Raw genomic sequence first — 267,924 nt, forward strand, 5'->3', positions numbered from 1 at the left:
GGGCAACTACTCCCACGCCCACCAAGGGCCAACCGGCAGAGCCACTCACACTCCTGGAGGGCAAAGGAGGACCTGAGGGGTCTCCGGAATCCACAGGTGTCGGGACACGCAGTGACTGAGGAGAAGTCACGTCTGCCCTCTGGACGCACGTGTCAGGAGACCCAGGGCTTCTGGGCCAGGGCCGGGGCCGTGGCCTTGCCACGAGGGATCTGGAAGACAGACCTGGATTTCCACGGTCCATTTGGAAACACACTGTGCCTTCTGAAGAGCAGCTTTCCTGACTCAAGGCTGGCTCCACGTCACACGCGCTCCAGACTTGGAGGCAAGAGTCCCTCCCAGGGCAGCGTTCTGATCCTGGGTGGGCTGTAGTGGCCTCTGGGCGTCTTTTCTGCGTCCTGTGGCCCAGGAGACCCGCACTTAGCGTGGACAGCAAGAGGGGAAGCCTGCCTTCATCTCACCACCTCTGAGTTCTCTTTGTGAATAACGTGATTCTAAGCATACACTACACCAGTTTAGTAGAAATCTTAGTTTGCCTCCGTGAGCCTTTGCAGAATTGTTGACGTTACCGGTGTTGTTACGCGTTTCCCGCTCTGATGAGTGAAATGTCTCAAGCACAGATGACGAGCGAGCCATTCAAAGCACACCCGAGCGGGACTCCTGCTCAGAGTCAGTGGCAGAGCAGCTCCCGTGCTTCATGCCTTCAACGCAACGAACGACCAGAGTCCTTGAAATAAAATGCGATTTTTTAATCAGACTCTGCTTCCCGTGGTGGGGCCTGGGTGGGGGGGTTGATTTCCCGGTGGTCCAGTGGTTAAGGATCTGCCTTCCGGCGCAGGGGACGCAGGTTCCATCCCTGTCGGGGAGCTGAGAGCCGTGCCGTGTGGCCAGACAGAAGTTGCTGAGAGTGCAAATCTTAAAAAGTTCTCATCAGAAGAAAAAAACGGAGGGTGGAGAGGGGGATAAATTGAGAGAAGGGATTAAAACAAGAAAAAAAATTGACGGACTTTCCTGGTGCTCCAGTAGCTAAGACTCTGCTCCCAATGGAGGGGTCCTGGGATCAAATGATCCCTAGTCAGAGTAGATCCACAGGCCGCAAATAGAGATGCCACCTGCTGCAGCTAAGACCAGGTGCAGCCAAATAAGCTGAAAAAACGAAACTGGATGAAGCGGTGGGTGTTAACCGAATTTGTCATGGGGACTATCTTACAGTGCGTGCATATATCTAAGCATCGTGCTGTACGCCTTAAACTGAAAGGTTCTGCGTCAACTATGCCTTGGTTTGGAAGCATCAGTTCTTCAGCATGCAGGCTTCTTTATGGTCCAACCTTTGAACTGTGGTCTTGGACAAGACTTGAGAGTCCCTTGGACAGCAGGGAGATTGAATCCATCAATCCTGAAGGAAACCAACCCTGAGTATTCATCGGAAGGACTGATGCCGAAGCTGAAGCTCCAGTACTCTGGCCATCTGGGGTGAAGAGCCAACTCATTGGAAAAGCCCCCGATGCTGGGCAAGACTGAAGGCAGGAGAAGGGGGCAGCGGAGGGTGAGCTGGTTGGAAGGCATCGCCGACTCAATGGACATGAATCTGAGCGAACTGGACGACAGGGAAGGAAGGGGATTCCTGGCATCCTGCAGTCCATGGGGCCGCACGGCAGGAAGTGACTGAACAACTGAACCTCGGTGCGACTCAGGCAGGGGGAGTAAAATTCTCCCACCACTGAAAGCCCGTCCTCTCCCTGCCGGAAGGAAGGCTATTGGAGAGACCTGGTTAGAATCAGAAGCTTCTCTTTCAGAAGCTCTGTTGTTCTCTAGACTGAGCGCTGCCAGGCAGGGCTGTGTGTTTTCACCTTTGACCCCATGACGGGTGGCTGCGGCCATGTAGCCATCAGCCATAGGGTGAGGTCAAAAGCTGAAGGCATCTCGACCAAGAAAATCAAAGACGCAAACCCAGTGTCTGGACACCCGGACACTGGGTCTTAGTTGCGGCATGTGGGTCTAGTTCCCAGACCAGGGGTCGAACCTGGGCCCTCTGCATCAGCAGCAGGAGTCTTAGCCAGTGGCCCACCAGGGAAGTCCCATCCTGGCTCCTGAGCTGCCTGACCACAGACCTCCTGTCACGGGGAATGACAGGTACCCTTCCTGCTTTGACTATTTTGAATCGGGGTTTCTAATCCTCACAGCAGAAAGCTGGCCGAGGAAAGATGGTTTTACTGGGAGACCGTGGTGAGTAAACCCTCCTGAGATCACTGAGTCACTCTAGGGCTGCAGGAATGGGCGGGTCCGATGGCCTGATCGCGGGAGGGCTGGACCCCAAGCTGAATCATCGCTGCAGTTAATAGACTTTGCTCTAAGAGTGGGGAGGATCCTGGGTGATTCCTGAGTTTAAACAAAAACAATCTTCCACCTTCCCTGGTGGCTCACCGGTAAAGAATCCTCCTGCCAGTGCAGGCGGAGAAGGCGGTGGCACCCCACCCCAGTGCTCTCGCCTGGAGAATCCCAGGGACGGAGGAGCCTGGCGGGCTGCAGTCCATGGGGTCGCAAAGAGTCGGACACGACTGAGCGACTTCACTTTCACTTTTCACTTTCATGCACTGGAGGAGGAAATGGCAACCCACTCCCGTGTTCTTGCCTGGAGAATCCCGGGGACGGGGGAGCCTGGGGGGGTTGCCGTCTAGGGGGTCACAGGGTCGGACACGACTGAAGTGGCTTAGCAGCAGCTGCAGCAGCCAGTGCAGGAGACACAGGGGTTTGACCCCTGACCTGAGAAGGTCCCACAAGTCATGGAGCAGCTGAGCCCCGTGCACCGCAGATACTGGGTCGGTGCCCTGGAGGCCCTGAGCCAAAACTACTGAAGCCCGTGGGCCCTGTAGCGACCACCACCAAGCCATTTCCTGGCTTCTCAACAAGAGAAGCCACCTCAACGAGAAGGCTGAGCACTGCGGCTAGAGAGAAAGCCTGCACAGCCACGAAGACCCAGTACAGCCAAAAGCACGTTACAGCTTGTTAAAGTCTTCATTTTCAGAAGCACGATGTCCATGCGCGTGCTGAGTCACTTCACTCATGTCCAGCTCTTTGCGACCCCCCCCGGGGAACTGCTATCACGACGTGGAGGAACCTGAAATGTGTACAGAGGGTCCTGAGGAGGAAGTGCTGGTGCTTTCCGACTGGCTTTTGAGGTTTTCATTTTGTGTGAGGAAAGGGGAACTCGGGATTGCAATTTTCTGTCTATCGCTGACATTAAAATGATGTTCCCTGAGGCCTCCCTGGTGGTCCAGTGAGGACCACTCTGCCCCTGCCCTGCCGAGGGCCTGGGTTCAGTCCCTGGTCAGGGAACTAAGAGCCCTATAAGTTGTGTAGCTCGGCCGATAAAACAGAATGAAATGACAGGGCAAAACAGTGCACAAAAGCATTCTGACAAGAACTAACGTTGAGAATCTAAAGGAATGTTAAGCTGGTTTATACACTTCTGTGCTGTCGCAGTTAGAAGCAGCAAGATCTCATTCCCACACAGACTTGCACCAGATATATTTTCTGAGCTGTAACTACAGTTCCAGCAGAATCTTTCAGACCTTGATGCCAAGCGCAATGGAAACTTCCATATTTCAAAATCTATTTAATTGGGCAATTCAGGAGTTCCCACCCAAACTTCAATTGAAGATGATTAATCTGCAATGTATTCATAACAACAAGCTAAAACGCAAATGTCCAGAGAAGAATCTCGGAGAATTCTTGTACATACCATCCCACAATCTGGCTTCCCTGGTGCCTCCACACGGTAAAGAACCTGCCTGCAGCGCAGGAGACCCAGGTTCAATCCCTGGGTCAGGAAGATCCCCCGGAGAAGGGAATGGCTTCTCACTCCAGTGTCCTTGCCTGGAGAATCCCGTGGCCGGAGAAGCCTGATGGGCTGCAGTCCACGGGGTCGTAGGGAGCTGGAGAGGACTGAGCGACTAACTCTTGTGCTTTCATCCCACAGTGAGCATGCTCCATGAAAATCGTGCAGGGTGGGCGGCACCGTCTGGGTGCGAGACATCGTCAGGGATGACACAGAGCCTAATTACACCCAGCTCGGCACTGGCGGGTCAACATCTCAACGTTAGGGGACACTGATACTGAAACCCAAAGAAGTGAAATATTTTCCCAGATGAATTCCCTCATTCTCACTCCTATACTCGGATGATGAAACAGTTTCGCTCAGCTACTATGATATTTTGAATTTCCTTTTAAAATATTGCAGGAAATTTTTCTCATCAGGCGAGAGAATGTTCCAGATTGATAAAAACAGGGGGTGCAGATCCCCTGAGGTGTTAAGATGCTCCCATTTTGCAGGAGTTTCTCCTGGAGCCAGGGAGGAAGAGCAAGAGGCTGGAGCAAGATTACATAACACTCCTCGATTTACCTCTGTCCTGCAAAGCCTTAAGTATTTCCTGTCTGGATCTTTAGAGGAAAATTTGGGGACGCCCGGTCTAAAGGGCTGCACAGCACTGACCGAGAAGGGATGGGAGAGGGAATCAGCGTGCCTCTAGGGGATTTCGCTAAAGGCACTCCAGAATGCTCTGAAATCAGGAGAAACAAGACAAGCTGACTTTCAGCTCAAGTGACACAAAAGTGGACTTTTAAAAATTTAAAACTAATTTATTTACCTACGTGGCTGTCTCGAGTCTAAGTTGGCAGCACACGGGATCTGCAGTCTGGTGTGCGAACCCTTAGTTGCGGTCCACGGAATCTTAGTTCCCTGACCAGGGATCAATCCTGGGCCCCCTGCACTGGGAACAAAGAGTCTCAGCCACTGGACCGCCAGGGAAGTCCGAGAAAATGGATATTTTATAAAAGAGGTGGCAGAGCCATTAAAACTAGGTTAGAAAATGCCAGGCGGAGCCATGACCAGACTTTAAGACACTGAAATTAAGTTGGCCAGTGTTTTCTAGAGGGGTCGGTAGAACTTCCTAATACAGCAGCCAAGCCTCGTGCAGAGATGTCCCCCTGGGAAGGAAGAGATTAGCAGGTTGATATTTTAAATAGTGCGTCATGGGAAATTTTAATGGGATGTGGACATTATTTTATTAGTATTGAAGTAGCAAACTAATAGGAGGGGGGAAGAGAAGATAACCAATAAGCTCCTCTTTTGTGTTAGGGAGAAAAATCTGGAAATAGACATGAAGCATGGGGGAGTAGTGACGGAGAACTGCAGGGTGAGAGGGAGAGGCGGGTCTCCAAGGACGAGTCTGACCCAGGCAGTGGTCAACCAGGGCTCGTGAAGACCACGCCTGAGAACCCCCGACCCGATCAGGTCAGCGCGGTGAGCGCGCTTGCTGCGTCTCCCCGTAACACAGGCAGGCCTCTTCTACCTTACTCTCTTTGCCAGCAAAGAATCTAGGGCAGGAAGAAGAGACAGACACTGTCCTCCCGGGTCCTCAGTAAGGCAGCAATCTGGGAAGACCGTCCGGCCTTAACCATCGCTTGCAGGGTTGGACCAGACAGGGGAGAATCAGAAGTCAGTGGGGCGGGGTGGGGGCTCCCCTGGTGACCCACTGGGTAAAGAATCTGCCTATCAGTGAAGGAGACGTGGGTTCGATCCCTGATCTGGTAAGATCCCACAAGCCACGGAGCAGCTGGGCTGCAGTGGCACGACCACCGCGTCCTGAGCTCTGGAGCCCTTCCCTGCCACAGGAGGCACCGCAACGAGAAGCCCGCTCGCCGCAAGTGCAGAAAAACCGTGCAGCCATGAAGACCCCGCACAGAAAAGGGAAACAAACACATAATTAAAAAGAATTCCTCAGTGAGGGGACTTCACTGCCGGCCCAGTGGCTGAGACTCTGTCTTCCAAGGCAGGGGGTGCGGGTCTTATTCTCGGTCGGGGAACTAAGACCCTGCATGCCACGTGGCGAGGCCAAAAAAGAGAGCTGGCGTTGAATCCTCAGTACAGAGGCAGCCTCAGGGACAGGAACCCTGGCAAGTTGCTGGAAAAGCCTTGTCAATTGAGTCTTAGGAGAGAGTAAGAACAATGCTATCTGGAAACCTCGGGAAGAGCAAGCTAAAGCAGAATCACAAATCTTTTTTACGTTATGGCCCCTTTTTAAAGCTTCTTGTCGTTTGTCCCTTCATTTCCATTTCATTACCTCTTAGTATCTAGGCTGTTTTTTTGGGGGAAAAAGTTTTTAAGCTTGTTTCAGCTGTGCTAAGGAAAAATAAGAAATTACTTAATTATTTTTATTGTGAAAAAATCCAAACATATACAAAAGTAGAATAATATAATTAATAGCTCCCCCCGCCACACACACACACACACACAGACACACACACACACACACACAGACACACACACACACACACACACACACAGCGTCTCCAGCTTGAACAATTATCAACAAGGCCATTCTTGGGACTTCCCTGGCAGTCCAGCAGTTAAGGCTCCACACTTCCATCCCTGGTCAGGGAATTCAAATCCCACATGCCCCAGGCTGCAGCTGCAAAAAAAAAAAAAAAAGACCATGCTTGTTTCACCATTATCCAATCCAGACAGTATTCCCCACTGGAGTATTTTGAAGCAACAGGAGCGGTATTTTGCTTCATCTTTAAGAGGAATTTTTAAAGATGGGAGCATGGCACTTTCCTAGCAGAATAGTGATGGTATCTGAAATCCATCACTATTGGTAACTGGGGGACAGATCCACCCTATTCCAAGATTGGCATTCCTTTCCGGTGCTAGAGTCTACCTTGGAGGGCCTCAGTTTTCCTATCAGCAAAGCAAGCAAAATGGACTAACTTATAGGCAATAATTGTGTAACACTGAAATGAGCCCTGGACTTCAAAAGACCTCCCTGAGTGCCTCTTGCAAAGCATACAACTTACGATAACTTCTCTGAGATATAATTGTGTATCTTTGAGATGCTCACTAAACATTTTTTTTTGTATTTAATTTTGCATCTATATGTAAACTTATGGTGATAATCAGTTTATGATGTAAGCAAGTCAAGCCATTAAGCTGTACACCTTAAACTTATACACTGCTGTATGTCAATTATCTCTCTCTAAAACTGAAAGGAAAATAAATATTAGAAAATGAAAAAAATATGACAAGGAATGATACAGTCAACTGGTAAGTCAGGTTAGGATTGGAACTCAAGCCTTCCTCTTCAAATTCTGAGCTATTCAAATTGTGCCCGAAAGTAACACGACGCGAAAGTATTTGGAGGGAAGCTGAAAACCTGCTTTGCTGAGTCACAAAAGGCCCTAGGCCGTGACGATTCCCCTTGAGTTTACCCCGGAAGGAACATCAGCCATCACCCTGCGACAGTGGTCCCCAGCATTCTGGGCGCCAGGGACCCTTCAGAGGAAGACAGTTTTTCCTTGGGGCGGGGGGAGATGGTTTCGGGATGATTCAAGCGCATTCCTTTCACGGTGCACTTTCTTTCTGTTATTATTACATCAGCTCCACCTCCCGTCATCAGGCACTGGGTCGCAGAAGCTGGGGACGCCTGCCCTACCTACAATGCAGGACAGGCTCAACCCAGCAATGAGAGTCGGCTCACCAGGAGTCTACACCCGGGCTCCGATGCCTTTCTGGACAGGCGCTCTCTCCTCCACCGGCTTGCGGGGGGCGGGGGTGGGGGGGGTCCTCAACAGTCATTCATTCCACCCAGGTCTGAGATCAGCGTAGGGCGGGACGAAGAAGCGCCAGGCCCAGAGCTGAACAAGGCGCACCAAACCCCGCTCCCATTAAACGGACGGTCCAGTGCGGACGGGGGTGCGGCCAGGGGCCGGGGGTTCTGGGGTGCGGATCCTGGGGGGCCAAGGCGGCAGGGCTCCGAAAGGGCCCGGGAGCTTCGCCAGCCACCACCTGAGCACCGGCGGCGGTCGGCCCCGCCACCCCCTAACCTGCCCGGCCCGGCTGCGCACAGCCCGGGGCCGCGCCCGGGGGCCGGGCCTGGCCTGCGCGGCCCGCTTTGTTCCCAGAGCGGGCTGCAGAAGCGCCGCCTCCCCGCAGCGCCCCCCGGCGGGCCCGGGAGGGAGCGCGGCGCCGCGCACGGGCGGCGCACGCCCGCCCTCGCGATTGGCCGCGCGGCGTGACGTCACGGGGCGGTGCCGGCGGCCGCCGGGAGCGGGCGCGCGCGCGTGCGCAGTCGCGGGGCGCTGGGGGGCGGGGGAGGTGGCCGGCCGCCGCTCCCGCGTCCGCCATTTTGCTGCTGTGGCTCTCGGGAGCGGGGCAGGGCTCGGCGGCCCCGGCGGCGCGGCGCTCCCGGGCGGTCTGGGGCTTGGCGCGGCCGCGGGGCTCGGTGCGCAGCGGGCGGGGACGCGGGGCCGGCGCGCGCCGGGCCGGGACTGAGCGGAGGCTCCGCGAGCCGCCCTCGCCGCGCTCGGCCGGGCCCGCGCCCGGAGCCGGCTGGGCCCGCGAGGCGGCCCCGGAGCAGGCCGGCGGCCCGGAGGATGCTGCGGGCCCGCGGCCGCGAGGAAGGCGCGGGCGCGGGCCTGTAGGCGCGCGGTGAGCCGGAGCCCCGGCCGGCGCGCAGCCGCCGCGGGCGGGGCGTCCCCAGCGCAGGCGAGAGCGGCCCGCCCGGCCCCTGCGCCCGGCCCGCCATGTCCTCCGCCAGGTTCGACTCCTCGGACCGCTCGGCCTGGTACATGGGGCCCGTGTCTCGCCAGGAGGCGCAGACCCGGCTCCAGGGCCAGCGCCACGGCGTGTTCCTCGTCCGCGACTCGTCCACCTGCCCGGGGGACTACGTGCTCTCCGTGTCCGAGAACTCGCGGGTGTCCCACTACATCATCAACTCGCTGCCCAACCGCCGCTTCAAGATCGGGGACCAGGAGTTCGAGCACCTGCCGGCGCTGCTGGAGTTCTACAAGATCCACTACCTGGACACCACCACGCTCATCGAGCCGGCGCCCAGGTGCGCGGGGGCGCGCGGGGGCGCGGGGCTCCGCGCGGCCTCGGCCTGGGGCGCCGTGGGTGAGGGCGGTGCGTCTGGCCCGGCAGCTCGAGCTGCGGGCGCCCGGTTACAAAAGGGACGCTTTTTGCCCTTCGTCACGGCCTCGGTGCGAATTACCTGCTGAAGCAGGGCGTTGCTACCGGTCTTGCAGCCGGTTTTGGGCCACGGATTGAGACTCTGAAGCTAGTCTTCGGCTCCCCGCCCCGCGGGCCCCTCCCTGCCCCCCACCCTCCCGAGTTTGCACCCCTTTCAGGGTCTCTGAGCTCCGGGGTTGGACCTCCCGGACTGCAGGCTTTGGAAACTCTAGAGATGGAAATGCCTTCGCAGGTAGAAACGAAATGCCTTTACCTGTGAAATATCAGGGCCATATATTGATAGCCTGGTGCCAAGGTTGAAATAAGCCAGGCGTCTATTTTATAATACATTAACTGAAAATACTGTAAAACCGGTCGGCTTGAACGAGGAATTTTTTTTTTTTTAATAGATTTCCTCCAAGCTGGGCCTTTAATGGACTGGAAATGCATTTGGTTAAATTCCAAGGTGGAATGAGTCTAGAATGTTACTAAGAGGAAATTTTGAAGGACACTTATTCCACTTAAGAGTCTACCCTAGCTGAATTTCAGATGTACTTTTTGTATTGAGTCGAATGACTTCGTATCTATTTTAAAATAACCCAGAGTGACACTGAGCATTAGGCATCCCTTTTTCATTTGCTTATTTGCCTTAATATTTTGCTCGAGGCTTCTTTTGTGCAAATTATGCAAACCTTGAGCTAAAGAGATGGCCTAGGGTTTTAAAAATAAAAGGTACTGATCTTTTTAAGCGTCTGCTTAGAAAGGACAGGGTGCTAATACAGAGTTTTTTCAGGGTGAGATGTTTCTGACTTGATAGATTTGCTGACAAGATAGTAGTCTGAGCTCTGAACATGGGAAGCTGTCGTATTAAAGGAGTGCGGGCTGGATGCTGCTCTGGACTAGAGGCAGAGAGGAAATAAAGCCCTCCTGGTGTAATGACCAGGAGGTTAACTGCCGAACTAAATGGACTTTAAAAGCTGGGAGACAGGGATTATAAATCAGATACTGCATAACAAAGGCCTAGACGCGGCGAGTCTGACTGGCGAAGCCTCCACGTCGGCGAGGAGCCTGGTAGCTGGAGGCAGCGTTCAGCACAGTGTGATTCCAGCGTGAGAGGCTGGGGGCTCGCTGCACCCGCAGTGGTGAGGCTGCAGATGCGTTCGCATAACTGGCTCTCCTGGCTTGTGAAGGTGACTGAGCGCACTCTCAGGCACTGACTGGGCCTCGCCGCGCGCCTCGGTGCAGCCGTGAGGGAGCGACTGGAGCCCCTTCTGGGTGGAGAGAAAGGGGCGCGGCCCTGGCTTCCCGGTGCCCAGAGAGGCCACCCCCGGCTTCCCCTTCGTGCTGCTTCGCAGATGCCTGTCCTCACCCTCTCCCGCTGCCTGCAGGGAGCCCGCGCTACACGCCCGCTCACGCCTGAGGACCTTTGCTCGGGCCCCACCCGCCGCTCTCCCGGCCGCGCCTCCCCGCCCTTGGGGCCTTTCCCTGACGCTGCCCCCGCCTCCAGTTGAGCTTTGCCCTTTCTCCGCCCCTCTGCCCCGGGCGTCCCGCTGCCGTCGAGGTTTCCTTCCCCTGGTGTCTTCCGAGGGCTGCCGCTGCCCCGGTTGACTTAGACCCTGGCAGGATTTCCTCGGTCACACTGAACCTGGATCGCCTGTCCCTGAGCCAGAAATCCACGGATCCGTGTGATGCGTTTATTACTCACCTAGTGTAGAAGACAAGGCCGGGCCAGCTTTGGCCAAAGGCAGAAATCAGGGCCCTGTGCTTTCACGCCCCAGGCAGGATGGATAAAGTGGTTAGGCTCTTTTAGGACTCAGAACTGAGCTCCTGAAGCCAGAGCTTCTGCACTTTGGCTAATAGTTCTTTTTTGGGGTTCATTTTGCTCAGTGAAAAGTGGCGACTTAATGGCTTCCTCAGAATTTAAGGACTGATCTTCTCTTTTCTTTTGTTGGGGGAGTAGCTTTTTCTTTTTTGGCCGTGCGGCGTGTGGGAGCCAAAGTCCCTGGCCAGGGACCAAAACTGAGCCCTTGGCAGTGGCAGCTGGGGTCTCAACCTCTGCACCACAGGGACGCCCCCTTAACTTCACAGTGTACGTTCTTACGCAGACATTACAGGAGAGTTAATCCCCGGGATGCGTACTGGGAGAGAGGGGTGACATGCTTTCTCCATCATGGGCCTTAGATGTCAGTAAGCAGACAGGCTGGAAAGTAGAGATTTAAGTAAAAGACAGCATTGGTCGGTGTTGTGAAGAAAGTCCATGTAGGCCGGGGGTCTAGCAGGCGGGGCTGACCTGAGGCAGGAGGGTCAGAGCAGGGCTGAAGCTGAGAGGGCGCCCAGGGTGGGGAGCCGGCCGCGCCAGGGCCGTGGCTCTGCAGAGGCAGCTTGAATCGGCTGCTCAGAGGAAGGAAGTGGGGTGCCAGGGGGGGAGTTGCAGTCAGGAAGTGACCTGGGCCATTACTGCAATCCAGGTCACGGTGATGACGATTGGTGAGCTGTCCGTCCGTGTGTCCATCTGCAGTAGAGACGTTCCGTAGGCTGACTGGCAGGACTGCTGGGCGGCTGTGGTTTGGAGCCGGTTGCTGATGGGAGGGGAACGGAGAGGAGGGGAGAGGCAGGTGACTCGGTGTATTTGAAGCTTCTGTCCTGTGGGTTGTCGTGTTGATTTTGCCTGTTGAGTTGTACTGTTCACTCCTGTCTTGGATTGTACATTTAAACACAAAAGATGTGTCAGTGGCTTTTGATTTTTCAATGACAGATTTTAAAGGATTCTTTTTCCACACGTGGGTGGAACTTGTAGGTTAAAACTTGTTTGCTAAACAGACACTTTTCACCTCCATCTTACTTGAGTGTAAACACTTCTAAGATTCTGTTAAGTTCTGTTCAGTGTTCAGGTAAGTGCTACTGGGTTTTTCTTTTTGTTTTAATAGAGGCTGTTTCCGGTTTAACCCAATTTCTGAGTGGGTTCAGTTTAAGAGACAGTACATTTTCCCGGGTCTAGAAAATGGGAAGTGTGCTTTGCGTAGGTCGCTTCTCTCATGAAGTTTCCGATTCTAGCTCGTGTAGCTTTGTGATGACTGGGAGGAGAATCGTGAGGAGCAAAGATGGAAAAAGCAGAGGCGAGTTGGCGCATAGAGGCACCTCCCCACCCCCACCCCCCTGTCTTTTTACTCAATAGATAGTGCTCAGAGCACGCTCTGGCAGTACAGATCTGACGTTGCTCAGCACTCCGTCAGGCTCTTCTGGAGCTTCCTGGATGCTGACCTCTGATACAGGCAGCAGCTGTGCGAGGGCCAGAGAGGATGCCCAGCCTCACCTGAGCGCCTGCCCAGGGGGGGCGCTCCCGGCCGCCCGGCAGAGGCCGCGCCTTCCCCCGCGGCCGCAGCCCGGCTGTTGACGGGCATCTGGGCTCGTGGCTAGGAGCAGCGAGTGCAGGAGGGCAGCGGCAGCCCCTCCGCCGGCGTGGGGCTCGGCACTGTGGGCGGCCTTCGAGTCTCTCCTTCCCGGTAGCTTAGATCCCCGACGCTCGGTTTAGATGGGAGCAGGACTGCCGTGACGCTGGGTGGAGCCTCAGCCGGGCGGGAGTTCTGTGCCCGTGGCGCCTGGGTGCCGACAGCCGTCTGACCTGTGACCTTTCTCTCGTTTGAGACTTGCATTCAGAGGACGTTTTCTATAAGAACGACGCTCTTGATCTGACCTGTTGGAATGGATTATTTTTGAGGTTCACTCGGGCAACAGCGTTTTCCCTCTGATAAGTGAAAGGAGGCAGTGCCCTGTTAGTGGGGGTCCAGATGGGGCCTCACCAGCGAGGTGGGGCCGCTCGCCGGGGATGATGGCCGCGCTGAGGCGAAGGGGCCCGGCAGCAAGCCAGGTGGCGCACGGGGTTTCCTTGTCTGTGGAGCAGACTCACCGGGGCCTGGGGGAGAGGCTTCCCCCTGTCTGTGGCGGTTTAGTTTCAGCAGGAATTTCAGTGTGTTGAGGCCGCCTCCGTCCCGGAGCGCGAGACTGGACTCCAGCCTCGTCATGGAAGTAGACCGTGACCTTGCCGACGAGCTCGGCTCCCTGAGGGTGCCGCGGATGGCCGGCCGGGGGCCAGGCAGGGCCTGGAGGAGAAGGGGCTCTGTGGAGTGGCTCTTGAGGGCTGAGGGCTGCTGTGAGAGGCGGAAGGGCTGCGGCGGCGGCTGCGAATGAGGCGCCGCCGCAGGCTTGACGGGAGCACGCTCAGCTGTGACAGGCCCCCTGCGTTCGGCGCCTGCGTCCAGCGGTGGGAGCGTTCCAGAGTCTTTAAGAGGGTTGTCGCGGTCAGCCTGCTCCGAGGTGGGTCGGGGTGGGGCGAGTCTGGAGTGCGGCATGGATTAAGGGCTGTCACGGGAGAAGGGAGCGTGAGAAGCTGGACTGAGGCCTCCTGCGTGGGGAGTCCGGGAGGAAGCCGCTGGGGCGCCCTGCTCCGGGCAGTTTCCTGGAGGCGAGGCGAGAGGTGTGGCCTCAGGCTGATTGGACGGCGCCTCAGGTGAGAGATGCGAGGCAGGGCCGGGGCGGGGACTCGGGTCTGCAGCAGGGGGCCGGGCAGGGCTCCGGCTAAATAGGCGGATTTGGGTCTGAGCCCAGGTGGAAGCGGCAGAGCCCGCAGAAGAGCTGGGGGCGCAGAGTGAGGGCCCGGGGTGCGGGAGCGGATGTGGGGGTCCAGCCCGGAGCGCTCTGACTGCACGGCCGTGTCGCCGGTCTCCCTGGGATGGGTGCTTGTGCACTGCTCTGGTTTCCACCTTTTTGCTGTGGAATCTTTCCTGCGGCCGCAGGGGTCTCGGTCTTCGTGTCCGTCACCCCGGGGCCTTCGAAAATCTGTCCTGCCAGTTGATGGTTTCGCTTTGTTTTTTGAATTTGAAGCCGCTCAGTCGTGTCCGACTCTGCGACCCCGTGGACTGCAGCCTACCAGGTTTCTCCGTCCATGGGATTCTCCAGGCAAGAATACTGAAGTGGGTTGCTATTTCCTTCTCCAGGGGATCTTCCCCACCCAGGGATCGAACCCGGGTCTCCCACATTGCAGGCAGATGCTTTAACCTCTGAGCCACCAGGGATGTTGTTAAAGCTGAAGATGCCTGCGTGGTTTTTTTTGCCGTGCAGCTTTTGCCTGGAGGCGGCGGCCGGCCCGCAGTCGCTTGAGGCGCGTGCTCCGGCCTTCGCAGGGAGCTGCGGTCTGCGGTCCTGGTCACGGGACAGATTGCGAAAGGACGGGGCGCAGGGGCTGGTTCCGCTGCTGTTTCCTGGTTCTCGGGGTCTGTGGCGTTCCCGGTGTCTGAGCCCGCTGTGAGCAGCGACACCTCCTCGGGGAAGGGCCTGCTGGTCAGCTTTGTGGGCCCTGAAGCCGTCCCGGCCCGCCCGCTCGGACCAGCCGTGGGCCTGCAGGCTGTGGTTTGCGGAGCCCTCTGCCACACTGATGGATTTTGTGTAGTGTATTGGCGCTAAGAGCCTTCGTGCGCTTGCTTAAGGGTTCTGTGAAAAGCTCTGGCAAGACCACTCACGGGGCACCGGCCCTTTGCAGCAGGCCCAGGACCAGCCAGCCAGCAGCTGTGGGGAGCCCGCAGGGGGCGCCTCTGGACCCTCGGTCTGCAGCCTCTTCCCGGTGGAGAACCAGCACCTTTGTAAGCCTGTCTTCCACAAGGTCTTTTCGCGCTCAGTCGGGTTTGACTCTGCGCAACCCCGTGGACTGCAGCCCACCAGGCGTCTCTGCCCATGGCGTTCCGCAGGCAGGAGTGTTGGAGTGGGCTGCCATCTCCTTCTCCGGGGGCCTCCCCGACCCAGGGACCCGGCGCACGTCTGGTGCGTCTCCTGCGGCGCGGACGGGCTCTTCACCGCCGGCCGCCCGGGGGCGAGTGTTTGTGCAGCACCGCTTGCCTGTCCCCTGACCCTTAGCGAAGCTTGACCCCATCCGCCCCTGCCGTGGCATGGATGGCGTGTGCGCCCCTTTCCCTTCCAGTCTGCCAGGGTGACGTTTGCAGTCTTGGGAGCAGGAGCTTGGTTTCAATTCATTGTCTGTCCCCTGAGCTCTTAGTAGAGCCAGCGGGTCCCTGGGTAGATGGATGTCGTTAGTGCTAACCTCGCTGAAGCTGCTCTGGCGTCCTCAGGCCCTGTGCTGTGGGACTCCCTGCTTCTCACTTTGAACTGTGTAGACAGTAAAAACCTCAGCGCGTCTGCCCTGGAGCTGAGCACTCTCGGTAAAGTCGCTGAGGTTTGGTGAAAACTTTCACAGAACCTCTGGCCCTTGAGATAGGAGCAGGGGTGTGCGTTGGGGGCTCGGGGCCGGTCAGGGGCTGCCGTGGGCTTGGCACAGCGCTCATTCGGGCGCTGCGGCCGGCAGGAGTGAGGGCTCTGGGGCCACGTGCCAGGCGCACCCACCCGAGGGCGCCGTGCAGAGGCCACAGCCCGCGCCTCAGCCGTGGGTGTCAGCGCCTCCTCACCGGGGCTGCTCCTGCCGCGCGCTCGGAGGTGTCGGCGCTAAGCAGTTTCCCCCTCAGTTGTCAGGTTCTCAAGGAATGAGGCCTTGGAGGTGTTTCATCAGGCTGCTCACCGCCACCGCCGAGGTGTCCTGACTGCTGTGCAGCCCACCGTTTACATGAGAAAGACCTGCGTTTTGCCAGATGACTGCGCTCTGGAGGGTGGTGTGGCAGAATGTCCTGAGGCCCGTGAGAGTGTTGGTGTATTTAATGCAGGGACACAATCCAGGGAGATGACACGCGGGAGTGTGTGATGGTGTCATAGACGGTGACAGACAGGACCGTCCGGACGCGGGGGGCTCGCTCGCAGCAGGCACCCGAGGGCAGGCGCCGTGGAGCGGCCACGCTGCAGGAAAGCCGCCCCAGCAGACCCGGGCGGAGACAGTGGACCATGGGCAGGGCGACTGGCCGCCTCAGGGCCGCGGCCGGGGATTGTTCTCTTTCGTTTTTCTTTTTTTTTTTTTTTTTTTTTTGCTGTTGTAACATGTTGACACTTTCTTGGTTTTTTTTTTTTTTTTTTTAAGGAAACGTTTCTATAAATTAGAATGGTTCAGTGTAGAAGGCCATGTTGTGATGTTGTCCTGCAAAACAGCTTTTCAGGTCATTGACTTGGGGAGAAAGGGAAAGGCCGCCCCCTTCGGGGAACACACAGCCAGTCGATGGGTCAGCAGCGTGTCCTGTCCTAGCACTCGCCCCAGCTCAGAGACAGCTGTGCAGGCTGCGCCCCCGAGAGGTGGAGACGCTGGGGGAAGTTTCTCAAGTAGCTTGGGCTTCAGAAAAGCTAAGGGGGGGGGGGGCAGTTGCTCACGGCGAAATAGTTTTTCCCCAAACATCATGTATTTGCAACTTTCCAGACACTCTTTAGGTGGAAGGAGACCTCCGAGTTTCTCCTGAGGAAGGGGCGCTCCAGGAGGGGGCAGAAGGAGGGGGCTGCTTTTGTGACCCACCCCAGGGGCTTCCTGCCTGCGGCGCTGGCTCCCAGGAGCTCTGAGCCGGCCAGGGCCGCGGTGCTCAGCGCAGGGCACACGCCTCTGAGCCTATCTGTGAAAACGTGGGGCTCGGATGGTGATTGCCATATGAGATGCAGTAGGCTGGTTTTTCTTTGTTTTCCTTTTTTTGTAACGCAAGCGCAGACTCCCTTTTCCCGTTTTTGTATTTTGAGGGGCCTGAAGGGCCCTGTCGTCTTCTCTCTGGTGCCTGGGGAAGCGTGCAGGACGCCAGCCCTAGGTGAGGACCGAGAGGAGTGTGTGGTGGTCGTGACGGGCCTCAGGAAGGCACAGCTGCACTTAGTGGGGGTTTTTAAAGGCCAGGCGTCTGCGCGTGTGAACGAGAGGGTCCTGTGAGACACGCGCGGAGGCGCCCTGGTCAGGATGGTCAGGAGCCCCTGCTGCTAGACTCCAGAGAGTCAGCCAGGCACAGGGCCTTCTCCGTGAGATGCGGGGAGGGGAGGGAGCCGTCAGCCACTCACAAGCTGGGCAGACGCTGGTACGGAGTGGGTCTCCTCTCAGCGGCTTTCTCTCCCCCTGCAGGTTCCCCAGCCCGCCGGGGGGCTGCCTGTCCGCACCCAGCCTGCCCGCCGCGGAGGAGAGCCTGGAGTACGTGCGGACTCTGTACGACTTCCCTGGGAACGACGCCGAGGACCTGCCCTTCAAGAAGGGCGAGATCCTGGTGGTCGTGGAGAAGCCGGAGGAGCAATGGTGGAGCGCCCGGAGCAGGGACGGCCGGGTGGGCATGATCCCCGTGCCCTACGTGGAGAAGCTCGCGCGGGCCTCGGCCCAGGGCAAGCCCGGGAGCAGGGGTTCCAGCAGCTACGGGGTCCCTGAGCCCGCCCACGCCTACGCACAGCCGCAGACCGCGGCGCCCCCTCCTGCCGCCGGCGCCCCCGGGGCCGCCGTCAGCCCCCTGCCGTCCACACAGAACGGACCTGTCTTTGCAAAAGCAATTCAGAAACGCGTGCCCTGTGCTTACGACAAGACCGCCCTGGCCTTAGAGGTAAAGGCTGCCCGGCTGGGTCTTTGGGGCTTTGACACTTGGGTTTTCTGGGGTTTGGCCGTGGCCCTGGGGGATGTTAGCTCCCCAACTGGGAATGGAACCCAGGCCCTCAGCAACGACAGCGCGGAGTCGGGACCGCCAGGAAGTTTCCTCAGTTTTGTCTGTAATCTCGTCTCTGTAAGGCCAGGACTGCTCATTTAAGATTAACTGACGGGGATGAGAGCTGGATGCCCCTGAAGACCCGCATGAGGGTCCCAGGCGGCTCCACGTCCCCCATGGTAGCTGCCTGGCTGGGTTCTGCTTCCAGAGCCTCAGGTGTGCTCTCAGACCAGTTGGTTTTCTTTGCAGTAAGGAAGTGAAATCGCTCAGTCGTGTCTGACTGTGTGACCCTGTGGACTGTAGCCTGTCAGGCTCCTCTGTCCATGGAATTTTCCAGGCAAGAGTACCAGAGTGGGTTGCTCCTTCTCTAGGCAGTAAGGGAAGACAGTGGTTAAGAAAGACCCACGGCAGCACACAGATGGATACACAGCTCCACGTTTCTAACGTTGTGAGCAGCTGGGAAATGGGAATAAGCGTGGACTCCTCTTCATCTGGGCAAGGGAACGATGTTCCAGTGTCTCAGGCTTCAGTTCCTTGAGATTTTGTAAACTATAACAGCGTGAAAGAGAACTTTAATGTTTCAATCACCAAGTCATGTTCCTCTGATTGTGAATTGCTTCATAAGAGGACAGAGGCTCTTGCAAGGCGTAATGTATGACTGTGGCTTGTCAAAATACAAAGGCCTGTGTGTTGGGGGGGGCTAACCTGCAGGAGGAAGGAGTTTGGTGAGATGTCGGTGCGCCCAGGGAACCCCGTGTGAGCACGGACCCCGTGGCGGGCCTGCGGGCGCCTGTCCTAGAATTGAGGTTCGGAGCTGCGGCTCCTCGCGCCTTTGTTTGCTGGTAGCTCGTGAACCCCTGCAGTGTGAGAGTCATCATGTGGTCACGTGCGCGTGTGGAGGCCCTGAGACGCAGCTCCTGCAGAGCCGTGCGCTCACCCCGAGGCCACCGCGGGGCAGGTGGCCTGCTGCTTGCTCGCAGCCTGCCCGCAGGTTTGGTGGGAGCCCTGGTTTCCCTGCTTTTTCTCACTGGTTATCCTGAGGTGTTTTGGACCAAGAGTTCCCCAGTGAACTTCACCTGGAGGCTTAGTTCGGAGCCCGAGGTGACTTCTCTGTCTCATGCTGGCCCGAAGGGAAGAGTCCCGTGGCGGGGGGAGCCCCGGGCCCTCTGACGCTTCCCAGGAAGGCCAGACAGGAGGCAGGGAGGCCCCCACTGCCCGGGCCGGGCCGACAGGCTGCTGGCTTCTATAAGGGTTCAGGCTCTGGGAGCACCCCCAGCCCCCCAGGGGAGCCGGGAGCTAGGTTCAGGGTTGTGCGGTGCAGCGGGCCATCGGCACACACGGGTGAGCGGGAGTCCGGGCTCCCAGTCAGAATGCCAGGCCACTAAAGGAAGTCAGGAGCTGGGTTCTCACCTGAGCCAGGGCTTAAAGTCACACTCCCTTGAGGGCGTCTGCCTGTTGGCCTCTGACTGGAAGGCGTGCAGTGTAGAAACCCCATCCCCCCTGTTCCGTGGGGTTGGGGGTTGCAGAGGGGGCCGCTCGCAGCGGGAGGAGTAGACGCGTAGACGGGCCCTGGGGAGACCAGGGTGGGGAGAAGGAAGCTCGTTGTGAGACCACCTGTGTTCACAGCCCTGTCGCCGCTCCTCCAGCCTCGGGCCCCAGAGACAGGCCTGCACGCCCCAGGCTCCCGGTGACGGCGCCCGCCTTCGCGGATCCACCCAGAGGGCATTGTGGACCAGGAAGGGGCCCTTCGCCAGATCCCACTGCTCTGTGTGTTTACACGGGGCTCTGGGCCGGGCCGTAAAGAAGCGTTCTGGGAGCTACCTTATCTTCTAAAGCTGGTGCCTGTCTTGGACCCTCTTGAGGCACTTAACAATTAGGCTACCAGGAAAAACGTTAAAATTAAAATAAGAAAGGTGAGACAAGTAGGACAGAAAGTGCCGGGCTGGAAGCGGCGCTGCTCCCTTTGAGCCGCTGTGGCGGGGCTGTGGGTGGACTTCACTGCTGGAATTAGTTCACGCTTTTTCTGTGAAACTTGACTTTGAAAGAACATTCCTGCCCGTAAAGCACTGTCTTAAGCGAAAGCTTTCATCAGACCCTTGGTTCTGTTGCCCCTTGGGATTCAGTCTGAAGCGGGACCTCCCATGCCTGGTGGAGCAGGGCTGGAAGGGCTCAGGGAAACAGGGTTGGCCTTTCCGAAGGATTCTTGGTGGGAGAGAGTGTGTGGAACAAGGGCCCCGGGGCCGCTACAAGCTCACCAGCAGCCCGAGTTGTGTCCTCTGACCCAGCGGCTGCCCCGGGTGTGGTCTCGGGCATGCTTCTTACACCTCCAAGCAGAATGGCACACGGTGGCTCCTTACTCATCCAGTCATGCGTCCAAGCTCTGAGGGGTGCCTTACAGTGTAGGGTCCTGCCACCAAGGAGCTTGCCCCTGTCGGAAGTTTGCAGGCAGGAGCCAGCTGTGGATGAGTGAGCTGATGATATGGAGTCGGCCCGGGAGACGGAGGGAGCAGCTGGGAAGGTGGGGGTGTGGTCCGGGAGGGCTTCCTGCAGGAGGTGACCCTTGAACTGAGTTTTGAAGCGTGACTAGAAGCTGACTGGGTGAAGTGGGACGAGGCATTCCTGGCAGAGCAGGAGCTTGCGGGAACAGGAGGACACACCTGCGTGGCTGCACCTTCGGGGGAAGTGCTGGGTGTTGGGCCAAAGACAGATGCCTGGACGCGGCTGCCGCTGTGTCACAGGGCCAGGCTGATGAGGTGAGACCTTGGGAAGCCTGCCGACAGGCAGCTTACCTTTTTACTGATTGATTTTAAGTAACTGGGGGCAGACGCTCGAGTCTCCCTCTAAAGATACCAGTCTCACACACTCGTATTCCAGCTTTCCTGACCTGAAACAAAAGGGAAGAAATCTGTTAGCCCCTCAGAGCTGTGCTTGGCTCGGGTGCACTCAGCGTGTCCGGGTCTGAATGGGCCTCAGGGAGTGGTGGCGGGAGGGGTAGGGGCTGCGGTCTGCAGGGGCCCCCGGACGGAGCAGGGCCACGGCGCTGATGGGCCCCCAGGAGGGCTTGGTGCGTGCCCGTCTGCCTGGGGCTGCGGTCCCCACAGCGGCCCTCGGCCTCACCGTGGACTCCGCTGGACCTCCGTCCGACAGCAGGGGCTCACCAGGTGCTCGGGGGGCACAGGGGCCGGTCCTCGAGGAGCCTGGGACAGTCTCGTGGCACCGGCTCTGCCCGTGTGGACGGTCCGGAGGCCCCCACCTGGAGAACAGCTCACTCTGTTCCTGCCTCGCCAGGGGTTCGGACCTCAGTGTGTCCCCTCCAGCTGTCCCTCTTGAGGGCTGTGCTCTTGAGTCCTGGTGACGTCGTGTGGCTTGATATTAACTGCAGGTTTCACAGACGTGTGACCCACGGCCTCCTCTGCGCCCCTCCTGATCAGAGCCCGTCTCTAGGAAAGGACAGGGAGCTCTGTCTGGTGCAGCTTGGCCCTGGCTGAGCACATGCAGCCTTCCAGACCCATCTGCCCTAAATCCTCATAAACCACCTGTTTGCTAATTGTGTCCAGAACTTTGTCCAGGTGTGGTCTCAAGCTCACTGTGAATGTTTTATAGAATTTGCCATCATCCCTGTTGGAGCAAAAACCAAGAGAGTTGACGCTTGGTCAGGACGCCAGTGTCCCGCGATGTAATTCTCTGTGGCAGGTGGCCTGCACGGGCCTGTCCTGCCTGCCAGCGGGCTCCGTCAGCCCGTGGCCACCCGTCCTTGTCGGCAGGAGGACGCCCTTCGTCGGGCGCTCTCCGCGAGCTCACCTGCGTGCCCGGGAAGCCTGCTCTCGCTCCCCTCGGGTCCTCTCAGTTGCCGAGTTGGCATCTCTTGGGTTGTCTGCCCCCATTTGAAAACCCCTCAACGCTGGACTGCGTCTGGTCTCAGAACCTTCTGAGTTGTCCTTTCTGTGTCCAAGGCCCGGGTGCCGTTCCTGTGCGCCCAGGGACGTGGGTCTGCGGCGGGAGGCCCGTCGGGCGTCTCAGCACACCCCCCGCCGCCGCGGCCTAGCAGGGTGTCCCCGGGTACCACCTGCACCCTCTCACTGACGTTGAGTCGTGGACCTTCCCAGCATCCGGCTTTAGGGACCCGCCTCTGAGGCAGCAGTCTCTCCTGGCATAGCGTTTTCTCACTGGGCTGTGAACTGGGGAAGAGTGTTCCTCTCTTCACATGTGAGCGGGGTGAGAGGCCGTGAAATCGGGGCCCTGCTGCAGGCCACACAGACCGCTCACCGTGCGGGCCGCGGTCTCCGTCTGTGGCCGCAGCTATTGTGCAGGGGCTTCAGGGGCACACGAGGTCATGCTTGCAGCCGCCCTGCTTCATGCACTTCGAGCTGGAGCTTGACGGTCTCGTGGTGGGTACGGGGCAGAGCCAGGACTCAGCCCACGGTGTTTCTCTCAGCAGCTTTACTGAGGTGAAACCCACACATCTTAGTTTACCCACATAACGTGCACAGCCTGTTGGGCTTCGGCATGTTACATCGCTCGTCTTTTTACTGAGTTGCAAAGATCCCTCGGAGAAGGAAATGGCAACCCACTCCCATATTCTTGCCTGGAAAATCCCACCGACAGAGGAGTCTGGTGGGCTAGCGTCCGTGGGGGTCGCAAGAGTCGGACACGACTGAACACACACACACTGTGCGTAACAGATTGCCGGTGTTAAGGGTGCAGTTCAGCGGCATTGACCGTGCAGCCTTCACCACTGTCTGTCCCGAAACCTTTTCATCGCCCCGGACAGAAACTGTAACCGTCGGGCAGGAATGCCCCACCCGTGTCCTTTGCCCTGGCAACCTCCGGCCCACCTTCTGTTCTGTGGGTCTGCCAGTTCCTCATGAAAGTGGGGCATCTGTCTTTGTGTCTGCCTCATTTCACAGAGGTTCGTGTTGCAGCGAGTATGTTCATTCTCTTTGTGGCCCAGCACAATGCTCTGTGCAGATGGCAGGCGGTGTGTGCCCATTCACGAGACCACGGTCATGAGCGTCGGTCCTGCCTTCCTCTTGCTGAGGACGGCATGATGAACATTTCTGTGCAGGGTTTTTTCTGTGAATACCTGTTTCCAGTTCTCCAGTGAAAGTCGTTCAGTCCTGTCCAACTCTTTGCGACCCCATGGACTGTAGCTCTCCAGGCTCCTCTGTCCGTGGGATTCTCCAGGCAAGAAGACTGCGTTGGGTTGCTGTTCCCTCTTCCAGGGAATCTTCCTGACCCAGGGATGGAACCTGGGTCTCCAGCGTTGCAGGCGGATTCTTTACCGCCTGAGCCTGCGGGGAAGGCCTGGCCGTTCTCCAGGGAATCTGCCCAGCAGGCATTGCTGGGTTGCTGAGGTCACCCAGACTGTTTCCCGCAGCGGCCTCCAGCCCCACAAGCAGTTGGCCGGGGTTGCAGTCCAGCCTCAGCAGCACCTGTTGCTTTTCTCCTTTTGAGAGTCACCACAGCCGCCCGGAGGGCTGTGAAGTGGCAGCTCATGGCAGTGACTTTCCGACTCCCAGTCACTGAAGGGCTCTTTCCCTGGGCCTCTTGGCGGTTTTCCTGTCTTCTCTGGGAAGATGGAGGTCAGGACCTTTGCTCGTTTTTAAATCGGTTTGTTTGCCTTTTGTGGTTGGGTTGTAGGAGCTCTTCATACATTGGGAGGGTCTGCAGTTAGCGTCCCTGCGCAGCGCGCTTCTCCTCGTCTGAGACGCTCTGTGTTTGTTTGAACACGGTTGCTGCATTGTGAGCCTTGGATGTGCAGTAACGCAGATGGCTGTTTCAGAGGCGCCCTCCCACCCGTGGGTCCGCCTTTCTCAGAGCCCAGTACCTGCCTACCTGGGGCCCTGTGCTCAGGCGCCGTGGCAGAGGGGCTCCTTACTCCACCTGGCAGCCCTGGGCCCTTGGTCACTTGAGGCCAGCAGCCGGCTGGCTCGCCCAGTAGCCTTAGCAGGAGTTGCCTTTTCCCAAATGAAATCATACAAGGTGGTTTCGTAAAAAGCTGGGAACCACCGGAATGAAGAAGGCAGTCGAGGGGGGTGCCTATTACGGGGGCCAGAGAACATTGGAAATGCCATGAGCAATCGATGTGGCCTCGCACTCGCCCCACCACCAGCTCGTTTCGGAGTGTCCTCGGGGCGAGTGGTGAGCGATGTGTCCCGCCCTTGGCCCTGCTCTTCGGGGGCCTTCCGTCAGACACGGGGCAGATGGATCCGGTGAGCAGCCAGCCAAGCAGGAGCACCCACACCTGCCTCAAGAGGCTTCATACACGAGGCTGAGGCCCCGCCTGACCCCCGAACCTCCTCGCAGCCTGTGGGCCTGTGGCCGACAGGGGTGCCCACCAGAGAGCTGCTACCCCCTGACGGCAGAGCAGCCCCGTGGCTCCTGGCCGCTGGCAGAGGGGTTCCTGCTGGCGGCCGTGCCTTTCCCCGGAGCAGGCTGCCAGAGGGCTTTGCGCTTCCTGTGTGGGCTGAGCTGTTCTGAGAGCTGGGTGGTGGGTGTCCCCTGGCGGCGGCAGCCAGACCGGGCAGGGGCCGCGTCAGAGCCCGTTCTGGGGGCTGCACACGCTCGCAGTCCCCGCCGTAGCGCCCGGGAGACAGCAAGTCCTGAGAACAGAGTCGTCCCTTCAGTGGCGCCGTCTGTGGGTGGTGGCTTTCGGAGGAAGCACTGACTCTGTCCCCCTTCTCCCCGGCAGGTGGGTGACATCGTGAAGGTCACGAGGATGAACATCAACGGCCAGTGGGAGGGCGAGGTGAACGGGCGCAAAGGGCTCTTCCCCTTCACGCACGTCAAGATCATCGACCCCCAGAACCCGGACGAGAGCGAGTGACCGCCGCCGCCCCGCACCTGCTGCTCGCCCTGCCCCGCTGTCTCCTCCCGCTGGGGCAGCCCGCCTCGGCTTTGCAGCGGCGGCCCCGCCCGGGCGTGCTCAGGGCTGCCCGCAGTGTATCATAGTTGTGTTGTCGCAGAGTAGCTGATCTTAGAGTCGTTGGGTCATGAACTGGAAGCACTGGTGGAGGCGCACGGGGGCGAGAAGGTGCCCCCGGCCTGGACGCAGGGCGGCGGGGCTGTGCCCAGGGGCGAGCGGAGCGCGGACTCTTCGGGAGAGGGACGCTGCCCTACGCTCTCCACATCTGGCTTTTGGTTTTTCTTTCTTTCCCGCCTCTGTTTGGTTTGGTTTTGGAAGGCTTTGTTAATTAGACCTGTTTGTTCTGAAGAGGTGTTTAAGTAGCAGGTTGGGTTCTGTGATATCAGGGATGCGCCGCTGTCCCCGTGGGGGCAGGAGGGATGGAGCCCCGAGGCAGAGGTCCTCCTGTCTGGAGTTGCCCTCCTGGCCCTGCGTTTCCCCGCTGTGCGCACTGCCTTCCGGACGACATCATCAAAGGCATCAGAGCCGGGGGCTCACCCTGTCTGCCGGCAGAGGAGTGGCCTTTCCGTGAAGGCAGCCCTGGAAAGGACGGCCCGGGTTTTCTCAGCAGTTGGACTCACTCCGGAGCCTGTCGCCCACTCACCGAGCCCGGCTCTGCCTGGCCTCACGCTCGCCCAGCTGCCTGAGGGCGCGGGTGCTGATGCTGGCTGGCCCCCAGCGTGACCGTGTCGGGCCCCGGGCCCAGGAGGTGAGCCAGCGCCCACCCTGTGCTCGGTGTCCCCGTCGGATACTCGAGGTCTGTTCACACGATCCATTCACACAATCCCACAGCGCACGGCCGGCCGGGAGACCCCTGCCCAGGCCCTGTGGCCTGCGGGCCCCGGTGAAGACAGGCCTCTGCTAGAACCAGCCCCGCCTGGGGTCGCAGCCTGAAAAGTCCTGTCCCCCGAGTCTGCTGTGGCCGGGGCGCGACCCCGGGGTCGGGTCATGAGGGTGGGAGCAGTTTCTCCGGGGTCGGAACCAGGCGGCCCCTGCTCTCGGGCTCGCTCTCAGCTCTGCAGTCGGGGCTGGCCGGTGCCGCCAGTCTCCCTGTCTCTGTGGCTTCCTGAGAGGCTGTGCTGGGCGCGTCTTCATCCTGGGTGCCGTGGCCACTCCGCCCCAGGCTGCCCATCGCCGCTGCCTCACCGGTGGCCGGTGGGGTGGCCATGCCAGGACCCCTGCCCTCTTCCTGGGGCTGACAGGCGCTGCGGCCTCACCCGGTGCCCATGTCCGCGGCTGCCCTGAGATTTGGAGCCCGAGCGGACTGAGAGCTACACGCTCTGGACGTGAGCCAAGGCGGGGCCTCTGTGACTCCGACCCTGTTAGCTTTTAATCGGGGAAACACTAAGCACGGGGGATGGCTGCCCGCCGCGCCCTGGGGCGCTGAGAGGACTGCACAGGAGGAGACCGGCGTCCTCGGAGGCGCCGCCCCCGGAGCCTGCCCTGCGTGTGTCCCTCCGGACTGTGGGTGTCTCAGCAGCTCACCTGGACGTGGCCCTGGGCTCACCCTGGGGCGGGCTCTCCCAGGACCCCTGCCCGCCCGCTCCGCCCGGAGACACAGCCCAGGAGGGGCCCCCGCGGCCAGGCCGTGTGCTCAGAGGGCGTGAACATCTCACTTGGAAAAGGGATGCTGTCGAGCCAGGGGGTTATAATTTAATCCTTTAATGTCGTGTTCATTAACCTCTTAAAACGAGTCCTGAGTGCTCTCACATGGAGCGCGAGACACCCCAGGTTCCCCCACGGCCTCCGGCACTGGGGCGGAGGCCCGCGTCTCCGGGGCTGGGTGCGCCCGCGGCGGAGGGTCCCCCGAGCCAGGCCAGGGCTCTGCAGGAAGGGCAGCGGCCTTGCCTCTCGACGGCCGTCACTGTGTGTGTGACAGGAACAGCCACACGACAGACTCTTTGACCTGTCACTTAAAGACCGCAAACTTCAGGCAATAATACTTCTGTGTACGCTTTTAAAATTATTTTTGGGGATCATAGCTTGTTTTATTTTGTGCTATAAAATTAACAGTATTAAATGACTTATATTCTTAGAATACATGGAGTGTCTTTTCTTAACAGATCAGTGCCTTTTTATTTTTGTATCCGTTTGCGTTGCTGGTCCCAGCCTCAGACCCTTGTTTCCATGGCCTGTCTGTACATCGTCTCAATAAACGTGCACCGCCGCTGGTGGCCCTGCTCTGTGTCGGTGTCTGCTCACCCCCGCCCCCACCTGCGGAGCAGTGGCCACCTGCTGCTTGCGATTGGCGCCCGGCCCTGCGGCCCCGGGCCCCGTGATGGTTCCGGGTCCGGCACCCCCAGGGAGCCTGGGCTGAGAGCGTCAGAGCAGGTCTGATGTTCAAGCTGGCCTCGGAGCGTCCCAGGGCAGGGCAGGGACCCGGCTGCCTTTCTTGACTCCTGCGCCTCCCTGTCTGGCCTCCAGCTGGGGTTGTGGGGGTCCCGCAGCCCGTGCCATCCCTGCCCCTACTTGTGTGTCAGGAGGGCCCGGTGTCACCAGAAAGGGGTCTCCAGAAGCGGGGGTGCCCGGACATCTCCCGCTCTGCCTCTGGGACCTCTGCTCTGTGCACGGCTCTGGTCCCAGAAGGCAGCAGGTCTCAGAGACGCCTGTGAAGAGTCCTTGAAGCGCGAGAGGGCACGCGGTGCAGGGCTGGGTTTCCCAGTGGCGGAAGCCCTCGGCAGGTGGGGCTGCCTCCCCGCAGGCTGCGCAGGCGCCAGGGCCTGGGTCCTGCCACCCCACAGCGGCTCCAAATCCTGGCCCCGCTTGAGGCTCCCTGGCAGGAGGGTGAGGCCCGTGTCCAAATGGGGGCTGCAGCAGTCGGGGCATCCTCACCCATGCCTGCTGTCCGGGGTACACCATCGGACCAGCGCCCCAGGCTCCCCGTCTCGGAGCCCAAGGCAGCCTGTGCCCCTGCCTCCGGGCACGGAAACAGTGGAGAACCCACTGTTGAAGCTCAGGTCCGAGGGGGTTGGGCACCCAGGGCTGCCCAGGGCCCGAGGCCGGTGCGTGGAGGGATGGTCTGCCCGGGAGGAGCTGTTGGAGCTGGGCTTAGGCACTGAATCAGCAGGGGGCCCCCGCCCCGGGGATGGCACTCGCCATCTCTCTGCTGCCTGTTCACTGCGGATCTCTCCGGAGTTGCACGGCGTACAGGCAGACTCCCCATGTTTTCCCTGCAGAGAGAAGGCGTGGGCCGCTGACTCTTCTGTCAGGTCCTGCGCCAGAGCGCGCCTCTGTTCTTTCGCCGTGTCGTGGCCCATGAGGTGGGCGTGCTGGCACTGGGGCAGCCACCGTCTCGGGTGGGTGTGCAGGGCCTGTCCAGTCCCCAGCTCTCGGACGCACTGAAGTGGGTTCCTCTGAGCGGCGTGTAAGGATTGCCTCAATTTACACTTTATCCAGCAATCTATGTGAATACATTTTACAAATCTTTTGTAGACACCTGACTTATCGCTGAACAATAAATATTCTATACATTCAGAAAACTAAGATAATGGCATCTGGTCCCATCACTTCATGGCAAATAGATGGGGAAACAGTGACAGACTATTTTGGGGGCCTCCAAACTCAACTGCAGGTGGTGACTACAGCCATGAAATTAAAAGATGGTTGCTCCTTGGAAGAAAAGTTTTGACCAACCTAGACACCATGGTAAAAAGCAGAGACGTTACTTTGCCAACAAAGGTCCGTCTAGTCAAAGCTGTGGTTTTTCCAGTAGTCATGTATGGATGTGAGAGTTGGACTATAAAGAAAGCTGAGCACCAAAGAATTGATGCTTTTGAACTGTGGTGTTGGAGAAGACTCTTGAGAGTTTTCTTGGACTGCAAGGAGATCCAACCAGTTCATCCTAAAGGAAATCAGTCCTGAATATTCATTGGAAGGACTGATGCTGAAGCTGAAACTCCCGTACTTGGCCAGTACTGGAGCTGAAACTCCAGTACTGTTGGGAAGAGCTGACTCCTTGGGAAAGACCCTGATGCTAGGAAAGATTGAAGGCAGGAGGAGAAGGGGACGACAGAGGATGAGATGGCTGGATGGCATCACTGACTCGATGGACATGAGTTTGAGTGAGCTCCAGGAGTTGGTGATGGACAGGGAGGCCTGGTGTGCTGCAGTCCATGGGGTCTCGAGGAGTCGGCCGTGACTGAGCGCCTGAGTGAGCTGGAGCAGCTTGCACCAGCCCATCTGAATGTCTTAGATGCGGAAGTTGCTGCCAGGGTTCTTGTTTTGCGTGTTGGAGGGTTTTTTTTTTTTCCCTCTTTTGAAATTATTTTAATTTACAAATAGAAAACATCTTTGAAGACAAAAATGAAAAAACATAAAATTCTATGGGGACTGGAATCAGAACTGGTCATCACAAAGCCTGGAGACAGGACAGGGCGCACGGCACACCAGCATCTCTGGGAGCACCGGGGCTGGGGTGGGAGCTGGCCCCAGCGGGGTGGGGGAGCCCCCAGGGCCCTGGGGGCTCTGGGACAGGGCTGTGTGAGCCCACCAGCGATGCGGGCAGGGAGGCTGGGCTGCAGCGACCCGAGCAAGCCAGGGGCTCAAAATGAGGCCGGGGCGTGGGGTGGACTCAGCCCAGGTCCCCCAGCCTGGGGACCCCCAGCCTCTACCTCCTAAGAATAGGTAGCTGAGGGCGCCAGGCCCGCCCGCGTCTCGTCCCTCTCCCGGCCGACCGCAGCTCAGATGTTGGCTGTGCTGTAACAGCCCCCTCTCCACATTACACTGCGGGCCAGGAAGGCACATGGAGGTCTCCCCATCTGGAAAGTGCACCTTAGGCCCCGGCAAGAACCCAAGGCCAGGGAGGGTGCCGCGGGGCTTGGGTCGGCCTCCAGGGGGCGCCGTGCCCTCACTTCGCGGCCCGCTCCGCGAAGCCAGGCGGGGAGGAGGGGGACAGGCCCCTCGCGGCTCCCCCTCACCCGCGGCTCACTGTGGACTCTGAGCTGTCTGCTAGGCGGCCCTCCCTCGCTGCTGGGGCCTGGTCGGGTGCCGTCCAGGCCACCGGGACCGATCTCCTCTCGGGGCAAGGTGAGGACCTCGGGCGGCCCGAGGACCCCCATGTCCACGCGCACCACCTCTAAGCCGGGGCCCTCGCGGAGGCCGCCGCCTGCCTTCCGGCTCCGCTTTTGCTTCACAAGGATGTAGTCGTGGCTGCCCCAGGGGCTCAGAATGAGGCCGGGGTGTGGGGTGGCTGGGCATTACCCCACCGTGCACCCCGTGCTCAGCCTCCTCGCAGCCCCCAGCCCCACCCTGAGCACCGCCGTGTCCCAGGCTGCACCTGTCTGCTGTCCTGGAGGAGCCTCGCTGGAGGGCACTGCAGGTGCCCCCCGATTCCTGGGGACCCGGGCAACAAAGGGCTCACTGGCTCAAAGAGCTCACAGACCAGGACTGGCGCCCTGCACTGGAGATGCCCCCATCCCCCTGCTCTGAGTTGCCAGCCCAGCCAGGCCCCGCCCCTCACCAGCAGCATGGCTCGGGGGGGGGGCCCCCAAGTCCCCTGAGGCCTGGCTCTCACACCTGTATCATGGAGACGACCCAGAGAACCTCCCTCCTCGGGCTGCCGGGAAGAGCCAAGAGCGGCCACAACGCCCGACGCCACAGCCACGGTTCTCCCAGGGGGCACAGTGTCTTCCCGGCTGGGGGAGCAGGGGGCGCAGGGACAGGGCTACAGGGTCAGCAGAGGGCGCAGTCTGGGCAGGCTGGGTGGAGGCCCAGGGAACCCCGCCAAGCAGCACCATCTGCCCGTGTCGGGGCCCCTCCTGCGGCAGGAGCAGGGAGGGGTGGACCAAAGTGACCCCCTGCAGCCCCCGGCCCCACACCTGCCTGCAGAAGTGACCCCCGCAGGCCCTGCCCCTGCCCTCGGGTGCCTCCCCGAGCTCCCCCATCTGTAAGACATGGGGAGATACGCCTGCCCCCTGGGTGTTTGCCTGTGACATAAAGAGACCGCCTCGAAAGCTGGTCATCCCGGCACCCCTGCCGGCAGGGACGGAGGCCCAGAAACGGGGTAGATGGCAAGTAAGAGGGCTCAGTGCCGGCCGGCACAGGAGATGCCCGCCGGAGGCCCGCTGGGCTGAGTGACAGGTTCGCTGAGCCCCAGCCCTACCCGATCACAGCACAGGCTGGACGGTCAGTACCTGGAAACTCTGGGAAGGCCGCAGAGCAGGAACAGCACCTCCAGGCTAGGGGAGAAAGGCTGCCCCCGGAGGGCTTCCTGGAGGAGGGGACATGACAAGAAACCAGGCTACACCATGATTTACAGGGACCCCGGCAGTTCCCCACATGCAAGGACAGTTGGGAAAGAGACACTGTCATAAACTACAAAGTGGAAGACGTTGTATGGGGAGGGTGGGGAGGGACGGAGCTGAACCCCCAAAGCCGTGGAGGTGTCGGGGTCCGTTGGGCTCACTTTGGGAGCTTTCTGCGGGAGGTTTCACTGCCCCCACGCTGCCAGGAGCCCCTGGTTCCAAGACAGGAAAGGAAAAAGGACCGGCCTGCCGCCAGCCTGGAGCCCCATGGGGGTCGCCAGGATGTCAGGGCCCCAGACCCCGCCGGCGTCCGGGGCCGAGGCCCCCGCGCCGTGCCCCGGGCCGCCCCACTTCCGCGGCAGCGGCTGGCGCTGGCTCCCGGCTCCGGCCGCAGCGTCGCCGCAGCGCCGGCCCCGCCCCGCCCGCGCGCGCGCGGCCCGGGAGGCTCCAGGGCGCAGGCCGGCGCGGAGCTCAGGTGCGCGCGCGGGGCTGGGGGCGGCGCCCAGAAGGGGGCGGCCCGGCGGGACGCCCCTCTCTCCTCGGCCTCCTCTCCCGTGACTCGAAGCCTGCTCGCGGCCGTGGGAGCCCCTCCGCGCGCTGATCCCCTTCCTGGCCCCGGTAGGGGTCCCGGAGGCAGGCTGGAAGGGGCTACCCGGGGGGACGGGCTTACGTGGGGGGAGGTCGGACAGCGCCCCCCCCCCCCCGACCTCCAGGGCCGGCGGCGGCGGAGCTCAGACAGCTCAGTCGCTGTCCCAGAAAACGAAGCCAGCTGCTGGGGGTGCCCCTCGGGGCGGGTGCGGGAAGGGCTCAGGGGAGCCCCCTGGACGGGCGGACTGGAGTAGTGGGGAGCGGGTCCCTGGGGCTGTTCGGGGGACACACGCGGGTCCCAGAGGGCTCTTTGCAGCTTGGGCAGCTTCTGGGCATGGACGGCAGCCTGCCGAGACTCGGGGTGCCCTCTTGGTGAGTCCTGGCAGGGGACTTTGCTTGGTGGGGGTGTCTGGACCCGCGGGAGCGGGGGGCTCCACGCCAGCCCGGCACATAGTAGCTCTGGGGAGGTTTCTGTCCCCAGCAAATCTCTCTCCAGGCCCAAGACCTCGGGGGTCTTGACATCTGGGCACCTGGAGACAAGCTGAGGTCGCCCCTTTCCTGGGGTGTCGGTGGCCCAGCAACCCCGAGGACTCCAAGGTCTGACAGCTTACAGCCCCTTGCCCGCCCAGGCCCCCAGGCGGAAGCTGTCCCTGAGAGCTCACCCACTGTGCCCGTGGGCTGGACCCAGAGTCCTGTCTACCTGCCCAGCCACCCTGGATTCTGCTGGGACAGAAGGCAGAGCCGCGGCCGCTGAGTGAGACGCACACTGAGGAGCCAGCCTCCAGCAGGCCTGACGTGAGGCCAGAGGCCAGGCAGGAGGGAGGTGCACAGGGCTGAGCCAGGGCCTGCGAGGGGCACCCGTGTGCCCAGGGAAGGGCAGGTGGGGCGGGTGGAGGCCAGGTCTTACCGAGCTGCCTTGGCAGGGAGTGGGGGAAAGAGCAAGGGTGCGCCCAGGTGGCCTTCAGGGACTACCTCTCCTGCAGCGGCCCGCCAGGGCGGTGAGACGGGTGCCAGGCAGTAGACGGTCCCCCCCAGACTCCCTGCAGTTCCCAGGCCCCTTGCTCTCAGGCACCCTCTGGGGTCCTCGCTGGGATCTGAACCAGACCAGCTGGACTTCAGCTGCTTAAACTCCAGGAAGAACTTCTGGGGGATAAGAGCGGGGAGGTCAGTGCAGCTCCGTCCTGGGCCCTCCGAGTCCAGCGTGTCAGCTGCATGCTCCAGGCGGCCCCCCGTGGTCCTGGGAGCTCCAGCCGCGCGGGTCTCCTGGAGGATGGGGCGACCCCTCCTCAGCCCCGCGGCTTGCAGGGCGGTACAGGGCCTTCCTGGGTCCCTGTCTGTCTGGAAGTCACTAGGTGGGAGGCCACCTGGATGCCCCCACCAGCTGCTTGGCCCTGGCAAGCCCTTGGCCGCCTCCCGTGTCTCCATCTGCTTTTGGGCAGAACCCCAACGTCAGAGGCCTTGGGGAAGAGCAGGGGAGGGGAGCGGAAGCGGGGCGGTGCGCCGTCGGGCCGGGCGGGCAGCCCATTCTGTTCACATGGAGCTGGGTTTCCCTGGGGACCGGGGGCCTGCCCCCGGCCCCGCCCCCGGCCCTCCTGGCCTCGGCGCGCTGGGGGAGGGGTGGACGCTGGGCCGCCTCCTGGACCCCTGCCCCTGGCCCTGCCTTCCCGGACGGGCGGCCTCGGTCCACTCTGGCGCCGGGACGGGAGGCAACAGCTGCCCTTGGAAGAGGTGGGTACCAGGGCTGCCCACCGAGGTCGGGGCAGGGCCAGGGAGCGCTAAATGTGCGCCCCCGCCCCCCGCTGGAGGAGGAGCTCTGATCGATCAAGGTGACCCGAGTCTGACCCCAGGCACGGTGGCCGCCCTGGAGAACGAAGGGTCCCGGGGCTCCCGGGCGGTAGCGCTCTGAGGGCCGCAGAAATCTTGGGGTTTCCTGGGCCTAAGGGAGGCCGCCCTAAGGGGGAGGTAGGCCAGAGGGGAGGGGAGTGACGGTGCTGAGCCTGGGGGGCCAGGAGGGAGGTGCGGTCCGTGATTCCTCAGGGACCCGGCCCCAAGGCGGCCCTTTCCGAAGTCCCCCAGCTCCATCTCTCTGCGTCTCTACCCGCAGCCTCATCGAAGCCCTGGTTCCGAAGCTGCCGGAGGCAGCTCCCACTGGGATGGTAGTGCCAGCATCTCTGAGAGCCGCAGGGGGCCCAGCAACCCAGGGGGCACCCTAGGCCTCCCACAGCCGCCACTCAGCGCGCCCTCCCGCCCCACAGGCCCCACGCCATGGGCGGCTGCTTCTCCAAGCCCAAGCCAGGTACCCCTTCCCTTCTTGCCTCCCTCCGTCCCTCCCCCTCTGCCTCCGAAGTAGGTCAGACCCGGAGGCCAACGAATGCTAACACTGTGGGCAGGGGGGGCAGCTGGAGCCCTCTTTATCTGGGGCTCAGGGTGCTGGCGGTGGGAACAACGGCAGTGCCTTCCTCAGAGAGGGGAGGGGAGGCTTCCTCCTGCTGCTGGGGGCAGGCGGGTGGCGGGGGGGAGGTCTGTCCCCCTCAGGGCTGAGGAAGGGGGCTCTGGAGAGACCTCAGCCACCATGTGACCCAGGGCATGCGAGCAACCTCTCTGAGCCTCACCCACCCCAAAACATATATAAGCCTGAGCTCTCTAGACCACTCAGAGGTGGAGCGGACAGGTCCAGCCCTGCCATCTCTTCTGACCACTGTGTGACCTTGGGCCGCCTCCTAGGCCTCTCTGGACACACTCCCCGTTGGTGGAGGACATCCCCACCCTGCCAGGCCCAAGCACTTACGCCCCCTGCCCGCTCGCCCAGCTGCCCTTACCTGATAGCTGGCGGCTCCACAACCTGAAGCCCGCGAGCCTTTTCTCCTCTCCCTGGGCCTGAGGAGGAACCTGGGGGCAAGGGGTGCCAGGCTGGGAGAGGGCCCCCTGCGTCTGGTCCCCGCTCCCAAGCTTCAGGAACCCAACCCTTGGGCAAAAGATGCAATTGTCTTGACCGCGACTCCCGCCTGTCGGCAGTGGACCCCAGGGTGCTGGCTGGCCCTGTAGCAGGCTCCTGTAGGGCTGCTGGGCTGGCTGGATGCCCTGGCCCAGGGGGCCTCCTGCTGCTCTCGGAGCCCCGGCCCCAGGACCCCCAGGACAGGGGCGGGTCACTCTTACCACACCAGGGGCAGTGCTCTCGAGTTCAAATCCAGTGCCTGCTCCAGACTGTGTGGCCTTGGGCAGGCGACGTCGCCTCTCTGAGCCTCTGTGTTCTCACCGTGAGACGGGCCTCGTAACTGTGCCCCCGCGCTTGCTGGTGCGCTTGGCACAGGGCTCGGCACCCGGGAGGCCCTCGCAGGACGCTGTTCTTTCCTCTCTGGGGGGCTGGGCTCCCTGTGGGCTGTGGCAGCGGGGGCAGGAACTCAGGGTCCCGGGGCCCACTCGGGGCAGGTCTGGGGTTTCAGCACGTGGGAGTGAGAGCCTTCCGGCCAGGAGAGTTCTCTGGGGGTCCCCAGCCCACAGGGAGACCAAAAGGAGCACAGAGCCTCGGGTGAAGTCCTCCCTGTCCGCCTCCAGGGCACGCCCAGCGCAGCCCGGGCCCAGGAGCCCCGCGTTTCTCGGGGAGTGCTCCACGCCCGTCCTTCCTGAGCTCAGAGCTCGGGAGCACGTGCAGGCCTCTTGGCATCTGGTAGCCTGCCTTTGCCGTTGCTGCTGCTGCACTGGGTCTCCATCGTTCTGCCCGGGCTTTCCCTGGCTGCAGCCAGCAGGGTCTGCCCTGCGTCGCGGTGAATGGGTTTCTTGCCGCAGAGCAGAGGCCCTACGCATGCGGGCTTCCGTGGTTTGGGTCCATGGGCTCGGCAGCTGTGGTGCAGGGCTGAGCCGCTCCGAGCTATGTGGAATCTCCCCAGACCACAATCCCCTGCACCAGCAGGCCGATCCTTACCCACTGTGCAACCAGGGCAGCCCCGGCCACCTTCCGGTCATTAGGGCACTCTGGTACTCAAAGGCTTTCCCTCTTTGCCGTGGCCACCAGGAGGCTCAGAGCTGAGCAATGAAACGCATTGGGCGTCTGCCTTAAGCTGCATGTATTACTGGCTTCAGCTGCACTGTCCCCAAGGGGGTGAGCTGTGCTCTTTCATTTTACAACGAGGGCATCTGCTGAAAGGGGCTAAGGGTCCCACACGGCCCCCGCGTTAGCGCCTTCCCGTTCAGCCGCATCATCGAGCGCCTCGGGTCTTCTGTTGGAGGATGGAGGGTGAAAGCCCCTGGGAGTGGCTGTCCTCTGGGCCCCTGCCGGGCTGCTGCTGTGAGCTCTGGTCTGTGCAGCTCACGTAACTGGTGTCAGCTGAGCCCACAGTATTTTTGTTTTTAATTCTTCTGAAAACATTCGGTCGCTGTTACATCGAGTGTGGAAAATGAAGGCAAAAGCCCAGCCCACCTGGAGGCCCCCCCTTGACGCAGCAGCTTCAGCGCAATGTGTGGGCCGGCCCTTCGGGCCCCCGCAATCAGGGAACCACGCTCAGCCCTGACTGCAGCTTGGGTGGGGCGGGTGGGGGCGCTGGATGGACGAATGAGGGGCCGGGCCAGGCTGGGGGGTTAGGGCAGTGTGGCGGGGGGCGGCCAGCGGCAGCGGCCCCTGGGCTGTGTCTAGGAGGACCAGCAGGGCTGAGCTGTGCCAGGAACGGACAAGGGCCCAGGCCAAGGGGACCATCGCTTGGGCTGAGGCCCTGAGGAGCCACCTGGGCTCTTTGCTTCTGGAGGTCAGGTCTAGGGGGAGGGGCCTGGGGGCTCAGGGGCCCAGGGCTGGGGGCGGGGGCCGCCCACGCTGCGCCAGAGCTCAGTGCCCTGCGCTCAGCCCCGCTCCCTGCAGCCGCGGGCCGGGAGGCCGGATTATCGCTGCTGAAAATTCTGTTTATTGTTCCCTTCTAATTAGAAAAATACCCGAGGCTCGAGTCGGGAATTTGGAAAATGTGGAGAAGTATAAAGAAAGTGATAATCTTGCTAAGTGCCCCTCCTAGTCGGCCCCACGGGAGGGGGGTACGCCTGCGTCCTCCGCACGCACTGCCCGGCTGGGGTCCACCCCCAAGGCCCTCTGCACTCAGTACCTGGCAAATAATGAAGGGTTCTCCAGCTGGCAAGAGCAGCTATCTCCAGCTGAAATTATGTAGCATATACACTTTTTTCTTTTAATTTTGAAAAAATTTCAAACCTCTGCAGGCCTCACTTACCCAGGTTCACTCAGGGACCTTGACCCGGGCTGCGTCCCAAGTTTCTCAGGCCACCCCCATCCTCCATGGTGGCTGTGCCCTCGGAGTCAGGATTCCAGCCCCAGATTCTCGCCTGCATGTGGGTTCCCGGAGAAGGGGCCGCTCCGGGCGAACGCCCACTGCTGGTGCCCCTGGCTCAGTTTGTTAGTGAGAAAAAAAACGCACAGACATCACGTCGAGCTTGCCCAGGGCTCCCCTGGCACCTCCGCTCGGCCTCCCACTGGAGGGGTGGGTGAGGGATGGGCTGGGGTGGAGGCTCACCCACACCCCGCCCACCCCCAGTGGAGCTCAAGATCGAGGTGGTGCTGCCCGAGAAGGACCGGGGCAAGGAGGAGCAGTCCACCAGCGGCAAGGGCAGCCCCCGGGCCTACCAAGGCAACGGCGCTGCCCGCCACTTCCACGCGGACGAGCGCCTGCCCGCCCCCCACCCCTACCCTGGTGCCCAGGACTGCGTGGAGGCCGCTGTCTGCCACGTCAAGGACCTGGAGAACGGCCAGTGGGTGCTGGGGCTGGGAGGGCATGGGAGGGGGTGGGGCACGGCCTCGGAGGCTGCTGCTGGTCTGGGGCTGGGGGCCGCTCCCTGGCCTCTGAAGGCAGCCCCCCCCAGGATGCGGGAGGTGGAGCTGGGCTGGGGGAAGGTGCTGCTGGTGAAGGACGGAGAGCTCCACGCCCTGGGCCACAAATGTCCGCACTACGGCGCGCCCCTGGTGAAAGGTGAGGTGTGGGTGCCCGTGGGGGCCCCATCTGCTGGTGGGGGGCTCTGGGGCCGTGGGGACGGGCCCGTGGTGCCCTTGGAGCCCGGCCTCTGCTGGTGGCCCAGCCCTGCCCCCCGCAGGAGTGCTGTCCCGTGGCCGGGTCCGCTGCCCCTGGCACGGCGCCTGCTTCAACATCAGCACCGGGGACCTGGAGGACTTCCCGGGCCTGGACAGTCTGCACAAGTTCCAGGTGGGGACTGGTGTGCAGCGGGGTGAGCCCCTGGGGGTGCAGGGGCCGGAGCACCCCAACGCCTGGGCCTGAGCTCCGCAGCCCTTGCAGGTGAAGGTCGAGAAGGAGAAGGTGTACGTCCGGGCCAGCAAGCAGGTGAGGGCGCAGGCCGGGGACTCCGGCAGGGGGATGCGACGGGAGGGCCTCCGGGTCCCTGGGGCGGGAGGGAGCCTGGCAGGCCGGCCAAGGGCTTCCCCGGTGGGGAAGAGGCACCACTGGGCCAGGAGAGCCTGGCCCGCCGGGTGGGCACAGGGGGTGGCGGTGAGCCCCGCTCCCAGCTGCCCCCAGCGAGCTGGCCGCCCCCAGGCCTTGCAGCTGCAGCGAAGGACAAAGGTGATGGCCGCATGCATCTCACCAAGCGCCGGCCACAGCGGCAGCACCAACGTGCTGATCGTGGGCGCAGGTTGGTGCTGGGTCCTCGGGGCAGGGCGGGTTGGGGAGAGGGCTCCTGACACCCGCCCCCCCGTCCCCTCCGCTCAGGGGCAGCCGGCCTGGTGTGCGCGGAGACACTGCGGCAGGAGGGCTTTTCAGACCGGATCGTGCTGTGCACGCTGGACCGCCATCTTCCCTACGACCGGCCCAAGCTCAGCAAGGTGGGCAGGGCGCGAACGGCGCTGGGCAGGGCCAGACCCTTGCCCCTCCGCCCACAGTTAGGTCCCCCGGGGAACCGGGCGGCTGCCCTCTCTGCCCGTGCCAGGCCCGTCTGTGGTGCCCAGGAGGTCTGGTTGGCAGAGTTCCGCCCTGGAGCCTCTGTGTGGCCCGGGCTGCCCCGCATCCACGAGGCCTCGGTCCTCAGCTGCCAAGGGGACGCTGGCCGCCTGGCCCCATCTCAAGCCAGTGTCCCCGGCAGTCTCTGGACGCACAGCCGGAGCAGCTGGCCCTGAGGCCCAAGGAGTTCTTCCGAGCCCACGGCATCGAGGTGCTCACCGAAGCCCAGGTGCGGACGAGGGGAGCAGGCTTGGGAGGGTTTCCTGGGCGCCATGGAGGGTGGGTGTGGGGCCCCTGGAGGTGTGGGTGTGTTCCACACCCCTCTGCCCAGGGGCCCAGGCACCCAGGGATGCCCGAGGCCTGGGGGAATCATAGTACACACAGGGCCCCAGGGTAGGGTTAGGGTTAGGGTTAAGTAGGGCCTGGGGCTTCAGGAGGGCTTTGAGGAGGAGGTGGGGCTGAAGTGTGAGAGGGCTTGCCTGGTGCGGGGAGGAAGGTTCAGCGGGTGGTGGAGCTGCCCAGAGGGCCTGGCGGGCGCGGAGCGTGGTGGAGGCCATGCTCTACCCCCGGGGGTCTCAGGTGGTCACAGTGGACGTGAGGAACAAGAAGGCCGTGTTCAAGGATGGCTTCAAGCTGGAGTACAGCAAGCTGCTGCTGGCACCTGGGAGCAGGTGGGAGGGACCCTGCAACCCCGGCCAGGCGGAGGGCTGGGGGCGGGGCCGGGAGCCGCCCCTCGCCCCAATTCTGGCCCATCTCAGCCCCAAGACCCTGAGCTGCAAAGGCAAAGACGTGGAGAACGTGCTCACCATCCGGACGCCCGAGGACGCCAACCGCGTGGTGAGGCTGGCCCGGGGCCGCAACGCCGTGGTCGTGGGGGCCGGCTTCCTGGGTGAGCAGCCGGGGGAGCCTGGGGTGGTGCTGGCAGGGGCGGTGCAGGGTGCCAGCCCGCGTCACCCCCCCTGCCCCAGGGATGGAGGTGGCTGCCTACCTGACTGAGAAGGCCCACTCGGTGTCTGTGGTGGAGGTGGAGGAGACCCCCTTCAGGAGGTTCCTGGGGGAGCGTGTTGGCCGCGCCCTCATGAAGGTGAGCCCCCCTGGGGACCCAACCGCGCCGGGCCCCCGCCTGTCCTGTCCCTCCCGTTCAGGTCTCACCCCTGCACCCCCGCCCCACCCCACCGCCTGACAGATGTTTGAGAACAACCGCGTCAAGTTCTACATGCAGACTGAGGTGTCAGAGCTGCGGGCCCAGGAGGGCAAGGTGGGCCCTCCTCCACTCCCCTCCATCCCGGCCCTTCTGTCCCCTCTCCCGTGCCCCGGAGCTGCTCACCCGCCCCGCCGCTCTCCGTAGCTGAAGGAGGTCGTGCTGAAGAGCAGCAAGGTGGTGCGGGCCGACGTCTGTGTGGTGGGCATCGGTGAGTAGGGGGCGGGCGGTGGCAGGGAGCAGGGTCACCCCCTCTTGCTCAACGCTGACCTCGGGCCAGTCCCTTCCGCTCCCCCAGCCCGTCTGACCATACCCACCGGTCAGGGCTCTTGGAGAGTCGGTACTTGGCCTGGGCTGGCATGGGGCATGCTTCTAGTGACCCCTGCCCAGTAACTGCGTGGACACAGGTGAGGCTCTAGCTGGCCCCTGCTCCAGCTGAGGTGCCAGCTGGGGGAGGAGGTGGCACGGGCTGGGGGAAGGTGCGGATGCCCACCCCCACCAGAAGCTTCATGGAGACCTTCTCGGAGGGGGTACCTGAGGCCCGATGGGAGACACACAGGGTCTCTGGGGGTCCACGCAGAGGGGACGGGCTGTGAAGGCATGGGCTGGGCTGGACTGCTGTGGACACAGGGGCCCTGTCCTGCCAGGCGCGGTGCCTGCCACGGGTTTCCTGAGGCAGAGTGGCATCAGTCTGGACTCCCGAGGCTTCATCCCCGTCAACAAGGTGGGGCCGCTGGGGCAGGTGGGCAGGCTGCCGGTGGGGTGGGGAGGGCCCGCTTGGGGTGCCTGTCCCACCCATGAGCCCCGCGCCCCCCACAGATGATGCAGACCAGCATCCCCGGCGTGTTTGCAGCTGGCGACGCTGTCACCTTCCCTCTGGCCTGGAGGAGCAACCGCAGAGTGAATGTCCCCCACTGGCAGATGGCGCACGCCCAGGGTACCGCCAGCCCGGCGGCAGCAGCCTGCCCCCGGGCCTGCCCCTCAGCTGCGGCCCTTGGGTCCTGCTCCTGGGGTCTGCCACTCAGGGCCCTGCAGTGGCCCATCCGGCCAGCCTCACACAGGCGATGGAGCCGGCTTGCTGCCACCTCCTTCCCTAGACCCCTCCAGCGTCCTCTGGGCACCCAGTTCTGCCGCCACAGCGCCCCAGCCCACTGCCCCTGCCCCAGCCTCTCCTTTCCCGCTGTTCTCAAACATCACGTTCCTCAGAAGTCCTCACCAACCCACGCAGTCACCGGGGGCGGTGAGGTTAGTAGGACCCAGTCCAGCTCCCCGGTGCATCCCCTTTGGGCCACCCGACAGACTGTGAAGCTGGCTGCCACCTGCAGGCCCCTGGGAGGTGGCCGTCTGGGCCTGGAAACCCACCTCCCCCTCCCCGTGGGCGGTCACTGCACACACCTGGTCCAGGCCCCTCAGCTGCCGGTACAGCCAGTCAGCTTCTCAGAGGCCGGATGGCCAGACGCCCTGCACCCTCTTCCGTTCTCGTCACTCTCGCGCCGTCTGAGCCTGAAGCCCCTCTCTTGGTGCCAGCCTCTGTTCAGGCCTAAGGTCTGCGGTTGGTGCTAGGTTTGAAGGAACACAAACTGCTCATATCAGTTCACTTCACTTACTCAGTCGTGTCCGACTCTTTGCGACCCCATGGCCTCCCTGTCCATCACCAGCTCCCGGAGCTTGCTCAAACTCATGTCCATCGAGTCGGTGACGCCATCCAGCCATCTCATCCTCTGTCGTCCCCTTCTCCCGTCTTCAATCTTTCCCAGCATCAGGGTCTTTTCCAATGAGTCAGTTCTTCCCATCTGGTGGCCAAAGTATTGGAGCTTCAGCTTCAGCATCAGTCCTTCCAATGAACACCCAGGACTGATTTCCTTTAGGATGGACTGCTTGGATCTCCTTGCAGTCCAAGGGACTCTCAAGAGTCTTCTCCAACACCACAGTTCAAAAGTGTCAAGCTTTTGAACTGCTTGTATAATTGATGTTTAACCAGGAGGGTCCAGGGGACGGTCACAGACATCCAACTGCAGGGGTCCGACGGGACCCCTCGATCAAACAGGGGAGCCACGCCCCCTTTCTGTCTCAGACCCTGACTCAGCCTGTCGTCCTTGCTCCCCTGGACACTGGTGCCCCGTTGTCCCGCCTCCCTCCTGAGACCCGACCTGTCTGGTGAGGTGTCTGAGTCACACCTGACGTGGTGGCCCCGGGAAGCCGGCCCCTTCCGGACCCAGTCCAGGCACTGGACGTCAATGGCCAGCTTTGGGCCCCGCGTTACCTCTGCACCCATCATTGGCAAGCAGGGATGGGCACTCCCGGTCCCTCCCCCACGTATCAGGGGTCCCCGGAGAGCGAGAGGGGGCGGGCAGGCAGTAGAGGGGTGGCAAGGCTTTGGGGCGGAGCGCTCACGACCGCGGGCCCCACAGGGCGCGTGGCGGCCCAGAACATGCTGGCGCAGGAGGCGGAGATCAGCACGGTGCCCTACCTGTGGACAGCCATGTTCGGCAAGAGCCTGCGCTACGCAGGTACCAAGGGGCCCGGCTGAGGGCGGGGCCCAGGTGTGGCGGAGTGCGGGGCGGGGCCAGGAGCATCCCGCGGCGGGGGGCGGCCAGGAGCATCGGAGGGTGGTACTAGGAACATCTCGGGGCGGGGTGAGGAGTATCCTGGGGACGGGGCTAGGAGCATCTCGGGGGCGGGACCACGGCGGCTGCAGGTGGAAGCCAGGAGCTCGCTGGCGGCGGGGCCAGGACCCCCTTACAGGTCCGCCGAGGGCATCGTGGGAAGGGCGCTGCACGCGGACCTGGTGAAGCCACGTCCCCTCCGCCCGTCCTGCAGGTTACGGAGACGGTTTCGACGATGTCATCATCCAAGGGGATCTGGACGAGCTCAAGTTCGTGGCTTTTTACACCAAGTGAGAGCCATGAGGGTGAGGGGGCCACTTGGCCGAGAGAAGCGCTGCTCTGGAGGAGCCAGCTTCGCCGGGCAGTGGGCCGAGGGGCCAGGGGGGCCAGCTAGGCGGGAGGCCGGCCAGGAGAGGGGCACAGAAGTGGGGCACAGCCGCCCCGCGGGAGGCGGACACTTCATCTGAGGTCAGCTCCTGGAGATGGGGGCTGACGGCCTACTTTTACACCGAGGTCAGTGACACTGGGGTCACTGGACAGAGGGTCACCGGTAGAGGGCGGGGTCCCAGGACAGGTGTCAGCCGTGAATCCCACTGGGCAGGAGCCTCATGGGGTCCCGCGGGACCAGAAGCTGTGCTGGGCCAAGGGGATGCCAGGTGGTCATGGCATTCCCTCAGTCCCGAGCGGGAGCCTCCCTGAGCCCCAGCTGCATCCGGCCTCCAAGGACAGGGGCTGCTGCTGGCAGTCCTCAGGCTCGGCCACCTCTCCCTGCAGGGGCGACGAGGTGATCTCTGTGGCCAGCATGAACTACGACCCCATCGTGTCTAAGGTGGCTGAGGTTCTGGCCTCCGGCCGCACCATCCGGAAGCGGGAAGTGGAGTGAGTGTGGGTGCTGGAGGCCCCGGGGAGGGGGCAGACGTTCCGGAGGCCTTGGTTCAAGCTGCCCACGGCAGTGAGCTGCCCCCACAGCCTCCCGGGGCTCTCCCCTTCCCCCCATCAACCAGCTTGAAGCTCCCAGGGCTACGGTGTCACGTGGGACAAGGGTTGTGGTTTGGGAGCGGGCTGCTTATTTGTGCTCTTGTGGGTAGAAGGGAAGGAGGCCGTGTCCAGGGTGCGGCCAGTGCTGCAGGGAAGGGTCAAGACCCACTGCCAGGACAGTCACGGGGCCCGGGACACCCCGCTGCCCAGAACACAGCCATGGAAAAACGTGATTCTCATTGCTCCTGGGGACGCCCTGGCAGAGTCCTGGGGTGGTTGTTCGGCGTCTGAGGGACACCGGGCAGCAGCCATTACTGCTGTAACCTCATCCTGGCACGGCACCACTGGGACTCACCCTGTGGGCTCAGCCGACCTGCAGAGACCCCCACACCCCACACCCATCCCACTGCCCAGGGTCAAGGAAAGCCTGGAGGCCACGGGACAGGGGGGCTCACGCTGGAAACCGGGAACCAAGGGAGGGGCAGGAATGACACGCTTCTCCCTGGCCTTCTCTGTCTCTCCCTCTTGCCTCGAGAAGGCTGTCTGTGCTGCTCAGCAAGTACGTGCGTCCTCTCCTTCTTCTGGGCCTTTCCCACCTCAGCCCGGAGCCTGCGCCTGGTGGTCTCCCCCTCTGCCCAAGGGCACTTCCCCACCGGGCACCAGGGCCACACATAGCTCCCGCTGCTCCTGGTGCCCAGGGGGAGCCTGCCGCCCTCTGCCCTCACGCCTCCTCCCTCGTTCCTACAGGACCGGTGACATGTCCTGGCTCACAGGGAAAGGCTCCTGAGTTTGCACACAGCACGGGCTTGCTGGGGCGCCAGGGACAGAGGCTGAGCCCTGGGGGGCAAGTGCCAAGCTACAGTTCCCAGGACCCCGGGGGGCAGACCCTGAGCGCCCTCAGTGCTTGCCTTCGGCGGCCTGGCTCCCCCCTTCCCCCACCCAGAAAGGCCTCGGTCGCCTCCAGGAAATGCTCACCACCCAAGGCCTCCGGTGCTGAGGACTGCTGGCAGTGGTGGGGTGGGGGTGGGCGGGCTGGCCTCTTCCTCTACTGGGACTGGTCCCCTGTGGGACCCTGCAACGTACTAGGTATTATCTTAACATTAAAACCCACACGTTTGCAGATCTGTGTGACTTCCACTATACCTGGGCAAACTCTCACGGGGGAGAAAGCAGATCACGGGGGACACAGGCAGGACCAGAGACCAGCGAAGTGTCACACGGAGGAAGCCTGGTCTAGGAGCGCCGCGAGGAGGGAGCAGCTGATTCTGCACCCCCCGGGGACTGGGGAAGGCGCCCCCGCAGATCGAAGCCCTGGGTCTGGATTTTGAAGGAGGGGCACTGCAGGTAGAGGGTGCCAAGGGTTTGAAACAGGAGGTCGCGCTTGGCAGTTCCGCGGCGCTGACCACATTAGGGCCGAGGACTGGGTCTCGTGGCAACCTAAGCTTCCTGCATGCCCATTTCGCAGATGAAGCAGCTGAGGCTCTGCCTAGAGTAGGACCGAGAACCCAGAGCCTCCGCAACACGCTGCTTCGCAACGTGGAAGGAAGGCCGAGGGGAGCGGAGATGCTGGGGGCCGGGCTGGGGACTCAGCAGGAAGGGGACGGCGGCGGGGACCACGGGGGCCGCTGCGAGCCCGGAACCCTTCCGTCCGGGATTCCGGGCGCGGCGGACAATTGCGACAGAGCCGCGCGCGCAGGGCATGCCGGGAGCCGCGCCGGGGACATGCGGGCCGTGCGGGGCTGCTGCCGGGTCCACGTACTCTGGAGCCGAGGGTGAGGGGGTACCGCGCCCCGAGGAAAACATTTCTGGGGAGACCACCATGAGCTCGCCGCGCAGGCCAGTGGGTAGAGTCCACCCGAGACTCGCCCAGGAGTGCCGACGGCGCCGGCCGGAAGTGCGCGGTTGAACCCGGAAGTGCGCGGCGGAACCCGGAAGTGCGGGCGCCGGCCGGCGCGGGGCTCGCCGGGAAATGTAGTTCCGCGGGGCGGCTCGGGGCGGCGGCCGCGCTTCCCGCGGCCCCCGGGTCCCATCAGCCGAGGACTCGGCATGGCGGGGCCGGGCGGCTCGGGAGGCCCGATCGGGGCCGGGGCGCTGGCCGGCGGCGCGCGGTCCAAGGTGGCCCCGAGCGTGGACTTTGACCACAGCTGCTCGGACAGCGTCGAGTACCTGACGCTCAACTTCGGGCCCTCTGAGACCGTGCATCGTTGGCGACGCCTCCCGCCCTGCGACGAGTTCGTGGGGGCTCGGTACGGCGGGGCGGGGCCCGACGCGGTAGTATTTGGGGGGCTGGGGGGCTGGTGATCAGGGTTAGGGGAAGGGGCTTCCGAGGGGATCCCCGAGTGCCCGGGGCTGAGGACTACGGCCACGCTGTGTTTGTGAATGTGGAGCTGGAGCCCCGGGGCTCCGCAGTGGGGTGGGAGAGTCCGGGGTCTCCACGCGCGGAGCCCTTTGAGGGTGCTGGTGGAGCTTGGGAGTCTCCACCGATCTTGGGGAGGAGGGTTGTTATCCGACTTAGGTGGCAGCCCCCTGCGCCGAGTCCGGTTGGCGGGTGCCCCCCAGGGGCGTCCTGGCTTGACGGCCGCCCGCCCCTCTCTGTCTGCAGGCGCAGCAAGCACACAGTGGTAGCCTATAAAGACGCCATCTATGTGTTTGGTGGAGACAACGGGTGAGTCTGGGTCTCGAGGAGCAGGGTGGCAGGGACTTAGTCTCTGCAGCCCCACCGCCACTCTTCCAGATGAGAGCTAAGCCCTGGGCCCGGCTCCTGAATCCGTGAGGCTCTCTCAGCGATGGGGAGCACACACTGAAGTCAGGGAGCCGGCCCTGTCCTGCATGAGTGGACGCAGCCTTGAAGGAGACGCATCTGCCCCGGCCGGCGCCCCGGCCAGGCGCTGCTCCTTCCCCGCGCCCCACACGGGCGGCTGACAAGGTTCGGAGAACACAAATTTCCTGCCTTCCAGCGTCGCTCACTTGCACGAGGGTTTCCCTACGTTTCGCTGCACATGCCTGGCAAACAGCCTTTCCCGGTGGCCCGTCTCCACCCCACGACGGTTCCCGGTTCAGTGGTGGCTGGCTTCCTTCTGTGAACCAGCTGCCAAGGTGGCCCTTGGTCTGTGCGGCCGGGTTCTTCCAGGAGCTGCATCTCCCCGGAGAGACGGAGCTGCCTTAGCAAGGGCGGGGCCCGGCCAGGCTACCACAGCAGGCCGGCAGGCTTATTCTGCACCAGGAGAGAGGAAGAGTCTGGAGCAGAGGGATCCGTGTGGCAGGACTGTGCTGCCTGGAGTCTGCTGGGCTTCCCTGCCGCGTGCACCCCGGATGTACACAGGAGAGGCCAGGGATGGCCTCCCAGGGCTCTGGAGGGTTGGGAGCCAGCTGGGTGTGAGGCTGAAGTTGGGCTCCTGGACACACGGGGCTTGGTTGAGGTCAGCTTGGTGGCTTTGAGAACGTGGCTTCAACCCTCCACTGCCCCCGTGTCTCCTCTGTCGAAGGCGGTGGGCTTCCGCCTTGCTTTTGAAAGGTGCTCCTGAGGGTCAGTGAGCCCCGGGCTGTCAGGGCCCAGGACGCAGGTGTCCCCGTGGGGCGGGGGTGCTGTGGGCACAGACCGATCCCGCCCTTGAGCCTGTCCGCCCCTCTCCGCCACAGACTGGCCTGTAGCTCAGGCAGGCCTGGCCTCTGACGGGCTGTGGCCGCGGTCCCACAGGATCCCTCCGTGGGGCCTGCATACTGGGGAGAAGGGGCTTCCAGCCTCCCTGCCCACGCGCAGCAGGCTGGAGCATGTTCCTTCTTGGCTCATAACCTGGCACGGCCCCCTCTTTGGGGAAAGGCGCGCGCCCTCCTGGACCGCACGCGTGCCCACAGCCCCACTGCCCTTGCCTGTGTGGCACTGGACACCCTGCCTCACTGTGTCTTGACTGCACGTGAGCACCCTCCCCCTGCCTCCCTGCTTCCCACCCTCCCTGCCCCTCCTCTACATCTGGGATTGAGGCCTCCCCCCCCACCCCTCAGACCAGCTGGACCAGCCGGTGGCCTCCCCTCCGCTTCTGCACCTCTTCCGGCTGCACTGGTCCTCAGAGCAGCCAGATGTTCGCTGTGTCTCTCCTCGGCCGGGGCTGGAGCTCTGTCCCAGCACTAATTCCATACATGTGTGCCATTGGCGGGAATGAAATGCGGAAGAGGCGTCCATCCCCAGGGGTTGACTGCAGCCTGAAGGAGACTCCCCCGAGCCAGAAAAGGCCTAGTGGCCAGCGCAGGGCCGGGGGTGATGAGTCCCCCACCCTGTGCCGGGGGCACAGCCTTTGAGTGACAGCTGTGTAGCTGGAAGCAGAAACATTTTCTCTGCAAGGAGACACTAAGAAACAGAGGATTTGTCTCACTCGAGTTGGAACTTTGTAAACAGCGCAGAGTGGCTCCTCCTGCTTAGAGGGGTGCGCAGGGGCGAGGGAGGGGCCGGTCTCCTCTGCTTCTCTGCCCGTGGGGCGTGGCCTCAGGCCCTGAGGTCGCCCAGGCTGTTTCCTCGAGGGGGAGCAGAGGCGCAGGCCTGGCCCACGGGCAGGGGTGCTGGGCTCTTGGCTGGGTGGATGCCCTTCTCGCCCTTCCTGTGAGGGCTGGGGGGTAACGGGTGGGTGTTGTTAGGTGGCCTGTGGTTCTGCGTGTGCTTTATTATATCTTGAATGTGGTTATTTCCTTGGCTCTGCGATAAAGAGGCGACAGGAAGAGAGAGAAGACAAGGGGCCTCCCTGACCCGCTGCGGCCTGGGAGCGAGAGTGGGGTGGCTGGTGAGACGCAAGGTGCCTGGAACCAGGCGTGCGTCCCGACCCTGGGCGGGTTGGTCCCGCCTCCGTGGCGGCCCCGGGTCCCGCATCCACGGGGAGCTCCCTTTGGGGTCTCATCTCTGGACCCTCGAGCATCAGCTAGCTGCCCTGGCTGAGCCTCTCAATCAGCTGCCCGTGTCCATCCGCCGGTCCTCACTGTCTTTCAGGAAGACGATGCTCAATGACCTCCTGCGCTTCGACGTGAAGGACTGCTCCTGGTGCAGGTGGGTGCCCCCGGCCCAGACACAAGCGCCCCCTGGCCGGGTCCCGTGCGAGCAGGGCTAGAGATGCTTCAAGGAGCTGATGACCGCATCCAGCCCCTCTCTTAGCGACCCCTGGCCTTCTCTTTTCTTTCTGCTTCCTGACTTTCTTTTCTGGTCTGTGGCTAAGATTGGATTTTCCGAATCCTGTGATTTTAGGGGGTCCAGTTGTGGGTCCTTAGATTCTGCTTCAGGAGAGCTGTTCCATCACCAGCTCCATCTCCCAGGCCAGGGGCTGCTGTGGGAGCCCACTGGGGGGCCGTGGGCTGACGGGTCCTTACAGGACGGTCTCCGCCACTACAGGGGCCACCCAGCAGCTGCCCCCCACCCTGCCTTTCCCCAGGGCCATCCCATTCCGGGAGGCCCTGCACAGGCAGCGGGCAGCCCGCAGGTCCCAGGCCCTTCCCTGCTGTGTGGTCTTGGGCAAGACGCATGCCCTCTCTGAGCTCTGGATGTCTGTGCCCTTCTGCTCCAGTCCAGCCCCGCTGGGGGCAGCTCCCAGCTGAGGGGAGGAAAAGATCCCGGGGCTAGGAAGTGTTGGGCTTCCTCCTGAGCTGTGCCCACTGCCAGCCTCTGTAGCAGCTCTGGGCCCTGCCTTCCGCGGGGTTGGGGGGTCTCACCGCCCCACCTTTGACAGAGGAGGATGTCTGGGCCTGAGACTCGCGGCGGCACCCTGCCCAGACCCCCGGGTGGCGCTGGGGTCAGGTCAGTTCGCAACCTGTGTGCAGGAGTTACAGGTGAACTGGAAAATCACTCTCAAGACTTTGAATTCATGGTTAAAAATTGCTTCAGTTAGAAGTCTGAAAAGGAGCAGCTAAGCCGCACGGACACCTGCGCTGCAGAGCACGGCTCAGCCTGGCGCCGCGGGGGGCATGGCTCCAGAGGGGCCAGGAGGCCAGCACGGGATCCCACTGCGGAGCAGTGTCGTCCGTTCGCTCAGTCCCGTCTGACTCTCGGCAGCCCCACGGGCTGCGCACCAGGCCTCCCTGTCCTCCACGGTCTCCTGCTGTGGGTCTGCGCTGCGTCGCTTCAGTCGTGTTCGACTCTTTGTGACCCCGTGGACTGTAGCAGCCAGGCTCCTCTGTCCATGGGGTTCTCCAGGCAAGAAGACTGGAGTGGGTTGGCCTTTCCTCTTCCAGGGCATCTTCCTGACCCTGGGATCGAACCTGGGTCTCCTGCAGCTGGCTTGGGGGCCGCATTGCAGGCCGATACTTCACCCTGAGCCGCCAAGGAAGCCCAGTGTCTCTGGGAGTTTGCTCAGATTCGTGCTCACTGAGTTGGTCATAGAGAAATCACAGAAAATTACTCAGAGGCATAACTGTGGGGAAGGTGGGGAGGTGTACCCTCAAGCTGTGGACAGTGGTTTCTGGCAAAGGGATTATATGTGAGGTTTTGTTTTTTCCTTAGTTGGCAGTTTTTTTAAGGCTTCTATAATGAGAAAGCAGAGAGCAGTGTGGGGGTGATGGGGCTGCCCACCGCTTGCACCTGATGCCCCTTCCCCGCTCAGGGCCTTCACCACCGGGACCCCCCCGGCCCCCCGCTACCACCACTCCGCCGTGGTCTACGGGAGCAGCATGTTCGTCTTCGGTGAGTGCCGCCTCCCGTCGAGCCTCGGCCCCGGGCTGTGCTGGGCCAGCCTCTCTATGCCCCCCAGCGCCTGTGCTGGGTCGGGGGCCTCTCGGGTCCCCTCCCCCGACCGTCCTGATCTCCAGGGGGCACCGTCTGCCTCTGCGGCCGGCTGCTGTCCCCAGAGCCTCGAGCAGGAGCTGATGGGCGGCAGGGGTCCTGGGGGACATGCTGACCAAGGGCAGACCCCGCCCGCGCCCGCCGCCCCCTGGGTTTGCAGACTGAGCTGGCGCCCCGGGCTGTGGGGGCTTCTTGCTCTCTTTACAGGGGGCTACACTGGCGACATCTACTCCAACTCAAACCTGAAGAACAAAAATGACCTCTTTGAATACAAGTTTGCAACTGGCCAGTGGACAGAGTGGAAAATTGAAGGACGGTGAGACTGTGCTGAGACCTTTGGGGTTATACGGGCTGCCATGCTGGGTCTCGGGGGGCGGCGGGCCTGGACTGGCCTCTGTGGGGTTACAGATGAAGGGGCCTTCCGGGACGGCCCAGGGGTTAAGACTGCCTTCCAAGGCAAGGGGTGTGGGTTCGAACCCTGGTCAGGGAGCTACGATCCCACTTGCCTCGGCCAAAGGACGAAAGCCCAAGACAGAAGCAGTGTTCCTAACCCTAACCCTAACCCTAACTCTAAAAGCTAAGAGGGGCCCGCAGCGGCCGAGCTGGGAGCCCGCAGCACCCGCCAGCTGGCCCTGTTTGCCCATCCCTGGCTCTCAGCTCCCCTGGATCCCTCCAGAGGGTAGGGAGACCCAGTGTTCCGCGGACGGCCTTCTCTGGCCCTGCTTTACAGGCACCCCCTCAACACCAGGCAGGGGCTTGGAGGGGGCTCTGTGCCCTTGGACGTGTGACTCCTCGTCCAGTGCCCACGTGGGCTCAGACTCTGCCAGGTCCCTTATTCCCAGCAGCCCCGGTCAGCGGGTGTGGGCATGTTCGCCCCAGGGCGGTGGGGCTCACAGGGCTGGGACCCGGGCTATGTGGGGCTGTGCGGCTCAGCTCTGCCCAGGGTGCCCCCAGCCCTGCCCTCCACTTGCCCCAGGCTGCCAGTCGCCCGCTCGGCCCACGGTGCCACGGTGTACAGTGACAAGCTGTGGATCTTTGCCGGCTATGATGGCAACGCCAGGTAGGCCGTGGCCAGAGACACGCCGGGCGCAGAGCGGCCCGCCTGCCCTGGGGAGGAGGCACGAGCCGGGTTTCCCAGGAGGCTGGGTGTGTGGATGCGGCTGGGGGAAGGCCACTGAGTGGAGGCCCCACGCCGGACCCCCACCGGGGACAGGCGCTCTGGCACCCCTGAAGCTCCCGGGGTGACTGAAGGCGTGGTGGGCCCCACACGTCTAGACTGCTGGCCAAGGACTCCCAGGACCGTAGCTGGTGTCCTCAGAGCTCAGAGCGGGGGAGGCAGGCGCCTTCCTGCTGTGGAACGTCAACGTTGCTGTGCTCTGATTACAAAAGCACCAAGCGCTCAGTCCCCAGGACCCCAGCCAGTTCCAGAAGCCCCGAGTGCCGCAGGCTTCGTGGTGGCCCCCGGGGCCTCGGGGCAGCCCCCAGCCGAAGCCCCCACCCCAAGGCCGCTCTGTAGTCCCCAGTCAGACTCCCTCCTGGGGCCGTCTGTCCCGGCCGGGCCCAGGCCCACCCTGACCTCCAGCCCAGCTGCAGGGTCCCACCGCCTCTGTCCCGATGCAGGTTGAACGACATGTGGACCATCGGCCTCCAGGACCGGGAGCTCACGTGCTGGGAGGAGGTGAGGGCTGTGGGGTGCGGAGGCCGCCTTGCTCCAGGCCGGGAGACCACGGCCGAGCCTGTGACTGCCATAGTTGGGGACGATGCATCCTTCCTCAGACACGATGGGGGCGACTGCTGTTGGGGTCCTGGGTGGCCTGTCGCCCGCTGCCCTGCCACCCCTGTCGTAAGGCACCCCCGCTGTTCACCCTGGGCCCGTCCACGTGGGGCTTTGAGCTGTTGTGCGGACGCGGGCTGTGAGTCCTCGGGGTGAGCATAGCCCCAGCTCAGCGGCCCGGGCCGGGCGCGGGCTGAGTGGCCTCCCCACCCCGCAGGTGGCCCAGAGCGGCGAGATCCCGCCCTCCTGCTGCAACTTCCCGGCCGCCGTGTGCAGGGACAGGATGTTCGTCTTCTCGGGCCAGAGTGGGGCCAAGATAACCAACAACCTTTTCCAGTTCGAGTTCAAGGACCAGACGTGAGTGCCCTGCAGGCGGGGCCCCCGTCAGCGCTCCACACCCGTGCCTGGGGGCTGCCCCTGTGGGCCCCACACACAGCTGGCCGCCTTGGCGCAGGGCCCTACTGCAGCCTGGGTGGCCGCCCTCTGGGTCCCAGCTTGAAGACAGCCGCCCCCTGGCCCTCCACTGCTGCCTGCTCTGTGGGGGGCAGTGAGGCTGAGACGGACCCTACAGTGGTCCTGAGGGGCCAGAGGGCTGGTGCCAGGGTGGACTGGGGTGGGGGGCTCAGCACCCAGGCGGAGGCTGCAGGGCAGCAGGAGCTGCCGCCCCATGGATGGTCATATGCAGCGTGAACCCGGCTCGCAGGTGGACACGCATCCCCACCGAGCACCTGCTGCGGGGCGCCCCGCCGCCCCCGCAGCGGCGCTACGGGCACACCATGGTGGCCTTTGACCGCCACCTCTATGTGTTCGGGGGCGCGGCCGACAACACCCTCCCCAACGAGCTGCACTGCTATGACGTGGACTTCCAGACCTGGGAGGTCATCCAGCCCAGCTCGGATAGTGAGGTGAGTGCGGCCGGCCCGCGGTGCCCCCGGCGGCCGGCAGCAGTGAGGCCGGGGTGCCCAGGGCCCTTGGCGCCGGACGCTGCGGCCCAGCCCTCTGCCCTCCACTGAGCACCCGCGCAGTAAAGCGCAGCAGCGGTGTGCGTGCGCCGTGCCGGGCACGTTCCCGGGATGTGCGCGTGAACGGGGCCTGGATCCCGTCTCTGCCGCGCCGGGGGGAGCCCCCATCCAGCCTCTCCTACACCCACACTGTGGCCCCAGCACCCATCCGCAAGCTGGGCGGGGCCAGCAGCAGCCTCCCGCCGCCCGCCCAGCCGTTGCTGAGGGCCCTGCTCGCGCCTATTGCCCCCAGGTCGGCGGGGCCGAGATGCCAGAGCGAGCGTCCGCTTCCGAGGAGGTGCCTGCTCCCGGCTCCGAGGAGCGGACCGGCTGCAAGAAGTCCCGGGACGTGTTCGGCCTGGACTTCGGCAGCACCACATCCAGGCAGCCCTCCCTGCCTGCCTCAGAGGTGAGGCCCGGCACCCTTCTGGCCCCTGCCCGCCCCCCCCCTACTCACGCTCTGGAGCTGGTGGTGTGGTCAGGAGACGGAGGCTCGAGGGTCACCCAGCACGTGAGGGGAGGCCCGGAGCCCACGCCCCCTGGCCGGGCCGCAGGTGTGCAGCACGTGGCGCCTGGCACCACCTCTAGGGGCACAGGGTCTATCCTTCCCTTTTGCGCACACAAGCCCCCCCTCCCCCCACACGTGGTTTTTCTGGGGAGGGGGGCGTCTGGTCTCCTGTCCTGTGATCCGCCGCTCTTCCAGGCCACTGGTGCCGTCCTTGTTTACAGCCAGGCCGGCGCGGGGCCTCAGGCAGCTCCGCCGCCGGACACCCCCGCGCCTTCCTTGTCCCCTCCGCCGACTGACCCCTTTCCACCCAGCTGCCCAGCGGAAGACTCTTCCACGCGGCCGCCGTCATCTCGGACGCCATGTACATCTTCGGGGGCACAGTGGACAACAACATCCGGAGCGGGGAGATGTACAGGTTCCAGGTGGGGTGGCGGCCGCCGAGGCCGGGCTGGGGGCGGCCCGCCGCGGGCCCGGGGAGCCTGGGCGGCGCCGCGCGGGCCGGCAGCGCGCTCTCTGCTTGCAGTTCTCCTCCTACCCCAAGTGCACGCTGCACGAGGACTACGGGCGGCTGTGGGAGGGCCGCCAGTTCTGCGACGTGGAGTTCGTGCTGGGCGAGGTGGGTGCCCCCCCCCGCCCCCCGTGCCCGCCAGCGGCCCCTGCCCCGGGCCCCCGCCCTCCGCTGAGCCCTGCCTCTCCCCGCAGAAGGAGGAGTGCGTGCAGGGCCACGTGGCCATCGTCACGGCGCGCAGCCGCTGGCTCCGCAGGAAGATCGCCCAGGCGCGGGTGAGGCTGCGCGCGCCCCGCGGCGCCCCTGCCCCGGCCCGTCCGCCGCTTCCGTGGCGCCCTGAGCCCTCTTCCTCTGCCCACAGAAGTTGGAGGAGGAGGCGGCCCCGGCGCCCAGGGAGGGCCCTGTGGCTGCTGCGGGAGCGGCCCGGCCGCCCCTGCTGCGCGTGGCCATCCGCGAAGCGGAGGCGCGGCCGTTCGAGGCTCTCATGCAGTTCCTCTACACCGACAAGATCCAGTACCCGCGGAAAGGTCGGCGCGCTGCGACGGGGCGGGCCCCGGTGGGTGGGCCCCAGGCGGGCAGGCGGGGGCGGCCTGCGGCTCCTGGGCCCCGTTCCCCCCGCGCGGCCCGAGGCTCAAGGGGGCTGTGGGGGCGCAGGTCACGTGGAGGACGTGCTGCTCATCATGGACGTGTACAAGCTGGCGCTGGGCTTCCAGCTCTGCCGCCTGGAGCAGCTGTGTCGCCAGTACATCGAGGCCTCAGTGGACCTGCAGAACGTGCTGGTCGTGTGCGAGAGCGCCGCCCGGCTGCAGCTGGGCCAGCTCAAGGTGCCGGCGGGGTCCCCCGGCGGCCCCCACCCGCGCCCCTCCCGCTGCGGCCCGACCCGGCGAGCCTGACCCGGCGCCCACCGCCTGTGTGTGCAGGAGCACTGCCTGAACTTCGTGGTGAAGGAGTCGCACTTCAACCAGGTGATCATGATGAAAGAATTTGAGCGCCTCTCCTCCCCTCTGATCGTGGAGATTGTGCGGCGGAAGCAGCAGCCGCCGCCCCGCGCCCCCTCCGACCAGCCGGTGGACATCGGTAGGGAGCCCTCCTCTTCCGAGGGCGGAGGGCACTTCGGGCACAGGGTCCAACCGCAGGCGACTCATGCTCGGGCAAGGCGGAGCCCCGCCAAGTGGGCTGGGCGCCAGGGCTGCACCTCCGGGGGCGTTCCTGGGGGCACATGGGCCCTCGCTGGCAGCTGCTGCCCTGACTGGGGCGCCAGGCCTGAGGGTCTGTCTTTAGTGGGCCAGCTTCTCTTCCAGGTGCGCCCAGGTCTGGGGCCTGGTGACGGGTGGGCGCGGCCCTCAGATGCTCGGTGCCTCCCTGCCCTGTCCCCACCGAGCTGGGAAGGGACCTTAGGCTCCTTCACCACCTGGCCCCGGCTCCAGGTGACACAGCACAGGGGTGGGCGGGCTCCGGGGGCCAAATCAGAGAGGAGGCCGGGCTGTGGAGTGGGGGGCGGAGCCCCAAGGGCCAGAGCGGGGGGAGGGGCTTGTGGAGGGGGCGCGGCCACGTGGCAGACGCGCAGGGGGCGGGTCTCAAGCCCTAAGTCAGGGGCAGCCCCCTAGCAGGCTCCCTCCACGCCCCCAGGCACGTCTCTCATCCAGGACATGAAGGCATACCTGGAGGGCGCGGGCGCGGAGTTTTGCGACATCACCCTCCTGCTGGACGGTCACCCGCGGCCAGCCCACAAGGCCATCCTGGCCGCCCGCTCCAGGTGGGTGGGGTGTGGCTCGTGGGCTCGGGGTCGGGCGCCGGCTGCCTTGCTGAGGCTGCCTGCCGCCCGCAGCTACTTCGAGGCCATGTTCCGGTCCTTCATGCCCGAAGACGGCCAGGTGAACATCTCCATCGGGGAGATGGTGCCCAGCAGGCAGGCCTTCGAGTCCATGCTGCGGTACATCTACTACGGCGAGGTCAACATGCCGCCCGAGGACTCTCTGCATCCTAGCCTCAGGGCTCCCGGCGACGCCCGGCAGCCTTGGACCCCGCCGGCCCTGCCTGGCCGGGCGGTTTCCCAAGGATTCCTGGTGGCCCCATCTCCCCTGAGCTCTCTGGAGCAGCCAGTCCAGCTCAGAGGGTTCTGCAGCCAGGAGGGACGGGGGGCTCTGAGGACGCGTGGCTCCCGGGCACGTCTGCTCTGTGCTGGTCGGAGCAAGGGAGGGCGAGGATGGGTCTGCAGGTGCGTGGGGGACTTTGCTTGGGAGAGGAGCCTGGGGTGTTGTTTGGATCCTGAATTGGGCCCTGGACCCCCAAGTGGTTCAGAGCCCAGGCAGAGGACAGACCTGCCCTGCCTGGATGGGGGCCCAGCGTCCTGGTGGTGGGCGGGCCGCCATGTCCTGAGGCCCTCCCCAGGGAGGGGAGGCAAGCTCCCTTGGCCGGCGGCTCCTTAACCAGCCCCCAGCTACCTGTTCTCAGCGCCCTACTACTACGGCTTCTACAACAACCGTCTGCAGGCCTACTGCAAGCAGAACCTGGAGATGAACGTGACGGTGCAGAACGTGCTACAGGTGGCCGCGCTGGGTCTGGGCCTGGCCCTCCGAGTCTGGGCGGGGGCGGGGGCGGGGGCGGGGGCGGGGCGGGGCGGGGCGGGGCGGGGCGCCGGGGCAGCGCCGCTTAGGGAGCCCGCTGTTGCAGATCTTGGAGGCGGCGGACAAGACGCAGGCCCTGGACATGAAGCGGCACTGCCTGCACATCATCGTGCACCAGTTCACCAAGGTCGGGGCTCAGGGCGCACCCCCCTTGTCGCCAGCCAGGCCCGGGTCGGGTGCAGGGGACTGGAGCCTGGCCCTGGCAGCAGTGGGCGCTGGGGATGACCACACGGAGAGGTCCACCCGCTGGCTGCTCCTCAACCCCCGAAGACCGCGGTCACCTGGCCCGGGGCAGAAGGGAGCACCTGCCTCCAGCCTCTGGCCTCTGGTTGCCTCCGCAGGTTTCCAAGCTGCCCACGCTGCGCTTGCTGAGCCAGCAGCTGCTGCTGGACATCATCGACTCGCTGGCCTCCCACATCTCAGACAAGCAGTGTGCAGAGCTGGGGGCCGACATATGAGGGCCAAGCGATGCGCTGCCCCGCCCCGCCCGCTGCAGCCCGTGCCACTCACACGTGGGCCTCCAGCTGAGGGCCCGAGTGCCCAGAGCCTCCCAAAGGGAGCTGAGCGGACACGGCGGTGTCCCAAACACCCCTCTCGTTGCTGAGGACACACATCCCCTGGCAAATGGACAGTGAAGCAGGCCTCTGACTTGTGCCCGCTCCCAGGGTGGGGTGCCAGGCTTCAATGGTGAGGACACCACAGGGGGAAGGGCCTGGCCAGGGCCCAGAGGGGCAGAGGGGCCCGGCAGGGAGCTGGCTTTGGGTCCCCTACCATCTTGCAGGGGCCCAGCATGGTTTGTGTCTCCCGCCACTGGGTCATGTTGCCAAGGCGCCTTGATGTAGGCCGCACAGCAACCCCCGACCCTCGTCAAGGTCGGTGTAAGTAAGGGTCCTGTCCTAACACCCAGAGCTTGGGCAGGTGGAGTCCAACTCCAGATGAACTGTGAGGAGTGAAGGGCTCTGAGCTCAGCTCCCAGCCGGAGGGGTCAGCACCTCCGGACGGCCGGGCACCCCCTGGCGCAGGCGCACATCGGGGCCCTGGGTGTCCCAGAATGAAGTCAGAGACGTCCCAGGTCCCCGCCTGCTCCCACCATCTACTGTCAATGGGCTTGCCTCCATTAAAGGCACAGCAGCGCTACCTGTACCCACAGCTCGCCGCGCAGTCCTCCCACGGCGAGGCCAGGCAGCCCGAGGGCGCAGGACACGCCAGCCTTGCAGGGCTCTCTGCTCACTCCAGCCGCTCCCCAGCCCACAGGGCAGGCTGCGGGGAGGAACGAAGGCCGGCCTCCGGCCTCTCCCGGCCCCTTGCTGGCTGCCTTACTCCTGGGCTGCCTGGAGGTTCCTGCCTGGGTGGGGCCAGGCCGCCCCATCCTCTGTCCTGCGTCCATCCCAGTGGGTAAGGCACCATTCTGCCCCCCTTCTGGGAACAACAGCTCTTGTGCCCAGGCTGCCAGGAAGCCACTTGGGGGGAAACAGTCTTCTGAGCCTTAAAGCTCGTTTCCTGCCTCGGGTTGTGCCCCCAGGATAAACACAGGGCCTGCCACACCTCCGGCCTGACTGACCGGCCCTGGGTGTGGCGGGTGGGTGGACAGCCTCAGTCGAGGGGTGCTCACCTGGAGGCACAGGAAGTTCGGCAACGGCCTGAGTGAGGGGGACCTCGGCCAGCCTGGGGGCTTGGGAATCACCGCGACTGCAGGGCCGAGCGCTCCAGCGGGCTCTAGCCAGTCGGGGGCGATGGACGTGGTACCCAGGGGGCGGGGCCCCAACGCTCAGCTGAGCCAGAGAGCAGGGCTGCTTTTGAGGCTCCCCTTTATTGTGGCAGGCACGGCTCAGGGCAGCTCCCTCTCCAGGTGGCCCCTCAGGCCACGCTGCTGCTCAGCTGCAGGGCAAAGTCCTGCACGTGCTGCCTCAGGGTCTGCCGGGCGTCGGCCTGGGCCCGCTTCTCCCGCGCTCGCTCCTGCTGCAGCTTGGTCAGCCGCAGCCGCAGCCGCTGCTCCCGCCGCTTGCAGGCCTGCAGCTGGCGCTGGGCCTTGTCCAGGGCGTCCAGGGCGGCCTCGGCCCGCCGCTTCCAGAGCAGGGCGCTGCCCACCTGGTAGCTGTGCTCGTTCTGGATGTAGGCGCCGGCGGGCGGCGGGAGGCGCAGCATGTAGGCCGAGGGCGAGACGGGCCGCGGCTCCAGAGGGGACGGCTGGCGCTCCGGGGAGGGCTGGGCGCTGCAGCCCGCTTCATCTGCCTGGGCGCCCAGGGGCCCCAGGAGGTCGGAGAAGGGGCTGCTGAGGCCAGGCTCCAGCCTCCCGGCTGGGGAGGCAGACAAGGCCGCAGGTGCCGAGGCCTCTTCCACAGGAAAGCAGGGGACGTCAGCAGGTGGAGGCGGGGAAAATGGAGCGGTGGGCCCCGGGCCCTCAGAGCAGCTGGGAAGAGACAGACAGACTGACACGCCGGGCCAGGCGCAGGGCGCCCTGACCCACTTCACAGTCCCCCTCACCCCCATCCCTGAACCCACTCCACAGGCTCCCAGCCCCGCCCAGGAAGGCTGCTGGCCAGCACCCTGCAGGCCGGTCCCTCCGGGGCTGCACAGCGGGACAGCACGTACCGTTTCCTGCATCGCCGCAGGCGGCTGACTTCTGGGGGGCCCGGCGGGTAACCGTGCCGCTTGGTCTTGGTCCGGCGCAACTTCGAGAAAGACTCAAATATGGTTGGAACCGCTCCCTCCTTCAGCCTGTGATACCCACTGCGGGGAGAGTGGTCTGGATGAGACGGAATACAGTCCCGCCACACTGCAGGCGGCAGAGCAGCCTGCCACCCTGACTCCGTGGGAAGTGGGAGGCAGCGTGCCGACAATGACTTCAGGGAATTTCCCAAGTTAAGGGCCCCACCACCACCGCAGCAGCAGGCAGAAGGACGGGTTTCTTCCGCGCCTTCGCTGGGAGGGCTGGGGCTGCAGGGAGCGCGCTCCGGCTGGGGCCAGTGCGGCAGGCGTGGGGCTAGGGTCTCGCTGCCCAGGTCCGTCTGGAGCGGAAGCTGAGGTGACGAGGTGGGAAGCACCAGACCTGCTACTCCGGCGGCCTCCCCACCGGCCACCCACCCCGTGTTCACGCCCTCCCGACCGCCGGCTGCCAGGAGGCTCACCTTATTCCCACCAACTCAAAGCAGTTCTCCTCGAAGTGCTTGGAGCAGAAGTAGATGTACTCCGACGCCGGGTCCCACAGGCCCTGCCCGCTGGGGTCCAGTCGCTGGCAGTTGGCCAGCCACAAACCCCGCCTCGGGTTGTCCTTCTTGGGAAGCCTGCGGGGGCCGCGAGCCCGTGAGCGCGACGGGAAGGTGCGCCCGGCTCATACCGCCCGCGGACCTCCGGCGAACCCAGCCCGCGCGCTCCCGGGGAGACACAGGCCCGCCCGGCATCCTCGCGCAGCGCAGGCGCCGCCCCCGCCCGCTGCGGGCCCCACCAGAGCCCCGCCCCCGGCGCGAAGGCGCGTGCGCGGCGGCGGGGCGGGCGCATGCGCACGGGGCCCTGCGCGCGCCGGCGCGCCGACCTGTGGAAGGAGATGCCGCGATTGCGCGTCTCGCGCGTGTCCCGTGTGCAGCAGCCGGCGGCGGAGCAGTGACGCGGCATCTGGGGCAGAGGCGGGAGCTCGGTCTCGGCGGCCGCCGGGGTCCAGGCCGCCGCCCCGCTCCGGCGTCCGCAGCCTGGCGAGTCTCCCCGGCCCGACCTCGCCAAGTCCCGCCCCAGCCCGCTCTTCCGACTCCTGTCTGCGGCACTCACGGTCTCGCCATTGCGGCGCCGCCGAGGTCTCGCGAGGTTTGCCGAGCCGCGGAAGTCGGGACCATAGAGACGCGGAAGCGCGCGGCGCTCGCTGAGGGGCGGGCCCCGGAAGCGGCGGGAGGGGCCGCGGGCCTCGCCCAGGCGGCCCGGATCCGGGTGGTGCCGTCAGAGAGGGGATTGCCCAGGGCTGGGGGTGGCTCCGGCGCCGCTCCTCCGGGGCGCGCGGGGCGCACGATGCGGGCCCCGATCCGCAGACCCGCTCGGGTCCGCTTCCTGCCCCGAGGAGCTCGCTGACCCGACGTGTATAGGTGGACCAAGCGTCTCGGTTCCGCCGCCCGCCCATTCCCGGGTTAACGCGCCAAGTGACGCTCGGCAGAGTCGGACAGACGCGCGGATCTGCCGTGGGGAGGAACACAGTTTCCCCCAAAGCAATACACAAACGATGCTCAACACAAACTTTAATAGGGAAACATCTGCGAAGGGGCCGTCGGGGAACCGGGTGCGGGGCCGCGCCCGCGCCGCCCCCTCAGTACTCCTCCCCTTCCTCGGCCTCCGCCTCCACCGAGTCCACGCCCACCTCCTCGTAATCCTTCTCCAGTGCCGCCAGGTCTTCCCGGGCCTCCGAGAACTCGCCCTCCTCCATGCCCTCCCCCACGTACCAGTGCACGAAGGCGCGCTTGGCGTACATGAGGTCGAACTTGTGGTCCAGGCGGGCCCAGGCCTCGGCGATGGCCGTGGTGTTGCTCAGCATGCACACGGCCCGCTGCACCTTGGCCAGGTCTCCCCCCGGGACCACCGTGGGGGGCTGGTAGTTGATGCCCACCTGCCGGAGAAGGAGAACATGCTCAACTTGAGAGTGAGGCCTCGGAAGCGGTAGCTTGTTTCTAAACATGGGGGCCATGGACCCACTTCAGATGATGCCCTGTAGAAACGGGTACTCTATTTTTTGGCAGGATCTGCCAGTTTAATAGCCCACGTTTTCACTTCTAGAAGACGACTTAAGCTTTTCAGCCTTCTGCATGACTAAGATATCTTGCCACATACACACGTATATAATGAGAAAACTTAATACAAACGGGGGGCAAGATTCCAGGAAAATGGTGCACCCCTGACAGACGGTCGTTAACACGTGATGCCACACCCAGACTGGCAAGTGAGGACTCAACACCATCAGGGGCGAGCTGTCTTCCGTGGGGACAGCAGTGTGACCTCTACATCCCCACAGACTGGCCTCCCCTCTGGCTCACAGACTGGCCAGGAGGGGAAGCCTGGGCACAGTGCCAGGCACCCCACACAGCGCTGCCCAGCTGACAATGGCTTGGGTGGCAGCCTTGCCTTCCAAAGGTCAAAGGGCGGGCACTGAAAGGAAACTTCCTCAAACCAAGAACGGAAGAAAAAAGACGTCCCTGGTGGTCCAGCCGTCCAGATGCCGCGGTTTACCACAGGGGGCCAGGGGCTGGTATCTGGCCCAGGGACTAAGATCCCCTGTGCCCTGTGGCATGGCAAAAAAAAAGCTTTCAACCCCAACCTATAACCTAACCTTGGAGGCCTGCAAACATCTATGGGAGGTTTAATTTCGGGGATATTTCCAGATTGGTGAAACCTGTTACATACACACTTTATCCCTGGGAGTCACTTTACATGTGTGAGTCGTCAACCCTCAGCTGGGCTGTGTCAAGGGGTCTTGAAGTGGGGCTGAGGCCAGGTGGGTGCCAACAACGTGGGTGTGGTCAGAGGCAAGCTGTGATATTTAAGATGGGAAAACGCTGCTATTTATCCTCATTTTCAATCCGCAAAGACCCTGGAGATGGCAACTCCCAGACACTGAAGGGACCCATCAGGGCTCAGACGCAGGATCCAGACTGGATCTAGCGCAGATCGCTTGTGAGAAAGGACTCGACGAGGAAGAGGGCGCAGGGCTAACAAGCCCAGGCGTGGCCAGGCACTTAGCCTGGTGATCGCGGCTCTAAAGTGGGACATTCTGGGACCTGGCTTCAGATTCAGGATGCTCTCCTCTGGGCAGACGTTTCACTGTGACACTAGACACAGTCGGGGGAGCCGCTTCATTGTTAGAGTGGTTTTGTGTGGAGGCGGCACTCCAGGTCTGGCTTGGAGGAGCAGCAGTGAGCCACCCTTGGCCCCAGAGCAAGTGCTGCGTAACGAACAGAAGACCCTCTCTGCAGCACGCGAATGCTGCCTAAGCTTCAGTGACCACTGGCGACTGAAGTGACGGGCAATCGGAACCCACTGTTTCTATCACAGAATGAAGCCACACGCTCTGACAAGGTTCTTGGGCGAGCAGCGGGGCAACGAGAGGACAGGCAGGCCTGCAGTCAGAGGTCTCTGAAAGCTCCCTCCTTCCGTCGCTGCCCCTGAGGCCCTTAGGTTCCACAGGCTGTCTCAGCCTCTGTCCCTGGAGTGTAAGACATTAGGGACGTTGGCCCGCGAGCCCACGGTGGAAGAAGTAAAGGTACGTGACGCACTGATCGAGATCACGGCGTCTGACACTGATGACTAACCTTGCTGTCCCTGCAGCCCAGCTGCCCTGGGACAGGGGACCCTCCGCGGCAGGGTAGCGCCCCGCCCCGGGGCCGGCCACGGGCACAAAGCCGCACACACGCTCCCGCCCAGCCTACCTTGAACCCGGTCGGGCACCAGTCCACGAACTGGATGGTGCGCTTGGTCTTGATGGTGGCGATGGCCGCGTTGACGTCTTTGGGGACCACGTCCCCCCGGTACAGCATGCAACAGGCCATGTACTTGCCGTGGCGAGGGTCACACTTGACCATCTGGTTGGCCGGCTCGAAGCAGGCGTTGGTGATCTCGGCCACGGACAGCTGCTCGTGGTAGGCCTTCTCGGCCGAGATGACCGGGGCGTACGTGGCCAGGGGGAAGTGGATGCGGGGGTAGGGTACCAGGTTGGTCTGGAACTCGGTCAGGTCCACGTTGAGGGCGCCGTCGAAGCGCAGGGAGGCCGTGATGGAGGACACGATCTGCCCGATGAGCCGGTTGAGGTTGGTGTACGTGGGCCGCTCGATGTCCAGGTTGCGCCGGCAGATGTCGTAGATGGCCTCGTTGTCCACCATGAAGGCGCAGTCCGAGTGCTCCAGGGTCGTGTGCGTGGTCAGGATGGAGTTGTAGGGCTCCACCACGGCCGTGGAGACCTGGGGCGCCGGGTAGATGGCGAACTCCAGCTTGGACTTCTTGCCGTAGTCCACCGAGAGCCGCTCCATGAGCAGCGACGCGAAGCCCGAGCCGGTGCCGCCCCCGAAGCTGTGGAAGATGAGGAAGCCCTGCAGCCCCGTGCACAGGTCCGCCTGCGGGAGGGAGAGGCGTGAGCCGGGCCGCGCGCGCCGCCGAGAGCCCTGGCCTCCCCTCCTGGCCGGGAGGCCCCCGCGCCCCCCTCACCAGTTTGCGGATGCGGTCCAGGACCAGGTCGACGATCTCCTTGCCGATGGTGTAGTGGCCACGGGCGTAGTTGTTGGCCGCGTCTTCCTTCCCGGTGATCAGCTGCTCCGGGTGGAAGAGCTGCCTGTAGGTCCCCGTGCGCACCTCGTCTGCGGGGGGACAGCGGCCGGGCTTGGAGGACGCCGGTCTCACCCCCGTGGCCGGCTCCGGGACCCGCCTGTCTGCAGGCCCGCGCCGCTCCTCCCAGGCCGGGGGTCGGGTCTCCCAGGAGTCTCCCAGACACACACGCCCCACCTGCCGTTTTCGGCTCCGGGAGGGTCCATCAACCCGGAACAAGCCCCAGCGTGGCCGGTTCCCAACGGACAGGAGCACCCAGGCGGCTCTGTCTGCGCCTCTCGCCCACACCTGCGGCTCCACCCCGGGCGTCCCTGGGACGGTCCTGCCACCCTGGACGGATGCCGGCCTGACTGCCCCGGGCAGCCCCTGTGGCCTGGGTCTCCCGGGCCCTGGGGCGACTGTCTGGCGTCTCCCGGGTGGCCGCTCCCCTCAGAAACTACGTCGGGCTTCTGACTGGAGGCACCTGATGAAGGTTCTGGGCTTCCCTTGCCAAGTGGGAGGGTACCTACCGACCACCGTGGGCTCCAGGTCCACGAACACGGCCCTGGGCACGTGCTTGCCGGCCCCGGTCTCGCTGAAGAACGTGTTGAAGGAGTCATCGCCGCCGCCGATGGTCTTGTCGCTGGGCATCTGGCCGTCGGGCTGAATGCCATGCTCCAGGCAGTACAGCTCCCAGCAGGCGTTGCCGATCTGGACGCCCGCCTGCCCCACGTGGATGGAGATGCACTCACGCTGGAAGCAGAGCAGAGTGAGGCCCGGGGACACGGCAGTGCTCTCTGCGCGGCACGCAGACCTAACTCAGTGTTTATAAGTGCCTCAGAGTTCTCAGGCTTTCTGAAGCCTTGGTTTCAAGGAGCCTTATGTGACCCTTTTAACCCTGTGAAAACCGGCTTGCTCCAAAGCACCTGAGCTGATAACACCAGAATTAGCCCCAAAGCCTATGTGTTTGCTATCATAGGTAAATTCAGTGACTTTAAAACTTCCAAGCCATCTAATGTCAGTAACAAACTCCATGTTAGGGCTGGTCCCAGTACTTCTCTGAAGAATAGACCCATTTTGAGCGTGTCGTGACCAAAGGATAAGCTGTAATGTAGCTGGGAAAGGAAAAGTGGACAGGACCTAAGTCACGGTTCCACCTGCCCCTCTAGGTCTCCCCTCTGTTCTCTGTCCAGCTCTGTGTTCCAGGCTGACCTGTGCCCCCTAGCTTCCGGTTGCTTTGGCCTGCGTCAGTCAGCAGCAAGAGATGGAGGTTAGAGGAAGGTGTGGCCAGGGTGTTTGCTCCTGACTCCCTCTCTGCTAGGCTGTCTTGGGTTCTTTTTCAAGGGCTCAGACTGTGGGCAATCAGCGGCCGTCAGGAACCCACCCACTCAGCTCCTTGTATGCACCGCTGCCGCTCACTCCTTACAGCCTAGGATTAATGGCTCCCAGAACGCCACGTGCTGGGACACTGCGCCGTCCTTTGGTGGTTTCTGTAAACCCTGCCCCCATCTTTATAAGTACTATCTCCTAACAGATTGCACTCACAGTACCTATTAAATATTTTGAATATGCCCTCTATTTCCTGCTGGGAATGTAACTCTATATTCCCTAACTGTTTGGCTGATTTTAGACACATCATCCGAACAAAGATATAGAGAAGATCAAGTGAGATCTGAGGAGTGCCACCCACCGCAGATTCTAACTGACAGTCCTAGGAGCTTAGTCCTGTTTCTATCACACAAGCACCATGTCAGAGACCAACGTGAGTCAGCAGTCCCTGCACCTCATTCCGGAGGGAAGCAATGGGCTCTGGAAAGACCTCCTCCAGTGCCAGAGCGCTCACTCTTGCAGGGGAGACTCTAACAGCGCCCTGGAAGGCTTTTGAAATCCACCCAGCCACACGGTTTTCACCCGCTCAGTGTTCGCATTGAATCCACAACGGCTGTATTTCACAGCGTGCCTCTGTTACTCTTGCCTGCCCAGCCCCAGTGTGTTCGGGGTCAGCTCTGTGACCCAATGTCTTCATTTACAAAGTGCGGCTGGGGAGCTCCGTGGTCAGTAGAGGCCATGTCCACCTGACTAACAATGAAAGGAGTCGCTCGGGGAAATCATTCTCCTCCGCAGAAAGGCAAGCGCACCGCCGTCCTCGCCTGGAGCACTGAAGTGTGGTTAATGACATTCCTGTCCCTGGCTCCATTTCCTCTCCCAAAGCTCCCGCAGACCGAATCCTGTGCCCCCGGTTCTCGGCAGATGACCTCCTTCCCGAGCACGCGCCCCCCCAACCTCTGGAGCCCGGCACTGCCCACTGTCCGCGCCCCAGGGGCTGGACCTGGGACTGCCGGCCTCCTCTGAGCCCTGGGGCCACATGCTAAGGCGCGCTGGCCGCCGAGGCCCTCGGACGTCGGTGCCCTCGGGAACTACGGCTCTGCCTGCGCAGTTTCTCTTTCTCAGCCTCTGTTCGGGTCGCGCGTGATTCACACCAGAAGCCACAGGGGCTTCTCCAGCGTCCTCGGTCTGAGCCCCCCTACCAGGAGCACGGCCCCCAGGCCTCCTGGCCCGCGCGCCCTCCCGCTCCGTCCATCCGTACCATGCTGAGCTCAACCGCTGCCGCCGCTACACCGACCGCAACCGCTCTCGCCGCCGCTGCGCTCAACTGCCGACGCCAAGCCTCGCGCTCCTCAGACGAGCCCGCGCACGTCGTCGTGGACCCCACGCCGCCGCCGCCGATGCCCATTGGCGCAGAGCGCTGTGGGGTGGGGCGGAGTCTAGAATCCCGCTTCTGATTGGCTCACACGGGACTCCCAGTTTGTGGTGCGTTCTGATTGGGCATGAGTTTGGCGGGAAGGCTGCGAGCGGGAGGCGCAGTGCGCCGGTCTCCTTATTCGGTCTTCAGGCTCGTCCCGCCCACGCCCCTCCCGCACCCTGCCGCAGGCCCGCTCTGGTCCACCCCACCTCACCGCGGCTCACCGCCCGGGGCCTCCTTGTTAACTGGGGAGGGCGCCGGGCCTTCGTGCAATGACTGGCTTGCTTATTTGCAGGCCCTACAGGGAAGCGGCGGCGAAGGCGATGGCACCCCACTCCCGCACTCTTGCCTGGAAAATCCCAGGGACGGAGGAGCCTGGTGGGCTGCCGTCTGTGGGGTCGCACAGAGTCGGACACGACTGAGCGACTTCACTTTCACTTTTCACTTTCATGCATTGGAGGAGGAAATGGCAACCCACTCCCGTGTTCTTACCTGGAGAATCCCGGGGACGGGGGAGACTGGTGGGCTGCCGTCTAGGGGGTCGCACAGAGTCGGACAGGACTGAAGCGATTTAGCAGCAGCCACAACGGTTTTCTGAGATTTCATGTACATACTGGGCAAGTCACCCAGTAAAGTGGCGCAGTAAGTGGTCTTCTATGACCAACTGCTTTCCCTCAGGGCAGTGGTTCATCCATGTCACGTGTGCCGTTACTGCATTCCTCTTTTTCCTAAGCAACTGTGTAAGACACAGTTCGCATTCCGTACAATTCCTCTACTTAAAGTACACGATTCAAATGCTTTTAGTATGTTACTGAAATTGTGAAACCATTACTATCAGCAATTTTAGAACATTTCCATCACGCCAAATTTCATCCTTTTTTATTGCCAAGTAATATTCCATTGTATAAGCACACTACGTTCTATTTATCTGCTCATCAGTTGGTGGGTATTTGCATTTTGTGGCCATCACGGATAACGCTGCCATAAACATGGATGCTCACGTTTTTGTGTGGGCATGTTTTCATTTCTCTAGGAGTACATATCTGGGACCTGAATGAGAATGATGGAAGACCCTGGTTAACACTGAAGTCTCAGTCACTATGAAGGCCAGCTCTGTAGGCCTTCCACCTGGTTGACATGGGGCCTCAGTGCACTCATGTGTTGAAAGGCACCTTGAAGTTGAAGTGGCCCATGGGAGAGAGAAGAAAGTCACACAACATAGTCACTCAGATGGTGTGAAGACGGCCAGCAGTTCTTTTTTGTACTCCACTCTGCGGACACCCGTCTTTATGCAAAGCCCTGGAAGAATGACCTTCACTGAACTGGCGAGGTCATCAAACTCTCTGTTCACCTGGATATCCTGAGGAGAAACCCATCACCAGGCAGGATGTTATCACTTTCTGAGAACTTGACCATTTTACACACACAAGGTCTCAAAAAGCCTCGTAGGGCATCAGTTTGTCCCAAGTTTGAACGATTGAAACTGTAGACACATCTCTGAACAGGCTTTGACTCAAGCCTGGGTTGAAATAAATCAGAGGGAGAATGAGCAGTGATTTGTAACTAGACTCTTCGTTATTTGTATTTGGGGATTCTCTCATTTGTGTTTAACTGCCTTAGAAAAGAGTGACATTTTTGCTACATTAAAAGGCAAAACCGGAACTTCCCTGGTGGTCCAGTGGCTAAGACTCCACAGTGCCGATTAAGAATTTTTTAAAGGCAAAATGGAGTGAAATGGTTATCATCTCTCGTGCAGCCCCCCATGTGAATCTCCAACACTGGGATCGACTTGCAGGCACTACCGGCTGGGAGGAGGGGCTGCCTTGCAAGAGTTGAACCTGCAAATCCAAACATCAGTGAGCATGGGCGTCTGAGCCACCTGTTCTCTCTCTGCCAATGAAGAACCCAGGCAGGGGTCCGAGGTGAGACCACCATGACACCCCACACAGGGGCAGGAGCGGAGTCACAGTGGCCAGGTTGGAACTCGGATATGGCCACACCGTATACCTGAGCCAGGCACTCTCTCCAATCCACACTTCTTTCTTTCTAAAATGGAGAAAGTCATATCTCGCAGGGCTATTGGGAGGGTCAGAGACAAGGTTTATGAGAAACTCACAGAAAAGTCCAGAAGCTCCAGTGCAGACCGTGGATTAGCCTGGACAGACTTGAGCACACTACAGCAGCCTTCACTTCGCATGGGATTCCTGGACACCTGAGAAGCACACAAGTCCCTCAGTGAGGGACACCGAGCCCAGGGCAGCAGGAGGGATCCCCCATCTTTGTGGATGTGGCTCCGGGCAGCCTCACTATCTCAGCTCAAAAGGCTCCTCCCTGCGACATGATGCCTTTGGTGGTGCTGGAAACAGGAGTAGTGGAAGGGAGTGGACACTGGCTGCACGCCCACCCTGTGTCCACTCTGTGTCAGGAGTCAGACACACAAGACACACCCTACCCTTAAAAGCTCACTGTCGCAGGGAGGGGAGGGGAACAAACAGAACAAGGCAGTGTGGAGAGTGCTCAGAGACCCCTGCACCAACGCTCCATGGAAAGTGGGGGGTGGATGGGACAAAACACCCAAGCTGAGCTTTCCAGGCCAGGTGGGTTGCGTGGGGCATTTCAACAAGAGCCACAGAAGCAAAGCAGGGTTGAGAGGTTGTACCTCATGGCTGGGAAACTGCAAGCAGCTTGGGCCGAGAGTCTTTTCATGCTGTTCATGGGGCTCTCAAGGCAAGAAGACTGAAGTGGTTTGCCATTCTCTTCTCCAGTGGACCACGTCTTGTCAGAACTCTCTACCATGCCCGCCCATCTTGGGTGGCCCTACACGGCATGGCTCATAGTTTCACTGAGTTAGACAAGGCTGTGGTCCATGTGATCAGTTTGATTAGTTTTCTGTGATTGTGGTTTTCCATCTGTCTGCCCTCTGATGGAGAAGGATAAGAGGCTTATGGAAGCTTCCTGATGGGAGAGACTGACTGTGGGGGAAACTCTTTTGTTCTGATGGGTGAGCCCATGCTCAGTAAATCTTCAATCCAATTTTCTGTTGATGGGCGGGGCTGTGTTCCCTCCTTGTTTGATGACAGACTGGTTCCAAATTGGGAAAGAAGTACATCAAGGCTGTATACTGTCACCCTGCTTATTTAACTTATATGCAGAGTACATCATGAGAAACGCTAGGCTGGATGAAGCATAAGCTGGAATCAAGATTGCCAGGAGAAATATCAATAACCTCAGATATGCAGATGACACCACCCTTAATGCAGAAAGTGAAGAACTGAAGATCCTCTTGATGAAAGTGAAAGAGGAGAGTGGAAAAGGTGGCTTAAAACTCAACATTCAAAAAACGGAGATTGCGGCATCTGGTCCCATCACTTCATGGGAAATAGATGGGGAAACAGTGGAAACAGTGTCAGACTTTCTTTTCTTGGGCTCCAAAATCACTGCAGATGGTGACTGGAGTCCTGAAATTAAAAGACGCTTGCTCCTTGGAAGGAAAGCTATGACCAACCTAGACAGCATATTGAAAAGCAGAGACATTACTTTTCCAGCAAAGGTCCGTCTAGTCAAAGCTATGGTTTTTCCAGTGGTCATGTATGGATGTGAGAGTTGGACTATAAAGAAAGCTGAGCGCCAAAGAATTAATGCTTTTGAACTGTGGTGTTGGAGAAGACTCTTGAGAGTCCCTTGGACTGCAAGGAGATCCAAGCAGTCCATCCTAAAGGAGATCAGTCCTGGGTGTTCATTGGAAGGACTGATGCTGAAGCTGAAACCTCAGTACTTTGACGACCTGATGCAAAGAACTGAGTCATTGGAAAAAACCATGATCCTGGGAAAGATTGAAGGCAGGAGGAGAAGGGGACGACAGAGGATGAGATGGTTGGATGGTATATCACTGACTCGATGGACATGAGTTTGAGCAAGCTCTGGGAGTTGGTGATGGACAGGGAGGCCTGGTATGCTGCAATCCATGGGGTCACAAAGAGTCGGACACGACTGAGAGCCTGAACTGAACTGGGCCTGAGTGAAGGGCCTCAAGGTGGGGAGGAGCGTGGGGCTGGCGGAGCGCAGAGCCCACGTGCTGTGAATGAGCAGATGACTAAGCTTGGCGTTTTCCAGAGAGATTTAAAGCCGGGGCCGTTTCCTGTTTAGGAGGCTGACCTGATGGCCGACAGGGAGGAGGAGCAGCGGGCAGCCCGTCCCCCTCCCCAGAGGGAAGGTGTGGGACGAGGGGGGGTCAGCACTGGGCCCCAGCTGACAGGATGCGAAGGAGCCCCCCACCTAGAGGCAGCCCTTGGGGGGGACGGCGAGGTCAGGTTTGACTCCCAGAATCCCGTGTGCCTGTTCTCATCTAGGGGACCGTCAAGCAGGTGGCTAGAAATGGAGACTCAGAGCTTAGAAAGAGGTCTGGGTTCTGCTTGGGGGCAAGAGTGAGCCTCGGGCTGGGGAAGTGGGTGCTGCTGGGGGCTCCTGTGCTCCCTGAGGGCCAGGCAGGGCTGAGGTCCGCAGACCTGCTGGCACTGTCCTCGGGGCACAGGCAGCTGGCAGAGAGGTCCTGGAGGGCCTGCTCCGGCCTCCCTTCACTGCCTTCTGCTCTCAGTGGCCGGCTACATCCTCCCCACGGGAGATGGAACACCTGCGTGGCCCCTGGGTTCCAGCAAGGCCATGGGGAGGTGAGGGGAAGCCTGGTGGGCCTGGGGGGAATCCGAAGGAATTTGTGGGCCAGGCCAGAGATGGGTGAGTGGATGACGAGGTTGCAGGAGGAAGCCTGGCGCCCCCTCCCCCGTGTGCCTGCAGGCACCAGGGTGAGATGTGGCGGGGAGGGGGCTGTGTGGACAGGCACAGGCAGTCTGTGCCGGGGCCTCCCCCATCAGGCTGGCACTCACGGCAAGAATCCTCAGTGTCTGGTTGACTCGCAGGCCCAGGCCCAGGCTCAGGGCTCCCGCCACAGAGATGCGGTTGTTGCTGCAACAGAAAGCATGTGCCTTGCGCTGCCTTGCAGGCAGCTGTGCAGAGCCACATTGCCCCAGGGCTGCGGCTGGAGCTGCTGGTGCAACCCCCAGGTCCAGCCTCCAAGCACTCCGCGGGGGCCCTGGGCAGGTCAGTGTGTAGACGCTTCAGTGGAGTCTTCCGTGTTCAGGGTTCAGCAGACGTGCCTAGAGGGTTGCTCCCCCCACCTCCACCCCCAGTGGAGACCAGCTGCTGCTCCCGGCCCTCGGCGCTCAGCACGTGCTCCCACGCGCCCTGCACCCTGCCTCTGTCTGCGCGACAGCCGCCAGCTGCCTCCGCACCTTCTGCTCCAGGCACCCTCCCCGCTCTCGGCTACTTTGTCTCCAAGCCAGCCCCACTTCCCTCTATCTTCTCAGACCCCAGCTCTCCCCCACCGGGAGGGGAAAATGGGTAGGATGGAGCAGATGCCTGTGCTGATGGCGGACGGCCCATGACCTGTCTGACCTCCACCTCCTCCCTTCCCTCTGGTTTTCCCAGGAGGCCTGGGACCCTGCCTGGGCTTGGAGGCGCAGCCCAGCCGTGGCAGGCCCCCAGCAGCCACGTGCTGGACAGGGCACAAACCCCTCCTGAAAGGGAGGAGCACGCACGTGGAGCACCCCCGCCCGCACCGGCTCTGCTGGAGAGGTTTACATGTTTGCACCTCCCATCCCCCAGCCACGCAGTAGGAATTACGAGTCCCCAGGGACAAAGGACGGGCTTCCCTAGTGACTCAGAGGGTAAAGAATCGGCCTGCAATGCAGGAGACCCAGGTTCAGTCCTGGGAAGATCCCCTGGAGGAGGGCATGGCAACCCACTCCAGTATTCTGGCCTGGAGAATCCCATGGACAGAGGAGCCTGGCAGGCTACAGTCCATAGGGTCACAAAGAGTCGGACGCGACTGAGCGACGAACACCTTCACGTAGCAAGAACGAACCTGAGTGAGAGGGACAGGGCGGCGTGCCCTGGGGCTGTGGCAGCTTCCAGCCCTGAGGGTGAGCAGCAGCAGGAGGAGCCCCGGCCCCTGGGTGGCAGGGGGCCTGGAGGTGGGGACGGGGGCCCCGCTCTCACCTCATGTAGAGCTCCTCCAGCACGCTGTTGGTCTTGAGCGCCTCCCCCACCGCGGAGGATCCCAAATCCCCACAGCCATTGTACGAGATGTCCAGGACCCTCAGGAAGAGGTTTGCCTGGGACACAAAGGAGCAACCCCATAGGACCACACGTGTCGGTGGAGGAAGCCAGGCCCCAGCCCCCGAGTCCAGGAGAGCTGAGGAGCAGCGTGTGGACCGGAAGCAGAAGACCACAGAGGTTGCAGGGGCGAGCCCTGGGCTTGGGCAGTGGTGGCCGGTAGAGGGTGGGCATGGCTGTGAGTGAGCCTCAGAGTGAGCGGTCTGCCCTGGGGCCACAGGGCCCAGAGACACAGTGACAGGGACCCCTCTCGGGCAGGGACCCCAAGGCACAGAGCATCCCAGGGCTCAAGGAGGACACCAGTGAAGGACTGTTGGGTGAAATGTGCCTGGAGGACTGTGATGGGGAGAAGTGGGGAGCCCGTGGGTGCCCAGCTTGTGGGGCGGTACCCCGGTCAGCCTCGACACTGCGCGTCGTGGAGGGCAAGGCCACCCTGCCATTCCCCAAGGAGGATCCCGCAGAGGCAGCTGCCCCCAGGGGCACACGGGGCCCTGTGCCCCCCATTCCCCAGGTGTTGGGGCCAGGGAGCAGGCAGAGCCTGTGAGAGGGTGTGCAGGGGGCCTGGGGCCCAGGGCCATTGTCTCAGGCAAGCATCTGCCCAGCGGTGAGTGTGCGTCACTGGACCACACGGTGCACCCCCCACCCGAGCGTCCGTGGCGTCTCTGGAAGCGTGCGTCTCCAGCTGTGGACTCCTCCCTCAGCGCCCTGAGAGTCGGTGCAGGGAGACCAAACTGTCGTCATTAAATAGAGCCAGGGAAACTGGAGTCACCTGGAGAAGCATCCTCTGAGCGCTGTTGGAAAGAGCCAAGCCTCCTTCCTTCCTTTTTTTTTTCTTTTTTTGACTGTACCATGAGGCATGTGGGATCTTAGTTCCCCAACCAGGAATTAAACCTGTGCCCTCTGAAGTGAAAGCACATAGTCTTAACCACTGGACAGCCAGGGAAGTCCCTAAAGCTCATTTCTGAAGAGCTGCAAGAGATGGGGGTCTGGTGCCTGGGAGACCCACCCCAGAAGGAGGCCAGAGGGGCTTGCTAGGCAGGGCCTCGTACCTCCAGTCCTCTGGCAAAGGCTGCGGCTCCGAGGCCTCGCAGGTGATTCCAGCTCACGTTGAGCTCCGTGAGTCCTGTGTTTTCTGCCAGGGCTGGTCCAAGCGTCTCCCCTTCAGAAACGCCACGACAGACTTTTATTCACTCTGATCATTCCTTCAAGAACTGATAGTGGTGCCCACTGTGGGCCTCTGCTGTGCATGAGCCTCAGGGCATCCAACCGCTCAGGGGCCTGCCCTGCCCTCAAGGCATTCTGGGGTGTGAGCTATCCAACCACAAACAGGGAGGCTTGGGGACAGAGTGGGGGCTAACCCTGCCTTGGAGCGGGGGTCAGGAAAGCAGAGAGAGCCTTGAAGGTGAAAGGATACCCCATGCACCCGTGGAGACTGAACGTGGCGGGGAGAAAGGGGGACAGGGAGCCCGGGGCTCGTGGAAACGCACACAGGCCTGGTGCTGGGCCCCCCGGGTGAGGCTGTGAGGGGACGTAGGAATGATGGGCACTAGAGAGACGCTTTAAGGAGAGACAAGGTTATGGTGGGTGGGGGCGGGAACCTGAGGTCAGGGGACCCGTTGGGTGCCTTGTGCCGCCGTCTACGCAGGAGGTGACAAGGTCAGCGCGGCTGCGGCAGAGAGGAGACAGTGGTGCAGAAAAGGAGAGGGCTTCCCCGGCGGCGCGGTGGCTGAGACTCCCGAGCTCCCAAGGCGGGGGCCCAGGTCGGACCCCTGGCCAGGGAGCGGGATCCCCCATGCTGCAGCTGGAGGGCCTGCGTGCGACGGCCGTGAGCCAGTGCAGCCAAATAAGGAGTGGAGTGGAAGTCGCTCAGTCATGTCCGACTCTCTGCAACCCCATGGACTGCAGCCCACCAGGCTCCTCTGCCCATGGGATTCTCCAGGCAAGAATGCTGGAGTGCGTTGCCGTGCCCTTCTCCAAATAAGTAAGTAAATCGTAAAAAGAGGGGGAAAAAAATGAAAGGAAAGAGCAGGGCTGGGTGGGTAAAAAACCCGAGAACTATTTCACATGTAGGGTGGGCAGAAGCCCTGCCCACCCTCTCTGCCGAGTCCGGGCTCAGTGGGTCTGACGTGCTCCTGGTTCTCAGCTCCGGCTGCCCCTGCTCCCCCCCCCCCCACCCATCCCCGTGTGCAACTGCTGACGCCCTTCTTTACCTGGGGAACAGCGCCTCATTCCCACCCGGGAAGCCTTGCTTACTCAGCCAGGCCGGGCCGGGCCACCTCGGACCCCTTGTCTGCTCTTGTGTCCATCCTTCAGGGCTCTGAGCGTTAGATCGCCCTGCCTGGCCCCTCTCCATAGTGCCGCACCCAGCACAGAGCAGAAGGCCGGGTCCGCAGACGCGGCAGCACCTTGGAGAGCTCCCTGCAAGGCCGAGAGGACTCCTGGCGCCTCCCTGAGATCCGGATCCCCCACCCCGCGCCCAGCACCAAGTCTGACAGCCACGGGGTCTCAGACACGTCCAGGGCTGGGAGAGGCAGGCGGCAGTGGCACCCGCTTTGGCAGGAGGCCCCTTCTCTGCTGAGCAGAGGGAGGGTGAGCGGGACCTACACCGTGAACCAGCCGTCTGTGTTCCCGGTGCGTGTTCTTCACGACCCCCGCAGCCAGGACACCAGGTCGGTGCTACCCTGGCCTCAGGTCAGGTGGGGAGGCTGAGATCCCTCAGGGAGGCGGGCCCACCCACAGACCCCCACACGCCGTGCAGCCTTCAAAGGGCCTCGAGTCCCAAGCCCCTCCAACCTCACTGACTGTCTGGTCCTGACCCAGAGCGACACCTAGACTTACTTTGCTGAAAGCCTGAAATAGCTTCTCTTGTAATTTGCCTGTTCCCACAGCAGTTTTCTTAGGAGGCAGACTGTCTGTCTTGCAGTTGAACTCTAGGACTGATTCTCCCACAGCGAGGCCAGCGCCATTCACTCAGGCTCAGCGGGCAGATCAGTGATTCCTGAACTTTCTGGATCAGGTGAATCTCCTGGGGCAGCTGTTACAATGCCCCCCAAGAGGATTCAGAGGCCCAGCAGATCCCAAGCCAAGGAATCTGTATTCCTAACCCAGGGTCCCAGGGGATTTTTTTTTTAAATTAAAAAAAATGTTTTTAAAAATTCTGTGTGGCTACACCAGGTCTTAGTTGAAACATATATGATCCAGTTCCCTGACCAAGGATTGAACCCAGGCCCCCTGCATTGGGAAAGCAGAGTGTTAGCCGCTGGAGCTTCAGGGAAGGCCCCCCGGTGATTCTCAGAATCGACTGGGTGGTTGAGGACAGGCGGGTGGAAGTGTGTGCTCCTGGCAGGGCGGCCAGCCCGTGCAGAGGCCCTGGGGAGAAGGTGCTGAGGCGGGGGTGTCCCACTGACGTCTCCCACAGCGCTTGGAGCAACGTCCTCACGTCCAGCCTTGATGGGGGCCCTGCGGCCCCTCTCTCCTGGCTCACTAGCCCAGCCACCCTGGTGTCTCTGCTTGAAATGCTCTCCCTCTGGTCTTGCCATGACTGACTTTCTCCCTCTTGCACACTGCAGCTGAAACGTCACCTCTCTAAAGTAGTGGGGGGAGTCCACTCTTCAGAATCCTGCCCTGCTTCTTTCTTTCGCAGCACCAATAATTATGGAGGGTAATCCTGTTACCACATGTCCGGTGGGGGCGTGCTTGCTAATTTGCTCCAGTCGTGTTTGACTGTCTGTGACCCCATGGACTGTAGCCCACCAGGCTCCTCTGTCCATGGGATTCTCCAGCCAAGAACACTGGAGTGGATTGCCGTGCCCTCCTCCAGGGGATCTCCCTGACCCAAGGATTGAACCCGAGTCTCTTGCAACTCCTGCATCGGCAAGCAGGTCCTTTACCATCAGCACCATCTGGGAAGCCCTCCAGGAGGACAAGGGCTTTGTTGAGCTCTTGGTTGGATCCCTAGTGGCCATCAGGGCCCACAGGCAGTGCTGGGCAGAGAGATGTCTGGGGAACGGGCTGAGAGTCCAGGGGTGGGGGTGCAGGGACAGGAGCAGGCACGGATGCTTGGGGTGGTCCTGCCTACCTCCGCCCACCCTGCCCCGGGAAGACAGTCAGGACCACGGCTGTGGTGACCCAGGCCGGCGGCCGGATGGTACCTGCTTGGTCATTCAGCTGGTTGTAGCTCAGATCCAGGGATTTCAGGCCCGTGTGGGCCAGCAGGAGCTCAGCCAGGCACTGGGCCGCCTGCTCTTCCAGGCCGTTCCCTGCCAGCTGCACCCTCTGCACAGCCGGGCTCACCGCCAGGGCGGCACAGACGGCCCGGGCTCCCTCCGTTCCCAGGTGGTTCTCCGACAGGTCCACATCTGGGGCAGCACCACTCCTCAGGGACGGGCTCCAGAGCAGGCCCTGCCCATTCCATCCCCCACAGCTGTGCAGCCTGTCCCAGCACGGGGGACTTAGTGGCCGGACTGTCCCGGGGTGGGTGGTGAGTCTGACCCCATTGGCTGGGTCCCCGGCGGCCCCAAGCAGCTCCCCAGAGCCCCGTCCCCAGGCCATGTGTCCACAAGCTTTGTCTGGGGGCTAACGCCACCTACTCTGCAGGGCTGTAATGTAGACGCACCCAGCCCCTCAGTGGGTGACTCACGCCTGGCAGCCATGTGGCCCGCCCGAGGAAGCCCCACTGCCACGTTTCCGGGGACTGGCAGTGACGCCCAGGTGGCCACACATGGAGGCCTTACGTGAGCAGACGCTCTGCTGAGTGTATGTCCCCACGTTTCCAAGGGCTGAGTGTTGAAAACGGAGGCTCAGCAAGGCTGCCTCCTTGCCCAGGGTCTCCCTGCCCTTCCGTGGCAGAGGCGGCGTCTGGATCCAGCCCCTCTCCTCTCGCCCTGCCTGGCCCCTGCCCGTCTGCCCCCTGCCTCTCTGCATCGAGGCGCTGGGAGGCCACCATATACCCGGGGTGCTGGCCGGCCGAAGACAGTGGAAGAGGCCCCACAACTCCGGGTGCCCCACCCCACCCTCCCTGTGACGAAGCCGCCCCCAAGCAGCAGCAGCAGCAGCTGGGAGCAGGGTGAGAAGGCCCCGTGTGGGGTAGCCCAGCCGCACCCCAGGCTCAGAACCTACCACAGGTGCTGCAGTTTCTGCTCAGAGCGCCCGCCAGGGCCTCTGCGCCGGCCCTGCAGAGTCCGTTGTCCCGAAGGTCCAGCCGCTTGATGTAGGGATTGGAGGTCAGTGCACGGGCCAGAGCCCGGGCCCCCTGGGACAGAGAGGGACCTGAGGGGCCTGGTCCTTCCCAGGGCTGCAGACATGGCGGGGCACTACCTGGGCTCTGCCTGCGGGGCTCAGCCCGCTTGTTTCATTCCCACAGGCCCAGGGATGCCGGCTTCCCACTCTCGGTCTCCCCAGGAGCTTGACCCAACAAATCAGAGGTGCCCTGCAGGCACCACAGTCCTTGTACTGAACTCTGTCGTAGCCCCGATCCCACCTGCCACTCAGTGTGGGGGCTGGGACATGCCTGGGACCCCGAGCAGGGCTAGGGGAGCGTGGTGGGGTGGGCTCAGGAAGGGACCCCTCCCCAGGCTGCTGCCTCCCAGGTCCTCGTCCTCCAAGCCTGCCCGAGGGTCCCTCCTGGGGTACCTGGGGCCCCAGGCCTCGGTGCCGCAGGCTGAGCTCTGGGGCACTCCCTTGGCGCAGAAAGCAGGAGGCGGGCACGACGCTGTGGGCCTGGCAGGACCTCAGGTAGAGGGTGTCCTTGCCCAGCTCGCCAGGCTTGCAGGCACCTGCTGGGAGGCGGGGTTCACGTGGCTCCCTCCCGGCCGGCCCCACTGCCCAGCCTGTTCTCCCCTCTGGAGACGTTTCCTCCTGTGCTGGCGGGGATCACGGTCCCACGTGCAGTCCCGCCGCTTGTGTAGCTGGGCCTGGGCCTCCCCTCCCCGCCCACCCCCGGGACCCTGCAGTGCCTACTGTCTCTTCCACCGGATTGCAGACCACAGGGCTGTGGGGACCTCTTATCGGGGAGGAAACTGAAGCAATTCTAAGTTCCCTACTTCCTTTCCTTAGTCTTTTTCTGATGGCCGGGATGAGACAGCCCTTCTTACACTGTTTGGGGCGGGGGTTGCCTCTTAACCTCATTCTGGAAGCCTGTTCTAAGGATGGGACTGATGCCGCCAGGAGCACGTTAGGGAAAGCACAGGGCGAGAGCCGCCCCCAGCCCCACGGAGGGGTGCGCTCCTGCCGGACGGGGTCCCCTGCCTACACGGCCCCAGCCTGCCCCCCACCCCCTGCCAGTAGGCACCTTCTGTCTCCTGGTCGGAGTCCGAATCCGCGTCCACACACTTCTTGGCCTCCGGGACCCCAGCAGGACGCCCAGAGGCCGCCGCTGCCCCTTCCTCCTGGCCTTCCTCCTCCCCAGGCTCCTGGAGGGGACCCCTCATGGTTACGCCCACTCTGCAGTCGCGGCCACAGAGCGGGGATGCGAGGGACTGCCGCGGAGCGCGGCCCGCGGACGGGGGCGGGCCCTCCAGCGCATTGGCCAATCTGATGGGGCGCTTGTCCGCTGCAGCCAATAGGGACGCCTCCCCGGCAGCGGTTGCCCAGGTGACCCCAAGTTGTTGGTTGCTGCGGACGCCGCCAAGAGCGCGCGCTGCCCTTGGCCCGCTCGCAGCCAGGACTGATCCGCTCGCGGCGGGCTTGCCTCCTCATCGGGAGCCTGGGAAAGGGGCAGCTTCTCGGCGGCGTCGCACAGGGAGCTGGGGGACCCGGCAGGGCCCGGCAGGGCTCGGCTGACTGCTTTCTGCCGCCAGGATCCCACTCCCACCCTGTGGGTCCAGCGCTCACTCGCCCGCTGGCAGTCCCCCGTGCTTCTCCCTCCTCCGAGCACTGCCCTCCGCAGCGCTGCTTGTCGAGCTTCAGGTCTGCACAGGACAGCTCCCTTCCCGAGGCTTTCCTTGATGTCTGGGCTCCAGCTGGCCCAGGCCACCCTCTCACAGTGCCCGTCCCGCCTGTCATCTCTCGGAGGTGACGGGTTAGAGGGCAGGGGCGGGAGATTGCTCCTCCCTTAGTGCCCACGGCCCAGCTGGCGGAGTCTGTGGTGGATGGGAGGCCCTGAGCAGCAGGGAGGCTGGGCCTGAGCCCAGGGGCTGGGAGGTGGAGGCTGAGTCCTGCCTGAGTGTCCCTTTAATAGCTGCTGGCTTGGCCCCGCTTGGCACCTGCTTCAGCTCCCTGTTCAGCTGTGGCTGCAGCTGCTGTGCTGACTCACGCAGCCTGGCCGCCAGCAGGAGCTGGGAACATGGGCTCCCCAGGCGCCAGGGTGGGCTGGGGGATTCTGGATTACAAAACGGAGAAGTATGTGATGACCCGGAACTGGCGGGTGGGCGCCCTGCAGAGGCTGCTGCAGCTGGGGGTCGTGGTCTACGTGGTGGGGTAAGAGAACAGCTTCCGGGTGTGCTGGCCGGAGGGGTCACGGCTGGGCCGAGGGGCAAGAGGCTGAGTCTTCAGGGTCTGGGCTGGTGGTCAGCGTGCAGGGCAGGAGGTGGGGAGCAGGAAGGCTCTCCGTCTGCCTAGAGGCTGGGGGAGTGTCAGAGCAGGTCCTGTGCTCAGGTGCCTCCCTGCATCCTTCCCTGGGCCTTCTCCCAGCCCCGTGCTGGACTCCAGCGCCCAGCAGGATGGGCCGCCTCCCCGCACCGGGGCCCCTTGGCCAGGCAGGAGGTGGTCCCTGACACTCGTGAGAGCTGGAGCACTAAGGACCCCGGTAGAGACCACTCGTTCAAGCTGGGTCGGGGGTGTCTTTGGGGAGGAAGCGGATCTAGACAGGGCCGGGGGGGCTGTTGGCTGGTGAAGGAGGTGATGGCGGGCGTCCCCAAGCTCACCGGTGCCCGGCAAGGGCCCTGGTCCTCTGACCCATGGCCGGAGCTCCGGCCCGGGCAAGGGGTTTGGTGTGGGAGACCAGGTGGAGAGAAGGCAGGGCCCCTGAGCCCCGGGCTGGGAGTCAGGAGGGTGCGGGGGAGAGGCGGCCCAGGGACGCACCACACTGCCTGTCCGTCGCCCCCAGGTGGGCCCTCCTCACCAAAAAAGGCTACCAGGAGCAGGACCTGGACCCCCAGGTCTCTGTCATCACCAAGCTCAAGGGGGTCTCCGTGACCCGGATCGAGGAGCTGGGGAACCGGCTGTGGGACGTGGCTGACTTCGTGAAGCCGCCACAGGTGGGTGACGCGGCGCTGCTGCTGGGCGCTGGCCCCTCTGACACCCCCCCCCCCACTGTGAGTGTGTGTAGGGGGAACGGGGCGCCAGCTCTGGCCCAGGGCCGTGCTCGGGGCGGGGCCTCGCGGAGCCGTGGCCTTCCAGTGGAGGAGGAGACGGTCAGGAAGCCAGGCCGGGGAGACGCGTTCAGCAAGCCTGCATCCGGGGCTGGTAGAGATGACGCGCTGGACATGGCCGAATGCCGCCTGTGCACGCTCGGAGGCTCCGTCGTGTCCCGCTCTGTGCGACCCCAGGGACTGTAGCCCACCGGGCTCCTCTGTCCATGGGATTCTCTAGGCAAGAACACTGCAGTGGGTTGCCATTTCCTCTTCCAGGGGGTCGTCCCGACCCAGGGATCAAACCCTTGTCTCTTATATCTCCTACATTGGCAGACGGGTTCTTTACGGCTAGTGCCGCCCGGGAAGCCCACAGGGGAAGGCTACTCAGCCAGAAAAAGGATGAAATAATGCCATCTGCAGCTACACGGATGGACGCAGAGGCGATCAGACAAAGACAAGCATATCACTTACATGTGGAATCGAGAGTGTGACACGAATCCACACATCTATGACACGGACTCACAGCTGTAGACCCCAGACTCGTGGCTGCCAGGCTTGGGGGCGCTGGTGAGGGAGGGAGGGAAGGGGGGCAGTTTGGGATCAGTAGAGGTGAGCTATTACAGAATGGGTGAGCAATAAGGTTCTGCCCCGTAGCACAGAAAACTATACTCAGCACCCTCTACTGAACCACAGCGGAGGGGCCTCCCTGGTGGTCTGGGGGTTAAGACTCCGCCTTCCCGAAGCAGGGACCCAGGTGTCATCCCTGGTTGGAGAACTAGGTCCTGCCTGCCGCGACTGTAGATTCCCACACCGCAGGGAAGATCCCATGGGCTGCAAGTTAAAGAATCATTAAAAGAACATAATGGAAAAGAAAAAAACACAAAGTCTGCATCTGGAAAGGGGAGGAGTGTCTCGGAGCTCAACGCGTGCGCTGCAGGGTGGGCTGGGAGGGCCGTGGGGGCACTCCTCCCCTGCCCCCTCCCACGCTGTGTCTCCTGCCCCTCCTCCCGTCACCCAGATTGTCCGCTGCCTCAGTCTCCTCCCGTCCTGCTGACGCCCAGGTTCTAACCCTGGTGACCCCCACCCTGAGCACAGCTGCCTCCCGGGGGCAGGCCCACCTCATCTGACGGGAAATCACCTCCCGCCCTCCGCGTGGCCTCTCGTCCTCCAGTGACGTCCCTCAGTGTCCACGCTGGGCCCACTGGACACCTCCCTGACCCTCCCTCTGGTTCATTCTGCTTCCTAACAGCTCTCATGGCCGCCCGCGTCATCCCTGGGTCGGGCTGACGGAGGCCTTCTGCTGGGCCCCCATGCAGCAGCAGGGCTGGCTCTCCCAGCCCCCGCCTGCCACCCTCAGAAGCCTCCTTCTCGTGGGGGTCCACCAAGCCCCTTTATTAATTAATCTCACCGTGTGGGGCCTCAGTCGCGTCCTGCGGGAACTTTCGCTGTGGTGCACGGACCCTCTAGTGGGCAGCATGTGAGCTCAGCTGCTCTGCAGCGTGTGGGAATCTTTCTTAGTTCCTGGACCAGGGATCGAACCTGAGTCCCCTGCACTGCAAGGCAGATTCTTCTCCACCGGACCAGCAGGGACGTCCCCACCAGGCCCCTCTGGATCCTGACCGCCGACACCCCTGATGCCTCTTCCTGGGCGTGCATACCCCAGGAAGCCTGCTGAGCTTGCGTGTGCCACATGCAGGCACCAGGCATCATCGACCCCGACAGAGCTCCCCTCTGGCCCCCTGGCCCCTGGCCCTGTCTGCAGTGAGGGATCCACCTCACCTCTAACCTGGATCTGCAGTGTCTGGAATCAGGGGGCTCTTGGAAAATCCTGCCTGAGCGACTAAGTGAATGTGGGAGGCAGACATGGGCTCAGGAAGGGTTGCAAGCCCCACTGAGCTCCTGTCTCTGACCCTTGCCACACTGGAGGGGTGTTTTCCTGGGGCTCAGGGCTGGTGACTTGACGGAGCCAGGGCCCCTCCCCGAACGAGCCAAGCGGCCCGCTGCTGGCATCTCCTGGTGGGGGGCGGGGAGCAGAGACCCAGCCTGACACTTCTCTTCCAGGGCGAGAACGTGTTCTTCTTGGTAACCAACTTTCTTGTGACGCCAGGACAAGTCCAGGGCAGGTGCCCAGAGGTAAGACTGCCCAAGGGCTTCCCATGGGTCCCTAGTTCCAGAAGTGCCTGGGCCCTTCCACATCCTGGTCCTGCCTCTGGGCACTCTGGAGGTTGTCCAGGTAACACCCAGAACAAGGCACAGAACTCAGGTGGACTCCGATAGCCAGAGGCAAGCTGTGCGATCACCTCCCTTTTCTAGACACAGCTTCTATTAATGTGTCCCGGGAGCAGCTTCCGTTCCTGTCTGCAAACAGCACCCTGCTGCCCAGGCTGAGCTCAGGGCCGCTCACTATCTCTGCGTACTTTGCCCTGCAGCTGTGGTCCCCGCCATCCAGAAAATCTCACCGTCCCTAGAAACCGCACCTTCCCTCCTCACCTGAGGGCATCCCAGGGTGGACCTCTGTCACAGAGCCCACTGACCCTTCTCTCCAGCTGTGGATTTTTAATCCAATTTTTTTCAAATTGTGATAACATACACGTAACATCAAAATTACCATCTTGGGAGGGGGGTTCAGAATGGGGAACATGTGTACACCGCGGCAGATTCATGCTGATATGTGGCAAAACCAATACAATATTGTAAAGTAATTAGCCTCCAATTAAAATAAATAAATTTATATTAAAAAAATAAAACAGCTCAAAACAAAATTACCATCCTAACCATTTTTAAGGGTTCAGTTTCCAGGCTGTGGGTTTTGCTTAAAGAGTCCTGACCCAGGACACCGCCTTGGAAGCTTACCTCTGTGATGCCCTTTTCCTTTCATCAAGGCTAAAATGTACTCACTCACTGGCTGGAGAGAAAGGGTGCAGTCAGCTGCCCCTGAGTACTGCTCGGTGGCCCCACCACTGTTGCTGGGGCGTCCCGTGTGCCCGGTGGGCCCTGTCTTGGCAAACACACGATGCCTTCCCTTTGCAAACTCTTGCGGACGTCTAGTCTTGGTTCAGCGTGTGGACAGTCCTGAAGTTTTGCTGGGGCTGTGGTTCTGTGTTTTCTGGAATCCACGGGATTCCTCTTTGCTCCATGTCCCAGCTTCTGGCTCTTCCCATGAAACGGCAGGGGCCGTGCCGTAATGCATCAGATCTGACCGGCCACCTTCCTCAGAGCCGCTCCTCCGGGGGTCCTGGTGGGCCGGCCCTCCCAGCAGTGCAACAGCCTTCAGAAACCCACACAGCCTCCCCCGGGGGCTGCAGAGCCCCACCCACACACGCCAAGGCTCTGGGGCAGACAGCCAGCCACCAAGGCAGGTCCTGGGGTGGCGCAGAGGCTGCAGCTGGGAGTCCCCGGGGGCTCGGGCAGGGCTTCCCCCTGGACCCCAGGCTCAACGAGGGTCTTCAGGCTGTGCAGGCAGAGGGGGCTGCGTGGGTAAAGGCCCCCCGTGTGGGGTGAGGCATCTCAGGAGTCACCTGCTGCTCAGTGGGGCTGGAGCCTCCATTTGGACTGGATTAGGGGAGTATCCCAAGAGCTCTGTGGAGAAGCTGGTCTTGATCACAGGAGCACGGCGGTGCAGGGGGCTCAGAGGAGGGGCGTTCCATCTCCAGTGCCTCGAGAGGGGCCATTCGGGAAGCCGGATGGAGGAGGACAGGGCCTGGGGGGTGCCCACGGTGGCCCAGCCAGGTGGAGAGGAGGGACAGACGTGGGACACAGGTGGGGACCTCGAGGCCGGGCAGGTGGCCCCACACTGCCCTCCGACCACCAGTGTTCCCCACACTGCCCTGAGCTGGATGCCTGGGCAACGGTGTCCAGCACCAGCCAGGACAGAACCGCAAACCTGCATCTGTGAGGCTGTGCCTCCCTCTGGGGCCTGGAGCCCCAGAAAGCTCACCCTCTTCCCCGCTGGCTGACCCCTGAAACTTGGTCCCCGCGTACAGGCAGCCACGGCCCAGCCTCACAGGAGAACAGGCAGGGATGCGGTGAGCCTGTGTGCTCCCAGGCCCTCCCACGGGGCTCACCCTCAGTCACTGCCCAGTGCCCCACCCGGCACGCCCTCACCCTCCCACCGCACGCCACCTCCCCTGTTCCGTCCTCTGAACTGGACCTGAGCCGCTGGGCCTGGCCACATCACTCCCGCCCCCCAGGAGGAGCGGGTCAGGAGTCTCCCTCAGCCTTGGAACTCTGCCTGCACCCATCTCCCACTGGGGCTGCCACCTGCGTGATCACCTGCAGCGCCCAGCTCTCGGGTATCCCCAGACTCAGAGACGCCCGAGGGGCTAAGGCAGGAAGGGGCGTGTTCCCCTGCCAGGGCAGGGTCCCCGAGGGAGGCCCCTCCAGGCCCTTGGCGGTCTGCTCTCTGCCCCCAGCACCCGTCCATCCCGCTGGCCAACTGCTGGGCCGACCAGGACTGTCCCGAGGGGGAGACGGGGACGCACAGTCATGGTAAGTGGGCCCACCTTGCAGGGCCTCCCCAGGCTGGGGGCTCCGGCCCAGGGGACCCTGGGTGGTCTGCGTCTCTCCTTCCTGTCAGCCTCCCTCCCCCAACCCCTGCCCAGGCCCCATGGAGATTCGAGGGCCTGGGGTTTGTCCCGTGTTTCCAAGGCATAAAGACGGGCCAGTGCGTGGTGTTCAATTCGACCCACAGGACCTGCGAAATCCAGGGCTGGTGTCCAGTGGAGAGCGGTGCTGCACCCGTGTAAGCTCCCCAGGCCCCACGCCCGCCCCCCGACTACGGAGCCTGCCTCTCACATCCCCCCTTTACCCTGCAGGAAGCCCCTGCTTCTCCAGGCTGAGAACTTCACCCTGTTCATCAAAAACACCGTCACCTTCAGCAAGTTTAACTTCTCCAAGTAAGCGGGGGTTTGGACGTGGGGGGGGCAGCAGACCGAAGACCCTCCTGCCCCCTGCCTAGCCTGACCCCCTCCTGCCCCTCAGGTCCAACGCCCTGGACACCCAGGACCCCACCTACTTCAAGCTCTGCCGTTATGACCCCCGCTCCAGCCCCGCCTGCCCCGTGTTCCGCATTGGGGACCTCGTGGCTGCAGCCGGAGGGGTCTTTGAGGATCTGGCGCTGCTGGTGGGTCCCCGGTGGGGTGGGCGGGGCTCCTGGCGGCCGGGGAGGCCCCGAGAGCCGCTGGGCCAGTGCGCGCTGTATGCAGGGTGGGGCCGTGGGTGTCCACATCCGCTGGGACTGCGACCTGGACAGCAGGGGCGCGGACTGCCAGCCCCAGTACTCCTTTCAGCTGCAGGAGCGGAGCTACAACTTCAGGTACAGCCCCACAGCCCCCGCCCGGCCGGCCCCCAGAGCCCCGGAGGCCCGCTGCGGGGGGCGGGGGCGCCGGGGCCCCCCGCACAGGCGCCGTCCAGCCTGCACTCTGCACCTCCTCCCCAGTCCTGCCTCCAGCATTCCCTCCACCACAACAGGGGCCTCCCTAGTTTACTTTTTCCTGTAGGTTTTATTTTTAAAAGTTCCAAAGCCTATAGAAGAGTTCAAAGACTAGTACCGTGAACACCCATGTCACCTTTGAGAAAAAGAATCTGATGGCTTGAGTTTCCTGAACTGTGTCAATAATAGTCCAAAATCTTTTTCTTTTCGAATCCGAGGTGTGGCCAGGCAGCTTGCACTGCGCTTATTGTCATGTCTGAGTCTCCCGAGCAGAGCCCCCTGGGACCCTGTCCTGCCGCCTCATGTCACCTCATCACGTGTGTACACACACATGTTCACACGTATGAGCACACACGAGCACTTGCTCACACACGAGTACACACGTGCACACATGTACATGCATGCGCAGAGTACACACGAGCACACACGTGTACATGCTCACATGTATGAGCAAACGAGCACATGCTCACACGCGAGTACACACATGCACACACATGTACATGCTCGCGCACAGAGCGCACATGCACACACGTGTACATGCTCACACGTGAGTACACAGGCACGCACACATGTACATGCTCGTGCACAGAGCACAAGCATGAGCACACATGTACATGCTCACATGTATGAGCACACACAATGCTCACACGTGAGTACATACACATGTACATGCTCGTGCAAGGAGCACACAAGCACACACGTGTACATGCTCACATGTATGAGCAAACGAGCACATGCTCACACGCGAGTACACACACGCACACACATGTACATGCTCGCGCACAGAGCACAAGCATGAGCACACATGTACATGCTCACATGTATGAGCACACACAATGCTCACATGTGAGTACACACACACATGTACATGCTCACGCACAGAGCACACACGAGCACACACACGTGTACATGCTCACACGTGAGTACACACACATGTACATGCTCGTGCAAGGAGCACACAAGCACACACGTGTACATGCTCACATGTATGACCACACACGAACACATGCTCGCATGTGAGAACGCACACACACATACATGTACATGCTCACGCAAGGAGCACACACGAGCACACACACACGTGTACATGCTCGCACGTGAGTACACACACGTACATGCTCGCGCAAGGAACACACGTGTACTTGCTCACACATATGAGCACACACGAACATGCTCACATGTGAGAACGCACACACGCACACATGTACATGCTCACACAAGCACACATGAGCACATGCTCACACCCATGAGCACACACAAACACGAACACATGCTCACACGTGAGTACATACACACACACGCACACACACATGCTCACATAGCCCCCAGGCCTGGAGGCGACAGCCTTAACAGCTACCTAGGCCTCACCTGGCCTGGCTGGCTGCACTGACCACCCCCCCCCCCCCCCCCCGCTGCTTTGTGTAGAACTGTTTCATGGCCTCTGGAAAGCCAACCTGAGGGCCCCTGCAGAGCCTTCCCTGCTTCCAGGGGAGAGTGCGGTCCCCCCCCTGGACCCCACGGCCCCGGGCCCGCGCCCAGCTCCCCAGCTGCTGGTGTCAGTCTGGGCCCCTTCTGCCCTGCCCCCTGGGGAGGCAGGGAGCTCCTGAGGGGTGGGACCAGCTTGCTTTGCCCCCATGTCCTCGGCAGCCTCCCGGAATGCTGGATGGGGCTGGGGGGTTGTGGGGTCAGCGGGTGAGGGGGATGGAGGCTGTGAGCGGGCGGAACAGGCCACCAGCCTCTCTCCTGCCCCCAGGACAGCCACACATTGGTGGGAGAGCTCGGGCGTGGAGGCCCGCAGCCTGCTCAAGCTCTATGGGATCCGTTTCGACATCCTGGTCACAGGGCGGGTAGGTAGGCAGGGTTGGTGGGGGCAGGGGGTGACGGTCACACCACTGGGTGGGTAGGCGGGCAGGGTTGGTGGGGAGCTGGGGGGCAGGGACGGTCATGGCTCAGGGCTCACCCCGTCTCTCAGGCAGGGAAATTCGGGCTCATCCCCACGCTTATCTCTCTGGGCACAGGAGCAGCCTGGCTGGGCGTGGTGAGTGCGGAGAGCATGGGCAAGCATGCGCCCGGCCTGCCCCGGCACGGCTGGGCCCCCGATGTCAGGTCTGGTCCGGGGAGGCCTGGGGGGTGGGTCTGGGCACAGCTTAGTCCTGCCGCCCCCAGATCACCTTCCTCTGTGACCTGCTGCTCCTGTACGTGGACGGAGAAGCGCACTTCTACTGGAGGACCAAGTACGAGGAGGTACGCTGCGCCCGCGGGGCCTGGGCGCCGCCTGTCCGGGGCTTCGGCCCGAGCCCCAACCTGCTGCCATCACCCATAGGCAAAGGCTCCAAAGAGGACCACCCAGCCCGAGCAGACAGAGCCGGCACCCACAACCCCGCGCCCAGCCGTCCAGGGGCCTTAGAGGGGGCCCAGCGCCTGTCCTGACGGCCACGGCCGCTACTGGGAGCTGGACACGGAGGCTGTGGCCCCACTAGACGGCCTGCTCCCTGCTGGTGGGGGTCGGGGCTGGGAAGGCAGGGACCTCGCCTTGGGACACCCCCCGTGGATGGAGCCCCCAGGACTAGGATGGGGTGTGAGGACGATTCCTCCTGGGGCAGGGAGCGCCCCAGAGCCGCCTGTGCAGGGACCTGTAGCAGGACGCGTCAGGGTGCCGTCCCGGGGCTCCAGCTGCATCTGTGTGGAAAACCCTCTCGCAGCTCTTCACCAGGATGCCCAGCGTGGCCCCCGCACCAGTGGCCCGCACAGCCCCTCCTCTGGCTGCGCAGACCCCAGCCTTCTCCTCGGCCAGCACCCCCATCCCGAGCCCCCATCCCGGAGCCTCGGGGTCTGAGGCAGAGTGTCTCTGCTGCTGGGATCCACTCCTGGAATTCAGACGGGCGGGCAGACGGCCCAGCCCTTCCCCGTGGCAGCTCTCAGGCTCCGGGGGACAGAAGACCAAGGACGAGCTGCTCCGGTGGCGGGCGGAGCCCCTGGAGACACCCAGACCACCCCCTGGAGCCGTGTGGGTGGGGACGGCTGGTGGGAGGGGAATTCGCCACTGCCCAAGGTCACCCCCAGGGCCAGCCTGCAGCAGCGGCTCTCTGGAGGCCCTGCCTTTTCGGGAGCAGAGCCCTGAGGCTGGAAGGAATGTCCCAGACAAGTCCCAGAGGCCACGGCAGGCCGGCCAGGGTCTGGTATGCGGTCGTCACAGGGCCTGGGTCTGGGTCCCGCCTGCTGGACTCCTCATGGCAGAGTTTTGGGGGTGCTCACGTGGGAGGCCTGGGGCTCTTTCTTATGGGGCCCAGAGACCAGGCGTGCTGGCCGTGGCCAGGGCAATGACGCGGGCCAGCTGTGGAGGGAAGCGCCGGGCTCAGGCTGGGCCCAAGCTGCCTCTCCATCCCTAGAGCAGTGCCTGAGGGGGCGGGGGGCCTTCAGGGCCCGGGCGAGGGGTGTGGGCCCAGACAACGCTGACGGACGACTGCAAGGTCGGGGAGTAAAGCCTGCCAATGCCACCGTTTCCCACGTGCTCCTTACAGGCAGGGATGGGGCTGGTGGTATCTGCGGGGGCACAGCACTGCCCGGGAGACCGGCGGCCATGCAGCTGGGCCTGGGCCCTTGCCAAGGACCAGGGGTAGGGGGAGAGCTGGAGGGCACTTGGGAAGGATTCAGGCTCTCGGGCGCCCAGCCCGGGGAGGCACCAGGGTCTGAGCCTGGAGGCCTGGGGCCTCAGTCTGCACGTGCTGAACCCATGGGTGTGTGTCTGGAGGTGCATGTGCTCGTGTGGGCGTGCCTCTGCCCCCCCAGGGGGGCCTCAGGCACACAGCACGCTCTCTGGGAGCCAGGGAGACAAGGGCACCCCGGAACTCCGCTGCGCTTCTAGGCGGCCTCCCTGGGGCCCGGGGGCCTGTGCCGGGCCCGCCCCCCAGGGGAGGGGAGCCTGACTCTGCTCCTCTGTGCTGGCGCGTTGGGGGTTGTGGCACCCTTGGAGGGGCAGAGGGCACTGGCCTGAGTGTCCTCAGCCCAGGGCTGTCCCGGGCCGGCACCTCCCCCGCCCGGAACCCCAGCACTCCACCTTGCACCACCCTGTTCCACCCTGACAATCGAGCAAGCCCTTTCCAGGGGCTGGCGAGGACCCGATGCCTCAAGGTCCACGGACGTGACAAGGCCACACGGCTGGCTGAATGGTTCCTGTTGCGGGTCCCCGAGACAGGGCGTCCTCCCCACCCGCCCCAGTAGCTGGACGGGGTCGCAAAGAGGCCACCGCCCCAGCGCTGGCCGCTCCCACTCCAAGGGTGACGTGCAGCACCAGCCCCTAAACTAGGGTCCGCGGGTCCCAGGGGCCCCCTCGGGTGGGCAGGCCCATGAGCCCGCCGAGCTGCCCTGAACGGAGGCCAGGCAGCTCTCACAGACTGCCAGGCCCCTGGGCCGGCGCCTGGCCAGGATCCTGCGCCGTCTCCTCCAGCCTGCCGTCGGGGAAAGCCGCGCGGTGGGCGGTGACCAGCCCTGGCGGCTCCCGCCAGTTCTCCTTGCTGTGCCAGACGCCGTAGCCAAGATACACCGAGAGTCCTGCCGGGGCGGTGTGAGCGTGAGCCGCAGGCCACCGCCCCCCCACCCACCCGCTCCGCCCCCAGCAGCAGCACCTGCGCCCCAGCCCAGCCCCCCACTCACCCATCAGCAGCCAGACGGTGAAGCGCAGCCAGGTCAGGTAGCTCAGCTTCAGCATCAGGCAGAAGTTGAGGACGATGCTCAGAGCTGGAATCAGGGGCACCAGGGGCATCTGGGGGGCAAGGGCAGGGCTGGGCCGGCTGCAGGGGCCCACAGGCCCAGGGCCCGCTTCTGCAGGCCTCCAAGCCTGTTTCTGCCTCTAGAGGCTCTGGAGCCTGGGGCCCACCCACAGACATGGGGACGTGCCTGGCGGAGGACGCGGGGTGGCGGGCTGACGGCAGGTACGGGGGGGAGGGGGGGGGCGCGGCGGGGGTTTACCTGGAAGGTGTCCTTCAGGCGTTGCTGCTGGTGGGCCCCCAGGACGAGGAGACTGAGCAGAAACGTGACGCCGCTGCACAGCAGCAGCAGGAGGAAGCCCCAGAGTGGCAGGTGCAGGACAGAGTGCCCAAGCATCAGCACGCAGCCCAGGGCGACGGCGGAGACCACCAGCCCGCAGATGGCCCCGCGCACGGCCGCGCCGGGGCTGCCCCTGTCCAGGAAGCCCAGGTAGGGCCTCAGGGGTGGCCGCAGCCGCCCTGGCTCGGGGCCGTGCCCCGCGCCCACCAGCTCCAAGTGATCAGAGAAGGAGTTGTACTCCTTGGCCTTCAGGCTGGAGCCAGCCAGGCTGGGCGAGCCGGACTGAGAGGCCGTCTGGAATCGCAGGACAAGCACGCTGATGGCCACAAAGGTGTAGGCCAGCAGGGTGCCGATGGACAGGAACTGCACCAGGGCCTCGATGTCCAGCAGCAGCGTCACCACAGCCGTGAGGGCCCCGAACACCAGGATGCCCAGCAGAGGCACCTGCGTCCGGGGGTGCACGTAGGCAAACGCCTCGAAGAACAGCCCGTCGACGGCCATGGCGTAGATGATCCGCGGCAGGCAGAAGAGGCCGTTGAGCTGGACGGTGGTCATGGCTATGGCAGAGAGCGAGGGCTGGTCAGCACGCCCAGCAGGCAGGCACCCCATAGGCCGTGGCAGGGGCCCCTGGGAGCCTGTGCCTGAGTTTATCTGGGTTCTCGGAGGGAGCCTGAGTGCCTGCAAGGTGCAGGGTGGTCGCCCCTCTTCCAGCCCAGGAATGGGACGCCTCAGCGAGGCTGAGGGCTGGGGGCCGGCAATCTGGTGATGGCTGAGTCCCTGTGAACGGGAAGCACGTGCCCAGGCCGACACCCCACATATAAGTGGGCCAGCGGGTCCCTGCCCACAAGTCTGGGTGGAGTCTAATAATTAGCACCTCCCATGCACTGAGAGGCTCCTCAGAGCCTGGTGGGCTACAGTCCATGGGGTCGCAAAGAGTCAGACACGACTGAGCGACTGCACTGGGCTACAGCTCGTAAAACTGAAGCCCAGACGGAGATGTGTGCCCCACCCCCCCCACCGCCACCCACCCCGGGAGACCAGGGCAGGACCCCACTCACCACAGATGGAGCCAGTTGCCACGAGGTAGCCAGCCCAGCCGTAGCCCCGCTGGTAGAAGGCGTCGGCGAGCGCGGAGTTAGGGTTCAGACTGTGCCAGGGGACCATGAGGGTGAGGACAGCAGAGACCAGGATGTAGGCGGAGGCCGCCAGCCCGAGCGACAGGGCGACGGCCAGGGGCACGGCGCGCTTCGGGTTCTGGGCCTCCTCGCTGGAGGCGGCAATGACGTCGAAGCCCACAAAGGCGTAGAAACAGGTCGCCGTGCCAGACATGATGCCGGAGAAGCCAAAGGGCGCAAAGCCTCCCTCCGCCTCGCCCCAGTTGCTGGGCCGGGCGAGGATGAAGCCCAGGACAATGATGAAGAGGATGACAACCATGCTGACGGCCGACAGGGTGTGGTTGAGCCAGGAAGAGACGCGGGCCCCACAGGAGACGAAGGCGGAGGCCAGAAGGACGATGCCGGCAGCCAGCCAGTCTGGACTTCTGGCCAGGAAGGGCACCTGCCAGACGCCCAGGTGGGCCTCGGTGAAGTTGTGGATACGGTGGTCGAACATGGCGTCCAGGTAGCCGCTCCAGGCGCGGGCCACGGCGGCACCGGCGATGACATATTCAAGCACGAGGTTCCAGCCGATGAGGAAGGCCCACAGCTCGCCCATGGACACGTAGGTGAACAGGTAGGCAGAGCCCGTGCAGGGCACACGGGCCCCGAACTCCGCGTAGCACAGGGCCGCCATCAGGGAGGCCACGGCGGCCACGACGAAGGACACGATCACGGCAGGGCCCGTGATCTCCTTGGCCACGGTGCCCGTGAGCACGTAGAGGCCAGAGCCCACCATGGAGCCCACCCCCAGCAGGGTCAAGTCCAGCGTGGACAGGCAGCGCTGCAGCGACGTCTCCATGGCGCTGTCCTCCAGCGGCTTCTGCCTCTTCAGCTTCTGGCAGAACCGCGCCAGGCCGGCAGCACAGGGCCGTCCAGGAGCCATCGTGGGCCGAGAGGAGCCGAGCAGAGCCCGGAGCCAGCTGCAGGCACCTGCCAGGGCCAGAGGGGAGTGACCGCTGCCCCGCCTGCTGCGTGATTGCACCCCGGATCCCAAGTGCCCTTAATAGCGGGCTGCCAGAGGGCTGGGCTGGGCTGGGCGGGAGGGCTGTCTGCCTCCAGGGCAGGGCAGGGAACCAAGTGGAGCTGAATCTGGGCGTGTTGTGTGTGGGGGGGGGGGGCGGGGGGGCCGGGGAGGAGGGGTGGCCTCGAGGGCGCAGAGAGGCTGGGGGCCCAGCCTCTGGACCTGGGAACCCAGAGCCAGGTGGAAACCCGAGGCTTCCCGGGAGCTGGGCCAGGCCTCCAGCACCCGGAACAGGCGCTGGGCGTCTCCCGGGCTGCCACCCGGCCTCAGACGCCGGATCCCCTTCGTCCGCCCGCAGGCCCGAACGAGCGGGGGATCCCAGGCCTCCTGGCTGCGCCCCGGCCCCGATTCGCCGCCGCCGCCCCTGGAGCCAGCCTCACCTTGAACGCCGCCCCGTTCTCAGGTACCCGAGCCTTCGCCTCCTCCCCCGAACCCGTCACCTCTGCCACCCACCTGCCGCCGCCGCCGCCGCCGCCGCCACTCTGCGCGCTGCGCCCGCCCCGCCCGCCGGTGCGGTCCTTCCGCGCGCAGAGCCCGCCCCCACCCCCGGGCGCCTGAGCGAGCCCGCCGCACCTTGCTGACACACAGCCGGGCAGCCCACCCCTTCCTCACCCTGGCTCCAGGGGCGCCCCATCCCGGGGCCTGGTTCACAGACGGGGAAGCCCAGGCCAAGGCCAGCGGGGTGCCCCTGAGCGGGTGCAGTTCTGGGGGCAGGGGACGCGTCTGCAGCCCACCTGCATTCCGCTGGAGCAGACTCCCTCTTTGATCCCGCCACCCCCAACGCTGGGGCTCTGGGCCCTCCAGAGTCAGGCCGGCCCTGGTGAGCCAAGGGTGCAGGGCTGGCCGAGTGGCCTGCGTGGGGCGGCTGGAAGCCACCGCATACACGGCCGGGAGGGCCTGTAAAGTGGCAAGAGGCCCTGCTGGCTGTTCTGAGGCTCTGGTTGCAGGCTGTGTCCCGAAGGAGCAAGCAGTCTGCGCGGCACCAGCTGCAGCCCGCCAGCACCCGGCACCCCCAGGCCCCTCAGATGCCAACAGCTGCCGCTTCTAGCCGAGGGCCACCTGTGCCAGGCCAGGAGGACCCTGGGGGACCCGAGGGCAGCCCCCTACTGGTGATGTCAGTGAGAGGCGCAGTGTCCAGAGTGCCCACACCACGGCCAGGCCCACGTCCCGTCCCGTGACAGGCGTGTTTGTTCCTGGGACGGAGGGGGGCTTTGTCCTGCCCCTCCCACTTCTTTGAAAGTGAAAACATGGGTGTGACGGTGTTCACTCTTTCATGGAAGAATGGTGACGATCCCTCCGAGCAAAGCCAAGCCAAAACAGGGAGCCACTTCCTCCGGTACTGATTTTCAGGCTCCCCTGTGGCTTGTGGAATTACGGTTTCGGGGGCCCCTGCAGTCTGTCTGGCTCAGTGGACTCCTGACGGGATGGTGGGCTCCCGGCAACCTGATACCACTCGGGACACTGCCTCAGCCAGCCCCCTTGCTCCCTTCTGTTATTTGGCTGCATTTTTTTTTTTTAATGATAATGGTAGCAATTATTATTTTTATTTACTTTTGGCTGTGCCTTGCAGCGTGGAGATCTTAGTTCCCAACCACAGATCAAACCTCCAGACCCCCTGCATTGGGAGCACAGTCTTAACCACTGGACCCCCAGGGAAGTCCCAGGCTGACAACGTCTTCAGGAGCTTCTCAGATGGCTCCCACTTCCTGCAGGAAACATGTCCGCCTGAACTTGCTCCCGTGTGGCCAGAACTGAGCAGGTATTCTTTGTTCTGAAGTGCCTCCACAGAAACGCAGAAAAATGCATTTCAAGCCCAGAGGGCTGGGCAGTTTTATAACAGGAGGTCCCGAGAGCCTTCACTGGTGACGCTGAGAGAGTTGCTGCACGTGCTTCACGGCACTGACTGTTTCTGTGCCCAGAGAAGTGCTCTTACCGTAGGCACTAACACTCAGTGGGCAGTCAAGGCCACGCTTGATTGACACAGTAAACTGTAGCCTGCCAAGGATATGGCAGGCCCCCTGTGCACAGAGGCACACCGTGAAGATGCGGCAAGAATATAGCACCAACCAACAAAGAGGAGGGAGCACTTCCCCACTCACTGTACAAGGCCAGCCCTGCCCTGATGCCAAGCCCAACAAAGACATCACGAGAAAAGTGCGGCCCAGCATCGCTTAGGAATGCAGACGGGACTTCCCCGGTTGCCTGGTGGCTAGGACTCTGAGCTTCCACTGCAGGGGCACAGGTTCAATCCCTGGTCCGGGAGCTACAGTCCTGTGGCCAAAGAGCAGAAAATATAGACACAAAATTGATCAACAAAATACTAGCACATCAAATCCAGGAATGCATAAAAAAGGAGTGAGATTTGTCCCAGGAATGCAAGATTGATTTAATACGCGAAGATCAATCCGTGTAGTACACTACGCTAATAAAGGACAGAAACCACACGATCATCTCAAAAACCAAAGCAGTGTTCAAGGACTAGGAATCGAAGGGCTGGCCTCAACCTGATGACGACCATCTGTGAAAACCCCTGGGCTCCTGGGTTCAGTGGTGAGAGACTGAAAGCCTCCCCTTCCTGGCAGGAGCATAAAGATGTCCACTCCCGCCTCTCGTTTTCAACATCTTACTGGAGGGTCTAATCATGGCAGTTCGGTGAGAAAATGACATAAAAGGAATCCAGATGGGAAGGAGGGAAACTGTGTCGTCACAGATGACATGACTTGTGTACTAGAAAATCCCAAAGAATACACACTCACATAAATATTAGAGCTAATAAGCAAGCTCAGCAAAAGTACAGGATAGAAGATGTCTGTTAAAAAAAATCCGTTGCCTTACTACACGCAAGGAATGAGCTATCCAGAAATGAAATTAAGAAAACAATTCTGCTTACATAGCACCAAAATTTATTTATAAACATGCTCAGAATAAATTTAACAGAAGAAATGCAAGACTTATACCTGGAAATCTGCTAAACATCATTGAAACGAAGAAGACCTAAGTAAGTGGAAGGACAGCCCGCGTTCACGGACTTAACGTGCTCGAGACGGCTGCACTGCCCATCTGTAGATGCAGTGGGGGCCCTAGTCAGAGCCCAGCTGCCTACTGTGCAGAAATCATCAAACTGACCCCAAAATTCATGTGGAGATGCAGGGGCCCAGAACAGCCAGCACAGTGTTGGAAAAGAACAGAGTTTGAGGACTCATGCTTCCTTTAAACTAAGTATAACGCTACATCATCAGGACTGTGTTACTGAAATCAGGATAGACACGCTTTTTAAGTTATCCACTGATCTTTCTACTAGCTCCACATGACGGTTTCCAAAACATCGTGTAGTTGTGACCATACAGGATGTAACCTTTCCTGATTGGCTTGTTTCACTTGGTAATATGTGTTTAAAGGTCTTGTATCTTTTTTGGGGGGGTGCCTAATGTCTTCGCGGCTTAATCGTCCATTCCTTTGCAGTGCTGCGCTGCATTTCTTGTCTGGATGTACAACAGTTTATCCATTCACCTACTGAAGAACATTTTGGTTGCTTCCAAGTTTTGCTAAGCATGAATAAAGCTGCTGTAAACATCCGCGTGCAGCTTTTTCTGCGGACGTTAAGTGTTCAGCTCTTTTGGGTAAATATCAAGGAGTGTGATTGCTCAATCATGAGGTAAGAGTACGTTTAGTTTTATGAAGAATCGCGAGACTGTCTTCCAGAGTGGCCATTCTCTCTGCATCCCCGGCAGCACAGCGCCTACTCCCCACACCGCCACCAGCACGCGGTGGTGTAAGCACCTCGGATTTCGGCTGTCCTAGGAAGCGTGTCATGCTTCAGATGATGAAGAATCTGCCCACAAGGCAGGAGACGCGTGTTCCATCCCTGAGTTGGGAAGATCTCCTGGAGAACGGAATGGTTACCCACTCCAGCATTCTTGCGTGGAGAGTTCCATGGACAGAGGAGCCTGGCGGGCTACAGTCTGTGGGGTCGCAGAGTCGTACACGACTGAAGTAAGTTAGCACGCAGGTGGAGGGCTTGGGGCTTTCCAGGCTGGGTCTGGATTTTTCGGTCCAAAGCAGAAAGAGTGGGGCTTTGGCAAGCTTAACTGAGGATCGCACGGGGTGGGGGGTCTGTTCCTGGGAGGTGGGAGAGAATGCTTATCAGGAGGAGTTCTTATCAGAAATTCAGATTACTCAGCTGTGAGTCTGTTATCTGGGGCATGCCCTCTTGGGGTGGGCTGATATCTGTCCAAGACCCCTGCAGGCTGCATGACCCTACAAAACGGAGGCACGAGACGACAGGGTTATAAACGCTCCACAAGCTTTTACAGGAAAACAGATGAGTAACTCTTCATGAATGTGGATAAGGCAGTGATTTTGTACAGATTGGTCCCTGCAGGAGGTATAGAAGACCCTGAAGGAAGAGACCCAATGTAGTTCCTTAACATAACCGGATTAACTGGAACCCGAGGGACGATGGTGTTCGCGCTGTCGACCCTCATGACCCAATCAGCCAGGGTCTGGGCTTTCTCCGCCTTTGCCAGCACGCTGTGCTGAATTCCTGCTCAGGCCCCTTTGCGAATGCTCGTGCGCCTTCCTCACATCTGCCTCGGTTTTGCTGGTGGGCAGACACCGCTCTGGGACAGCCTTGGAGCTGTCCCCACTCGCTGCAAGCAACAGGGCCTCCCTTCCCTAGCTCTTTGACTCGGTCGTATCTTTTGGTTAGACACCCACCAAGGGGCCACCTGATGCGAACAGCCGACTCATTGGGGAAGACTCTGATGCTGGGAAAGACTGAAGGCAGAAGAAAAGGGTGACAGGGAATGAGCTGGTTGGATGGCATCACCGACTCAATGGACATGAACTTGGGCCAACTCTAGGACCTGGGTGAGGGGCAGGGAGGCCTGGCGTGCTGCAGGCCCGGGGTCAGACACAGCTTGGTGACTGAACAGTAACAAGGGGCCAGTGGAGTCTCCAGAGAGCAGTTTCCCCAATGTGACACGAAAAGTTCAAGCAAACTAAGAAAAATGTAGACGAGTTGAAATTCATCAGAGTTAAAACCTTTTGTGTTCACAGGATATCATCAAAAAGAAAGAAAAAAATTTAAATAGAGTAAAAAATAAATAAACAAACGCTATCAAGAAAGTGGAGAGGGAATTCTTTGGCAGCCCGGTCATTAGGACCTGGTGCTGTCACTGTGTGGTGGGGGCTCACTCCCTGGTTAGAGAACTAAGACCCTGCAAGTGGGGGGCACGGTCCCCCCAGAAAGTGAAACGATAGAAATCCACAAAATGGGAAAGAGTTTTGCAAATCCTATATCCGATAAGATTGTATCCAGAATATGTAAAGAACTTTCAGAACTCAACAACTCAATTAAAAAACATGTGAAGAATCTGAATAGACATTTCCTTCTCTTTTATTTCAAATGTATTTGGCTGCTCTGGGTCTTTGTTGTGACCCGAGGGATTTGCACGGCGGCTTGCAGGATCTTTACTTGGGGGCACGTGAACCCTTAGTTGCAGCCTGTGAGATCCAGTTTCCTGATCAGGGGTCCGACCTGCGCCCCCTGCATCGGGAGCGCCGAGTCTTAACCACTGGACCGCCAGGAAAGCCCCAAAACGTTTCTTCAAAGAAGGTATACAGACGTCCCACAAGCACGTGGAAACACTCGTAACATCATTCGTTATCAGGGAAAGGCAAACCGCAGTGCGCGGTACCCCTCGGACGGCCGCCATCAAAAGTCAGGTGATAGTGTTGAAGATCCTGCAGGGTGACTGGGACCCGCGGGCACTGCTGGTGGGAACGGTAAGCTGGGGCAGATGCTTTGGAAAACCGCTGGGCGATTCCTTAAAATGCCTTACATGATGTTACTGTGTTGTAGCCACGTGTTCTGGGAAACAAGCTCACTCAGACAGACAACGCAGAGAGTGGGGTGCAGTTTATCACACCGGCGGGCCCAGGGTGGAGTCTCCAAGGGCCCCGACCAGTTTTTGTGAAAACCTTATATACCCTAAGTGTAGGTGCCCAAACCCATCTCCCCAAATTCCCTGAAACTAGTCTGAACAAAGGAAAAGATACAATCAAACTTAACCCATGATTCAAATGCCTTAAGCCTAGGTAGTTAACAGTGGACCATTATCAATAGGCCTGTGGTCATGCCCCAATAAACATAATAGAATGTATGATTCTATTCAGTTACACAGATGATTAGGGCATTCTTTTAGGTGGAGAGTCAACGTATGAGCCCTGGGGCTATTCATTCTGGGGGGTGTGTGTCTGGTTTTCCAGTTGGTATGTCATTTCCATAGATTCCGGGCATATAGTTGAAAGGCCACAGTCCGGCCCAAGATGGAGTCCTGCTTTCAAGATGAAGCCTGTTCTGCTTCCTCCTTCAATTGTATGATCCAGGCACAGCTCAGCTGGCAGAGAGCCCGCCTGCAGTGTGTGCAACCCCCGTTTGAGCCCTGGGTCGGGAAGATCCGCTGGAGAAGGGCTAGGCTACCCACGCCAGTATTCCTGGGCTTCCCTGGTGGCTCAGCTGGTAGAGAGCCCGCCTGCAGTGTATGCAAGCCCCGTTTGAGCCCTGGGTCGGGAAGATCCGCTGGAGAAGGGCTAGGCTACCCACGCCAGTATTCCTGGGCTTCCCTGGTGGCTCAGCTGGTAGAGAATCCGCCAGCAATGCAGGAGACCTGGGGGTGATCCCCGGGGTGGGAAGGTCCCCTGGAGAAGCGAAAGGCTACCCACTCCAGTATCCTGGCCTAGAGAATCATATGGACTGTACAGTCCACGGGGTCGCGAAGAGTGGGACACGACTGCGCGACTTTCACTGTCACTGAGACATCCTGCTCCTACGTGTATACCCAAGAAACGAAAACATGCATCCATGCAAAGACTTGCAGGTAAGTTTTCGCAGCAGCGTTACTCACAGGTGCCCAAAAGCAGAAGCTGTACAAACATCCAACTGATGACAGATCAACAAAATATGAAATATCCTTACAATGGAATATGACTTTTCTATGAGGATTAAGTAACTGGTGGGGCGTCTGTAGCGGCCCAGTGGCTGAGACTCCATGCTCCCAGGGCAGGGGTGGGGGTTTAATCTTCAGTCCCTGGCTGGGAAACCAGAATCATGTGTGCGGTGAGGTGTGGCCAAAAAAAGAGAAGTGGTGAGATCACACAGATAAATCTTGAAAGCATTATGCTAAGTGAAAAAAACCAGTTAAAGAAGACCACATATTGTATCATTTTATCCACATGACCAGGCAAATCCATAGAGATGGAGAGTAGATCAATGGTTTCCATGGGGGTTTGGGGGTAGGGGGTGGGAAGTGACTGTTGCCCAGGTACAGCGTTTCTTTTTGGGGTGATTAAAATGTTCTGAAATTAGATAGTGGCGATAGTTGCACAGTTCCGTGGATATAAAAAAAAAAAGGAAGTGTACATTTTAAGCTGGGGAGTATTATTTGTTCATTCACTAAGTTGTGTCCGACTCTTTGCAACCCCATGGACTGCAGCACGACAGGCTTCCCTGTCCTTCACCAGCTCCTGGAGTTTGCTCAAACTCATCTCCATTGATTCGGTGATGCCATCCAACCATCTCATCCTCTGCTGCTCCCTTCTCCTCCTGCCTTCAATCTTTCCCAGCATCAGGGTCTTTTCCAGTGAGTTGGCTCTTCACATCAGGTGGCCAAAATATTGGCGCTTCAGCTATTAGCATCAGCCCTTCCAGTGATTATTCCGGGTTGATTTCCTTTAGGACTGACTGGTTTGATCTTGCAGTCCAAGGGACTCTCAAGAGTCTTCAGTTCTTCGGTGCTCCACCTTCTTTATGGTCCAATTCTCGAATCTGTACATACCTATTGGAAAAACCATAGTTTTGACTAAATGGACTTTTGTCGGCAAAGTGATGAGCCTGCATTTTAATATACTGTCTAGGTTTGTCATAGTTCTTCTTCCAAGGGGCAAGCATCTTTTAATTTCATGGCTACAGTCAGTTTTAAGCCAGCTTTTTCACTCTCCTCCTTCACCCTCATCAAGAGGCTCTTTAGTTCCTCCTTGCTTTCTGCCATTAGAGTGGTGTTATCTGCATATCTGAGGTTGTTGATATTTCTCTTGGCAGTCTCAATTTCAGCTTGTGATTTATCCAGCCCGGCATTTCGAATGGTGGACTCTGCATATATTATGGTATGTGAATAAAGTTATTATAAAAATAAAAGATAAAGCATCAGTTGTTTGTAAGAAAGAACTCCAGGGACAGGAAGGGCTGAGTGGCCAGAGAACCAGACGAAGCCTCTGGCTGCTCAATAGAGACGTTCCCCTGGTAAACAGTGGGACAAAGGAGTTGGGGCCAAAGAAATCTCACGTTTCCCCATGTCATTGCTATCTTTTTCTCCACTTTTGTCTGTCTGCTGCAGCTTCTGTCCTCTTTTCTAATGCTGGCCACCCTGAGTCTGCTATTCTCCCCTGGGCCACATTTAGCCCAGAGTCCACCATTCAAAGCCCATCAACGTGTTGTACCATGTTCTCGCTCCAAACTGACCCTCATGACTCCTCCCCACGAACTGGTTTCCCAGCTCTTCCTTCTTCCTTTTTGTTTTCCCTTTGGGGCTGAGCCTCGAGGCTTGCGCCATCTTAGTTTTCCATCAGGGAAGTCCCTCTTCCTTGTCCCCTGCCATTGGCACTGGCACCTGTTCCAGCCCTTACTAGGGCTGATCACTCTCCCTCGTTTCCGGTCAGCCCCTCTGCCCACAGCTGGCCCAAGTTCCTTGCACCAATCCTGTTGGACCTCCCTGAGAAGAGGAGGGCTTCTGGTTTTCTCTGGCTAGCTGCCCCACCCTTCTAACCCCCAGGCCACAGTCTCTGAAATGTTTCAAAGCAAGGGAGAAATGGAGCTGAAATTAGTCACACTGAATCCATGGTGGTGATGAGTGTGGCTCAAACCCAGATCATTTGGTCTGCCACTGTGAACATTACCCCAGCCTCTATTGGCCTAGCAGTGGTAGGCGGGGTAAGAAATCTGCATTTTTCACCTACTTTGAAAAAATTTCGGCCACCAGGTCTTCCTTGTAGCACGCTGGCTCTTCAGTTGTGGTGAGAGGGCTCAGTAGTGGCCCTGCAGCCTGTGGGATCTTAATTCCCTGACCAGGGATCTAACTCGGATCCCCTGCATCGGAAGGTGGATTCATAACCCCTGGACCATCAAGAAAGTCCCTCATCTCTGCTTTTAACCTTGTTTATTTTTTGTGTGCTCAGTCGCTCAGTCACGTCTGACTCTTTGCTACCCTTTGGATTGTAGACCACGGGGCTCCTCTGTCCATGGGATTTCCCAGGCAAGAATACTGGAATGGGTTGTCATTTCCTTCTCCAGAGGATCTTCCCCACCCAGGGATCAAATCGTCTCCTGCGTCTCTTGCATTGGCAGGTGGATTTTTTGCCACTGCAACACCTGGCTTCAGTTCAGTTCAGTCGCTCAGTTGTGTCCGACTCTTTGCGACCCCATGAATTGCAGCACGCCAGGCCTCCCTGTCCATCTCCAACTCCTGGAGTTCACTCAAAGTCATGTCCCTCGAGTCAGTGATGCCATCCAGCCATCTCATCCTCGGTCATCCCCTTCTCCTCCTGCCCCCAATCCCTCCCAGCATCAGAGTCTTTTCCGATAAGTCAACTCTTCGCATGAGGTGGCCAAAGTACTGGAGCTTCAGCTTCAGCATCATTCCTTCCAAAGAAATCCCAGGGCTGATCTCCTTCAGAATGGACTGGTTGGATCTCCTTGCAGTCCAAGGGACTCTCAGGAGTCTTCTCCAACACCACAGTTCAAACGCATCAATTCTTCGGCACTCAGCCTTCTTCACAGTCCAACTCTCACATTCATACATGACCACTGGAAAAACCATAGCCTTGACTAGACGGACCTTTTTTGGCAAAGTAATGTCTCTGCTTTTGAATATGCTATCTAGGCTGGTCATAACTTTCCTTCCAAGGAGTAAGCATCTTTTAATTTCATGGCTGCAATCAACACCTGGCTTATAATTTATGCCTATAGATTATTATATATAATTTATATTTACTTATATTCGCTTAACTTAGCTCCCTTTTGGACCTGCCTTCTCAAAGATTTCAGCTCATTCCGGTTGTGCTTAAAAGAGCCGAGGAGGGGCTCTTCTCTTCTGTCGGGTAAACACAGATTCTCCCACGCACCAGCAGCAGGATCTCTGGATTTGGGAGAGTCGTGAACTGAAGCTATCCAGCCCCCCTTCCAGGAACCTGGGAAATTCCATGGGTCCTTCGGCCAAGGTCTGTGGGTGGGTTAGTTCTCTGGCCTCGTGCAATCACCACCTGTGAGGTCTCCTGTCCCATCTTCCCAGTAAAAAATGGCCAAGCTAACCCACCTCGGCTGCCCGTGTATACCCACCCCCACTGGTAGGTACCCAGGCCCACTGGCCTGGCCACCGTCAGCCCTTCTTCACTGCAACTTTCCGACGTCCCTGTCCCCCTGCCCAGCCTAGCCTCGCCCTCCCACCCACCTGCCCTGCTTTGATCCTTGGGAAACTCGGGATACTTGGAGACCCGTGCCTCAGTCCCGTCCCTGAAGGCGGAAGTGCCCTCACCAGCTCAGCGGCACCGCCTTCCGGGAGCCTGTCACGTGGTCGGCAGCACGTGCCACCAGCAACAGGCTGCCAACTGAAGAGCGTTTCCACGTGTCTGCCAGGCCCGCAAACCCCCTGCAGGGACCGGCCCTGCTTCTTCTCGCGCCCCGCGCAGCTCCGCAGTTTACAGGTGAACCAGCCGGGTCTCGACCGCCGGCCCGTCTCCGCCCTCCGCGGTGGCCCAGGAGGCGCCAGCGCGCAGCTTCCTGCTGACGCGGAACAAGAGCCGCTTCCCGCCCAAAGTGAAGACCAATGAAAAGCGAGTTCGCCCGCGAGAACTGGCCAATCACCATTGCTGTCCTGGCCGGGGTCGGGGTCTGGCCTCCAGAGCGGTCGCAGCCAATGGCCATCCTGCGGCCGGCGGCCGGCGAGCCAATCAGGACACGCAGTGCGGGCAAGCGCGTCGGCAGTTGGGCGCGTGGCGTCGGACTGAGAAGAGGTTGAAGAGGCTTGTGGCCCGGGGGTGACCGCCATGGTAGGGGCCGGAGGGGCCTCGGGGGCAGGCCTGGGCCGCTGAGGGGCTGGGGGGACGGGCGGCGGGGCCGGGGGCCGGGCCTGGACCGGCTGAGGGGCCTGGGGAACAGGACTGGAGGGTGGCGGGGCAGGAGGGACGGGCCTGGATGGGCAGCGGGGCCGGGAGACAGGCTCAGGTGGCGGGATGGTGTCTGGAGTGTGCCGGTCAGGGGCGGGCGCGCGGCTCACTTCGCAGGTGCATAAATGGCTCCCGGCCTCGCCCATCCAGACTCTTGGGTCTCGAAGCAAAAGCCGGGGGGGCTGTGCCCGAGCGCTCTTATTGGTCTGTGTGTGAGCTCAGAGGGCAGCTACGGAAATAGGCCTCGAGATATTGAGTGGCAGAAAACCGTGTATGCTGAAAAGAAGTGGCTCCCTCAGTTAGATAGGGCTGTGAGGTGTTTTGTTCATTTATTTTATTTTTTTGCCACTTTCAGAACAACTTTTATTTTTTAAACTTCCAGTACATCTGTGTAATTGCTCCATTAACAGCGATGTTGTTCAGTTGCTAAGCTGTGACCCATGGACTGCTGCCTACCAGGCTCACCTGCCTATGGGGTTTTCCAGGCAAGAATATTGGAGTGGGTTGCCATTTCCTTCTCCTGTTTTGTTCATTTAAAGCAAAACCAAGCAAACAGGAATAGTGCTTATATTCCCCTTTTCTCACGTCTGGTTTCTTCAGTGTTCAAACAGCCCGGCTCCCTTCGTGTGCAAAGACCTGCGTCCTTGTTTACCAGCTGTTGCCTAGTACTCGAGGGGTGACTGCGTGTCTTGAGCCTGTTTTGAATCGCTGAACGTTTGGGTATTCTCCAGTCTTTTACGCGTGGAGTTGCGGGGAGGAACCTGTGCCTGCAGTGTTTCTCACTGGTGTATGTGGGGCCCCAGAAGTGAATGAGACATAGTTGCAGATTCCCTTTCATCACCAACACATATATGAGAATTCTTGTTTTCCCGAAGCAGGGTTAGGCTTCTGCCTTCGATTTGTTCATTTTTGTGTTCTCAAGTCACAGGTTTCTAGTTAATTGCTGAGTTATTAATGGCATTAATAATTTGCACACCCGTGGAAGGCAACCAGCACCTCTGCCACTGCAGGTCCTAGACCAGTCACCTGTGGAGAGAGGCCGGGATGGTCCCTGACAGGGCTTTCCCTGGCCCAGTTCACGTCTGCCTTGCTCCCGATTGACTGCGATTGATGTCATCCTCCTCTTCTCATCCCTGTGGTAGCTTTCAAACTGAACAAGGTTCGTCACTGGATTAATAACTCACACTAACCTGTGCAGTGTCCCTTTGCAACACTTGGTTTTGAGGTTCCTCTTCTTGGTTATTGAACACCATAACGTCTAGCTGCTCAAAAACATTTCTTTCTAGCAGTGAATTATTCCAAGTATAAAGGAAAGGTATCCTCTGTTACCTGACGGGTAAAAGGATGCTTCAGGATTAGGAGTTTGTGCATTAAGGGCGGTTATTTTTAGCAAAGGCAGTGTCTTGAATAAGAAAAATTCAATGGTTAACACTTTTAGAAGAGCTATTCAGCCATTGTTTGTTGGTGTAACAGGGTTTTCTCAAGTTGAAATGTCAAGTTCACAGTACTTAATTTAACCAACAAAATTCGGAAACGTGGTGATGGGGAGGTGGTGGTGAGTCGGTGTGATATAACCTGACATAAATTACACTGAAGTCCAATAAAGCGTCAGCCATTGCAGATGCCTTCCCTTTGTGTTAGAAGGGTTTATGTCTCAAGATGAATTTAATGGGAATTACAGCAGCAGAAATGCTTGTAAGGTCCTGTTTTCTGCATCCTGGAGGCTCATCACAAAGTTGAGTACCTTCTGGAGAACCGGCTCGGCCTCAGAGGGCGTGTGTTTCTGGTTCAGCGTTGCAGCTTGACTGGAATCAGAAAGAAATAGAGAATCAGCTAGGATTTGGCCCCTTTTCTTTCACTTACTAAGGACAAGACCAGGAGCTGAATTTCTAGCCTTCCAGACCTTCACTCTTAAGAGCTTGGAGTTTAAAAACCTGGGGTATGATCATGATTGGTGGGAAAATAACACCTGTGTTTAAAATTATCTGTCTCGTGATATGGCCATTTTGATGGCCCATTTTCTCTTCACTCGGGTTATCTTTTTTTTTCAACCTCGCTGCACTGCTTTTAGGATCCTAGTTTCCTAACCAGGGATTGAACCTGTGCCCCTTGCAGTGGAAACCTGAAGTCCTAACCACTGGATGGCCAGAATTCCCCAGATAATCTCCTTTTGAATGAGCTTTAGTAGTGTGTATAAGGAATTTGTCCATCTCAATCTGTATCAGTAGTGAAATCCTCTTTTTCCTTCCTGATACTGGTAATCAGTCTTGTCTTTTTCTGGATAAACTTGGCCAGGGGCTCATCAGTTTGGTTGTTCAGCTCCAACCAGTGCTGGTTTCATTGACTCTTCTCTGGGTTTTTTCCCCCTCTTTTCTGTTCAGTTTCTTTTCTTATACTTGCTTTTTATTGCCTTTTTTTTTTTTGGCTTTTTATCTTATATTGCTTTTCTTTCTTTTTTTTTTTTTGGCTTTTTATCTTACATTGCTTCTTATACTTGCTTTTTTTGTCTTCACAACTTGGATATTTGCTGTTGTTCTAGTTGATTAAAGTAGAAGCTTGTGTGCATGCTAAGTTGCTTCAGATGTGTCTGACTCTGTGTGACCCCGTAGACTGTAGCCTACGAGGCTCCTCTGTCCGTGAGGTTCTCCAGGCAGGAATGCTGGAGTGGGTTGCCAGGCCCTCCTCCGGGGCATCTTTACAAGCCAGGGATGGAATCTGAGTCTCGTGTCTCCTGCATTGGGCAGGCGGGTTCTTTACCACTAGCACCACTTAGGAAGCCCCAGAAGAGTTTGTAAGGCAGGAAAAACTTTCCTCTCTGGGTTCTTCTGGTTGGTCTAACGATCAGGTTAACAGAAGACCGATTAGCATGAGGAAACCAAGTCTCACTTCATGTATGTGGAGGTCCCGTCAGCACCGGGCCTGAGGAGTGACGAAAGCAGGCTGTGTATACCTCTTTTCAGACAGAGAACCGGTTATTGATGAAGATTTGAAGAAAGAGCAGGGCTTTTGCTGGGGGTCGCAAGATAGTGAAGCAGTAGCAGCGTCTGCTTCTGCAGCTTTCTCAGCCTTAACTCCTGTCTCCAGGGACACAGCACCCTCCGTCCTCCCGACAGGAGCTTTGCACCTGCTTTCAGGGGACAAAGGAGGGTCAGAGTTGGCTGCTTCTGCCGTCTGGTCCTCAAGGAATGTTAATTAGAAGTAATTAGCATGCCTCCAGCGTGTTTTGGGGTGGCCTGCCCCGAACTCCGCCAGCTGTTTCTGTTGTAAATATTCATTCGTCTGACTGCGCTGGCCTTCATCGTGGCACTTGGGCTCTTTAGGTGCAGCATGTGGGATCCAGTGCCTTGACCAGGGATTGAACCTGGGACCCCTGCTTTTGCAGGGCGGAGTCGTAGCCACTGGGCCACCAGGGAAATCCCTCCATCAGATTTTACAGGTGCACACACACACACCCCCCCACCCCCCACCCCCCGTGCTCAGTGGTAAAGAAGCTGCCTGCCAGTGCAGGAGGAGCAGAAGACGTGGGTTCAGTCCCTGGCTCGGGAAGGTCCGCTGGAGAAGGGAATGGCAGCCCGCTCCAGTGTTCTTGCCCGGAGAATCCCATGGACAGAGGCGCCTGGTGGGCTGCAGTCCATGGGGTTGCAGAGTTGGACACAGCTGAGCACGTGCGTGCGTGCACACAGATGCAACACATGGGTGCGCGCTTCCCTTTGAGCGCTGCTCTAGGTGCTGCCCACAAATGTTGCATGTCATGTTTTCATTTTTATTCCTTTCAAAATACTTTCTCATTTTCCTTGTTATCCATTCCCAAATATTTGGGGATTTCACAGACATTTTTGTGTTAACTTGATTTGTAACTTAATACTAGTTTCAGAAAATATATTTTGTATTACTTGAATTTTTTTAAATTAAGACCTTTACTAAGAAGTGCTTGGGGACTTCCTTGGCAGTCCAGTAATTAGGACTCCGTGCTTCCAATGCAGGAGGCATGAGTTCGACCCCTGTTTAGGGAACTAAGATCCCACATGCCCCTGGCACGGGCAAAAACGAAAAGGTGCTTGCAGTGCGTTGAGGTTTTGAAAACACCAAACTGCAAGCTTGTTTTTCTTTCACACACACTGATTTAGCTGCATCGGGCCTCAGTGCCGCGTGCGTGACCTTTGACCTTCCCTGGGGCTTGTGGGACCTTTTTTTTTTAGTTTGGCATGTAAGATCTTTATTTGCAAGTGTGTAACTTGGCAAGGTTTAATATCGACATGTTGATCACCCGTGAAACCATCACCTCAGTTAAGATAATGAACATATCCATCACCCCCCAGTTACCTGGTGAGAAAGAAGTGAAGTCGCTCAGTCCTGTCCATGGACTGTAGCTCACCAGGATCCTCCATCCACGGCATTTTCCAGGCAAAAAATACTGGAATGGGTCGCTATGCCTGCCTCCAGGGGATCTTCCCAACCCAGGGATTGAACCTGAGTCTCCGCATTGCATGCAGACTCCTTACCTGTGAGCCACCAGGGAAGTTACCTCGTACCCCTTTGTAAATCCTCATTTCAGCCTCAACCCTCTGCCTACCCTGCTTAGCCACGCCTCTGTGTTTTCTAGGATTTTATATAACGATTTTTGGTTTGTTGAGTTAATTTGTTATTGTTGTTTGGATTCTTTCACTCATTATTATGAGATTTACCTATGTTGTTGCAACATAGCTCCCCTTTATTGCTGAGTATTTCTTCGTGTGTATGTGAAGTGCGCATGCGGCAGCTACCATTCTACCACTCTACCATTCTACCTGCTGAGCAGTCCCCCGCGGCACAGCCACTGCGCCCAGAGCTGGTCGCCATCGCAGGCCTCCTTAGTGCATGATCTGCTGGGGACTTCTTTTTTTATTTTTTATATAGTCTTTAAAGGTTACTCTCCATTTATAGTTATTAAAATATAGACAGTCTGTTATTAATCACATCCAGTGTTTTTCATTTCAGACTTTTTCATAATTGGCAATTTGATTTAGGTGTTTTTATATATATCAAATGTTTTTCTCCTTATCATGCTCATTTTTCCTGTACCTTCCTGAGGCATATAATTCTACTAATTCTGTCATTAATCTACTAATCATCTGTCATTTCTGGGTCTTTTTGTTCAAGGTTTTATTTTGTTTTGGGGTATACCCGATTGACAGTGTTGTGCTAGTTTAGGTGGACAGCAGAGGGGTTCAGCCATTCACGTATGTGTCTCCATTCAGCCCCAGCCTCCCCTCCCGTCAGGCAGTCGCCTGACACTGAGCAGAGGCCTCTGCTCTGCAGGAGTCCCTTCTTGCTGCTGAGTCGCTTCAGTCGTGTCTGACTGTGCGACCCCATAGACGGCAGCCCACCAGGCTCCCCCGTCCCTGGGATTCTCCAGGCAAGAACGCGGGAGTGGGTTGCCATTTCCTTCTCCAGTGCATGAAAGTGAAAAGTGAAAGGGAAGTCGCTCAGTCGTGTCCGACTCTTTGTGACTCCATGGACTGCAGCCTGCCAGGCTCCTCCGTCCCTGGGATTTTCCAGGCACGAGTGCTGGAGTGGGTTGCCATCACCTTCTCTGAGTCCTTGTTACCCGTGTTCAGTGCAGCAGTGGGTAGCAGGCATTAGGAGTTATACATTATTGGACGTTGGATTGTTTTGGCTTTTCTTTTAGCTGTTTCTCGGCTTTTTGTTGGGATGCTATAAATATACCTGGGAAGAGTTTGATCCTTCTGCGTCCTGCTCTTAAGCTTTCTTGGGTGGGTTCAGGGCAGTCTTTAGGGGCAGCCTCACTCAGCCCCACTGCTGAGGACCACCCCACCCCCACCCCCGGAGCTCTCTGCCTTAGGACGTCTTCCTGCCACAGCAGGTGTGGGCTCAGCCACTCCCTCCCTGTGCCGAGCAGCCATAGTGAGGGCCTGGGGCCTCCCTGCTGCCCCGGGCCCCCTCGGCACAGCTGTCTCTCCTCCAGCACCAGGCTTTCCAGCTGCCTTGGCCTCTCAACACAGGACTCCCCTACTCAACCCTGGGCGATCCCGGGGCTTTGCTTGGGTCTCCTCTCTCAGCTGCAGCCTGGACATGCTGGGACCTCGGCCAGGCTTGCCTTGTTCCCTGCTCAGCGGACTCACTCATGGTTCTGTGCTGCCTGTTGTCTGATGACTGAGAAGTGTTACTTCATACCCTGTGTCTGATTTTTGGAGCCACTGCTTACATCAGGTTGCTAAATCCAGCCTTGGGTGGAAACAGACTGGCTCGATGCTGATTTTGTGTACGTTTTTGCTGCTTTTTACTGAGTGTTGGGACGACGTTTATAACGACTGTATTCCTCTTCACAGTTCTGGTCTGTCTCCGTGCTGGATAGGCAGGTGCTCAGACAGAAAATGACTTCCTCCTTTTGCATTCCAGTCCCCTGTGATGAAAAGGACATCTTTTTGGGTGTTAGTTCTAGAAGGTCTTGTAGGTCCTCATAGACCCGTTCAACTTCGGCTTCTCTGGCGTTAGTGATTAGGACATACACTGGGATTACCGGGATATTGAATGGTTTGCCTTGGAAACGAACAGAAATCATTCTGTCATTTTTGAGATTGCATCCAGGTACTGCATTTCAGAATCTTGTTGACTATGAGGGCTGCTCCATTTCTTCTGAGGGATTTTTGCCCACAGTGGTAGATACAATAGTCATCCGAATTAAACTCGCCCTTTCCCATTCATTTTAGTTCACTGATTCCTAAAATGCCGATGTCCACTGTTGCTGATCCTGTTTTGACCACTTCCAGTCCCGTTGATTCGTGGACCTAACACGCCAGGTTCCTTGGCCACGTTGTTCTTACATCGTCAGACTTTCCTTTCACCACCAGACTCGTCCACAACTGGGCGTTGTTTCCACTTTGGCTCAGCCTTTTCATTCCCTCTGGAGCTATTTCTCCGCTCTTCTCCACTAGCATGTTGGGCTCCTATCAACCTGGGAAGCTTGTGGGACAAAGTCTGACAAGACCCTAAGAAACCAAAATATATTAGAACTATTAATTTAAGAAGTCAGGTACGTCTGCGTGCCGCGCAGAGAGCACTGCCGTGTCCCCGGGCCTCACTCTGCTCTGCTTCCAGCGTGAGTGCATCTCCATCCACGTGGGGCAGGCAGGCGTCCAGATCGGCAACGCCTGCTGGGAGCTGTACTGCCTGGAGCATGGCATTCAGCCCGACGGCCAGATGCCCAGCGACAAGACCATCGGCGGCGGCGATGACTCCTTCAACACGTTCTTCAGCGAGACCGGGGCCGGCAAGCACGTGCCCAGGGCCGTGTTCGTGGACCTGGAGCCCACGGTGGTCGGTAGGTACCCTCCCACTTGGCAAGGGAAGCCCAGAACCTTCATCAGGTGCCTCCAGTCAGAAGCCCGACGTAGTTTCTGAGGGGAGCGGCCACCCGGGAGACGCCAGACAGTCGCCCCAGGGCCCGGGAGACCCAGGCCACAGGGGCTGCCCGGGGCAGTCAGGCCGGCATCCGTCCAGGGTGGCAGGACCGTCCCAGGGACGCCCGGGGTGGAGCCGCAGGTGTGGGCGAGAGGCGCAGACAGAGCCGCCTGGGTGCTCCTGTCCGTTGGGAACCGGCCACGCTGGGGCTTGTTCCGGGTTGATGGACCCTCCCGGAGCCGAAAACGGCAGGTGGGGCGTGTGTGTCTGGGAGACTCCTGGGAGACCCGACCCCCGGCCTGGGAGGAGCGGCGCGGGCCTGCAGACAGGCGGGTCCCGGAGCCGGCCACGGGGGTGAGACCGGCGTCCTCCAAGCCCGGCCGCTGTCCCCCCGCAGACGAGGTGCGCACGGGGACCTACAGGCAGCTCTTCCACCCGGAGCAGCTGATCACCGGGAAGGAAGACGCGGCCAACAACTACGCCCGTGGCCACTACACCATCGGCAAGGAGATCGTCGACCTGGTCCTGGACCGCATCCGCAAACTGGTGAGGGGGGCGCGGGGGCCTCCCGGCCAGGAGGGGAGGCCAGGGCTCTCGGCGGCGCGCGCGGCCCGGCTCACGCCTCTCCCTCCCGCAGGCGGACCTGTGCACGGGGCTGCAGGGCTTCCTCATCTTCCACAGCTTCGGGGGCGGCACCGGCTCGGGCTTCGCGTCGCTGCTCATGGAGCGGCTCTCGGTGGACTACGGCAAGAAGTCCAAGCTGGAGTTCGCCATCTACCCGGCGCCCCAGGTCTCCACGGCCGTGGTGGAGCCCTACAACTCCATCCTGACCACGCACACGACCCTGGAGCACTCGGACTGCGCCTTCATGGTGGACAACGAGGCCATCTACGACATCTGCCGGCGCAACCTGGACATCGAGCGGCCCACGTACACCAACCTCAACCGGCTCATCGGGCAGATCGTGTCCTCCATCACGGCCTCCCTGCGCTTCGACGGCGCCCTCAACGTGGACCTGACCGAGTTCCAGACCAACCTGGTACCCTACCCCCGCATCCACTTCCCCCTGGCCACGTACGCCCCGGTCATCTCGGCCGAGAAGGCCTACCACGAGCAGCTGTCCGTGGCCGAGATCACCAACGCCTGCTTCGAGCCGGCCAACCAGATGGTCAAGTGTGACCCTCGCCACGGCAAGTACATGGCCTGTTGCATGCTGTACCGGGGGGACGTGGTCCCCAAAGACGTCAACGCGGCCATCGCCACCATCAAGACCAAGCGCACCATCCAGTTCGTGGACTGGTGCCCGACCGGGTTCAAGGTAGGCTGGGCGGGAGCGTGTGTGCGGCTTTGTGCCCGTGGCCGGCCCCGGGGCGGGGCGCTACCCTGCCGCGGAGGGTCCCCTGTCCCAGGGCAGCTGGGCTGCAGGGACAGCAAGGTTAGTCATCAGTGTCAGACGCCGTGATCTCGATCAGTGCGTCACGTACCTTTACTTCTTCCACCGTGGGCTCGCGGGCCAACGTCCCTAATGTCTTACACTCCAGGGACAGAGGCTGAGACAGCCTGTGGAACCTAAGGGCCTCAGGGGCAGCGACGGAAGGAGGGAGCTTTCAGAGACCTCTGACTGCAGGCCTGCCTGTCCTCTCGTTGCCCCGCTGCTCGCCCAAGAACCTTGTCAGAGCGTGTGGCTTCATTCTGTGATAGAAACAGTGGGTTCCGATTGCCCGTCACTTCAGTCGCCAGTGGTCACTGAAGCTTAGGCAGCATTCGCGTGCTGCAGAGAGGGTCTTCTGTTCGTTACGCAGCACTTGCTCTGGGGCCAAGGGTGGCTCACTGCTGCTCCTCCAAGCCAGACCTGGAGTGCCGCCTCCACACAAAACCACTCTAACAATGAAGCGGCTCCCCCGACTGTGTCTAGTGTCACAGTGAAACGTCTGCCCAGAGGAGAGCATCCTGAATCTGAAGCCAGGTCCCAGAATGTCCCACTTTAGAGCCGCGATCACCAGGCTAAGTGCCTGGCCACGCCTGGGCTTGTTAGCCCTGCGCCCTCTTCCTCGTCGAGTCCTTTCTCACAAGCGATCTGCGCTAGATCCAGTCTGGATCCTGCGTCTGAGCCCTGATGGGTCCCTTCAGTGTCTGGGAGTTGCCATCTCCAGGGTCTTTGCGGATTGAAAATGAGGATAAATAGCAGCGTTTTCCCATCTTAAATATCACAGCTTGCCTCTGACCACACCCACGTTGTTGGCACCCACCTGGCCTCAGCCCCACTTCAAGACCCCTTGACACAGCCCAGCTGAGGGTTGACGACTCACACATGTAAAGTGACTCCCAGGGATAAAGTGTGTATGTAACAGGTTTCACCAATCTGGAAATATCCCCGAAATTAAACCTCCCATAGATGTTTGCAGGCCTCCAAGGTTAGGTTATAGGTTGGGGTTGAAAGCTTTTTTTTTGCCATGCCACAGGGCACAGGGGATCTTAGTCCCTGGGCCAGATACCAGCCCCTGGCCCCCTGTGGTAAACCGCGGCATCTGGACGGCTGGACCACCAGGGACGTCTTTTTTCTTCCGTTCTTGGTTTGAGGAAGTTTCCTTTCAGTGCCCGCCCTTTGACCTTTGGAAGGCAAGGCTGCCACCCAAGCCATTGTCAGCTGGGCAGCGCTGTGTGGGGTGCCTGGCACTGTGCCCAGGCTTCCCCTCCTGGCCAGTCTGTGAGCCAGAGGGGAGGCCAGTCTGTGGGGATGTAGAGGTCACACTGCTGTCCCCACGGAAGACAGCTCGCCCCTGATGGTGTTGAGTCCTCACTTGCCAGTCTGGGTGTGGCATCACGTGTTAACGACCGTCTGTCAGGGGTGCACCATTTTCCTGGAATCTTGCCCCCCGTTTGTATTAAGTTTTCTCATTATATACGTGTGTATGTGGCAAGATATCTTAGTCATGCAGAAGGCTGAAAAGCTTAAGTCGTCTTCTAGAAGTGAAAACGTGGGCTATTAAACTGGCAGATCCTGCCAAAAAATAGAGTACCCGTTTCTACAGGGCATCATCTGAAGTGGGTCCATGGCCCCCATGTTTAGAAACAAGCTACCGCTTCCGAGGCCTCACTCCCAAGTTGAGCATGTTCTCCTTCTCCGGCAGGTGGGCATCAACTACCAGCCCCCCACGGTGGTCCCGGGGGGAGACCTGGCCAAGGTGCAGCGGGCCGTGTGCATGCTGAGCAACACCACGGCCATCGCCGAGGCCTGGGCCCGCCTGGACCACAAGTTCGACCTCATGTACGCCAAGCGCGCCTTCGTGCACTGGTACGTGGGGGAGGGCATGGAGGAGGGCGAGTTCTCGGAGGCCCGGGAAGACCTGGCGGCACTGGAGAAGGATTACGAGGAGGTGGGCGTGGACTCGGTGGAGGCGGAGGCCGAGGAAGGGGAGGAGTACTGAGGGGGCGGCGCGGGCGCGGCCCCGCACCCGGTTCCCCGACGGCCCCTTCGCAGATGTTTCCCCATTAAAGTTTCTCGGTTAGACCTGTGCTTGGGACAAGCTCATCTGTCTGCAGGAGTGTGGAGGACCCCCCACTGGTTTTCCCGTTGAATTTGCCATTTCCCCAGGCTTCTCTGTTGCAACAGGCGGCCTAAGGCATAAGGCCCTGGGGTTGGAGTGCTGAAACCTCGGGTCTGCAGAGGGTCCACAGTCTGGACCTGTGGGGTGATGTGGCCGCTCAGGACCCCGGGAGGCAGGGTCTTACCTGCTTCTCTGGTGTGTGTGACCCTCGGGGGGTTAACAGCCGCCGCTCACCGTCCTTCTGTGCTCAGAGCACTGGTGCACCTGTTTGCCGGGGAGGGCCTCGGTGAAGGTGCAAGAGGCCCGGCAAGATGCACGGCTCCCGCTGGCTCAGAGGCCCAGGAGGCGGGCGGCGAAGACAGCGCCCAGAGCGAAGCCGAAAGGCTCGAGCGGAACGTGGCTGACAGAACACAGCTGGAGCGGGTCCTTGGTGTCTCAGAGGTTTATTAGCCGCAGGAGCGCGAGGCGCCCACCGGGGCGCTCTCAGCTGCCGCTCCTCGGGGGGCTCCTCCCCGGCCCGCCCCCCTTGGGCAGCCTGGAGGCGCTGGGCGGGCGGGGCATCCTCTGGCTGGGTCCGTCCCGGCCGCCGCGTTCTGCCAGCGCCGGGCCTCCGCCGAGGGCTCCGCCGCCTTTGTTTCTCCCTGAGGGACGCAGAGCGCAGGGGTCAGCAGCCAGGCAGGGCCCAGGGCAGTGCAGGCATGCGCGGCGGCTGGCACGGGAAGCACGCCAGGCCGGCTTCTGGACCCGGTCCTGGGAGCGCTTCCTTTGGTCGGCTCCCTCTCCCCTCTGTCCCATAGACATCCAGGACCACCGGTCCCGAGACGGGACTCTCCTGAGGCTCCATGGGGCGGCCACGCTCAGCTGCAGAGCACGGCTCCGACCACTCCCCTGGCCATCGGCCGGCACGGTCTGCAGCCGTGGCTGGGCTGAGCTGGTTCCAGCAGTGGCATCGGCGAGACGGGAGGACCTTGGGGGCCGGCGTGCCTGGCCCGGCTCGCCCCACTGACACGTCTCAGCCCGGGTTCTCCCCTGGCCACGGCTGGTGCAGGGGTGGGACTCCGGCCTCCACGCTGGTTCCTAGCCCCGCAGCCTGCAGTGGGGAGTAGGGGCCTGCGCCGTGGACGGCACCAGCTCTGATCCTGCCACTGGCACGCCTGCAGAGACAGGGCTGCCCTGCCCAGAGTCTCTGGCAAGTTCTCCGTCAAATGGCAGGAGGTCTGAGCCACCTGGCACAGCATTGGGGGGCGTTTGCAGTGGCCCCAGCTTGGAAGCCTGACAGCTGGTCTCCCTGTGTGAACTCGATTTGAATAAGGTGCAGCCACGGTCACCCAGCACTGAGCGGGAGCAGACTGGAGTGTGTGGTGGGGTGACGCGGGGCAGCTCTGCTCAGGGGCCACCAACATGAGCCAAGAGGGCTGTGCCCGCCCTTCTGCCCAGTACAGACGCCAGCCTTCTGTTCCCGTGAGTGCACCGCCCCCACCCACAGGGCCACCCAGTTGGGAGGCCATGCTCCCCACCTAGGCTGGGCCAGGCCGAGTCAAGTCTGCGAGCCTGCGGCTTCACTCTGGGGCCTGGGTGCCAGTGAAGCGCGGCGCAGGGGCAGCTCCCTCGGTGGCAGGAAGGCCACCGCCACGGGCGTCACTCTGCAGCTCTGCTTCCGGGGCCTGCACACGTGCGCTTCCTGACCCCCACTGAGGAGGACCAGGGCCCCAGACACTCAGGGGTGAGGAGACAGTAAAGTAAGGTTAACCTTTAAATCTGGCGAAGATGATGAACCCGGAAATAAGAAACCGATGCCACCCTTAAGCCATCAGAGGGATCAGGAAAACCACTGCAGGACGGAAGCAGGCCCTTCATCCAGCTCAGGGTGGTTCTCAGCACCTAAAGGAGCCGCACAGCCCTGGGGCTCATGGGGAGACCCACTCAGGCCTCGAGCCCGCTGGACCCAGCAAGGCACGTTTGGGAGCTCAGAGCTCGTCACGCCTGCTCAGCTGCCTCTGATGTGGCCGCTGGGTCAGATGGAACGGACTTAAATGAGGATTGAGGCTGAGCCAAGGGTAAAGCCCAGTTCCTCTGGGGCCCTCTTAAGAGTCGAGACAGACGGTGGTCATCGGCGCTGCTCAGGCACTAAGTCGCGACCCACGGACACCGCCAGGCCTCCGTCCTTCACCGTCTTGGGGTTTGCTGAAGCTTATGTCCGTGGAGTCCGTGATGCTAGTGAACCAGGTCATCCTTACTGAATGAATCACTGCCAGCTTACTCTCCTAATGAAGTGAACCCCCCAAACAGCGGCCCATTGCCAGTCGTGACTTGGGGGCCCCTAAAGCTGGGGAGCCCCTAACCCCTGCTGCGGGCTCTGCCACGGCGCTGAGTGGGACTAGAACCAGAAAAGCCCAGAGCTTTCTCCTGGGTGGTGAGAGCGCCCCTTGTGGAGTCGGCCAGGCTATGGGAGGAGGTGGGGGGACCACCGCAGCCTGCTGAGCAGGCTGGCGGGGTCTGGTGGCCAGGACCGGTGGGTGGTGGCGTGGGGAGCACCCAGCAGGAGCTTGACCGGTGCTGCAGACCAGCCATTGAACGCCCGGTGCGCAACGCGGGCTGCACACGTGCCCCGTAACCCTTGGCCCACACCTCTGGGGATGGTCCCCGCGCGGACGTGCCCGGACCCGCTGGGCACACAGCCGGGTGCAGCTGGAGAGGAGTGCGTCCGCCCCGCGGTGCTCTTGGCACTGAGCGAGGGCCGGAGCGGCCACATCCCCAGCTCAGGAACCAGGCAAGGGGGACCCCGGGGGCTGATGCTCCACGGCCATTCTGGGGGCTGACAGTACCGCACACACCCTTGCAGCCCAGGGCTGCTCTTTCTGGAGGCCATGGCGGTTTCCATGGAAACAGTACCAACCCCCAGAAATAAACCAATAAACGCAACCTGCAAAAGGAGAGAACAGGCAGCAAGAGAACCGGAGGGAACCGGGGGGCCCTGGAGAGAGAGGCGAGTGCGCGGCAGCTGGGCCGTGGAGCAGAACCGGAGAGGCCGCAGGCTGCGGGGCGCAGGAAAAGGAGGGCCTCGCAGGGGGGCTACAGCTCCAGGCAGAGAGAAAGGAGGCCTCTGGAGGTCAGAGAGAGACAGAGAGAGCAGACAGGGAGCATCAGTGGGGAGGCCTGCACCGCAGTGCCCAGGAGGGGGCCTCTCAGGACAGGGACGTGGGCGCCCAGGGCCCTGGAGCTCCCAACTAGGGGCCCAGCTGCCCTCTGCCCCGAAAGCCCCTTCTCAGAATGTTTGTGGCCAAGGAGCCGGCCCGGAGATTCAGCTGCATCTCAAGTATGTCTGGAATATGGAGGAGAAGGGACACGCCAAGTGGATTAGAGCTCCACTGTGCCACCCTGGTCACCAACCTCTGCTCATCCCAGCCATGACCTCCAGACTGAGCAGCGCCCCAGGCTCTCTGCACCCTGCCAGCCAGGAGCTGCCCACAGAGGGAAGCTTCACTGTCCAGACTCTGAGCAGGACCTGGGCCGGGTTGGGGGGCCAACAAGCGAGCTCAGGAAAGCCTCTGCCCGCCCTGCTCCCTGAGGACTGAAGTACAGGCTTACAGCCCCAGGGAGGAAGGAACCAAAGCCGCCTGTTCCCAGCTTCGTGGGGAAGAGACCTGAGTGCAGAGGTGGGGAGAAACGGATCGCAGAGTCCCAACGAGGTCTGCCCGGCTTTGGGTCTCCCACCCTGCGCCGTCCCCATGTGGACGGGCACGCTCCAGGGTGGTAGATAGCAAAGTCCAAGCTGGGGATTGGAGCCCAAGGGGCCAGCCATCGGATGTGCCCACGAACAGAAAGGCCTGGCCACTCGGAACCAAACGCGCCCAGTGCCAGGAGCTGCCCACCCGTCGCCCCGGCCCGGCTCTGACCTCGGGTCTCAGGCACGCTGGGCGTGGGCAGGGGCGCGGCCGCGGGGTCCTGGGAGTCGCTCGCCGCCCTCTGCCCGGCGCACATGGACTTGAGCATCTGAAAGACGGCGAGGGGCGCCACGTTCAGCTTCAGCAGGTCCAGCAGGATCCTGGCGAGAACACACGCGGCGGCAGTGAGCCCTCCTCGCCCCGGCCGGCCGCCCTGGGGGACCCCCGGCTCCCCCGGGCGCTCACTTGAACACGTCGGGGTCCATGGCGCCGCCCGCAGCCTGCGCCAGCTCGAACAGCTCCATCTCCTCGGCGCTCAGGACCTTCTTCCGCCGCAGCGCCAGCTTCTGCAGGGCCGCCTCCAGCCCCGGGGGCGCCCCCGGCCCGGGGCCCGGCCCCGCGCCCGCGGCCGCCATCTGAGGAACCGCGGAGGGGCGCGCCGCCCGGCCCCCGCCGCGGGCCCTGCTCGCCGCAGCGGCCCCGCCGTCCGGTGCTCGGGCCCGAGCGGCGGCGGACGTGCGGAGCACCCGCGCCTTAGCGGCTGGGCTCCCGCGCGCGCTCAGCAGGAAGCCGGCACGCAGAGCCCCGCGGTCGCCCAATAAATGCCCGCCAGGCCCGGCGCGCGGCTGTCCCGCGCCGGCCCCCCGACAGGGGGCGCGCCTCCAGGCCCTAACCTTACCGCGAGGCCGCTCCTCTTGCGCACGCGCGGTCCTCGCCGCCAGGTCTCGCTGCGCGCGCGCGTTCTGAGGCGGGCCTCCCATAAACCCGCGGGGCGGGAGTGAGGGGTGGGGCTTGCTTTGCGCCCGCGCTTTTCACCGCGCCCGCCCGGGGACGCGACGCGCGCAGCTTGATGACGACATTTCGGCGCCTAGTCGCCGAATGGTGGCCTCCGTCCCTGAAGCTGCGGGTTCCTCGGGTGAGTGGTGGGAGTCGCGCGCGGTCGGGACCAGCGTCCCGGCAGCCGCCTCAAACCTCCACAGAAGTCGGCTCCGTTCCCAGGCGAGCCCCGGGCATCGGACCAGGGCGTCGAGCGCCGCGCCCTCCCGCCGCCTTCCCGCGCGCCTCACGGGCCTCGCCCAGGCGGGCGCCCGGTTAACGTTCCTGCGCGCGGTGGGGGACCGACAGCCTGGGGCTCCCCGGCGAGCGCTGTGGGGGGCGGGGGTGGGTCTCGGCCCGACGCCCTTCCCCGCCCCGGGTGTGCTGGCCGTGCGGAGCCTCGGCTTCCGAGGGTCGCCGGGAGGTGGCGAGCCGCAGACGGGAGGGCGTCTTGCTCGCTGCGCGGCCGGAGGAAGGCCCCGACGAGATGGGCGCCGCCGAGGCTGCGGCTCCAGGAGGGACCTCGAAGCCGGGTCGGAAGGCGCTCCTGACGGCAGCGGGTGTGGAGGTGGCGGGGTGAAGCGGAGGCTGGGTCCCAGAGCAGGCGGCGCGGCAGGAGAATCGGGACGCTGCCCTCTCCCCGAAATTCCGCGGTTGGGCGCCTCGGGCTCACTCAGCCGCTGCCGCTGCCCGCTTTCTCCAAGGAAGGGGCAGCTTTCACCTCATCGTCTCTGAAGCTCTGCCCCGGGCCCGCAGTGCAGGGTTTATGCCGCTTTGATCTTTTCTGAATAGTGCACGCTGTTCTCTGGACCGCTTGGTTCAGGATTGAGCGTTTAAAGTCATCCTTAAAACTGAAGCCAATATTTAGTTTAATTAGGAGTTGAGCAGACTCCGTGTTGCTGGACCGAAATTTGGCTACTCACAGCTCGATAGCGGATACTCCAAAGGCAAGTGTCAAGAGAAAAGAAAGGTTGTTTTAATCAGAAAGCTCGAGAAGGCAGACTGGTGTTCCAGAGCCGACTCTGAAGATTATGCTCCGCAGTGAGTTTTTAAAGGGATAAGGGGAAAGAATCTCAGAATCGTTGTGGCAGGACGTCAGGCTCTGCGTCACTTTCCATCTCGTGCAGGCTGGCGGTCTCCTCCTGGTCGTTTTTCGGCTGTTGTCTTGCCTGCTAATCTGCAGGATTGCCAGGAGGGAGCCTGGGGGCAGAGAGCTGGTCATTCTTTTTCATTCCTACTCTTTTTTAGTCTAGGAAAAGAGTCAACAAGTTAGGCAGGGTTTTGTGGGCATTCAGTAGACCCTGAGTCAGGAGTTAGGTTGCATGCCACCAGATTACCTCATTTCTACAAGGTCTGAGCAGGGCAGAAATGGGCATACAGGAAAGGGCAAAGGGCCTGGTTACAGATCCCCCGGCCAGTACTCCGTTTCTGCGGGACTCGGGGCAAAAGCCTGTCTTCCGAAACTGCTTCTGTGGACCTAGGACACTGTGTTCCTTGGGTGGAAGATGCAGGCGTGAGTCTGGAGCATCTTCTTGCTGACAGTTTGTGCCTGTCGACATATACAGGCAGAGCAAGCTACAGTTATTTCGATGCCCACAGAGACGTAGGCTGTCATGGACAGCAGCGTCTGACCCGTTGTCTCGAGGCCGGCTCTCAGAACTGCTGCCTGTGGATGGAGCGCCTTTTGTCATGGCATCGCACAGCTGGCTCTTCCCTTCTGCTGGCAGTTGGAGCGTCTGTAAACAACTCAGGAGTGCGCATCAGACTGTCCCAACCATCAGCTGCTTGTGCCGGGTGTTCTGTGACACAGGGGTGCCAGGCAGACTTCAGCTTTCCTACAGACAGGGCTGGGGGCCATGTGCCGGGGGCGGGGGTCCAGCACGCTTGGTCTCGGGGAGGTGTTTGTAATGCCCAGTGGCAGAGATGCCCGCCTGGCCTCTCCACGCACGCAGAGGTCTGCCCGCCAGCTGCCCCCTCAGCATTGTTGCTCGGCCGTGGGCAGAGCTGTGCCCGGAGTGCCGTCGAGGGCGCGGAGCCTCTGGCTCTGCTGGGTCTGCGTGTTTCTGGGTTCTGCCCCGCAGGCACAGGGAGGGGGAGTCTGGAGAGCTGCCCCTGAGTTTCTAGTGGCATCAGAGGCTCTGCTGGCGAAGCGTGCTCGTCCCCTCCCCGCTCCCTTCGCAGAGGGTGCAGGTAGGATAGAGCAGGTGCGCCCGCCTTTCTCTAGAGAGCCCTGAGGAGGCGTGTGGGTCTCCGTCCCGGCTGTGCCTCCATTTCCCTCAGCGTTCGCCTTGCCCCACAGGTCGCCGTGAGGATGCGCCTTCTGTCCTTGCTTAGCAGGCTTCGCAGCTTAAAACTGCACCCACTGGCACCTCATGGCTGTGTTTGAGGACACAGCCCAGCTGGCTCAGTGGAGGGCGTCTCAAGACTGACCTCAAGGTGCTGGCCGGCTCTGTTCTCATCTGGAGGCGCAGGAAGAACCTGCTTCCAGGGTTACGCAGGTTGCCGGCGGGTCCGGCTCTTTGCAGGGTGGAACCAAGGTCCCCATTTCCTTGCTGCCTGGTAGCCAGGACTACTCTGAATCTTAACGGCTCTCACACTTGAGACTTTAACCTGTCTGTAAAACCCCTTTCAAAGAGCATTTGAACAACCGGAGACGAGACTCTGGCAGGGCTGGCCTTAGAATCCTGCCTGCCTGGCCCGAGGAGTAAATGAGGAACGGATGCTGAGCCGCCAGAACCAGGCCTGGCACGTGGCCGGCGCCCTGCTTTACCACAGGCTCGCCCCACGGTCCTGGCTCTGGAGCTGGCCACTGGACTGCACGTGCGCAGCGCTCTGCAGAGCCTGGGCCTTGCTTGAGCTCTGTGAAGTGCTGCGATAACCTCGTCGTTGAGGTTCTGTCTCTGTCCCTGCAGTGGCCCCCTAAGACGGCCGCTCCGGACCCTGCGAGGCAGGCTGCCATGGCATTCCCCCACCTGCAGCAGCCCAGCTTCCTGTTGGTAAGTGTCCGCTGCCCGCCGAGGGCCCACAGGACAGGGGTTCTGTAGCAGAGGGGCTGGAGAACTCAGGAGCGCCTGCTTTTGGGGGCGAGTCTGGCCTCTTCTGGTGTGTGCTGGTTTATGCAGCCACTGAGCCCCAGTTTTCTCATTTCCAAGAGGGGGTCGTAGAAATGTCCGTTCCCCGGTTTTCCTGGTTAGGGCGGGAAAGGGTGAAGAATGGACGCCTGCATCTTCACGTCTCGTAAATCCTTACATGAAGGCGAGGTGTTCTCATCCGCTTACTGCTGTTGGTGACAGTCGGAAGTCCCCTGCTCTGCTGGGGTGCCAGGCCTTGGCTTTCCTGTGGATGTTGACCTGGGAGCAGGGTCTTCCTGGTGCTGCTCGAAAGCCAGCAGATCCAGCCCCAGCCTGCACAGCGGGGTCTCGCCGCTGGCCGATATGCAGTGGACCCCACCCTTGTGTGGAGACGGCCGGGGCCTTGCGTTCCCCGGGTGAAGCCTGGCCTTTCCCGCTGACCGTCTTCTCTCCGGTCGGAATGGCGCGCGTCTTCTGTGTCCGATTCCCGCCTGTCACTTGGACTTCCGGGCTGACTCCCAGCAGGGTGCTCACCGTGTTCTGGTTGGCTCCGTCTCCTAGGCCAGCCTGAAAGCCGACTCTATAAACAAGCCCTTTGCGCAGCGCTGCCAAGACTTGGTTAAAGTCATCGAGGACTTTCCAGCAAAGGTAAGGCTCCGCAGTCTGTGTTTTATGGGGACGTGTCCCACATGCTCCCAGAGGAGGGTCCGCAAGCCCCCCTCGCACCTCCGAGCGCTCCCTGCGGAGGCCTGACCCCGGGTGTAACTCAGGTCTGTGATGTGTAAGCACGAGGGCACGTAGGTTGGGGTTTCTCAGCTGCGGGCCCACAGGCGCCTTTGGCCGTGTCTGGAGGCGGTCATGGTTGTCACATGGGCGGCGCTGCCAGCGCGGGGCAGATGGAGGCCTGGCGTCCCTCCCCGCGCCTGCCCAAGCCGCGTCCAGCACAGAGGTGCGCCGTGCCGGCTAGAGCCAGACACGCAGCGGCCACATCACCACGGCTGCCCTGGGCCGGGGAGCAGGCCCTGGGTACAGGCCTGGCGGGGAGGCGGGCGGGGCCGCCTGGAGGGTCTGCTCTGAGCGCCCGCCGCTGCAGGAGCTGCAGAGCGTCTTCCCGTGGCTGGTCGAGAGCATCTTCGGCAGCCTGGATGGCGTCCTGCCCGGGTGGAGCCTGCGCTGGCTGCAGGGCCGTGTGAGCCCCGTGGAGCACAGTGTGGCCTTGGAGTTCCTGGACCCTGGGTAGGTGGCCTCGCCCACGCGGGGCCAGAGGGCTCTGGGAGTCCCGTCTGGCTCGCCGTTCACTTGCCAGCTTCTGTCGTTTGCGTTCAGAGGCCCAATGATGAAACTGGTGTATAAGCTTCAGGCCGAAGACTATAAGTTTGATTTTCCTGTCTCCTACCTGCCCGTAAGTAAGCCACGGTGGTGGAGGTGGGCTCGTGGTCATGGTGCCGGCAGCAGACGGGCCTGCAGGGTGGGACGGTGGCCAGAGCACCCTGGCGTCTGGCCCAGGAGGCACCGCACGTTGGAACTTCACCAGTTACTGTTTTCCCAGAGGTGGTCTGAACCTCGCGGTGGGAAGGCCCAGTGGCCTCCAGCTGAGTGCCAGGGCCTGTGCCTACAGGCTTCGTTTACTGAGTCTGCAGTTCTGTGGGCAAGTTAAAGGCGGGCTTGCTCACGGGGCTCAGAAGCACAACAGATGGGATCCATCGTGTGCCTGGCTGGGCCAAGATGCGCCCTGCTGCGGCAGGCCTGGTGGGGACGTGGGGGGAGCGCGCGACGGGCAGGGGACAGCGAGGTTCCCCGGGCAGGGTCAGGGCTGGGCTCCACCGCAGCCTCCCCAGGCCGCCCCTGTGTCTGCAGGGGCCTGTGAAGGCGTCCATCCAGGAGCGTGTGCTTCCCGACAGCCCCCTGTACCACAACAAGGTGCAGCTGCCCCCCACCGGGGGCCTCGGCCTGTACCTGGCCCTCAGTATCCTTTGCCAGCCGTGGGAGGCAGGGTGGGGGAGCCGGCGCAGGGCGGGGGGCGCGCCGCCCTGCCGTTTGCCCCCTGACGCAGCCCGCAGGCCCCTTCGAGTACTACGTGTTCTTCTTTGCTTGGAGCCTAATCGCTCAGAAGGTGAGGAGGGCTGAAGCCGCCTGCGGGTGGGGCGGGGGTGCCCAGGGCTCCTGTCCAGCCAGGCTGAGCTGGCCGCCTCCCGTCCCCCCTGTGCCCGCAGCTTCCGCCCTTCAGGCTGCGCTCCCCGAGCGAGGGTGACGGGCTGGGGCAGGTGGGCGCCCCGAGTGCTGGTCCAGGGGGCTTCCCACAAGGGTGCCTTCCAGGCAGGGGCAGCTGCCGGGGGCGGAGTCCGCGGCCGCGATCATGGCGCTCTGCTTGCAGCCGCCCCCCGGGGCCCTCCATGTCCGCACCTCCGACTGCGCCTACTTCATCCTGGTGGATAGGTACCTGGCGTGGTTCCTGCCCACGGAAGGCAGCGTGCTGCCCCCGCTCTCCAGCCCGGGGGGGCCCAGCCCCTCGCCGGCTCCCAGGTGAGGCTTCCGGCCCGTGCCCGAGGTGCCCCTTCCTCCTGGCGGTGCGTTGCCCTTGGGATGGTGGTGTTGCCCTGCGTGCCGAGTGCTCAGCCTTGTCCACGTTCTTGCGGCCTGAGGCTCCACGGCCCAGCCGCCCTGGCCCGGGCTTCTCTGAAGCGGCAGGTTCTTTGGCCTTGGGAACGGGCCCAGGCTGTGTTCCGCCTTTGGCTGCCCTCTCCCCATGGGGCACACGAGCCCAGGCCAGGCGGTGAGCAGCTGGCGAGGGACTCGGACCTGGGGACGGCCGATGGTCCTGGCTGTGAAGAATGGGGGGGCGCGCCTGCGGAGCCCCCCCGCACCCCCCCATCCACTGGCACGTGCCGAGTCACCCTGCGCTCAAGCGGCAGGGGCCCCGAGGACAGGACAGGACGAGTGGGGAGTGTGGAGCGGGGGCTGGGGGGGCATTCACAGCCCCAGACAGGCTTCAGCTGGGCCGGCTTTGGCTTGCTCCTTCTAAGGTATGATTTCAGGCTTTACAAGCTGCTAGGTGTTCTTTCATAGGCCCTTCACCTGCCTGATTTCCAAGTTGTTTTATTCTGTGAATCTGTGTGTGTTTTCCTGAGCTATTTGAACAAGTTACAAGACACGTGGCTGTCACGCCTTAACTCTTGAGTGTTTTCTGAAAGCCGTGGTCTCCTCGGCCTTTCTGCAGAGCAGGGCCCTCCAGCCCGGCTCCACAGCCCCCTCGGGCTTCACCAGCCCCCTGCCTCCCGCTCGTGGCTGTGTCCCCTGCGGTCAGACGCTGGCTGGGCTGAGGGATGACGCGGCCCTCCTCTGGGGAAGGTGAATAAGTGCCTGGGTCTCAAGTAACGGACCTGGGGGACCTTGTGGGTGGCATCTGCGTCCCTTGCAGTCCTCGGCCGGGCCCGTTGTGGATGGGCAGTGCCAGCTGACGCTCCTCCCGTCTTCCCGCCTCGCTCCTCGGTGCGGCCCTGAAGGCAGCCTCCTCCCCTGTATTCATGCACAGCAGCTCGGCTGGGCCTACCCCTGCCCCCGGGTGGCCCGTCCCCTGTCCCCCGATGTGCTTTCTGTCTGCCTGTCCCCAGGACGCCGGCCATGCCCTTCGCATCCTACGGCTTGCACCACACCAGCCTCCTGAAGCGGCACGTCTCCCACCAGACGTCGGTGAATGCGGACCCCGCCTCCCACGAGATCTGGCGGTCGGAGACGCTGCTCCAGGTGAGCACAGCCGTCTGCAGGAGCTGGTCCGGTGCCGGGCGCCGCCCACCCCACAGGCAGAGCCAGGAGGCTGCGCCTGGCGGGGAGCGTTGCCGCCGGGACGGCGTCTGCCCACTGTCACCTGTGGCGCTGGCAGTTTTCCCTGCTCCTTCCGTGGAGCTCCAGCCTCCTCTCCTGGTGCCACGGGGGCTCTCCGGCCTCCATTCTCGTGGCTGGGCCCCCCGCCTCTGGCCCCCCGCGTGTCTCGGGTGCTGAGGCACGGGGCCTGCCCTTGGTCAGCAGGCCCGCCCCTCCCTGCAGGGCCCCTGTGTGGGTGTCACACAGCCCCGCGCCTGTGCCCTGAGCCAGCCCCAGAGAGCCTGCGGGCGTCACCACAGCCGGCTTGCTCAGAACCTGGAGTGTGGCCGCAGTGGGGTTCTGGGGTTTTTTGGAACATGGTGAAACCCGTAACATAGAGCGTAAGTCTGAAATGTTTTAAGGCAACAGTCACAGAGCGTTAGGGTGTTTACTGTGTCGTAACGAGTTTCCAGAACCTTCCACCCATGAGACCCAGCGTCTGTCATCAGACAGCAGTCCCTCCGCGTGCCACCAGCCCCGCACCCACGTCCCGCTTGGCTCCGTGACGGGCCCCCTGCCGGTGCCTCTTGGGCCTCAGCAGCGCCTCTGGCTCACTGGCCTCGCTTCCCTTAGCAGGTGCCGCAGGCTCGTCTGCGTAGTGGCTGAGAGCGCCCCTCCCTCTGAAGCCAGCGCGGTCCTGCTGCACGCGTGCTGCGTGTCTGTCCCTCTGACGGACACGTGGGCTGCCCCCACTCTTGGCTGCTGTGGCTGTCCTGAGCCTGGCCCTTTACGGGGCTGTTGAGGCCTGCCGTGCTGCTCTCCACGGAGGCGGGGCCGTCTGTCCTCGCCCCCGGCGGGGCACGCGGACCCCACTTGCCGCGCGTCCTCGGGACGCTCGGGCGCTCTGGGTCCTGACTGCTGTGTCCTAGTGGTGGTGACCGGCCTGTCGGGCCTTTCTCACCCTTATTGGGCATGTGTGAGCCTGGGAGGGCTGTCTGCTCGAGGCCTTTGCCGGGTTTTGAGTTGGCGTTTTTGTTGTTCCTAGCTTCCCCGCGGTCTCTGTATAAGCTGAGTTGTTAACTTTCCTGAGACACGGTTGGCCAGCCTTTTCCCCGTTCTGTGAACTGCTGTTTTAGTCTGCGCATCGTATCTTTTGACGCACAGAAGATAGTTTTTAATTAGTGCTTACTGAAGTTCCCTTCACTGGCCGTGCCTGGCCCTCGTTGCTGGCCGCGGGGCCGCTGCCCGGCTTTGGGGGCCGCGGGGGAGCCGGCTCTCGGCGCGCGTGGCTCAGGTGCCCCACGGTACGTGGGGTCCTCCCGGACCAGGGACTGGGCCTGTGTCCCTCGCGCTGGCAGGGGCCCCAAGGAAGTCCCAGGAGAGCTTTCAGTTTCCGTGCAGCCCAATTCCCCCCTCTGCTGCCTGAGCTGCTGGAGTCCCACGTAGGAAGTCAGCGTCGAGCCCAGCGCTGTGGGACGCGGAGCGCTGCGGTTCCACCCCGTTTCGGGTCTTTGATCCACTGTGCGTTGTTGCTCGTTTACGGGTTGAGTGAGGGTCTGACTGCGCCGTGTGCAGTGGCGCCCTGCTCTCCCGGCAGCCTTGGTGGAAAGCTTGTTCGTTCCCTTGCCGAGTGGTCTGGAGCCCTCGCCGGGCACCTGCTGACCGGCCCGTGCTCTCTTGCAGGTGTTTGTGGAAATGTGGCTCCATCACTACTCTCTGGAGATGTACCAGCAGATGCAGGCCCCTCACGCCAAGGTCTGTGCTGCTGCTCCTGCTCGCGCTGCGCTCCGGTTTCAGGGCGGGCTGTGGGCTCGCCTCCCCAGGCGCTGGGCGGCAGGCGGCTTGTGCGGAGTGCCGGGCTTGCACCCCGCTCTCCCGGGGCGGCCCCCTCCCTTGCCGGGCCGCCTGTGTGTGCGGAGGCCTGCGGCCCCCAGGCGGGTCAGGGACGGAGGGCTCTGCTGCGGCAGGCGGGCCGCATGGCGCTCCACAGGCCCTGCCCTTGCTGCAGGCCGCGGTCCTCGGGCCCCCAGCCCCGCGGCCTCTGCCGTCCCCGGGGGTTTGCTCTACGGTGCCCCAGGAGCAGGAGGGCCGAGTGGGGCAGGCTCCACCCTGGGCCTCCCATCCACCGCCCGCCCCGCCTGCTTCTGCCGGGTGCTGCGCACCTGGCCCAGGAGCCCGGGAGCCTCCCACATCAGTCTTCAGCCGTGGCTCCAGGCCGCCTGTCAGCTGGGGGCCTAGCCCTCCACCCGGGCACTGGGGCTGGGGGCAGTGGGAAGGCCCAGCCAGCTGCCCAGAAACGTTCTGCCCTTTGCCATCTGTTGGGGCAGGAAAATAACACGGGAGGAGGCAGGCTGTGTGGAAAGCCAGCCGCAGAGGCCCTGGGGTCGCTATTCTGGAGCTCCTGCAGGCTGTGGGCCCGCGGGGTCCCCAGGCTCCCCAGCTCCTTGCTGAGAGCGCGGCCAGGTCGTCTCCCGGCGTCTGGCATGTCCGCTGGGTGAAGCATGGGACCCAAGGGGCAGGCCCCCGCGGGCAGGCCACGTGCCGGGCGGCTCTGGCTGCCACGGGGGATAGGCAAGGGTCCGGGACAGTGGGCCAGCCTCGCTGCCCCTCGCTCGGATCCAGGCCTCTGGGTGTGTGTGGCCATGGCCGCAGGACTGATGGGAGGCTGTGTGTCTGCGGGCCTGGCGAGTTCGGGGCTGGTCTCCAGGTGGGAGTCCAGGATGGGCCTGGTGGGCGGTATGCTGCCTGGAGCCCCTCTGGGAACCAGCCTGTGCAGACAGCTTCCAGGTTGGGGCTCCCATCAGTGTCACAACACCTGGGAATTGACCGGGAATTGATCCCGTTATGCGCTGATGAATCTCTTTGGAACAGCCCAGGAAGTCCCGTAAACTGCGGATTCTTCTCTTCTGGGCGGAGAGGCCCCTGTCTAGAACTGGCTTCTCATGTTTATGTTTCGGGCCTGGCCCTGTGGGCCCTGGTGACAGCGGCGTGTCCAGGCCACAGACATACAAGCTGCCGCGGCGCGGGGGGCAGGTGGACTGCGGAGCCCCAGGGACCCTGGGGCCTGTCTCTGCCGCCGGGGCCGAGTGGGGCCTGGTGCCCGGCCCGGGGCCGCGGGGCCTGGTGCATGGTGCAGGCTCTCCCTGACGTGCTGTTGCTGTTGTTGTCTGTTGTGGCTCCAGGGCTCCTTCTCACTGTCTCTCTCTCTCTCCCTCCCCGCCCGCCGGCTTCTCCGTGCCCAGCTGGAGGTCCTGCACTACCGGCTCAGCATCTGCACCGCCCTCCACAGCCCCGCCCACCCCAGCCTCCAGGCTCTCCACGCCCACCAAGTACTGGCCGCGCGCGTTCTGTCCCCCGCCCGCCCCCCCATACCTCACCCTGTGGTGACGCAGAGGCCCCTTCCCAGCAGAGCCAGGCCCTCCCTCTGGGATTCAGGGTGCAGCCAGGTGGCCGAGAGTGATACCCAGGACCCGCTGGCTGTGCTGCGGTCACCGGCGCTGCCTGGCCAAGCTCCAGGCCACCCTAGGTGTCCAGCCCGCAGGGGTCGTGCTGCGTGCTCGGCCCCGGTTTGTGGGGGAAGCCGTGCGGCCTTCGGCGCACAGGCCTGGCACCGGGGCTGACCGAGGACAGGACGCCTCTGGGCTCGTGGGTGGCGACTGTGGAGGCTGCGATCTGCTCAGGCAGGAGTGCCAGGGACGGAGTGCAGGCAGCGGGATGGGAGTGTGAGGCCAGTGGGCTCCCAAGGTTCGCTGCTCCCCGATGTGATCTCCAGGGAGTCTGGGCCTCGCTCACGGTCAGGGAGCGTTGCCCTTGGTGGGGCCTTGCAGCCCTGAGCTTAAGTTTGAGCACGGATGCACTGTCACGCTCCATTCCTGCCTGGCTGCTGCACAGAGGAGGAAGAGAAGGTTCCAGAAGGGCCGCCATGGACAGGGGGAGGGCCTTCTGGGGTAGCAGCCGGGTCATCTGCAACAGGAGGCCAGCCCGTGGGTGTCTTGAAAGCAGAGGGCGTGGGCAACAGCCACAGGCTCCCGTGGGCACTGCCTCAGGCCAGGAGGCACTGAAGAAGGCGGTTTGCCTGACGGAGCAGCGAGGAGGCAACCCACGGGCTGCGGTGCGGGTGCCGGCCGAGGGCGGGAGCGGGCCCAGAAATGCTCGGGTCGGGATGCATGGGGGGCAGGCCCGGGGGGCCCTGTGCTTTTCATTCCCGTTACGGTGTCCCTGTCCCTCCAGTGTGCTGCAGGCCTAGTATGTAGAGGCCCAGAGGCAGCCCAGGCAGAAGGGGCACCGCCCTGGGGGTCGCCAGGGCCTGTGTGGCCGAGTCTGTGCCGGGGCGGCCTGTGCGACCGTGCCCTGGGCCCGGCCTTCTGTGCCCTCTCGGCGCTGCTCATCCTGGGCAAGCCTCTGGCTGGGTGTGGGCGGGGGAGCAGCCCACAGTGGTCTCAGGCCCGCCCGCACTTGTGGACCGAAGCCCAGCTCACAGGCTGCGCTAGAGCTCCCAAGTGCAGGGAGCCACCTGGGCGTCAGCAGCACACCCTGCTGGGTCAGCTGATGCCCCGCCCGGCCCCCAGGAGGCCTTCATGCCCACGGAGGAGCACGTGCTGGTCGTGCGGCTGCTGCTGAAGCACCTGCATGCCTTCTCCAACAGCCTGCGGCCTGAGCAGGCCTCGCCTTCCGCCCACTCCCACGCTGCCAGCCCCCTGGAGGAGTTCAAGAGGTGTGTGTGGGCGGGGGCGGTCCCTTGACCCCTCCTGGCAAGGAAGGGGCAGCAGGGAGACCCGTCTCGCCCCCCCCCCCCCCCCATGGCAGCAGGGCAGAGCCGAGGCTGGCGCTCAGGCCAGCAGGGACAGGCAGCGCGGCAGCGTGTGGGCCAGGCCCGGGTGCTGTGCCCCTGGGGTGTCCTCTGAGGAGGGGGCTGCACACAGGAGGCCTTGCCACGGGCCCGCCAGGCGGCCTGGGCTCTGGGTGATGCCCCCGTGCCCGCAGGGCCGCCATCCCAAGGCTCGTCCAGCAGAAGCTGTACCTGTTCCTGCAGCACTGCTTTGGCCACTGGCCCCTGGACGCGTCCTTCAGAGCCGTGAGTGCCGCCGCGCCGCCTGCGCCCCGCGCGTGCCGAGGGAGGGCGCGCTCCGCCAGCCCCGACCGGAACCCAGCCGCCCGCGGGGGTGGGCCCCCGGCCTCACCTCTGCGGGGAGGGCCCCCTCCCCCCTCCCCCCTCCCCTCCCCCAGTGCCAGCCCCTCCCCCAGTGCCAGCCTCTCCGTCTCGCCAGGTGCTGGAGATGTGGCTGAGCTACCTGCAGCCCTGGAGATATGCGCCCGAGAGGCAGGCCCCGGGCAGCGGCTGCCAGGCCCGCGGCGTGTCGGAGAGATGGTGAGCCCGCCCCGGGTGCTGTGGGGGCGGTCCCCGTCACCCCCCGCCACACGCACTCAGGCAGCGCCCCTCAGCCCTGCCCCGCGCCTGCGCCCAGAGGAGGGCCTCTTCATGAGGACCCCGCCCTCAGCCCTCTGCACTGCCCCCTGCCATCACCCCGCTCGAGGCGCGAGAGACAGAGCCCGGAGGAGTCCTGACTCTCCCCCCACAGGGCGCCCTTCGTGCAGGAGAACCTGCTTGCCTACACCAAGCTCTTCCTGGGCTTCCTGAACCGCGCGCTGCGCACAGACCTCGTCAGCCCCAAGAACGCGCTCATGGTGTTCCGCGTGGCCAAGGTCTTCGCGCAGCCCAACCTGGCCGAGATGATCCAACGGGGTGAGGCCCCACCCAGAGGGCAGCGGGAGCGCTGGGCCGCGCCCACTGCTGGCGGCCCTGGGGCCCCCGGGGATCCGCCCGCGCCTGGGGCCACAGCCAGGCTGGCGTCCTGCCTTCCAGGCGAGCAGCTGTTCTTGGAGCCCGAGCTCGGCGTCCCGCAGCGGCAGCACCGGCTCTTCGCAGCGCCCTCCTTCGCCGGCGGCTTCCTTTCGTCATGGCCGCCGGCCGTCACCGACGCCTCCTTCAAGGTGAAGAGCCACGTGTACAGCCTGGAGGGCCAGGACTGCAAGTACACGCCGATGTTCGGACCCGAGGTGCGGGCGCTGGTGAGTGGTCCGCGGCCACGCCGCTCCCCGTCTGGCTGGGGGAGCCTAGTTTATGCGGGTGACAGCCTCAGCGTCTGTTGGAAGGTGCGCCTCAGCCGGAAACACTCACCGTGCGGGCGCCAGGAGGCAGCTGAGCACGCTGACCCCCGCCCGCCCGCCCGCAGGTCCTGCGTCTGGCGCAGCTCATCACACAGGCCAAGCAGACGGCCAAGTCCCTCTCAGACCAGAGCGGGGAGGGCGCGGCCGGCCGCCCCTTCCTGTCCTGGCTGGGCTTCTATCCCGCGGACAGCAACGGCTCCTACGCGGGCAACGACCTGGACGAGATGGGGCAGGACAGCGTCCGCAAGACGGACGAGTACCTGGAGAAGGCGCTGGAGTACCTGTGCCAAGCCTTCCGGGTACACCGGCCGCCCGCCCCCGCCCTCGGGGCGATGAGTGGGTGGGGATGGCTCCCCGGGCCTTGAACGAGACCCTCTGTCCGTCCCGCCCCGCAGCTTAGCGAGGCCCAGCTCGCCCAGCTGACGCTTGCCCTGGGGACGACGCAGGACGAGAACGGGAAGAAGCAGCTCCCGGACTGCATCGTGGGCGAGGACGGGCTCATCCTCACGCCCCTGGGCCGCTACCAGGTGCTGGGGGGCGGGGCGGGGCGGGGCTGCTACCAGGAGTGGGCGGGTGCCATGGGCGGGGCCAGTACCGGTAGTGGGCGGGGCGGGGCGGGTCCTAGGGGCGGGGCCGCTACCGGCAGTGGGCGGGCCGGGGCGGGCCGGGGCGGGCCGGGGCGGGCCGGGGCGGGCCGGGGCGGGCCGGGGCGGGCCGGGGCGGGCCGGGGCGGGCCGGGGCGGCCCGGCGCTCAGCGCCCTGCGTCCCCAGATCGTCAGCGGGCTGCGGCGCTTCGACGTCGAGTACCAGGGTGACTGGGAGCTGCAGCCCATCCGGAGCTACGAGATCGCCAGCCTGGTCCGCGCGCTCTTCCAGCTGTCGTCCGCCATCAACCGCAGGGTGAGTGGGGAGGGCCCCGCCAGCCCCCAGCCGCAGGGTGAGTGGGGAGGGCCCCGCCAGCCCGCCCCTCGCCCACTGAGCCTGCGTCTGCTCCAGTTCGCAGGCCAGATGGCGGCGCTGTGCTCGCGGGCTGACTTCCTGGGCAGCTTTTGCCGCTACCATCTCTTGGAGCCGGGGCTGTCAGGCCGGCGCCTGCTGAGCCCGGTGGGGCGGGGCCACGCTGCCAGCCGCACGCGGGGCCCGCGGCTCAGCCTGCGCTTCCTGGGCAGCTACCGGACGCTGCTGTCGCTGCTGCTGGCCTTCTCGGTGGCCTCCCTGTTCTGCGTGGGGCCTCTGCTCTGCGCCCTGCTCCTCGTGCTGGGCTACATCTTGTACGCTGTGGCCATGACGCTGCTGACCGAGCGTGGCAAGCTGCACCAGCTCTGAGAGCGGCTGCCCGCCGCCCCCGGGCCGCCCCGCGCCCCACGCCCGTCACCTCCGCGCGTCTTCAGCTCGTTTCCCGCCGCCTGGCAGGCAGAACGAGAGCCTGCTGGGCAGGGCCCGGGCCTCCCTGAGGGGGAGGGTGGAGCAGTGGGCTCCCTGCCTCAGCCGGAGGGCCCGCGGGGAGGTGCCTTTCTCTTCACTGTGTGACGCTCAGGAGTCAGGCCTCCCCGGGGGGCCCGCAGTCTCTGCCCTCATGGCCCTGGAGGGGGGGACAGTGAGACCCCAGAACAGGAGACCAGCCTCTGGCTCCCAAGAAGAATCAGGCCCCAAATGGGAATCTTATCAGATGGGGGTTCTCTGGTCCATGATTTTAAGCTAGTTTTGCTGCCAAGTCCGGGCTGCACACCTGCATCTGAGGAGAGGCACGCAGACGGCCACCGGCCGGGGCTGACCCGTGTGCAGGCCTTGTCCCTGCGGACGGCAGGCTGCCCGCCCTGGGGCACAGCCAGAGGCGGTCAGAAGCACCATTTGTGTCCTCAGAGCAGGTGCTTGGACAGGGTTTGGTGACATTGAAACATTCTAAGCGCACGAGGCTGCACGTTCACAGACCCTCACGGCCTCCCGTGCCCTTTGTCCTGCAGATGGCGCACTGGAGGCACTTGCCAACCCAGATTTTTAAAAGGCTTTGGTGTCTGTCTTTTTAAGTTTTCAAACTGTAAATGTTGGGCTTTGTGTTTAATGTAAACTCAGAACAGTGGCCTTTGGGGCCTGTGACCAAAAGCCAAACTTATAACTGACCCTGGACCTGAATAAACCTGTTCTTGGTCTTGAATCCCGTGGTGCCGTCGGTCAGCTTCTGTGGGCACAGGGGGCTCCAGTTTCCACCGGTTCCCGTGGACACCAGCTCTGCGACCAACCTCTGAGATGATGTCTGGGGTCCCATGTCCACAGCACTGGCTCCTGACCACAACCCTGCAAGGGTGGGGACCCCCATCTCTCGGGGGCTCTGCTCACCGCCACGCCCCCCTTTGCCCACACACCATTAACTGTGGAGCAGCCACCCACTGTGGTACCCGCAGCTGTGCCAGGACCCGGGGGGTCTTCACGGAGCAGGATTCAGAAGTAAAAGCGGACGCTGAGGTTGAGGGGCCGGGTGCCACCGATGCTCAGGCCTGGAGCGTGGGGTGTGGAGGGCAGCTTTGCCCAGGGGGCCCAGCGGATGGGGTGTTGGGGACCCCGCCGTCACACGGACCCTGAGGTGGTGTGGGGGCTCTGGCTACAGAGTGGAGACGGGACGGGAAGGAGCGGAGCCCAGGAGACAGGTCCCAGGGGAGAAAGGCTGTCGTCCCAGGTGGGGAGGTGTGGGAAGGTGGGCAGGGGCCCCGGTTCTGAAGAGGCCCAGGTGGGAACCGAATGCCGGGGTGAGTTTGCAGTTGAGCCCCTGACGCCGCCCGGCCCGGCCCTGCTCCTGCTCCGCCACGGCCACCTCACCAGGGAGGAGCGGCTGCTGGGTGCCTGGAGGCGCAGCTTCCTGACAGGCGTCCTGAGTCGTTTTCCAGGGCAGCCGGCTACAGCCCCAGACCCCGGGGCACCGGCCCTAAGGGGGTGAGCCCCGCCCCTCCACTTCCCCTTCAAAGGCCACTCACTTGGGCTTCCCTGGCGGCGCAGTGCTCAAGAACCCGCCTGCCGCTTCAGGAGTCACGGGTTCCATCCCTGATCTGGGAAGATCCCACGTGCCGCGGAGCAGCTAAACCCGTGCGCCACGACTGCTGAGCCTGAGCTCCACAGCACGAGAAGCCTGCTCCCGACTACCGGAGAAGAGCCCACAGACACAGTGAAGACCGGCGCAGATGGAGAGATCGCTGGAAAGGACACTTAACTCTGCGGCCACGCTGCAGTGGGCCTGAGGCTCCCCTCCCTTGCATGGCACCCTGTAAATAACAGCCTTACTCGCTGCCAACGCCTGCCCAGGTGGCTTCCAGCCCGCGGGCACCGCAGCTGGTGCCGCCAAGCTCCCGGAGCAACAACCTGAGCACGCGTCCTACTTCGTGGCTCTGAGCCGCTCGGGAGGACAGGCAGGTTTCTGCAGAAACAAGTGGAGCGAGCCTGTGGGGGAGGCCGCTCACAGGCGCCACGGATCTAGCTGATGGGCCCGGGGTTTCGCACCCGCAGCTGAGCTGCAGAAGGGGGCAGGGGGTGGGCACAGCGAGGGGAGACCCCTGAGGAGGGGCTGCTGGCCTGGAGCCCGGGGCGGGGGGGGGCAAGCTGGAGGTGGGGGTTCTGCACATCTCAGCCCCACCCAGAGCCTCAGGTGGTTTATGCCAGCTGCCCACCCCCTCAAGCCCCAACGCCCTGACTTCGACCTTTCAGCCACCCAAATGCTGCCCAAGTTGGCCACACCAGTCGCCTCTCAGAGCTCCCGGCCTCCCAGCCCCGCAGCCAATGTCACTCACTGTCCTTCCTGAACTGTTTCCCAGAAGCCTTCCTGTCTGTTTCAAGCTTCCGTGTGCTACAGAATGTTCCCAGGAAGCTCAGAGTCTGTGCGTCTGAAGCCTCCAAAGAGAGACCCACACTCAGGGCAGCCTGATCAGCGAGAGCCCCCTGCCCGGCCGGCCCCACCGCCACCCTCCTCTCCGGGAGCCCGGGGTGCTGCTCGGCCCGCCGGCAGGCCTCTGAGGGTCTGCACCCCCTCCCTCCCGCCCGGGGAGCCCCATGCCCCTGGCCCCAGTCCATCCTCCCCGCCTCTGCCTCCCGGGCTAGACTGAGGGCCCCCTCTGGACTAACCACTGTCCACAGATAAAAGCAAAGACGCACTTGTCACCCGTGTGGTGCTGGGCACTTGGAGATGCTGAAGAAATAAATAAATACCCATGACTGACCATCCGTTCAATGAGGACGTTTGCTCTCTGTGGACGAGTGTTGTACTTTTCTCTCTCCAGTGCTGAGCAAGTGAGCTGCCCAACAAGTACATTCGTTTGGCAGCTACCTTACTAACCCTATTATATACATATCCAGGGGCCAAAATGTGAGCTGTCGGATACATTAGCCTGTCCATGACGAGAAAAGGGCCAGGACGGGGTCCTTTCATCTAACGCTGAACGAGTGAAGGGACCTGACCAAGGCTCAGATCACAGACTGACGTAGAAGAACTCAGCTAAAGGCACCTCCCTGATGGCCCTTTAAGAACCTGCCTTGTAACGCTGGGGACGTGGGTTCGATCCCTGGTCGGGGAACTCAGATTACACAAGCTGAACACTGCAGTCAATGCGGTTCCCACATGATGCAAGTAACACCTGGTGCAGCCTACTTACTTATTTTTTAAAGAAAAGGCTAAAACTAGGACCGTTAGGAGACAACGCAGGAGGAAACATTGAAAAGTGACAGCAAAAGAGCGAGAGGCAAGAGAAAACTTCAGGCCCGAACGCCTTCACGACGCGCGTCTCCCCTCAGATCGCTGGCAGTGTTGCCGGCCGTGCACAGCGCGGCCCCTGTTCCGGGATCGGGAACTGCGGGGCCACTGGCCCTGACGAAGGGCAAAGCGAGATCAATAGAGGCCCTCTAGGCGCGCGTGACTGGGGAGGAGGGGACAGTGAGAAAGCGGCCTCCGTGTCACTGCCCTTAGAAAAGACAGTGGTCATTTCCCGGTTGACTTATTCCCCACAAGGGTCGCCAGGATGATGAACAGAAGCCAAGTCTGTCTTCCCGGCCGGCCCCGAGCAAGCACACTCCCTCCCTCTTAACCGAAGCTGGTCTTGCAGGGCTGCAGCAGGTGCAGCGCCGGCACAGCCAGCTTGTCCTTGACTTTGCCCAGGAGGGTTAGGATGGCCCAGGAGAGCGGGCGCAGGAAGAGCCCAGAGACCGTGTGTAGCAAAAAAAAAACACCAAAGGGATGTGACGGTGGTCCAGAGCCAAGACTCTGCACTCCCAGCGGCGCGCCTGAGCCCCAGCACAGCCAGCCAGAGTTTACAGAACAAAGCAAGGAACTGACGGCTCCCTGAGCACCAAGACCCGCGGAGAAACCAGAAACCAGGTTGCAAAGCAGGATGTCTGCCACGACCCCGTTACAGGAAGACAGCTGAAAGTCACAGCAGACAAACGAGCCCGACCCACAGGCGTGTCGGTGGAAGTACGTAAGCACAGAGGAGGCTTGGGCGGTGTCCACACCTCGGGACAGGGGCGGGGTGGACTTCGGGGCGTCTGTGGTGTTTGAGTCGTTTCTACCCAGGAGAACGTACTTCTGCCTGGCTGATGGGCAGCTGCCTGCAAGCCTGACCGAGTGCCCTTGGCCCACCTGTACCCACTTTTCCCTGTGAGGGCCCAATAGGAGCGCTGGGAGCCCCTTAAGATAGGAGGCGTCTCCTTCCATTTTTTAACTCTCAGCCTTGTTCACACCGAGCCAGGTCAGCAATTCATCAATTGCACTTTAGACTGTCCCACCCGCCCCCCGCCTGGCACTGACTCTTGTACAGGCTGCTGCTGCGGTTAGGCTGTGGCTCTCTGTACCCATCTGTCCCCAAAACAGGGCAGTGGTTTGCCCTGAGACCTCAGGGCTCTGATGGGTCTAAGAACAGTCGGTGATTTTCAGTGTGTTCAGCTCTTCATGCGGGCCAGAAAACCAGAATACGTGTGTATATATTTCCCCCAGCTGTTTTTAAACTTCTCCGTGGTTTCAATCACCACAACTGTCTTTTTCTGCAGACTTTACACAGGTATTATACAGCACTTTTCTGTCGGGTTTCCCTGGTGGGTCAGTCAGTAAAGAATCTGCCTGCAATACAGGAGACCCAGGTTCGATCTCTGGGTGTGGAGGATCTCCTGGAGAGAGAAATGGCAACCCGCTCCAGTATTCTTGCCTGGAAAATCCCATGGACAGAGGAGCCTGGTGGGCTACAGCCACTAGGCCCCAAAGAGTCGGACACGACTGGCCAAGTAAGCCCCCATCGCTCTGCTGGAAACTCTTGTCTAGAGTTACTTGTGACCTGTTTCTGTCGGTGGAATCTGAATTCTTCCGCTTGACCCCACCGCGTCTGGGCTTCACTAGTGCAGTTCTGACGTCACAGGTCGCTTGGCAGTGAGGCTCTGGGTTCTGACTTTGGTTCTCTGGGCGGCTGAGTTACCGGAAGAGGACCTGTGGAGGCTGGGCTTTACATTTTATAGGGGCAGATGAAGCTTGACTTTGTCCTGGCTCTTCGTGCAAATCTCTTATTTCTAAAGTCCGGCCTTTATTCCCAAGCTGTGACTCTTTGGGAGCTTAAATGAAAAACTTCTCTGTCTTCTCTGAAAGCATCTCTGTTAGTTTCCAAACGTGGTCTCCCCTGGAGTTGGCCATTTTGGCCTCTGGCTCTGTCCTGCCCTGGGACCTTCTGCATTTCAGGCCAGCCACACACTTGAAGGGAGTTCATAGCTCCGAACTTTCCAGCACCCCTCAGTTTTCACCCATCACCCTCTCCAGCCAGGAAGCCGGCGGCTTTCCGCTCCGGTCTCGCTGATCAGGAGCCCTCAGGAGAAAATGGCTCTTCAAGCACTGCCTTCTTGCAAATTCTGTTTGCTTTTTGTTCTCCTCTGGTGCCTGCAGACAGCTGTTTCGTGTTTTGTTCACACTTCATAAAGCACAGGGGTCTGCGATGACTGGAAGTGGAAATTCTACCTTTTGATTTTTGAGACAAAATCGTGTCATCTAAAGTATCATCTGTAACCATGTCAGCTATTTAGAACACGAACTGTTGAAACACAGCCAGTGAACATAACTAAACTACCTGTAACGGAGGATGGGCCTCTGCGGTTTGTCAGAGGAATGTTGCTGTTCAGGCGCTCAGTTGTGTCCGACTCGTTGCGGCCCCATGGACTGCAGCACGCCAGGCCTCCCTGTCCATCACCAACTCCCAGAGCTCGCTCCAACTCATGTCTATCCAGTCGGTGATGCCATCCAACCATCTCATTCTCCGTGGCCCCCTTCTCCTCCTGCCTTCAATCTTTCCCAGCATCAGGGGCTTTGCCAATGAGCTGGCTCTTTGAATCAGGTGGCCAGAGTATTGCAGCTTCAGCTTCAGCACTTCAGTGAAGATTCAAGGTTGATTTCCTTTAGGATTGACTGGTTGGATCTCCTTGAAGTCCAAGGGACCCTCAAGAATCTTTTTTAGCACCACTGTTCAAAAGCATCTATTCATTGGTGCTCAGCTTTCTTCATGGTCCAACTAACTCTATATCCATACCTGACTACGGGAAAACCATAGCTTCGACCCTATGCACCATTGTCAGCAAAATAATGTCTCTGCTGTTTCACATGCTATCTAGCTTTGATTTTATCATAGCTTTGATTCCAGGAGCAGCAGTCCTTTAATTTCATGGCTGGAGTCACAGTCCGCAGTGATTTTGGAGCCCCAGAAAATAAAATCTGTCCCTGTTTCCACTTCTTCCTCATCTTGACGGGACTGGATGCCGTGATTCTAGCCTTTTGAATATTAAGCCAACTTTTTCAATCTCCTCTTTCACCTTCATCAAGAGGCGCTTTAGTTCCTCTTCACTTTCTGAAATGAGGGGCGGCCTGTGACCAAGCGAGCTACCCCACTGGGGCGGGGCCGGGACACCCGCACGAAGTCAAGGGTCGCCCCAGGCCCCGCCCCCAGCCCGCCCCGCCGAAGCCCCGCCCCCAGGCAAGGCCCGCCCCGCCGCGCGCGCGCCCCGCGGGCTCGCCCGTTTCCATGGCGACGCCGCGCCAGGTCGCGGCAGCCGGGCCCCCGAGTGGGCGTGCAGCGGCAGCGGCTCCATGAGCGCGGCGGGGGTGGCGGCAGGGCAGCGGCCGCGCAGCTCGGGCATCCCGGGCTCCCGGGGCACGTCGCGCCCGCGCCCGCGCCTGCCGGCGGTCCCCCAGCCCGGGCAGCTCGGCGCGTCGCTCGGGCTCAACGAGGCTCAGAAGCGGGTGCTGGACTTGGAGAAGAGCGTGCAGTTCCTGCAGCGGCAGCACTCGGAGACGCTGGTCAAGCTCCACGGGGAGATCGAGCGCCTGAAGCGCGAGAACAAGGGTGAGGCGGGCGGCGGGCCGGGCCTCAGGAGGCGGCCTCGCGGGGCTCCGCCACCCAGGCCCCGGGCCCGCCACACCGCCCGCCACGGAAACCCGGCCGCCCCCTTTGAAAACCTTCTGTCGAAGTGAAACACCGCCCCCCATCCCCCGCCCCGGGTCCGCGCAGGCAGGCCGACGGATTTTCCCAAGCCGAGCACACCCAGATGGGTCCCTGGCCCCCTGGGTCATCCTGACTCGCTCTGTCCCCCCCGGAGCCTGGGCCCACCCGGCAGAGGGCGCCCCGCCGACGTCACGGATGCAGGGAGGGGCTCTGGCTCAGGGAGCAGCCAGGGGCACCCCGAGTCCACCCGAGGGTGCCGTGTCCGGGTCCACACGGCAGGGCTCCTCAGGGCCACAGCAGGGAGGCCTGGGCTGCGGGCAGCCAAGCCGTGTCTCTCAGAGTGGCCCCGAGCAGAGCCCATGCTTGCTTTCAGATCTCCACTACAAGCTCATCATGAACCGAAAGCCACAGAAGAAAGGTAAGGCTGAGGCCCACAGGTGCCTCGTGCCAAGTGACTGCCCTCAAGAGCAGCCCCCAGATTAGCCCAGAGACGGCTCCCAGCTGCAGCCTGGGTGACCGCACCAGAGCGCAGCAGGGGCCGTGGACAGAAGCGCCCTCGCGCCCCCACGGACCCCAGCCTCACTCTCCCAGAGGCTCATCCCCGTGCACTGCGGCCCCAGACGTTTGGCCCGAAACACAGGCCGGCCCAGCACAGCCCCAGCTCCGGTCCCTGAGGCCTCGGCCGCCCCACTGTCTCCACGGCAACCGCCCACGGCCTCATCTGCACCGGCTGCCCCTGCCTGTCCCGCAGCCTTGCCCAGGGCTCCCCTCCCCTCCTCCTGCTGAGGCCAGGCCTCCACTGGGAGGCGGTCTGAGTGGTGAGCGGTGCCAGCCTCGAAGGCCCCCAGGGCGCTCTTCCTGGGAGGCCTGCGGGGGGGGTGGTGGTGGCGGGGACCCTTCTTTGGCGGGGCCCCACAGCCGCCAGGCGCTGATGTGGGCACGCAGTGCTGGGGCCCCGAGGGGACCTGGGGAGAGGCCGTGCTCCCACTCAGGACCCCGGTTCCAGCCGCAGCCCCCTTCCACGGCTCCCTCCGGGACTGGCAGGGTCTGGGGCAGCCTTGCTCGTGTGTGGAGGGGGCACAGAAACGGGTGGGACGGGAGCGTGGCCCTGCCACCGTGGGCTGACCCCCCGCACCCCACAGGCAGCACGTCGAGCTCCAGCCTTCAGTCCAACAAGTCCATCTCGAACACAACAGTGTCGGGTGAGTGCGCCGGCGCCTCTGTGCTTGGGGTCGGGGTAGAGCAGGGCCCCTCGGGTGCTGCAGGCCTGATGCAGGCGTGGGGTGCTGAGCAGCACGCTGACCACCCACAGTGGTCCTCAGGGGGCGCCTCAGCCAGGCCCCATGGACTCGGGGGTCAAGGAGACGCTGAAGGGACCCAGGAGGGTCCCCAGGGGCCTGTGAGCTGAAGGCCCAGGAGGGAGCTGGGGCCAGGGGACAGGTCAGCGGGCTGGCTGGAGGGAAGACCATCGGTGTGGGGTGCAAGGCGGCAGAACGTGTGACCCAGGAGCCCCGGGGTCCTCCGCCTGCTCAGCTCAGCCCTCAGAGCAGGCAGGACGCAGGTGGGGGCCCCAACGCGGAGCCAAGTGAGAGCCTCGAGAGCTGCCCTGCCCGACGGTGCCTCTTTCACTCCAGGCTTCGTGCGGGCTGGGCTCAGATCTTGCCTTCACTTTCATTTTGCCCAAAATGGGGTTCAGAGTCAGGGAATGGCTGCCGGCCAACCCCGCCCCCCCGGCCCTGATCTCTGCCAAGGCCCACAGGACCACTCTGCAGGGCGTGTGGGGCTCTCTCCCTGCTTCAGCTGCTGGGGCAGCCAGCCTTCAGCACTGTGGCCCCTTCAGGACATTCAGACCCCCACGGGCTTTGCCCCACCCTGCCTCTGTTGCCTCCCAGCACCCCGCCCAGAAGGAGGCTGCTCCCCTGTGCCCTTTACGAGGGACAGGTGGGGCCCCGCGGGCGCACGTGGCTCACTGACGCCTGGTGACAAGGCCCTGTCTGGGTTTGACCTGCAGCCGGCTCTCAGGGTAAGGCAAAGCCCCAGCCGGGGTCCTCTAAGAAGCCAGACTGGAAAGCTGAAGGGCCCCCGCAGCCGGACCTGGATGAGACCTCGGTCGCCTCTCTGCTTCACGGCGGCATGGTGGACAAGGCCCTCGGGGTGCAGGGGCCTGTCAAGTAAGGCTCCCTGCACCCGCGGGACAGTGTGCTCGGCAGGCTCACAGCCTGGAACCCGCTCACGGCGTAGCCTTTTCAAACGGTCTCCAGTGGGAAGCAGGCTCCTGAAGGCTGGGCTGGCCCACCTGGTGGGCACTGCCTTTTCCCCTCCCCGGGATCCAGCAGGCCCCCTGAACTGGCCTGAATCTGCAAGAGGGGCTGGCAGCAACCCCTAAAGGATGCTTTCAAACACAGAAGCAAAGCGTCCAGGCCTGCACATTAGCTCGCTTTTCACCCAGAAAACCCCGAGTCTGGTTGGGGCTCCCCCAGGAACCGTGCTGGGCTCTGGAGGGCACAGGGTCGGCACACCAGGGCAGGGCCTCCCTGGGACTTGCCTGCTGTCTGCTGGGCCAGCGGGCCCGCCCCTGCTTCTCTGCAGCCTGTGGGCACCCCGCGCTGGACCCCGGGCAGCTCGACCACACCCACCCCTCAGTGTGTGCTGCGAGGGGAGGAAGGGGTGGGCCTGCAGCCGGGCCTAGAAGGGAGCCAGGCTGTGGAGATGCCCCCTCCGCACTCTGGAGCAAGTGCCGCCCTGAGAGCTGGTGAGACCGCCCACGGCAGGCTGCCCCGGCCCTGCCCCCGCCCTGGCAGCTCTCATGACTGTTTCAGGGACGAAGAAGCAGACAGCGCTAACACAGTGTCCCCCTGGGCGGTGGGCAGCCAGCACAAGGGCATGCAGGTGCCAGGGGCACCCCCCTCGGCGGGCCTGCCCCTGCACCTGCGCAAGCCCGCCACGCTGCAGCAGTGTGAGGTCGTCATCCGGCAGCTGTGGAACGCCAACCTCCTGCAGGCACAGGAGGTGGGGGGGAGAGGGAGAAGGGGAGGGGGGAGAAGGGGAGGGGGGAGGGGAGGGGGGAGAAGGGGAGGGGGGAGGGGAGGGGGGAGAAGGGGAGGGGGGAGGGGAGGGGGAAGGGAGGGGGGAGAAGGGGAGGGGGACGGGCGCCCCAGGGCCCCACCGCCCCACCCAGGGCGCCTCTCCTCCCTGCCTTCAGCTGCAGCACCTCAAGTTGCTCCTGGAAGGGAGCCAGAGGCCCAGGGCCGGCCCAGAGGAGGCTGGGCCCAGCTCGCCCAGGTAGGTGCGCCGGGAGGCTGCAGGGGCATGGTTGGGCCCACTCATCTGGGGCTCACGCCCAACTCCCTTCTCCAGAGACCAGGAGGCCCTGCACTTGGGGGCCACGCAGCTCCCCAAGGTCACCACCAAGGGCATCTCTAAGAAATGGTAAGTCCTGCCAGGATGGGAGGCGGGCAGCCTCTGCACCCGGGGGCTGCGGGGTGGGGAGGGTGCCTGCAGTGACCTCCGTTGCCCCCAGCCTGATCCTGAGCCGGGCGCCCGTGGCAGAGCATGCCATCCTGCCAGCACTGAAGCAGAGCCTCAAGACCAGCTTCGCAGAGCGGCAGCGGCGGCTGCAGGCGGTGCAAGGCCGGCGGCTGCACCGCTCGGTGCTCTGAGCACCGGGCCCAGCCACCACCCTGCGGGACTGCCCCACGGACCCCCAGCGCGCGTAAACCAAGCCAGCTTCCGATCGACCAGGCCCGCGGCGGACACCGCATGCGGTCTCGGGGCTGGGAACTGTTTTTCTCCCTCAGTATTTTGCTATCCTGCGTTCTCACGCACGTGTTATGGAATAAACATGAGCCTGTTGAAGACTGGAAATAAAGCTCGTTTCTCCCAGTCGCGAGCCTCGTCCATCACCCCGGCTCTGCACCTGGCTGCAGGTGGCTCTGTGCCTGGTGGCGGGCGGGGCCTGCCAGGAGTCACCCTGCCTGCCGGACCCGGCGGCTGCCCTGGAAGAAAAGAAGCGGAGGCACGGCCCGCACGCTCCTCCCCGAGCGCAGGGGGCTGCCTGCCAGGCACCCGCGCGACACCGTCCTGCGTCCACGGCACACACAGCTGGTGAGCGGCCCTGCCTGGCCCGCCTTCCTCCACTGAGGGCCGGGGCCATAGCCGCAGGGCAAGGTCCTCCCTGGGATGCTGGCCTGCCCGGCGATGGCCGCAGGACACCCTCGTCTGCCAGAGTGACAGCTTCGGCTTGGACCCCTGTCTGGCAGGACAGTCCTCCCAGCCCCACGGAGTCTAGGCGTCCCCCTCCACAGTGGGGGACCTCGCTCCGCCCCAACAGCGCCCCTCACTGGACAGAGGGCCCCGGACTCACGGCAGGGAGGCAGGCGGACACAGTGACAGACCCATGGCAGACACAGGAATAATAAATTTATTATAAGAACCACAGAAGACACGGGGATGCACGTACAAAAAGGGGGACCCTCTCACCAGCAGGGGGCCAGCTGGCCAGCGCCCCAGCAGGGGCCTCAGCCTCTCAGAACGCCGGCTCTGAGGACAGCGTCCTGACCCGAGCGGGCGCCAGGCCTGGCGGGAGGAGGGTGGCGGGGCCCTGCAGCGAGCGCCCGACCCTGGGGCACCCCGCGGCGCGCCCGACCTCGGACTGTGGCCAGAGAGCTGTGCGTGCGTCTTCAGGGTCTCCTATGTCCTGCACGCCCCCCGGGAAACGGCAGAAGGCTTTCCAGCACACAAACGAGGCTCACGCAGGACCCCACAGTGCCAAGTAGACACGGGCCCTGCAGGAGACAGCAGCCCGCGCGCGCAGGGCCGGGGCGTGGCCGGGGCCTCTCCACGTGTGGAAGCGTGTAGCTGGCCCCGAGGCGGAGGGAAAGCGGAAGAGCTGACCGAGGCCCGGGCTCTCTAAGGGAGCCAGCGTCGAGGAACGCCCGACACGGGGCCGAGGAGGCTGCCAGCTGCCCCGTGGCCCCCCGAGGGCGGCAGCCGGACATGCAGCGGCGGTGCGGCTACGCGGCTGAGAGGCAGGCCTGGTGGACGCTCTGGGCCCAGGTGTTGAGCAGGGCCGTGACCGAGTGCTTGTCAGGGAGCTGCAGCAGCCGCGAGGTCATGCACCGGTGCACTGACTGCAGGAAGGGGTTGGCGTCTGCAGGGAAGGGCGGCCGTGAGCCTCTGCCAGGACCGCCACTGCCCTCCCCAGCCTGGGGCCTGGGTGCCAGCTCCCATACTCCCGTGGACAGCTGGGCTGGGGAGTGCCCTCAGCGCCTGCCTCTCCACAGGCCAGCCCTGAGCCCGGGGAGGAACGGCTGCACCAAAGGAGTGTTCTCAGGGCCTGTCCCCTAGATGGGTCCCCAGGAGCCTCACAGAGGCCCACAGGGGCTGCTGGGCCAGCCTCAGCCCTGAGCCGGCTGCTCAGGACTGCAGGGGTGCGGTGGGCAGGGAGCCTCCCCTCCCTGTGGGCCTGCGCGGCCACCTGCTCTGTCCACCGAGGAAGAGGGCAGGAGGGCCTCAGGAGGGCGGGGGCTTGCAGAGGAACGCCGGGTGCCTGCCCCCCGTCACCCACCGTACTGCCACTGCCGGTTGATCCACAGTGGGCTCTGGGCGGGGTAGTCGGCGGGCACGCTGAGCTCCAGCGGCGGCACGCTGGGGAGGTCCCTGTCATCTGCGAAACACAAGGCGCCACCTATGACCCGGCAGTGCCCACCGGGCCTAGAGGCCCCGCAGAGGCCAGTGCGGGGCCCAGGCACCGACTCCCGCGCTTCCCGTTCCCTCCGGGCCTCAGGCGTGGAGCTGCAGCTGGACGGGAGGGAGGGGGCTTCCGTGCCTGGGGGGGATATGAGCGCGTGCAGGCTCAGGGCCCGCCCCCAGGCAAGTGCGCATGCTCTTGTGTGTGGGCCGAGGAGGACAGCGGGCAGATTCCAGGAGGGCTGGGCTGGGCGAGCAGGCGGTCCCGCCAGCCCCGGCCCAGCACTCACCCAGCTTGCATATCAGGTGGACGGCGCCACTGTTGCTGCAGTGCGAAGGGTCTAGGTTCACCAGGAACTTGGGGTCCAGCCGCGCCACCTCCCCCTGGAGCACGTTGGGGATACTCTGGCGCTCGTCCTCTTCAAACTTCCGCTTCCGGGTGGACACCACCGGGGCCCTGCAGGAGGCAGCCGTGTTGACCCCCCCGGCCAGGCCGCGGTCCGGCCCGCCGCCCGCCAAGCCCCGCGGGTACGCACGTGATGGGCGGGCCGTGGATGGCAGTCATGGCCGGCACGAACGTGCGGTACAAGGAGTGGTTGAAGACGGGCGAGCGGATGTTGGCCAGGACGGCGTCCAGCAGCGGCTGGCACAGATACTGCTGCTTGGTGGGGGGCACTGGGGGCGGCGGGGGCGTGGGCTGCGGCAGGACGGCGGGGTCAGCAGCCCACTCGTGGGCCCCGGCCCTCGTCCTCGCCCAGCCGGCCTTCCTGGCTTCCCCACAAGCTCCAGACCACAGGCGGGGCAGCCAGGCCAGGCCCGTGGGCCTCGAGAGCCGTGCACCACGAGGCCGCAGCCACGGGCTCCCCGGCGTCCTCACCTCACCCACGGCACTGGGCACGGCCCCCGGCCCCTCGGACTGCAGGCTCCGGCTCGCGGTCAGGCCATGGGGAGCCCTGACCGGCAGGGATGCCCACGGCCCCAGGGACAGCGCAGGCAGAGCAGTGCACTCACCACCGCCATGTCGTTCTTGAGCTTCTCCAGGGCGATCTCACACTTCTGCAGCGTCTTCAGAGGGCACCTGACGGAGGAAGACAGGGCTGGCCCTCCGGGTGGGGGCAGGGAGCCGAGTGCTCCCAGGTCTCTACCCAGCCACGCACAGCCTGGCCTCCTCTGGCTGGAGCGAACTGGGGCCTGGGCCCCGGCACCACTCCCAGGAGCCCGCCAGCCCCCGCGCTGTTCCAGGCTGAGTCTGAGGCAGGGCGGCCCTGCGCCCAGGACATGGCACGCCATGGCAGGCCAAGCGGGGACGCAGGCCAGGCCCCTGCGCCCACCCGATGACGGCTGAGAGGCCGGAGGGCTGTCCATCTCTCACAGGACCCCTCAGTGCCCAGCGTTCTGCCCAGGTGAGCAGAACAGGGAGGACATTCCAGAAGGGGGCCTGGCCTGAGCCAAAGGCCCCAGGAGAGGGCAGGGTCCTCAGGCCAGACCACCTGCAAGGGGGTGCCAGCCGAGTTCTGGCCTCAACAGCTCCGTGGCCCGTGGGAGACGCAAGGGACGTGAGGGCGTGGCCCTGCCTTCGAGCCCCTCTCAGAGGGTCCGGTCCCTCCCACGGCCAGCGCCTGTGAGCTCAGCGCTCCTTCTGCACACAGGGGCACTGGGACCGTCTCCAGCCCAAGGCCACCCGCACGTCGGGGGCCAGGCCAGCAAGAAGGCCGTGAGGGCCACTGGGTGGGACCCTCTGTGAGCATGGGAGCAGCCCTGTCCCCACAGGCTGGGCACCAAGGCTCACCGCTTGGAGGGGTCCGTCAGGATGTCCAGCAGGCTCTTCATCTTACTCAGGTCCTTCTTCCTGTCTGGGGAAGAAGCGGACCCTCAGACGGGCCGAGGTCCCCGCCCCGCCCACCCTGCTGGCCCGCCCCGCCCCGCCCCGCCCACCCTGCTGGCCCGCCCCGCCCCGCCCACCCTGCTGGCCCGCGGGCCCACCTTCATTCTTGTCGATCTTGTTGATCATGCGGCGCAGAGGCTCTATGTACTTGGACAGCTGCTTCAGCTTGTCCAGGTACTGCTGCTCCTCGGCCTGACTGGAGCCGGCGGGGCTCATGACGGAGCTGGGGTTCACTGCAGGACGCGGCCTGGTGAGCGCGGCCCCGCCCACGGGGGGCGTGGCTGTGCCCGCCCCTCGCCCCACTTACCGGGGGTGTTCAGCGGTCCTGGGGAGGGGACGCTGAAGTTCTGCGGGGTGCGCGCCGTCACTGGGCTCTGGGAAGGCTGTGGCGAGGGGCTGGGCAGGAAGCTGCTGGGGGACGGGGCGGGGCCGGAGCTGGCAGAGGGGAGGCGGGTGAGCCGGGGGCGGGGCCGGGGCCAGAGGCAGGGGTGGGCCCCGGCCGGGCCTACCTGACGTTGGAGTTGGGCTGCGAGCTGGGCGGGCCGGGCTGCGGGGACGGCTGCGGGGGAGGCGGCATCGACTGCGGGGTGTGCACCTGCTGGCCCGGCGACGGCGACGACAGCACGGTGAGGCCGCTCTGGCTGACCTGCGGGGAGGGCGCGTCTGCTGAGCCGCCCCGCGCACCCCCGCAGCCCCTCTGCCGCCGCCTCTCAAACACCCACGCGGTGCGCCCCTCCACACACGCGGCCCGCACGCTGGCGGCAGGGCTGGACTGCTGGCCCTCGGCTAGTAGACTTTCGAGTGGGGGACACGACGTGCCAGGCCCCTGCCTTGTGCGTGTGGGAGCCTGCAGGCAGGGGAGGCCAGCGAGGACCACGCACAGTGACGAGTGGGCTGACCTTTCAAAGCCTCCGTGACCCCTTGGGCCCCAAGGACAAGCCGGGCAGCAGGGCATAGCGGAGGCTGTGCCATGCGGTTGCCCTGCATCTCCCTCGCCAGCGCCCAGGCCAGAGCTGCGGTCTGGCAGCCGAGCAACCTCTGCAGCGAGGGGAACGCTCGGAGCGCGCAGGGTCACCCGGTCCCTGCAGCCCTCGTCGAGCAAACGCGGCGGGTTCCCGCCCCACTCTCCCACTAGGACGCCGCCACGTCTGTCTGTGAACACCGAGGGAGGCGGTCACACACCCAGAACTAGGAATGCGAGCGTGTGGAAACCGCTTTCTACCCAGACACGAGAGGTGCTAGTCCTGGCCGGGCAGACGGCGGCCCACCAGGCCCTGGAATAGGCCCCCAAAGCTGCCTTGCGCAGAGCCTGCAGAGTGCAAAAAGCCTGGCCCGTTACCGCACGGGACGCCTCCGCAGGCCCCGCTGGCTTCGCTCGGGGTGTCCGGCACACTGCGGCCACCTCCTGTGTGCCAAGCGTCTCCCTGGAGGCAGTTCCCAGCTGCCCCCCAGCCCGCCCGACGCACTCTGCAGCCCTGGCCTGCACTCTGCACCCGGTGCCGCAAATGCCGGCTGAGGGCCACTCTGCCTGGTGGCTGTTTTCAGTTGAGTCAGGGAAGACGGAGGAACACTCACAGGAGCCTGGCCCACCAGGCTGCCCGAGGCCACCCTCTCCGCCCGCTCCCCCAGCACGGCTTGGCCCAGGCTCCTCCGGCTCTGCCCACCCTTCCCTGGACGACTGCAGCCTCCCGCGGCCCGCCGTGTCCCAGCACGAGCTGACAGCGCCCCCCTCGTCAACTGCACCCCTGGAGGCATCAAGGCTGGCCTGGCTTGCCCTGATGAGAGCCCTCAGTCTGGGGTCTGAGGCCCTAGGCTGGTCCCTGGAGAGCTGGGCCTGCCTATGCTCAAAACCGTTAGGATGAAACGAAACGAAGCCCGCCCAGGCAGCCTCGAGGAGGAGGCCGACTGATGCCTGGGAATCCAAACACCCGCCTCGCAGGCGGAGCCGGTGGAGGGGCGGGGCTGGCGGAGGGGGCGGAAGCCGGTGGAGGGGCGGGGCTGGAGGAGGGGGCGGGGCCGGTGGAGGGGCGGGGCTGGCGGAGGGGGCGGAAGCCGGTGGAGGGGCGGGGCTGGCGGAGGGGCGGAGGGGGCGGGGCCGGTGGAGGGGGCGGGGCTGGCGGAGGGGGCGGAAGCTGGTGGAGGGGCGGAGCTGGCGGAGGGGGCGGAAGCCGGTGGAGGGGCGGGGCTGGCGGAGGGGCGGGGTTTGCGCCTGTGTCCTAGTCCACCCTCGAGACACTCTCCTCGCTGGAGTTACCGCCGGAGCCAGGTGTCCAGATGGGTGCCCAGTCGTCCTCAGACACCCGGGTCCCAGGCTCCAGTCGGGACCGAGGCCCAAGTGCCCCGGAGTCACTCCGAGAAGCGCCACCCACCACTGCTAACAGCAAAACCCTCCAGACCAGACGGGGACTGAGGCCGGCAGGACCCGCTCCAGAGAACAGGTGCTCGAACGGCAACGCGGCCCTGGGGACTGAGTCCGGGAGAGCCTGACTTGCTGAAACGTGAGGAGGAAAGAAAAGCCGCCAACCGGGCTCTCCACCCACGCTTCCTGTCTGCCCCCTCGGCCCCAACTCCCCCACCCACGCTGACTTCCTAGTGTTGGGTCAGACCTGTCCGCTGCCACCGAGGCTGCAAAGGGCTGAGGAAGCAGACATTCCCCCAAGGGTCTTCTCACGCCCACTGCTGCTAGACTCGAGCGTGCACTGAGGCCAGCCCACCAGGTCCCGGGACCCGCGAGCGCCCCACCCCGTGGGCAGACCTGGGAGCCTGGGGCGTGGCCACCCAGGCTGGCCTCCAGCGCACGCAGGCCATGGGCACGCCCCCCGTCCCTAAGGCCGGTCCTCAGAACTCCAGACCCTGCGGGAGGAGGGGCGACCCCGCTGCACCCCGCGTCCCCGCCTCAGCCCTGCTGTCAGCTCTGCACTCTGCTGGGACAGAGGTCACAAATCCACACCACCCTCGAAGTGACCAAGCGCCACGCAGGCTGCCCCCAACTCCAGCAGAAGCAAACGCAGCGTGACCGCTGGGAAGGGGAACAGAGCAGGCAGCCCCAGGAGGCCTGCGGACGAGGCCGGCATAGAGTGGTGGCCGAGAAGGTGGCCGACACGGGCACAAGGGCCACATTCCTACCCTGGCTGCAGAGGTGATGCGGGCAGCCTGCTTCACGAGACCACGTGTGGGTGAGCCGAGGAGGGGGCGCGGAGCCACAGAGGCCCTCCTAAGGCTGCGGGAACCCCATCCGTACGCTCCCCCTCAGTCGACCCACAGGGCCAGGCTTGACTCTAAGGGACACGCGGCATCCCCGCCCAGACACGGTGCTCGGCTGACACAGCCACAGGGGGATGGAAGCCCGTGGGCCCACGGGTCTCACCACGGCACACCTGCTGAGTCAACGCCTTCCTGAGCCCCTGTGGGCAGAGACAGGAAGAACCAAGGCCAGGACTGGACACAGGCTGGGGGGCGAGGGGGCCTGTGGAGAAGGCCTGGCCTCCCACCCCAGAAAAAGAGACTGGCTGCTACTGGGCAAGGCCGGGAGGCCCTTCCATCCATCGACATTGATGTGCGGGGGGTAGGCACCCAGGGGTGAGTCCCGGAAGTCAGGGCTGACTGCCAGAGCCAGACACCCCATCCTCGGGCTCCTCCTGGTCTCTGGAGCAACGGCTCCCGGCTCCGTGCTCAGAGCTGAGGCAGGAAGAGAGCACGCCGCCCACCACCCCCGCCCCCATCATGCACTGGGGAAGGAGGCAAGAGGGAAGACCTGGGGCGGCGCGGAGTGGGCGTGGCACGTGCCCTGTGCAGCTCAAACCCAGACATGCTGGGCGGAGCTGCCCCGGGGACCCCGGGACTGGCCCGATCCAGCCAGAAGCTCGCCGTCCACGGGTGGCGGGCACTGGCGGTGCCCCCAGAGCCTCGGCGCGGGGCCCTCACCTGGACTCCGGGACCCACTGCCTGTGAGGCCTGGGCCGTGGGCACTGCCGTCTGCGGCGGGACCTGGGGCTGCACGTGCGGCTGCTGCACCACCATCGGGGCCCGGACCTGCAGAGGGAGGAGCAGCGACCTGCAGCCGCCAGGCCAGGGGTGGGGCACCCTCGCGGCCACCGAGGAGGGGCTCCCGCCACTTCCCTGGCTGACGTCTGCTACCAGTCGACCCTTACCCGTGGCTCGTCGGCAGTTCCCACGCCAGCCTGGCTCTGAGTCGGCAGAGTTGAGCCCTACCTCCGACTCCAGTGAGAAGTCTGCCCCGATGGACCACCACACAGCCACCACCAGCTGCCGCGGTGAGCCCAGGGTGCTGACGGCCCACGAGAGCCCTACCCGCCGCCCCGACTCCTCGAGGGAACCTAGGCCAGCGGGCTCCTGCTGACGGGAGCCTGCTCAGGACCCCCAGCGCTGCAGCCTGCGCCTTGGGGTCTCCAGACACCCACCACATGGTTCCGGTGCAGCTCTGCCCGACCTCACCCAGTGAAGGGCAAAGAGCAAAGGACAAAAAGCAATAAGCGAGCACACATTAAAATGGCTCTTGACACAGCTGGCATCCCCAGCTGGGTACAATGCTGTCTTCCACGTGACGTCCCTGTTCACAGACATGGGTCTGCTTCTGCACAGATGCCCGACAAGACACGGACTCCCCTGGGGCTCGGACGGTAAAGCGCCTGTCTACAACGCGGGAGACCCGGGTTCCGTCCCTGGGTCGGGAAGATCCGCTGGAGAAGGAAATGGCAATCCACTCCAGTACCACTGCCTGGAAAACTCCATGGACAGAGGAGCCTAGTAGGCTACAGTCCACAGGGTCGCAAAGAGTCAGACACGACTGAGCGACTTCACTTCACATGACAAGATAATATCGTATGCCTTCCTCAAAAACATGGTCACGACCTCTGCTCAGAACAGAACTCCGAGTGGTCTGTGGGCTGGGCAGGTGGCATGCCCTCTACCACACTGAGAATGCAGGGCCTGCCATCCACCTTCTCACCCACAGCCTCGTGATGCCCTTGTCCTCCACCAAATCAGCCAGGCTGCATAGAAGACAAGGTGCCTCCGGGAAGGAAGGGCACTGCCACGGGGTGCGGCAGCTGGTGGGACACACGCTCCTTTGCTGAGCGGCATGTGGGGGCCGGGGTGGGGGTGCCAGGGTGAGTCCTGGTGCCGGAAGAGGGCCTGCCACCCACAGCCCTGGGGACACCAGGAGAAGGGCCCCGGCCGCGTGGCACCGGCTACTCACCAGTTTCAGCTGCGGCTGGGTGTACAGCATCTGCCCGGGGAGGGCCGGAGCCTGTGACACCAAAGGCTGAGGCTGAGGCTGTGCCTGCGGCGGGGGCTGCGGCGGGGCCTGGTGGTGCTGCGGGGGCTGCAGCTGCTGAGGCAGGGCCTGCGAGGGCGGGGGCGGCGGCTGCTGCAGCGGCGGCTGCTGGATGGGCGGCTGGGCCTGGAGAGCCTGCTGCTGCTGCTGCTGCTGCTGCAGCTGCAGCTGTGCCATGCGCTGTAGCTGCTGCTGTTGCAGCTGGGGCAGAATAAGCAGGCCTGTCAGCTCGTGGCCTGGCCCAGCGGCGCTCCCGGGGGCAGAGGGACTCCCAGCATCACAGGGCCCTGGCCACGGATGCTGGCCCATCCGAGGCCTGAGGGTACAAAGGCAGGGTCCAGGGAAGGGTCCGGAGGGCGTGGTAAGGGGTCAGGTGTAGGTATAGCCCCAGAGAAGCTGGGCAACGCTCGGCTGACCACAGACCTCAGGAGCCCCTTCCAGGGGTGCCTGTGTGGCTCCCAAAGTGGGCACAGGACCAGCTTCAGGATGAGGAGAAGAGGTGGGCCTGAAGACGCCCTGTCAGCCCGGGAGAAGGAGCGTGGGAAAGGAGGCGCAAGCCCAGGCCGGGAGCAGGCGGCCAAGAGTGGGTCCTTTGGGGCTTCTCTCCCCTAACCCACAACAGGCTGGAGTGGGAGACGCTTAACCCGTCAGGACAGTGACTAAGACCCTGTGTGGGAGGAGAGCTGCTCCTGTGACACGGCCACCCGTGTGGGACGATTAGTACGGTGTCCAGACACCAGAGCTCTCAGGGACAGGGAGGACAGGAGGCCTGCGCGTGCTCGGAGGACTGGCGGCCCTGGCCAGCCTTCCCGTTGAGGGTCGCCTCGCTGTGGCCGCCTGCATCCGGGAGCCCCCGCCCCGCCCCGGCTGCCCCCCGCCCCGGCTCGGGGCACGAGGCCGGCACCTGTTGCTGGTTCTGCTGGTGCAGCTTGATCAGGTGCTGCTGCTGCTGGAGCTGCTGCTGCTGCTGCACCGCTGCCTGGAACTGCTGTTGCATGGCGCTCTGCTGGGCCTGGAACTGCTGCTGCTGCTGCTGCTGCTGCAGCGCCACCTGCTGCTGGGCCTGGAACTGCTGCTGCTGCTGCAGCGCCACCTGCTGGAGCTGCAGCTGGGCTGGAGACAGACGGGTGGGGCGCTTGTCCCGGGTGCAGCTGGGGGAGGTGCCATCCCCGCCAGCATGGGAGGAATGGGGTGCCAATGACAGGACTTACCACCAACATCCACTCTACAGCTACTGTGATCCACTCCACAGGGACCCGATCCACCCCACAGTACCTGTGGTCCACTTTATAGGGACCCGATCCACCCCACAGTAACTGTGGTCCACCCCACAGGGACCCGATCCACCCCACAGTACCTGTGGTCCACTTTATAGGGACCCGATCCACCCCACAGTACCTGTGATCCACCCCACAGGGACCCGATCCACCCCACAGTAACTGTGGTCCACTCGACAGAAACCTGACCCACTCCACAGTAACTGTGGTCCACCCCACAGGGACCCAATCCACCCCACAGTAACTGTGGTCCACTTTACAGGGACCCGATCCACCCCACAGTACCTGTGATCCACCCCACAGGGACCCGATCCACCCCACAGTAACTGTGGTCCACCCCACAGGGACCCAATCCACCCCACAGTAACTGTGGTCCACCCCACAGGGACCCAATCCACCCCACAGTAACTGTGGTCCACTTGACAGAAACCTGACCCACTCCACAGTAACTGTGGTCCACCCCACAGGGACCCGATCCACCCCACAGTAACTGTGGTCCACCCCACAGGGATCCGATCCACCCCACAGTAACTGTGGTCCACCCCACAGGGACCCGATCCACCCCACAGTAACTGTGGTCCACCCCACAGGGACCCGATCCACCCCACAGTAACTGTGGTCCACCCCACAGGGACCCAATCCACCCCACAGTAACTGTGGTCCACCCCACAGGGACCCAATCCACCCCACAGTAACTGTGGTCCACTCGACAGAAACCTGACCCACTCCACAGTACCTGTGATCCACCCCACAGGGACCCGATCCACCCCACAGTACCTGTGGTCCACTTTACAGGGACCCGATCCACCCCACAGTAACTGTGGTCCACCCCACAGGGACCCGATCCACCCCACAGTAACTGTGGTCCACCCCACAGGGACCCGATCCACCCCACAGTAACTGTGGTCCACTCGACAGAAACCTGACCCACTCCACAGGAGCCCAATCTACTCTGTAGTAACTGGATTCACTGTTTAGGAACGGGACAAACTCTGCCGTAATGAAGGGGCAGGAAGGAACACGCCAACCCGGAGGCCCAGTACGGCACCACCTGTCTGCGTCCCGCCTCAGTGGAGCCCCCGGCTCCGGACACAGCTGGGGCCTTTGGTGACCGGCTCCTTCCCCTCAGCGCTGCATTCGCGAGGCTCACCCACGCTGCGCCTCAGATCTGGACTCCCTTCCTCTCTGGGGCCGCACAGTACTCCACCATACGGACTCCCCACATTTTGTGCTACCTGTCCATCAGCTGATGGACATCTGGGTTGTGTCCACTTCATGGTGGTTAGAAATAACGCTGATAAAAACCACCAGCCAGAGACATCCCTGGTGGTCCAGTGGTTAAGACTTGGCACTTCCCCTGCAAGGGACGTGGGTTTGATCTCTGGTTGGGGAACTAAGATCCGCCGCTATGCGTGGCACAGCCAAAAAATTAAGAAGAAATAATCACTCACAAGATCTTCAGTGATGCTGTCTTTTCAGGTGACGAACATGTTCCAATTCGATGCCACGCATCTACTCCTGAACTCTGCACTCCCAGTGTGCAAAAAAGGGTGCGTGAACTCCCAAGTCCCAGCTGACTCTTGTGACCCCGTGGACCGTAGCCCTCCAGGCGCCTCTGTCTGTGGGATTCTCCAGGCAAGAATACTGGAGTGGGTCGCCACTTACTGCTGCAGAGGGCGGAACCTGCGTCTCCTGCTTGACAGGCAGGTTCTTTACCGCCGAGCGACCCGGGAAGCCCAACGTGAGCTCTGGGCACTTCAGCAGCGACGGGGAGCGGCACAGACACTGCCCTTTGTCCGATTTCCCGCAACGGTGGCCCTTTGTGAAGCTACAACATCCTAACGCAGGGAGGTGTGCGCCCGTCTGAGCGTCCAGTTTAAGCTCTACACCATTTTCTCACTGGGTGACGTTCAGCCACCCCCGTGGTCACGACCTGGCGCAGCTCCAACACCACAGGCCCTCGTGCCAGCCCTCAGCAGCTGCCAAGCTGACCCCGTCTCTACTGACACGGCCACTGTGAACGCTGGATAAAGCACAGAGCAGGCACGGCTCTGCCCTTCAGCTGAAAGCATCGGTGTGCAGACCGCTTCCCGAGCGCGCTCCCCGGCGCATCCTTCGGTCCTCCCAGCGCATCACTTCTGCCTGCTTGGCTTTCTGGGAGGGGCTGGCCCACCGCCTCCTCGTCTGGAGTCTTCTGCAGGGTGCTGTCTCAGGGGTCTCCCGTCGGGATTAAGGAGCTGCACCCTCCCCTCTCGTTTCCATCCAGCCTCAGCAGGAAAGCCTCTCTTCACATTCACAGCGATTACCTGTAGTTTTCAGCTTATCTGTATCTGTCTTTCCCCTTCTAAGTCTTTCAGCTTCACTGACATATAACTGACGTTTTCTCTTCCTCTTCTGAATTCTACTTTGTTGGACGCTTGGGCCGATTTCTACATGCTGTCTGGGTTTCTGTCTGCAGTGTCCACGCCATCCCAGTCTCTCCTATCGATGTGGGATTGACAGACTGCTTCTATTGTTTTACCAACGACTCTTACAATTATTATACGTGGTTAACTTTAAAAAGTATAAAGTTTATCCATATTTAAACCTCTTCCCTAAATATGAGGACCTTAGACTCCTCTCTAAATATTTTTTAAAGTAGGTTTTCTATGCACACGACAGACCTGGGTCCACGCTACCCCCTCTTGCTGACACGGCCTGGCCTGGCACCTGTCTGTCTCACGCTCACCTGCAGGAAGAGGCGGGACAGAAAGCCCCCGGGGCGCAGCCTTGGGAGCCCCACAGGGACCCTGGCTCTGTTGCTGCTCTCTATCTATCTCCTCGGCTGCAAGAGGCGCCCCACACTGGACTCTGGACGGAACGACCTATCACAGACCGGGGGCCTGTGGAGCGCAGCTCCGAGGACCGTGGCACGGAGATAATCTGTTTACAGAAAGGATTCCCAGCCGTGCCCCTCCTGACACGGGCCAGAGCACGCTGTGCCGGGGGCCGCCCGGACACGGAAGACACCCAGCACCACGTCTGGTCTCTGCCCGCCGGAGGCCAAGAGCCCGCCCGCACGAGCTGCAACAGCCCGACCGCCCCACACCGCCAGACAGCCCCCAGGGTGCAAAGCTGCTGAGAGTCCCTGGTGTGGCCTGACGCCCGTGGATGCCCTTGTATGGAAAATGCTGCTCTGCCTGTTTAGACCTGGTATCTTGGGAAGGAGGGTCTGAGAGGTCAGAGAAGGTGGTGAGGGAAAGAAAGCATGTCCGGTGCTCACCTCCCTTTCAGGGAGGGCCTCCTCGGCTCTGCTGGCGGCTCTGTACCTGGGGCGCTAACATCACAAGCGGCTTTTGACTCCATCCCCGAGTCTGCCGAATGCTCCCGCCTTGACAGACGGCTGTTGAGATCGCCTTCTGGGCTGGCTGGGGTGTGGTGCCCGTGGAACCCGCGTGGAGCCCTGGGCCCCCCGGCCGCCACCCCTCACCCCCTCTGCTCTGGGCCGCCCTGTGACGCCAGCCGCACTTCTGACTTCAGCCTCCGCCTCTCAGCCTCCTGCTCCCACGACCTCTCCTCTAGGCTCCATGCTGGGCAACGCCTTCACAGGCAGCTTCCAGTCCACAGGCTCCTTCTCCAGCTGTAACTGACCTGCTTATTCACCCACTTTCCGCTCCTAGCAGCTCTCCTCTCACGCCTCCAGGCTCTCTGCGGTGACCGGTCACCTCTGCTCGGCCCATCCCGACACAGTGTCACAGCGCTCATTCCCTCCAGACCCCACCTCCTCCCGCACCCGCGCTGACACCCAACAAAGCTGAGGCGCTGAAGGTCTCCACAGGTGGATCCTGTCTCTGCTCCTCCGGGAGGTGAGCCTGCTTCCCTCCAAGCCTGCTGACCACGCACTTGCCGGACCTGGATCTGCAATCCCCACGGGCCTGCCCTGGAGACTCCCCTCCAGTCCAGCCCTGTCTCCGGCGCAGCTGGGGATGCCAAGGGCGCCACACCCTTCCTGCATGGACGGACCCCACAGCCCAAACACAGGCCACCCAGGACCCAGCCATCTGGGGCCGGGGCCCCTAGGCACCCATCTTCCCAAAAGCCAGACACGGGGGTTTTTAAAGTTGGTCTCAAACACACAACATAAAACTCTTCAAGGAACAAAAATATGCCGAGTTTAAAAGTCCAGCCTCACCCGGAGTCAGCAGCGTGCTTCCTGTGACTAACCCAGGCCACCTGGAGGTGCCTAGTGGGCTCTCGACTGCCTTTGGGTGCCCTGGTCAAACCTTGGACCCAGGGCCTATCCTCTGGGACGTGGCACTAGGGCCTGAGCAGCCTGAATTCCATGGCAGCGTTCGGAGGTGTGAAAAAGGGTGGCAAGCGCCCTCGGGCACACACCTACCTCGGGCAGACCAGGCCCCAGAGGTCACAGGGGGTTCTGTGGGGGCAGCACTGAGTCATGAGGGCAGGGGCCGCAGCAATGCCCTCCGCGCCGCACAGGAGCGCAGGCCCCTCCGGGGCTGACAGGGGGATGTGGCCAAGGTCGGGCCAGGGAGGGTGCAGGCTGGCACCAGCACCTCCCCGCCGGGCCAAGGGTCTCGGGAGTGAGGCTGCGACTCACACTAAGCTCGTAGGTCAGACCTGTACTTTATTACAAAACCTAAGTTTGTGATGAAGAGAAATTCAATCGTGTACCAGAGTATCACACGAAAAGGAGGCGGAGCAGCCTTCTGAAAGCCGCCCTGTGCGCCTGTGCTGAGCGGGGACACGGAGCTCAAGGTGAAAAGCCAAGCAGGGAGCCAGGTGTCACAAGGCAGGACTCAGTAAGGAGGAAAAACGACGCTCTGGGAGGGGGGTGGCCAGGGGCGTGATGGTGCTGCCGGCCTCGGAGAAGCGAGGGGACCGGACCAAGGACACGGGCAGAGAACCCGCGCTGGGGCCACAGCGGCCCTGCTCACGGGGTCCCGTGAGGGCCACGAGGCTGGACACGTGGGCACACCACACCCTGTCCGCGCGCACTCACACTGGCTTTAGCCTAACAGCCCAAACAGAAACAACCTGCCTGTCCTCCAAGGCTGAGTGAATGAAAGGACCGCGGCCCCAGAACGTTCCTCAGCAGTGAGCAGGGAAGGATGCCAGGCACGACCTGGAGGCTCTGAGGGCATCATGCCAAGTGAAAAAGCCAGTCTCAAAACCATAAATATCGCACGGCCCCACTGATACAACACTTGCAGAGATCACTGAGGCCAAGAACACTGCCTGGCTCAGGGCTGGAGGGCGAAGCCAGGACGGGTGCTAGCGGGGAGGCTCCGCGTGCTGACTCCGTTCCACACGTGACAAGACCTCCCCGAGCCACACACGTGCACACGGCCTGCGTGCACGGCACTGTGGCGGCTCTGGTGACTCAACTAGGATGTTACGGTGGGGAGCTGGGAGAGGGGCACGCGGGGCTCGGCTCCTCGGCACCTTCCAGGGGCCCAGGAGCGCAGTGCAGCCCCTCTCCCTGCCCTCCGAGGCCTGGGGCCGGGCCAGTCCTGGAGCCGACTGCTGCCCCTGGAGGGGCTGGGGCGGAGGAGCCCCGAGGCAGAGCACGGCCCCGGGGCTGGGGCCCCAGGCCGCCCCCCACGGCCCCGCCCTCTGGAGGCAGAGGCTGCGCGTCCCCTGCCCCACCCGTGTACTCACTCTGCGGAGCGGCCGTGGACACGACGGCCATGCTGTGGGGGGCCATCCCCGAGGTGCCCGGAGGCGGCTGGCCCATGGCGCCCAGGCCGCCCATCCCGCCCAGGGCCTGGCCCGGGCCCCGAGTAGGCAGGCCGAGGCCAGCGGCTCCCGCGGCGGGCCCGCCCGTCAAGCTCTGCAGCGCGTTCATGGGGTCTGCGGGGCACAGGGTGTGTCTCTCAGGGTGGTGCCCCCTGACCTGGGCCAGGAAGCCTTACTGAGTCCACGCTTCCTCCCACCTCAGGCTTGATGCTCTCAGTGCCCCAAACGCGGAGAGGCTGGGGCCCCTCCAGGCAGAAGCCCAGCCCACAGCAGGCCTGGGGCTAGGGCGAGCCAGTCCGTGGGGGCTCCACCCCTCTTGGATGGAGGCCCCTTCCAGGGGTGAGACACAGCAGCAGACCCAGAGAAAACAGTGTTGAGGGCCCTTCTCCAGTCAGCGGAGCCTGGGGGCCGGTCTCCCCCAAGAGAGGTGACAAGTCCCGTGCGCACCAGAAGCCCACCTCTGCTAAGTCTGGGCAGGACCCCACAGAGGAGCAGCTCTCGGGAAAGAGCCCCAAGAACCAGGGTGGGAAGGCCTGCGATGCTGGGCAGCAGCCAGGGCCCGGGGAGGAGCTGAGGCTCTGTCACAGCAGGCCCACGGCCACCCACAGGCGGAGCGGCCCGGCAGCACCCTGCCACAGAACCCAGCGCCCCAGGGCGCTGAGTCCAACACGGAACCTAGACGCCCTCCGGCCGGGCGTGCTGACCCCGCCCTGCCCCCCCAGCACGAGCAGCCCAGGAAGGCTAGCAGCCCCCCCGCGGCTACTCCCGCTTGGGCGCTGGGGTCACCTAAACCCCTTCACTGGTGGCTTGCTCAGTGAGACCTGGGCTAAATCAACAGGGCTCCCGTGTGATAAAACCTTGCAATTAAAAAATAAAATTAATGATAACTCAACTTGCCAAGAAACTTTGTAACTTACGGTGGATTCACAGCTACTCTCTACGAAATGCTACCACGGACGACTACACTGAGGGCACCGCTATGCGTTCTGGTGGTCGCCCAGGGAGCTCACCGCTCTAGGCAAGCCTCCACCGCCAGCGAGTCTGCCGGGAGGAATGGGGCGGGGCGGCCTGGCGTCGGGGTTGGGGGTGGGAGTGGCGTCCCTCTGGGAACCTGCTCCTCCCGGCAGAGTGACCCCGCCCACAGCTCCCAGCATCCCGGCCCTGCCGCCCACTCCGAGGTGGGGAAGAACTTCAGAAAGGAGAAACTCTTACCACTGACAGACGCTTGAGACTTCTTGTTATCTATGTTAAAAAGAAGAAAGAGAAACCGAAGTAAACAGTTAAAACTGTTTATAATGTTTAATGTATAACCGTTTAATATGTTATAATCACCTACTTCCATGCTAAGTCAGCGCAGGAAGCATTTGCCCAGAGGTCATTTACTAACCCTGACCCGACTCTGCCTAGAAACTAGACGAAACACAGTCGAGGGCTTCAGCATCTGTGCGTGTGAACACATGTGTGTGCGTGTGAACACGTGTACGCGTGTGTCCCACCCTCAGCAGTGCTGACACATGGGAGGCTGAGGGTGGCCGGGGGCTGAGAGCCCTGCTTCCAGCCAGCTCTGGGGCGGCATCCACGTTTTCTGGATGAGGAAACAGAGTCTGTCCAGGACGGCTTAGAAGCTGGACCCAGCCCTCCCTGGCGCTGGCGGGGAGCGGCCACAGCAGTTCCACCCTCTCCCGGGGTGAGGCCGCCGTGGGCACCCGACAAGGGAAGTGCCGGGGCCAGCTCCCAAGGGGCCCTGCGGCCTATCAGGCTGAGCCCCTGCCAGGACAGGCAGCTCAGGCCTCAGCCTCCTGGTGGTGGCTCCTCTTGTTCCCAGCACCACGGGGCCGCCCCAAACATGGCAGAGAGAGGGAGGCCAGTCTAAGAAGTCCTGCAGGGACTCCGGGGCCCCGGCGTCTCCCTGCGCCTGAGGTGAGGGACGGTGGAGCCGCAGCCGCCCCACCGGGCTGTGTGGGAGGTGCCGCCTCCTGCGGGCGCACACCGCGGGCCGGCAGGAGGCGCTGTGGCTGGAAGCCCGGAGTGGTCCCGAGGGGAGCCGGGACGCAGGCCGGGATGCGGGATGTGCTGAGGAAGCTGGGCCCAGTACCGTCCAGCCTGACGGTTAGAACACGGCAGGAACACTGGAACACGGTTAGGTCCAGTCTCCGTGGGTCAAAGGAAAAAACCCAGATATCAGGGAAGGAAGTGTGCGTTCCAGGGTGGACTCTGCACGTCTAGGAACCGCCTAGAGAGCAAAGCGGCAGTCCTTGAAGGGGGAGGTCAAGCAGACAGGCAGCGGGGCCTGTCCAGCACAGACCCCCGCACACTAACACCTCCCTTTGGCCACACCAGCAGGGTCCAGGCTGAAGCTCCGGGAGGCTGGGAAACATGGGACCAAGCCTGAAGCCGTGAAGAAGCTCCCAGAAAGTTGGCATTGTCCAAACAGCCCTCCCGCGGTGACCACACCATCCAGAGATGTGACGTTTTACTTACGGATGTCTCGAAAATGAATAATGAGCCTGGCCACCAGAGAAAGGTATTCGTCCTGAAAGTAGAAACAGGAAACAGTTGAAGCTCAGAGCAGAAGTGAGGCGGAGCAACGCCCCTTCCCGCCCCAGCCCCTCTGAGATCCTCCCGGGGGCAGAGAGGGCGACTGCGCTGTCTGTCCGTCGGTCCAGCTCAGCCTCTTCTGGAATCCATCCCTCGGGAAAGGCCGGCAGAGCTTGGCTCCCACCAGGCCAGAGAAAGGCAGACAGAGAGAGAAGCTAGGAAGGTGCCCAGACAGCGGAAGCCGCTGCTCCTCCAGCCCGCTGTACACCCTGCAAGGGTGGGGGGCGCCTCAGACAGCCCCCCTTCCACAGCGGGGCCTGCCCAGCGTCACAGGGCACCTCGGAAGCAGGCCCGGGAGGGCCGGGCCGCTTCAGTCTCGGCTCTGTTTGGAGGAGCACTTCCGCTTTTCCCACGGCCTGCTGCTGTTGCACTACTGAGGTGGTATTTCCATGCAAATCTGGCTGGCCACCCCCACCCCTGGTGAACTCACTGCGAGGTCGGGGAGAGGGCAAGAGGGCACAGCGCCACTCAGGGAGGCAGGTGAAGGCCCCCGCCCACGGCCCTCCCGGTTCCCGGTGCTGCTGGACCCGCCCAGCAGGGCCTGCCTTCCACGAATTGTCCTCTTCCTAACCAAGGACACTCACTGCCGGGCATTCCCGGGAAATCACTACTGTGAGCTTGTCCTGGGGGCAACGAAGGGATGTTTGTGACGAAACTCTTCTTTCAGAGAAGCTGGACCACCGCGCGAGGCAGAGAGAGGGCAGAGCTTCGGCCCGCCTGCTCTCTCAAGCCCCTCCTGTCACCGGGCCGCAGCCGGCCCTCACCAGGACCCGCCGCAGGGCACAGGGACGGCTCTCAAGAGATGCACCAAGGGGGCCTCCAAGAACGCGACACAGAGCTCACTTTCTAACCCTGTGAGCCCTCATCCATCTCAAACCGCCGCTAGCGTGTCCTCAGCCGGGGAATCAGAGGACAACGGGGGAAAGGCCCAGGAGGCTGCAGGGCAGGCAGCAAGGAGTGGGGGTGTGGGGAAGGGGTGCTCAACACGCCCCCTCCTGACTCCCCTCAATTTCTGGGAGGAAAGAAGTCCCCAAATTACCTGAGCAGGCCGGCCCCTGAAGGGCAGCCGGGTGGCAAGTGGGGAGCAAGGAAAGTGGGGGCTGAAGGAAGCTCAGAAACGAGGTGGCCGAGGCGAGGAGATGGGGATGGGAAGCCGGCCAGGTCGAGAGCTGACTCTGTAAGGCCAACTTCTGGGTCAGAGAAACCTCAAAAGGAGCTGCTGAGCTTTTTCTACTTCCAAATCAAGAGGACGCCAGTTACAAAGCAACCAGTTTATTAAAAAATCCACAAAGAACAAATGCTGGAGAGGGTGTGGAGAAAAGGGAACCCTCTAACCCTGATGGGAACGTAAACCGGCGCAGCTACCATGGAGACCGGCACGCAGGCTCCTCAAACAAACTGAAAACAGGCCCACGACCCCGGAGCCCACGGTGCGACTCAGACAGACACGCGCCCAGCAGCACGCGCACAGCCCGGGCGGGGAAGCGGCTGAGTGTCCACCGGCACGCGCGGCAGACTGCCAGCCACAAAGAGGAGGGAGCCGCGCCAGCCACAGCAACACGGAGGGGCCCGGAGGCGACCCCGCGGAGCCAAGCCAGAGGAAAACAAATCCCACGTGCCATCGTTCATGTCCAGAATCCAAAATATGCCAAACGAACGACCTGTGAAGCAGAGACAGCCTCGCAGACGTGCCAGGGCAGGCTTGCAGTGGCCGCGGGGGTGGTGGCAGGGAAGGGGTGGGCTGGGGGACCGGGCCCAGCAGGGGAAGCGATTACAGGATGGACACGGCACACAGCGCAGACAGCTGCACTGGGCCTCCTGCGACAGGAAAGAACATGCGTGTGCGGCCAAACCACCCTGCTGCAGAGGCAAGAACAGTGTGGACCAACTACGCTTCAGGCAAAAACGAAGCGCCAGACACTGTTCCTCTGACACAAGACACGGGGTAGGAGGCCCAGGCGTGTGTCCCCAAAGCCCCTGGCACAGAACCAGGAGTGCTTGGAGCCAGGTGGGCAGAGGGCGCCACGGTCCGCACCCACTGGGGCTGCCCGCGGCCGGAGCTGCAGAGGCTCTGGGGACCTCAGGGAACAGAGAGGGGAGCGGCCGCCTGATGGGAGAAGGGGGTAGGGCGCGGCCGGCACAGGGTGCTCCTGTGGGCCAAGCCCTCGTGGGCCGGCGGTCCGCCCCTCCAGCCCCCAGGGCGGCTGCCTGACCTCCCGTCCAGACGGGCCTCCCCAGGCAGGCGAGTTCCGGGCCGCTAAGCAGACACGCGGGTTACGGGCCCACTCCTGCTCCAAGGCACCCTTCCCAGGGCAGCCTCGAAAAGGCGAGAAGGCGCGCACCCCCCACCCTGGCTCTGGGTGTGGCCGGGCACGGCGCAGCCCTCGCTCCACAGACCCACCCGCGCCCCCTCACACCTGGGGGGCGGGGACACAGGGCACAGAGGCCAGGGACGCGCGGCCAGGCTTCCCGCGGCTCCCACACTGGGTCCAGCCCGTCCACATCTCGGCCAGGGCGGAGGACGCCTCCCCTCACCAAGTGGAGGCAGGAGCGGGACACTGAGGCTGCAGCTCCAGCAGCCCAGGCGACACACCAGGGGCTCTCCTGGCAGACCTTCCGGATGGGACTCGGGGAGTCTGAACACGTCTCCGCTTCCCATCTGCACAGGAAAGGCTGCAGACTGACAACGAGACCCCAGAGAGGCCAGGACGTGGGCCGGGAAGGAGGCCTGCGGCCTCGTCACGCAGCTTTCACGCTGGACTACACGAATCTTCCCCGAACCGAAGAGAGAGCCCAACGAGAGAACGAGCACCACGTTCAAAGACGCAGCGTCAGCCCCGCGCACGCGTCGGCGCAAGGCGGCGTTCAGTCACAGGGAAAAGCGGTTTTCGGACCGACCATCTTGAAACACAAAAGCAAAAACGTCCTCAGAGAGAGGGGTACATGTTTAAGGGCCCACACAGCTGTGAAGAATCCCTAAAGGTCATCCCGCGTTCCGTCTTTTGCGGCCAGCACTCGTGGTGACGCTGGCCTGTTCATTCTGCTAGTCCTTTAAAGAAGCAATTATGCCGACGACATCAGAAGGCCAGAGATTCACCTTGGAGAACAGATACATGCTTAAAATGGAAGTAAAACGCTGTAGTTGGAAACATCAGTGTGAAATGATGGGGTCTTGAGATCGCTGTCGCTTCAAAGCCACAGGCCTCCTTAGGGCTCCAACAGGCGCAGAAGCGCTGAGCAGCCTCAGGCCCACGCTGCAAGCCGCCAGGGCCGTTTCGCCCTCCACAGGAACGCGGGCTCCTCAGGGCAAGAGCTGACCCTGAACTAAGAGGCAAGCAAGCCGCCAAAGGCCGGGGCTGCAACAGGGGCCCAGGAGCGGGAGCGTGCCTGCGGGCGGCAGTGGGGCCCCGACATGACCGCAGCAGCGGAGCGGCTGAACTGCATCCCCCGGCCACCGTTCCACAAAGAGGGGTTCCCGAGGGTCCCCAAAGACTGCGGTTCAGGCAACCAAGAAGCCCTGGTGGACGAAAGAAAGCCTTTCTTGGCAAGAAAATTCCACCTAATAAATGTAGAAGAAAAGCCAGAATTCAGGACAATTACCAGTTTGCGGCGCCCAGTGAAATGATGGAATCATTAGCTGGTAAGTGGACGGGATACTTCATAAAAAAGCCAGGCTGTCCCTGTCCCAACTCCTGACCAACTGTGGCCTTGTGGGAACACCAAGACACCCAGAAATACCGTACATACGCCACACGCAACAATGAGGCACCACCTCCCACGCACTCCTGCTAACACAACCCCTGCACACTGCGCCCCCCTGCCCCGGCACCCAGGTCACAGGAAATACGGGGCAGGCAGGACCGAGCCAGGCCTCAGGAAGGTCGTTGGTGGGAACATGGTGCTGAGCAGTCTGTCACTGAGGACGCAGAGGAACTGAAGGAGCTGCTGAGGACGCTCACGTCGTCTTCAGGACACAGATGTCATCAGGAACAGGACGCTGGGAGAGAGGCAGGCGTTCCAGGTACTTCTGGGGAGGGCTCCGGGGAAAGCAGAATGCGTGACCGGAAACGAGAGCAGGGAGAAGCCCTGCGGCCCTGGACAAACGTCCAGCTGCGCGGGCCGCGTGGCGATGAGCAGGGGGTGGGGGGCCGGCCAGCCTGCAGGAAGACGCGAGAGGAAGACGGAAGCCCAGGGAAGAAACGCAGCGCGGAGAGGAACCTGGGCCTCGTTTGGAAAATTCCCAGGCTGTCCGAGTCACCAAAAAACCAACATGAAAACCAGGAGATTCGCTGCAGGAATGTGAGCTCTGGAGAGAAGGCTGAGGGTGTGGCTGGACAGACTGCCAGGGCCCAGGAAACGAGACACGTGAGGAACCCTCTGGGTCCCCTCACAGACGCCAGCACGGGGGATGAAAGAACAGGGGTGAAAGCTCTGTGGGGACCCCCGATCTGACGCGGACTCTGACACACACACGAGGCCCACAGGGTTTGTGCCACACGGCAGAGCCACTGTCAGCCTGGGCCAAAAGAGAGAGACAGGGTAACATTTTAAAAGGGCATCAGGCTCCCAAAGTCTACAAGCAGCAAACAGGTCAAACCGATACATTCCCGGCTGCAAACATGGCTGCCAGGGGAAAGCCTTGGGCCCTGAGGCCAAAGTCACAAGCCTGGAGTCCCCCGGGTCTGTGGGAACCTGCGCAGCAGCCACAGGAGGCAAACACCCTGTCTCTCTAGACCGGCCCACTCCGGGCACGCTACGCAGACGCCTCGCACAGCGCGTGCCCTCTGGCGACCTCATCCCTGCACTCAGCCCGATGCTTTCCAGGTCCAGCCGCGTTGGGCCAGCCATGCGTGCTTCATCCCGCCGCACGGCCCATCCTGCGGCCAGCCCGCATTCTGACTCCCCACAGCCGGGTGGCGCGCGCGTGGGGCCCCCACTTTCTGGCTGCAGTGAGTGATGCTACCGGTATCTGCGCACACGCTCTGCACACACAGGGCACCTGCTTAACTTCCGGGGAATCGCCAGCGTTCCCACAGCGGCCGCTCCACTGGACCCTCCTTCCAGCGACGCCTGATACTTGCAGGTTCTCGCCAGCACTCCTCAGGGGAACAAGCCGTGCTCGTCTGTCTCTATCGCCGCCATCACGGACGTGAAGCCGCACCTCGCGGCGGTCTGGATCCGCCCCTCCCCGGTGACTGCTGACGCTGCGCATCTCACGTGCGGCTCGGCCGCCCGAGTGTCTGCTCGGGGAGACGTCTGTTCACGCTGCTCGCCTGAGTCTGAGCTGGGGGTCTGGCCTCTTCTGCCATGGAGCTGTGCTTCTTTCTACACTGCGGGCTCCAGTCCCTCACCGGGTCCACGGTTCCCAAGTGCCTCCCTGACTTCAGAGGCCTCTTCAGCCTCTTCCTGATGTCCTTTGATACACAAGAGCTTTTAAGTTTTTTTAACTTTAAACTTTTTTATCTTGCACTGGAGTACAGACAATTAACAATGCTGTGGTGGTTTCAGAGGGGCTCAGGCACACGCGCGCGCGCACACACACACACACACACACACGTGTCCACTTAATAGTTTCAGTTCTGATGAAGGCCTTGCTGCTCGTGCTTTTGGTGTCGCGTAAGAAACCACTGCCTAATCTGAGGTCACGAAGGTTTATTCTAGGGGTCCTGCAGGTTAACTCTTAGACCTTTCCTCCATTCTGAGTTACTGTCTCATACCACACCGTGTATGGTATGCGGCTGGGTTCCACTTCAGTGTTCTGCGCGTGGTAACGCAGCTGCTCTCTTCCAAGACTCGGCGGGGACAGGCCCTGGAGCTCCCACGGGAGCAGTTTGTCAGCTTCCACAGAGTCTGCCTGCGAGCCCCCTCCTGTGCGGGAAGCTGCGTCAGCCGCAGGGCAGGCCGGAGCTCTGCCAAGCGCCCTGTCGCCATCCACACAGCTTCGCATCTCACCTTTAGACAGCGCAAACTGTTCCAGACACACAAAGACCGATCAGCGTGACAAACGACAGTGGGCTCCTTGCCCAGTCTAAACTGAATACTGAGATGGAACCAAGAAAGCCAGCAAGCTGGTGCCCCATGCCGCTTGGCCCATGCCCCAGTTCTTCACGGCTGAAGTGGAGACGGTCCCAGGGACTGCACGGAGCGTTCCTAAAGCACCCTCTCAGCATGGGAACAGAGCCACCGAAAACCGTGGAGAGCACCAAAGAAGCCTGCCGACGCAGCATAGCACAGCGGGAGGCCCGGGCGGCACCCCCGACGGCGGGGAGCGGAAGGCGGCTCTGGCCCTGCCGCCCTGGCCATGCCCAGGCCCTGCCGGCAGGCGTCCACAGCTGCTGCGAGAATGCTGACCTTGTCAGGCCGTCTGCAGTCTTCAGTGTGCACAGCTCTGCTCTTCTCGTCCAATAACTGTTCCTGATCAAACAAGCACAGCAGAAGGTGTCTTGAGGTTCAGTCAAAGGCCGACCGTGGGCTTGTCGGTCCATAGGCAGGGCTGGAGAAGGCGGGGCCTCCTGCTCAGCTGTGCGCGCGCCGCCCCTCTCCCAGGCCACACCCTGCGTCCCCACCAGCGGGCTGTCTGTGCGCCCCTGGCCTGCCTCTGACAAGCCTCCAGACTGCCTCCCAAGTCCAATGCTCTTGGCCTCCCTGGTGCCTGGGTTTCACCTTGGCCCCCGCCACAGGAACTCATGCTTCAAACCAGAGACACACGCTACCCGTGCACAGGCCTGTACACCACGCACAGGAGCTGGGCCGCGCGTAACATACAAGCCTCGTCTAAAAACTCCCACAGAGAAGGGTGGTCCCCCATCACCGAGGCGGTGACCAGACAGGAATACCATCAACTTTCACAAGCGCACCTATGGAGTGGGTTTCAAGAAGCGTGCCCCTTGGGCACGCCAAGAAACCGGGAAATTCACCATGAAGGGGGGACCCCCTGACGTGTGCATCAGCACCAGGCCCAACAGAGCTGTGGGCCAAGGGGCTGCAGAGCGCCCCACACGGATCCGCGTGCAGCTGTTCAGAAAACATGGCGGAGACCCACCGAACAAGTTCTACAGGCGGGTTCCCTATGTGCCTGTCACCACTTTCAAAAATCTGCGGTCACTGTGGATGAGAACTGTGGATGGCCCAATAAAGTCACTGAACTTCAAAAAAACAAAAATAACCAACCAACCAAATGGTGAGCAAGTGTCAGCAACGCACACAGCTGTGACGAGCCTCTTCACACACGCCGCACAGAGGTTGGCTCTTTGGCCCCCTCCGCCGAGTCTTCAGAGTGCACCGGCTGTGATCACACACCCCCAGGCACTGTGGTTTCTGCTTCCCTCAGTTTCTCTGAGACAGAGAGCAGAACCACCTGCTGGAATTCAGGTGTTAAGAATTAAACTGGATGTTTGGATTTGCTTTGCGAGATGGGAGGAAGTGAAGGCAAGTTGGCAGGCTCTGACCGCAGGCCCCGGGGGGGAGACCTCCCGGGCAAGTCCCCTGGGAGCTGTGTGGCTGGGCCACCCCAGCGCTGTGCCTGCTTCTCGGGCCTTGCAAGGGGTGTTTACTCCACCCCCCGCCCAACCCAGAGTCAGGACACCATCACCGCTCTAGGCCACGACTCTCCGGGGCAGCTCCTCACACAGCAGCAACCAACAGTACTAGACAACACGGGGAGCGTTTCCAGAGGAAACCATCCAGTAAGCGCCCGAGGCTCCCAGCTCATCTCATCCCCCAAACACCAGCAAATCACACACTCAATGTGAGAGTCGTCTCCAAACCTTGAAAAGAGCTCTTCAACAGAAACACTAATGACTCAATTTCAAAACGGACAAAGGGTCTGAACAAACACTTCTCTAAGGAAAACACACAAATGACCGATAAACACAGTAAGCCAGCTGGGGATGCACGTCAGAGCCACAGCGAGGGGCGGCCTGGCGGCTCAGTGGTTAGGAATGGGCCTGTCAGGGCAGGCAACACGGGTTCCATCCCTGGTCTGAGATCCCGGGTGTCCCAGGGCAACGGAGCCTGCCCCCGCAGCTGCTGGGCCTGAGCTCCAGCACCGTGAGCCACAGGCACCGACGCCGACGCACGCACGCCCGCGCTCCACACCCAGAGGCCGCGGCCACGAGGGGCCTGCACACGACAACCAGAGGGCGCCCCCGATGCGCTGCGCCTCAGGAAAGGCTGCAATGGCGATGGAGACCCAGCGCGGCCACGGATGGATCAGCTTTAGAAGCCACGTGAGGCTCCGCCTCGCACGGCCACGAAGGCCTCAGTAAGCCAGTGGCGAGCACTGCTGAGGCGCAGAGCAGCTGGAACAAAACGCCCCCCCCGCGAGAACGGAAAATGGCGCAGTTGCTCCGAGAGCAATCTGGCGACTCCTCAAAAGGTTAAACGGAACTGCCATCTGATCCAGCAACTTCTTACCCAGGCAGACACCAAAGAGAAATGAAACCATGCGTGCCCAGGCAAGCCGGCACACAGACGTTCGGAGCAGCATCGCTGCAACAGCCAGAAGCGGGGGCAGATGCGCCCCGACTGACGGGCTCACCGCTGCTCAGCCATGTCCGGCCCTGTGCCACCCCAGGGACGGCAGCACGCCAGGCTCCCCTGTCCTTCGTCGTCTCCCGGAGCTCAAACTCACGTCCACTGAGTCGGTGATGCCATCCAACCATCTCCTCCTGCCGTCCCCTTCTCCTCCCACCTTCAATCTTTCCCAGCATCAAGGTCTTTCGTGATCAGTCAGCTCTTCGCATCAGGTGGCCAGAGTATTGGAGCTTCAGCATCAGTCCTTCCAATGAATATTCAGGACTGACTTCCTTTACAACTGACTGGTTGGATCTCCTTGCAGTCCAAGGGACTCTCAAGAGCCTTCCCCAAAACCACAGTTTAAAAGCATCAACTCTTTGGTGCTCAGCCTTCTTTATGGTCCAATTCTCACATCCATACGTGACTACTGGAGAAACCATAGCCTTGACTAGATGGATGGATAAATAGAACGTGCTACACCTACGCAATGGAATATTACCCGCCAATAAGGAGGGGTGAAATACACGCCACAGCATGGCTCATGGATAAAGGCCGGAAATGCTTTTCTAAGATGCCAGTCACAGAAACATGTATCTTACGACTGCATTTATGAGAAAAGGACAGGACAGGCACACTGACAGCAACAGAAAGCAGGCAGGTGGCTGCCTAGGGCTGAGGAGAATGGCGAGCGAGGCTAATGGGCGCAGAGCTTCCTGGGGAAATGCTCTAGGGAGACCTCTGGGGGCCTACGGTCAGGGTTCCGGGCTCTCACTTCCAGGGCCTGGGTTCAGTCCCTGGCCAGGGAACTGACATCCCACAAGCCAAGCAGTGCCATCAAAAACAGGAAAAGAAAGAGAAGAAAATCCTCTGAAACACATCATGGGGGTGGCTGCACAACTCTGTGAAGGCCCTAAAGACAACTGAATCGCAGACTCTACTGGGTGAATTGCACGATGTGTGAGTCAGAGCTTGATAGGCTTTATAAAACAAGAAATGCTCACCATTCTCTGGGCGCACGGGTGGCTCAGCCTCCACCCACACGCGCTCACTGACGTGTGTGCTAGTCTACAAGCCCAGGCCAGCCAGCTCTACCTTCCCGTTTCAGAAAGTATTTGCCTCATCTAAACACTCAGACAGGATCAAGCTTCCCCGACGGAGCTCTGTGCGTCTCGACAGCCGGCTCACCCACCCACACCAGTACCCGACCGTGAGTACTGCTTTGCGCTCTCGACACAGAGGGCCCCAGAGCTGCAGCCCCGCGCTTGGGCGCCTGGCGCTTGGCAGAGCCAGGTGGCCCAGACAGGCCGCCTTCCGTGTGTCTGTCCCGCTTCACTGCCACCAGCAGCTCTGCCCCTGGGGAGCGTTCACAATGACAGGAGGGGTCACGGGGCGCCCAGGCGGCCCCAGTTCCTGCGAGAACTCACAGAGGGCCCGCCCCAATCACTCGATCCGCCGCCCCCAGCCTGTCCTCGCCAGGGCCCCACCCTCCGCGAGCATCACCTGCGTCACGTAGAAAGGGGTGGGAGCCCTTCTGGGCCCACCTGCCAGGGCCCGACCCCTGGGGAGGCCTGGGCCTGAGGACAGAGTGTTTCTGCCTCGGGGCACTGTCCACAGGAGCCACCAAGGCCCAACAGCACCCTACAGGACTCACGGGAGCTGGGCACGGACAGGGTGCCAACAGGCCGGCCTGGGCGCCCACACGCTGCCCTCCCACAGCTGTCCCACAGACGCAGAGCAGCACCCAGCAGCGGTCGGCCGCCCCGCCCCTGCGGCCTGGCGCCTGCCCCCCGCGCCGCCCCAGGCTTACCCGGGTCTTGGCCTTCAGGAACACGTGGCTCTCCATGTCCTTGCTGGACTTGCTGTGGGCCACTCCAGCCTTCCTCATAGCATCTTCGCTGGAATACAAAGGGGGAGAGACGTTGGCACAGGCTCCCTGGCCAGCGGCCTCGCAGCAGCTGTCCGGGGCCCACGGGCGCCCTGCTCGCCAGCCTGGCCGAGGCCCAGGGCAGCCACGGAGGGAGGGGCCCTCAGTACAGCAAGGAAAGGCGGCCGGGCCCTGAACGGCGGTCACCCTGGCAAGAAAGCAGCCGCCTGGCTCGGGCCGGCAGTGGGGCCAGGCGAGGGCTGCTCACCAGCAGCACAGTTGACGGCAGAGTGGCGGCTGCCTCCAATTCCTGCCTTCCCACCTCCGGCGCTTAGTCACCTTAGCCCCCCCAAGGCAAAGTTCCCACATGCAGGTCCTCCCAGGGGGACCAAGGAGATGAGCCCGACCTCATCAACCTCCAGCTCAAGGCAGATGCTGACCTCACAGATGCCAACACACACACAGCAAGAGACCCATTCGGAGCCAGGTCTCCATTACACGACGGCCTGCAGGGCGACAGCCGTGCGCACAGCTGCGCTGGAGCCTCTCTGGGTGGCAGGACACACCCCGCAGCCCCACACAGGTAAGGCCAAGTGCGCACCTGTCAGGAAGGAGGGGCCCCCAGCCGGGCCCCTGCTCGCAGGCCACCCTCTTCCCTGCAGGATGGGTCTCCCCGCCTTTCTCCCCAGAGCTGGGCTCGCTGATAAAGAAACCCGCACCCCCACAGTAGAATCCAACAAGCCTGGTCCAGCAGGTACCATGGGCTTCTGACAGTTCCAAACACACCCACACCCCGGGCACCACGAGTGTGCAGGGGGCTGCAGGACCACACCTGTCATCCCAAAAGAAATCCCAGGAAGGACGCTACATGCTGACAGACAGATCTGCACTAACGTGTGAAGAAAAGCAGATGCCACGGAGCCACCCCGGTGCCAGGTAACTCATTCCCCACGTGAGGTCAGAGTTCCCACCTCCTGCCTCCTTCCCTGCACCTGCCGGGCCCAGAGGCAGCAACAGGCTCCTGCTGGAGAGGGAGCCAGAGCGGAGGGGACCCACGCACCAGCACACATGCAGCCAGGCTCAGAAAGAGGCGCCGGGCAGGCCGGGGCAGCGCGGGGCAGGGGCTCCACACGGAAGTGGGCTCTGAGACCCCAAGCACCTCAGACAGAGGCAACTGAGCAGACCCATCCTCGGGGGGACGGGGGGCCGCCCCTCTGCCCAGGCAGAGCTCCACTGGTCTCTGGTCCAGACCTGACCCACCACCCGGGCCCCCGCGTCCCCCAGCCGGAGCCCAGAAGACACCTGGGGGCCTCCCCTTCTCGGCTCATCCTCACCCCGCGGCTCACCCCCGCCCGGGCCACTCTGTGGTGGCCTCCGCCTCCAGGCCTGCACAGTGGGGAGCTCCGCTCAGGCAGCGTCCAGACCTCGTCCCGACGCGGCGTGCCGCTGGGCGGTTGTGCCTGCACGTGAGCCGGACGTGCGCTCAGGCCACGGGCCCTGGCCACCCAGACCCCCACCGGGGACCCCGTGCAGGGTGCCACCTCCAGGAGCCCGTGCACCCCTCCTGCAGAGGGCGGATGGGACGGTGCCACCTCACGGGGTCACGCTGAGGTCACAGGAGGAGCCTGTCAGGCACACAGACACAGGAAGCACAGGGTGTGAAGGGAGCTGGTCTGGGAACAGTCTCGCTGGAAACTCCCGCCCACGCTCCCGTCTCTCCTGACACCCCCCTCCTCAAGGCGGCCGCCCCAGGTGTGACAGGGACCACGTTCCCAGCACCCCGCCCCTCCCTCTGGGGCCCGTGCCGAAGCTCCTGGCCTCAGGGGGACTGGATGCCCTCCGCCCACCCAAAGGCTTTCATGCCACCGAAGGAAACATGCCCGATCTGGGCACCACGACACCATCAGCCAACGGGCCTCCCGGGGGTGGAGGTTTCTGCAGCCCTGCCCCACTCCCAGGCCACCTGGCCAGGCGCTGCCCGCGTGTGCAGGCTTCTTTCTCAGCCACTGCGGGACAAAAGCCTGCGGCTGGCGGCTGACCCTGCACCCAGCGTAAGACCCGAATCGCAGCAGCGTGGAGGACGGCAGGGCGCGTGCCAGGCCCGCAGCGGAAGGGGCAAGGCCCTCTGAAGCACAGCACCAGCGCACGCAGCACAGAGCGGGAAGGGCTTGCCAGGTGGGAGATGCTGAGGCCTGCCCCCAAGACCCCAGGGGCGAGGCCTTACGCCAAGGCCACGGAAGGGGAGCCCGGAACCCAGGTCACTCCGAAGCTGACTGAGCCCCTTCATCACCATCGCCAAAAGCCCCCTCCTCCCTATCATCACTAGCAAGCCTCCTGACTCCCCAGTAGGCAAAGAGGCCCACTCCAGGGAACATCCTGTGGCTCCCCAACTGATCACTTCACACCAGCCTTCCAGCAGGCACTTTCTTTGTCTTGAGGCTATAAAAATTGGCATTAACTCAGGAAAACTGTCGACTCTCCCTTGAGAGGAAAACTCCTGTCGGGAGTTCTCGGCCCACTGCACTCACGGTGCCCACGTTATTTCTGCTCTTTGTTCTTAATAAACTCACCGCCTCCTGAAATGCTCTACGTCTGGAAATTCTTTTCCGACCTGCGCTCGGACCGCCCCATCATCTGGTGCCCCATTCGGGGCTCTGTGCCTGGAGATTCTATTCCGACCTGCACGCGGACTGCCTCAACGGAAAAGAGGTTCGTCCCACATTTTTATCCGCCACCCATCAGAGAGAGGAGAAGTTCAAGCCCTGCCCTGAGGCGCAAGGAGGGGTGCCAGGGCCCGAGGCGAGCTCCCCACACCTGCAGCACAGCCCGGGGAGCTGACCGTCGAAGCACGGCTCAGGCCAGTACAGGAGAGAACTGTCCCACCCTCCTTAAGCGCCGCCGGGCACCAAGGAAGCCCGGGAGCCTGCCTGCAGAGAGGAGGGAGTCACCACGCCAGCCCCGCGAGGGGGCAAGCTGCGTCCGGCTCGCACGTCCATAGCGTCCACACTGTCAAGTCGGAGAAGACCTAAACTTTCTTTGGTTTGTCCCTTCAAGTATTATACTCTCTTAGGCAGCGAATTCTTTAGAGACCGTGAACTTTTTTTGAGAGGAGGATGGTAAGGGATCAGCCAGAATGAAAAATAACTAAATATATACGTACACAGGTCCCAGTGTGCACGGTGGCTCTCGAGAGAGGAGCCCACCTGCCGAAGAACAGAGCCATGTGAAGGGTGAGGCGCTAACTTAAGTCATAATCCAAACACACACATTCCCTATCATAACCTCGCCTGAATAAAAGGAAAGTTAGGTAAGAGCTGAAAACCCAGGTTGGAAAGAGGGACTGAACCTGCAGGTATGATTTCCACTTGCCTTCACAGAGCCCTGTCAGAGTGAGCAGCTGACCACGGGCTCCCACACACCTAGCATGACAGACCAAGACCCCCTGGAGACGCTCAGCAGGAAGCAGCAACCATCAAGAACCACCTTTATTATCCAAGTGTGACAGACAAGCCATCGCATCCCTTTAGCAAGAACAGGACACTGTAAAACCAGAAAAGCCAGACTGCCAAAAAAAGAAGTTCTTACAAATGAAAGTTTATTAGATGTTAGCAGGCAAAGGTCAGAGGTGAACCTGAAGCCGTCTCCCGCAGGGCAGAGCCAGGAGGCAGGAGATGGAGACAGGAGGAGGGCCGAGGCTGCGGAGCCCTGGGGAGGCGCACAGCCCCGATGGGGAGGGAGCGAGCGGGGGGCGCTCCTTGAAGCGCCGCCCTGAGCTGGGGAGCGAGGCGAGCTGCCCTGAAGCCTTCCGAGAGGAGAGGCTCCCAGCCTGGGGCCAAGCAGCAGCGGGACGGGCGGCTCAGTCCCCGGGGAGCCCCTCCACCGAGGAGGCCTCGAGCACCAGGACGGACGCACCTCCCCGGAGCCCCTCCTGGAGGCTGCTGGACCGAGACACTGAGAGAAAGAGGAGGGAGCCTCCAGGGAGCAAACCCGACAGCAGGGCCCTGAGACACCAGCCCTGGGAGGGCCCTCCCCCAGGCCACCAGAGCCAGGCGGGCGAGCACAGGCGGCCCCGTGGCACCCAGGCCACCGAGGCCGCAGCCGTCGGCCAGTGGGCTCAGAGGGGCCGACCAGAGAGGGCCGGCGCACAGCAACCCCTGCGGCAGAGACCACTCGCAGCGGCGCGGCCCGGCACCCAGGGGGCTGCGCTGAGGGCCGGAAACGATGGGACACAGCCGGCTGAGTCACCAGCCGCAAGCAGATGCTCCCGGCCTGAGAGGAGGACGCCTGCCCGCCCTCACAGCAGCCGGGAGCCTGTCTCAAGCCACATCCCAGACCTCGACTCCCTCTTTTCTCCTCACGTCCCTGTTGGTTTGACGGAGCCCTCCAGTTTCCGCTGGAGACTCCTCAACGGCGGATGAGGCTCAGGGAAAGGAGGAGACCTGGAGAAGCTGCCGCTGCTCTCGGGAGGGTGTGTCTTATTTGGGCTAGAGGAGCCACACGAGCTTCGTCAGCCTCTCCACTCTGCACGTCTGACTCATCCCGGCACTGACCCCGGGGCTCCAGGCCTGGGACCACGGTGGCTCCCCAGGTTCCAGCCCTGAGCCGGTCCCAGCCACCCCGGGGCAACCACCCAGTGAGGATGGTCTGTGTCAAGCCAAGAGCTTATGAAAGTGCTTATCTCACAGGCCTCGGGAAGTGTTCGGGAGGAGCAAAGCCGTGTCTTCCAGAGATCCGCACTTGATTCGGGTGGTGAGACTCACACGGTATCTGGGATGTGACTGAAGATGGCCCAGGGGAGGGGGGACAGGGGGAGGGAGGGGAAACGCTGGTCCCGTGATGTGAGCTCTCCGGGTAGTGGGGAGGCCGCACTCCCACGATCCCCACTTCTGTGAGGGGTTGGAGAGGTCCTAATGGGACTTTGAACAAGATGGGAAATAGAAGGGCCATCTCGTCTGGTGCAAGCCTGCTCACACCCTCATCCTGTCAGAGATCCCGCCCTTACAGCCAGTTCTAACCCTCAGCAAATGCTCCCGGGGGAGGCGGGGACACAGAGTTTTTACAGCAGGGGCACACTGTGCCCCTCTGCCTGGCAAAGTAATAAAGTGTCTTTTCTACTTCACCCAGACAGACAAACGGGCGTTTCCAGCACACAGGAAGACACCGTGGAGATGAGGAAGGCTCCCGTCCACGAGTGTGCTGCAGTGGGGTCCTTCGGGCCCCCACACAGGGGGCACTGTGTGGCCTAGAGAGCCTGGGCCTCTGGGACGGGGCAAGCACTAAGCCTCAGAAAACCTGCTCTAGTAACCAGAAGTCGGTCCAGTCCCTCCCCACCCAGACAGACCAGTGGCTCAGCCGTTGCCAACTCTCTGCGACCCCATGGACGGCAGCACACCAGGCCTCCCTGTCCATCACCAGCTCCCGGAGTTCACTCAAACTCATGTTCACAGAGTCGGTGATGCCCTCCAGCCATCTCATCCTCTGTCGTCCCCTTCTCCTCCCGCCTTCAATCTTTCCCAGCATCAGGGTCTTTTCCAATGAGTCAGTTCTTCCCATCAGGTGGCCAAAGTACTGGAGTTTCAGCATCAATCCTTCCAGTGAATATTCAGGACTCATTTCCTTAGGATGAACTGGTCAGATCTCCTTGCAGTCCAAGGGACTCTCAAGAATCTTCTCCAACCACAGTTCAAAAGCATCAATTCTTCAGCGTTCAGCTTTCTTTATGGTCCAACTCTCACATCCATACACGACCACAGCCTTCACTAGATGGACCTTTGTCGGCAATGTCTCTGCTTTTTAATATGCTGTCTAGGTTGGTCACAGCTTTTCTTCCAAGAAGAAAGCATATTTTAATTTCATGGCTGCAGTCACCATCTGCAGTGATTTTGGAGCCCAAGAAAATAAAGTCTGTCAATGTTTCCATTGTTTCCCCATCTATTTGCCATTAAGTGATGGGACCGGATGCCATGATCTTAGTTTTTTGAATGTTGAGTTTTGAACAAGCCTTTCCACTCTCCTCTTTCACTTTCATCAAGAGGTGCTTAAGTTCCTCTTCACTTTCTAGCGTAAGGGTGGCGTCATCTGCATATCTGAGGTTACTGACATTTCTCCCCGCAATCTTGATTCCAGCTTGGGCTTCCTCCGCTTCAGCACTTTGCATGATGTGCTCTGCATAGAAGTTAACTAAGCAGGGTGACGACACACAGCCCTGACGTACTCCTTTTCCGACCTGGAACCACTGTGTCTAGCCTCGTGAGACCTGGAACCACGGACACACCAGTCCCAGCCAGAGTCCCCCAGAGAATGGACTGTGGCTGTGAGAAGGCCACCACTCAAACTGAACTCAGAGTATCATTCCACTTCAAGACCATGGGGCTGTGTGTGTGCCGGCGTATTTAAAATGCACACACTTCAAGAACATGGGGCTGTGTGTGTGCCGGCATATTTAAAATGCACACACACACACACACACACAAAAATAAATAAAATGCACACACATCAAGTCAAGTGGCCAAAGAAACACGGCTGAAGGAACGGGAACAAAACGTCAGCAGCAGCCACCTCTGGGCAGGGAGCGCGTGGAAAGCGCCCTGCTGCTCTGAAAGCGTCTGCAATGTCACCTGAACAGAGTGGAGGGCTATGCCCACCAGCCCCCGCCGACCGGAGCGCTGGGGACGGGCTTCCCGCTCCCCCACGTCTCCCTCCGCTCCTCGGAAACCCCCAGCTGGCGCTAAGCACGTGAAGGCCCGACCTGAGGCAGAGTCCCGAGAGCCAGCGAGGCAGCCCCGGGGGCGGGGCCAAGCAGCCGGGGCGGGGCCAAGCAGCCGGGGCGGGGCCAAGCAGCCGGGGCGGGGCCACGCAGCTGGGGCTGTCAGGCGCTCCGCGGAGCTGGGGCTGTCAGGCGCACCCCGGAGCTTTCCGGGGACGGCGCCCTGCCGCGGGGCAATGGCGGAAAGAGCCGCCGCCCACGAGGACGAGTACCGCCCGTGGCACTCAGCAGAGCCCAGACCCTGGGGGGAACAGCGTGGGATCCGGAGGACGGCTCGTGCGGGAGCAGATGTCTCCGCGGCCAGGAAGTCAGGAAAGCAGTGCCAGCTCTGCACCGGCTGAAGCACAGGGTGCCGCCCGTTCAGGACGCAGCCTGGGCGGCAGGCGGGCTTTACTTCAACACAGAGACACACAATGGGAATCTGGGGAGGGCCCTGGGCCCCAGCCCCACCCTCAGCTTTAGCGCCCAAACTGACCTCAGCCCTGGGCAGGGGTCCCAAGGGCCCCCTGGGGTGACCCTCAGCACCCGATGGCTGTGAAGGGCCCCCGGTGCCCCACAGGGCCTTCTCTCCACACCCGGCAGCCAGATCACTCCCTCACACCGCACCTCTGAGGAGGACGGAAGGGACGCTGGAAAGAGGGAGAGGACGGGGTCAGCGGGGACGAGGCGGGCACTGCCCCAGCCCCAAAGCCTGGACAGGCTTCGGAGAGCACGCGCCCGGGCAGCACCTTCTGCCTCTGCCTGCCCCGCCCAGCCTGGATGCCGAGGGGCTGAGCAGAGGCCACCGGGTCACACCCCGCCCTGGTCCTTACCCTGGTCCCCAGGTCAGGAGGAGCACCCGCTGCTCACCACCAAGTCGGAGCAGAGCCCGGGGAGGACTGGCGAGCGGAGAGAGGACGCGCCCGAGCGCTCTGCCGTCACAAACAGCCTCAAAAACGACAAGTTCAAGCGTCTTCTCCAAGCACTCACTGTGCCAAGCAGGTCACTGCACCTGGATACACAACTCATTCAGGCAGAGGCCGTTATTAACAGGCCCCGCCTGGGTTACAAGGCACGCCTCCTTTTGTTTGCCTTTGGCCACACCCCACAGCTTGAGGGACCCCCGCACCAGGGGTGGAACCGCACCCTCGGCAGTGACAGGGCCAAACGAGACCACCAGGCGTCCTCACGGGCAGAGCTTCTTACGAAAGTGGAGGGCGCGCCCCCTGCCCTCTGGATTGTGGTTTCGAGGTAATCACACCTGGGCTGCTAACTCCCCTCCCCCGTCTCCGGGACCAGCTGCTTCTTTGCTTATCTGCTGAGCAGAACCATCCAGAACAGCCTGGACTCCCTCGTCTGCACGGCTCCACACTGCTCTCCACACCCCTCCCTGCAGCCGCCCGACGTCCCTCACCTGAGATGAGGCACCTACGGGTGCGCACGACGCAGAGATGTGACCAGGTCCTCCTCCCCACAAACTTCTAACACTGCTGGCGAAGCAAAGTAAGCAACCACGAGTCGCAAAACCGCGAAAGAGAGTTCACCTGTTCCGTTCACGCCAAGATGCATCCCAGAATCCAACAAACTCAGGAGGAAGCAGGACCACGGTGGGCGGAACCATCAGGGGTCAGGAGTGGGGATGATGCCAGACCCCCGACAGGGAAGAGGAGAAACGACTGCAGCCGGAGGCAGGGGGCAGCGGGGTCCCTCCCACTGCATAGGGGCAGAGGCGGGCAGGGAACCCGGACAGGCAGCTTCAGATGGAAAGCAGAAGCCTCTCAGCAGGGGTGGGGAGGGCAGAACCGCCTGAAGGCGGCCGTGCCAGCACCGGGCCAGGCGGAGGAGGCTGCCCAGCCTGACTCGGGGCACGGGGCGACTCGCCAGCTCACAGCCGCTGGAGGAGACCGCGGCTCTCCTCCTCCGCCCTGCACACGGGGTCTACCTCTCCTTCCAAAGATTTCTGATTGCACACAAGTACACTGTGACTATTAAACTACACAGTACCCACGTGCACTACAGATCACAGAGAAACTAACACCACCCAGACAACCAGCCAAAGCTAACGACTCAAGCGCAGCCTGCACCCGACGTCCACGGCTCGTGGGGACGCCGGCTTGCCTGCATCCCGCATGCGTGGTGCTGTGCCTTTCTCAGACTCTGAGACGAGCACCCATCAGGGTGACCCACGGTCATCCCTGGAGAGGCAGGAAGCAACCGTGACTCGAGAACGCTCGTGACATTCCTGTCTGGAGGGCCCAGACCAGGGGGCGGCAAGCACTCCAACAATCCAGGTGCAAAGTGGACGAGGTGGCCAGAGCCCCGGGGTGGGGCGGTGGCCGACCGCGTGTGCTGGGAGGGCTCGGGGCTCGGGGCCTGGTGCTGAGCCAGGGAAGCAAGCCGGAGGCAGGCCAGCCAGGCCCAGAGCTGGGCGCCCCTGAGGGTCTGGGCCAGCCGGCACAGACTCTGGAGGAGGAATCCCAGCACAGAGCTGAGTCCACCAGCTGCCACCCAAACATTCTGGGTGTCAGAGTGACTGGGGACAGAGGGTGGAGTCCTTGAGGCGAGAGTTGACAACTTGAAGCCGAGTGCTCAACACACAGGTGTGGCGGGGTCTTTACACTACTCGGTTCTATGACCCAGTTTGAATTTTTAGAAAGCCATCAGAATCCCTTTAAAAATTGACCTTTAGGTTCATAACCGACATCACTGCCCTCAGGGAGGCTCTTCTGGGGCAAGTGCCCCTGGCCCTTCACGGAGTGGTCACGGTCCTCCCCACTCCAGAATGCCCTCGGTCCTGGACCAGCCACGGCCACCGAGTCAGGAATGGCACCAACAGCGGGACGATTTCCAGCCAGGAAGCGGCGTGAGAGCTGCAGCCCGTGAGGCCAGAGGGCAGCGGGCTGGCGGTGCTGTGTCAGCCACCCTGCGGGACCCAGTGGCCCAAGGGGAGTGGCTAAAGCTGCCAACAGGAAGGCCCCTGGCAGCGGCACCACCGAAGCGCGCTCGGTGTATCTGGCTTGGGCTAACCTCCACCCTCAGTGTCCCCAGAGGCGTGGCCACCCTTTCGGACGGAAAGGCAGTGTGCCTCGAGGCGGTGGCTGAGCCAACAGGCCAGCTCCCGCAGCAGGGCGCAGAGCACACCCCCACGTTTCAGCTGCCGTTGAGGAAATCCTGGGTGATGGAGGGCTCCCGTGCCCTCAGGCCACTCTCACTCCCGGTCTAGGGGAGCAGAGCCAAGCTCAGGACCCTGAAGTCAGCATCCCCCCAGTCACTTTCTGGCTGTCTCACTGGGACTTATGGTGACCAGACAGGGCCCCTGGCCTCAGGGCGCAGACGTTCTCGTGGTGGGCTGAGCCCAGACACCAGCCCAGCCACGTGGACGGCACCTGGCGAGGAAGAAAGTGACGGTCTCAGCAGCCTCCGCGCTGGAGAACAAGGCCAGAGTCACACCACGGAGGCCCGGGGCTGCTGCGGCCTGCGGGCCAAGCCAGGAAAAGCATCGGCCAAGACTCAGCGGTTTCTGCCCGAGGGAGGGGCCACAAGCCACAGGCAGGCTGCAGGCGCGCAAGCTCCAGGAGGCTCCCCTCCCTCTGAAGGCCTCTGCAGACCCTTGCGAGTGCGGTCTGGTGCTCTCCGTGGCTTCTGTGCCTGTTTCGTTTGCCTCTGGGCGACAGCGCTCGGCATGCTCCTTCCGGTCTGGGCTGAAACCTCCGCACCTCCTAGGCTGCAGACCTGGATCTCCCACGTCCCTTGGGGGCCGCGGCAGAAGAGGGGGCTGACCTGTTGCTGCCCCCCACCCGTGACTCCCCTCCGCACTCCCTCCCCGGCCCCCCACTGCAGCCCTGACCAGGGCTGCCCTCCCCCAGCCCTGTCTCCCACCCCTTGGGATCTGTCAGCCCAGCGGACGCTCATTCACTCCACACCTGAAGGTGCAACCTGCTGCACTCAAGGGTGGAGCTATCAACACAAAACTCGAGACGGTCTCCGGAGACGCTCACGGCAGCCCTTTCTCGCGCCCACAGTGCTGCTCGCTCCTCACACATGCTTGTTCTCCAGAAGCCGACAGACCGGGCACGCGTGCGCAGCACTCACCCGACGACCCCAGGAGGCGGGCCTAAGGCCCACAGAGGCCGGCTGGGGGGCCCTCGGGGGGCTGCTCTTGCGGTCCTGCTGGGAAAGCAGGTGTTCCACAAAGAGCGCATCTGAGCCACCCAGGGTTTCACAGCTACGCTCCCCAGAGGCTGCTGTGAGCGGCGCGGGGCTCCTCACCACCTTCCCTGGCCCCGCCTCCTGCCAGGGCCCGGGTGGGGGCAGCAGGCGAGACATCACTGCGAGCCCCCAGCCCTCCGCTCCCCTCCCGCCAGCCCCGTGAGACCGACTGGACTCCTGCCTTCAAGAGGGGATGGCCAGAAAGGTGATGTGCCCGAGGTCACTCAGCTAACACGTGGACAAAGCACGGGCTCCCAAGCTTCAGAGTGCGTGCTGGAGCCGGTTGCCCGGGCCAGCGGCTGAGACAGAGGCCCACACAGCCCTCAGGACAACGCCTGCTCCTGCACGCTTCAGCAAGTGTTTCACACGCCAGGTGTCATTTTCACAGGATTAGAGTCCTCCAGGAAACTCAAAGGCCAGAGGTGTATTTATTACAGGGGGTGACCCACTCTAGGCAGGGCGGGCAGGACCTGGAGAATTTGATATTGAAGCAGACCTATCAATAAAGACAAGGAGCCAGTCAGAAATACAGGGGCGGGGCAGGCAGGGGGTAGTCTACCTTTCGTGGAATTCTTTAAATTCTCCATGATACATTGTTTAAAGGGAAAGAACAAAGAAAGAATTTGGAATGTGCAAGAAGCTGAAAGACCAGAGAGGCTGGACAAGGGCGGGGGTTCAAGAGAGGTGGCGAGGCCAGGCCGGGCCATCCGGAGCCCTGTCCGGACGCTGAGGACAGTCACTGAGGAGTTGTCAGCAGGGCAGTGGGGAGCGAGGGGATGCAGAAGTCAGGAGTCGGGAGGCTAAGGAGAGGCTGCCCCGGCGTCCCTGCAGGGCCTCCAGACAAGCCCCGCTAACACCGCCTTCCACAGTGGAGTCGGGAGCTGCTTCAGCCCGTGCTCCAAGCACGTTCTCTCCAGAGCGACTCGGAGCTGGGTGAGGGCAGGGCGCCACTCTGAGATGCTCCCCTCCCTTTGCGACAGCCCAGTTCTCCACTTGGTTTTCCTCATTCAACTATAGATTACTTCGGCCCAAAACATTTCTCAAGGGGCCACCCTGGAGGTCCAGGTGCTAAGACTCCGGGTTCCCACTGCAGGGAGCACAGGCTCAGTCCCTGGTTGGGGAACTAAGATCCTGCATGCTCTGTGGCAGGGACCAAAAAAAAAAAAAAAAACAACAACAAACCATTTCCCAAGACAGCCAGCTTTAAGCACCAGCATGAACACTGGGAAAAGTCAGGAGTGACAGCTTGCCAGGTGTCCTGACCTTTCTTTTGTAACTCTGTGAACACCGTAAATCAAGGCACCGAGAATCACAGCTTTCAAAGTGAAACCTGGAGAGAAAACAGAAGCTCTGAGAACTGAGAACGCCCACGTGAGTGAGGCAGACAGCTCCCGAAACTGCTCATCCTGGGCTCCCCACTGTGCCCAGGCCCTAGCCCTGAACACACCCACAGGAGAGGCAGAAGGGCCTCTCCAGATCTAATCAAGGCATTGACTTCAGAGTGGGGACAGCATCCCGGGTTATCCTGGCGAGCTCAATCTACTCTGAGCCACTAGCAGAGAATTATTCTTTTCTGGATGAGGCAGAAGAGCCCACCCTTGCTGGAGCTGGGCATGTGGGTGTGGGAGGGCATGGAGCCAGCCCCGGGGAACAAAGACACACTGACCCTGGCAAGGCTAACAGCCGGTGAGGGCCGATTTCGCCTCAGGCCTCCAGCTGTGTGGAGCTGAACTGTCAACAACCTGAACTAGCCTGAAAGCAAATTCCACCCCAGAGCCTCCAGGAGGAAAAGCACCTGCCAACATCTTGATTTCAACCCTGGGGAGAAGGCTCAGCTGAGCCCACTGAGGCCTCTGAGCTACAGAAACTGCTGGGTAATAATACACCTCGGTTGTTTTAAACCAAACGAATCGTAGGCAGCAACAGAAAAGTAATATCTAAGCACCAATCTGGCAAAAAAAAAAAAAAAGGACCCAGGTGCTCTGGAAGCACAAGGCTGGATCAAGAAGTACTAAGTCTGTCCTCTTTAGCGCCCCCAACCCTCAGACACCCCCCTACCTGCCCCACTTTCGGGGACAATTCATTCCTTCCGTCTTTAAACTCCAGGCTTCCTCCAAGAGAAATCTCTGACCTGGGGGCCTCTCTTACAGGAGCCCAGAAGTGACCAAGCCTCAAGACTGCACTGAGTCTGCAACATGGGCAGAAGCGTCCCAGCCAGTTCCACTGCAGGGCCCCGCTGAGCTCTCCAGTCCCCACTGCCTTCCCCCACTTCCTTCCTTCCACACGGTTGCACCCCACCCCCTCCATCCAGTTAGTCAGCAAGCACCATCCACTGCACTCGCTCTCCTCTTTCCCTGGGATCGTCTTCCTCTTTCAGTTTCCAGCACTGTCTCACGCAGGCCTTTATAAGCGCTTGCCTGACTAGGTCACTCCTCAGCGATTTTATGGAGCGATGAGAAAGACAGGGCTCTAGCAGGGGGGAATTCAGGCATGAAAAACGACAGGTCCCCAGACCCCCAAGAGCTCAAAACTCTCGGAATGGCCTTCCTGGCCTCTCTCCTCTGTTCTTGATCCGCCTGGGGTGGGAGGGTGGGGAAATCGAGGGATCTTCCCAACTCTGGCATCTCAGCACGTCCAGGCAAGCCCCGTGCCAAACAGAGGCTCACCTCCCCAGCGCTGCACTTCCACCACTAACTGGCCGCCCCCGCTCGCCCTCGCTGCATGACCGTCTCCTGAAATCCCACGACTCAGCCTAGCACGAGGGCCACCCCGCTGCGCGGTGGGGGCTCACTCTCTCCAAGCCTCAGCTGGCGGTGACGGCCCTTCCCACTCCTACTCGTCTTTCTGGGGCTCGGTTTCTGCGTCGCCTACTCCCCAAGGCTGCTTCTGGCCTGCTCAAGCGAACTGTCAATTCCGGTAGGAGAAAGCCGGCGCTGTAACTGCGCCCCGAGGCGGCGGCGCGGCCCCCCGCGGCAGGGCCTGACCCCCGCCGGCCCCGCAAGCCCTAGCAGAAGGCAGTAAAGCCGCAAGCGGCCAGCGCGGAGAAGCGGGAGCTCGGCGCGCCGAGTCCCCGAACGCCAGGCAGCCCCTAGCCTCGAGCGGTCAGCAGCTGAGGCCGGGGAGGCGGCTAACAACCCCAGCTCTTCACGCCCACTCCCGACCGAAGGGCGCTTCCCGACCGCCTCTTCCTGTCACCCTCCGGCGAAGCCCGCGGCGGGGAGGGGGGCCCCCGAGACTCCCGACCCCGCCGCCCCTCCCGCCCGCCCGCAGGCGCGTCTCCGAGGAGGAACCGCGCGGCGCCCAGCGCTGCGGACGCCGCCGCGGGAGGCCCCGGGCTCCTCCGTCCGCGGCGGGGCGCAGAGCGGGGAGAGGCCGCCGCCTCCGGAGCACACGGAGGACGAGCGCGAAGGCGCAGGACGATGACTCAGAAGCCGGGGCTCGCCCGCGGCAAGAGTTCGGCCCGGGGAGGCGAAGCCGCGGCCCAGAGGCGACGGGGGTGGGCGGCGAGGGCCGCGCCCCGGGCCCCGCCGCCGCCTCCCGGCCGCGCCGCCGCCGCCGCGAGGAGAGCCGAGGAGGGGGCTGCGGGGAAGGCGGGGGTCGCGCGCCGCCCCGGCCCTGCTCACATTTGGCTGACCAGCTTCTGCCGGAAGGCGGCGCTCCGCCAGTCGGTCTCCTGCCCCGAGACGTCCATGCCGGCGCCCCGCTGCCGCCTCCCGCGCCCCGCGCCGCCGCCGCCGCCGCCGCCGCCGCCTGGGTCGCGGAGCCAGGCCCAACCCGGAAGCCGTCGGCGGCGCCCCGGCCGCGCCGGAAGAGGAGCGGGGATTGTGGGAAACGGGCGCGCGCGCGCTTGTGGGAAATGGAGTCCCGGGCGCCCCCCGGCCCGCCGCGCGCCCCCCGGCCCGCCGCGCGCCGGCTCGCCTGCCTGGCGCGTGGCCCTGCTGCGTGCAGGGCCCGTGAGCCCAGGGCATCCGCACCGCTCGGGGAGGCGGCGCGAAGCCGCACGCTATCTGAGCGGATGCCTTGGAGACACTGTTTATCAAAGACTTCAGCACCTGCTCGGCCCTTCCTGCGGCCGCATCCCAAGACGGACCACTCGCTGGTTCTCTCCGTGAGACTTTTGGAATTTCATTTCCCACCAATGGCTCTGTTTTCTAGGGCTTGGGAATGTGAGGAACCCAAACCACATTGCTCATTTTTCAGCACAGGCTTTCCCGTCTGGCCCAACAGCCCTGCCCGTGGAGAGCATAGTCCAGATGCTCACGAAAGGCACACGAACGTGCCGAGTGGCGGAGGCAGGGGGAGCTGGAGCAGGCGGGAATGGACCCGGGGGTGAAGCCTGAGGATACACTTAGGAGGATGAAATCTCTGCCGGATTGATCCTATGGGGCTTTGTCTGTGTCCCTGGGGAGGGAAGGCAGGTGACAAGAATCCTGAGCCCAAGTGGTCCACAAAGGCTATTGAATGAATGGACAGTCACCGAGATGGGCCTCATGGAAAACGTGAACTGACACCTGCCCATGCCTACTAAGCGCCGGGCCCCAGACGGGCTATGCCCACTCTGTGTCCCTGAGCCCCAGGCAGGACTAGGGGACGGGACTGCGAGAGGAGGCAGTGAGCAGTTTCCACAGAGCGGCCCCTCTGGTCCTCAGGTTTCATTGCTTGCAGTGATGGACAGATGGTCACATCTTCAAACTTCTTTGCTCTCATTCTTTCAAAAATAATTTTAAAAAAGTATGTCCTGGGAATTCGCTGCCAGGCCAGCTGTTGGGACTCTAAGCTTTCACTTGACAGGGCTCAGGTTTGACTGCTGGTGGGGAACTAGGATCCCACAAGTGTCCAGGTCAACAAAAAAATTCCGTCCCCGTGGTGATCAGCTTGTGCTGGTTTGCCTAGGACTTCCCAGTTTTAGCTGCCAAAGCCCATGTCTTGGCCGCCCTCAGGCTGACTGGAATGGTTCATTGCCCTGTCTCTGTCCGTCCTGCACATTTAGAAAAACTGAGACCTAATACACTCACCATACAGCTCACTCTTTTAAAGTGTGCTTCAACTAACCCTTGTTGTGTGCTAATTGTGTTCAATAAACCTAGTGATTCATGAATTAAATATTGGTGATGTATATTGCGGAGAGGGAAATGGCAACCCACTCCAGTATTCTTGCCTGGAGAATCCCATGGACAGAGGAGCCTGGCGGGTTACAGTCCACGGGGTCACAAAGAGTCAGACACGACTGAGCGATTTCACGTTCGCTTGTGTATATGTGTCTCCAATTCAGTGGGTTTTTTTTCCTGTCCTTACTGTTGCTCCTTGTGACAAAGAGGCTCAGAACATTGTCAAGAATTTATCATCAGGATAAACTTAAGTGCTATCCCCTTTGGTGTTTGCTCCAGACCTCTATTTTCACTCATCCCTTTATCTGGGGTCCAGAGGTGATGACAACTTGGTTAGAGTCTGGATGGTGACTAGGCAAAGAGAGGCAGAGATGGCCACAGACCTCCTGGCCTCAGGGAGAGAGGGGAGACGTGGGAAGGCAGGTCCTGAATGGACTCTAGGGGAGGAATGGCAAAGGAAGCTGAAGCTGACTGGAGGCAGGATCCTTTCCCAAGCCACCGAGGTGCTGGGCCAGACCTCTACTCTGCTGGTTCCCGAGACCACCTTGCCATAGCTGGACCCTGTCACAGCCACACATTTGGTGGAGACCATGCTGGGCCCTGCGGGAGACAGGAGCTGGAAGCTTCCCGCTAGAAAGCCTTGCACACCCTCCTGGGGGCTCTGGCCCTCCCCTTCCAGCTTTGCACGGGGACCCCCTCTGGTCCCCCTCCTCACTCTGGTGCTCAATCCTCGAAGGTGCTGACCTGCCCCTCCTGAAACCGCACACCTCGGATAGGGGGCTGGACCCGGCCAAAATCCAGACTGAGACTCGAAGCCACTGTCTTTTAATTGGAATGGCACACCGGGTCTCAGGACTTAATGAAGAAGCTAAGGTTCTTCACGTCTCTGGGCAGGAGGGATTCAGCGAGAGGCAAAGTGACAGGTAAGAAGTGGATTTATTTAGAAAGAAACACTTTCCATAGACAAAATACAGTTTCTCTCGAAGGGCGGGAGCAGTCCCAAAATACGTAGTGGTTAGTTCTTAAGGGCTGGGTAATTTCATAGACTAATGAATGGGAGGGTTATTCCAACTATTTTGGAGATTGGGTGGGGATTTCCAGGAACCAGGCCACCACCCACTTTTTGGGCTTAGATGTCAGCCTCAGGAGGAGGAGGAGAAGGGGACAACAGAGGATGGGATGGTTGAATGGCATCACAGACTCAATGGACATGAGTTCGAGGAACTTCCAGGAGTTGGTGATGGACAGGGAAGCCTGGTGTGCTGCAGTTCATAGGATCACAAGGAGTCGGACATGACTGAGCGACTTAACTGAACTGAACTGTCAGCCTCAGAACAATCACAGCACCTGTGAGCACGCATTCAGATACTATTATATTACAATGGATGTGTAATGAGGCTCCAGGTCCGCTGGAAGTCAAATCTTCCACCTTCATGGACGTTGGCAATTCTAACGAGTTTTTGTCCTGTCCTCAAGGGCTATGCTGTTCCGTGATGCCATCCAGTCATCTCATCCTCGGTCATCCCCTTCTCCTCCTGCCCCCAATCCCTCCCAGCATCAGAGTCTTTTCCAATGAGTCAACTCTTCACATGAGGTGGCCAAAGTACTGGAGTTTCAGCTTTAGCATCATTCCTTCCAAAGAAATCCCAGGGCTGTTCTCCTTCAGAATGGACTGGTTGGATCTCCTTGCAGTCCAAGGGACTCTCAAAGAGTCTTCTCCAACACCACAGTTCAAAAGCATCAATTCTTCGGCACTCAGCCTCCTTCACAGTCCAACTCTCACATCCATACATGACCACAGGAAAATCCATAGCCTTGACTAGACGGACCTTAGTCAGCAAAGTAACATCTCTGCTTTTCGATATGCTATCTAGGTTGGTCATAACTTTTCTTCCAAGGAGTAAGCGTCTTTTAATTTCAAGGCTGCAGTCACCATCTGCAGTGATTTTGGAGCCCCCCAAAATAAAGTCTAACACTGTAACTTCTTAGCAGCTTTTTAATATTCAGGAATTGTTAGTGGGGGTGTGTGTGTGGGTCCAGCTGCTCACTGCTCAAAAGCCAATAAGCAGGCCATGCTGATGGAGAGGAAACTGTGCTTTACTTTAAATGCTGGCAACTGGCAGGGGAGGGTGGAGACATCTGTCCAAAGGCAGACTCCCCAGCCCCAATCCCACCCCCTGGCGAACCAGTGGGGCAAGAGCTTCTATAGACACGAGTGTAGGGGGTTCACGCGGGACCACAGGCGGGAACCAGCAGAGTCAGCTCTGACAGTCATCTCCAAACTGGACACCGGGTGGTCTGGCCGGCATCATCTTGATTGTTTTAAGTCCAGTTAATCTTCAGTTCCAGGCTCAGTTTGTTCTCGTGTCTTTGAGACACTTCTCGGAACTGTGGCAGCTTGAGCCATGGGTACAGTCTGGTCATCATGGAGTTAACTTCTTCCACCTGGGGTTTTAGTATCTAGCAGCTCACAGGATGTGGCTCAGAATATTATCTACAGTCCTTGAGAAAGAGCTAGAGGTCCCTGACTCTGCTTAATGACCACGTTATTATCATTTGGTCTCTTCCGACCGTTCTCCTTTGTTTCTGCATTTCTTATTTATCTGATTAAACTTACTCTTTGACTAAGGTTCTCTACAGACAAAAGGCTGGTGTAGGACGTGGAGTGGGGTTGGTGGGGGGAGCAAGGACCACAGGCTCCTGCTCCGTTTCAAAATGAATATGCAAAAATAGACAAGACTGACCTCTCCCCTGGCGAGTGACAGAGATTCCCCCCGACCCGGCAGAACTTGCACGTCTAGGGACAAGAATTATTCTGCACTGTGATTATCTGTAATGTACAGAGTTGCAAACTAGTTCAAGGGCAAGGAAATCTGATAGCCCAGAAAAGTGTGGTCTAGACGACACCCAGAGTATATCACATAATCTTTACAGGTTTTTTTTTTAACCTTTTTCCCCAAGCAGGTAGCACTTCGTGTACCCAGCGGCGATTGTCACATTACGAATTGCAAATCCAGGTAGGGTGAGGCTGCAAAACAAAGGATCCAGGTTCCTCAACAGGAAGAAAAATGCAGGCTGCCACACTCTCCCTCAGACTGCACTCTGTGGAGTGTGCGTCTCTCTGAATCCGAATAAATCTACTTCTTATCTAAAAACAAAGAAGAGAAAGAAGAAGAAAAACACAAGTGAAGGGGAACCCAAAGAAAAACAAAGATACACTTTAGAGGAGCCCCATCCTAAGTCGCTTCAGGCGTATCCGGCTCTTTGTGACCCCGTGGACTGTAGCCCCCAGGCTCCTCCGTCCATGGGATTCTCCAGGCAAGAGCACTGGAGTGGGCTGCCAGGTCCTTCTGCAGGGGGCTTCCCCACCCACAGCTCTTCTGCAGTAGGAGGAGGATTCTTTCCCACCAGCACCACCTGGGAAGACCAGCCAGAGGCACCCCACCCGTCTGCAATGCCACGACCTTGTTTGAACCTTGATGCCAATAAATTTCAACCTTCAGCGAGGAAGGACATGTAGAGAACAGTTGGGAAATGGGATTACTTGGCTATTTGGTGAAGTTGAGACGTTATTGTTGGGAATTCCCTGGCGGCCCGTTGGTTGGGACTTGGTGCCTTCGCTGCTGGGGCCTGGGCTGTATCCTTGGTCACTTGGTTTAAGGAAAAAAAAAAAAAAGAGTCATTGCTACATCACAGCCTCTAAATTACCTGCTTCAGGTCAGGTACCTAACCGGTTTATTTATGGACACGTGTTGCCAGAGAAGGGAGTGTGAGTGGATGGTCATGTCCCAGAAGTCAGGTGGGGCCCTGGGACCAGCTGCCAAGTGAGGAGCCTCGGCCTCACGCAGGCAAGAATCCAGGAGTGAGCCACAGGAGGGAGAAAGCCAGTTTACGTACAAACAGGCTCCACGGACAGGATGCGTCCCTCTCAGAAAGTGAGGCGGCCCTGGGTTGCAGGGTGTTTCGTTTTCACAGTTTGGGTGACAAACGTAAATAGCATATTAAAAAGCAGAGACGTCTCTTTGCTGGTCCGTCCAGTCAAGGCTGTGGTGTTTCCTGTGGTCATGTGTGGATGTGAGAGTTGGACCATAAAGAAGGCTGAGCCCAGAAGAATTGATGCTTTTGAACCGCGGCGTTGGAGAGGACTCTTGAGAGTCCCTTGGAATGCAAGGAGATCCAACCAGTCTATCTTAAAGGAAATCAACCCTGAACAGTCTTGGAAGGACTGATGCTGAAGCTGAAGCTGCAATACTTTGGCCACCTGATGCAAAGAGCTGAGTCACTGGAGAAGACCCTGATGCTGGGAAGGACTGAAGGCGGGAAGGGAAGGGGACGACAGAGGACGAGATGGTTGGATGGCATCACCCACTCAATGGACTTGAGTTTGAGCAAGCTCCAGGAAATGACGAAGGACGGGGAAGCCTGGCGTGCTGAGTGGCAAAGAGTTGGACACAGTCTAGCGACGGAACAACACCGCCAGATTTCGGCGGCTGAGTGGGAGCGTCATTTCAGCTCGTCTGGGGAAGGGGTTCAGCTCAGTTCAGCTCAGTTGCTCAGTTGTGTCCGATTCTTCGCCGCCCCATGGACTGTGGCACACTAGGCCTCCTTGGTGAGAGGGTAGGGATTTCCAGGAGTTAGGCTACTGTCTACCTTCTGGCCTTTTATGATTGACCTGGGAACTGTCCTGGCCTTAGCGGCTGTGTCAGCTAATGGATTGTAATAAGCGTGCAATGAGACTCAAGGTCCACTGGAAGTCATATCTTTTGCCGCTTGGGCCTGCTAGGTTCTAACCAGTTAATGTCACATCCTTGAAGGCTGTATCATCTTGTCATGGTTTTTCCCTGCCCCCTTCCCTCCTGTCTCACTTCCACTTTGGTTCTGCTTTCTCACAACTGAAGATATGCCTGCCGCAGTGAATACTCTCCATACATCTTGCTTTCATCTGGGGTATTCCTCGGATACCCAGAACTGGCATTGCTGCTTTGCAGAGAGCCACTGTGCATTTATTTAAATGTTGATAGCCAATACCAATAGTTCTAGGTATCAGTTATGTGCCGCTATGTAACAAATTACGCCACAGCCAAGTAGCTGAAAATGGCAACGATAAACATCCATTGTCTTCCATCCTTCCTGCTGCTGCTGCTGCTAAGTCACTTCAGTCGTGTCCGACTCCGTGTGATCCCATAGACGGCAGCCCCCCAGGCTCCTCCGCCCGTGGGATTTTCCAGGCAGGAGCACTGGAGTGGGGTGCCGTTGCCTTCTCCTATGGGCCAGGAATTCAGGAGCGGTTGAGCTGGGTTCTGGCTCAGTCTTTTTCTTTTCTTGTTTCTTTCTCCCTCTCTCGTTTCTTACATTTGGCTGTGCTGGGTCTTGGTTGCGGCATGCAAGATCTAGTCCTCTGACCAGGGATCGAACCTAGGCTCCCTGAGCTGGGAGCTCAGAGTCTTAGCCACTGGACCAGAGGGAAGCCCCTGGCTCAGTGTCTCGTGAGGTTCCAGACAGCTGTGGGATGCCAAGGATCACCGTGCTCAGAAGGCCTGGCTGGGCTGCAGGGTCTGATTGCCAGATAGCTGGCTCCTGGCAGGCAAGTGGGGGCCGGTTTTGACAGAGGTCTGGGGTCCACGCAGGCCTCCCTGCAGGGCTGCCTGAGTGTCTTTACGATGGGGTCGGGGGCGAGAGCTTACAGAGCGCAGACAGAGGCAGACGCAAGGCTTGAGGCCTTTTACAATCACACACTTCCCTATGTCTCATTCTGTCCCTTAGAACCAGTCATGAAGTCCAGGCCACGTACAAGGACAAGAAGAAAAATTGGGATTCACCCCTTGGTGGGAGGAGAGTCAAAGATCTTCCAGGCTTTTTTTTTTTTTTGAAACGAATTAAAATCTATTTATCTGGCTGCCTCGGGTCCTAGCTGTGGGGCGCTGGGTCTTCACTGGTGCATGTGAGAGCTCAGTTCTCCACTCAGCGGCATCACCTGCCCAGGGAAGTGGACTGTTGGTCACTGGGCCTCCAGGGAAGTGCCTGCAGGCGTGTTTGTAAACCTCTCTAACTGGCACATTTGGCACCTGTCCTGTTCCTGACTGCCTAGCCCAGCCTAGACAAAGCTCTTTGCCTGATCGGTTCTGGGAGTACACCCAGCCTTGATACTTGATCAAGTTCCTCATTCCCCACCCTGGATAATCCCGTTAGGCCAGGGCAGCAAGAATTCCCCTACCCTTGACATCTCACATTAGTAATCTTGCACCCAGCAGCCCCTCATTCTGGCCCTAGCTGTCTTTGCTGTACTCAGAGGTGAACCGGAGCCCTCCCCCACTGAGAGACCCCCCCCCCCCCCCGAGGATGGCAGTAGTCTTCCTGAATAGTCTTTCTTACTGTTTCGACAGGTGTCAGAATAGTATTTTCTTTACCAGCGTGGGAAAGTGAGGTGTAACATTTGCATTTCCTGAGTATTACTGTCATTGAACTCACTTCCTTTGTTCATACCGGCTGGGACTTCCTCTTCTGTGAGCTTCCGGTAAAGACCCTTTATCGTTTTTTCAGGTTGGTTCACTTTCTAATTATTAACTCTTAAAAGTTCTTATTAAAAAAAAAAAAGCCCCTGGAGTGGTTAAGGGTCCACCTGCAACGTAGGCGATCCTTGGTCCGGGAAGATCCCACGAGCAGGGGGGCAGCTGCGCCCATGTGCCACCGCTGCTAAAGCCTGTGTCCCCTAGAGGACAGCAGCCGGCGCAGGGAGAAGGCCCCGCAGCGCCGGACGGCGGCCCCGGCTCGCGCACCCGGGGAAAAGCCTGTGCAGCGAGCAAGACCCCGGGCGGCAGACATCACTGGGAGAGGAACTCCCTGACGCATTCTGAACGGTCATCGTCAGTGACGCGACGAGAAACGCGCTCACTGGTGTACCGCGTGACTCGCGGGTTTGTTGTTTACTCTCACTGACGTACATATTTAAAAGTCTCTATTTATTTATTTGGTCCGGTCTTCGTTGTGGCACATGGGCTGGTCCCCCTCGGAGCTCGGGCTTCCCTGACTGCAGGGCGCCAGGACTTCGTTGCCCTGCGGCATGTGGGGTCTTGTTAATAGTCAGGGATGAAGACGGCGCCCTCTGCATTGGAAGCCAGGCTTCGGAACCACTGGACCTCCAGGGAATTCTCTGGGTTTTGCCCTCTTTTGAGTGTTAACTGCTCACATTCATTTCCACTTATTTAATGGACTCAATATCATTTGTTATTGTTTTGTACTTAAGAAATTTCATTTTTGGCTGTGTCATGCAGCTTGTGGGGCTGTTAATTCCCTGAGCAGTGAAATCACCACATCCTAACCTCTGGGCCTCCAGGGGATTCCCTGGATGAATTTTTTCACAGACTCTTTGCCACTTGCTGCCAATATCTTCGCCAGTCTTGACTGATTTTTGCTTGCTTAGGATGGCTGTGATCAAACTGCTCTGCAGACAGACACGGATGCTGCTCTCCTTTAAGGCCCTGCCCGCTGGGCAGAGACGTCAGGCCTCCCGTTCTCCACTCCAGCCTGCTGCCTAGTGTCCCTGCTTCGGACCTCTCTCTGCTTCACCTCCCTCCTCTTGTTCTTACTCTCCTAAGCGCCAGCCCTGTTCTCCGTGCAGAAGCACAGCCACGGCGGAGCAGCCAGAGCTCGGACCCTCGGGGAACAGAGGCTTTGCTCGGAAGCTGACACGTCCCTGGGAGGACACCAGGTTATCTTGCCCGTCCCTCCCTGAGGCCTCTCCCGCCCTGCCCCTCCTCTGCTGCGGATGTTCCCGTGGCGGGGACCACTGACTTGAGCCGGCTGTATTTTGGGATGAGGGTCCCTCCAGCTCCCCACAGCCCCCGGCCAGCGCCCCCGTCTTGCTCCGGGCCTCCTGTCCTCCCCGCCTGCCGGCTCCTCTCTCCTGCCCGGGAGGTGTCCTCCTCCAGTTTCCCTCTTCATCTGAAGAAGCATCAGAGGCCTGTCCCCCCCTTTCACAGCTCGGTCACTGCAGGCTGGCTGCTGCCACCCTCAGGAGAGGACTCTCTCTCCCAGCCCCATTGGACCTCTGCGGTCAGCCCTTCCCTGCCCGTCTGGGTGCCCTTGGAAAACCAGTGTGCCCTGCACTCGGCTCACCTTCCTTTCCCCATCCCTGTCCTGGCTCAGGGTCTCACCTCCAGAAGCGCATGACTCCCCCAGATAGGCCCTCAGCTGGACATCTGCGGCCTCCTCCCCGTCCTGGGTCCCTGGAGGGCCTTGTCTTCCCCTAACCCCGCTCCTGCTCTGGCCTCTTTGTGATGAGGGGAGCTCGGCTGCCCCCACCGTGCCTTGGGCTGGCCCTGCCTCACGCGTCGCTCCCCTCTACGGGTACTGGGGAACCTGCCCCCTCCCCAGCTCTCCGGCCAGCACTGCCCTTCGAACTTGCTTCCTCCCCCCTGAGGGCCACTGCTTCCCTTCTGCCCCTCCAGGCCAGTCTCTGCAACATGAGCTGGCATCTGCCTGCCCAGGCTGACCCAGGCTGGAGGGCTGGGTCCAGTCTCCAAGTTTCCTTTCATGCTTAGAAATTCCTGGCGGCTGGCTGACCGCTCGCTAGACTGGCTCTGCGGACACAGTCTTCAAACTGGAATGCTGTCTCTGCTCCCCCCAAAGTCCTCATCTGGTGCACAGCTGTGTGGCCACCACCTCCCAGAAGTCCTCCTGGATGGCCTCTCCCACTGAGAACGTCGGCTCCTGGGCGGGCGCTGTCTACTCGTCTCGTTAGGTGCCTCACGCAGCGGGGTGCGCGGCCAGGACAGTGTATCTCCACTTACTTTCTCCTTCATCCACGGTTGCCCGCCCCCCCGCCCCGGCCCCGATCTTTTCAAGCTTGAGCTATCCCAGCTCTGTCCGCCCCTCAGAGCTCTCCATCCTCCAGACACGGCCTTCGCGCTTGAGCCTCGCAGGATGGGGTCCTCTGCGGGGCGGAGGAGAAAAATGAACACAGGAGCCTCTGGTTGAAGTGCAGGGACCCAGCTGCAGGCTGGCAAGCAGATTTACTCTCAGTTCACTTCAGTCGCTCAGTTGTGTCCAACTCTTCGCAGCCGCATGGACGGCAGCACGCCAGGCCCCCCTGTCCATCACCAAATCCCAGAGCTTGCTCAAACTCATGTCCATTGAATCGGTGATGCCATCCAACCATCTCATCCTCTGTCGTCCCCCTTCTCTTCCCGCCTTCAATCTTTCCCAGCATCAGGGTCTTTTCCAATGAGTCACTTCTTCGCATCAGGTGGCCAAAGTATTGGAGCTTCAGCTTCAGCATCAGTCCTTCCAATGAATATTCAGGACTGATTTCCCTTACGATGGACTGGTTTGATCTCCTTGCAGTCCAAGAGACTCTCAAGACTCTTCTCCAACACCACAGTTCAAAAGCATCAATTCTTTGGCGATCAGCTTTCTTTATACTCCCAACTCTCACATTCATACGTGACCACTGGAAAAACCATAGCCTTGACTAGATGGACCTTTGTTGGCAAAGTAATGTCTCTGCTTTTTAATATGCTGTCTAGGTTGGTCATAACTTTCCTTAAAGGAGTAAGCGTCTTTTAATTTCTTGGCTGCAGTCACCATCTGCAGTGATTTTGGAGCCCCCCAGAATAAAGTCAGCCACTGTTTCCACTGTTTCCCCATCTATTTGCCATGAAGTGATGGGACCAGATGCCATGATCTTCGTTTTCTGAGTGTTGAGTTTTAAGCCAACTTTTTCACTCTCCTCTTTCACTTTCATCAAGAAGTTCTTAAGTTCCTCTTCACTTTCTGCCATATCGGTGGTGTCATCTGCATATCTGAGGTTATTGATATTTCTCCCCGCAATCTTCATTCCAGCTTGGGCTTCATCCAGCCCAGAGTTTCTCATGATGTACTCTGCATATAAGTTAAATAAGCAGGGTGACAATATACAGCCTTGACGTACTCCTTTTCCTATTTAGAACCAGTCTGTTGTTCCATGTCCAGTTCTAACTGTTGCTTCCTGACCTGAATACAGGTTTCTCGAGAGGCAGGTCAGGTAGTCTGGTATTCCCATCTCTTTCAGGATTTTCCAGTTTATTGTGATGCACACAGTCAAAGGGTTTGGCATAGTCAATAAAGCAGAAGTAGATGTTTTTCTGGAAGTCTCTTGCTTTTTTAATGATCCAACGGATGTTGGCAATTTGATCCCTGGTTTCTCTGCCTTCTCTAAATTTAGCTTGAACATCTGGAAATTCATGGTTCTCGTACTGTTGAAGTCTGGCTTGAAGAATTTTGAGCATTAATTTGCTAGCGTGTGAGATGAGTGCAATTGTGTGGTAGTTTGAGCGTTCTTTGGCATTCCCCTTCTTTGGGATTGGAATGAAAACTGATCTTTTCCAGTCCTGTGGCCACTGCTGAGTTTTCCAAATTTGCTGGCATATTGAGTGCAGCACTTCCACAGCATCGTCTTTCAGGATTTGAAACAGCTCCACTGGAATTCCATCACCTCCACTAGCTTTGTTCGTAGTGATGCTTTCTAAGGCCCCCTTGACTTCACATTCCAGGATGTCTGGCTCTAAGTGAATGATCACACCATCGTGATTATCTGGGTCGTGAAGATCTTTTTTGTATAGTTTTTCTGTGTATTCTTGCCACCTCTTCTTAGTATCTTCTGCTTCTCTAAGGTCCCTGCCATTTCTGTCCTTTATTGAGCCCATCTCTGCATGAAATGTTCCCTTGATATCTCTAATTTTCTTGAAGAGATCTCTAGTCTTTCCCATTCTGTTGTTTTCCTCTATTTCTTTGCATTGATCACTGAGGAAGGCTTTCTCGTTTCTCCCTGCTAGTCTTTGAAACTCTGCATTGAGTATATATTTCTTTTCTCTTTCGCTTTTCACATCTCTGCTTTTCATAGCTATTTGTAAGGCTTCTTCAGACAACCATTTTGGCTTTTTGCACTTCTTTTTCTTGGGGATGGTCTTGATCCGTCTCCTGTACAATGTCACGAACCTCCATCCATAGTTCATCAGGCACTCTGTCAGATCTATTCCCTTGTATCCATTTGTCACTTCCACTGTATAATCATAAGGGATTTGATTTAGGTCATACCTGAATGGTCTAGCGGTTTTCCCTACTTTCTTCAATTTGAGTCTGAATTTGGCAATAAGAAGTTCCTGATCTGAGCCACAGTCAGCTCCCAGTCTTGTTTTTGCTGACTGTATAGAGCTTCTCCATCTTTGGCTGCAAAGAATGTAATCCATCTGATTTTGGTGTTGACCATCGGGTGATGTCCGTGTGTAGAGTTTTCTCTTGTGTTGCTGGAAGAGGGTGCTTGCTATGACCAGGGCGTTCTCTCGGCAAAACTGTTCTAGCCTTTGTCCTGCTTCATGCTGCACTCCAAGGCCAAGTTTGCCTGTTACGCCAGGTAATTCTTGACTTCCTAGACTGACTCTAGAATCTCGGTAAACAGGAAAACACCTGTTCACACTGGCGGTGATTATGTCCCCGCCAGCATCCAGCAGGCGGCGGGCGACTCAGGGGACCTCGAGGGAGGGACAGAGGGGAAGAAGAAGGAAACGGATTTACAGGGCGCCACCCCTTGCCAGAACGCATTCCTTCACGTCCTCATTCTTTGCTGGGTCTGCCGCGCCGGGCGAGGGGGTAGGGAACCGAGAACCGCGCAGACACTCGGCAGCCCGGGCCCTCCGCCTCTGTCCGGGCCCCACGACGCGCCTGCGGCCCCGCCCCTCCGCGGCCCCGGGCACGCCCCCGCCCCGCCCCGCGTCCCCACGGCGCCTGCGCGGCGTGCCCGCGTGACGCCCGAGGCCCCGCCCCGCGCGCCCCGCCCCCGCGAGTGCGGCCTCGGCTTGCGGCGGCGCCAGGTGAGCGACGGTCGCGGGCCGGCGGGCGTCTCGGTGCGCGGGGCCGGGTTCGGACCCCGGGCCCGGAGCGGGCGCGCGGGCGCCGTCGCGGGTAGGCGCGGGCGCCGGCCCGGAGCACAGTGAGGCGGAGGGGGGCGGCGGCCCGAGGCGAGCCGCAGCCTGACGTGGCGGGCGCGGCGGGCGGGACCCCCCGGGCGCGGCGGGCCCCGGGGGCGCCGGCGAGCGGGCCCCGGGCGGGCCTGGCGCCCCCCGCGCGTCTTTCGGGGCCGCCTCCCGGCGCTTCGCTGGCTGCCCTGCAACAGGCGGCCGATCGGACGCCGTCCCCTCCGCCGCGACCTTGGACCCCGGCCCGCCCGCCTCGGCCCGCACGCGCGGCGCGGCCCGAACCGGACAGCCCTGGAGGCCATGCTGTCAGCGCGACGCCTCGGCCGGGAGGGCCGGCCGCCCCTCTGGCCCCCGCGGGCCCAGCGCCTGCTTCCCGGGCGCCTCCCTGCCCCGCGGCCGCGCCGCCCCGGAGCGCTGCACCCGTCCACGCCGCGCGTCCCCCCCTCGGGGGACTAGGACCCCCTTTCCCTTTGTCGCAGACCTTGCCTCGTGCAGACGCTGACTGGGCCCCGCAGAGGACTGGGGTGCGTCCTCAGTAAAGGGTGTCGTCGGACATTTCTTCAGAGATGTTCCAACCCTGTCATCCACGAGTTTACGGAAGTGCATTTAGCGTCCTTGAGTTTGTACCTGCTTGGGGCGTGAAGCCTCCTTTCTCCTCCCTCGGTAGCTCTGAACCGCACATGACTGCACGCAGGGCCTTGCTTGTGATGACTGGGATCGTTACGGGTTGAGGGGTATACCGAGTCTAAGGAAGGGCTCGCTGCAGGTGCCAGAAAGTGAGCTCCCAAGGTAAACGAACTGTATTTCAGAAAAACAGGCATGGGCAGGCAGTCCCCATGGATGTGCAGCATTCCCCTGCCTTAGTTTTTGAAATTTCGTCAGTTACCAAAACAAAGTTCCCTGTGAAATGCTGTTTTTGTAATCTGTTAAGTCAGCAAAGATTAAAAAGAAACGCTATTAGTGTCCTACACACTGGTTGGAATCTGGTTCTCTCTCTTTGCTGGTGGGAGAATGAATTGGTACACCCTCTATGGAAGGCATTTTGGCAGTATCTTTTGAAAGGTCCACTGCACAGTCAAATCAAGATAACCCAGCAGCTCGGTATCCAGTAAATGTTCCTCATTTAGCTGCCGCATACACGGCACGTCTCTGATTTTCAGTGCAAAGCTGTTAGCAACAGCAAACAATTGGAGGAAACCCAAACGTCTCTCTGAAAAGGATTGGTTAAATAAAATAGGATTAATCGCACAATGGACTGTGGGAGGGATACAAGGTAAAGGTGTAACATCTACTTAAAGGGGGGAATTTAGTTTTACAGCCTTGCCTGCAAATGCGTCGATGCTGCCTGGAAGGGTGAGGGGAAGTAGAATACTCTCCTCTGAGAGAGGATCTGGTTGGGGATGTAAGTGGGAAGGAAATTTAAATTTCATCATGTATGTTTTCTGTTTATAGTAGAATCTCTCATTTTTTCTTTCAGAGGTCCAGCAGGGGGTTGAACAGCAGCACGTTAGGGGAGGGGATCGTGGAGGAGCGTGGGGTGGGGAAGGCTGATGTCCGTGGCCTGTGGCGCGTGGCCCGCTGGCTGGCGGTCCTGTGGCCTGGAGGGTGCACAGCTTGGCCCCCCAGCTTGGTGCAGGGAGGACTGGCTGCCCCTTGACTGAAGCAGCAAGCTGTCCCTAGTCACTTCTGGTTGGCTCAGCATTCAGGATCTTAGTTTCCCAACCAGGGATCTGTCCCACCCTCCTTGCGGTGGAAGCATGGAATTCTAATCACGGGATCTCCTAGGAGGCCCCTGGTGTCTTTTTTTTTTTTCTTTTGCATCCGTTCCTGTGTTGAGAACCCAGTGTTCTTTCGCAATAGGAGAGAGGAAGAGCCCTTGAGAACTGGTCTGTGCTGGTCCTTGTTTCTCCTCTAGGGATTTTAGAATGCCCCGAGGGACTGGCTGTCTTTAGTCCCCTTTCCTTGACTGAGGGACTTCCCTGGTGGCTCAGACGGTAAAGCGTCTGCCTACAATGCAGGAGACCTGGGTTCAATCTCTAGGTCGGGAAGATCTCCTGGAGAAGGAAATGGCAACCCACTCCAGTATTCTTGCCTGGAAGATTCCATGGACAGAGAAGCCTGGTAGTCTACAGTCCATGGGGTCGCAAAGAGTCGGACACGACTGAGCAACTTCACTTTCGCTTTCACTCTCCTTGGCTGAGGGGCCTCACTCTGAGGTTCACCACACAGGGGGTCTACCGGCTGGGTTCCCATGGGTTCACCCATCTCTAGAACCTTCTGTCTCACAGCGACGCTAAAGGAGATGAAATGGGAAGGAGGGTCTTAATTGTGAAGGAACACAGGTCGGGAGGAAGGAGGCCCCACGTCTGGACTGTGGTGGGAGGGAAGAGGGTGCTAGAGGCTTGAACCTCCGGGGAAAGCACGGGTGAGCGCGAGGGAGGCCCCAGAGCAGTGCAGCCAGCCCTGCGTGGCCCCCCGGGCTCACCGCTCGCCCATGTCTTGCCAGCTGACAGCCGCGGAGCTGAGGTCGGGAGCGGTGGTCAGGATGGCGGAAGAGCAGGAGCTCGCCCGGCTCTGCAAGTTGCCCACGCAGCCCTCCCACCCACACTGCGTCAGCAACACCTACCGGAGCGCCCAGCACTCCCAGGCGCTGCTCCGGGGGCTGCTGGCCCTGCGGGACAGCGGCATCCTCTTCGATGTGGTCCTGGTGGTGGAGGGGAAGCAGCTCGAGGCCCACCGCATCCTGCTGGCTGCCTCCTGCGACTACTTCCGGTCAGTAGGCGCGTGTTCTCTGTTCTTGTTTTGTTTTAAAGGTGGTACCCTTGGCTCTGCGTATGATGTTGTATTTTCCAGGATGACTTTTCCAGCAGTAAGTTACAGTATCTTGGTGTGGCACAGATTCTCTCTCTACTTTACTCTGGCTCCCCGTCATTTCATTTTAAAGAACGTTCAGGCCTGTGGAAATGTTGAGAAGAAGAGTATTACAAAGAGCTGGACGCCTGTTCCCACTGGGCCACATTTGCCCTTTCTGCCTCTCTAACCACCGCCGTTTTTCAAGACCTTACGAGGCTTTATGCCTTCATCTCAGCCCCATGCAGAGTTCTTGTGACACCGTCAGGAAGCCCACTCGCGCCCCGGCTCCTCTGGGGACTCCCGTGAGGACCGTCGCGGGCGGTTAGCACTGCACGCGTGTCGTCCACACAGCCCCGTTCACACGCTTACCGGGCCGGCCGCCTCCCGCTCACACCAACTCATCCCGCGGGCCTCGGCCCCCGACCCTCCCTGTGGGTGCCGTGACCCCCCGAGTTTCTCAGTCTCCTGCGTGAGGCTTGCCCAGCCCCGGGCACGTTGGGCAGAGCGCATGCCTCTGCTCCGACTTGGCCCGGCGAGGGGCGGCCCCCCTGCCGCCACGGTGGACAGGGCTCTGGGCCGCAGACCCTTTCCATTCCATTGGGTCCTTTTCTCTTCAAGGCTCGGCCGTAGTTCTCGTCTTTTGGTTTTGGAAGCTAATGAGTAAAATGTTTCCTCATGGTGTAAGTGCAGCCTGTTCTCCAGAAGGAGGGTATGGAGAGGGCGACCCAGTGGTGGCTGGGTGTGTCCAGGGACGGCCCCGACCCTTCGGTTCATGGGCGTTTACTCGTCACAAGCTTTGAAATCCTGGGCAGCGGGCGGGGCAGGGTGGCCAGGAGCCCCCTCAGGGAGGCCTCAGAGCCCAGAAGGTCCGGCACTGGGGTCCCCCCAGCTCAGGGCCTCCTGGCCGCACCCTCGAAAGCCCTCCACGTGGAGCCTCTCTCCCCACGTCGGCTGTCTGTCCCAGTCACGGCCCACTTCTGCAGGCCGGGGGCGGGCGCCGCCTCTCCTACCTGCGGGAGGCCTCCTGTGTCTCCTGCGTCCTCCAGGAGCCTTTCTCAGCCCCTGGCAGCTGGCCCTGGGCAGGCTTCTCCTGGGAGGCGTTCTCTTCTCCGGCCTGGTCACTGTGCAGGCTGACACCCTCTCCCCCTGGGACCAGGGAGAGCCCACACTTATCTCTGATAAACACGTGTGAAATGATGATTCCCAAGCTTATGCAGGTTTTTTTCTTTATTATTCATTTTGCTTATTGACTCGGGTTGAAATGACGCAGTGAGACTTGGGAAGGTCTCTGACGCGAGCGAGAGTGAAGCGAAGGCCTTTAGAGGCTGTGGGCCCGTAGCTGGGCCCCGCAGGGGATGTCCTGTGGGGTGTCTGCCAGGTCTCGGCAACGTGCAGCTGGGGCTGACAGCCCCCTGGTCTGCTCTGTGGGTCAGCCAACACAGAGGAAGCTGAGTTATTCATGAATCAGAGTGTGAAACCTTCCGTGAGGCCCGGGCTCATGGGGCAGCAGACCCCCGTCCCTGGGCCTTGCTTGCAGAGGGACAGCTGCTCCCTCTTAGGGAGCCTCTCTTCTGATACAAGGCGCTTACCAGCCTGAGCCGGCGTGTGGGCCTCTCCAGACAGGCGAGGGGCACGGAGTCGTGTCCAGCGCCCATCCCCGCCGCTGAGTCGCTGCCCGGGTAGGAAAGCGTGGCGAGCACGGCTGTGCCCCTGCCCACCCCCCGCGCTCACCCAGCCTGCAGCCTCCACAGGGTGTCTCTTGCAAAGCCTGTGTCATACTTCTCGACCCCGAACCTCTGATAACTCGGAGCTGCTCCGTTTTGCTTTGTTGGGTTCCAGTGTGTTGCGGAACCTTGGCCCTGCCCTCCGGAGGTCCCCAGAGCTGCTTTGTTGGTGGACAGCTGTCTAGTCTGTCTGGACAGCTGGTCTCTGAGAGGAAGGGGAGAGTTGGATTCTTCTGCTTTACCAGCTTGTTTTTTTGTTTTTAAATGTAAAGTTTGGCACAAATTCATTAAACCATGCAACCTGTCCTGAACTGAGATGAGACTTCTTTACTTTTATCATACTTCTGGTTGGGAAACACTGAGGTGTTTGGATTCGAGGTGTTGATTTTAGACTCCCATGGAGGGTTGTGACATCATACGTGTGGCAGATAAGTGTTTTCTCCAGCTGAAACTTTTGGATTCCGAGACACACCTGGTCTCAAGGGTGTGGAGGAGGTGTCCGGGCTGGAGACACGCCCATCCCCTCAGGGCCAAGGGCCAAGGCAGCCAGGGGCGCCCGGCGCTGTCTGGTTGGGGCCTGCCAGTGCCCTCTTTGTGGTCTGTGCTGCCCGTTGTCAGGCATGTCTGACTCTTGGTGGCCCCGTGGACAGCAGCACGCCAGGCCTCCTGTCCATCACCAACTCCCGGAGCTTGCTCAAACTCAGGTGCATCGAGTCAGTGATGCCATATTATTCCCTGTCGCCCCCTTCTCCTCCTGCCTTCAACCTTTCCCAGCATCAGGGTCTTTTCTGATGAGTCACTTCTTCGCATCAGGTGGCCAAAGTATTGGAGCTTCAGCGTCAGCCCTTGCAGTGAATATTGAGGCTGGTCTCCCTGAGGCTGGGCTGCTTGGGCCTCCTTGCGTCCGCGGGAGCTGCAGGCGTGCTGTGTCCTCCACTCACGTGGTCATCCCCGCCCGCTGGACGCTCGGTGCACACGTTCCTCTTTTTTTATTGTGATTTCTAGAAAACCTACAGCTTGGCCATTGTGACCATTTCAGGTGCAGGTCAGTGTCCTTACATGCATTCTGTGGTGCAGCCGAGAAACAGTCCCCGTGGCCCCCCTCCCGGCCCGGGCAGCCGCCTTGTACGGCCACCTTGTGCTTCTGTCTCCGTGACTGCTCCGGGACCTCGTATGAGTGGAAGCAGGCGATGTCTGTCCTTCGAGGACCGGCTGCTTTGGCCGAGTGGCGTGTCCCCGAGGCTCACCCGGGCCGCGGCGGGCGCCAGGCCATCCTTCTCGAGGCGAGTAACGCTCTCCCGTTTCTTGCGCTGCAGCTTGCCCACCTTGTCGATGGACACTGGTTGTTCCCCTCTCTTGGCTCTTGTGAGGAAAGCTGCTGTGAGCATGGCGCGCAGATGTCTCTTGGAGGCCCTGCTTTCAGTTCTGTGGAGTACGTACTCAGACGCAGAATTGCTGGAACATTCTGCAGTTCTGTGTGTCGTGTCTTGAGGAACCCCAAACTGTCTTCCACAGCAGCTGCACTAATTTACATCCACACCAGAGATGCACAGAGGCTCCAGCTTCTGTAAGTCGATGAGATAAGAGTCTAAAAGGAAGTGGGCAAAGCACCTGCACTCTTTGGAAGAGAAAGTGAAAACAGCTGCTGAACCCGCGACCCAAGCCTCTGTCCATCCGGTCTGTCCGCTGCCAGGTTTCTCCCTCGCCCCCCGGCGGCTGGAGCCAGCGTCCTCGCCTTCTGCTTCCAGGGGTGTCCAGGGCGGGCCCCCCACCCCCAGCTGGGGCTCCATGACAGGCTGTGGTGGAGGCATCCAGGTGGGAGTGTGTGGACCCTTTGACCCAGCAGTGGCTCTCCCGGAACTGATCCCGGCATTCCCACCAGCTCCTGGGGCAGAACCGTCCATCGAGCGAAACGACGGGAGACGAGAAGGAACCCTGGGGGACCCCAGTGTGCATGGCTGCGTCCTTTGGCACCTTTGCCCAGGGGCAGCCCTGTGGGTGCTGGTAATCCAGGCCGTTTGCAAGGTGCCCTGTGAAGGCAGAGCTGGGTGTGGATCCGGGCATGGCCCCTGCCTCGGGATGGCGCCTCCCTGGGAGGGCAGCTGGGGGCCGGAGCCGAGGGCGGGTGGAGCCTTCCACCCTTTCATGTCCTGTCAGTCTTGTGAGCGTGCGTGTGTGCGTGTGCGTGTCGAAATGGAACACGGCCACTCTGGCAGCGTGCTGCTGACCCGTTTCAGCCCCAAGGCTTCCCTGACCACCGCCGCCGCCTCTGGCCCCTGACTGACCCCGCAGCCGGGACGTTACGAGGTGCCTGCTCTGTAGGGCCTGGGCCGGGCTCCCCCTGACCCCTCGCCCCTGGGTCCTGGCTACCCTTGGACAGCCCCAGATCGGGTCTCCCCTCCAATCCCCAGGCCTGCCGGGGCCTCCTGCCCCCACTCCAGCCTCTCCACCCTGCCCCATGGAGCCTGGAATCTGAGGTTCCTCGGTCAAACCTGGGATCAGTTCCCCGATGGCACTTCCTTTGCCTGGTGTCCATCCAGACCCGACCCTGCTTAGCAGCATGTGGCCCAGGCTCCCTGCCCCCCGGCGGCCGGCCTGCAAGGTCATCCTGGCCCTGGGCCTGGGCGCCCGCCGCCTCCATGGCCTCCTCAGGCAGGGGCCCCTCGGGCTGGCTGCTCCTCCGTCAGACGCCCCGTCTCAGTCCTTGACGGCGACTCCACACCCGGCAGTGCCCTGTCTTCTGTCTGTCCTCCAGCGTTAGCTCCATGCTCGGGGGTCTTGCCCCTCGCTTCACTGCGGGGCCGGCCCCGCGACTGGTTCCCGGTGCTGAGTGGCTGCAGGGGCAGGGACGCTGAGCGGGGACGTTCACTGCCCCTCGCTTCACTGCGGGGCCGGCCCCGCGACCGGTTCCCGGTGCTGAGTGGCTGCAGGGCAGGGACGCTGAGCGGGGACGTTCACTGCTTGCTTCGCATTCATCCTCTCCCGCTGAGCCCCGGGAATCACACGGGTGGAGGCAGCAGAAAGCCCGCTGGCCCCGCGCCCGGGGGCGCACGTGCAGGTCCTGGGCCGTGTGAGATGGAGTTTCCAGAACAGTCCCGAGCTTGGTCAGGAGCTGTGGGCGCCTCCGCGGGACGGCTCAGGGTGCCAGCCGGCCTCGGCCCGCCCCTCTGGCAGCCCCGCGGGCGTCACCGGCCGTGCCCTGTCTTCCCTGTGCAGGGGCATGTTCGCTGGGGGTCTGAAGGAGATGGAGCAGGAGGAGGTCCTGATCCACGGCGTGTCCTACAGCGCGATGCGCCAGATCCTGCACTTCATCTACACGGCCGAGCTGGAGCTCAGCCTGAGCAACGTCCAGGAGACGCTGGTGGCTGCCTGCCAGCTCCAGGTGAGGCTCCGGCCCGAGGGGGCAGCCCTCCCTTCACCCCCGCTGCCCAGCTCCGTCTTGGGTTTAACTCGCTGGGCTTCTGCCTTGCCGGGTGTGACGCTTCCAAGTGCACGGCCCACCGGCTCCTGTTTTGTTGGTGTTGCCGGTGGCTGTTGGTGGCTTGCCCCCGCATGCTGGCCCTCCGAGGTGCCCCAGGGACACCGGCCTGGGCTCGACGGCCCGCTCTGCCCACAGATCCCGGAGATCATTCACTTCTGCTGTGACTTCCTCACACCCTGGGTGGACGAGGACAACATCCTCGACGTCTACCGGCTGGCTGAGCTCTTTGACCTGAGCCGCCTGACCGAGCAGCTAGACGCCTACATCCTCAAGAACTTCGTGGCCTTCTCGCGGACTGACAAATACCGCCAGCTGCCCCTGGAGAAGGTCTACGCCCTCCTGAGCAGCAACCGCCTGGAGGTGTCCTGCGAGACGGAGGTCTACGAGGGCGCCCTGCTCTACCACTACCCACCGGAGCAGGTGCAGGCCGACCGGCTCCCGCTGCACGAGCCGCCCAAGCTCCTGGAGACCGTGCGCTTCCCCCTCATGGAGGCCGAGGTCCTGCAGCGGCTGCACGACAAGCTGGAGCCCAGCCCGCTGAGGGACACCGTGGCCGAAGCCCTCATGTACCACCAGAACGAGAGCCTGCAGCCCAGCCTGCAGGGCCCGCAGACCGAGCTGCGCTCCGACTTCCAGTGCGTGGTGGGCTTCGGGGGCATCCACTCCACACCGTCCACCGTCCTCAGCGACCAGGCCAAGTACCTGAACCCGCTGCTGGGGGAGTGGAAGCACTTCACCGCGTCCCTGGCGCCCCGCATGTCCAACCAGGGCATCGCGGTGCTCAACAACTTCGTGTACCTGATCGGAGGGGACAACAACGTGCAGGGCTTCCGCGCGGAGTCCCGCTGCTGGAGGTAGGGGCCCCGGCTGGGGGCTGCCCGCGGCGTTGGCTCCTCCCACTCTCGTCTCCTCTCCTGGGAGACCCACGCCCCCCCCGAGGCGCCCCCCGCCCCCTGGCGGGTGCAGGGCTGCAGGGCGTGCCGCGGCAGGAAGGGGCGGTCCAGGCCTGGGGCACGGCCACCCCGGCACCCTCTGCCCTCGCAGCCCGGCCCAGCTTCCCTCTCCTGTGCCCTTGGCTCCGCTCTCCTAGCTGCGCAGCCTCCTTGGAAGGTGGCTGCCTGTCACCCTGCTCCCCCAGCACGCAGTCCTCAGCCCGGGGGCGGGGCAGGCCCACAAGCCCCACCTCACCGCAGGCCAAATCCCTGCATCCCCAGCTCTGCTGTCAGCCGTGTACCGGGCACGAGGTACGGAGCAGGCCGTGCTTTCTGTCTGTGAGTCTGGGGTCTTCCGAGCCTGTTCCTTTGGGCCAGAGCAGCGGAAGTGGGGCAGGCCCCCCAGCCTCTGCTCCTGGAGGCTTCCAGGCTGGTCTCCGCATCTGGGGCCTCTGGAAAGCTTCCCCCCGCACAAGCGGACAGGCGCACAGCAGACACAGGTTGCTGGCTGCCTCAGGCAGCTGTGAGCTGGTGCCAACCTTGCTCAGGGGCGGGTCTGGCCGGCCGCAGCCCGCGGACGGACCCTGGGCCAGGAGGGGACAGCGACAGTAGCCCTCCGCCTCCCCTGCTGTCGCTGGCCCAAGACGCAGGGGAGATCCAGAGCTTGGCACACTCTGTGGTTAGATGGGAAGTGGGTACTCAGTTCAGAAAGGAGGGAACCACGCCTTCATAACCTCGACCCCGCCCCCCGGCTGGGCCTCCACATGGCAGGGCCGGTTCTCACCGGCAGCTCAGTTCTCCCCGCCTCGGCCCCGCCCTCCCCGCCTCGGCCCCGCCCTCCTCCCGGGAACAGGCTAACGGGCTCTGCCCCCTTTGGCCTGTTTCCTGGCTTGCAGTGGAAGGAGGCCCTGGGTGCCAGCACCGAGGGCCGTGATATCCACCCAGTGAGTGACCGGCTCCACCACTGACAGCCTCACTCAGCCTGGTCTCTCCTGAGCAGACCGAGTGCGATCTGCTCTGAGCCAGGTTCCCCGGGCGCAGGACCACAGACGTGGGCCACAGTGCTTTAAGGGGCTCATCACACGTGTCGACCCCTCGGTCCCTCGTGGTAGGCAGCATCACCCCACCGGGCGCGGAGCCGAGCGAACAAGGCTGAGGCCCAGATCCACTCACGCCCGGCTCTGTGTGGTCCTCCTGGCTGGCAGGGAGGGGCCGCGGCGAGAAGAGGCAACTGCCGAGTGCATTTCACTTGTGTTTGGGGCAAAGGCTAAAAATGGGGTGTCTGGCTGGAGGCTGTTGTGCCCAGGCGTCCAGTCGAGAGACCATAATTGGGGGCCTCCGTGAGCACAGAGCCGTGGGGACCTGGGAGTGAGACTGTGAGATGGAGGTGCTATGTAGGAACAGCCATCGGGCAGCGCGGGGTGGTCGGCAGAGGCTCTGGAAGCCGCTGTGAGTCACACCAGGAGGCCCCTGGCCCTGCCCTCCGGGCTGTGGGGGCGTGCTGGGGGAGGGGCCTGCTGACGCACCGTGTCCCGTCTCACGAGGTACGACCCGAGGCACAACCGCTGGTTCCAGATCCAGCCGCTGCAGCAGGAGCACGCGGACCTGTGCGTGTGCGTTGTGGGCGGCTACATTTACGCGGTGGCGGGCCGCGACTACCACAACGATCTGACCGCCGTGGAGCGCTACGACCCCGCCACCAATTCCTGGGCCTACGTGGCGCCGCTCAAGAGGGAGGTAAGGAAGCCCCCCGAGGGACCCCTCCCAGGTTCACACCGTGGAGGCCGGGCCAGGCCCAGGACCAGAGCCCTCTTGCCTCCATGAGCTGTGCCCTGAGCTTGAGTGGGGGGGCTCCCAGCTGCATTGGGAGAGGCCCCTGCCCGAGTTCCACCCCCTTCTGGGTCTCCTCACCTTGGACCCCGGCAGCTGCTGTAACCCTGCAGTTCAGTGTGGACGGAAGCCTTCCCCTTGGCTGCCCCCTGGCTCCACTGAGGTGAGCCGGGCCATGTCCCGAGGGGGACGGGAGGGACAGGAGAGGCAGGACCCCACAGCCTCAGACCCCCAGAGGGCAGGCCCTTGACGAAGCCAGAAACGTTTCAGAAGTGCCGTTTTTCCTGTCTGTTTCTGTAAATCCTGTGTCCCGCACAGTACAGCTTAAACATGTTAACCTGCTCATCTTGCAGAGGTGACGCTTGAAGGGGGTGGCTCTCTGAGCTTAAGGACTTGGGGTGCTGAGACCCCGGCCCCCAAACCAGACACAGGACCTCAGGGCAAGAGGGGTCCTTGCCGGTCTGTGCTGCACCCGGGGTCACAGCATCTGTGAGCACCTCTCGGCACTGGGCAGAGCAGAGCAAGGATGGCTGTGTCCTGCCTGAGGCCTTGGGCAGATGGGCCTCCTGCCTTCCTGCCCCTTCCTGCTCCCCCCCTCTCCCTTCCCCTCCCCTCCCCGCCCTCCCCTCCCCTCCCTTCCCCTCCCCTCCCCTCCCTTCCCCTCCCCTCCCTGCCCTCCCCTCCCCTCCCGTCCCCGACCCTGTCCCCCCTCCCCTCCCCGACCCTGTCCCCCCTCCCCTCCCCTCCCTTCCCCTCCTCTCCCTTTCCCTCCCCTCCCCTCCCCTCCCCTCCCTTCCCCTCCCCTCCCCTCCCTTCTCCTCCCCTCCCTTCCCCTCCCCTCCCCGACCCTGTCCCCCCTCCCCTCCCTCCTTCCCCTCCCCTCCCCCTTTCTCCCTCCCATCCCCTCTTTACTGCGCCCCCCCTTCCCCAGCACCCCGCTCCTCGGCCACTTTGGGGAGGAAGCCCTTCTAGAGAGCATTCCCTGCCTGTTCAGGAGAAGGGGGCATATTGTGCCGGGGAGAGACCGGGGTCCTTGAGACGCAGCGGACGCGGGCGGACCCCACCGCCCGCGGAGGGGAGGGGGGAGGGGCTCCAGGGGCTCTTTGTCTGGACGGGAGGCTGCGCTTCTCAGCCTGGCCACGGAGGGGCAGCCTCGGCCTTCAGCCGGCCTGCTCCTTCAGCAGCCCCGGGGATCCAGCGCTGGCAGTGGCTGAGCCTAGCGGCAGAGAGCGATCTCGGTCACTGCACAGATCCGGAAAGGGACTTGGGGCCGAGCCCAGCGGTGGTGCTCGGTGCTCGAGGAGGGCCTCGCTGGACTGTTTGTGGGGGCGGGGAGGTGTCAGTGAGACCATGTCCAGGAAAGATGGCAGCCATTGGGAGAAACAGAACCTTCCAGGCTGGGAGGAGGCGGCGGAGCAAGGGGCGTGCATGTGTAGAGAGGGAGCAGGCTCCGGCCCGTGGGTGGTCCAGGCGTGGGTTGTGGGAAGGACATGACAGACGTGAGCTGCCGGGCACAGCCGGTTGGCAGCCAGGCTTTGGGAGGTCAGACCGGAGATGGAGATGTGTGAGTGTAGGGCCGTGCTGGCTGGGGGTTAGCTCTGATCGGCTTGGGGGCATTGCTAGGCCAGGGAGTCCGCGGGTCTGCAGACGTGGGCGTACAGCCCCCACAGGGGCCTTCAGGATTCCCGCAGGGCAGGCCCACACTCCCACCTGTCTCAGGGTCCACCCCACTTCCTCCTGCTCAGCACTACCTGGAACTCTGGATGTGTGTGTAAAACTTGGAAAACTCAAAGGGTTGAGATAGGATGACAACCCAGCAAGGGACCTGGGACCTTGATCCGAGTGAGAATGAAAAGATAGCTTGTCAAGTTTTGTGGCGTGCCTGCTGAAGCTGTGCTGAGAGGGGCATTCGTGGCACTGAAAGCGTTCATTAGGGAAGGAAAAAGTCTCAACTGAGTGATCTGAGCTCATCCCTCAAGAATCTAGAAAAGTGAGAGCAGAGCGAGCCCAAAGCAAGCAGAGGAGGCGAAGGAATAGGCGCCACAGCAGAAGCCAGCAGAGCGGAGGGGGACTGTTAGAGGAGATCAGCGAGACGGCCGGGTCTGCATAGGATCAGGGGCAGCGACAGACGTCTAGGAAGCCTGAGGAAGGGAGCGGAAACAGCTTAGCTAAAAGTGCCAAGAACGGTGGCGGGAGGGGGCTGCATTACACCTCCCTGTCAGAAGGTGGTGAAACACACCAGTTCCTCCGAAACAACGTGCTAGGACACCCAGAAAACTAAGCAGATGATTTGAATGGCCCTGTACCTGTTATGGAAATGACGTCCAGGCCCAGATAGTTTAACTGGAGAATTTACCGAACTTTTAAAGAAAATACCGATTCTTTTCTTCCAGAAAGTGGAAGAGGGAGAATACTTCTCATTTCACCTTAGGAAGTTATTATTACATTGATACCAAAACCATACAAGACAGAAGCCTCTCCCCCCAAAATAGAGCAAGTGTGTCATACCTACAATTACATGTGAATATTCGTAACTACATATTAGCAAATTCCCCTCTCCCTCCAAAAGAAATTAATGACCAAATAGAGTCGATTACAAAGACCGGTCCCATACTCGAAATTTAACCAGTGTGATTCACATTTAAAATGGCAGGATCATATCCGAGCAGAAAAAGGAGCTGATAACAGGCCTGGAGGGTTGGCGGGCATGGGGGTCAGGAGGCCTCTGTGAAGATGGGGCTGTGATGGTTTCCTCTGGGTCCCGTGCACATGTCTGCTGGGGGGGCGGTGCGGAAAGAGGGGTTGCGGCTCCCCTCGGGGAAGCGCAGCATCGCCTCTGGGCCCTGGAATCATCTTCCGTGGGGAAGGTGGGGGGCGGGCCGGGGCGTCCAGGGAGGATGCGGGGTTAGGAGGAGCCGGGGTCGCGCGCGGGCCCTGGCCTCCTGGCGCGCGCGCACAGGCCGGTGCTCCGGCCGCAGGTCTACGCCCACGCGGGCGCCGCGCTGGACGGGAAGATGTACGTCACCTGCGGCCGCCGCGGGGAGGACTACCTGAAGGAGACCCACTGCTACGAGCCGGGCAGCGACACCTGGCACGCGCTGGCCGACGGCCCGGTGCGGCGGGCCTGGCACGGCATGGCCACGCTGCTGGACAAGCTGTACGTGATCGGGGGCAGCAACAACGACGCGGGCTACCGCAGAGACGTGCACCAGGTGAGCGGGGCCGCCTCCCGCGGGTGTCAGTGAGGAGCCGGCCACGCAGCAGGCGGGCTGCGGGGGGGACACGGGACGCGTTCCTGGTTACTAGGCTGCGTTTCCTAGGGCGGCTCCAGCTTCGCAGCCAAGCCGAACAGAGCAGCGAGGCTTCCCGTCGCCCCCGCGCCCACCACCTCCCCGCATTTGGCACCCCCACCTCAGGGTGGCGTCCTTACAGCTGATAACTCGGCTGGCCTGGGGTCACTCCTGGGGGTGCACAGTCGGGGCTGAGACAAATGGCACGTGTCCACCACTAGGGTGTCACAGAGAAGTGTGTCATCCGTCTCCACTATTTATAGAAGCTTTGATTATAAAGTTAGTCTAGCCACATTGCAGAGCTCTGGGAAAATGGAGAAAGGGGACAAGAATTCCTGAAATCTGGCCCCCAGCCTGGAGTGTTAGCCCTCCTGAACGCCTGCCCACCTGCCCCGGCTCCGTGGGTGTGTCCTCTCGTTTGAGGGCCGCCCCATGCCACCCAGTGGCTGTGCAGAGTTCATCAGACCACTCATGTTGGGGCTGGTCAAGTTGTGGCTGTTTCAGGTAACATGTGAAGCAGCATTTGCTCCGTGGAGCTCTTTGCGTATCTTGGGTCATCTCCTGAGGCGAGAGCCGTAGTCCTTGAAATGTGGCTCCTGGGCCAGCAGTACCCACATCAGGAGAGAACTCACCAGGAATGCAGGTTCCCTGGCCCTCAGCCCGCCTGGCTGGATGTCCCCAGATGGGACCCTCCCTGGCCCTCAGCCCGCCTGGCTGGGTGTTCCCAGATGGGGCCCCCAGTGCTCAGAGCCACTAGGCTCCAGCGTTTCAGTTCCTGTTGCAGCTGGGACAGGCCGCCACAGGTGCGGCGCTTAAACCCGCAGGAGCCCGTGCTGACAGTCTGTGGCTCTCACTTGACAGTCCAGGGGTGTGTCCTCGGCGGAGCCCAGGGAGGGTCGGCGTCCTTTCACCCGGGGTGTCAGCAGAGCTCAGCCCCCGCGGTGGGGCTGGGTCCTGCTCCTCGCCGCTGTGAGCTGAAGCCCTTATTGGCTTCTGGAAGCCTCTGGGCCGGCCGCTCGGGCCCCTTCCTCTTCCAAGCCGGCAGCTTCCCTCCCATCTTGGGCCTTCACACATCCCCTGCTGCTTCCAAGGGCTGTGCAATTAGGGGTCCCCGAAGATCCAGGGTCGCCCGTCCGCCCGTGTCCACGTCCCTGTGCTTACTGCCCGCAGAGGCTGGCCCTGGCGGCCAGGCCTCCTCGCAGCGGGAGAGGCAGGGCTGGCGTCCATGTGGCTCTGTGCAGCTGTGCACGTTGCTGCCCTGACTGGTCAGATGGGTGCCTGGCCGGTGCCTTTTCTTCCCCAGTGCCCGCTCGTTAACAGCTGACGATTTGTCCCTGAGGTTCTGTTTTGCAATTCTTGAATTACTAGTAGGTTGAACATTTCCCCCGGTTCCCATCTTTACTATTTGGGGTAGCTTTGAAGGCAAGATGATTTTTTTTCTCTTTTTTGGCCACACTACATGTCTTGTGGGGTCTTAGTTCCCTGATTAGGGATTGAACCTGGGGCCCCAGCAGGGAAAGTGTGAGTCCTCACCACTGGGCCGCTGGGTACTTCCCAAGAATGTTGACAGTCATAACGACTCGGCAAGCCTGTCTCCATTTTATCTGCATCTTGCCCGGTGCTCCGTGCGCTTGGCTTCTGAGTTTCGGCTTCAGCGGTGGAGGGGAGTGAGCCAGCACCCCCAGGCCAAAGGGGAGACAGCCGCGGGCCTGGGGCCACCGGCCGGCTGAGGGGCTGGGGAGGTGGCGCAGGGCGGCAGCCGGTCAGAGCCCTCCCTGGGGGCCCCCAGCCCCTGAGAGCCCGCACCTTGCCCTGCAGGTGGCCTGCTACAGCTGCAGATCCGGGCAGTGGTCGTCCGTCTGCCCGCTCCCGGCCGGGCACGGGGAACCGGGCATCGCCGTGCTCGACAGCAGGATCTATGTGCTGGGCGGCCGCTCACACAACCGAGGCAGCCGCACGGGCTACGTGCACGTCTACGACGCGGGCAAGGACAGCTGGGAGGAGGGGCCGCAGCTGGACAACTCCATCTCGGGCCTGGCCGCCTGTGTGCTCACCCTGCCGCGGTCCCTGCTGCTCGAGCCGCCCCGGGGGACCCCTGACCGCAGCCAGGCCGACCCGGACTTCGCCTCCGAGGTGATGAGTGTGTCTGACTGGGAGGAGTTCGACAACTCCAGCGAGGACTAGGGTCCCGGGGCGGGGGAGTGAGAGATCCCAGGCACCCCCCACCCTGCCCATCGGCAGGTAGGCAGGTGTTTTGGGGGCTCGCAGACCTGTGGCAGGAACCCTCTGGGAAGGGCCCGGTCTCCAGACAGCCCCCAGGCCTCTCCTCCTCAGCAGGCGTGGCTGGGCACCGGCACCACTCTCCGCCTTAGTCACTGTTGGGCTGAGAGGGCGCCTTCTCCCAAGGGGGTTGGGGACGGGCCCCCGCGGGGGAGCCGGGCTGAGCCCATCGCCAGCCCAGCAGCTCCTGAGACGGAAGTGGGAGCAGAGAGCCAGCCAGGGGCCCGAGGCTGGTTGTGATAACAGGGTCTTGCAGCTGGGCCTTCCCGCCCCCGTGTTGTTGATAAATGAAATAAAGCACCTTCTGCGAGGCGCGTTGCTCTCCTTTGGCCTGGGCTGAGTGGCTTCTGGGGGGGAGCCCACCCCTGGCTGGAGGGTGTCACCAAGACACATGTCCCTGTCTGCTGACCCCGGCTGGAGCACCTCTCCCACTGTGGACCTCTCCCGTGAACCAAGGTTCCGGTAGCCGTCTTGGCGCCAAGGGAAGCTCAGCACCTGGGGAGGGAGGTCGTGAGAGCCTTGGGGAGGGCGCCTGTCTCCTGTATCAATCTGAGTGCGTCCTGCAGAGGGGCCTCTGCATTTCCTCCGGGTAAGCTTCAAGGACCCTCCTGAGTGGGTGGGACCCGCAGGTGCGGGTTCCAACGCCATTTTCCGCACTGCCCAACCTGCCCCAGAACACTGTCCGCTCCTGTGGGGTCCTCTTACCCACTCCTGCAGACCCCCACCGCTCTGGGTCTTTGCCTTTGTCCCCATGCCTCACCCCACATGACACCACGCGCTTAACACTTCAGGCCAGGCAGCGAGCCCGGCCTTGACCCTGGTGGTCCTTTCCCATGGGACAGGACGGCCACTTGTCCAGGGTCATCCTCCGACTCCCAAGGGTGAGGTGCGGGACCATGAGCTCGGAGTGGGGGCCCCTGTTTCTGTGTCTGCCACCACCCTGCAGACTTCGGAGGTTTCTGTGAAGAAGAGCCAAGACGTCCGTCCTGCCCCAGAGTGTCCGGGCCTGCTGCAGCTGTCGCCCCAGCCAGGCACTGAGGCCTGGCTGCGAGAGGCCTCTGGTCTGCAGGGGATGGAGAGGGGTCTGTGAGGCCCCCAGGGCACGGGACGGGGTAGCCGTGAGGCCTGGAAGGGTTCCTGAGACCCGGGCCGTACGGGGCCCTGCCGTGGAGCGGTGCAGCACTGGCCCACAGCCAGCAGCCCGCCCCCTCCTCCCTGAGCCCAGGCAGCCCTTGCCAGCTGGGCAGGCTCTCCGGCTGCACTCGAGCCTCCAGGCCACTCTCTCCCTTCAAAGTTGGCCTCCTCCGGGAGCCACCCCCGCCAGGCCCAGGCTCTGGGCCTCCACTACTGGCCTCTGTGCTGGCCAGTCGTGTGGGCACGCCCTCATTTTGGTATCCACCTGGCACAGGCCAGGCAGACGGACGGCCCCCCACTCCGCCTGTACCCAGGCTCCCGGTGGGGGCATGGGTGGGGCTGGGAAACTCGCCATCAGGCACGAGGTAGGCCTGAGACAAGGCTGGGGATGGTCCTGTCCTGCAGGCCGCAGACACAGGTGGCACACGGCCAGGGCCGGGCAGAGAGTTGCATTCAGACAGTCCTGAGGTGCCTGTCACAGAGCTGGGGCCTGAAGGAGCTCTGGGGCTGGAGGGGGGCGGGGAGGTGATGGAGTCTGAGGTTCCTGTCCGTGAACCCAGTCCAGCTGGGCGACGCCTCTAGAGCCAGGAGCAGGGCTGACAAAGCAGCCGCACGGACCTCTGCTGGCCACCCTAGAGGGCAGCCAATGGGGGTTCCGTGGGAGGGGCCGGGGCCCTGGGAGATCTGGCCGTGCCCTGCAGGGCTGCCCGGAAGTGGTTGGCCTGTTGACTTGCCCCAGAGAAGTGTTTGCGTTTGTGACCACAGGAGTTCGACTTCCCCGGCACCCTGCCTGAGGCCGCCCCCATCCTGCACCAGCGCGGCTGGCGGAGGGGGCCCCAAACCACCGGGGCTCCCTCGCACCCAGTCTGTTGGCAGCCCAGCAGTGCCCACAGCCTTGGGCCTGTCGGGGCCTCTGACCAGGCCCCCTCCTCCTTGATGGACCCTCCCATGACAGGCAGGAGCCCTCCTCGGGGATCCCGCACGTAGCCCGCCCCCCACCCTGGCCCTGCCTCCGGCTCTGAGGTCCCCAGAGGCCCAGCTCAGCTCTGCTGGGAGCTGGCCGCCCCGCTGCCGTCCCCTCCCCAGGCCTGCCTGCCCTCCCTGCTCCTCGGGCCTGGAGCTGGGTCTGATCCCTCTGCTGCCCTGTTCCTCCAGGTCCCCAGGCCCCACGCACCCCCTCTCTCTGCCGCCCCTGCCCCACTCTGGATTTAGGAGCCTTGGGCCTCCGGGAGTGGCTCCACCTTCTGGAAACCCTCTGGGACCAACGGCCTCTCATGCAGAATCCCTCTCCCAGGCTCCTAGCGCACCTTCTCACCTCGACAAGGGCTTGTAGGCAGGGGTTGCGTCCCTGGCTGCCCCCACCGCTGCCCCCGCAGCCTCTGCCGCCTGCCTTCACCTCCAGGATCTCTCAGAGCCGGCGCGGGGCCGTTCTACTGCGGGCAGCGCTCCCGTCTGTCCCTACAGGGCCCCTTCGCCCAGGGCCTCAAGCATCGGGCGCCGCCGTCTCTGCAGGCTTTGACTGCGCCCGGTTCGGAAGGCGCTGACCGCACCGCCAGGCGCGGGAGGGCCTCGCCGCGGGAGCAGAGGCCGGCTTGCGGCCTTGACCTGCGGTCCCGAGGCGCCGCTGGCCAGGGAGCTTTGGTGCGCCGCGCCTGGCGCCCACCCGCCTCCCGCCGCCCCGGGGCCGGGCCTCGTCGGGAGCGCGCAGGGGCCGCTTCTCGGGTGGGTGTCTGGGGAGGGAGGGAAAGGCGCGGCGGCCGGGGATTCCGCCCGCGGGCCCCTTCCAAGTTCGCCCCAAGTTTGCGCGCGGCCGCCTGGGGGCGGGGGCCGCGCGGAGGGGCGGCGGCACGGCCGGAGGGTGGGGTCTGGCGCGCGGGGCGGGCGCTGCCGCCTGGCCGGCCGCGGCTGGCCCGGGATCAGGGAGCCGATGTGGAATTTCCTGCCCGGCCCGGCGCCCCTCCTGCCGCCCCCCGCCCGGCTGTGCACTCCGCTTCCGGCCGCTCTCGCAGCGGCCGCACCCGCGCCCGCGCCTGCCCCGCGCCTGCCCCGCGCCGCATGGAGGGCGCAGGGCCCCGGGGGGCCGGGCCGGCGCGGCGCCGGGGAGCCGGGGGGCCGTCGCTGCTGCTGCTGCTGCTCTGGCTGCTGCCCGGCCCCGCGGCGCCCCAGGAGCTGAGCCCGCGCGGCCGCAACGTGTGCCGCGCACCCGGGTAGGAGCCGGCCGGGCTGGGGGAGGGGGCCGGAGGGGACGCCCGGGGCCGGGACAGGGGAGGGGGCGCCGGCGACCGCCCTGCGCCGAACGCGCGGGCCCCTCGGGCGGCCCTCCCCGACGCCGGCTCCGCTCCAGGCCGAGCCCGAGCCCGGGCGCCGGGCCACGACGGTGCGTCCGAGGATACCTCGGGCGAGAGGAGAGCGGAGGGCATCGGGCGCCGGGAGGGCAGACACACGGGGCCCGAGATTTCAGACCCTTGGGCCGGGTTGGGAGGGCCGTAAGAAGACGGGAGGCGCATTCCGAGCCCGTGGCGGGGCATGTGCCAGGGCCCGGGCCGGCGAGTGTGGCCGGAGCCGGGAGGGAGGGAGGCCGAGAGGCCAGCGGCGGCCGCCTGCCTGCGCGGGGGGAGCCGGGGAGGTCTCCAGGCGAGTGGGAAGCACAGACTGGCGTTTTAGGAAGAGCGGACGTGGGTGGGAAGAGGGTGGTCACGGAGCAGGGCGTCGAGGAGCCTGCGCTCCGAGTGGGCCGGGAGCCGGGACAGGACAAGGGCGGGCGCCGGCCTCGGGAGGATGCGGACCCTCCCGGGTGGGATGCGGGTGCCCCAGGAGCCGGCTAGGGAAGCCCGTGTGGGCCGGGCGAGGACAGGACTTGTGGGGGGCGGGGAACCGGGGCCCAGGACCGCGCACGGAGGACCAAGAGCGCGGGCCAGAAGCCGGGGGTGCGCCGGGGTCGGAGGGCCCGGTTGGCCTGTCAGCGGCCACTGCGAGGTCAAGGGCATCTCCGCGCGGGGCGGGGAGCCGGCGTGTGCGGGTGCTCTGGCGCGGGCGGGAGGCGCCGGGCGGGCATCTGGAGAGGCGGCCACGGGCCCCCGGCAGTCGGGGCGCCCGGGGCCGCAGGGCCCAGGGAGGCTGCGTCCGGGGGCAGGGCGGTCGCCGCAGACAAGGGGCTGCGAGGGGCCGCGCGGGGTTTCCGAGCTCGCATCCCGAGGCGCGCAGACCCCTCCCCGCTGCCAGCCCCGCCTCTGGGGCGGGGGCCGGCCTGGCCCGCCATCTGCTTCACATCGACGCCGCCGCCGCCTCCCGGGCCTCCCGGGCCTCCCCGGCCCCAGGAATGTGGCGGCGGCGGCGGGCGGGGCTGCCTGGAGAGGGGGAGGGCGCGATCGCCGCCGGCCTGTGCCTTGCCTCAGCTCTCCTTCCCCGTGGGGGTCCCTACCGGGGGATGCGAGGGCCGGCCGGCCGCGCTCCCCCGCCCCGGACCTCCCCATCGGGCGGCCCGTTCCAGTTGCCGGGAGCCTGGGCTGGGTTTCAGATCCCCAGGCCTCCGCATCCGAGTGGCCTCGGGCACATCGCTTGAGCTCTTCAGGCTAGGCCCTGCTCCTGACAAATGGGGTCAGGGGTGGCACCCGACTCGTGGAGGGGAGGGAGGGGGGACGACGCTGGTCCTCTGTGGAGCTGGTTAATGGGAACCACCGCCACTGGGGGCCCCGCCTCCCTCCCCAGGGTCTGGACCGTCCTTTCAAAGCTCCACTAGCTGTTGCCTCTGCCTGGAGGCAGGAGGGCCACGGAGGGGACCATCTCTGTCAGTAAAACCCCAGAGGCTCTGTGTGTGCAGACCTGGCAGTGCCAGGGTGCAGCTGTCCCGTGTGTGTGTGTGTGTGTGTGTGTGTGCGAGCGCACATGTGTGTGCGTGTGTGTGTGAGCGCGCATGTGTGTGCGTGTGTGTGCGTGTAGGGTGGGAGACTTACCACAAGTCATCTGCCATCTGGCAAGGGCTAGGGAGGAAGTATTCAGCCGGGAGAGCCAACCGGAGGTGATGAGTGAGAGGGGCCTGGGGAGGGCAGGCCCTGCGTGCTGAGGGCCTGTTGGAAGCGCGGAAGGGGCCCCGGTGGCTGGGACGGGGATGGTGGAGGAGAGACCACCCGAGCTCTTGCCCACTCCTGAGAAGACTGAGGCCCTGGAAACCCTGGGGCAGGAGAGCAGAAGCTGGGAGAGAAGCAGGCAGGATGAGGCGGGGGTGAGGGGGCAGGGGACAAGTGGCCTGTCCCTCCTGGGTCCACTTTGGAAGGTTGAGCCGGGGTTTTCTCTGTGCATCGTCTCTGGGAGGGCGCGGGGTCCCAGCCTTTCAGCCTGGAAAGACAGGCCTTACCCTGAGATAGAGTCACCTTGGGGTGGGGGCTCACACGGAGGAGGCCTCCAGGGCATTGCCAGTGTCTCGCTGGGACTCGGGGAGCCTCGTGAGGGAGCCAGCATGGGCAGAGCAGGGGGCACAGAGGAGGGGGTGCCCATGGTGGGACGGGAGGAGAGCAGGGCCACTGTGGAGTCCTTCGGGGGTGTGGGGGCAGAGGGCAGGACAGACACTGGCACAGTGAGTGGGCAGTGCGCTTGGGCAGGTTCAAGACCAAGGTCTGAATCAGCACAGCTGCAGCTGCAGGGACCGCGCTCCGTGGCGGGGCACCGCCTGCTTGCTGCGGGGCCTGGACTGACACCCAGGGTCCCGCCCGAGTGTCGGAGCTGCCCTGTCCTCGGCCCCCTCTCTTGACCTCTCACTTTCATTAGATCTGAGACAGCCAGGCGGCCAGCCCGTCCCAGCCTTTCCTGCCTCCCGTCTAGGAGGAGAGGCCCCACAGGCTTGCCCTCTACACGGGCTCTGGCCCGCCCGCAGGTGGGGTTCTTAGCTCTGTTGGGTGGGGCCTGGGTGCCAGCCGCGCTGGGGGAGCTTTCTGGGGCCTATTCAGCATGGGCTGAAGTGCGCACAGCAGCCTTGGGTGAGTTCTTGAGCTGTGCTCAGTTGCTCAGTCGTGTCCGACTCTTTGCGACCCCATGGACTGCAGCCTGCCAGGCTCCTCTGTCCCTGGGATTCTCCGGGCAAGAATACTAGAGTGGGTTGCTATGCCCTCCTTCAGGGGATCTTCCAACCCAGGAATTGAGCCGGGGTCTCCTTCACGGCAGGCAAATTCTTTACCGGCTGAGTTACCAGGAAATTTCCTGGGTGACTTTTTTTCTTTTTTTTGGTGCCCAAAGCTGGAGACGTCTCACTCTCTTAATCTTCCTGCTAAGCCTATGGGTGCCCATTGTACAGACATAGTGGCTGGCGCCCAGAGAGCTTAAGTTCTGTGCCCACACAGCAAGTGGCAGACCCAGACATCCAATGCACCTTCCTGTGGCCCTAAGGCCGGGCTCCCAAGCTGGTCACAGAGCCAGGAAGCCAGGCCATCCGGGACGGAAAGCGGGCAGTATTCCCAGGCCGTCCCAGCAGGCCGTTCTGGTGGGGTCGCCTGCAGAAGGACCAGTTCCAGAGGCTCTCCATCCAGAGAGCCGGCAGAAGAGGCAGAGGCAGGGGGTGATGGGTCCCTCCTTGCAGCCTCAGGGCAGTGCCGGGCTGGGGGGGTGGGGACACTGGGGGTCAGGAAAAGCCAGGCCTGTTGAGTGTTCCTGTCTCTGGTTTCCAGTTTTATTTGTGGAAAATAAGCTGGACCATTCCTTGAAGTTTGGCGCTTTATGGGTCTTGTTCCCCAGGTCCCATATCTTTGGCCCAAAGGAGAATCCAGCCCTTTCTGGGAGAGGGGACTCCCTTGGGGTCCTGGGTGCCACCTGGGGTTTAGTGATCATCTCAAGCTGGGAACATGGAGGGCATCTTCTGAGGGGCTGCTAAGGGGCAGCTCAGCCTTTCCTTTCCCTGAACCCCACCCACCAGGGCCATCAAGCCCCTCCCACCTCCTCCACCAACACCTGCCAGTTATGGGTTCCCATCCTCCCCGAGAGACCCTCTCCTTTGCTCTGAGGTTGGACGGAGGCCGTGTGCCTTTAGGATCTGAGACCCCACAGACCTGCAGTGTGAGTGTCTGTTCCTTCTCGACCTCCTTTGCCCGCAGCGTGGGCACACCCCACCTCAGCCCTCATGACCCTCGCCAGGGGCCATGGCTTCACTTGGGCAGGGCCACTGAACCTCTGTGTCTGCCCACCCCATCAGGCCAGGGCTCAGGAGGCTGCACCACCCCGACATGGGACACTCAGGAAGTTCTTATCTCCTACTGTTCCTTGGAAAAGCCAAATAAAATTGAGGTTTCATGAAATTGCACAGAGAGGACGTTGCAGTGTGGCCTTCCTCTAGCCCGAGTCTCGCCCTGGTGCTCTGCAGCCCTCACTTGCACTCTCCTCACCTGGACAGACTCCCTGGGTGTCCCCTGCCTGAGCAGACCCCTCGCCGAGCACACCTCGCTCAGAGGCTGCCTGTCTTAGCCCCAACAGGGCACCCTGATGTGCTGCCTGACCCAGCCAGTCCTGGCACTGTCTGGGTCTGAACCCTTGACACCCATCGGGCCAGACTCCGCCCCACCCCGGGGTGCCCTAGCCTGGAGCAGGTCCTGGAGGCCCAGAGACTTTTGCCCCACCCCCACCTCACCACTGCCCCTCCTCGGACGCCTGGGGTCTCCTTTCAGGCCCAGCAGATAGGGGAAGAGGGCACAGATCAGGAGGGCAAGTAGAGGGAGCTGGGGAGCTCTTGGAGTGGGTCTGCTCTCTGCCGCCTCCCAGGGTTTGGTCTGGATGGCTGAAATTTGTGACTTACTCGAGTCCCCCGAACCTACTGCAGCGCCTCCGATAACCACCTCCCTGGGGCAAGGTGGGGATTGCTGGCGGTGGGGGGGTGGGGGTCCCAGCGCGAGGGGCTCAGACTCAGGCGCCAGTCTCTGCCTGCAGCTCCCAGGAGCTCACGTGCTGCGCCGGCTGGAGACAGCAGGGGGACGAGTGTGGGATCGGTGAGTGGGTCACCCTGGGATCGGGGCCGGGGGCTGGGCACAGAGAGGAGACAAGTGCGGCGGCTGGACTGGGGACACCTCGGCCCGTCTCGTCCGCAGCTGTGTGCGAAGGCAACTCCACGTGCTCGGAGAACGAGGTGTGCGTGCGACCCGGCGAGTGCCGCTGCCGCCACGGCTATTTCGGGGCCAACTGCGACACCAGTGAGCGGATCCCGGCGGGCGCGGGGCGCTGGGGGCAGGGTCCCAGAGGGGCGGGGCCTGGGCGGGAGGCGGGGCGGTGAGTGGGCGGGGCCTGGCTCGGGGGCGGGGCGCCGGCGGGAAGCCGGCAGGCTCTCTCGCCAGCGCCCGGGCCTGCCCCCGTCTCCGCCCCTGCAGAGTGCCCGCGCCAGTTCTGGGGTCCCGACTGCAAGGAGCTCTGCGTCTGCCACCCGCACGGGCAGTGCGAGGACGTGACGGGCCAGTGTACGTGTCACGCGCGTCGCTGGGGCGCACGCTGCGAGCATGCGTGCCAGTGCCAGCACGGCGCGTGCCACCCGCGGAGCGGCGTGTGTCGCTGCGAGCCCGGCTGGTGGGGCCCGCAGTGCGCCAGCGCGTGCTACTGCAGCGCCACGTCGCGCTGCGACCCGCAGACGGGCGCGTGCCTGTGCCGCGCGGGCTGGTGGGGCCGCAGCTGCAACAACCAGTGCGCCTGCAGCGCGTCGCCGTGCGAGCAGCAGAGCGGCCGCTGCCAGTGCCGGGAGCGCACGTTCGGCGCGCGCTGCGAGCGCTACTGCCAGTGCTTCCGCGGCCGCTGCCACCCGGTGGACGGCACGTGCGCGTGCGAGCCCGGCTACAGGGGCAAGTACTGCCGGGAGCCGTGCCCCGCCGGCTTCTACGGCCTGGGCTGCCGCCGCCGGTAAGCGCGGCCCCCGCCCAGGGAAGGGAGGGAGGGACAGGCAGCCGAGGGGGCGGGAGTGCGGCGGTCGGGCCCCGCCTAGCCTCCCGCCCTTTCCCCAGATGCGGCCAGTGCAAGGGCCAGCAGCCGTGCACCGTGGCCGAGGGCCGCTGCCTGACGTGCGAGCCCGGCTGGAACGGCACCAAGTGCGACCAGCCGTGCGCCGCCGGCTTCTACGGCGAGGGCTGCGGCCGCCGATGCCCCCCGTGTCGCGACGGGCACGCCTGCAACCACGTGACCGGCAAGTGCGCGCGCTGCAACGCGGGCTGGATCGGCGACCGGTGAGCGACGCGCGTGCGCCCCGGACACGCAGCCCCCGCCGCCCTCCCTTCCCCGACCGCCCTCCGCGTTGGGCTCTGTGCGCTGCAGGGTCGTTGGCCCTGCTTCCTCTGACGCCCCCTCCCCCGCGTTCCGAGGTGTGAGACCAAGTGCAGCAATGGCACGTACGGCGAGGACTGCGCGTTCGTGTGCGCCGACTGCGGGAGCGGCCACTGCGACTTCCAGTCCGGACGATGCCTCTGCAGCCCGGGCGTCCATGGGCCCCAGTGAGTGCCCGGGGACGAGAGGTCTGAGGTGTCAGTATCCGGCACAGGGCTCCAGCCAGACCCCAGGTTCTGCTCTATTGGCGACCAGGCGGGACCCAGGCTTGGCCCTCAGCCAGCTAGGGAGCGACCAGGGGCTCTTGGGGGGCAGTTTCCTGCCCTGGTGTGGAGCCGGCGTTCGAGCCGGATCTGGCGGCCAGGTCAGCCTGTGTTCAGTGGGCTCCCCTGAGCTGATGATATGCAGTGAGCAGGGACCTCCACGTTCACCCACGGATCTGGTCCGGCAGCCTCTCTTCCCTGTACACAAGAGTCAGCCCCCGAAGTGGGCACCGCGGACAGTGATCTCGGCCGGGCCCTCAGACTCCCCGGCGCTGGAGTGCACCTATGCATTTCCAAAACACTGATCTCCCAGGACGTGCTGGAGGTGGGGTGGCCGCAGTCCCTAGAGAGTGGAGCCAGGGAACGCGGGGCTGGCCGGCCGCGGGGTCGAGCGCGGGAGGCGTCTCGTGGGGTAGCTCGGCGGCGCCCCCAGACCCCGCCCGCCTCCCTGACCTCCTGCTGCCTTAGCTGTAACCTGACCTGCCCGCCCGGGCTCCACGGTGTGGACTGCGCCCAGGCCTGCAGCTGCCACGAGGACTCGTGCGACCCGGTCACCGGCGCCTGCCGCCTGGGTGAGTGGGTAGGGGCCACCGGGCGGGGGCGCGGGGGGCGCTGGCCCCCGCTCTGATCGGGCGCTCCCCACAGAGACCAACCAGCGCAAGGGCGTGATGGGCGCGGGGGCGCTGCTCGCCCTGCTCCTCGGCCTGCTGCTCTCGCTGCTCGGCTGCTGCTGCGCCTGCCGCGGCAAGGACCCAGCGCGCGGGTGAGGCTTCGCGGCCGGGCCTTAGCCCCGCGCGCGTCGTGCGCGGTCTGCGGCTAGGTACAGACCTAGCCCCGGCCCCGCCCCGGGTGGCCCTGCCCCCTTCGCTCAGGCCCCGCCCCGAGGGGCCGCGTGCACTGTAGGCCCCGCCCCGCCTCCAGGCCCCGCCCCGTGGGTGGGCACCCGCTGGCTTGCCCCGCCCCTCCGGCCAAGGCACGGTCCCGCCCCCTTCGCTCAGGCCCCGCCCCCGCAGGGAGCTCTCGCTGGGGAGGAAGAAGGCGCCGCAGCGCCTGTGCGGACGCTTCAGTCGTATCAGCATGAAGCTACCCCGGATCCCGCTCCGCAGGCAGAAGCTGCCCAAGGTCGTAGGTAAGGATGACCGGGGAACACCCCCGACGCAGGCGGCTGCCGGGAAGTGGGCGTGACCGGGTCAGTATAGGAACGGCGGGGCCTTGATTGTCCATGGGAAGGGCGAGGGGAGGTGCGCCCAGGGCGAGGAAAGAGGGCTCGCGGATAACGGGGGAGCCCGGGAGGAAGGCAGGGATGGCCTGGACGTCCCGTCGCCCCGCAGTCTGCGGGAGTGAACGCACCGTCTGTCCTGGTGCGGAGCCGCAGGTGGACGCGGGACCTGTGCGTGGGAATGCCCTGCCGCAAGAAGCCCCCGCCCCTGGCCCAGACTTCTGGAAGTGCCAGGGTCTTCCCTGGAAAGAGGGCAGGCTGACCCCTGGGCCCCCACCGCTGTCAGGACGGGTCAGCTGCCGGGTTGCAGGGCATGCCGTTTTCTCTTCTCTGTCTGCACTGATTCACACCGGGGTGGAAGCTCTCTCTGTCTTTCCCACTTGTTTCCAAAGATGAAGGGGACGAGGTGATGAAGGCTCCTGGGAGGTATGGTGGGGTCTACGGACACAGGTGTAGGGGCTGGAGCCCACCTCCTGTTTGTGCGAGGGGGACAGGCTGGCCAGCGTCTGGGATTCTCTGTTGGTGGGGTCTACATCTGTGGAGGCTGTGCCTGGGGGTGGCAGCCTGCTGAGGTGGGCTGAGCCAAAGGGTGGCCTCTCCACTGCGCATGTGCTCTCAGAAACTGCCGCAGGGCAGGGTCTGAAGCCTGGCCTGGAGGGCCTGATGGCGTCTCCCAGCCAGGTGCTCCCTCTTTTCACAACTTTTGGCCTGACCTCGGTCAGCTCCCTGGCTGCTGGGAGAGGCCAGTTGAGTTGCCTGTCCTACTCAGTCTTGGGGTATGGCTGGTTGGGTCCCTACCTCACTGCGGCAGGAGGGCTGGTGAGGGCCCTGGCTCGGGCAAGGCAGGGCCCCTGGCAGCTGTGCCTCCCTCCTCCCCAGTGGCCCATCACGACCTGGACAACACACTCAACTGCAGCTTCCTGGAGCCGCCCTCGGGGCTGGAGCAGCCCTCACCATCATGGTCCTCCCGGGCCTCCTTCTCCTCCTTTGATACCACGGATGAAGGCCCCGTGTACTGCGTACCCCACGAGGGTGAGTTCGCCTCCTTGGGGTGAGGACCCCTCTCGCTCTGACCCAGCAAAGGGTTCTCGCTGAAAAGATCTCGGCTCGGAGGAACAGGGAGGAAGGGCTGGTGATGCTGTTAGCTAGGGCTGGGGGACACAGCTGAGGCTGCAGGTCAGGCTTCTGTGCTGCCCAGCCCCAGACTTGGCTGGGGGTCTGGGGAGGTAGCCACAGTTGGGCTCACATCTGGGGAGACCAGGCAGAGAGAAGTTTCTGGGCTGGAGGAGGAGCTGGCAAGAGGAGACAGGAAAAGGGAGTCTTCGGGGTCTGGAGGCACACTTTGAGGGGAAGCCTTGGCTCACAAACGTCAGGAAGCAGGCTCACTTTCTGGGCTTCTGGCCCCTCTCCTCCTGCTACCGTCCCCGTGAATGACTCTGGGCAGGTGGCCAGGTGACCCTGAGCCTTGGAAGGCATTGCTCTTAAGGAAGGATAAGGAATCGAGGGTCAAATGTGGCGATGGTGGCCCCGAGGCCGGGCATGGGGTGCGGAAGCGGTTCGGGGCCAAGGTGGAGCTGCGGCCCAGGAAGGAGCCCCTCGTCCTGCCCAGGGGCTCCAAGTCTGCGGTCAGCGCGGGGAGCATGCCAGTCCTGTCTGGATGCCAGGACGCCTGAGCGCCAGTGGGGCGGGAAGAGGACGGGAGGGGGCGCTGGCGGTGGCTTGCGCCTGGCGGCTGGAGGGTCGAGCTTTTCCCGCGGGCGGTGACCGGCGCGCTCTTCCCTGGCCAGAGGCGGCCGCCGAGAGCCGGGATTCGGAGGCCCCCGCCGCGGCGCCCGTGACCACGCCCGCGGAGGAGGCGGCGCCCCTCCCCGCGTCCTCCGACAGCGAGCGGTCCGCGTCGAGCGGCGACGGGCCCGGAGGGGCGCTGTATGCGCGCGTGGCCCGGCGCGAGGCCCGGCCGGCCCGGGTCCGAGACGAGGCCCGAGGCCTGTCGCTTTCGCCATCGCCCGAGCGCCGGAAGCCGCCGCCACCCGACCCCGCCACCAAACCCAAGGTGTCCTGGGTCCATGGCAAGCAGGGTGCTGGGGCCACCGCCGCCGCCGCCCCCGCGCCCTCGCCTCCACCCGCGGGCCCCGAGGCCGCTCCCAGCCCCAGCAAGAGGAAACGGACGCCCAGCGACACGTCGGCGCGGCCCCCCGGGCTGGCAGAGGAGGGGCCGGCCCTCGCGGCACCCTCCCCGCCTCGGGCTCGGGCTCGGGGCCGCGGCCCGGGCCTCCCAGAGCCCACGGACGCTGGCGGGCCCCCGCGCAGCGCGCCGGAGGCCGCCTCCATGCTGGCCGCCGAGCTGCGCGACAAGACTCGCAGCCTGGGCCGCGCCGAGGGGCCCCCGGGCATTCAGGGCCCCCGAGAGAAGCCGGCGCCTCCGCAAAAGGCCAAGCGCTCCGCGCCTCCCTCTTCTCCGGCCCGCGCGTCCCCCGCGCCTGAGGCCTTGGGGCCCGAAAAGGCGGCAGCCGGCGCGTCCGGATCCGACACCCCTCGAAAGAAAACCCCCATCCAGAAGCCGCCCCGCAAGAAGAGCCGGGAGCTGGCGGGCGAGCCAGGCCGGGCGGGCGCACCCACCCTGTAGTACGGGTGCCCCGTGGGCCTGCAACTTCCCCGCTTAGCAGCGCTGCTTGGCACCCCGTGCCCCGCGCCCCCGAGTCTCCCGCGGGGGCCCCAGTCTGCAGCCGCCGGGCGGGAGGCTGCGTGTCGCTGATTCAGGCCCCGCGGCCCTCCTGGACGGGACCATGCTCACTGCGGCAGGAAGCCCCATCCGGTGGCTGAGGCCTGACAGGCGCTTCGCTGACCCGTCCCTTCCCACGGCCTCCCTGGGGAGGGCTCCCGTCTGCCCGCCGGGCTCTCCCAGGCCAGGGGCAGGAGGGCTCTGTCTGGAGAACACCTCCCACTGGCCCAGAGTGCCTTGGCTGGGCCGCCTTCTCACTGGCTGGGGCCAGAAGCACTTCCACCCTGGATGCCTCTCTGGTCAAGGCCTGGTGCCTCTGGCTGGAAGCTCCTTCCACTGGCTGAGCCCCAGGGCCTCTGGTTGACAGGAGCCTGGGGAGGAGGGCTGGTCTCTTCTCCTCAGGGGGCTTGGCTGTCCCCCACCAGTCCTTCCCAGCCCCCTCCGCTGTCGAGCTGGTTTTGATGGCCTCCCAGCACCCCACATGCCTGGGAATCCGAGGGGCGACTCCAGTGGCCTGAGGAGATGTATTTATAGGCCCCCGGCAGGGCTGCTCCCACCCCACCCCCCCCGGGGGCCCCAGGATGGGCTCCTCTTGGCAGGGGCTCGGCCAAAGCTTTCTGAATAAAGTGCCTCCCCCCCCCACCATGGTCTTCCTGCTTCCTCTCTGCTGGGCCTCTGACAAGGACGTCACCCCAAGAGACCTGGCACCCCATGACCCAAGTGGCGTCTGGGAGCCCAGGTGTGGTCCCCCAGGACCACGTGAGAAATGCGTCCTGTCCATCTACTCAGCCTTCGTCTTTTTATCCAATGTGCTGGGCACCCACTCGGCCCACCCCCCTGCTGGTGGTGCCGGGCAGGCGGGCAGGAACAGATAGGGTGGTTACGAGGAGGGAGCGGGTGTGTGGCTACCCCTGCCCTGCGCCTGCCCCACTGGCCCAGTGCTGTGCGCTTGGCGCCCTGAGCTCTTTGGTGTGTCTGGGGCAGGTCAGAGGCTGGGGCCAGGGGGCAGCAGGCCAGGGGCACAGCCTCCAGCTGGGCCATGTCTGGCAGTGCACAGAGCCCCGCTGTCTGTCTCAATGGGCTCCCTGTCCTCAGCCGGAAACGCTCAGGCGCAGGCCTTGCCAGCTGCGGGAGCTTGGGGGAGGGGGGAGCACGCCTGACCCCCGAGCCCCGGCTGGGCCTGCAAGCAGCCCCCCACTGCCCAGCCCCAGCTGGTCCCCTCTGGCCTGGCCTTCTTTCTGCGGTCCCATGTTCCATGTCTTCAGGGCTTGTGGCCCTCAGGAGGGCCTCGAAAGTAACCCTCCTGAGCTCCAGAACCTCACCTCTCTAGGTGTGCGCTGGCCCTGCCCACCTGGGCTCCTCCATTGCCCACCTCTGCCTGGTGGGCCTCTTCCTTACCCCCAGCTGCCAGCTCTTTCCATCAGGAGACTCAGCCAAGACACTCCCATCACCTCCCCACAGCCGTCCTGCGGACCCTGGAGCGGCCGGAGTGTGCCCAGCGCTGGCGGCTCAGGCGTCTCACCTGGCGAGCCTCTGGTGCTCTGGCTGGACGCCGCCTGGAGGTCCACGTCGCTGACCCGTGCAGGGGCCAAGCCAGCTGAGCTGAGATGCTGGTGCGGCTCCCGTGCCCATGGTCCCCGTCTCTGGCCTGGTCGGGCCGCACGTGGAAGGCAGGCTCCTGGTCCCCGGGCACGCGGCTTCCCTCGAGCCAGCCGGGCACCCTCCCAGCCATGGCCCCACGCCCGGCCACAGCCTCAGCCCTTCCTTCCGGCACCAGGCCATGCTGGCTGCCGGGCGGAGAACACAGCCTTAACGTCGGCCAGGAGGGGCAGAGGCCAGCGAGGGCAGGGCACTCTGGAGGAGGGTGGTGGAGGGCAGGGCGGTGGGTCGGGTGACAGTGGCTGGGCACCCCCACTCACCGTGCCCACCCTGTTGTTCCCCGACCCCCAACCCCTGCTCCAGCAGGCAAAACACTCCCTGGCCTGGATCAGCACGGTGTGGGGCGACCGGAGGGCTCGGGCCCCACATCTCACGTCCACCAGGCCTGCCCCAGAGCCTCTGGGCACTGGAGAGCCTGAACTTCAGGAGCCCCTCTGTGTCGGCGCCTCACGGAACAGGGCTGCCTCTAGAGCTTCCTGCAGCAGCCCTGCCACCGGGCGCCCTGCGGGCTGATGCTGTGGCCTGGGGCACCCGGGCCAGGAAGCCCCTTGGACCGTCTAGGTAGCAGCCTGGGGAGGGAGCTGCCGGGAACCCCCCGCCCGACAGCCACTCCCCCCCCCCCTCGTGGGCCTGCAGCAGCGCCAGCTCCCAGTGCAGGCGCCACAAAAGGGAACCGCGGCTGCTGGAACCTCCGTTGCCATGGGGATGGGGACCACAGGACCCACATCTGGTAGCGATTGAGGAGGAAAAATTATGAGTCGTGGAAACGCAAATATTTTCTGTAGCACAGAGCACAAAGGAGCGGGAGGAATGTGGGACTGGAGTAGGCCTGAGCCGGAGCACACGCCACATAGAGGCCGAGCTACACGCGCGCACACGTGCACACGCGCGCGCAGATGCGCACGCACAGACACACGCACTGAGGCGCATCTGCACCTACAGCCAGACCAGCAAAGAGACCGAGCAAACACGCATGCACACACGCATGCACACACACGCACAGACACAGGCACTGACACACCTGCACCTACAGCCAGACCAGCAGAGAGACCAAGCGAACACGCGTGCACACACGCATGCATACACGCGTGCACACACACAGACACAGGCAGTGAAACACACCTGCACCTACAGCCAGACCAGCAGAGAGACCGAGCGAACCCACCAGGTGCGGGACATGGAGACGGCACCAGCATGTGGCACACAACAGCCCCAGCTCAAGAGGTGTTGGGAGAGACACAGACCCTTCAACACACGCACACGCACGTGCACGCACGCACACACACACATATGCATGCACATGCACGCACGCACACGCACACGCACCCCACAGGCTCACAGGAGTGCCCAGAGCGCTCCGGCCACTACACACCAGGAGGCGGTCATGGGACGATACTGCTGAATTTATCTGTGTTGGAGGTCGCACCCCACTGCAAGCCCAGAGCCCGATCCTGAGAGGATCCTGGCATGTGCCAGACCCCCTCGTCCGCTCCTGTGACTCCCTCGATCGTCTGGCTCTAGAAAACCCCAGCTGCTGCCGCCTCTCCTGATCGACGTTGCTTGTTAGCCAAAGTTCCTCCTGCCGCCATCGCGGGAATGAAACTACCCGCTGACTGTCTGGTACATCTCCCTGTGAGGTCCCGCAGGCCCAACCCTTGTCTTTGGGTCCCGGCCACTCCTCCGGGTAGCACCTGGGAGCTAACTCTAGCCCCAGGGAGCCCCTGGGGCCTGTGCGCCAGGGCCTCGTCTGCTGGGAACACAGAAAGAGTCTGGCCTTTTTGGAGGACTCGATTTCCGGCGTCTGCTTCTCTTGGTTTCCTGGTCTGACCATTTTGTCTGTTTGTCTGTGTATCTGTTTTGAGCTTAAATCGATTGAGCTAGTAGCTGCTGGGCAGATAGTGTGAGGTGGCCACAGATGGAAAAAGCCATGTGGATGCCAAGGTTTCCTTAAGGCCACAGAGAAGCTATGACAAGGGCAGGGGTGCCCCTGACACACCCAGCGATTGGTCCCTTTGGGGAGGCTCACGGAATGCAGGGTCCCCCCCAAGAGAGCAGTGAAGCTGAGGGGTGGGGTTAGGAGAGCGGAGGTCTGAGAGACAGGTGAGGGATGTCTGCAGAGGTTGAGGCCCCCTCAGAGGACAAGCAGGAGGGCGCGTGAGCACGCGAGAGGGAGTCTGGGTGGAAGAGACATTGATGGGTCCAGTGGGGCAGGTACCCTGGGTCCTCATGGCGACAGTCGTGGTGAGTGAGGACATCGGTGGATGAGTCCAGCTACAGGGCCGAGTCACCTGGATCAGTCAAGAGGTTAGTTTCACATTAGCGAAGATGCTGAAATGACCCACATGTCCGTCGACAGATGAATGGTTAGGAAAGGGAGGTCCATTCATGCAATGGGATATTACTCATCCTTAAAAAGGGAAGAAACTCTGACACATAATACAAGGGTGAGCTCTGAAGGCATTACGCTAAATGAAAATGAAATCAGCTCATCACAGAAGAGCACATACTATATACTTCCGCTTACGTGAAGTGTTTACAATAGATTCGCAGAGGGACAGAACGTGGGGGCCAAGGGCTGCGGGAGGGGTGGGCAGTTAGTGTTCAGTGGGGACGGAGTTTCAGTTTTACAAGATGAAAAGGGTTACCAGGATGGCTGGTGGTGACGGCTACACAACCATGTCAGTGTACTTAATATTTCTGAGCTATGCACTTGAAAAGGGTTAAGGTGGTAAAGTTAATGCTATGTGTCTTTTACCACATCAAAAAAAAGTCAGGAGGTCAGGGCCTCACTGGGTGAGCTGTGACACTGGGCTGAATACTGGGCCTGACGTAGCTGGTGGTCTGGGCGCCTTGGAAACACATGACTGGGTTGGGTAATGACTGTGGGGGTGCAGTGGGCGGCAGAGTGCCCCTGCTGGCTTAGACCCCAGAGCCCCGCTGCGTGTGTTGCAAAGTCAAAGCTACTTTGTAGAACCTGGTTTAACTGAAAGACAAAGCTTGGCCTTCACCCTACAGCTTTCATTAAGCCAGGACCCACTTCATATTCCCTTGGCCCATTTTTCAGAGTTTTTTTCCTCCTCACCTTGAATTACTTTTCTAAAAAATATAGTCTGTTTTTTTTTTTTTTTTTTTTTTTTTAGAGCAGTTTTAGGTTCATAGCAAAATTAAGTAGAAGGGACAGAGAGTTCCCATATACCGCCTCCCCCGTGACCCTGATTATCAAAATCTTCCCTCCAAGCGGGACATTTGTTGCAATTCGTGGGCCTGCAGTGACGGGCCAGCACCCCGCAGAGCCCATGGTTCCCAGCGGGGTCGCTGATGTACACGCTATGGGCAAATGCGCGATGACTCGGGTCCACCGCTGCAACACGGTGCGGAGCAGTCTCTCTGCCCTAAAACCCTTCCTTCTCCCGCTCTTCAGCCCTCCCTGTCTCCCCGGGAGACCACCGCTCATTTTCTGCCCCCACGGTCGCGCCTTTGCCGGAAGGTCGCCGAGCTAGACCGGCTCCGGGCCCCGGGCGCTCGCTGCGCCCCTGCCCACGCGTTCGCTCGCGTGTCCCTCGCGCACCTCCCGAAGGAGGGCGCGGCCTCTCCTCGTCTGACGCGCCTTCCCGGGGACGGGGTGCTGGGGGCAGGGACCGGGTAGGGGGTCTCGGAGGAGGCGCCCTGCGGCCCGCGGATCCGTGGGCGCGAGCGCGAGTGCGGGGTCCGCGCCGGGACGCGCGCCCGCGAGGCGGTGGCGCCATCTAGCGGGGTGGGGGGGGTGGGGCCTCGGCAGCACCCGGGGCGGGGCCTGAGGCGGGGGCGGGGCCTGAGGCGGGCGGGGCGGGGCGGGGCCCGAGGCGGGCGGGGCCCGAGGCGGGCGGGGCCCGAGGCGGGCGGGGCCCGAGGCGGGCGGGGCCCGAGGCGGGCGGGGCCCGAGGCGGGCGGGGCCCGAGGCGGGCGGGGCCCGAGGCGGGCGGGGCCCGAGGCGGGCGGGGCCCGAGGCGGGCGGGGCCCGAGGCGGGCGGGGCCCGAGGCGGGCGGGGCGGGGCGGGGCCCGAGGCGGGCCGGACCGGGGGCGGGGCCTGCACAGTCGCGGGTTTGGATATCGAGATCTCATGGGGACCGCGTCCACCCGCACAGGCGGAGGCGGCAGCCCGCCGCGTGCCCTGGGCGTCCACCCACCCTGCCCTCCAGGTATTGCCGGCGTAGGCAGGGAGTGCGCTGCCCCTTGCAACCAACTGCGGAATTTTTGTAGCTTAAAAAACCCTGTTGGTCCAGTGGTTAAGAATCCGCCTGCCAATGCAGGGGAGGCAGATTCCACCCTGATCCCTGGTGAGGGAACTAAGATCCTGCGAGCCATGTAGAAAAAAATAGAAGGAAAAAAAAAACACCTCAGTAAAATTGGTGTTATCTGTTGCTGTTTGAGTCGCTCAGTTGTGTCTGACTCTGCGATCCCATGGGCTGCAGCACGCTAGGCCTCCCTGTCCATCACCAACTCCCGGTACTTGCTCAAACTCATGTCCATCGAGTCGGTGATGCCATCCAACCATTTCATCCCCTTTCGTCCCCTTCTCCTCCTGCCCTCAATCTTTCCCGGCATCAGGGTCTTTTCCAATGAGTTGGCTCTTTGCATCAGATGGCCAAAATATTGGATCTTCAGTTTCAGCATTAGTCCTTCCAGTGAATATTCAGGGTTGATTTTTCTTTAGGATTGACTGATCTCCTTGCAGTCTAAGGGACTCAAGAGTCTTCTCCAATACCACAGTTCAAAAGCATCAATTCTTCAGCGGTCAGCGTTTGTGGTCCAACTCTCACATCCGTACATGACTCCTAGGAAAACCATAGCTTTGACTATACAGAGCTTTGTCGGCAAAGTGATGTCACAGCTTTTTGTATTTTATTATAATTACTGTATGAAACAAGTGTGACTGTGAGTGGAGGCTGGTGGCTGCAGGAATGAGGCCTCTATGGAATATATTAGGGCAACAGTAACAACAGAATTCTGGCCAGTGGATCACTGCCTGCTGGGGCCACTACGGCTGTTGGGACAGGCCTTGCCTGACGCTGGCTCAGGTCACAGCAGTTCACCACAAGATGCCATTCATCCTTTCTCGGTTGAAAACTAGGCCACAGTGGACTGTTCACTAGAGAAAGAGGGGGGATCATCACCCCTTCTCTTCACATCTGGTGTAACGGATCTCCGCCTTCAAGTCCCTGTTTGAATGAATTTGGGGCCATAGTAACAATTTGCATGGCTCAGGAACTCCGCAGGGTCTTAGGCCAGAACTAAGGAGCAAAGCTTTATTTTATTCCAATCAGAGCACCCGTGTTGATAGTGGGCAATCTCAGAGGAGAGGGAGCCAGACCCTAGAAGAATCCTGTGACCTCTTTCCTTCCAAGCTCTGAGCACTGGGGAAGCCCAGGTCGCAATGTGCCCACACCAGGTGGGGGCAGCCAGGGACATTCTGACCTGGGGGCTTTCCTTGGTGGGAGGCTTTGGTGCTTTGGGCTGAGGGAACCAGGTCGTAGGTGTTTCCCACTAATTCCTGGTCACCTAGGGCCTCCGTGTCTGCCGAGAGCCATGGGCCTGGTCCCCATCCTACTCACCCGCATACTTTTCCCTCTCTACGGTCCACAGGAGGAATTGGCCAGCAGCAGCCCAGGTCCACAGTCTACGGTCCACAGGAGGAATTGGCCAGCAGCAGCCCAGGGCCCAAATCTGGCTGGAGGCACGTTTTCATAAACAAAGGTTGACTGGCCCACCCCTGCCGCCCAACGCCAGGAGCTCAGCACAGGGTAGAGCGCTTGGACCCTGCCAGCTGTCTCATAGTTGCCATCCCGCCTCGAAGCAGCCACTGAGTGAGGGCAGGCCACTTTCCGCGCCGCGGCGCTGGAGTGAGGGGACACACCTGTCGGCCACAGCCGCCTCGCGACACGGCGCCCTGGCCCCAACTGCCCACTCCCAGCCTGAGCGCACACTCTCACCCCCTTGCTCTGACCCTGACTAGCACCCAGATGCCGTGGCTCATCTCAGGCTCAGGGAGGGGCCCTGCGCTCCCGGGACAGGCCCGCTGCCCGCCTGTCACCTTCCGGCTCTCAAGGAGCGCGTGGAGGTGGCCTGGCCGCTGCCCTCCCCGCCCACTGTCCGTCACTCTCGGCTCTGGATACGAAGGAAGGAGAGCGTCACTCCCGAGCAGCGCCGTGGCAAAACCTACGGCCCCTGCAGTTTAGCATTCAAGGTGGAGATTGCTTTTTGTGCCAATTACAGAAGTAATGTGTCTGTCATTTTAATAATTCAGAACGGGACTCATCACCTAGAAATCCGATGCAAATATTAGGGGGTCTTCATGGGCTCCGTCCCGGCCCTCACCCCACTTCATTCTTCATTTCTTGTTCTGTTTTTGAGTGAGCAGGAGGCTGGCCCTGCAGGCGAAGCTGAGCTCAGGCCCCTCCCACTCTGGACCAAGGCCCCGTCTCAGCGGTTATTTCCCTGCAAAGCCAGAGTGACGTCTGGGGCTCACTGCTGGGCAGCCCGGCTGGCGGCACCCCCAGTCCACACACCCTAAGTGTTAGTGCGCCGCTGCCGAACGGGGTTTATCCCAGAAACACAAAGACGACGGGGTGACTGAAAACCTATTCACAGTCCAGCTGCATCTCCACAAGGAAACAAACCCGCAGCCATTTCTGGGGCTGCAGAGGGGTTTGCTCAGTTCGGCCCTCAGCAGCGATTTTCCAGAGACTTAGCAAACTAGGCTCATACCGGTCGTTTATTGACCCATTAATCTTTTAAATTCTATCGAGATGGTTGTGGGTTCTCTTGCGTTTCCAGAAGTGTCTCTTATTCCCGGCGGAGGTGGGCTGCTGTGCCAGCTCTTCTCCCACGGTCTGTTGCTGCGGTGGCGTCTCTTGCTGAGATTCTCAGGCTCTGGGCGCGGGCTCAGCACCCACGGCGCCCGCGCTTAGTTCCTCCACAGCACGTGGATCTTCCTGGATCAGGGATCGAACCTGCGACCCCTGCATTGGCACTTCTGCAGTGGCAGGCGAGTTCTTTACCGCCGAGCCACCAGGGATGCCCAGAGATAGTTCATTAGCAGGCTGAAAGTCAGTCTTGGCCAACGGTCGGCATTTTGCCCGATACTGAAGTATCAGCTGTCACACTCAAGTCGGGATGGAGACCTGAGTCCACGGATAATCAGCCAAGTTCGTCCCACCGGCCAACGCAGAGCCACGTGGGCTTAAGACGTGCGGGTCCTCCAGGTGCCACTCCTGAACAAGGAGTTTGCCCGATTGTTTTATAGGCATCTGGAGTCAGCCGCGTCTAGTTTGAGCTGAGCTCTGGGCGTCTGGAGTCAGCCGCGTCTAGTTTGAGCTGAGTTGGTTGAGCCCAGCTGGGACCCCCAGCCCTGCCCTCCAGCTGCTCCTGCCCTTCCCCCACAGCCGGCCCCACGTGCCCCACGCCAAGACTGTGCTGCCCCTTCGCCCTGCAGGCGCCCTGGCCCCGGCCTTCGGGGAGGCGGCTCTGTGGCTGGTTCCCCTCGCTGTGGCAAAACTCGGCAGCTCAGCTTCCAGGGACCTAAAGCGGCCGGCGGAGAGGTGAGTCCAGATGGGCCTTCTGCTGAGGCTCGTCCGAGGCCAGTACCGAGAGGCTGTGGCCGAGTCTGGGCGCCGGCCTGGCGCCTTTGCTCCGGGACTGCCCCGGGCTTGCTTGGCGGGTGCTGAGACCTTGCTTGCTTAGTTTTGTTTGCAGCAAAGAGATGGTTTGGTTTGGGGGATTGGGGTTTGGAAGACGCTTCTGGGTGAATTTGGACTTCCCTAGTGGCTCAGCAGTAAAGAACCTGCCTCAATGATACAGGTTCGATCCCTGGGTCGGAAAGATCCTCTGGAGGAGGGCACGGCAACCCACTCCAGTATTCCTGCCTGGGAAATCCTATGGGAGTCTGGCGGGCTGTCGTCCATGGGGTCGCAAGGAGTCAGACACGACTTAGCCGCTGAAACAGCAACAGTGAACAATCCCTGAGTCAGGCACTCTACTCGCTACTGTATTGGATCTGAAGGACGTCTTTTTTTTTTGCATAACATGAGGGTTGAATCCCAAGTATTGTCTGCTTTCAAATGGGGAGACCCGGATCCAAGAGTTAGGCCACACAAGCTGGCCTTCCCTGGTGGTCCAGCGGTCAAGAGTGCGCCTGCCAATGCAGGGGACATGGGTGGGAAGACTCCACCAGCCTCGGGACAACTAGGCCCGGCTGCCACAGCCACTGAGCCTGCATACAGGTTTCTCAAGAGGCAGGTCAGGTGGTCTGGTATTCCCATCTCTCTCAGAATTTTCCACAGTTTATTATGATCCACACAGTCAAAGGCTTTGGCATAGTCAATAAAGCAGAAATAGATGTTTTTCTGGAACTCTCTTGCTTTTTCCATGATCCAGCGGATGTTGGCAATTTGATCTCTGGTTCCTCTGCCTTTTCTAAAACCAGCCTGAACATCAGAAAGGTCACGGTTCACGTGTTGCTGAAGCCTGGCTTGGAGAATTTAGAGCATTACTTTACTAGTGTGTGAGATGAGTGCAATTGTATGGTAGTTTGAGCATTCTTTGGCATTGCCCTTCTTTGGGATTGGAATGAAAACTGACCTTTTCCAGTCCTGTGGCCACTACTGAGTTTTCCAAACTTGCTGGCATATTGAGTGCAGCACTTTCACAGCATCATCTTTCAGGATATGAAACAGCTCCACTGGAATTCCATCACCTCCACTAGCTTTGTTCGTAGGGATGCTTTCTAAGGCCCACTTGACTTCACATTCCAGGATGTCTGGCTCTAGGTGAGTTGCACATATGTTCCTGCAAATACCGTTCTTTCTTTCTTTTTTTTTTTTTCTGTCCTTTGGGTTTGCCACATGACATGCAGGAGCTTAGTTCCCTGACCAAGGATGAAGCCCAGGCCCCGAGCTGTGGGACTGTCAAGCCCTAACCACTGGGCCGCTGGAGAATCCCTATTATTTCATTCTTTCTCATGGGCTTTCCTTGTGGCTCAGCTGGTAAACAATCCGCCTGAAATGCGGGAGACCTGGGTCAGATCCCTGGGTTGGGAAGATCCCCTGGAGAAGGGAACGGCTACCCCCTGCAGTACTGGGGCCTGGAGAGTCCCACGGACGGTGTAGTCCATGGGGGCCACAGAGAGCTGGACACGACTGATGACCTTCAGTCTCGCGTGCCTCAGCACATCCCGCCGTGTGAGCGCGCCACGCCCTCCCTGCCCAGCCCTCCGCTGAGGAACATTTCGGCTGCGTCTGTGTCTTTCTGTTGTAAACAGTGCTGCGTGTGTCCTTCGGGGGGCGTGTGTATTTTTGGGCTCGGGTTTTGTCTGGGTATGTGCCAGGACTGGGATTGCTAGGTCATATGGCAACTCTTGTTTTTTGTTTGAGGACCCTCCACACTATTTTCCATGGTGTCTGCACCAATGTGCTTCCCGCCAACCATGTAGGAGGGTTCCCTTTTCTCTACATGCTCCGCAGCACTTGTTATTTGTGGACTATTTAACGATGGCCATGCTGACTGGCGGGAGGTGACGCTTCATCGCAGCTGTGATTTGCATTTCCCTAATAGTTCGTCTGCCTGTGGGCCACCTGTAGGTCTCCTTTGAAGAAATGTCTGTTTAGGCCCTCTGCCCATTTTTCGATCGGGTTGTCTGGCTTTCTGTTGTTGTTCCTGAGTTGTATGAGCCACTTATATCTTTTGGAGATTAAGCCCTTGTCAGTCACATCGTTTGCAACTATTTTCTCCCAGTCCGCATGTTTTCTTTTCATCGTGTTTATGATTTCCTTTGCTGTGCAAAAAAGCTTGTGTGTTTGATTAGGTCCCGTTTATTTTTAGTTTTGTTATTATCTCTGTTGCCTTGGGAGACCCTGACCTAAGAGAACATTGCTATGATTTATGTCCGAGAATGTTTTGCCCATGCTCTCTTCTAGGAGTTTAATAGCGTCATAGGTACGGTTAAGTCTTTAAGTTATTTGAGCTCATTTTTTGTGCCTGGTGGAAGGGTGTGTTTGATTTCCACGCAGCTGCCAAGTTTCCCAGCATCACTTGCTGAACGGACAGTCATTTTCCCGTCCTATATTCCGGCCTCCTTTGCTGAAAGTTAGTTGCTCGTGGATGTGTGGGTTTATCTGGGCTCTCTGCTCTGCTGATGGGCAGGTCTGTCTTTGTGTGGCTGCCGCGCTGCTTGGATCGGCTTTATACTGCTATCCGAGATTTTGAAGGGTTATGGACCCCGCTTTGGTTTTTTTTCCCCCTGAGACTTGCTTAGGCAATCCTTGGTCTTAGATGGTTTCATATGGAGTTTCGGTTATCCTTGTTCTGTGAAATTTTCATGGGAAATTTGATGGGGATCAAAGTAAATCTGAAGATTTCTTTGGGCTGTTCAGTCATTAAGTCCTGTCTGACTCTTTGCGACCCCATGGACTGCAGCACGCCAGGCTGCCCTGTCCCTCACTATCTCCCTGAGTTTTCTCAAACCCATGTCCACTGAGTCGGTGATGTCATTCAGCCATCTCATCCTCTGACATCCCCTGCTTCTCCTGCCTTCAATCTTTCCCAGCATCAGGGAAAGCATCCCATGAGTCAGTTCTTCGCATCAGGTGGCCAAAGTACTGGAGCTTCAGCATCAGTCCTTCCAATGAACATTCAGCACTGATTTCCTTTCAGATGGACTGGTTTGATCTCCTTGCTGTCCAAGGGACTCTCAAGAGTCTTCTCCAGCACCGCAGTTAAAAGCATCAGCTCTTTGACACAGAGCCTTACCCTAACCCTTAAGGCTCTATGGGATCTAGCTCTTACATCCATACATGACGAATGGGAAACCACAGCTTTGACTGAACAGACCTTTGTTGGCAAGTTGACGTCTCTGCTTTTTCTTATTCTGTCAAGTTTCTCATAACTTTTCTTCCAAGCGTCTTTTAATTTCATGGCTGCAGTCACTGTCCGCATTGATTTTGGAGCCCAGGAAAATAAAATCAGTCACTGTTCCCACTTTTTCCCCATCTGTTAGCCATGAAGTGATGGGACCAGATACCATGATCTTCGGTTTCTGAATGTTGAGTTTTAAGCCAGCTTTTTCACTCTCCTCTTTCACCTTCATCAAGAGGCTCTTCAATTCCTCTTGGCTTTCTTCCAATAGTTATCATCTGCAAAACGCGCCATCAGCCTCTCTCATCTGAGACTATTGACAATTTTCCTGGCACTTTTGACTCCACCGTGGGCTTCACCCAGCACACTTTTCGCATGATGCACTCTGCATGTAAGGTAAATAAGCAGGGTCACGGTATACAGCCTTTCATACCGTTTTCCCAATTTGGAACCCGTCTGTCGTTCCATGTCCAGCTGGAACTGCTGCTGCTTGGCCTGCATACAGATTTCTCAGGAGGAAGGTCAGGTGGTCTGGTGTTCCCATCTCTGTAAGAGTATTCCACAGTTTGTTGTGATCCACACAGTCAAAAGCTTTAGCAATGTCGGTGGAGCAGAAGTAGATGTTTTTCTGGAACTCTCTTGCTTTTTCTGTGATCCAGCAGATGTTGGCAATTTGATCTCTGGTTTCTCTGCCTTTTCTAAATCCAACTTGTCCATCTGAAAGTTCTTGGTTCACTTACTACTGAAGCCTGGCTTGAAGGATTTTCAGCATAATCTTGCTAACACGGGAAATGACTGCAATTGTATGGTAATTTGAACATTCTTTGACATTGCCCTTCTTTGGGATTGGAATGAAAACTTACCTTTTCCAGTCCTGTGGCCACTGCTGAGTTTTCCAAATTTGCTGGCATATTGAGTGCAGCACTTTCACAGCATCATCTTTCAGGATTTGAAACAGCTCCACTGGAATTCCATCACCTCCACTAGCTTTGTTCGTAGTGATGCTTTCCAAGGCCCACTTGACTTCACATTCCAGGATGTCTGGCTCTAGGTGAGTGATCACACCATCGTGATTATCTGGGTCATTAAGGGCTTTTCTGTACAGTTCTTCTGTGTATTCCTGCCACCTCTTCTTAATCTCTTCTGCTTCTGTCGGGTCCAGACCATTTCTGTCCTTTCTGTTCCTATTGTTGCATGAAATGCTCCCTTGGCATCTCTAGTTTTCTTGAAGAGATCTCCAGTCTTTCCCATTCTGTTGCTTGCCTCTATTTCTTTGCACTGATCGCTGAGGAAGGCTCTCTTATCCCTCCTTGCTGTTCTCTGGAACTCTGCACTCAGATGAGTATGTCTTCCCTTTTCGCCTTTGCCTGTCTTCTTTTCTCAGCTGTTTGGAAGGCCTCCTCAGCCACTTCGCCTTCTTGGATTTCTTTCTCTTGGGCATGGTTTTGGTCACCATCTCCTGAACAATGTCATGAACCTCCGTCCGTAGTTCTTCAGGCACTCTGTCTATCAGACCTAGGCCCTTGAATCTATTTGCCACTCCACTGTATAATCACGAGGGGTCTGATTTAGGTCAGACCTGAATGGTCTGGTGGTTTAACCTGCTTTCTTCAAGTTGAGCCTGAACATTGCAATAGGAAGCTGATGATCTGAGCCACAGTCAGCTCCGGGTCTTGCTTTTGCTGACTCTACGGAGCTTCTCCATCTTCGGCTGCAAGTAGGAGATATTAAGAAGAGGTGGCAAGAATACACGGAAGAACTGTACAAAAAAGATCTTCACGACCCAGATAATCACGATGGTGTGATCACTCACCTAGAGCCAGACATCCTGGAATGTGAAGTCAAGTGGGCCTTAGAAAGCATCACTGTGAACAAAGCTAGTGGAGGTGATGGAATTCCAGTGGAGCTGTTTCAAATCCTGAAAGGTGACGCTGTGAAAGTGCTGCACTCAACATGCCAGCAAGTTTGGAAAACTCAGCAGTGGCCACAGGACTGGAAAAGGTCAGTTTTCATTCCAATCCCAAAGAAGGGCAATGCCAAAGAATGCTCAAACTACCACACAATTGCACTCATCTCACACACTAGTAAAGTAATGCTCAAAATTCTCCAAGCCAGGCTTCAGCAATATGTGAACCATGAACTTCCTGATGTTCAAGCTGGATTTAGAAAAGGCAGAGGAACCAGAGATCAAATTGCCAACATCCGCTGGATCATGGAAAAAGCAAGAGAGTTCCAGAAGAACATCAATTTCTGCTTTATTGACTATGCCAAAGCCTTTGACTGTGTGGATCACAATAAACTGTGGAAAATTCTGAAAGAGATGGGAATACCAGACCACCTGACCTGCCTCTTGAGAAATCTGTATGCAGGTCAGGAAGCAACAATTAGAACTGGACATGGAAAAACAGACTGGTTCCAAATAGGAAAAGGAGTACGAAAGGCTGTACATTGTCACCCTGCTTATTGAACTTCTATGCAGAGTACATCATGAGAAACGCTGGACTGGAAGAAACACAAGCTGGAATCAAGATTGCTGGGAGAAATATCAATCACCTCAGACATGCAGATGACACCACCCTTATGGCAGAAAGTGAAGAGGAACTAAAAAGCCTCTTGATGAAAGTGAAAGAGGAGACTGAAAAAGTTGGCTTAAAGCTCAACATTCAGAAAATGAAGATCATGGCATCCGGTCCCATCACTTCATGGGAAATAGATGGGGAAACAGTGGAAACAGTGTCAGACTTTATTTTGGGGGCTCCACAATCACTGCAGATGGTGACTGCAGCCATGAAATTAAAAGACGCTTACTCCTTGGAAGAAAAGTTATGACCAACCTAGATAGGATAAAGCAGATTAATTACTTTGCCGACTAAGGTCCATCTAGTCAATGCTATGGTTTTTCCTGTGGTCATGTATGGATGTGAGAGTTGGACTGTGAAGAAGGCTGAGCACCAAAGAATTGATGCTTTTGAACCGTGGTGTTAGAGAAGACTCTTGAGAGTCCCTTGGACTGCAAGGAGATCCAACCAGTCCATTTTAAAGGAGATCAGCCCTGGGATTTCTTTGGAAGGAATGATGCTAAAGCTGAAGCTCCAGTACTTTGGCCACCTCATGTGAAGAGTTGACTCATTGGAAAAGACTCTGATGCTGGGAGGGATTGGGGGCAGGAGGAGAAGGGGATGACCGAGGATGAGATGGCTGGATGGGATCACGGACTCGATGGACGTGAGTCTGAGTGAACTCCAGGAGTTGGTGATGGACAGGGAGGCCTGGCGTGCTGGGATTCATGGGGTCGCAAAGAGTCGGACACGACTGAGCGACTGAACTGACTGAACTAAACTGCCGGCAAGAGTTCTCTCTGTGTCTCATCACGTGGCTGATTTACAAACCCTGCAAAAGTACAGTGAACTCAACAAGCCGTATGTGAACGCATATGAAGGCGATGATAAGCGCTTTCTCCTTTTCCTTCTGGTTTCCATCTAGTTTTGGCTGCGCTGGGTCTTGGTTTTGTGCTCACGCTTCCTCTAATTGCGGCAGACAGGGGCTGCTGCAGCTGCGGTGTGCAGGCTTCAGGAGCTGCAGCTGATGGACTCCACTGCCCTGCAGTACGTGGGGTCTCCCGGGCCAGGGACCGAGCCTGCGTCCCCTGCCCTGGGCCACCAGCGAAGCCCTATAGACCTTTTCTATTGGTTAGAGGCAGACTTGAATGAACAGTCATCTACCATGTTCTTTGATGTGAAGACCTAATCTCACGTAGAACTATGTTAATTGTTTCCAAACTGGCCAGTTATAATCAAAACCCCAGGGGGATCTGCAGGGGTGTGAAGAGGCCAAGTTCTGAGAAAATGATTCCTGCCTGGCTCACTTAGAAAAATTTAAAAAATGATGTTTTTTAAGCCTCCTAAACATGTGACCCCAGTCCTCCTGTCTGTGAATTACGGAGCAGCAGTAGCAGAGAAGACAGGCAGGTCTGTGGAGCAGCGAGGGGGGGAAGCTCAAGAAAGACGCGGCACCTCGGACACTTACATCCCAGGTGGGTGGGTTTAAGAGTAAATATAAAAGATAACCAAGAAGGATGTAAGGAGGGGCCTCTTCGACCCAAGGAAAAGGATAAAGGAAAAAAAAATTGAATAGACCTGACTACACAGAACTCAAAAACCTCTGTCCGCTGAAAATGCAGTGACAAGAAAATGTTCATGCTAGGGCACTGTACATGTGCGCACATCACATATACACGTGTGTGTACGTTACATACACGTATGTGCGCACATTACACGTACACGTGTGTACACATTGCACATACGTGTATGTGTGCACACGGTACATATACATGCATGTGCACACGTTACATATACGTGTGTGTGTTGATATGCACGTGTTTGTGTTGCATATAGGTGCACATATATTTAAAAGGTGTCTTGCTTTAGCACTGTTTTTAACTTTAATAAGAACATTTGTTTTTGAGCGCTCTGCGTCTGCATTGCCACGTGAGGTCTTTCTCTAGTTGCCGTGAGTCCAGGCTGCTCTCCAGCTGTGGAGCACGGCTTCTCGCTGCAACGGCTTCCCCTGCTGTGGAGCATGGGCTCCAGGGCGCGCGGCTGCGGAAGTTGTGGCACACGGGCTGTTTCTCCGCGGTGCGTGGGATCTTCGTGGATCAGGGATTGAACCGGTGTCCCCTGCACTGCAAGGCGATCGTTAACCACTGGATACATACCGGGGGGACTTCCCTGCTGGTCCAGTGGTTAAGACTCCACGCTCCCAATGCTGCAGGCACAGGTTCAGTACCTGGTCAGGGAACTAAGATCCCACATGCTGCACGGCCAGAAAATAAAATAATTTTTTAAGAAGCCCACAGACAGGGCGGCCCTGTATGTATTGCATGTGTACACCTGAGTAGATATTGATGTGGATATTCTCGCTGCATACATGTGTGTGTGTGTGTTACATGCTCACATACTGCATATATGTGTGTGCATCTAAAAATGGAATAGTGGACAAAAGAGAAAACTAAACTGTCGAAACGAAGCAACAAATAATTCTATTTCTAATACTGTATTTCCTTGGCTGCCTCAGCTTTGCTGCAGCATCCAACCTCCTGGTGAAGCTCCCTGGTGAGCCAGAGGTTAAGACTGCACTTTCATGCCAAGGCAAGGGCTCGAAGCCTGACTGAGGAAGTGAGACCCCACGTGCTGCGTGGCATGGCCAGAGAGAGAGAGAACATGTCCAGCTGAACTGTGTCCTGATGGAGCTTTTTCTGTAGACTGACATGGTTGTGGTCAGCTCACAGTCACCACGTGGTTCCGTTTATTCAGAGGCTGTGTAAGAAAACCTAACAAGTTTTTCTTCTGGCTGCACTTGTGACCTGTGGGATCTTAGTTCCCTGACCAGGGGCTGGTCCTGTGCCCTCGGCAGTGGAAGCGTGCAGTGTCAGCGCTGGACCGCCGGGGGCATCCCCAGACTGCTTTTGCGCTCACATTAGCGGCTTTACGTGCGCGGCTCTCGGCTGTGGCAGCGCAGGAGTGGCCGAGGTTTGCGCTTAACGTACGCTTGTTGCTTAGCTGCTAGGTCACGCCGGACTCTTTCGGCCCCGTGGACTGTAGCCCACCAGGCTCCTTTGTCCATGGGGTTTCCCAGGCAAGGATACTGGAGTGGATAGCCATTCCCTTCACCACAGGCTCTTCCTGACCCAGGGGTCAAACCCCCATACTCTGCACTGGCAGGCAGATTCTTGGAGGACGTCTGAGACTCAGAGCCAGGCAGAGCTGTCTCCGCTGGCCCCAAATACGGCCCCACAGTGGGCTGCTCGAGGACGCTGGATCCCAGTGATTCCAGGTGGGGAATGTTTCAAGCGTGTCCTTATTCCCCTGGGGACCAAAGACGTCCAGCTAGGAGAATCTGGACTGACTCTCACAGCTCTGGACTGAGCCGAAACTGTCTGCGGAAGCGCTATTCTGAAGATTATGACTCAAACACTGAGGAAGCTAAGGTGACTGGCGGTTAAATGAGTCAGAACATGTATAATTTCTTAAAAATTTATTGACTTAAATAATTTTGCCTATAATAAAGCCATTTACACTTAAAAATAAAGTGTATACATGCGGAGAAAAAACAAGAGTAAATGCATCCCCAGGCCATGGCTGTGAGCTGAGGCTTGTTTTAATTCTTGTACATCTGATCGCCATCCCCTAATTTCTCCAATATACATGCGTTATGTGTATGATGAGAACACAAAGTTTGTATGTAAATAAAAGAGCATTGAGACATCAACGGAAGGCGGGGCCAAAGGGTATTTCCAACAGTTTTCTTGAAGAACAGTAACATGTTCCATATCAAAATTTTTAAAGAGATGGGAATACCAGACCACCTTACCTGCCTCCTGAGAAACATCAAGAAGCAACAGTTAAAACCAGACATGAAAGAACAGACTGGTTCCAAACTGGGAAAGGAGTACGTCAAGGCTGTGTACCATCACCCTGCTTATTGAACTTCTATGCAGAGTACATCATGCGAAATGCCAGGCTCAAAGAACACAAGCTGGAATCAAGATCGCCGGGAGAAATATCAATAACCTCAGATATGCAGATGACACCACCCTTATGGCAGAAAGTGAAGAGGAGCTAAAAAGCCTCGATGAAAGTGAAAGAGGAGAGCGAAAAAGTTGGCCTAAAGCTCAACATTCAGAAAACGAAGATCATGGCATCCGCTCCCATCACTTCATGGGAAACAGATGGGGAAACAGTGGAAACAGTGGCTGACTTTATTCTCTTGGGCTCTAAAATCACTGCAGATGGTGACTGCAGCCATGAAATTAAGACGCTTGCTTCTTGAAAGAAAAGCTGACAAACATCAACAGTTTATTGAAAAACAGAGATGTTACTTTGCCGGCAAAGGTCCATATAGTCAAAGTTACGGTTTTTCCAGTGGTCATGTATGGATGTGAGAGCTGGACCTTAAAGAAGGCTGAGCGCCGAAGAATTGATGCTTTCAAGCTGTGGTATTGGAGAAGACTTGAGTCCCTTGGACTGCAAGGAGATCACCAGTCAATCTTAAATCAGTACTAAATATTCATTGGAAGGACTGAAGCTGAAGCTCCAATACTTTGGCCACCTGATGCAAAGGACTCACTCACTGGAAAAGACCTCGATGATGGGAAAGATTGAAGGTGGGAGGAGAAGGGGATGACAGAGGATGAGACGGTTGGATGGCATCACTGACTCAATGGACCTGAGTTTGAGCAAGCTCCAGAAGTTGGTACAGGACAGGGAAGCCTGGTGTGCTGCAGTCCATGGGGTCAAAAAGAGTCAGACACAACTGAGCAACTGAACATTATGAAAAGGTGTCGCTCAAAGCGGTAAGGTTCTGCCGTCGGCTGAGCGCACCAGCAGCCCCACCGGGCAGGCAGTAGCAGTGTGTGTATATGCTAATTTGTACGTGAATTTCTTTTAAACTAAGAAGTATGGTAACAGTCAAAGCTAGATTCTACTTGTTTTTTGCCAATGAAGTTGTCAGAGCTTCCGTTTGCTGCAGGGAAGGGCTTGCAGCCAGCCTCAGGGACGCCGGAGGAGCAGTGGGTCGGCGCCAAGGGCCCAGAAGCCAGCCTGGCAGGACCAGCCGGAGCCTCCAGGAGCGGGTGGCGCCCGACCAGTGCCGCCGGCTCTCAGCATCACTTTGTTCTCACACAACCAAAACCACACTGGAATGATGCAGCACGTGGTTCATTTCTTTTATCGCAGACTGTCACTTCTAGCAATCTACGGTAGGACCGTGTTGAAGAACGCAGAAAGATGGCATATGAAGGATGGTTTATAATAGCGACAGCTTGAAAGCAACTTTCGTGTCCAACGGAAGAACAGCTAACAGGACAGCCCGCCCTACCCAGAACATCAGCTGCAAAGACAGCAGGCTCTGCTGGAGAGGCCGGCCATGCGGTGAGGACGCTGGGGGCCGAAATGACAGGCCGTGCACCCGTGTTTGCAGAAACGTGAAGACGCACCATCAGAAAGCAGAAGGTGGCGCACCAAGGTGCAAAATGCAGCTTTATTGAGAATTATGGGTATCACTTCCCTTAATCCCTATTTTCTGAAACGCGGTCATTCAGCCTCCATACATACTTTAATAAAAGTGTGAGCTAGACTCCAGCGCTCTGTACGGACGTGAGCCGGCAGCTGGTCTCTGTTCTAAACTGAGCGGGATGGCTGAGTGTCCCAGAGGGACGCCACCTCTCCCCGTCTCCGGGGCCACCAGGTGCGCCTCCTCTCAGGGGCTGAGTGCCGTGGGGTCCGGGGCAGCCCAGCAGATGGCCTCACCAGCTGGGATAGAAAGCCTGCTTCCGCCATGGACGGGGTGGCCAGACGGGACGCTGGGCTGCACGGGCCACTAACGCGTTGACTGTGGCGAGTCCAGGGAACTTGCCTCTTCCCAAAGGCCCACCATCTGAGCCTACTCTCCCCTCCCGCAACAGAGTGTTCACTTAGAAGTAATACTGTCTGTAATTCTGTTTTCTCTCCCCTTTAATTATCATGTTAAAAGAGTTTACAGAAGAAACTTGGGATGGAAACCAAGGAGGCAGCTGTCCAAGGACTTGAGGACAGGGTCCCCCCTCACCTGAGAAGAGCGCCCCTCCCCGCCTTCTGAACATCAGCGGGAGGACAGGATGCCCTCAGCGCTCTCCCACCAGCTCCCTCTTCAGCAGCCCACGACCTCTAGGCGTGTTTCAGGTGGGTGTGTCACACACACGTTAATTTCCGGGGTTGCTCCCCAGGGGGAAACTCCTGCTGCTCGAGGGCGGGGCCACACCCAGGAGCTCGGCCACGTCCAGGGCATCGACCGGGCCCACGCCGCCCCCGCCCGAGGCTCCCGCGCCCAGCAGGCCGCCAGGCACGTAATAGGGGCTCAGCAAGCGCTGGTCCAACTGGACGGCAAAGGGCTTCTCGCCGCCGTGGAGCCTGCGGTGCTCTGCCAGGGGCCCGCTCCAGCCGAACACCTCGCCGCACTCGTGGCACTTGAAGGCCTTCTCGGCCGAGTGGGTCTTCTGATGTTTGATGAGACAGTGGTTCTGGCTGAAGGCCCGGCCGCACCGGCCGCACCGGTAGGGCTTCTCGCCCGTGTGCACGCGCTGGTGCACGATGAGCGACGAGTGGCAGCTGAAGGCCTTCCAGCAGCGGCTGCAGTCGAAGGGCTTCTCGCCCGTGTGCACGCGCCGGTGCACGACCAGGTATGAGTGGGAGCTGAAGGCCTTGCCGCACTCGTCACAGCGGAAGGGCCGCTCGCCGCTGTGCACGCGCTGGTGCACCGCCAGGTACGAGTGGCAGCTGAAGGCCTTGGCGCACTGGCCGCAGCGGAAGGGCTTCTCGCCCGTGTGCGCGCGCCGGTGCAGCGTCAGGCGCGAGCGGCTGCTAAAGGCCTTCGGGCAGTCGCCGCAGCGGAAGGGCTTGTCGCCGCTATGCAGCTTCTCGTGCGCCGTCAGCGACGAGTGGCAGGCGAAGGCCCGGCCGCACGCGGCGCAGCGGAAGGGCTTCTCGCCCGTGTGCACGCGGCGGTGGCGCGTGAGGTGCGTCCGCTGGTTGAAGGCCTTGCCGCACTCGCCGCAGCGGTAGGGCCGCTCGCCCGTGTGCACGCGCAGGTGCATGCCCAGCAGCGAGCTGCAGCTGAAGGCCTTGCCGCACTGGCCGCACTTGTAGGGCCGCTCGCCCGTGTGCACGCGCCGGTGCACATTGAGGGACGAGCGGCAGCTGAAGGCCTTGCCGCACTGGCCGCACAGGAACGGCTTCTCGCCGGTGTGCACGCGCCGGTGCTCCAGGAGGTTGGTGCTCCAGCTGAAGGCCTTGCCGCACTCGCCGCACTTGTAGGCCTTCTCGCGCGCATGCCAGCGCCGGTGCAGCGCCAACGCCGCGCTCCGCTGGAAGGCCTTGCCACACTCGCCGCAGGCGAACGGGCCGCTCCCCGCACCCTGGCTCCAGCGCCGGCTCCCGGCCCCGGTGGACCGCACTCTGCCCGGCTGGCCTTCCGGGGAGGCGCCTTCTGAGGGAAGGCGGGGCTGGGCCGGCAGGGCGCTCTGCAAGCCAAGTGCCTCCTTGGACTCACAGTTGCCCCGCCGGCGCTCCTCGGCGGACCCACCACTAGCGTAGGAGGCTTCGCCTCGGGTCAGAGCAGTCGCCGGGCCCCCCCAGGTACACCCGTTGCCGAACCCGGGGTTGTGCACACCAGTCCTCGCCAGCCCTTCTGCGATCGGCTCCCAGGGCGGCTCTTCCTTGTAAATAAGCGTCTCCTCCGCCTCAGGCCCGGGCTCCCGTCCTGGTTCTGGAAAGAAGGGAGAGGCCACCCTGAGAGCATGCGGAGGAGCAGCGCCAGGGCTCAGGGCCGGGCGTGCCAAGAGCGCAGGTGCGCGGAGGCATGCCGGTGCAGGGGCAGAGCGGCGGGCGGGGGGGGGGGGGGCGCGGGGCGGAGGCGGGGCGGCGAGCATGGAAGTGGGGCTGTGGGCGGGGCGGGGCGGGGTGGAGCGGTGGGCGGGGTGGGGCGGAGAGCATGGAAGTGGGGCTGTGGGCGGGGCGGGGTGGAGAGGTGGGCGGGGCGGAGCGGAGAGGTGGGCGGGGCGGGCAGAAGCCAGAACGCTCTGTAAGGAGCCGGGCCGCGGGTGGCGTCGTCCCTGGGGGCCGAGTCCACACTGACCGCCCACGTGTGACCACCCCACGTGCAGATGCTCCGGTCTCCCTGCGGCTCAAGGCAACCGGCTGTGTCCGTCCTGGTCACTGTGCCCCCAGCACGGGTGCTGGCACACAGTCGGTGCCCAATGTGTGCTCGGGGCGGGGCGGCAGGCGGGGCTGAGCAGGCGCAGAGGGAGCAGCAGGCCGCAGGGGCGGCGGGGAGGGGCTCCGCCCCCGCGCCCCGCTCACCTGGACCGGGCCGCGCAGGCCCGTCTCTGGGAGCCCGCCATGGCTCCTCGCCTCGCTCCAGGTGGGAGATGACGTCTGGCTTGCAGACCGGAGGCCCTGCGCGGGGAGGAAGCAGCGTGGCTCTGGGCGCTGGGTGTGCCAGCGCTGAGGAAGGGGGCTCCGACGAGGAACCCACGCTGACCTGTGGGTCTGAGGACCCCAGAGAGACTGACGCCCCCGCCAGGGCAGGCTGGGGTCGCGGGGGCCTGTCCACCCCCCCCCTCCTCCAGGCCCCACCTGCAGGCAGAGATGCCGATGGCAACACAAGGGCCCAGGGCAGACACAGGAGGCCTGCCAGGCCCAGCCCCAAGGAGAGATGCCGGACCTGGCCCCCTCACCTTGGGCGCCATCTTACCCAGGGAGAGAAGGTTCTGGTAGTTTTCCAGCATCACGTCCCGGTACAGGGCCCGCTGGGGGGAGCCCAGCTGGCCCCACTCCTCCTGAGAGAAGTCAACGGCCACGTCCTTGAAAGTCACGGGCTCCTGGAAGGACACACGGGTTCTTTCTCTCTCACCCACCTGTGATCCTGGGTGACGGAGGAGCTCAGCATCGGAGACCTCGGGAGCCGTCCTGACTGTGGCCGAAAGGCTGCGCTGTAGACAACAACGGCCCCGGCCCCAGACAGGCGCCGCCCTGCGCCCTGATGGCGGACGGGACCCTTCCGTGTCCTTCCTGCTTGCCTCCCACTTCTTCCCGCCAGGGCGCCTGCTCTCCCTGGGCCCCGTCCCTGCCCTAACCTGCTCCTGCCCTCCCCCAACGCCGGCCCCTGGTCTGCGGTGGCCCGTTCGGTCATCCCAGCTCCGAGCATCCGGCAAGGTCCAGTGACTGACTCCGCGTGACTCTGGTCCGGAACCCCGGTGTTCTGGGCAAGATTAGCCGGAGATTAAAGGGTTCTCCGGGCTCACACCGAAACCTAAAAGTCTCAGAAAGATCCAACTGCACACGAAGGAATTTCCCCACATCCGAGAGCACGGAAGGAGTTAGACCCAGCACTCACTCAGACGCCAAAGGGGAGAAGGAGGGGCGGAGGGGGAGACGGGGGCTGACGCGCACACACTGCTACGTCTGAACCTAAGTGAGGAGAGCCTACGCTGCAGCTCAGGGCACTCCGCTCAGTGCTCTAAGGCGAGCTGGACGGGAAGGAAGCCGACCAAGAGAGGCTGCGTAGGCACGCGTGGCCGACTCACTCTGCTCGACAGCAGACCAGCAGCGCCGTGCAGCGAGTGCGCTGCAGCAGAGGCTTCAGAAGCCCACTCCGTCCAGATCCAACCAAGGGACCAAAAGGATGAGCCAATACAGCCAGAATTACGGTGAAGCAGAACTTGCTAACCTCCAAAGAAGGGGTTAAGGGCGAAACAGAACCAAAAGGATGCAAGACGGAGGGAAGACAGCGCACGGGCAACTACACACTCAACCCCAGCGACAACCGAGGGGCGCGAGTGGCCCAGACAGCCCGGGAAATGGGGGATGTGAGCGACCCGAGCAGCCTGGGAAACCGGGGACGCGAGAACCCGGACAGCCCGGGAAACCGGGGACGCGAGAACCCGGACAGCCCGGGAAACGGGGGGCGCGAGAACCCGGACAGCCCGGGAAACGGGGGATGTGAGCGACCCGAGCAGCCTGGGAGCTAGGGGGACACGAACGACCCGGACAGCCCGGGAGACGGGGGGCCGCCAGAGTGCAGCGGAACAGCAGAGCCCAGCCGCGCCGGGATGGCGCAGGGCACACACAGAGACCAGGACAGCCTGAAAGGGGGCAGGACAGAGGCACTGCGCGCTGCCGGTGGGTGGAAGCTGAGGCGGCTGTATCAGCAGCGAAGACTTCAGAGCAAGGGACACCAGAGATAACGCATGGTCACGTGACTCTGCAGTGATCTCACTACAGGATCAACTCAGAAGAGCTCACAAGAGTCACAAACAAAGCTGGACCTGTCAACAGAGCCTCAGGGCACAGAGAACAAAGCCCGACAGGACTGAAGACAGGCTCCCGGTGGCGCCCGGCAATGACTCTGCTGCCAGGCCTCGATCTAGGAAGACCCCACGTGCCACGGAGCAACTGAGCTCGTGGGCCACAGCCAAGAAGCCTGCGCACCCAGGCCCTGCTGCTGCTGCTGCGCCTTGTCAGTCGTGTCCGACCCCGTGCGACCCCACAGACGGCCGCCCACCAGGCTCCCCCGTCCCTGGGGTTCTCCAGGCAGGAGCACCGGAGTGGGTTGCCAGTGCCTTCTCCACTAGGGCCCACACTCCACAGCTCGAGAGCAACCCTCACCCGCCACCACCAGAGACAGGCCCGTGCAGCGACAAGCACCCAGCACACAAAAAAAGGTAAAAAAAGAAAACAGAAGCAGACAAACCCACAGTTACACAGATGATCTTACCACAATCTTCCCGTAACCGACACAATATTCAAGCAGAAAATGTCAGAACACCCAAATAACACCACGACTCAGTGTTGACTTGGCATTTACAGAACACTCTAGCTAACAAAAGCAGATGCGCGTTCTTCTCAAGTGCACACAGAACGCTTACCAAGATAAACCACACGCGGGGTGATAAAGTAGCCTCGGTGAATCTGAAAGACTTCAAACCACACAGTTCCCTCTCTGACTGCAGCAGAATCAGAGACAACAGAAGACACCTGGAGAATCCTCCCCTACTCAGCACTGACAGACTCCGAAATGATACGGAGCTGTTCTCCACTGAGCTCCAGTAGCATACTGGGCACCTGACGACCTGGGGAGCTCCTCTTTTGGTATCCTATCATTTTGCCTTTTCATACTGTTCATGGGGTTCTCAAGGCAAGAATACTGAAGTGGCTTGCCATTTCCTTCTCAAACAAGAGATGGCAAGGGTGAACGTCGACATTCTAGGAATCAGCAAACTAAAATGGACTGGAATGGGTGAATTTACCTCAGATGACCATTATATCTACTACTGCGGGCAGGAATCCCTCAGAAGAAATGGAGTAGCCATCATGGTCAACAAGAGTCGGAAATGCAGTACTTGGATGCAATCTCAAAAACGACAGAATGATCTCTGTTCGTCTCCAAGGCAAACCATTCAATATCACAGTTATCCCGGTCTATGCCCCAACCAGTAACACTGAAGAAACTGAAGTTGAATGGTTTTATGAAGACCTACAAGACCTTTTAGAACTAACACCCAAAAAAGATGTCCTATTCATTCTAGCGGACTGGAATGCAAAAGTACAAAGTCAAGAAACACCTGGAGTAACAGGCAAATTTGGCCTTGGGATACAGAATGAAGCAGGGCAAAGACTAATAGAGTTTTGCCAAGAAAATGCACTGGTCATAGCGAACAGCCTCTTCCACCAACACAAGAGAAGACTCTATACATGGACATCACCAGATGGTCAACACCGAAATCAGACTGATTATATTCTTTGCAGCCAAAGATGGAGAAGCTCTATACAGTCAGCAAAAACAAGACCAGGAGCTGACTGTGGCTCAGATCATGAACTCCTTATTGCCAAATTCAGACTTAAATTGAAGAAAGTAGGGAAAACCACTAGACCATTCAGGTATAACCTAAATCAAATCCCTTATGATTATACAGTGGAAGTGACAAATGGATACAAGGGACTAGATCTGATAGATAGAGTGCCTGATGAACTATGGACTGAGGTTCGTGACACTGTACAGGAGACAGGGATCAAGACCATCCCCATGGAAAAGAAATGCAAAAAAGCAAAATGGCTGTCTGGGGAGGCCTGACAAATAGCTGTGAAAAGAAGAGAAGCGAAAAGCCAAGGAGAAAAGGAAAGATATCAGCATCTGAATGCAGAGTTCCACAGAATAGCAAGAAGAGATAAGAAAGCCTTCTTCAGTGATCAGTGCAAAGAAATAAGAGGAAAACAACAGAATGGAAAAGACTAGAGATCTCTTCAAGAAAATTAGAGATACCAAGGGAACATTTCATGCAAAGATGGGCTCGATAAAGGACAGAAATGGTATGGACCTGACAGAAGCAGAAGATATTAAGAAGAGGTGGCAAGAATACACAGAAGAACTGTACAAAAAAGGTCTTCACGACCCGGATAATCACGATGGTGTGATCACTCACCTAGAGCCAGACATCCTGGAATGTGAAGTCAAGTGGGCCTTAGAAAGCATCACTGTGAACAAAGCTAGTGGAGGTGATGGAATTCCAGTTGAGCTGTTTCAAATCCTGAAAGATGATGCTGTGAAAGTGCTGCACTCAGTATGCCAGCAAATTTGGAAAACTCAGCACTGGCCACAGGACTGGAAAAGGTCAGTTTTCATTCCAATCCCAAAGAAAGGCAATGCCAAAGAATGCTCAAACTACTGCACAATTGCACTCATCTCACATGCTAGTAATGATCAAAATTCTCCAAGCCAGGCTTCAGCGATACGTGAACCGTGAACTCCCTGATGTTCAAGCTGGTTTTAGAAAAGGCAGAGGAACCAGAGATCAAATTGCCAACATCCGCTGGATCATGGAAAAAGAAGAGAGTTCCAGAAAAACATCTATTTCTGCTTTGTTGACTATGCCAAAGCTTTTGACTGTGTGGATCACAATAAACTGTGGAAAATTCTGAAATAGATGGGAATACCAGACCACCTGACCTGCCTCTTGAGAAATCTGTATGCAGGTCAGGAAGCAACAGTTAGAACTGGATGTGGAACAACAGACTGGTTCCAAATAGGAAAAGGAGTACGTCAGGGCTGTATATTGTCACCCTGCTTATTTAACTTCTATGCAGAGTACATCATGAGAAACGCTGGGCTGGAAGAAGCACAAGCTGGAATCAAGATTGCTGGGAGAAATATCAATCACCTCAGACATGCAGATGACACCACCCTCATGGCAGAAAGTGAAGAGGAGCTAAAAAGCCTCTTGATGAAAGTGAAAGAGGAGACTGAAAAAGTTGGCTTAAAGCTCAACATTCAGAAAACGAAGATCATGGCATCTGGTCCCATCACTTCATGGCAAATAAATAGATGAGGAAACAGCGGAAACAGTGTCAGACTTTATTTTTGGGGGCTCCCAAATCACTGCAGATGGTGACTGCAGCCATGAAATTAAAAGTCGCTTACTGCTTGGAAGAAAAGTTATGACCAACCTAGATAGCATATTCAAAAGCAGAGACATTACTTGCCGACTAAGGTCCATCTAGTCAAGACTATGGTTTTTCCTGTGGTCGTGTATGGATGTGAGAGTTGGACTGTGAAGAATGCTGAGCGCTGAAGGATTGATGTTTTTGAACTGTGGTGTTGGAGAAGACCCTTGAGAGTCCCTTGGACTGCAAGGAGATCCAACCAGTCCATCCTAAAGGAGATCAGCTCTGGGATTTCTTTGGAAGGAACGATGCTGAAGCTGAAGCTCCAGTACTTTGGCCACCTCATGCGAAGAGTTGACTCATTGGAAAGACTGATGCTGGGAGGGATTGGGGGCAGGAGGAGAAGGGGACAACCGAGGATGAGATGGCTGGATGGCATCACGGACTCGATGGATGCGAGTCTGAGTGAACTCCAGGAGTTGGTGATGGACAGGGAGGCCTGGCGTGCTGCGATTCCTGGGGTCGCAAAGAGTCGGACACAACTGAGCGACTGAACTGAACTGAAATAACATGGAGCGGAAGAAGAAATCACCAAAAAATTGTAGAAACTTCTTTGAACTGAAACAGGAAAATAAAACATATCAAAATGTTCAGCTTAAACCTAAAAAGGACTTAGAATGAACTTTATAGCAGTGAATCCTATGTGAGAACAGGTATCAAAACAATACTTAAGTTTCAACTTGAAGAAAGTGAAAGAAAGAAATAGCAAAGGAAAGAAGGCGAAGGAAAGAAATAAGAATCGGAAATCAGCGAAGAGAGAAAGGAGGAGCCGCAGAGGGCAGCCAACGAGACCAACGGAGGGCTCTTTGCATGGTGGCCCCCCTCGCTGCGTGACCCAGCCATCCCACTGCCGGGCCCTCACGCGAGAGAGAAAGCACACCTGTGACCTGGGCGCCAATATCCATAGCAGGCTTTCAGTAACAGCCCAAACCTGGACTGAGCCCCCGACCGTTCATGAGCTGGTGAGCAGATACACAAACGGTGGGGTACATATACAATGGTGTTATGCGTGGAAATTAGTTTGTTGAAGCCCTAAGCTCCAATGTTAGAATGTGACTCGAGCTGAATATGGGGTCTTTAAAAGAGGTTATCAGAAAGGGCCCTGAGTAAGACTAGCGTCGTGATAAGGAAATGAAACTCGGACACAGATGCGTACAGAGGGAAGGACGCGTGAGGAGAAGCGCCGTCCACAGACCAAGGAGAGCAGCTCAGAAGAACACACCAACACCCTGGCCTCAGACTTCTGGCCTCCAGAACCAGGGGACACGGCACGTCTGCTGCCTGAGCCACCAAACCCGTGGCATCTCCACAGGGCAGCCCAGCAGCCTAAAGAGGGTGGGGTCTCATTCAGCAGTCAAAAGGAGCAAGCTGCTGACTCACGTCAGGACACGGACGTAAGAGCATCACGCTAAGTGACATAAATCAGAAGCAGAATCACATGCACGGGGCATCCCTGGTGGCCCAGCGGCTGAGACTCTGCGCTCGGTCCCTGGTCGGGAGCTAGATCCCACGTGCCACAATGAGGCTGCATGCCACAAGCAAAGACCTGGTGCGAATAAAGAAGTATTTAAAAAAATCACATATGTAATTCCATGTGCCATTCTCCAAAAGGCAAAATTATTTTGGTTGCCAAGGGGACAGGTGGGGAAGACGGACTGAAAAGGGGCACGAAGGGACTTTCTGGGTGATGCGGAAGCGCTGTCCCGGCTGTGGCGCTCACACAGCGGCATGCATGTGCCAAACTCACCAAGTCCCACGTGCATAAAACTGGAGCGCTCTTCCTGTGTATAATCATACCTCAGGAAGTCTGACCAAGAAGGCTGCCCGCCAAAGAATCAGTGCTTTCAACCGTGGTGTTGGAGAAGACTCGAGAGCCCCATGGACTGCAAGGAGATCCAACCAGTCACTCGTAAAGGAAATCAACCCTGAATATTCATTATAAGGACTGATACTGAAGCTCCGATACTTTGCAAAGACTAGAGATCTCTTTAAGAATATTAGACATACCAAGGAAACATTTCATGCAATGTTCCAACCAGCTCACCCTAAAGGAAATCAGTCCTGAATATTCACTGGAAGGACTGATGCTGAAGTTGAAACTCCAATACTTTGGCCACCTGATGTGAAGAACTCACTCCTTGGAAAAGACCCTGATGCTGGGAAAGATTTAAGACGGGAGGAGAAAGGGATGACAGAGGCTGAGATGGCTGGATGGCATCACCGACTCAGTGGAGTTTGAGTGAGCTCCGGGAGTTGGTGACGGACAGGGAGGCTGGGCGTGCCGCAGTCCCTGGGGTCGCAAAGAGCAGGACAGGACTGAGCGACTGCACTGATCTCATGCAAAAACAGGCACAATAAAGGAGAGAACCAGCAAGGCTCTAGGAGACGCGGAAGAGGTCACGCGGGGGCAGCGCTGCCCGGAACTGCACAGACAGTACTCCATGGCCGGCCGGCCACGGCGGCGTGCGCACTCACCCAGCGCCAGAGGGCCCGGCGCGTGGGGCCTCGGGGGCCTCGGGAAGCATTGCTGCAGACTCGAGGAGGTGATGCAACTCCAGCCGAGCTACTTCAGATCCTGAGAGACGCTGCTGCGCACTCGCTATGCCAGCAACTTCGGAGAAGTGAGCAGTGGCCACAGGACTGGAAAAGGTCAGTTATCATTCCAATCCTAAAGAAGGGCAATGTCCAAGAATGTTCAAACTACCACACAATTGCACTCATTTCACAAGCTAGCAAGGTAATGGTCAAAATCCTTCAAGCCAGGCTTCAACAGTATGTGAACTGAGAACCTCCAGATGTACAAGCTCAGTTTAGAAAAGGCAGAGGAATCAGAGATCAAACTGCCAACTTCACTGGGTCACAGAAAAGGCAAGAGAGTTCCAGGAAACACCTACTCCTGCTTCACTGACTACGCTAATGCCTGTGACTGTGTGGATCACAGCAAACTATGGAAAAATCTTAAAGAGATGGAAATGCCAGACCACCTGAGGTGGTCTCTCCTGAGAAACCTGTATGCAGGTCAAGAAGCAACAGTCAGAACCTTACATGGAGCAATGGACTGGTTCAAAGTCGGAAAGGGAGAGCATCAAGGGTGTATATTTTCACCCTGCTTATTTAGCTTACATGCAGAGCACACTGTGCGGACTGCTGGGCTGGATGGATCTCAAGATGGCTGGATGGATCTGCCAGACTGCCGGCAGAAATAGCAACAATCTCAGATATGCAGATGATAACTCTATTGGCAGGAAACAAAGAGGAACTAAAGAACCTCTTGATGAAGTCGAAAGAGGAGTGAAAAAGCTGGTTTAAAACTCAAGATTCAAAAAGCTAAGATCACGGCATCCAGTCCCATCACTTCATGGCAAACAGATGGAGGAAAAATGGAAACAGTGACACACTCTTATTTTCCTGGGCTCCAAAATCACTGCAGACAGTGATTGCAGCCATGAAATTAAAAGACAGTTGCTCCTTGGAAGAAAAGCTATGGCCAGCCTAGGCAGTGTATTAAAAAGCAGAGACGTTACTTTGCTGACAAAGGTCCACGTAATCAAAGTTATGGTTTTTCCAGTAGTCACGTGTGGATGTGAGAGCTGAGCATTAAGCAGGCTGAGCACAGAAGGACTGATGCTTTTGAACTGTGGTGGAGAAGACTCCAACCCTGAATATTCGCTGGGAGGGCTGATGCTGAAGCTGAAGCTCCACTACTTTGGTCACCTGCTGCAAAGAACTGACTCACTGGAAAAGACCCTGAGGCTGGGAAAGACTGAAAGCAGGAGAAGGGGACGACAGAGGAGGAGACGGTTGGATGGCATTACCGACTCAGTGGACATGAATCTAAGCACGCTCCAGGAGACGGTGAGGCACAGGAGAGGCTGGCGTGCTGCGGTCCACGGGGTTGCAGAGTCGGATGTGTCTCAGCGACTGCACAGCAACAAGCCTGATGGACTTCAGGGAGACAAGAAGGTGGGGCGAGGACGCACGCTGAGCCCGAGGCGCTCAGGGGAGAAGCAAGACGGTGCCAGCAGAGAGGAGGCGAAAGGGGCAGAAACAAGACCTCAGACCGCGAAGCTGCTAACAGAGCTCTCAGCGGCCACGCGGCTTCAGTGCGGGGGCGTCGACAGGCGAGAGGAGGATCTGAGCCACGTTGAGGCCTCCCTAGGGGCGCTCCCAGCCTACCTGCCCACATCTGGTGTGTCTTTATTTTGCAGGGCAGGGAGCAAAAGGGTGTGGAACCAAAGGCAGACTTGGTAATGCAACCACAGAGCAGTCAGAACAGACCACGCGGGACGTCCCAGCAGGGAAGAGCCCTCGCCACAGCACGAGACTGCTGGGGGAGGAGAGCACTTCAGAGAGAGGACCAGCGGGTCAGAGCCCTGGGAAGCTGGTGTTTCAGGATTAACATCTGCACAAGAAGGGGAGTGCCTCCGAGGTGGCGCTCTCAAAACACACCCCGCTTTTTCCTCCATTTCAAGGTTAGCTGCAGACATCAGAATATCTCAGCCTACATTCTTCAGCCTGTTCTTATCATGGATGTTCTCTACACAGCCACAGTACCATCATCACACCCACGAAGTTAAATACTGACACAGCGCGACCTGAAATACGTCTACAAATGCCTCTGACAGGATTTTTGGGTCTGTGACCCACTAAGGACCATGTACCTATCTCACGTGCTCGTCATGTCTCCTGAGTGTTTTACAGAACATTCTAACATCACAGAAGCTGGGCCCGTCTCACCACACGTGTTTTACAGTCATTTCTACCTTTCAAGTGACGGGTTAACAGAATTACCAAGTCCTAAAAACGACAAAGGACTCTCAACTCTCCAAGCCTTTCACCCATACTGTCTCTATCAACTGCACATTTCTGAACACTGGGAAGGATAGACAGGGGTGGAACAAAATGATGAGCAAAAACCCAAAGTCTGTAAAAGGAGTGATTTGTGCTTCACTCAGCTGCAGAAATGGAGAAGGCAACGGCCCCCTACTCCAGTACTCCTGCCTGGAGAATCCCAGGGACGGAGGAGCCTGGCGGGCTGCAGTCCATGGGGTCGCTGAGGGTTGGACACGACTGAGCAACTTCACTTTCACTTTTCCCTTTCATGCCCTGGAGAAGGCAATGGCAGCCCACTCCAGTGTTCTTGCCTGGAGAATCCCAGGGACGGGGGAGCCTGGTGGGCTGCCGTCTATGGGGTCACACAGAGTCGGATACGACTGCAGTGACTTAGCAGCAGCAGCTGAAGCGGCCCCAAGGCCAACTCCCTTCAGAGCCTCCAAAGCCTCCGTAATTCCATGTTTTTCCACGAAGGCCTTGTGTCAGGAACTGGGTACAGAGGAAAAGCATATCGGGACACACGCTCTACCGTCACTCTGACCCCCAGCGCTGCAACCCAGCCCTCCCATCAGCTGTTCCACATCTTCCTACCTAACCTACTCCCAGCAAACGCCCCAAAACAAGGGTCAACCGCAGCAAGCATCCCATGGGCCTGTGTGTGGAGATGAGCCAAGTGGTCTCACGGGAGCTGCCACCCACTAGGTGTGCGTGGCACTAAAACCGCCACTGAGCGCTCCTGGCACAGTGCTGGGCACACAGCAGTCCCGAGCGACGGACCGCGGCTGGGCTGTGCCAGGCTGGAAGCGACACTCGCCTGGAGGGCGCACTCAGGCGTCACCGGACCTGTCCCCCCACCACCCGGGCCCAGAGCCTCCTGAGGACTGGAGCACAGACACCCAGATCGGGGGCCCTGGATGACCAACGGCCTGGATGATGGAAGGACGATGCCAACCCTCCTCATAAAAACGAGATGTTCAAAAAAAGGAAAAGACAAGACAGCCACTCACCTCGGACCTGGCTTCCAGGAGACCCTGAGGCAATGCATCTTCTGGAATCTCTTTGAGGGGACGAGCAGGCTCTGGAAAGGACGAATGAGTCAACGGGGCTGTTCTGTCCACAGGCACCGGGCACCCCCGGCACAGGGACAATCAAGGGCAGTCAGAGGCGAGCCCCAGCTTCGGCACAACCAGAGGGAGCCTGGGGCTAATCCTGCTTTCCGGCGTCTGGGACACCCCACTTACGGAGGAAACGCGCCGCCGTCCCCGTGCCCGTGCCCGTGCCCGTGCCCACCGCGAGGAGACGGCGGCGGCCTGACTCCGGGGCGCTTCCGCGAACCCCGCCCGCCCTCCCCGTGCAAACCCAGGCCCGCGGCGGACGGGCCAACCGTACCTGCCCCCCGGGTCTCCGAGGTGTCCATGGCGCCCTCCCTCGACGGCCGCCCCGGCTGGGGCCGGGCCGGGCCGGGCTCCCGGGGCTGGGGACGCTCGCGCAGCCCCGCGGGGTCGGCGTCAGGCGGGCTCCGCAGGCGCCGGGCGCGTCCGGCTGCGCCCCCGCCCCATGGCGCGCCGCGCCAGCCCGTCAGTCACGCCTCCCGCGTCCGCGCGGGCCGACCAGGCCTCGGGCTTGGCCGCCCCGAGCTGAGGGTCGCGAGGGTGGCACAAAGGCGAGGGGCGGACGGGCGGACCCACGAAGGGCCAGGACGCCGAACCGACCCGCCTCCCACGGACGGCGCGGCCGCCACAAAGGACCGCGCGCGGCGCTGCGGGTGCGCGCATGCGCGGGACGCGCGCGCACCACTCCCAGGAGCCTTTGCGCCGCGCCGGGGCGGCGGGGCCGGAGCCGCTGACGTGCGTGCCGCACAGCCTTCTGGGAAGCGTAGTTACGGGCCCAGGAACGCTGCGCCCGGCCCCGCCCCCCCTCCCCCTGCTGCTGCCGCTGCTGCCAAGTCG

General features: G+C 61.3%; 17 protein-coding genes across 30 annotated transcripts; 9 read left to right on the forward strand and 8 right to left on the reverse strand.

The window, feature by feature from the left end:
• The first annotated feature begins 8,577 nt into the window (after positions 1 to 8,577).
• On the forward strand, positions 8,578 to 26,513 carry CRKL (CRK like proto-oncogene, adaptor protein). Its single transcript, XM_068989765.1, has 3 exons — positions 8,578 to 8,888; positions 17,019 to 17,481; positions 24,272 to 26,513. The coding sequence occupies exons 1-3, from the start codon at positions 8,578 to 8,580 to the stop codon at positions 24,404 to 24,406; spliced, it is 909 nt and encodes a 302-aa protein (XP_068845866.1). The 3' UTR covers positions 24,407 to 26,513.
• On the reverse strand, positions 25,431 to 32,739 carry LOC138093596 (collagen alpha-1(I) chain-like). The gene is made up of 8 exons (XM_068989642.1): positions 32,222 to 32,739; positions 30,973 to 31,374; positions 29,943 to 30,117; positions 29,760 to 29,815; positions 29,401 to 29,632; positions 27,317 to 27,837; positions 26,699 to 26,792; positions 25,431 to 25,673 (listed from the first exon to the last, which is right to left on the reverse strand). The coding sequence occupies exons 1-8, from the start codon at positions 32,737 to 32,739 to the stop codon at positions 25,431 to 25,433; spliced, it is 2,241 nt and encodes a 746-aa protein (XP_068845743.1).
• Positions 32,740 to 33,579: 840 nt separating this feature from the next.
• AIFM3 (AIF family member 3) lies at positions 33,580 to 43,895 on the forward strand. 3 transcript variants are annotated; one of them, XM_068989982.1, is made up of 20 exons: positions 33,580 to 33,610; positions 36,843 to 37,056; positions 37,168 to 37,274; positions 37,396 to 37,505; positions 37,596 to 37,640; positions 37,851 to 37,947; positions 38,025 to 38,137; positions 38,395 to 38,481; positions 38,832 to 38,923; positions 39,011 to 39,141; positions 39,221 to 39,336; positions 39,439 to 39,510; positions 39,601 to 39,664; positions 40,101 to 40,177; positions 40,273 to 40,390; positions 41,865 to 41,963; positions 42,274 to 42,349; positions 42,834 to 42,938; positions 43,576 to 43,596; positions 43,785 to 43,824. In XM_068989982.1, the coding sequence occupies exons 1-20, from the start codon at positions 33,580 to 33,582 to the stop codon at positions 43,822 to 43,824; spliced, it is 1,815 nt and encodes a 604-aa protein (XP_068846083.1). The 3 variants fall into 3 exon arrangements, with proteins under 3 accessions (XP_068846083.1, XP_068846081.1, XP_068846082.1); XM_068989980.1 differs by lacking the exon at positions 43,576 to 43,596 and having other exon boundaries at positions 36,816 to 37,056; positions 43,785 to 43,895; XM_068989981.1 differs by lacking the exon at positions 43,576 to 43,596 and having other exon boundaries at positions 43,785 to 43,895.
• Positions 43,896 to 45,083: 1,188 nt separating this feature from the next.
• Positions 45,084 to 56,802, forward strand: LZTR1 (leucine zipper like post translational regulator 1). The gene is made up of 21 exons (XM_068989657.1): positions 45,084 to 45,283; positions 45,640 to 45,702; positions 48,013 to 48,069; positions 49,613 to 49,692; positions 49,999 to 50,107; positions 50,768 to 50,851; positions 51,412 to 51,469; positions 51,783 to 51,922; positions 52,269 to 52,470; positions 52,820 to 52,975; positions 53,386 to 53,496; positions 53,598 to 53,690; positions 53,777 to 53,865; positions 53,937 to 54,109; positions 54,237 to 54,406; positions 54,503 to 54,659; positions 55,212 to 55,338; positions 55,411 to 55,560; positions 56,023 to 56,128; positions 56,256 to 56,336; positions 56,551 to 56,802. The coding sequence occupies exons 1-21, from the start codon at positions 45,084 to 45,086 to the stop codon at positions 56,665 to 56,667; spliced, it is 2,523 nt and encodes an 840-aa protein (XP_068845758.1). The 3' UTR covers positions 56,668 to 56,802.
• A 1,262-nt stretch (positions 56,803 to 58,064) lies between these two features.
• On the reverse strand, positions 58,065 to 59,982 carry THAP7 (THAP domain containing 7). The gene is made up of 5 exons (XM_068990122.1): positions 59,972 to 59,982; positions 59,742 to 59,821; positions 59,338 to 59,493; positions 58,802 to 58,939; positions 58,065 to 58,619 (listed from the first exon to the last, which is right to left on the reverse strand). The coding sequence occupies exons 2-5, from the start codon at positions 59,819 to 59,821 to the stop codon at positions 58,067 to 58,069; spliced, it is 927 nt and encodes a 308-aa protein (XP_068846223.1). The 5' UTR covers positions 59,972 to 59,982; the 3' UTR covers positions 58,065 to 58,066.
• A 515-nt stretch (positions 59,983 to 60,497) lies between these two features.
• Positions 60,498 to 64,225, reverse strand: LOC138093848 (tubulin alpha-3 chain). Its single transcript, XM_068990018.1, has 4 exons — positions 64,006 to 64,225; positions 63,380 to 63,528; positions 62,608 to 63,288; positions 60,498 to 60,794 (listed from the first exon to the last, which is right to left on the reverse strand). Exons 1-4 carry the CDS (start codon positions 64,124 to 64,126, stop codon positions 60,498 to 60,500), a joined length of 1,248 nt encoding a protein of 415 aa, XP_068846119.1. The 5' UTR covers positions 64,127 to 64,225.
• A 3,215-nt stretch (positions 64,226 to 67,440) lies between these two features.
• Positions 67,441 to 78,814, reverse strand: LRRC74B (leucine rich repeat containing 74B). The gene is made up of 9 exons (XM_068989643.1): positions 78,676 to 78,814; positions 78,018 to 78,160; positions 77,505 to 77,637; positions 76,538 to 76,744; positions 73,436 to 73,545; positions 72,270 to 72,385; positions 71,099 to 71,177; positions 68,335 to 68,430; positions 67,441 to 67,578 (listed from the first exon to the last, which is right to left on the reverse strand). Exons 1-9 carry the CDS (start codon positions 78,812 to 78,814, stop codon positions 67,441 to 67,443), a joined length of 1,161 nt encoding a protein of 386 aa, XP_068845744.1.
• Positions 78,815 to 79,668: 854 nt separating this feature from the next.
• P2RX6 (purinergic receptor P2X 6) lies at positions 79,669 to 88,515 on the forward strand. Its single transcript, XM_068989644.1, has 12 exons — positions 79,669 to 79,802; positions 80,431 to 80,581; positions 82,739 to 82,810; positions 85,090 to 85,165; positions 85,325 to 85,418; positions 85,492 to 85,572; positions 85,658 to 85,799; positions 85,882 to 85,991; positions 87,862 to 87,955; positions 88,081 to 88,146; positions 88,275 to 88,352; positions 88,432 to 88,515. The coding sequence occupies exons 1-12, from the start codon at positions 79,669 to 79,671 to the stop codon at positions 88,513 to 88,515; spliced, it is 1,182 nt and encodes a 393-aa protein (XP_068845745.1).
• Positions 88,516 to 90,495: 1,980 nt separating this feature from the next.
• Positions 90,496 to 93,194, reverse strand: SLC7A4 (solute carrier family 7 member 4). The gene is made up of 4 exons (XM_068989645.1): positions 92,213 to 93,194; positions 91,077 to 91,711; positions 90,762 to 90,870; positions 90,496 to 90,659 (listed from the first exon to the last, which is right to left on the reverse strand). Exons 1-4 carry the CDS (start codon positions 93,192 to 93,194, stop codon positions 90,496 to 90,498), a joined length of 1,890 nt encoding a protein of 629 aa, XP_068845746.1.
• Positions 93,195 to 111,653: 18,459 nt separating this feature from the next.
• Positions 111,654 to 115,381, forward strand: LOC138093663 (tubulin alpha-3 chain). The gene is made up of 4 exons (XM_068989736.1): positions 111,654 to 111,873; positions 112,351 to 112,499; positions 112,591 to 113,271; positions 115,085 to 115,381. Exons 1-4 carry the CDS (start codon positions 111,753 to 111,755, stop codon positions 115,379 to 115,381), a joined length of 1,248 nt encoding a protein of 415 aa, XP_068845837.1. The 5' UTR covers positions 111,654 to 111,752.
• Positions 115,382 to 115,984: 603 nt separating this feature from the next.
• Positions 115,985 to 119,801, reverse strand: LOC138094113 (mitotic-spindle organizing protein 2). Of its 2 annotated transcripts, XM_068990281.1 has the most exons (4): positions 119,632 to 119,801; positions 119,398 to 119,546; positions 118,425 to 118,604; positions 115,985 to 116,142 (listed from the first exon to the last, which is right to left on the reverse strand). In XM_068990281.1, exons 1-4 carry the CDS (start codon positions 119,799 to 119,801, stop codon positions 115,985 to 115,987), a joined length of 657 nt encoding a protein of 218 aa, XP_068846382.1. The 2 variants fall into 2 exon arrangements, with proteins under 2 accessions (XP_068846382.1, XP_068846383.1); XM_068990282.1 differs by lacking the exon at positions 118,425 to 118,604.
• Positions 119,802 to 120,235: 434 nt separating this feature from the next.
• SMPD4 (sphingomyelin phosphodiesterase 4) lies at positions 120,236 to 135,354 on the forward strand. Of its 3 annotated transcripts, none has more exons than XM_068989500.1 (20): positions 120,236 to 120,301; positions 123,114 to 123,197; positions 123,834 to 123,920; positions 124,366 to 124,508; positions 124,599 to 124,674; positions 125,130 to 125,238; positions 125,333 to 125,385; positions 125,647 to 125,795; positions 126,884 to 127,016; positions 128,757 to 128,828; positions 130,316 to 130,402; positions 131,642 to 131,787; positions 132,057 to 132,147; positions 132,341 to 132,441; positions 132,653 to 132,816; positions 132,937 to 133,142; positions 133,307 to 133,540; positions 133,637 to 133,768; positions 134,013 to 134,141; positions 134,238 to 135,354. In XM_068989500.1, exons 1-20 carry the CDS (start codon positions 120,236 to 120,238, stop codon positions 134,565 to 134,567), a joined length of 2,592 nt encoding a protein of 863 aa, XP_068845601.1. In that variant the 3' UTR covers positions 134,568 to 135,354. The 3 variants fall into 3 exon arrangements, with proteins under 3 accessions (XP_068845601.1, XP_068845602.1, XP_068845603.1); XM_068989501.1 differs by having other exon boundaries at positions 125,142 to 125,238; XM_068989502.1 differs by lacking the exons at positions 125,130 to 125,238; positions 125,333 to 125,385.
• A 5,943-nt stretch (positions 135,355 to 141,297) lies between these two features.
• On the forward strand, positions 141,298 to 145,344 carry CCDC74B (coiled-coil domain containing 74B). Its single transcript, XM_068990090.1, has 8 exons — positions 141,298 to 141,586; positions 142,059 to 142,103; positions 142,828 to 142,887; positions 143,697 to 143,856; positions 144,505 to 144,694; positions 144,888 to 144,967; positions 145,043 to 145,114; positions 145,206 to 145,344. Exons 1-8 carry the CDS (start codon positions 141,331 to 141,333, stop codon positions 145,342 to 145,344), a joined length of 1,002 nt encoding a protein of 333 aa, XP_068846191.1. The 5' UTR covers positions 141,298 to 141,330.
• Positions 145,345 to 146,118: 774 nt separating this feature from the next.
• Positions 146,119 to 189,212, reverse strand: MED15 (mediator complex subunit 15). Of its 4 annotated transcripts, none has more exons than XM_068989550.1 (17): positions 189,124 to 189,212; positions 174,490 to 174,577; positions 164,049 to 164,100; positions 162,780 to 162,809; positions 161,490 to 161,681; positions 155,459 to 155,667; positions 154,477 to 154,755; positions 153,183 to 153,290; positions 149,768 to 149,904; positions 149,566 to 149,693; positions 149,357 to 149,491; positions 149,163 to 149,226; positions 148,385 to 148,451; positions 147,910 to 148,070; positions 147,664 to 147,830; positions 147,252 to 147,350; positions 146,119 to 146,834 (listed from the first exon to the last, which is right to left on the reverse strand). In XM_068989550.1, exons 1-17 carry the CDS (start codon positions 189,189 to 189,191, stop codon positions 146,698 to 146,700), a joined length of 2,121 nt encoding a protein of 706 aa, XP_068845651.1. In that variant the 5' UTR covers positions 189,192 to 189,212; the 3' UTR covers positions 146,119 to 146,697. The 4 variants fall into 4 exon arrangements, with proteins under 4 accessions (XP_068845651.1, XP_068845653.1, XP_068845652.1 ...); XM_068989552.1 differs by having other exon boundaries at positions 149,768 to 149,853; positions 155,453 to 155,667; XM_068989551.1 differs by having other exon boundaries at positions 155,453 to 155,667.
• Positions 189,213 to 202,431: 13,219 nt separating this feature from the next.
• Positions 202,432 to 219,192, forward strand: KLHL22 (kelch like family member 22). 5 transcript variants are annotated; one of them, XM_068989540.1, is made up of 8 exons: positions 205,224 to 205,331; positions 208,453 to 208,568; positions 208,652 to 209,443; positions 210,353 to 210,518; positions 210,753 to 211,471; positions 213,094 to 213,286; positions 216,358 to 216,591; positions 218,488 to 219,192. In XM_068989540.1, the coding sequence occupies exons 4-8, from the start codon at positions 210,357 to 210,359 to the stop codon at positions 218,851 to 218,853; spliced, it is 1,674 nt and encodes a 557-aa protein (XP_068845641.1). In that variant the 5' UTR covers positions 205,224 to 205,331; positions 208,453 to 208,568; positions 208,652 to 209,443; positions 210,353 to 210,356; the 3' UTR covers positions 218,854 to 219,192. The 5 variants fall into 5 exon arrangements, with proteins under 5 accessions (XP_068845640.1, XP_068845641.1, XP_068845642.1 ...); XM_068989543.1 differs by lacking the exon at positions 208,453 to 208,568 and having other exon boundaries at positions 205,303 to 205,331; positions 208,652 to 208,703; positions 208,830 to 209,443; XM_068989542.1 differs by lacking the exon at positions 205,224 to 205,331 and having other exon boundaries at positions 208,537 to 208,568; positions 208,652 to 208,703; positions 208,830 to 209,443.
• A 2,946-nt stretch (positions 219,193 to 222,138) lies between these two features.
• On the forward strand, positions 222,139 to 233,160 carry SCARF2 (scavenger receptor class F member 2). Of its 2 annotated transcripts, none has more exons than XM_068989894.1 (11): positions 222,139 to 222,290; positions 226,990 to 227,048; positions 227,148 to 227,249; positions 227,424 to 227,943; positions 228,045 to 228,263; positions 228,399 to 228,527; positions 229,092 to 229,195; positions 229,269 to 229,386; positions 229,622 to 229,752; positions 230,722 to 230,874; positions 231,630 to 233,160. In XM_068989894.1, the coding sequence occupies exons 1-11, from the start codon at positions 222,139 to 222,141 to the stop codon at positions 232,466 to 232,468; spliced, it is 2,526 nt and encodes an 841-aa protein (XP_068845995.1). In that variant the 3' UTR covers positions 232,469 to 233,160. The 2 variants fall into 2 exon arrangements, with proteins under 2 accessions (XP_068845995.1, XP_068845994.1); XM_068989893.1 differs by having other exon boundaries at positions 229,637 to 229,752.
• A 20,007-nt stretch (positions 233,161 to 253,167) lies between these two features.
• On the reverse strand, positions 253,168 to 256,522 carry ZNF74 (zinc finger protein 74). The gene is made up of 3 exons (XM_068990075.1): positions 256,398 to 256,522; positions 256,004 to 256,099; positions 253,168 to 255,410 (listed from the first exon to the last, which is right to left on the reverse strand). The coding sequence occupies exons 1-3, from the start codon at positions 256,429 to 256,431 to the stop codon at positions 253,849 to 253,851; spliced, it is 1,692 nt and encodes a 563-aa protein (XP_068846176.1). The 5' UTR covers positions 256,432 to 256,522; the 3' UTR covers positions 253,168 to 253,848.
• Positions 256,523 to 267,924: the final 11,402 nt, after the last annotated feature.

The sequence above is a fragment of the Capricornis sumatraensis genome, chromosome 17, assembly GCF_032405125.1.
Source record: "Capricornis sumatraensis isolate serow.1 chromosome 17, serow.2, whole genome shotgun sequence".
NCBI classification, from domain to species: Eukaryota; Metazoa; Chordata; class Mammalia; order Artiodactyla; family Bovidae; genus Capricornis; species Capricornis sumatraensis.

Excerpts from the sequence above, each read along its gene's own strand:
- CRKL (XM_068989765.1), top strand. The coding sequence starts at position 8,578 with ATGTCCTCCGCCAGGTTCGACTCCTCGGACCGCTCGGCCTGGTACATG. Across the intron at positions 8,889-17,018 it reads CTCATCGAGCCGGCGCCCAG|GTTCCCCAGCCCGCCGGGGG; the intron begins GTGCGCGGGGGC and ends CTCCCCCTGCAG. Across the intron at positions 17,482-24,271 it reads AGACCGCCCTGGCCTTAGAG|GTGGGTGACATCGTGAAGGT; the intron begins GTAAAGGCTGCC and ends TCTCCCCGGCAG.
- ZNF74 (XM_068990075.1), bottom strand. The coding sequence starts at position 256,431 with ATGCTGGAAAACTACCAGAACCTTCTCTCCCTGG. Across the intron at positions 256,100-256,397 it reads CCAGAACCTTCTCTCCCTGG|GGCCTCCGGTCTGCAAGCCA; the intron begins GTAAGATGGCGC and ends CTCCCCGCGCAG. Across the intron at positions 255,411-256,003 it reads GCCTGCGCGGCCCGGTCCAG|AACCAGGACGGGAGCCCGGG; the intron begins GTGAGCGGGGCG and ends CCTTCTTTCCAG.
- LRRC74B (XM_068989643.1), bottom strand. The coding sequence starts at position 78,814 with ATGAGGGGTCCCCTCCAGGAGCCTGGGGAGGAGGAAGGCCAGGAGGAA. Across the intron at positions 78,161-78,675 it reads CTCCGACCAGGAGACAGAAG|GTGCCTGCAAGCCTGGCGAG; the intron begins GTGCCTACTGGC and ends GCCTCCCAGCAG. Across the intron at positions 77,638-78,017 it reads ACCGAGGCCTGGGGCCCCAG|GGGGCCCGGGCTCTGGCCCG; the intron begins GTACCCCAGGAG and ends TCTCTGTCCCAG.
- CCDC74B (XM_068990090.1), top strand. The coding sequence starts at position 141,331 with ATGAGCGCGGCGGGGGTGGCGGCAGGGCAGCGGCCGCGCAGCTCGGGC. Across the intron at positions 144,695-144,887 it reads ACCTCCTGCAGGCACAGGAG|CTGCAGCACCTCAAGTTGCT; the intron begins GTGGGGGGGAGA and ends CCCTGCCTTCAG. Across the intron at positions 145,115-145,205 it reads AAGGGCATCTCTAAGAAATG|CCTGATCCTGAGCCGGGCGC; the intron begins GTAAGTCCTGCC and ends CGTTGCCCCCAG.
- LOC138093663 (XM_068989736.1), top strand. The coding sequence starts at position 111,753 with ATGCCCAGCGACAAGACCATCGGCGGCGGCGATGACTCCTTCAACACG. Across the intron at positions 112,500-112,590 it reads TGGACCGCATCCGCAAACTG|GCGGACCTGTGCACGGGGCT; the intron begins GTGAGGGGGGCG and ends TCCCTCCCGCAG. Across the intron at positions 113,272-115,084 it reads GGTGCCCGACCGGGTTCAAG|GTGGGCATCAACTACCAGCC; the intron begins GTAGGCTGGGCG and ends CTTCTCCGGCAG.
- THAP7 (XM_068990122.1), bottom strand. The coding sequence starts at position 59,821 with ATGCCGCGTCACTGCTCCGCCGCCGGCTGCTGCACACGGGACACGCGC. Across the intron at positions 58,940-59,337 it reads TTTGAGTTGGTGGGAATAAG|TGGGTATCACAGGCTGAAGG; the intron begins GTGAGCCTCCTG and ends CTCTCCCCGCAG. Across the intron at positions 58,620-58,801 it reads CTGCGGCGATGCAGGAAACG|CTGCTCTGAGGGCCCGGGGC; the intron begins GTACGTGCTGTC and ends GTCTCTTCCCAG.
- KLHL22 (XM_068989539.1), top strand. The coding sequence starts at position 205,105 with ATGGCGGAAGAGCAGGAGCTCGCCCGGCTCTGCAAGTTGCCCACGCAG. Across the intron at positions 210,519-210,752 it reads TGGCTGCCTGCCAGCTCCAG|ATCCCGGAGATCATTCACTT; the intron begins GTGAGGCTCCGG and ends CTCTGCCCACAG. Across the intron at positions 213,287-216,357 it reads TGGCGCCGCTCAAGAGGGAG|GTCTACGCCCACGCGGGCGC; the intron begins GTAAGGAAGCCC and ends CTCCGGCCGCAG.
- LOC138093848 (XM_068990018.1), bottom strand. The coding sequence starts at position 64,126 with ATGCCCAGCGACAAGACCATCGGCGGCGGCGATGACTCCTTCAACACG. Across the intron at positions 63,289-63,379 it reads TGGACCGCATCCGCAAACTG|GCGGACCTGTGCACGGGGCT; the intron begins GTGAGGGGGGCG and ends TCCCTCCCGCAG. Across the intron at positions 60,795-62,607 it reads GGTGCCCGACCGGGTTCAAG|GTGGGCATCAACTACCAGCC; the intron begins GTAGGCTGGGCG and ends CTTCTCCGGCAG.
- LZTR1 (XM_068989657.1), top strand. The coding sequence starts at position 45,084 with ATGGCGGGGCCGGGCGGCTCGGGAGGCCCGATCGGGGCCGGGGCGCTG. Across the intron at positions 50,108-50,767 it reads GAGTGGAAAATTGAAGGACG|GCTGCCAGTCGCCCGCTCGG; the intron begins GTGAGACTGTGC and ends CACTTGCCCCAG. Across the intron at positions 50,852-51,411 it reads GGCTATGATGGCAACGCCAG|GTTGAACGACATGTGGACCA; the intron begins GTAGGCCGTGGC and ends GTCCCGATGCAG.
- AIFM3 (XM_068989980.1), top strand. The coding sequence starts at position 33,580 with ATGGGCGGCTGCTTCTCCAAGCCCAAGCCAG. Across the intron at positions 37,506-37,595 it reads ACAGTCTGCACAAGTTCCAG|GTGAAGGTCGAGAAGGAGAA; the intron begins GTGGGGACTGGT and ends CAGCCCTTGCAG. Across the intron at positions 41,964-42,273 it reads CAAGAGCCTGCGCTACGCAG|GTTACGGAGACGGTTTCGAC; the intron begins GTACCAAGGGGC and ends CCCGTCCTGCAG.
- SCARF2 (XM_068989894.1), top strand. The coding sequence starts at position 222,139 with ATGGAGGGCGCAGGGCCCCGGGGGGCCGGGCCGGCGCGGCGCCGGGGA. Across the intron at positions 222,291-226,989 it reads AACGTGTGCCGCGCACCCGG|CTCCCAGGAGCTCACGTGCT; the intron begins GTAGGAGCCGGC and ends CTCTGCCTGCAG. Across the intron at positions 227,049-227,147 it reads GGGGGACGAGTGTGGGATCG|CTGTGTGCGAAGGCAACTCC; the intron begins GTGAGTGGGTCA and ends TCTCGTCCGCAG.
- LOC138094113 (XM_068990281.1), bottom strand. The coding sequence starts at position 119,801 with ATGGCGGCCGCGGGCGCGGGGCCGGGCCCCGGGCCGGGGGCGCCCCCG. Across the intron at positions 119,547-119,631 it reads ATGGACCCCGACGTGTTCAA|GATCCTGCTGGACCTGCTGA; the intron begins GTGAGCGCCCGG and ends TGTTCTCGCCAG. Across the intron at positions 116,143-118,424 it reads CCTGTTCTCTCCTTTTGCAG|GGAGAAACAAAGGCGGCGGA; the intron begins GTTGCGTTTATT and ends TGCGTCCCTCAG.
- LOC138093596 (XM_068989642.1), bottom strand. The coding sequence starts at position 32,739 with ATGGAGACACGGGAGGCGGCCAAGGGCTTGCCAGGGCCAAGCAGCTGG. Across the intron at positions 31,375-32,221 it reads CTCCCTGCCAAGGCAGCTCG|CCCCTTCCAGCCTGCCTCCG; the intron begins GTAAGACCTGGC and ends CCCCCCGGGTAG. Across the intron at positions 27,838-29,400 it reads GAGTCCACAGTGAGCCGCGG|AGGAACCCACTTCAGTGCGT; the intron begins GTGAGGGGGAGC and ends CACGCCGCTCAG.
- MED15 (XM_068989551.1), bottom strand. The coding sequence starts at position 189,191 with ATGGACGTCTCGGGGCAGGAGACCGACTGGCGGAGCGCCGCCTTCCGG. Across the intron at positions 149,492-149,565 it reads AGGACCGCTGAACACCCCCG|TGAACCCCAGCTCCGTCATG; the intron begins GTAAGTGGGGCG and ends CGCGTCCTGCAG. Across the intron at positions 147,351-147,663 it reads CCACCTGATATGCAAGCTGG|ATGACAGGGACCTCCCCAGC; the intron begins GTGAGTGCTGGG and ends TGTGTTTCGCAG.
- SMPD4 (XM_068989500.1), top strand. The coding sequence starts at position 120,236 with ATGACGACATTTCGGCGCCTAGTCGCCGAATGGTGGCCTCCGTCCCTG. Across the intron at positions 125,796-126,883 it reads AGCCCCTCGCCGGCTCCCAG|GACGCCGGCCATGCCCTTCG; the intron begins GTGAGGCTTCCG and ends GCCTGTCCCCAG. Across the intron at positions 132,148-132,340 it reads TGGACGCGTCCTTCAGAGCC|GTGCTGGAGATGTGGCTGAG; the intron begins GTGAGTGCCGCC and ends CCGTCTCGCCAG.
- P2RX6 (XM_068989644.1), top strand. The coding sequence starts at position 79,669 with ATGGGCTCCCCAGGCGCCAGGGTGGGCTGGGGGATTCTGGATTACAAA. Across the intron at positions 82,811-85,089 it reads TCCAGGGCAGGTGCCCAGAG|CACCCGTCCATCCCGCTGGC; the intron begins GTAAGACTGCCC and ends CTCTGCCCCCAG. Across the intron at positions 85,573-85,657 it reads AGCAAGTTTAACTTCTCCAA|GTCCAACGCCCTGGACACCC; the intron begins GTAAGCGGGGGT and ends CCTGCCCCTCAG.
- SLC7A4 (XM_068989645.1), bottom strand. The coding sequence starts at position 93,194 with ATGGCTCCTGGACGGCCCTGTGCTGCCGGCCTGGCGCGGTTCTGCCAG. Across the intron at positions 91,712-92,212 it reads GGCAACTGGCTCCATCTGTG|CCATGACCACCGTCCAGCTC; the intron begins GTGAGTGGGGTC and ends TCTCTGCCATAG. Across the intron at positions 90,660-90,761 it reads CACCGTCTGGCTGCTGATGG|GACTCTCGGTGTATCTTGGC; the intron begins GTGAGTGGGGGG and ends CCGCCCCGGCAG.